The sequence below is a fragment of the Doryrhamphus excisus genome, chromosome 17 (genome assembly GCF_030265055.1).
Source record: "Doryrhamphus excisus isolate RoL2022-K1 chromosome 17, RoL_Dexc_1.0, whole genome shotgun sequence".
Taxonomy (NCBI): Eukaryota; Metazoa; Chordata; class Actinopteri; order Syngnathiformes; family Syngnathidae; genus Doryrhamphus; species Doryrhamphus excisus.
The window spans coordinates 3,706,990-3,965,966 of record NC_080482.1 but is presented as its reverse complement, the minus strand read 5'-3'; the positions used below and the strand labels follow the sequence as shown (position 1 = coordinate 3,965,966).

General features: G+C 40.4%; 6 protein-coding genes across 8 annotated transcripts; 3 read left to right on the top strand and 3 right to left on the bottom strand.

Annotated features, from left to right (window-relative positions):
* Window positions 1-16,860: 16,860 nt before the first annotated feature.
* rspo2 (R-spondin 2) lies at window positions 16,861-68,369 on the top strand. Its single transcript, XM_058053749.1, has 6 exons — window positions 16,861-17,145; window positions 17,356-17,672; window positions 41,519-41,707; window positions 47,871-48,014; window positions 48,248-48,436; window positions 66,851-68,369. Exons 2-6 carry the CDS (start codon window positions 17,444-17,446, stop codon window positions 66,964-66,966), a joined length of 867 nt encoding a protein of 288 aa, XP_057909732.1. The 5' UTR covers window positions 16,861-17,145; window positions 17,356-17,443; the 3' UTR covers window positions 66,967-68,369.
* Window positions 68,370-82,738: 14,369 nt separating this feature from the next.
* On the bottom strand, window positions 82,739-83,333 carry LOC131105293 (hepcidin-like). Its single transcript, XM_058053275.1, has 3 exons — window positions 83,131-83,333; window positions 82,980-83,051; window positions 82,739-82,895 (listed from the first exon to the last, which is right to left on the bottom strand). The coding sequence occupies exons 1-3, from the start codon at window positions 83,212-83,214 to the stop codon at window positions 82,791-82,793; spliced, it is 261 nt and encodes an 86-aa protein (XP_057909258.1). The 5' UTR covers window positions 83,215-83,333; the 3' UTR covers window positions 82,739-82,790.
* A 1,534-nt stretch (window positions 83,334-84,867) lies between these two features.
* On the bottom strand, window positions 84,868-85,531 carry LOC131105292 (hepcidin-like). The gene is made up of 3 exons (XM_058053274.1): window positions 85,399-85,531; window positions 85,248-85,325; window positions 84,868-85,185 (listed from the first exon to the last, which is right to left on the bottom strand). Exons 1-3 carry the CDS (start codon window positions 85,489-85,491, stop codon window positions 85,066-85,068), a joined length of 291 nt encoding a protein of 96 aa, XP_057909257.1. The 5' UTR covers window positions 85,492-85,531; the 3' UTR covers window positions 84,868-85,065.
* Window positions 85,532-94,903: 9,372 nt separating this feature from the next.
* Window positions 94,904-193,803, top strand: LOC131105714 (plectin-like). Its single transcript, XM_058054122.1, has 78 exons — window positions 94,904-95,302; window positions 97,585-97,804; window positions 143,005-143,066; window positions 146,821-146,910; window positions 147,438-147,515; window positions 147,598-147,690; window positions 148,878-149,044; window positions 149,659-149,774; window positions 150,039-150,142; window positions 150,817-150,936; window positions 151,161-151,256; window positions 151,354-151,481; window positions 151,790-151,883; window positions 151,948-152,102; window positions 152,180-152,489; window positions 152,587-152,664; window positions 152,760-152,921; window positions 153,076-153,180; window positions 153,293-153,388; window positions 153,600-153,725; window positions 153,798-153,950; window positions 154,034-154,188; window positions 154,262-154,388; window positions 154,593-154,776; window positions 155,278-155,435; window positions 155,571-155,749; window positions 155,853-155,991; window positions 156,193-156,549; window positions 156,635-156,718; window positions 156,810-156,914; window positions 157,019-157,117; window positions 158,762-162,115; window positions 162,824-168,944; window positions 170,112-170,119; window positions 171,158-171,298; window positions 171,386-171,444; window positions 172,500-172,611; window positions 174,855-174,907; window positions 176,370-176,489; window positions 179,334-179,964; window positions 180,142-180,198; window positions 180,296-180,466; window positions 180,913-181,079; window positions 181,160-181,319; window positions 181,424-181,508; window positions 181,579-181,823; window positions 182,266-182,385; window positions 182,455-182,562; window positions 182,655-182,873; window positions 182,956-183,159; window positions 183,347-183,578; window positions 183,684-183,910; window positions 183,980-184,102; window positions 184,175-184,276; window positions 184,428-184,529; window positions 184,641-184,805; window positions 184,892-185,047; window positions 185,136-185,333; window positions 185,402-185,530; window positions 185,622-185,792; window positions 185,877-186,032; window positions 186,123-186,329; window positions 186,419-186,538; window positions 186,601-186,770; window positions 186,852-187,011; window positions 187,264-187,458; window positions 187,617-187,742; window positions 188,279-188,422; window positions 188,541-188,729; window positions 188,833-188,947; window positions 189,044-189,210; window positions 190,057-190,219; window positions 190,668-190,822; window positions 190,907-190,981; window positions 191,107-191,224; window positions 191,307-191,452; window positions 191,696-191,816; window positions 192,465-193,803. The coding sequence occupies exons 2-78, from the start codon at window positions 97,615-97,617 to the stop codon at window positions 192,491-192,493; spliced, it is 20,406 nt and encodes a 6,801-aa protein (XP_057910105.1). The 5' UTR covers window positions 94,904-95,302; window positions 97,585-97,614; the 3' UTR covers window positions 192,494-193,803.
* An 816-nt stretch (window positions 193,804-194,619) lies between these two features.
* Window positions 194,620-199,175, top strand: zgc:91890 (solute carrier family 52, riboflavin transporter, member 3-B). 2 transcript variants are annotated; one of them, XM_058053367.1, is made up of 4 exons: window positions 194,620-194,724; window positions 196,696-197,776; window positions 197,982-198,105; window positions 198,550-199,175. In XM_058053367.1, exons 2-4 carry the CDS (start codon window positions 196,743-196,745, stop codon window positions 198,760-198,762), a joined length of 1,371 nt encoding a protein of 456 aa, XP_057909350.1. In that variant the 5' UTR covers window positions 194,620-194,724; window positions 196,696-196,742; the 3' UTR covers window positions 198,763-199,175. The 2 variants fall into 2 exon arrangements, with proteins under 2 accessions (XP_057909350.1, XP_057909349.1); XM_058053366.1 differs by lacking the exon at window positions 194,620-194,724 and adding an exon at window positions 195,481-195,623.
* Window positions 199,176-208,266: 9,091 nt separating this feature from the next.
* On the bottom strand, window positions 208,267-254,835 carry LOC131105300 (nuclear factor of activated T-cells, cytoplasmic 1-like). Of its 2 annotated transcripts, XM_058053283.1 has the most exons (11): window positions 254,658-254,835; window positions 254,382-254,535; window positions 250,711-251,818; window positions 249,002-249,161; window positions 241,569-241,771; window positions 240,699-240,871; window positions 240,196-240,336; window positions 234,115-234,170; window positions 232,481-232,613; window positions 227,066-227,734; window positions 208,267-210,013 (listed from the first exon to the last, which is right to left on the bottom strand). In XM_058053283.1, exons 2-11 carry the CDS (start codon window positions 254,497-254,499, stop codon window positions 209,958-209,960), a joined length of 2,817 nt encoding a protein of 938 aa, XP_057909266.1. In that variant the 5' UTR covers window positions 254,500-254,535; window positions 254,658-254,835; the 3' UTR covers window positions 208,267-209,957. The 2 variants fall into 2 exon arrangements, with proteins under 2 accessions (XP_057909266.1, XP_057909267.1); XM_058053284.1 differs by lacking the exons at window positions 254,382-254,535; window positions 254,658-254,835 and adding an exon at window positions 252,861-252,993.
* Between the last annotated feature and the right edge of the window lie 4,142 nt (window positions 254,836-258,977).

Sequence of the window (258,977 nt, the reverse complement as noted above, 5' to 3'; positions counted from 1 at the left end):
CATATAGAGGCAACAAACTGACAGACAATTATTTTACATGTAGCATATTTTCCCCCAGAGTTGGATGGATGCTGTATGGATATTTGGCAGAAAAACACTATGGAAGTTGGCCTGCTTTGCTGACTTCTCACTTCTTTACTGCTTTTCCCATGGCTTTTGTTTGACCTCATGGCTGTTTTATGGCCATGCACAGAAATGTCAGAATTACTTCCCAAAACCCTCAACTCATTTTCAGGATTTGTATGGCTTGCACAAATTCTGTGGACATTTACATTCTGTGGTGGATTGTTAAGAATAAACGCAGTAGTTGGGGACTCGTGGACAGAGCCGCAAAAATGCTTGAGGTTCTATATTTATCTTGATATTTGACTTATTACCCTCCCTTCCAATGGTCTTCTTTCACTCTAGTGTCTTGTAAACCTGCACTGTCGCCAATCTACTTTTAACCGGGAAACGACCGGGCCAGCTAAAAACTGTATTTCAGGGCACCCAGAAGGGCGTTTACGTTTGAATGACAGGCTGAAAAGACAAAATACTACCAAGTAAATGCCTTGTTTTTTTGGCTTCATTCTATTTACTGTTTTTCTAAAGTAATTAATGGATCGGGAAGATCTGGTTTGGAATCTCTGTTTGGGCATCTCTGCGGACTGTTCTCCCCGTGCGTCCGTGGGTTTTCTCTGGGTACACCGGTTTCCTCCCACATTCCAAAAAAATGCACATTAGGTTAATTGGAGACTCTAAATTGTCCATCCTGAAAAGGCCTGCAGAGGTAGCAAGCCTTCAATGAAAAACTAAAAGATAAATTTAAGAAATCTGGTTGTCACCTGGGGGAGGGCTGCACGGCGGTCTAGTGGTTAGCACGCAGACCTCACAGCTAGAAGACCTGAGTTCAGTCCCACCCTCGGCCATCTCTGTGTGGAGTTTGCATGTTCTCCCCGTGCATGCGTGGGTTTTCTCCGGGTACTCCGGTTTCCTCCCACATTCCAAAAACATGCTAGGTTAATTGGCGACTCCAAATTGTCCATAGGTATGAATGTGAGTGTGAATGGTTGTTTGTCTATATGTGCCCTGTGATTGGCTCGTGACCAGTCCAGGGTGTACCCCGCCTCTCGCTCGGTAGAAAATGAATGAATGAATGAATGCTTGTGACCTTTTAAGGACTACATCGTTGCTCCGAGACTGCAGCCCCCAAGCAAGGTAAAGAATCCATCCAGCCTCAGCTCCTTTTCATGAAGTCAAGGTGGTCCAAGTCAATTGAAGTGGTGTCAATATAATCACCGTATACATGCCTGCGTTTCGGCTTTAGTTCACATCACTATTTCCTGGCAGGTTTCGTACAAAAATTAAACATTCTTGGCGGAATACCACCAATAGTTGTGGTGTACCACAGCAGGCCAATTCTATCACTTTTGTGTTGCTCTATTTGGCTCAACACCCTAAACCTGAGACTTCTTTTGAAACAAAACTGGAATTGGCTTGCCGTGTAATTTTCTGGCAATCCAAACATATCCAAGCATTGTTTTACTGAACTAAGTCACATCACAACAGTGATGCTGCTGGAATATTTCACTATTTTTGTCCAAACTTGGATACATACTAACTACATGCTACAAGTTCCAGTATGCAGGACCTTGACTTCATCTGTATATCTTTTATTTGCCCGCTTAATTCTTCAAAAGGCCAGCGCTTGAATCGGAAGCGAATAGCACACTTAATTGTAATTGAATATGAATGAAATGATCTTGCATCATTGCTTATTCAATTCCCTGTATGTTTGATACATTACAAGGAGAATGCTGCTCTTGGACTTGAGGACCATTCACTGTGCCAAGTGATCTCTTTGGGACTGCATAATCCGTCTGTGTTTTTTCATGGACCTGAGTGAGCAGATTATTGATTTGAATGCTGTGGCCCTAGAGAGTGCCTCATCATATCATCAGATGATGATGGTCCATCACAGACTATATTTTTCTCGCTTTACTACTTCACAGTTATACTTTTTTTTATCACTAATGCTCAATCAAATACATATTGCTGTTATGTCCTGTAGTGTGTTGGACGCTTTGTGTGTTTCTTTTTACTTCTGCAGAGTGGTGACACACCTGGAAGGTGCATCCCAGGTGTGCCAGGTGGAGCTGGCATATAGGAGGCAGACAGCAAGCAGCTGTGTGGTCGGCCATTTTTGTGTCAGCTATTTTGCTTCACTGGTTTCTTTCGTATCCTGGTGTTGAGGATTGTTTTTTTTTTGTTTCCATCCCTAGTTTTGTGGTGATTGTTTTCAGTTGCCCCTGGAATTAAATACTTGATTTACGTTGACCTGCTAGTGTGCTACCTTTCCCTTGCTTGGTATTTCCTTTTTACGCTTTTGTTAAACCCTAGATGCTTTTGGGACGGAACGAAGCACATAAATTTAATATATTACAATTATCGTGCAACATGGATTTGATTTCAGAAATTCAAATATTAAAGTCTCAGGAAGTTTTTGATTAGGTCATACAGTGACTATGTGTACGTACTCTATACATTGATAGATATAGTACAGACAGACATGGTGGCCTAGTGGGTGGCATGGTGGAGATCTGGAAGATCTGGGTTCTCTGTGGGAATCTCTGTGGTTTTTTCTCCGGGTAAGCCGGCTTCCTCCCACATTCCACAAATATGCATGTTAGGTTGACTGGAGACTCTAAATTATCCATAGGTATGAATGTGAGTGTGAATGGTTGTTTGTCTATATGTGCCCTGCGATTCGCTGGCCACTAGTGGCCCTCCGTGACCATAGTGATGACAAGCAGAGGCAAGGCATAGAAAATAAAAGTTTGACATTGGAGATGTACACATTTGCTTAGAAATTGGGGAAAAAACACAACAATGTGCTGTCACTCAATCTGTGTTGTGTTATGCCACGGCTGTGTCCTCCAAATATGATTGTTTCCACATCCATTTCTGTGAAAGTCCGCTACTTCTCTATCTAAATCTACGCAGGAAACATTGGAGTAGTGGGAATGGTGGAAAAGGATTTCATTCGTGAGAGTTTCTACACTTCTCTCCCCCTCCCCTGAGTTCGGTGGACCTCCCATCCTCACAGTCGTCTTGTCTGTGTGTCACCCTCCCACATGGGAGAGGTGAGGCTCCATGAAGTCATTTAACGTGGGAAACCCAGTCAATTAAACAGAGGAAGGAAAATCCATGCCTCAGGTCTTGTTACAGTGTGACCACGGCCGAAAAGAGCATCTTATTCATATTATCACCTAATGCAGGGATTGGATGTTAAGAATAAAGATTAAGTATCCTGTAGGATCCCCAGCACAGTAAATTTATTGTTGCTGGTCAGTCAGTGAAAATGGGCCCAAGCTTAAGGTAACTGCTGGAAAAGCCAAGGCATTGAAACTTTTCTAGCGTGGCCACTCATGAAAGCCACACTGTGTATGTGCAGAAAGCTGCCGTAATGGCATGGATGTAGGTCAAATGTTGCGGGCGAGAACTTGAACAAATGATAAAATCGAGGTGCTGGTAGTGGACTTGAGCACGACTAAGTCATTTTATGTTCTTTTGTTCAAATAATTCTGCTATTTTGTGTGGTTCCAGTGGAAAGCTGCTCATTGTTTGCATTTCCTCCACTTCCACATCTGTCATGTCTCACAGTGAACTACGAAGGCTGACTGATGGTCTATGGGGGGGGTGTGGTTAGCATCTATGGTTCTCTGGTCCCTCAGCAGACACCCGCCTTTACTTCCTGCTTGACTCATGTCAGTGTGCCTGGAATTTAGTGTTATCATCAACTCTGATGGCAGGTTTCCCATGGGACCTTGGGGTGTAGTCCAATGTTCACTATAGTGATTGCCCTGCTGAACTTCAGAGACTTTCCCAACCTGTGTTTCATTACCTGACTCACTTTGTTTGTTTTGTCTGTTGTAGAAATAAGAAACAGTAGCCATCTAAAATGATTATCCTCAGTGGCATGTGACTTGTTAGCAGCAGATCATATTTCAGCCTAATTACATTGGAACCACAACAAAATGGCACAGATTATTGGATGGAGATGAATGCAATTATCACCCCAGTGAGAAGTGGGCAAAAACCTTACTTTGACATCCTTGGAAAGTAAATGATACACTATTATAATGTATCAAAGGGCACAACTTCAACTGTCAATACGTGATTTTCCCTGTTAAATAAACCATTTTAGATCACACGATCAATGATATTTAAGTGGATACTGTAAGGCACAGTCAAAGAAAATGACAAAATGACAAAAAGAAGAAATCAAAGAAGCCAATGTTGTCAAAAACGTAAAGGTCTTCATAAAACACATTACAAATGATAGACGATGTTGAGAAGTTGTTTTTGGCTTGGATCCCCTTATTATTGCCAAAATAATCTTCAGCAAAAGGTACACGTGGTGTTAAATGTTCATTCAGCCATTTATTTGTAACTTTTTTTTGTTTGGAGAATCTTTTTTTCTGTCTCGAAAATATTTGGTGATGGTGTTATTAATTCTGCTGGTGTTTCTTAAATGGCATCAAAGTATGTCTTGAGTGGTATGTTTATTTGCCAAGTTGAGGACAGGGCCATGTGTATCTTCTGTGGGAAATTTTATCCACTGTGCTAAAATCTGCACACCACCAATATTTCTAATTCTTGGTGTTTTTACCCACTCCCCCTGTCTCTGACTGCAGGCTTGTGTTATAATACAGAAGATTGGGCTCTAAAGGCAGTATGACATGCGACCACAACACAGCACACTCAAATGTCTGGTGCTCAGAATTTAGTTAGTTTTTAATTTTATTGTGGATGATTAAAGATCTGTCCAATAATTACTCATGAAATGTTCACTCAAACATCTGCGTATGGGTAGGATACACATGATTTTGTGGTAGGATAATCCGGAAACCGTGTTTTCTCCACAGAGTCTCGGCTCAGCTTGTGTTTCCCATCTATTGACCAGTTCTTCCTTTGGCTACAGTCCCTGACCAGTGTTGGGCCCTGACGCCGACTATTGACCTCCCTTATCCGAGAAGTCAAATGCCGGCTAAGGCCTTGTTTGTGTTGTAGGCTGTGATTTAATGATTGTTTCATGTCATACTTCTCTGGTTTCTCCATTGCAAATTTAAGTAAAAGAAATTTGAGCTCAATCCCGATTTATTAGCTGCACGCCTACATAGCATCTTCAGCCAATGACTACATATGCTAAATATAAGGTCCCATTTAGGGAAGAGCGTGTAAATGCCACCCAGATATTTCATAGTGACTCATGCAAGATTTCTGGGTTTTGGAGGTGTAAGCACAGAACTCTGCGGTCCAAGGGAATGAGGCCACTACAAAGAGACAGCAACAAAAGTATGCTTTAAATCCAAGCTGATCCCTTTAATTGTTCCGTATTAAAGTGTTGTCAGTGCTATTTCTTGGAGCACGTTCTGCTTGACTATACCACAGAATAGCCTGCTCCACTTAGTTCGGAATCAGTCTCTAACAGCATCTTGTCACTTGTGTTCGGCTCTTAGCCAGTTGACCTGTGGTTGAAAAATCAGTCCCTGATGTATTAGGTTTCAGCTACTGGGCAGGTCCATGCTTACTGATCTATATCTTGTTGCCAGGTTTCTTTTTCCTCCTTCATCTCATAAGACAATAATGAAAGAGACTGCTATATCCCCCATATCCATCAATGAGACCCCTGACAATACATTTATCTCAGACTTTCCTTCTGTATGTCAATAGGCCAATAATAGGCTACTGTTATGTTAAAGAGGACTCATGCTCATTTTCAGCTGTTTGTATTGATATAGGACTCCTATAAAGCAGCTACACATGATAACCTGTACAGAAAGCTTTCTATTCTTCCAGAATCTGCACCTGCATCTCCAAAACGGTCTGTTTAATTTGCATATTTCACCCACAGCCTGCTTCTGGGCAAACCCACACCGCTGTGTTGTTCCCACTCATCTTGTACAGCTTGTACCCGGGCATGCCCATATAAGGAAGTGAGCCGGTATGAGAAAAATCTCTCTGAAATCTAGCCTTCAGTGCCATCCCAAACTCCTTTCAGGACTGACTTCCAATTGAGCAAACCTCATTATCTGGAGCTTTGGCAACTTTTAACATGAGAATACAACATTCTAGCTACATTTATAGGTCAGAAAAGTGGAAAAAGCATAGTAGGTCACCTTTTAAAAGAAAAAAAGTCAGTTAATCCATGTGATCGCTATTTGTATTGGCAGATTTCACTCATTGGTGATCAGGATGGGCTGCATAAAACCCTGACCAGACCACCCTTACCCTGAACCCCACTGGCTATATTTTAACTAAGACAAGTGAAACAGCTTCAAACAGCAATCTCGTTAACTACGTTTAAGGAACTCTGTCTATAGCCTTGACCTTTCTGCAAAGCATTTTGTTTCTACAGAGACAGCCACCCCGAGTACATCTCAGGTCATCCAGAGCTTTTAACATTGGTTTCATCAGAGTATGTCCAGTAGGCACAAAAGCCCTTTTATTACCCTTATTAACTTAACAAGGGCACCTTGCAAGGTGGGTGGTTCCAAAAATATTTAATAAATTACCTGTAATGGTCTGTAAAGATTTTCCCAAAATGTCCCATTTGAAGTAGGGCCATTTTTTCCCCTTTAGAAATTCACACACAAGCTTGTAAAAAAAACTGTAATCAGAGGTAAAGGGATGTTTCATAAAACCTGGGACAAGCTTCTGCCTTGATGAACCGTTAAAGAGTGGCACCCATATATTTACTGATTACTGTAATAGCAAGAATATTGTATTGTTTTCAGTTCAAGTCTTCAGTTCACAATACCCTTCAAACATTTTTGATGCAAGTGCAACTAAATGAGCGGTTTTACTGATAATGTTCCAGTGATATTCGCTCTCCCACCGAATCTAGAATTATTGTCAGATGTAAGAGAGTCACATGTCATTTGATGAAAAGTGTATGTCGTATCAAGAGTAGATACTTCTGATTATGCATGAAAGGGTTTTTCCATCTCCACTCGAATGGGTTGAAGTTTTGTGGTCTGAATCGCCGCCAGATGACAGCAATTAGAGTAGTTAACTGCTCAGGGTTTATCAGTCTTAGATAATCATTGTCATTGCTTGGCTGTGCGGTGCCTGATAGTGTCATGTAGTTGGGATTTATTCAAGCAGATCGCAGATTTCCATACCTAAGCAAACACAGAGCTGGTTATCTACCAACCTTTGAAGGTGGTCATCTCTGAGGTCAGAGGACATTTACTGTAAGTTTAAAAGTCCACCAAAAAAAAAAAAAGTCCACCAAGGACTATGAATGGAAAAGCATCTAATTCTGGGGCTGTTTTTTGATTCATTTACGGTAATACATACTGTATTTGATCCAGGAACAACATATCCCAGAAGCTGGTACTGGAACTTAAGGTTATGTTTCTGTTTTTGAAAGAATATTATCATTTTACACACCTAAATTACTTAGAGGATAGATACTCTATACATGCATGTTTTTTGTTTAAACTTTCTTACAAATTCACACAGGAAAATACATCAGACAGCTTCCTGAATAACTCAGCGCAAGAAATGTACTACTCTAGACATCTCGCTCTAGACACTGACTAAGCAGAAAGTGTGTGAAGGCTTTCCCATTTGGGGCATTTTCTCCACAGATAAGGGTTTTATTGCCCTTTTCACATCCAGCGCAATACTGACCCTAAACATCCTAAGGATTAGATATTAGGAGGTTTAACTGCTTCCAGGTTCCAACAGGTTGTGTTTCTCACTAAACTTTAAAGACAGGTTTTAGATGGCTTTAGATGTCACCTGCTGCTCTCGCAGATAAGAAGAATTTTAGCTCCTACAAGTCAGGATTCTGCAGGTATTCTATCTGTATATGTAATACAAAAACATCAATATAAATGCCTTGTGGGTAGCGTGTTTGCCACACAGTTAAGAGATCTAGAACATCTGGCTTTGTATCTCCGTTTGGGCATCTCTGTGTGGAGTTTGCATGTGTGACTTTTCTCCGGGGTACTGTGGCTTACTCCTACATTCCGAAAATATGCACATTGTCCACAGGTATGAATGTGAATTGTTGTTTGTGTGTATGTGTCCTGCCTAGTAGCTGGCGACCAGTCCAAGGTGTATCTGTAACTGGTGAGTTACAAGTAGCATAGGAAATGAATGAATGAATGAATCAACATCAATATATAATACGTATTAGTACTCACAAGGAGTTTATCATTAGCAGGCACAGGTAATCAATGTCTTGTGGAAAAATGTCTTTTTAAATAAAAAAAAAATATGTCGGCCATCCTTCCATAACATTGTATTCCATGTCGTGTAAATGCAAAGCCTTTTGAATTCAAAGCTTTTAAATTGGCCATTGAAACACTAACAAAATGACTGTCTTTGACATCCACATGACCCATTTTTTTTCTTCAAAAATCATCTTCTTACTGGAAAGACATAATGTCTTCCTTCTCTTGACCCGAACATGATTATATTCACTGTTAATATCAACTCACGGAGGACTCCAGTCAAGGTTGAACTATGGAACATGATCAGGGACAGTCAAAATCTTCATCTGCAGATTGTATGGAATTGATTATTGGACTGGTTCTTTCTGGCACGCTTACTGCAATTTGATCCATTTACTTGTTAAGGAACTCAAATGTTCATGGTAAACACTGGAAGAGGAAGTGAAGATACGATTTCTCTTCTTTTTATGTTTTTTGTAAGGTATCATCAACTCTGTCTTTTAGGTTTATAAAGAAAGCACTTGGAGAGGCCATGGCTCCCCCATATTGTGACCTTAAATACATCTTAAACATTATTTTTCCTACATATTTAGATTCATAGACCTTGAAAACTTACCATTTACAATGGATTCATAATGATATCAATATTAGCTCAGTAGTTATTTACAAAAATCCCATTTCCCATAATGCCGGTTATCTTCTGGCTTTACCTCCATAGCTTTGAAGATGCTACAAATCCGTTGGCACACTCCAGATTCTACAGTATCTCGGCTATATGTAATTGTGTTTGGCATAGTTTCATTTGCTGTCTTCCTATGATGAAAATTCCAGAAAATTCCAAAGGTGCCTTATTTTTTAAAATATTTTGAATCATAGTAACTGGACTTATTCCATTATCGGGATCAGTCTTGATATTTTGTAGAACTCGACAGAAACTTGTCCTGTTTGACCTTTGTTTTGTGGAGTTATATGGTCTTATCTCACAATCCCTGAAAATGTTGTCCACATCATTCAGAATTTTAAAGTTTTTTTGAACACAAATAGATGAACACCGACAAAAATATATATTCAGCTCTGCGCTTACTGTTGGTAATAAACGCCTGCAAAAACATAACCTCCTTGGCAGAGGTAATAACGAGATCACTGTGTTTTTCGTGTGTTTTTACAATAGACAAAGCGTGTCTGTTTTCAACACATCAGGTCTCCAACCAGCGTCCCCTACTTCTGAGAATGGACACTCATGAATTTGATTGTTTCAATGAGGATAATTTTAACAGCTGCCAGTTTTTTTTTTTTTTGTTGCCTGCAGCTCGAGATACTGTAGACCAAAGGTTCAGATGCAGTAATTAAGTTATTTTGTCCAGTAATATGCTACACCCACAAAGACTTTTTGTCTAGACGTTTCAGTCGCCACCATGTGTTTCAAATTCAGCCTTGCATCCATATTTGATTTGTAACATTTACCTCACCAATTATATCATCTATAAGACCTTACACTGACCTCAATGCACACTTGTTGTCGTTTGACAGTTTGAAAAAAAAAAGCTGAAGATGTGATTTATTTCCCCCATTTACGTACTTCCTTAGTTACTTGTATAAAAGAACTCACAGGCAGTTGAGAGATCGTCTTGTGTATTTGGATGTAAGTCTGAAGATCTTTCCACCTCTCAACCGAGTCATTAAAATGACCACATGATCATTTCAGTTTCCCCGAAAAATCAATTTTAACCCAAGCTGAAAGTGAGGTTGCTCCAAATGGCTTGGAGTACTCCGAACAATATCATATGTTAGTGTTTATCATTGCATTAATTTTAAACCAGGCGTGTTGAGGGGGAATATTTTGAGGGGGATATGGATGCTTCAAGTACCACTCTCCTTAAACGGAATTAGATCTCTATGCCTGGCCCCTTTTTATTAGTGTGAGGTTGGTATGGCGACTCAGTGGAGCTCAGGAGCCACATTGTTTAAGGGGGCGAAATGAAAATGATCTTCTCTCCCCGAAGGAAGAAGATCATGGTTTTGTAAACTAAAACCAGTCATGGAGGCTGTCTGCTTGGCTTAAGGGCAAATATGTCAATAGTGTAGTTTGTTTAATTCTTAACCATTCCAGACCTCCTCTGAGAAGTTGCTCCTTTTCATTCTGTATTTTTTCCTCCCCTTGTCTTAGTTTTCGTTCCAAGGTTTAAGTGTAAATATGTGTAGTCGCTACAGCATTCTTGGAGACAATGGAATAAAGCAACCCTGCTCTGATACACCAGTGTTCTTCCGGGGGTTTAAACATTGCCAGCCTTCTTTTATAAATTAGATTAGAGGTCTTTGGTTTGTACACGCTGACGCCCTGGGCACTTTTGGGCATTCTGTGTTCCTGTGTTATGCCGGAGAGCTCATGTTTAGAAGGGTTAGGGGTTAGCTCGGACTCCCCAGTGAGGAAACCGGATCATGTTTGTTTTGATCATCATGTTTGACCTGGACTTGACTGACATGTTCCCCCACTTTAGTGAATTGCTAAACAAAACACCCGGTACCACTGCACAGCAATCACCTAATCACATGGCTTAAAGTAGACCCAATGTCAAATTTGTTCATATTGACCATTAAATTACTGATCGCATTTTTTTTAAAATGTGATTTTAAGGTTTTTTGCCTGATCGGCCATGAAGTTCACTGCACTGGTGTGTAGTGGGTAGTCCAGCTCGCTAACTGGCCTGCTTCATTAGAAAGTAGGTTTGCCAGATGTGATTAATGAACCAGTAAGACATCATTAGCAGGGTGAATTGTTTTATTACAGGATATGTAACCCCTATTATTTTGCACAAACACACAGGTAATGCACAATGACATGTTTGAACCTGTTGTATTTGTGAGGGTTTTTTTTTTTTTAGGGGGTTGAGGTCTTGGTTTTGAGATGAGAGATGGGATTACCGCAGAAATTGTGGCGAGTGCACAGTCTGGTCTGGGATATTTATTGGGCCCCTTATATGAAATGTGGTAGGCATGTAGGGTGGTGGGGTCAGAGAGGAGGAAAGGGGGCAGGAAATGTGCGGGAAAGGGGTGGGGGTATAGATGGGAATATTGAAGGGGTCTAGTTATTCCGAAAGCCACAAGGGAAGCCATCTGCACTAAAGAAAGCTTTACATCAAAGTGTTCCTGCTACAAACCTCTCTCCCTGCGATCTGAGACATCCACGTCTATCTGGAACAGAGGTGGTTTATGTGGTCCAGCCTCCTGTGATCCCCAGGTAAGCTGAGTTTGAGACCCCGTATCTTCACCCTTACTAACAGGTGGTTAAGAAGAAGACATGTGGGCCATGTGGGCCAAGACCTAAAGCGAGAATACATTCTACGCTCCTGGATTCCAGCTTCTCATTGAAGGTCCTTACCATTCAGATGGCTATGTCAACGTGAACTCAGTTCAAAGACTCTTAAATGATGAGCTCAAAAGACCAAGGTTGAAGAATGCTGATGAACCATCAAGAAAAAGCTCTCTTTACGCAAAATAAGCTAGTAAGAGCTAGTTTAACAGAGCTCGTGCTTTCATCCCTCTGTTGCTCTTCAAAGGCCTAATGACAAGGTAGACTCCAAGTAACCATAAAACGAGGCCGAAGCACAGTGACTCAACTCAGAAACGTAAATAAGGTGGACCTTCACGCTGGCTTTTGGTGAACATTACTCAAAGCCCACAGTTCCCTGCACTTAGGACCTGTTGCAGATGTGTGGCTCAGGGTGCAGTCATCCTGTTTAAGTATGTTTTTCATGTTGACCTTGTGATTTCTCATGGTATGTAGACCGTTCCAAGTACTACAACTATCCAGAATGTCATAATCACACACTCTGACCTGGAGATGTGAGTTGTTGCTTCACACAACTCCAACAGTCCTTGAAAACAGTCATGTCTGTCAAAGTGGATTGATGGGTTGTTGCTTTAGCAGACAGCATCAAGGTCATGTAGTCTCAACAGACATCTTAAATGCTCAACTTTTAACTGTTCAGCTCTTAAGTGTCTTTCTTTTGATGTGCTCAATTACCCTCCTCTCTATTGTTTGAGTATTGCCACACCCATAACCCTGCCCCGCATACAAAAACTATGAGCTGAAAAAAAAGTCTACCCCATTGCAGAGATTTTGTAATTAGGCAAAAGAGGATACAAACATACAGTGCAGCCTTATATCTTTCTATCCTCACGGCAACAAATCACTTACACACTGTATAGAAAATATTTACTGCCTGCCATCTGGGCCAGCTGCTCAAGGTCCCTGTCTGCTCACAGCCACCCAGCGATTAGCAGTAGAACACACACACACACACACACACAAGAAAAATGTCAGAACTAACTACTTGCACATTTGTTACTTCTTCACATTTCCCACGATCAACAACACAAACAGGGTTTGATCTCCAAATGGTCTAATTTGATGATTTGTTTTCTTCCAGACAAAGTTGGGCAGGTCTGAAAAACAGAGTTTAGTTGCATGAAGACAATGGCTTCCTAATCACTGGGCTGCAACTTTGACACTTACGTAAAGTCACTTAATGAGATGAAGTGACCAACGAAGCCATTTTCATCAGTGATTGACATATTACTGGACATGTCATCAGTTCGTTTTGTGTTCTTATTAACTGAATATTATATTATATTTTAAATATTAAATATATTATTATTATATATTATATTAAATGTATTCTTTTAAAATATATATAATATTCAATATATAATATTCATTCATTCATTTTCTACCGCTTATCCTAACAAGGCTCGCAGGGAGTGCTGGAGCCTATCCCAGCTGTCTTCGGGCGAGAGGGTACACCCTGGACTGGTCGCCAGCCAATCACAGGGCACATATAGACAAACAACCATTCACACTCACATTCATACCTATGGACAATTTGGAGTCGCCAATTAACCTAGCATGTTTTTGGAATGTGGGAGGAAACCCACGCATGCACAGGGAGAACATGCAAACTCCACACAGAGTGGATGCCTCGGAAGCACAGCTGATAAGCAACACCCAGCTCAACCTGCAGGTGACAGTCGAAACATGCTAAGGTAAAATTTCCACTCAACATACCTTCAAAAGTTTGTTTGAATATAAGAAATTGAACACAGATATGGAGTCATTGACTCTGTGACATATAATTGATACAGTTTGTGAGCATCGCAATCTTGAATGGTGTTTGGTCTGTTGGTTTTATCGTATTGGAGAGGTGAACTTCATTGTGGATGGCCGTCCCCTTGAGTGGGATGCCGGCTGAAGGGGGCACACAGAGGTGATGTGTAGTTAACAGCAGTCAGGCGGTCACACTCTCTGCCAGTCATTCTACCCATCTGAGGGCATGAGGGAGCCATAAAGAACCATTAGCCAGACGGACACAATCTTTTTAATGTCCCACCCCAACACCCCTGCTTTCCCCTGCTTTCGACCTTCTCATAACTCAGTCTTGTGCTTCCGTTATCGCAGTTCTCCTCAACTAGGCAATTCCTTCACTTGCCTCCCTTTAATTTCCATCCTCTTTCATGCAGTTTAAATTACACCTGATTTAGAACCCTAAATCAAAAGTGTGCAAATTGTAAATGGTTTGGTCGTGCGGGTAAAAACAGACCAAACCATGACAATTTCTATCTCGTTATTGATCACATCAAACAGCAGCAAAGGCCAGCTAGTCTGGAAAAAAGGAAAACATAAGTACACTCAATATAGCAGAAGTGAACTATAAAAAATGGAAATAAGCCTTGCAATTTGTTTTGCAATAAACAGGAGAAATCACAACATTCTAACCGCTGAAAATGAAGTCTTCCAAAAGAAGGAAGTTCTCCTGCACTGCTTCATTTCACTCACTACTGTTTTGCACACATGTGGCTATGCACATCTACTCAGGACTCACAGAGCATGAAGCTCCAGCCGTACATCACTCCTCGGCTTTCGTTACCATTTGTTGTGTTATCGCCTATAGTAAGTCACTTCTCCCTGCCAACTGCTGACTTTTATTGTAGTAAAGGAAGTTTGTTTGAACAGTGGCGTTCACTCATGTGTGTTTGAGAACTTTTACATTTGTGAATGGAAGCTGCTGACTTGCGGAGAAAAAAGTTAAAATAATACCAGCGGTCCATTGCATGCAACAAAATTTTTTTCCTCCCACATTGACTACTCTAAAGTGAAATTACCAGGCATCGGAATTAAGAAGTTTACAGCAGTTTTTCTTTCTTGATTTATACATCAGACCCTTAGACCCTTACTATTGTATGGTAAATGACTAATAATTAACATACATATTCATAACAATGGCACATTCATGATCTTCAATACAGAATAAAAAGCAAAAGTTCAACATGTAGCTTTGCATCGTAACCCATCCAGTCATTTTTTTATACCGCTTGTCCTAATTAGCGGCAGCTGACCTCGGGTGAGATGCTAGGCACACCCTTGGTCCATATGCATGTGGAGAACAGGCAGACTCCACACAAAGACTGTCTTTGACAATTAGGGTATAGAAAAAGTGTTTTGCAGTTAGTTTGCGTAGTTTGGATTCATATTCGTAGGATTAATATTCATATTTTTCCAAACATTTAGTTTTGTTTGTCTGTTTTTTCATACAATGTCTCGGTTATCATATCACCAACCAGTGCCCAAACAAAAAAGAGTTAATGACAACTCTATTGTTTTTCTCAAACATTTCCAATATCAGACAAAACTACATTTATGGCAAATATGAAGTGTATTGACTTAGTATACATATATATTGTATATAAAAGAAACGTCCTGAATCGTCTGACTCGCTGATCAAAAGTATCCAGCAGCTCACCTCATTGCTGTTATGGCACTGAGGGCTCAGGGCCAGATTTTCCAAATGCTGACGTCACCTCCACTCCTCTGTGCACTGCAAGGAGAGGGAGGGAAGTTGCAAAGCAAAGAAGAAGGGATGGGGAGAATAAAGTAATTGGTTTGCGGTCCTGCTTTTCAGTGACACATCATGAAAATAAAAAGTGCCCAAGGTTTAAATTATCACATTCACCTTAACAAAGCACTCACACATGTTATTTTAGTGAGGATTCCAAACCACAATGTCCGTCACTGCTCTGGATAAATAAATAAAGTAGGGACAAAGGTCACTATAGGTTTTGGCAAGGAAACATCCATGAGTTGTATTTTTTCAGATATATTGTTTGAGGGTTTCACCTATGTTCTTTTTTATTACTCCCAATGATGAAATAGAAACCTGCACTTGTGTTTTATTGCCCAAAAATAAATAAGGAATTTAGATCATGATCCACCGGCTTCCATGTTATTTTACTTGCTGAAAAATTGTTGATGTTGATGCTTTCTTAAATAAATAATCTGTTAATGAATGATGTTTATGTGTCATCTAAGGCTTGACTGATGGTTAGGGGAATACTGATAAAGCTTTTAATACCTTAAAATGCATTAAAGATTAAGTGCCACACCTAGTGGCTGAATTGGGTAAAGCATTCCCAGGCTGTTTCCCATTCAATGTTGCCTGGTAAAGATAAAACAGGATTACCCATGTTTGTGTCATCATATGACTATTTTACACATGTCAGCTGAAAAGCTCTGTCATTACGCCCCATTACACTGGTGTCACTCCAAGACTCTAAGATTCATAATTATTCCTTGAATGAGTTGCAAAGTTGACAAGCAGCCAGAGTTTGAATGTCACTGAGAAGTGGATGAGTGCCAGGCCCTTGGTGTCTTTCCCCTGCAAGGTGGCTCCAACTGAAGGAGAAGCTGACCAGCCCAGATTGTATCCATTGATGAGGTCACAAGGGTCAGCCTTAAAGGCTTGAACCTAAGAAAACCTTTAAATTACTGAATGATTTATCCACCGGCCCCAACTACAGCCTCTCTAACGATTAACATTAATTTCGGGGACGGGTGGCGGATTTAGTCCTTGGCGCGCAATAAAACGTCGTGGCGAGACTGGCAGGCTCATCTTATTACGCACATTAGGCACATCCTTTTTTTTTTTTTTTACCCCCAACTTCTAATTATTCAACTGGTCTCTCTTCAGTGGAGGAAAGCTTAGTCTGAAACATTGTATGTCATTATTCCACTTTTGATCCGGGTGAAGTTTAGTGGAAAGCATTGGCTTGAGATAGGAAGTGAGGAAGTGGGTTCTTCTTTGGGTTATGGGTGATTATACAGGAGGAACTTAAATTACTCCTGTTGTCGTTATGCCAAATGCTCACCCAAAATGCTTCCCCCCCCCCTTACACCAGGGGTGTCCAAAGTGTGGCCGGGGGGCCATTTGCGTATGTCCGCTTTGTAAAGACACACAGGGTATGTATATTTTTCTAAAATTATAATAAAGTTGAGCTTCTGGTATATGATAATGTGTCATTTCCCATCTGGCAATACTAGTGCGTACCGCAAATGGCCCCAGGGCCGTACTTTGTTCACCATTGCACGTGCAAGACATAGGATACAGGGAGGATAAGGGGGGAGGATGAAGGCGAATACATAACATGCGAAAAACAAGAAAAAACAGAAAAGTAAAAGTCTGCATATATGACATCAGCAAGCTCTATATGAGGAAGGAAGCAGGAAGCATCAGGACCAATCTGGAGGCAGTCATCGCACAACCTCAGCAGCGCGCAAAACGCACACGCAATGAGTGGCGCTCACCCAGTCTAAATATAACCAGACATGAGAGGTAGCGTCTGCTACTCAACAGGACAAACTTATTCGAGGAAACCAAAGTGAACGGATTCTAAGCTTGGGTGGATTTCAAACATTTATTCACTTCTACGCTGCCACGCTTTGCCTCCTTATCGGACCTCTGCTCTCTTCTTGGAACACAACTTTGTCACACAAGGAGTGATGCTGCGAGTTCCCAAGCTGCACTTGCACTCAAGGGGAACCTAAAAAAGCCCAACCGGTTCGGAATAACATTTCATCCGATGCAAGGTACTGAATTAATTGCGTTTATTTCACTTTTACGCACGTTTGCGCTCAAATCTGCGAAGGGCGCTCCTTTGCTTTTTGTGTATTCAGCGTTGTCTCAACACATTAACACACAAGCGAGTTTGCATTTTAATCCACATGCTAATTGTATATGCTAGGTGTTGATTTAGTTACACTTTAATCACACTAACCTCGTTGTCATTCTCCCCGCAGCGCACCGAGGAGAGTACTCAGCGGAGGGTCATCTCGCTCCATAAAATGATCCCAATTGGCGACCCGATACTATGTCGCATCTCATCTGATGTTTGACACATTTGCCGCACGACTAAAAGGAAGTCCAGGAGAACATTTGCAGAGTGAGATTTTCCATCCCGAGCACCCCTTTAAAAAAAAAAAAAACCCGGAGTCCGGACAACTAATCGCCGTCCAGATGCAGTTTCGACTCTTCTCATTTGCGCTGATAGTGTTGAACTGTATGGAGTACAGCAACTGTCAGGCGCCGTCACAACGCTGGAGAAGAAGCAAAAGAGGTACAACCCTTACATACTACCACAGCATGCTTACATAGTTGTGTTTAAATATCATTTTAATAGCATTTCACATAATCGGTCACAGGAAAAAGTAGCCGTAACTGACTTTATGATTGGTTCTGACAGCGCTCAGGTGCGATTATCCACAGACTATAAGCCAGGAACATTCCAGAAATGCATGCCAAACGGCAAGTAATACCAAGTCAAACCTCAAGTTTTCCAACATCTTGATATAACCTTGCAAAAACAGGGTTTACGGGCTGTGTAACGTTTTTTCACTGCCAGTAGATAATGCTTAAAATGTGAGTGTGCAGATCCAAAAAAAATCTAATGAAACTGTTGCAGTTGTGCCGGGGCTCAAAAAGCCAAACAAAATAAGGTAAAATGTAGTTTCTTTTATTCGGGACTACAAGTGAAACTATTGAAAAAGCTGCTGATGCGCATCGCTCCTATTGTGGGCGCTATTTCATGAATGACTGATTTATGAATTGCACATCTTCTCTTAAGCTACCTAAGCTGGTTTTAATTGATCTCATATCCACTTTGAACAGTTGGTAGGAAACCAGAATAACAATTGCTCAGGCAGGCGCATTTGAAGAGAGTAGGGGGGGGATCAGCCTCTTTGTAAACACCTCTCACTCCTCTCAATGGCGAGGAGACAGTGGGATTAGGAGAGGTCCTCTTTAGGCTTGTGACATAATTCGTTTCATTCAAAGCGTGTAGGTTGGAGCTTGTTTTTGCACCATTTTAAGCCAAGCAGCCAACTTTGGGACAAGCGCTCCCTGCTGTGTGTTGGTACACAGCAGAACCCATTCAGAATCAGGGGAGGGGGGTCGGTTCTTGTAAATTGTATGGCAATCACAGATTTAATCATATGCACTGCGTGCCAAGGGGGAACCTCCACACTCTAAAAGCCCTCCACTGCCCATCTGCAAATAATCAGTCAAGCACTGCGGGGTACTGGCACATACACGTTTTTTTTAGCCCTTCTGTGTGTGTTTCTTTTTTGAGTAATTGTGTTAGTGTCTAGGAGTTATACACCGCCTGGGTCACGCACTTTTAATATTTCCTTGGTCCGACATTACCTTTAATCACGGCACACATGCGCTGATTCCACAAGCTTCTGTCCTGAGTTGCATTCATTTTTTGGCCAAGAAAGTCTTCTCCAGCACATCCCAAACATCCACATCCTTACTCTTTTGGTGCATACCATTGCCGAACCTAGACCTAACCAACTGCAGCAACCCTTCTTCTTCGTTAAATCCAACAGGTGACCTTTTTGTGTTTGGAATTGGTTTCATATGTATTAAATCCATTGGCAATGAGCTGAACAGAGTTTAGCTATTGTGTTATGAACTATTGTGAATCACCCCATGAAATGCAAATACCCAGCAGAACAAGTTTGTTATGTTCCTCCTGTCTTTATTTACCACCGCAACACAGAAAAAAAAGCATGTGTGAAATATGACTGACCGATGGGTCTAAAGAGTCTTCATACGCTTCTAGCCCTCGGGGTTCTTCTGACAGCTTTATACACAGTCTGTCTGGCATGAACCAGGAGCTATCCAAATCGTTCAGCAGTGTTGAGTCCCAGACATGCTTGAAACTCAATTTGGCCACACTGTACTTGCCGAGCATAACTGTTTTATGTGTAACAATAACAACACTCGTGCATTTTGGAACATGTTCGGAAATGGTTTACCATTGATGTGATACATGCATGCATGCGCAACATTACCAAGTGAGGCGTAAGAGGTGTGTTAAGCAATCATGGGAAGATTTCGAGGAGAACAATTGGATGTGTAAGCTTGCTAAGTGTACGTTTTTGAGATTGGGATTTTATAGGATGTGAATGAATCTAGTTCACATGCTGCATGATCCATTTCATCCGACTGAGGCAGCGCTTCTCAAATAGTGGGGGTATGCTCCCTCAGGGGCCGGGGCGAAGTGTCAGAGGGGACACAAGGGGCGTGGGGGGTTTGGTGGGGGGGGACTTTCACTATCAGTGTTGTTCTGCCTCCGCTAAAGTTTGGTCTATACTTGCTCGGTCAACAGACAGATAACTGTTCTCAATAAAGACTCTAGTTGAGTTGCGTGTCACAGCTACCTGAACATACAGCAATAAAGTCAGTTTTGAATCACACGAGTCACAAATATTTAGGGGTGTCACAATACACTCGGCTCAGGAGACGAAACGCTAAAGAGAGACACTTTTAAGAAACCTTCGACAACAAATATAGGACTGGACAAATGTTTTATAACTTTGCAAGCATGACCTAAGCATGATGCTGTTAACCGTTTTAACTTATCGCCACCATTTGAAGCAAAAATTAAATGTTTCGATCGAAGTTATATGTATAGATTGTGTTTTGAGCTGACAAATCTTAAGTAACTTTGATCAAATGTAGGATAACTACAGCTCCCATACACACTGTAATTGGTCAATGTTCTGCATTATACGTTGGTAGTGTCTTGTCTGTTTTATCCACCTATTGCATTGCTGTGTGTAGTTGTTTTGACACCACGACTCTGAATGGTGTGTGACATGGTGACGCCCCGCTATTCGTAGCTAATATAGTATCGCTCACTCAGGTACGTTAAACTTGAGTACCCTCTAGTGGCTCAAATGTGACATTACACAATGATGACATGACACGGCATAATGATCTCTGAATGATAACCTCAATGATATATATATTTTTTGAAAAAGGTCGAAATGATCGAATATGGGTTGGTAAATAACCTCCTACGACCTGACGGACAGGCCTAGTGACACTCCCAATATGTGTGCTTATGTAACTCAATCAGGATGTATGGAATAACATTATCCAGTGCAGTTCACACACAATGACAAACATGCCGCTATGTTAGAATCTATCTGACTGAGTTAATCAATACTCGGCACTCCTAGCACCCTCAATGCATCATGTTTGTGTAAGTGGATGTTAGTTTGTCGTGTAAAGTAGATGAAGGTGTAGATAGTACTGTAGCTCAATAATTGTCCTACCCAGTACAAACAAGAAAGATTCCAATGAGTTGTGTTATAATACTGTGTTACTTTTACTGTCTATTCTCTGGCTAATGATGCCACCTGCTGTCTACAAAAACTCACACTTGAGTGGCACTGCCAGGAGCAACAGAGATACCCAGATGTTTAAACTGGTAATGGATCTGTCAGTGTGGTGAAAAGATGCCATGTGATTAAGATTAAGATATGCCTTTATTCGTCCCTCAGTGGGGAAATTTGTAATACCGATACCGTTAACCCCTTCACGAAATTTGAATTCCAAAATCTCTCCAGATCAAATCTTTCCGATCATTTTCTGGTCGGTCGAGAGCGACGTGTCCGTGATGTGTTGCATCTCCAGATGTCTTGAAGGATGAACGTGTTTAGATGAAACAAGCGTGGCCTAGCAGGGTGGAGAGAGTGAAGTCAGAGATGCATGACATTTTTGTACCGCTGATGACAGTCGGGAACAAGGTTTGCGGGATGTGTTTTAGGCCAAAATCCACAGAAAATAGTCATGACGTGTAGCTGATTATGTCCTTGTTTCAACAAAGAATCTCAACGGCAGACGTTGGACAAACAATGTGTTCCATTTTGTGGTCATGCCCATATAAGAGCTGATAAGGAGACGTTGTAGACATTGACGATTCAAATATAAATACTAAGACAGACAGTTCCCTCACCATCCAGGCCCTGAAAACCAGGCCTCTGTGTGCTGAAAGCTCACACAGTCCCCAGTTTGTGGTTGTGAGTGTTAATGTTGGAACCCGGCACTTGAGTGCAATATAATATGTTGATGAGAGAGAGAACGCTCCAAGTGGCTGCTTTAACCTTTGGAAAAAGAGATGACAACCCTGCAGATGGCATGTCTGTTGACACGGCTCTCTCATTTGGATGCCCCTCTAATCCAGGTGACGGGAGTTCTGCGTCCTGACCCTGCTGGGTCTATCATCGTTTATTGACTTTAAACTTGCGTGGCACCAGCAAACTGACACATGGATGGCTTTGCAGAAAGGCTGAAAAGCGATGTGAGGTTTTGATGGGCTTTTCAGCGTCCTTAGCGGTCGTGCTGGCAAGAAGGGGTTGGGGCTTTTTAGGGGACGAGGAAGGCATATTTAAGCAGATCAGCTGGAACCAACTGAATGTGAACAGCATCACCTGAGAGGGATTACAGCGAGCCGAGTCTTGACCTGAGCCCGGGCTCCAACAACACAACACTCTGTCTTTTTTTCTCAGGCCCTGTCAGCCAAGCTTCAATAAGTACAAGTGTGTGTGTGTGTGTGTGTGTGTGTGAGTGCAAAGGAAAGCAGCACTAGCGGAAGACCTGATAAATACACGGTCATCATGCAGGTGCATGTTGTTGATGCTCTCATCAATGCATCAAGCCCAGAACAATAACGCACATCCTTTCTGACAGGCACCCTATTGACCTTTCCCTCCTCACTCCATGGCCGGTCTCGTGGATTATCACAGCACCTGTAACAGACAATGAATCTCCTTAGTGCTGTATTGATAAATCACATTAGTCTGACCCTGCCTCCGAACTCAAAAGACTAGCTCCTTGTTTGACCTACTAACCCGCGCATGTCGACCTCGCCTGTAACGTCAGCTTCTGCTCCGAGTCACAGCGTATCAAATGAACCTGCTGAAAGGCTCTTTAGTGTGCTCATGCCATGCTACACTGCTGAAAGCCCCAACACAGGCCAATGCATGCAGTGGCATGAACTACTTGGGCGGGTGATACACAGATTCTCGCACCGTTTCTATTTCCCTACTGTCTTGTGAAAATGATTATGTCTAATTTAATGACATTTGACACAAAGAGTAATACGTGTTCACGGAGAAGGAACTGAAATGGAGGATTTGACATATATACATATATAAAAAGCATTGTTATTGTTATTGCTTATTTTGGTTTATTCAGGTATACCTCATACTGTGTGCAGCGAGCGTGTATGGAAAACATATATAGTGGCTTCTTGTCTTTCCTTTTTGGACGGTGGAGGAGGTACACAATGGGATCTTCTATTCCACTCTCAATCATTGTCATGACAGGATCCCATATGCTGGCAAGGCTGAATGCCAAACAGATGTTTTTGTTTTAAGCGACATTCTACCACAGTGTAAAACCAAATTTTTCGGAAATCTGAAATGAAATGAACATATTATGCAAAAGCACAGCAGCCCACATTTCCATGGGGCCGAAGGAAACTCTCTAACTGCAGACAAAAAGTGCAGTGTGTCTCTGAATACAAGAGAGATTCATTTTTTTCAAGCCTCAACTCCTGTATACTTGCTCCCCCGAGTATATACCCCCCTGAGGCAATTACACCTCACTATTGTTTCCTCATAAAGCTACTAAATATGAACAGCCAATTTGGTCCCAATGTCTCAAGTTTATTGCGCTGTAAAATTTGTAATGCGTGGATCATTACTAAGTGCCACACATAAAACAACAACACAAAAGACTTTTTAAATTACGTACTCATGCAAGTGTTTCATAGGTAGGAGAGCTGCCTAAAACCCTCAGGCGTGGAGTGAAAGGCACTTTCAGATTACTTTTTCCGAGTGCACACATCGATACGAATTTAGGGAAGAGCTGTGCAGAGGTAATGACGTGGATACAATAGGCAGCCATTGTGTTTTCCCTCATTTCATATGATCATGGGAATTGTTTAAATGGTATTTCCTAATTTCCTAATTTTACTGAATATACACCTGGATCAAACTAATAGCCCAAATGCACTTGTTTTCTTGCCAAGGCTGTAGTCTGGCTTTAGTGCAAGGTAGAATATTTGCAATTAGGAGCTGCTTGACACCAGGAAGGAACTACCATATATGGGCAATATTTCTGTTAACAGTAATTGCATTCGTATTTTTAAAGCTTCTTTTCTGCTACTGATTTGTGTCCTTCACACATGTTCAATTGTTACCCTCTCTCTTGAAGAAGCCATCTGCTCAATGTCATCTGAGCTGTTCTGTTCAGTTGATTTTCAAAAGACTGCTTTCCGAGCCTCGACTATAGCGCTGTACACCAAATGCATGTATTCTAATGAAATGCATATCATGTCCTTTTGATGCATTCTGTGGACAAGGAATGATAATTCTTGAGAAAACCCCTTGAGAAAATGAATCAAGGTGTGCGAAAACAATCATGCACACACATTAGCTTCACTTTGGCACTACTTGCGTCAATAAAAAGTGAGGAATAGCACATTGGTTGCTAAACATTGTGACCACCCCCTCTAATAATCGACAGATGGACATGACTCCATTTCCCCCTCCATCTCCCTACATTTATGGGACCTCTAATTATGCTTACACACCACATCAAAATACGGCTCAGCATGCAACGCTTTTGTTATTGACAGGAAGTAAGTTGGTTAGATGCAATAAAACATCTCTCTGCAGCGCAGCGCGCCTGTAATTTTATGCCCCAAATATGGCCATTAAGGTAAGGTAAGGGCGCTGTTGTGGCCATTGCTGCTGCCCACTCACTTCTCATGTAGCGGGATCCTCTTGTGACAAATCTGTAGAATCAAGTGATACAATAAGCAGCGCTTATAGGCGACCTATTATGCTTTTTCTGACCTATAAATGTAGTTAGAATGTTACATTGTCGTGTGAATCGATGCCAAAATTTAAGATGAGGTTTGCACATTTGGAAATGAGCCCTGAAAGACTTTTGGGATGCCTCAAAACGCTTGGTTTCAAAAAGCGTGGTAAAGTTGCCACTTTGTAATTTTACAGAGGAGCTGACTTCCCTATATGGGCGTGACTATAAGCCAGAAAAGCTCTCTGCCCTCCTGACCGTGAAATATCCTCCAAACTGCCAGAAACGCCGGGAAAGGTGCATTAAATTCGGACACACTGTACATCCTTGCGGCGCCCTCAAAACCGGCTTCTGTGCTCCACCGCACCAACTGTGCCTCTGACAAAGTGTGTCCGACAATGAATGCTCCTTCTCCTGAGCTCCACCACACTAGTGGCGCTACGTTGCCACTCTGAGTTCATATACGGTAAGTCAGGGGTGTCCAGCCAGTAGCTGATGAGCTGCCAGTAGCTCCTAAACACTTTCCAATTAGCTCTCCAAAGACTTTATTCATTTATTATCAACTCCTAGACCCACTATATTGGAACGTGGGGTTCGTTCGTTGTCACTTTGGGCGTGTGAAACAATCACAGCAGAGTGGGCGTGCCCGTAATTTAAACAGACTTTTTGGCAGGAAGCTAATGTTTTCTGTGCGAGTTATTGTGTGTCGCTGCTCTATAGGGGACCGCAACTCAATACAAAGGTTCGAAAAATTAGCATAATAGGTTCATTCGTGAATAATAAAATGAAGTTTGGTGTCAAAATGCAGCTGTTTGAAACGTTTCTACTGGCATCATGTCATATTTTAAAAGAGTCTTCTTTGAGAACATTCTGACATTTCTTAAACAGGTATGTACTGTATTTATTGTATCCATGTACTCTACCTAAAATGACTTATTTCGTCTACTGTTGCATTAGTTTGTCTCCCTGTTGGTGTAAACATTGCCACTCCCTATTGCTCAAGTGTGACTTACATGTGTTTTTTTGCTCTTCATGATGCTTTTTTTTGTCTGATGCGATCCATACTCTGGAATGACTTACAGTGTTAATTAAGTTAATACGTATATCAAACAGATGTGAAATAATTCACCGGTTTCCGTTATTAAGTGTGCAAGAGTAGGGAGTACATGGCTTCAGGTCAAATAGCTGAAGGGGTAAGGGACCGGGATGAGTTTGTAAACCACTTGACTGCATGAACCAAGGACTGCAAGTGGTCTGGATTAGAGACTTTGTTATGGTTTGAGCTGTGGTTGAGTTCAATGTTGGTAACTGGGGAACTTCGGTAGTAAATACAAGCTTGTCTGTGGAATTAATGTTGGAATAGTTGGGACAGATTTATCAATTAATGCAATTCATAGTTGTAGTGGGCATGCTCGAGGCTGACTTGTGCTGATTTCGCCAAGCTATCGAGCATCATGATATGTAAAGGCCTCATGGCGGTCTGCAGAGTGCAGAAGCACCCGGCGTGTTTCTAATCAGGACCAAGGCTGGGAGTCATTACTGGGCCTTGATGCTGAGCTCATTGTCTCTGAGAGTAAGCGGGGTCTGGGGTAACAGAAAGGGGAAATGTTGCGTGTATGTTAGCTGTAAAGAGGTCTTGGAGGGTCGTCTGCTGCAGTTTTAAGTGGCCAGAATCAAAGTTGTGCTAGAAAGGTAAGGGATAGGACAAGGTTGCAAACACTGCATCAGTGAATGAGCCTTTTTACGAGATATGCATCTGTCTTTTTAAGAGTAAAGCAATAAGACCGTTGGATCAATCGTGTAATGGAAGCCAACAAAGTGTATTGTCACGCCAAAGCACATCAAGCTCGCACCTCACAGTTGTCACTCATGAAACAACATATGTGATTATTTGGAACAAGAAAGCTTTGCCTTTACACATCTGCTTGCTAACTGGCTGTCACTGCAAGCCTGTTACTCATGTCTTGCCTCTCATCTCTCCTCTGGCTTTCAATGTGGTGAATAAATTATGTGGTGCATATTAAACTGTCCTTTTTTTCTTTTACTGGATTTCCTCATCGTCACAGCTATGATTTGAGCTACACCTTGCAAGCCAAAACCAGCTGACTGCTTGTCAGAAAAGGGCCTTCTGTTCGCGGGAGATCAGATGACTGACTACATGTCATGGAAGTTGTCCCTCAAACTGGCAGGATTGTCACCTCGCGCCGGCCCACTGTTTTGGCTCTGTCCGTTCTGCTTGTTATTAGCAGATGAAGTGGCAATTAACTCTCTGTCAGTTGGAAACCAAACAGCAACCAAAGATTACAGCCATCTGGCGAACATAAAACAGGTGAGTGTAGTCGGGTCGGTATATTTTGGTCGCAAATCTGAGCTCATGCTATTCTTCGATGTGTGGTCTGTGAAATTAGATGCAACAGCCAACAGTTGCACAGTGGAGACCATAAATAATCTCCTTGGGTCTTCTCATTGAGGACCTCACCTGGGTTTGTGAGTGCTAAGCATCGGCTTTCATCAAAAAAGCCACAGGATCTCCAATAAGAACAGTGTTAATCTTTCCAGATGAGATCCACACATGGAGAGATGCTTTGAAGAAGTTATTTAGGCTCATGTTGACTCGACCCGACAAAGATGCTAAATGTTTGATTATCTTCAGTTGTGTTCATTTCTTCTCACTAATATACTCCATGATTAGCTCAGTTACTTCGAATTTTGGAGTGCGCTCACAGACAGCATAACTAAGCCTACGGAATAATACCCCAAAGATGAAGTGCAATTTCATTTACAGAGACTTGGTATCCTATTTTATTTATTGTTTTTTATTGGGGTGTGTGGTTTTTATTGGAGTGTTTTGTGCCTTATCAACTTTTTTTGATAGTACGCTTGTACTTCCCTGTGCATGTGCTACTCGGCGAGATGCCTTTTCACTTCCTGGTTGTTGAGTATTAATTTCAGTAAGTGAGATGAATGCCAAGGTCTTAAAAAAATCCACTTTTGTCACCTTGTGGCCGTTTTTTCGTCTTAAAACTGCATCAAACATGATCTCTTCTATTGTGGAGTTTCATCATCACCTACTTAAATAAATAAAATTAAAAAAAAAAAAACTATATTACGAAAGCAGGAAGTGAACAAATGTAACAGTTACAGATTGTAAAAGTACCAGATAGAGGGGTAGGATTTAATAAGCTTTGCTTCTTCCTACTCCTTTTGGACATGTGGAACTGTGAACTGATTATGGGATGCACTCAATTGTAATCTGATGCATGTTTAAATTAAATAAAACCATTACCATTACTTGTGCCTCTTGTGCAAAAAAACATAAAAGATGTATTTATACGTCCTGGATTGCGAATGAGTTGAAAAAAAATGGTCTCAAAATAATGTTAACAATACAATTACAACATTTTGACAGGCCTACATGCATGTGGCAGCGATGTTGTCTTTGTGACTTAATCCAGTGTATGCTTTTTGTAGGCCGATGGAAAATAAGCATGAGGAAGACTGGCTGAAAGGGGAATTTGCACGGTGTGCAGTGAAGGCAGCATCTTTTAATATTGGTATTTTAAGAGGATATGTCGATGTTTATGTGCGGTGCTCCTATATGTTGGATAGGAAAGTCATTCCATTAACATTTCTTAAATTCCTCTGTTCTCCTCCCAACTATTCACACTTGTATTACATCTTGGCTGACTTCTCCTTAACTGGATATTGTTTTATTTGGATTCAGGCCAGTTTGCACAAGCGGCTGCCCTGGCTGTGTAAACAGCTGTCACCGGCGAGAGTCATAAGGATTGGCTATCTGCACAGAGACGGGCACATTTCTTTTCATAGTTTACATGTTTACTGTCTAACTGCCTTAAAGATGGGTACTGCTTTGTTGTGATAATGTGAGTCGTGAAGTGCAGCTGACAACGCGGGGCTGGTTACCATCAGCAAGCACGAGTGCGTGCATACATATTCATGAGTAGCAAGCACTGTCTGCTCTTTAGAGTGATGATGTGAGAATAATCAGCTGTGGTTTGTAGGCAAAAGAGGGGCACAGTTCAGCATCTAGTACTGTTAGATTTATGCATGTAAGATACGTACACTGTGTCACCTGGTGTAATACTGATATTTCAATACAAAGTCTCGTCCTTCCATCCATAATGTACTTCTATATTTGTAGCATGTTAGCCACACAGTCAGGAGATCCGGAAGACCTGTGTTCGAATCTCCTTATGGCATTTCTGTTTCACCGGGTAATCTAGTTTCTTCCCAAAAAACATGCATGTTAGGTTAATTGGCAAATCTCTAGGTATGAATATAATAATATGAGTGTGAATGGTTGTTTGTCTATATGTGCCCTGTGATTGGCTGGCGACCATTCCAGGGTGTACCCCGCCCCTCACCCACAGTCAGCTGTATAGGCTCCAGCATACCCCCACGACTAAAGTGAGGATAAATGGCATAGAAAATGGATGGATGGATATTTATACATGGCTGTTATATATTCATTCATTGCTTCATCGTACCTTTTAAATAAACTTAAATAAACAGCAAAGCAGTTGTCATGATTTATTTAAACTGGAGCTACATTGTATATCCAGTAACTAAGCACAATATGAACCTCAGCCAGAAATGCAAAAATGTGCAGTCCATTTTGTGTTGAAAGAATTACATTCATTAAATTAAATTAGATTAAATTTACAAAACAATGTGGCGTCTATGAGACTCCTCACTGCAGTCAGCATTCACGGCCTAGCAGATTCACTATTTTTTATTTATTTTCTTTTTATTTTTTTTTTCAGCAGAAAACACATATAATTCTCCTTAAGTCTGTAATAAAATATAAATACGTGATTGAATGTTGAGAACTTTTGAACGCCCACAATTAGTAAATTTCTTCTTGTCAAAGTAGCTTTAAAAGCGCTGCAAGTTGGATGAACCTGTACTATGATAACCCTGGACCTGGTCTGCCCTCCCATGCAGTCCACCACCAGAGCTTGAAAAAGTCAGAAGACAAACCCATTCATGTTTGTGTATCTTACTGCAACTAACTAACTTTCCAGGAATTAGCTATTACATTCTCACGAGAACACGTGAATATGTAGTATAATGTCCGTCCATTATATTTTACAATAATTGCCGCTTAAACTGCATTCTATATTGTGTCAGCACTTAACATTTCCACACCCTGGATCGCATGCAGTACTTTCCCTGAGAAGAAAATTTATTTTGCACAGACATCATTGTTTTCATATTGCTTGATGTGATCCATTTGGACTTTTTTGGACACTCATACCTCATGGCATTTATCCCAAGATTTTATTTCCACATGGCACTGATGAAAAAAATAATAACACAGTCCTGAGGGCTGAGTGTAGGGGCGCCAACACAATTCGGTTACTGGTGCAAAGGTAGTGCCAGCTATTCAGGAGTAACAACAGTGAGGCCAGATGCCTGAGGACCAGGCACCTGCTCCATGTCTGGATACAATTGATCTGTTTTGCAGAAGTGTGAAACACAGATCAACATCATCCTGTTGGAACGACTTATAATCGCTATGGCTAGTTGAGATTGGGCGTACTGGTCTACAATATGTTTGGAATACATTTTACGAAGGTTTAACAAGACACAGTGTACCTGTTGTACCTGGACACCAACACCAGGAGACCATTTAGTGTACCATAATGTACCATTAGGAAAACAAGCTCCTGTGAAAAACAGAAATTAGATCCAGCCACACTTTTGGGCAGAGAAATAAAGCTTTGATGTTGAGTTTTTTTGTTGCAGCGCCATGTGTGAAACTGAGCCCAAGACTTTATCCCCTGTGGTGCGCTCCACTTTTGACCCCTGATCTCCCTCCTGGCCTTGGTGGGCGAGGCTGTTAGCTTGTCTCTTGTTTAAAGGTTAATGATGTAGAACGTAGCAGCAGTTTATATTGGCCTTTTTCTATTACAATTTGCTGACCTGCCGATACCGATTTTGGCCGATACCAATTTTTCTTAAATAGCGTGCAGCGTAAAACTCCAATGTCACAATCTAATTTATCAATCTAATATCTGTGAGACAATACAAACATGTTGTTTTAACTGGCCATCAGGTCATTCTCTCAAATATAAATGAAAGTTTAGAAAATTGCTCTCCAAATAACTAAATTATATTAGTTCCCTTAGTCTTGGTTGACATAACATGCATGTTTTTGGCCAGTGTGGGATGACTGTAGTTCTCGATATTACAAAGCAACTTCGGTTACGTCTACACGGACACGGATGTTTTAATAACGTAGATGTTCCTATGCATCTTGGACTTTGGTCCACACGCAAATGTAGATTTTTGTCCATAAAAATTGAACTTTGGCAAAACTCTGGTTTGAAGACATGCATATGGATGGCGAAAGCTGACTTTTTGGCTTTTCGATGTAACGCTGTTCCCAACTTGTCGATTTTGTCATTAAATCCTGCGACATTCCAAACGACTAGCAATAAAACCCGCAACTTTTTCTGTCATCGTTGGAGATTTTTCTGGTATTTGGGGTCCTAAAAGAAATCACGCACTATTCTGCAGTTTTTGTTGTGCTGCCGAGAGGTCCACCCCGGCCCAAAGCACTCATATGTGGTCAGTTCCCATGTAAAGTAACCATTTGCTGTCAAAGTTATCCCACCAGTTCTCGGTCCATTCAGGTCTTGTCCAAACCCACTGTCATCGGTGGCATCATTGTAGCGGTATGTTGTTTGTTATACTACTGCATACTGTATACTGGCATACTGACAGTGAGAATACAGTATACATTACAATTTACAGTATGTGTTTATGTTGACTGTTGTGGCTATGACGTAAGAGAATGTGTTACTCACATCCTCCAGTAAATAAGGAGCTAATTTAGAAATCTTTGAAGTGGACTGTAAGAATTTATTTAATTAGCCATTTAGCTACTCTTGTAAAATTTTGTAAAAAAAAGTATTTCAAACATTACTTTTTCCTTCCAGTGATTCAATGGTCCATGAAACGATTTGTTCTTCAATGGTTTTGGCTACTTCTGCTGGCACTGTCAATCAGTAAGAAGCAATAAAACACTTATATGGTACTTCTATATATTTTTTTATGATTCACAACCTGGTTTTGTGAGGCACCTGGTCAAAAGACACATCTCCCATCTGGATCTTGTGCTTTTTGGCAAGTACGGGAAAGATCCACATCCAACACCTTTTGGTTCTCAGATGTGGGAGCTGGAAGTGGGGATGAGTTTTTGTCAAGGCGATGACAAATGGTACAGATAAAGCGATCAACACTTTGGGTGAGAGAGACAGCGAGGAGGCTACATGGAGTGCAAATATTCAGAGCATGCCCACAATGACTTTACTGATCCTTTCCAGTGATGGACTTGTTGTTCATCACACAGGGAAAGACAAACCAACAGAACAGACTGAACGGACTGAATGAATTACATTTGAATGAATTGCTAGACTCCCAGAATGTTCAGCTACAGGTGTGAAAATTAGGTGTGAGTTTTATGTGTTGTGAATTACCTACATGTGGCCTAATCAGAGCCACTCCACCCACCCCTTTTCTTCTCTCTGAAAGGAAACACATTTTTCTCACAGCTTGAGTGGATTTTCAGGAGCATACTGGATGTAATGGCATTTTTAAACCTCCAAACTATGCCTTATTTCTTTTGGACCCTATTTAGTTACCAGCGCCGTTGATAAGTTACTAGATTAGTTAGTAGGGATGTCAAATGATCAAAATTAGTAATCCGTTTTCAAATCAATGAATCAATGAGTAATCAAGTGACCTAGTGGTTTGCATTTTGGCCTCAGATTGTGGGTTCGTACCTCCGTTGGAACATCTCTATATGGTTTGTTTGCATGTTTTCCTCGTCCATGCGTGGGTTCTCTCCAGGTAGTCCGACTTCCTCCTACATTCCAAAAATTGTCTGGCAACCAGTCCAGGGTGCATCCTGCCTCACATCCAAAAATAGCTGGGGTACGACCCAGCATAATCGCTACCCTACTGAGGTACAGAAAATGGATCAATAGGTAATCATTGTTAATTAGCAGCTAGGTCTGAAATATGGCCGTATTTACTGTATTTTATTAACAGAAACATAAACGACAGGATCCGATTATATTAGCGCTGTAAATTAACTCTATTAGTTACTACTCGTATCACTTACTGTATCAGTGTCCCCTGCCCTGTTCCCCTTAGGTAAACACAATGTTCAACAGTTTACAAGGGGACATGCTTATAAAAAAGTGCAGAGGATACTTTTTCACAGACTTGTCAAAGGCTTGTCAGTGCAAGCAAAATAAATAATAATAATGAGTTTGTTTCTGCCTAAACATGAAAAACCATCCAACTCAAGCTGACATTCCTGATTCCTGATCAAGTGTTGGGCAACCTGAACCTTATTTCTTTAACATAGCAGAACATGTTGCACAATTCCATGCTTCTACCTTTGTGAGAATTGCTTAATGAAGCCCCTTTTCTGTTCCAACATGACAATACTACAGTGCAGAAGTCCCCCCCTCCCCAGACATGTTTGGTAAGAAGAACCTGGCTGATTTAACCCCATTATCTATATTCTATTTTTTGAATGAATGGACCGCATTTCTCGTCTTACATTTTCTTCGTAGCTGATTCCCCACTACAAGGTTACCTCCACTTTATCTGTAACTTCATGCGCCATAATTTATCGACATGCAATGTAAATTATTGCACATCAAGTTCAATTTCCTACCAAATGTTTGAATGTATTTCGCAAACACCTACTATACCGCTGAAATAATAGTTTCCAAATGGAGCTTCCAGGCTCTCCGAACTCACCTGAATGTGTTTTGGACACATTTCCACACAGAGCCGTAATATACAATTTCACACAGCAATAACTTAGTTTTGAAATGTATCATCTTTATTGAAGAAAATGTGTTTTCAGTGTTGACTCAGTAGCTGATTTATCGTTCTTATGAGGTTTCAACTGGGGTAAATCATTGTAACATCTGCTTTTTTTTCTATACAAAAGATTGAATAAAGATGTAAGAGAGAGGAAGAGTTGGCAAGAAGCAAACCACATGTTTGCCTCTGCCCAAAGAGAGATAGTCTGCCATTGTAAGTCATCAGATAACTCCTACTGTGCTTCAATTCTTCAGGGTCATAAAGTGCTCTTGCACCTGCCCTGTCCAAATACAATATATGGATGGATATCACCATTGCAAGGATGAAAGGCACATGCCGACTGATGACATGTGCCTCTTGACAGGAAGCTGCCCTTTTTTGGGGGCCAAATTAATTGATAGATTGTTTTGCTTTTAACTGTCGATGCAAGGTCTGAAATGTCCGGTGTTGTGATGGAGAAACGGGTATAGAATACTCCTTTTTTCGGTCACCCAGGTCACCTTTCTTTCTAATTTTCCTCTAACAAGAATTATGAGATCTGGCGTCAGAAAACACAGATGCGGTTTGACCTCGGCCTCGGGGATTATCAATCATAATCTATCATAAAACTGAGTGAACCTCGGGCCATCACTTTGAATTGGACAGTGTCTGCAGGCGTGAGAGCCACATGAGTGGAGCTGGACAGCTGGGTAGAAGGTGCAGAGGTTTTTTTTTTCCAGATTGATGGTGACTCAGAAATGCAGTCGATGTCTGTTTGACAGCTGGAACCCGAGGCAATATGCGCAGGTTAACATTTTGGGATTCTAAGCTTTTTGGTAGAAGAGGATGCCTTGGTTGAGTCAATGATGTAGAATTCTGATTTTCGGATTTTTCAGTAGGGGTCAATTGGTCATATCATCACAGAAAGTATTAGTATTGTTAGTATTAGTATTAGTATTATAGTATTAGTATTAGTATTATGGAAAGCAGGAAGTGAACAAATGTAACAGTTACTGATTGTAAAAGTACCAGATGGAGGGGTAGGATTTAATAAGCTTTGCTTCTTCCTACTCCCTTTGGACATGTGGAACTGTGAACTGATTATGGGATGCACTCAATTGTAATCTGATGCATGTTCAAATGAAATAAAACCATTACCATTACCATTAATTAATTCAATACCAGAATTCATACATCAAGTTTTTACTGCTTATCCCGTTCAGGGCCATGGGGAAGCTGAAAGTGTATTACTACACCCCCTACTGATTGAATAGGAATTAAATAGGAATGGATATCACATCACATCATAAAATATACTTTTGTGCATCCAGCCAAATTTTAACACCTGTATGTGACCGGTAACAGCCAGCTGAATATAGCCAATCAAATTTCCCAGAGCTTCTGTAAGAACATGCCCTATAAATTGTAATTTGACTTTCATTGTGTAGTTGTGTGCCTGTTGCAGCAATGGCCGCCTGCTTTATTTCAAACCTCACCTGGAGAACAACAGGACTCTTTTGGCCTGCCTGTTTTTTCTTACACCAACCGTGTTTGCTCAGTCTAATTCTGCAATATTATTATAAGCAGGAGAGAGGTCCTGAATTATAAACATGTGCTTACATCAGTTACAAGTGAACTGGGGGGGAAAGCCGTAGACCATGGAACCTGACTATTTCCAGCTGGAAAGGATTCAGGGGTCCGACATATTTTCAGCTAAATTGGAAAAGAAATGTGCCTTCATCACACAAGCTTCACCTCGGTAACTGCTTTTTCTCCTCCATTTTTCAGCTCAGAATTTATGCATCTTTTCAAAACGTAACAAAGATCCGTTTCCATGATTCCTTGTTGCCTCATTCGCTTTATCAACCTTTATCGTTCGCCTCATTGTGCAACAGAAAAACTGAGATAAGAATAATTGACATAAATCTCCTTTTACCCGCTTCAATGTTACCCTAAAAGCTCAGATCTGATGCTTCTACAAGAGAGGATGCTTAAACAAAGATGTTGACAAAAGGTTAACCATGTTTTTGTTGTTGTGAGACTTGATGATATGAAACTTTCTGCAGTCATGTACAGTACACATTTTTCCAAAACAATAAACAGAGTGCATTCTGGTTGGCTGCATTCACAGTCTACGTTATTAGATTTACATTCCACAGGCCCAAGAAAACTGTGAGAATAGAAACTGTTGTTTTTTTGTCTCAGGTTTACAGGAATTGACTGCTGCATTGTTATTGCCTGACTGCGACCATGTCAACCAAGTCAGAAGAGGAACACGCAATTTTTTTTCCACATTTATAATGAATTCTACAGTCATCCCTCGTTTATCGTGTTTAATTGTTTCCAGCCCTGACCGCGATATGTGAATTTCCGTGAAATAGGATTCAATAAAATTCATAGTTGGAGCATAAAAACTGTTTATGACCTTCTAAAACAGTTTTTAACATTATTAGAGCCCTCTAGATGTTAAATAGCACCCCTATAGTCACGCTTATATTTGTATTACCTAATGTAGTAGATATGATGAGCAATAATACGAAATGATAACTCACCATTAGCAATATTAATGTTGTTGTAGTATCGCAAACATAATCTGGATCGATCAAATGGCATGAAAAAAAAATCGACATGAACCACAATGTAACAGGGATGACTGTACTTGATCATAAGATAAACTAGGTCATAACAACACATACCATATTTTATACTTCTGAAATATATCAATGTACAGATATTAAAGAATACTTCACATCTATTTTCCAGAGGTACCGTACATGCAGTAATAATAGAAGTGCAGAACATATGAGCAGGTGAGAAAGAATCATGTAACCACTTACTGGTTTCACTTAATCGCATTTTGCCGGCGTGGAAAAATAGGAAACACATGGAAACCCTGCAAAAACTGTTAGGATATAGTAAAAACACGATAGCACTTAGTCGTATATTTCTAACACAATAAAATGTTCAATCTTAATAAAATTGTTTAACTTGAAAGGCCAGGAAACAGTGGCAAATGTAGCAGTTTTCCAAGAGCTTTTAGCATGTTGAATAGCTTTACAAGCTGATGGAATCTTGTCATCTCGATGTTGAATATAAGGATGTAAAAGAAAGTACCTTGCCTTGTTAGGGTTTTGGGTTGCAGCAAGTTGGAATGTGTCAATGTAAATGATTTCATGGCTAACAGTAGGTGAGTGGAAAGCAGGAAACTAGCTGGCCGTGGGTGGAACTCCCTTTATGTGGAGGATTTTGGCAGCCCTGAGTCCAGTCAACTTGTGCTTCCTTTACGCTCATAAAAATGTACCTGAGAAGGAGTTTGGGTTTCTGCTGGTTTTCACTGCAGCCTTAATTGCTCATGAGTGGTGTTCAGAGCAGGCCTGGAAGCTGTCTTTAGCTTGTAGACTGCAGAGCTCCAAACATGCCGTCATGTTTGAAGTTGTGGGTCGGTTTTCGTGAATGAAAGACCAAACATTGACCTGGACAAACTTAACAGTTCAAGCCGACATCAATTAATATCTTCAATGGTTTCACCATGAAACGTGCCCTGTGATTGACTGGTGATTAGTCCTCTTAGTCCTCTCGTGATTAGACCTCCCAATGCTCCAGCTAACCCATGACCCTGACCAGGATAAGTGCTTGAGTGAATTGATGATTTCCGGACTATAAACCGTTACTTTTTTGACACATTCCGAACTCTGTGGCTTAAACAATGTTGTGAAGCATTATTAGTCTCAATATGGAAACCGGGACTTACCGGTCTCTGGTCTTCCAGCTCCACTGGGCGGACACCAAAGCGTTCCCATGCCTTCAGCTGACCACAGAACCTACGAAATATACCGTATTGATATCTTTAAATCCTGCTTTGAACCGTTCTTGACTGAGTTTGTTGAAGTAGTCGTGAAAGTGGCCAACTTTGAAGGGAGATGGATTGGAAGGAGGTACCCCAGACAGACCATTTATTTGATTGTGGCTGGTGTGGGCAGATCCAGAAATGAATCTAGCAGTGGTTTGTCGGAGATAGATTCTGATCTGGCAACTTTTCGGTCCGCCAAGTCACTTTAAATATTTCACGTTGTCACGGGTGATTCACTTTGACAACCGTGATACAAAACCAGGCTGTCATCAACAAGACAGACTGGCAATGTAAAGGGTACTTTTCAGATAATTACATTTATTCATAAATAAAATGGATAAAAATTGAAATGGTTTCAGAACAAATGTACTTGTAACTTTGACCCAAACTAGTCTGTGCTTAAAAGTATGTAAAATATAATCTAAAAAAAAGAAAGTATGTTTTTTAGAAGTCGAATTGAAGATGGTTGAGCTTAGATCAATAAGATATACAAGCCATAAAAAACAAACAGAAGTTTAAAACTTGGAATGTTCACAATAACTTAAGATGATAACAAAATCTAACCAAATTAGTGACAATAAAAATAAATCTGATGAGTTTTAATGGAATGGTCACTTTAAACTGGGAACACAAAATAGTTTAACATGAAATGAACATAACATGAGGGTTAACCTCATATTCCAAGCCACGATAATCAACAAAGGCAAATACGAGTTCACATGCTAGACTTTCAAAGGTCTTTTCAAACATATTGTACACACTGAGTAAATTTGCCTTTGTAGTTCCAAAGTCAAATACAATCTTTCTGTAGCACACCACATTAATTCAAACTCTAGCTGTCACAAGAGATTGTTGATGGGTGAAGAAGAGGATATTTGAAAAGATTTTCATGTGGTTCCTGAAGACAACCAGTGGCCACGCTTCTCTGTTCTCTGCCACGCAGGCCTGTCACACTGAAGTATGTATTAGGCCTTTTTGTTAATAAGTCCTCATTCGGGGTTCTTCACAGATGTTTGCATGGACACCGTCTTTCACAAATAGAACGCTTTAGGCGCAGTTGCATCTTCAGTTACAATGTCAGAAGTGGGAATTGTGGACTTGTTTTGCTTCAAATAATATGTATTCTGTGGTTGAAACCAAAAACCATGTGGTTTATCAAATAGTGGCTCTTCAAATGCCATGTGTGCCCCTCTGCAGTTTTCGATGGTAAACCTCGAATACATAATCTTACAATGACCACTTTCTTACAATGACACATTTTCTGTACATGCGGGTCATTTCTGTTTTAACATGACTGACAGTGGAACGGAACAACACAACAAAAACAAGAGGAGTTGAAGCGTTAGATGATTTTCGGGGAAAGAACAAGCCAGAAAAGACACGATCGGCATATGTCAAAGTGCAGATGAGGAGATGTTTGAATTTTTACTTGAATTTTTTTGCATGTTTTTTCCTCCCATGTACTGTGTACAAGGCTGTGTTTCCTTGTTTGTCACGAGGCATGTGTATGTGATTCTGACAATTTGATAACCTTGGGCAACAGTTTCACAAACTGAGGTTACAGTAGAACCTCAGTTAGCGTACGCCCTGGTTGGCATATTGGTGCCCAATATAAGACGCATCTTGTTTTGTACACTACTGCAATCTAACTGTGTGTGTGACCTACTTTTATCACAAAATGTCAAAAATGTTAATAGCCTGTTGTTAACATGGAAACTGAAACCGGATGTCAATCGCAAAATTACCCACAGTAGAGCGAAACTGACATCACTTTGATAAGGAAGGTGAGAAACACCATTCAATTCAAGAAATAACTCATAGCAAAACATGAAGGTGCTAACTCATAGGCATCTTCAATTAAGGAAGAAGTTACATTAAATGTTTATTTATCCCTTTCCTTCTTCGTGTATAACTGTAATTGTCAAACTATAAAAAGTTATTTGTGTTAACGTTTTGGGGTTTCCGGAACTGATTAATCGGCATTAATCCTGCTCACTTCGGTTCTACTGACAGCACAGCAGAACAACAGAACAGTTCTCAGGTTATAATTTTACTTCAATTTCAGTTCGACGTCAAACATTAGATTGATATTTTAACTGAAACCTGCTGGCAGATTTATGTCCACGAGCTGATATTGTTGGATGTGAGCTGGATGGTGCAACTCCAGACGGCCTCCTTCTTGACATACCTGTGGCCTGAACCTCCAAACCGTTTCACAGACAAATACGAGTCAATAACTTAAAATCAGCATCCGTTTGTCGCCACTCAATAGATCCGTTCTCTGACTTTGTTATCCCAGTTGCGTGCTAAATCCAGGATGTGGCTGTTGCTGTAGTGAAATGTCATAGTATTGCATGCATTGTACAATTTAAAATCATCGTGCACTGCTAAGATTAGCACCTGCCAAAACAAATGTTTAACAACAAAGAGTGAAATGGATCTGTATCCAAAAGGTTCAAGTGAGTTTAATTTCTTTGTTGACTGACCAGTCAGTGATCTAAAATGACCACAGGCTCAGGTTTTATTTTTCTATTATTTCAGGGTTATTATTGTTAGCACACTGTTGATACTTACAGAGTCCAGCCTGCTCACAGGGGTAGGAAAGTTAGCTTTCGGTTCTTAACTTTGCCAAGCTGCCTTCCCTTGTCTGTCATTGTAGTTTTTAAGAATCAAAAAGGAAAAAAAAAGGTTGATTAGAATAATACGGTCTACAGACTTTGAGACATTTAACCACTACACCACCACGCTGCTCACGTTCTCGATGATCTGATGGTGAGTTTTGCAGAAAGGGTCATGGCATAAGCATGCAGTCTCGTTATCCATGGAGAACTAAACATTTAGACGAAGAACAATGTCACATATAGGACTCACTGCTCACAGGATTATAGTACTGCTTTAGTAATCCCCCAAAACATCCTAAATAACACTCACAATTAGGCATGTCATGATTCAAAATAATCCATAAATGAATTAATTCATTTATAAAAACAAACTCAATCATTTTGCCGGTCTCTATAAATTGACAAATTTAAAAAATTGATAAGAGGTTTCACTCGGTTCATCTGTCTCAACACCTGGGTGCATTGGTTGTATAGCGGAATGAACAGAGTGAGGGAACCCTCCTGTCAGTCACTCAGTCTCTTTGTCCCAGTGGGTGGAGGTGGGGCCACTAGCGAGTGCTGCAAGTGAGCGATGTTGTGAGCCATGAGACACGGACCTCTTTGGAACATCTCTGGTTGACTGACAGTTAACACTCATTCCAGTTTTCCATCTGAGACTTTATAAAGCCAGAAGTAATAATCATTTTCACTTTGACTTCATTGCTTACGAAGTGCTGACTGCAAAAGAACAATCATCAGCTTGGGTGGGTGATGAATAGGCTTGGACCTTTAGTGATTAATGGGTTGTAGGCCTCCAAAACGCATCCAAGACACATTCTGATTAGCACTCGATATTACTTCTATCCAGAACGGCTGCGAGGAAATTAGTGTATATTGGCATACCACCCTCAAAACTTTCCTAGCACTCAGTAAAAACAAATTAATACAAAAAGATGACACCTTCGCTTCCACTGACTGACTCTCACATGGCTACAAAAGGCTGCTTGCATTGGGCCCTCTCTTGGACGCTCACTTCTGTATGGGTGAATGTGTCCAGAGAAATCTAATATGCTGATGCATAGCCAGTAAAACAGACATGCTCTGCACTGTCTCTTAGGCTTTGTCCAGTTTGCTTGTGCAGTATTTTATTTTTTTTTTAGCATTGTGCTAGGTTCGCCGAGTTGGATGTGCGTTGTTGCGTGGTCACCGCTTGTGATATTAAAGATTTGGCTCAGATCGACTGACATTTCTCTCATTTGAAGAGATTGGAATCGCCCAAGGCCTTTTTCCGGTGAATGCAATGCGAAGGAGATCACATAGAAAGTCACATATTGTGGACTGTCTTTTTATTGGATTCTTTGTCTTCCGCAGGCAACTTGAGCCAAGACAAGAACCACTGTGGCTTTATGGGCTTTCAACGACTGTCTCAACACAATCGTTGTGGAAGCCAGCTCTGACCAGAATTAAAGCAATATTCACATTCATAAGTAATCAAAGTTTAGAGGGGGAACCAAGATTTGCATGAGTGACAAAATGGTTTTATTTTCATTGAATTTTACTGCAGTTCGGACTGTACAGCTAATACATATTGTATCATTTCATCCTTTATCCTTTTTTATTGCTTTCATCATCCATTGGTCACAGTCGGTTCATGTATTCAAAATACCCTGAAGTGTAAAACTTGATGAGTATTACATGAAAGCAAAACTTTCATGGGGAAAAGTCCTAATGTTGTAATGTTAGCAGTGCCGAGCAGTGTGTTTGGTTCTAATCAATATTTTTGTAATAACATGACATAAACATCAAAACTCAACAGACTATGCTCTTGTAAAAGTAAATCAATTTAGTTCACCAATCAAACCTGAAATTTGATTGGTTAAACAAACAGCCAGACAAATTGTATTCGAGTGACATGACAACACATATTGTTATTTTGTTTACTCATTTTTCCCCTCCTTTGCTGATACTACTCTCTGTGTCTTACAGCTAGCTATGGAGCATATCCCATCTGTAAAGGCTGCTCGGTATGCTCTCGAGACAATGGCTGTGTAAACTGCCAGCCCAAACTCTTCCTATTTCTACGGAGAGAGAGGATGAGGCAGTACGGCGAGTGTCTTCATGACTGTCCAGCTGGATACTACGGCATGCGCAGCCCCGAACTCAACATGTGTTCCAGTAAGTCCTCGGTTCTCCCTCTTCTTCTTCTGCACCCCACCCCCCCAGCACCCCACCGCCCCCCATTTCCTTTTTTAGACTTACACTTTTATGTTTTTTTTCAACATGTAATTTTTCATCATTGGTGAATTGAATGGTTGCAGTATGAAGGTTTTGTACAGGTGCACCCATCATCCACATTATTTTAAAATACATATTGGTCCATAAAGAGTAAAAAAACAAGTCTTAGCTATGACACTCAATATAATTTGAGCTATGAAGGTGATGGCATTTTAGCAGTAAAGCACCAATCAAAAGACCTTTGGCGATTGTTTGTGCAAGGTTGTGGATTTGAGACTTTCACCAGACAGTGTCGTTTATTGGCAAGTCATTCTTGACTTTGAACATGCAGCCATCTTTCAGCTGAATTTTCCAGATTCCAAACCCTCAAATGTATTTTCATTGGATTTTGATAAGGCATAAAAGACGATCAAGAACAGAAAAGTAAGCATTCAACTTTAAAAGGAATAAAGTTCAAATGTGAATCTGAAGGATATAATAACCTTCCTAATGTAGAACATTGATGACAAAAGTTTGCCTTTGTCATTGTTTTGCTGTATGAAAAATATTTTTCTCACAAAGTATTTAATAGACGGTATGCTTTTGCATGCATCATTATGCTTTGATATAATAAAACATGGGAAAAACAACAAAGAAAGAACATTATTAAACTTCTAGTGATGCTTGTTAAAGAGTAACTCAATTCCAATTAATGGAATTTCTCATATAGCACCCTGTTCTCATAACATTTTTCACATGAGAAAGAGAGAATGGAAGACAGGCAGAGAACCTTTATAGGTTTACATAGAGCCAGAGGTGTTGGCTGAGTGTTTCATATGAAAACAGAGAGGAACTTCAACTCACGGTTCTCTAAGCCAAACTCCTAGCAGACATGACGGTGAAACCCAGAGAAAGGTGTCCTGACATTTAGGCTCAATAATGAACATGGAGCAAGTCAGTTAATATCACTGGGCGGGGAACGTCAGTAGCGAAGAAAGTGCTACAAGGCCGGAGTTTCCAGTCATACGGTAATGATTGTATTATTTGACCCCTCAATACATGGTTATTAGCAAACACAAACAGGATAATCAATGCGTGACGTAGCATGGAAATCCGAAACAACAATGTTTAAGATGGAGCACAAAGACGAGGAGGCAGGCTGCCTGCATATTAAGTAATTTATTGCTAATGTATGAACAGTTTAAATCTGAAAAAAATAGGATGAAGACCTTGATATGTGATGATTAAGAATACATTTGGACTGTTGGATCTTAAGGAGGTTTTAAGTAGTAGCTTTAGTATACAAAAAAATACAAAAATGCAGAAAAATGCAATAAAAATAAATAAATAAAATAATGGGAATGAGGCTGTGCATCAGCAGAAGCATAATTAATAACATCTAAAACTGCAAAATTTTTATTTTTTTTATTTTTCAACTGGTTTCAACAGATTTTGATCAGCAGTTTATTATGTACTGTTTGATGCAGCGTCTCATCTTCCAAACAGTTGGGGCTCCAAGATGCGCTAAACTATACACGATCCATGCTTATCTTTTACTGTTCCAGATCTAATCCGGTGTATAGTTAATTTTCTTAGAAATACAATAATTATAAGCTTCTGGTACTCAAATTTGGCGTTTCCCGTATGGCAACACTGTCCAAGACACAAAGTGCATCAGTAAAAGTTGCTGTCCAGCGACAAAAAGAAGACAGCTCCTAGTTTCAAAGAGGAATGCGACATTATGTCTCTGTTATCATGATCTTTTTTAAACACTGGCTCTGAACTCACTACAGCAACAGCTGCTTATTATTATGCCAGAGTTTTACTGCGTGATCTTATCTCGTTGTGGATTGCCTGGATAAAGGAAAACAAGAGCTATACAAGAAAGTGGCTTAGACACTTTTTTTGTCGAGATGCCACAGGCATGTGTGCAGAGGGGAGGGATATCCTTTTCATAAATGACAGCATGATGGATTATGAGGTTGGTTAAAAAGCAAAACTCCTAGTTTGAAACGTCATCAATGACTAAGTGCATTGATGGGCACACAATGTAATATTGACTGGCAACTTCATCATCGCTACATGGGAGTCACCTTGTTAACCAAAGCCAAGTTAAGCTCCTCGACATGAAGCTGTACTTTATGAGTAAGTTAGTCATCAGACGTCTCGAGAGTAGATTGCCTTAATTTGAGTGGCTGACTGATACTGGTGTGCCTTAGGTGTTTATATAAGCATGATTTGGGTATAACTTTCCACTTCCAACAAAAGTCGACTTGCATGTTCGGTTAATTGGCGACTCCAAATTGTCCATAGGTATGAATGTGAGTGTGAATGGTTGTTTGTCTATATGTGCCCTGTGATTGGCTGGTGACCAGTCCAGTGTATACCCCGCCTCTCACCCAAAGACAGCTGGGATAGACTCCAGCATACCCGTTTATCCTAGTTCGGAAAATGGATGGATTGGGGGTTGTGTCCCACGGACCTCAGTGAATAGGATGGAGTGTGGCCTTTAGCACCGGCAGCTCTCTATCGCATTCAAGCCCTCATTTTAGCAGTTGAATTTTGAAGCTTGCGGGTATTTCCACTGCACAGCATAACCAAACAAACGACCAGTTGTTTTTGGACTCTTTGCTTTACCATGGGGCATTTAATCATTGCAGCTTTACTAACCACACTTCCAGATTTGGCGGACATTACAACGGTCCCACCAAACTGAGCTCTGCTCCTACGATATAGCACCGAGATGAAGAGTTGCATGTTCCTTGAAACATTAAGAACGAATACTGTTGTGTGACTGAAAAAGTGCTGAATGTGCTTGACTACTGTCTGAATCTCGGCTTTGTGTGTGTGTGCGTGTGTGCAGTCGGTTCTCCAGATACCGAAGTAGACCTGGTATATCACTGACTGTGTTTCTTGGAGTGAAGAAACACGGAGCGCCAATGAAATGTCTGCGATTGTGTTTCCCTCTCGAGGACATTGTGATTGACAGGAACACCATCTCTGCTTCACCTAGGTCGACAATGGCGTGCAGAGGTGCACCCATGTGGAAAAAAACAGAATGGAAATAGTTGGGAGGAACATGGCAGCTCTGGCCTTTGTCGTGAACTCCTGCCATCCATTGCTCCGCATGTCACGGCTGAGTGGCATTGAGCAAGCCGAAGCTTCCATGTCAGCCAAACCCCAGGCCTAGAGAGTAGGTCAGAGCTGTTCTGCTCAGCTTGGAGGCAAAGAATGGAAAAAAATAGGGCTTGTTTTCCCCTTTGCTTTGCCAGGCCTTTTAGGAAATGGACACTCCTGCTGTGCAACATCAAGTCTGGTTTGCTTTCTGGAGGAGTCTGAGACAAACCATATCCTCATCAGATCATGTAAAAGACCCAGTCTGGAAACCAGTAGATTAATCAAGTCTTTTCCAAGATGTTTTAGCACCCTTTTTCTGAGCAGTGAATGTTCATATAAATAAACAGCATGATTACACTTGACACTGTTGGCCTGCAGAGGAACACAATGTGACTAAAGCTGACATGTGGTTTGTTTCCTTGATAAAATCAGTGCGATTCCTTCATAGACCCGGGCGTCTGTGTGGCAAGTGACTCTTGATGACTCATGTGTCAACTTCAAATGCATCTGAACGCGGAAGTCATGCAGCACCCATGACATCTCAATAATCGCATTGCCCTCTAGACTTCTGAAATTCCTCTGACAACATCCTGCCTTCGTGATATAACGCACAGCCAGAACCAGGGTGAGAGATAACGATGATAATACATTTAAGTCCCGGGAACACTGGCATTCAGTGGGATCTGATGACCTCATTATTTCTCATTAGTTTCCCGGAGGCACCTAGATGAAGCCTTTAAAGGTGGTCCAGAGGTTAATCCTGCTGGGAGAATGAACCCGCTCCCCTGTATCTGTTTCTGGAGCTGCTGAACAATCTGCTGACTTGGCCAGCTGACTGGACGGTGGTCAGTGTGGGAGCTTCTCCAGTGTCATCTTTAGATTACACTGTCCAAGCCTTTTGCCTGATAACTGGATGACCTCTGACCCTGCAGCCTTACCTCCCTGAATTCTAACTCGCATGGTGTCGTACTGATGTGCCGTCCACCTCATCCATCTCACAGAGGGACATATTTACTTCATTTTTTTTTTTAGAAAACAAATTTCCCAATCTTTTTTTCTTTTACCTGCATGACTGAAACACAGGAACTGCAAATGATGTGTAGGTGTGATATTGTTTACATAATCTTGTTAATGACTGGTTCTCCTGCTTGTATTTACTGTCGATAACTGACGACTGCACAACAGACTGAGTGCTGGAGAGTGCTGCCAGATGTTCTCCCCTTTATTATTCTTTTTTTGGTTTTGGGAGCTGAAAGTCTCTCAGGTGATGACAGGCCAGGGAAGTGCAAAGAGTAAAAGACAGTGTTGTGCTTTCTAATTTGCTTTGTGATTTATTAGCTTCCCAAATGGACTCTGAATTGCGCTCGCTTTGTATCGAACCTTCCTGACTGATTTAGTTTAATTTAGACAGAAGTTGACAAATAGGGCAGAATACACTGTATGAATGTATGTATCGGTATGAATGTGATTGTGAATGATTGGGTGTCCATATGTGCCCTGCGATTGGCTGGAGGCCAGTCCAGGGTGTACCCCGCCCTTCGCCAGTCCAGGGTGGACCAACCCAATGTCATCCCTGGTGACCCTAGTGACCTAGTGAGGATACACGGTTTAGAAAATGGATGGATTGATGGATGTGTTGCCAGTTTAACAACCGACTTCACAAGAAACCGTCATCTTCTTCACCGCTATAATCGTCCGGTTGATTAATCATTCATTCCACCAAAAACGCCATATCGCCTGCAATTTATTAGTGAAAACTAAGTGCTAACATTGGCAAGTCTGTATCAACTGTTCAGGAAAGCGTGAGACCGGGGGTGAGTGGGCTGAAGCTACACTTTAGGGTTCAAAGTAACACGGGGCGGGGCCCCCTCGTTTTGGAGGAATGTCGAGGAGGAGGCCTGATGGTTAGGTGGCGATGGTGTAATTAAGGGGTGTGACTGTGAGAGACTTCACTTCCCTGAGCCTTGTAACGGTCACAGATAAAAGAATAGCCCTTTGCGTCTGTCATTCTCTTTTTCATTCAGTTGTTTTTTAATGTTTTCACACATATGGAAAATCACAGTAACAATGTTTAAGATCGAACAACAAGTTTATGATGGGAATAGTTGCTTCCAAGACATATTCAGTAAACCAGATGGCGTCCTCGGCATGTAGAATAGTTGCAGTGCCAGGTTATATCCTTGTTCCGACCAAGCAGTGCAGTCCGGTTCAGTACAGAATGGCTGCATCGCCCTTTGTCAAAAGTTTGAAAGTAATAAGGACAGTACCGACCATGTGCAACCAACCACAGTAGTGTAGTATCTAAGGGGTGGAGCTTGACACAATGCAATCCATTGATTGGTTGACAAGTAATTTGAACGTGCCAATGAGTACATTGGTCATAAACAGAGAAGAATCGCACCGAAGTTCAACACATTATGAACAGGCTTTGTTGGAGTACACCTTGAGAGCCACTCCAGTCTGATCGATAACCGGAAGGACCAAACACGGTTTTACACATGCAAACCTCATCTGTCCTTTGTCTACCATTGTTGAATGGTAGGTGACACACTGGTGTGTTGGAATGATGTCATACTATTTACTGAGCTAACACAGCTACACCATATGGGTCACACATCCCACAGTGAAAATGTATACCAGATCAACAGACTCCAAATTGTACAATGCAGCTACAATGCGGGCATGCAGCTTTAATATGTTCGATGTTGGTACAGTTTCCTGATATACGTCAGTGTGACTTGTACATCATTTCTGTTATCTCTGCTATCTTTAAATTAATAGTTTGTGCTCTAAAATGCAGAAAAGATTCACAGTGCATTGGTGGGAAATGATTCACAGGGCAGGGCAGTGGTAGATTTCTTTTTTTTTTTTTTTTGCGGCTTAGACTGTATAATCCTTTCACGACCCCCTCCCTCCCCCTCCCCAAACCCCAAACCTCAAAGCTCTCGATCAACTCCAGATGAGAAGGCTGATCAGATGGACCCTGATGTGTGTCTCCTTTCTCCAGGGTGCAGGATAGACAACTGCGAGTCCTGCTTCAGTAAAGACTTCTGCACCAAATGCAAGTTAGGTTTTTACCTACACAAAGGGCGATGCTTTGACAAGTGCCCCGAGGGCTTTGCCCCCGTGGAGGACACCATGGAGTGTGGAGGTAACAACACAACTATGCAAAACATGGAAATGTTCACAGACTGTTAAATCATGTTAACACATTTCTTTAGTGTCTTCTCACACGTCCTAAAAAACAAGCAGACCCCACACAAGAAGCACGGAGTATCCTAGTAAAGTTCCTTCACCGTGTATTAAATCTTGACCTAGGGTCTGTGGATTGCCTAAAAATGACATTCTGCTGTGGTTTCATTGCACATCACTGTGTGTCCACAGAAGGCTGCGAGGTGGGCCAGTGGAGTGAATGGGGAGCCTGCACCAGAAGAAACAAAACCTGCGGTTATAAGTGGGGTCTGGAGACCCGGACACGGCACATTGTAAAGAAACCACCCAAGGACACAATACTGTGTCCCACCATTGCAGAGTCCCGGATGTGCAAAATGGCCATGAGGCACTGCAGAAGAGGTATGGATGTCACATTGCAATACTGAAGTACTTTGTACGGATAATTTGTTGGTTTTGACTCAATTACCTCAAAAGGTACGCTCTCCCGGTCCTACAGACTTCTTCCAACCTCTCTCAGTTCCACCTGTCTCATGTAACCTCTACAAGCCAACCTTGTTTTTTCACCGTCTGTGCTATTGAGGCTCACTGCGGCGTTTCCGTGCATGAAATATCAGTTATTTTCCATTGCGGGTTTGTTCAAGGCACTTCTTGCTCTGAGGTAGATTTTTCCCCCCGCTCTCCCACCTCCCTTCTTAAGGAATGATCTGCAGGTTACCTCAATGGTCGTCTCTGTTTCCTCCTGTCATTTTGAGAGATATTTGTGGTGCACAAAGTATGTGTGTCAGGTCATTAGATGAGGAGTCAAATCTGGAATTTCTCTCTGCGTGAATAAAGGAAATATTTTTGTCCAAAAAGTAAACCATTTTTCAGACAGCTCAACACGCCATTTGGGGTGATGGCCTCCATTGGCAGCGCTTTAAAAATAAATGTCCTCTGCCTTAATGTACTCTCTTGTAAACTTTGCATTGGGATAGGCCAAGTATACATATTACATTCACCAAATAAGGAATCAATTATAGTGGCAGATATTGTTTAGGCTGTCAAGGAAAGAAAACAAAGTCTAACAGAAATAGGAAAGGACTTATGCACACTGAATGGAAGCACGATTAAGTGAAGTGTTGAAAGAGTTAATAAACTTCAATAAACTCTGTTGGTTTCTCATGTTTCAACGATACAGAAGCTGCCGCTGCTACTGCTGCTCTCTAGATTGGAAACTGTGATTCCACTGCACATTTATTTCATAAAGCCTGTCTTGTTTGTCAGGGAAATTCTCCCCCAACCCCCATACCCCCATGCTCTCGACTTGCTAGTCTGACCTTTTAAAGAAACTTTACTACCATCTTTAATTACAATCTGGTTTTGTATGCATGGTTACTGCAGTCAATTATCTCTGACATAAATAGACTGATGAAAGTTATTGTAAAGTCTGAATTGCAGAACTACTTTATTCGGTACTTAGAAACGAGCTGCAAACTCCCGGTGTTCATCTCCCTCAAAGCTACTGTTCCCACTAATGTGGTCACTGTAAATCTCTCAGTGCAGTTCCTTTCTGAGTAACATCTCTGTTGTGTGGCTTTAAAACGGCGTGTAAGAGTCACTGTATGTACGTCTGAACAGTTTGCTAGACTTGTGACATGCTTTTAACAGAGGTACATTTCAGACTTTGGCATGTGTTATTAATTCGCCACTGCTTAACAGTTTGTGAAAAATCCCCACTTGGCACAATCCAGTGAAATGCAACACGCCGTCGTTTGGCCAAAAAAAAATGACATACAATATATAATACAATATACACCGTGGGACCTCTGTTAACGTACGCCCTGGTTAGCGTCTTTTTCAGTGTTTTTCCGGCAACATTTTCCCTCAGTTTGCGTACGTTTAATAGTTAGCATACTTCATGGTGCTTGCCTCACAGCGTGAGTCTGACTGTGTTCTTCATCACAAAACATCCACGTAGCCCACGTATTAGCTTTCTTCTACATGGAAACAGGAACTGGAAGGTCGGCTGAAAATGATGTTATCAGCAGCACGGGCGATAAAAGAATTCATTCATTCATTCATTTTATACCGCTTATCCTCACGGAGGGTGCTGGAGCCTATCCCAGCTGTCTTTGAGTGAGAGGCGGGGTACACCCTGGACTGGTCGCCAGCCAATCGAAGGGCCCATATAGACAAACAACCATTCACACTCACATTCATACCTATGGACAATTTGGAGTCGCCAATTAACCTAGCATGTTTTTGGAATGTGGGAGGAAACCGGAGTACCCGGAGAAAACCCACGCATGCACGGGGCGAACATGCAAACTCTACACAGATGGCCGAATAAACAATTAAATACTATTTGATACTTGAAATAGAAGCTTCACAATATACAGTATAAGGCTTTCTGGCGACGACATGCTGCAAATTATCTAAAAATTGATATTTTTATCTGCGTCCCTCTTTAGACACTAAACTCAAACGTATTGGTTAAGCACAGGATTATATAACAGTGGCCTGTATGGATTCCGTGGATTAAACCAAGGCAGGAATTAAAGCAAAGAAGCAGAGCTAGGTATATATTATTTATGGGAATGCTTATCGGATCGCCCAAGCTTGCATTTCTAAGCAGCTGCATTACACAGGACATTATTGACGAATCTCTGTGTTCAAGCTTGCGCGAGATGCACAGGAACGATGCAGCTGACCATATTATTTTCCTTCTGTGTCTGGAATGAGCTAATCCCTCTGAGAAACGACACACTAGCAAGGAAACTAAAGCCGAGATCATGTCAAGAGGCAACTGGTTTTTTTACAGCAAACATTGAGTGAACCGTGTCTGATGTGTTGCATGTAAGTTGCAGATCAGCATAAACAACATACAGTATATAACTCGCACTTCTGGGATTCATTTGCTGTTCTCAGTTGGTGTTGCCACAATAACAGTGTCTTGATACTTTAAAGAAAGGGGTTCATCCTTTTTTAAAGGATGTATAAAATATGTAGTGGTATCATCGCATCTTGTTTTCATCCATCTGTCAAGCTACATTCAAGTACATTTTTTGAAGTTTGGCGAAGCAGTATTTAAAACTATTTATTGTGTTTCCACCAGATGTTTTATATACTATGGAATAGAAATCTTGCAGATATTCAGTTAGGATTGCAACTTTCGACCTGGAGGACAGCCTCTAATTCAAGTCACTGAGCAGGGCACCAGTCATTCTCTTGTTGAGGTATCTCAAGGGGTGTTTCTAATGGCACTTTATTAATAGCTGCTTCATACTATTCATATTGACCGACTGCCCCTTACCACTCTTAGTGTGCCGTGTGCTAATGGGAAAGAGAAGAGGAAAGGTGAGAAGAGTGATAGCGCTCCTCCTTCGTATTGATGCCATTAGGGAAATCCCTGCAGAGATTTCCCAGCAATCATTGTCATCGGATTCACTGGTTTACTACCAGAAATGTGTGGCAAGTTCGGTTTCACTTTGTCCTCTGTCCATCAGTCAGCTTCCTCACATTAGTGTTATAAAAGTGTTACAAAATACATTTTCCATTCATTGTTTGTTATGTAGGGCTGCACGGCGGTTGAGTGGTTAGCGAGCAGACCTCACAGCTAGGAGACCAGGGTTCAATTCCACCCTCGGCCAGAGTTTGCATGTTCTCCCTGTGCGTGCGTGGGTTTTCTCCGGGTACTCCGGTTTCCTCCCACATTCCAAAAACATCCTAGGTTTTTAGTCTTAACTGGCGACTCCAAATTGTCCATAGGTATGAATGTGAGTGTGAATGGTTGTTTGTCTATATGTGCCTTGTGATTGGCTGGCGACCAGTCTAGCGTAGGCTCCAGCAGCCCCCACGACCCTCATGAGGATAAGCGGTAGAAAATGAATGAATGTTTGTTATGTAAGTACATTTGTGTAACTGTGTTAGTAAGCAAATAACTACAGAGTCAGCAGGTGACTTGTGAATTAATAACACAACAAGACTGAGTTACCAATGCTTGGGATCCCATGTTCGGGCACTCAATTTGTGTGCATATTTCGGTATTTCGGTGCAATGTTTGGTCGTATGATAACCAAGGCTGTGTACAAAAACTCAGAACATCATTTGTTCAGAACATCGAATCCTACAAAAAAGTAATCACATCTATATAAAATATTGCTAATCTGTATCTGCGTCAATTTAAACAAAATATATATGTATGTCAAGGTTTTTTTAAGACCCGATACAGATCATTACACAGTTTGTGCAAGAGGCAGGCAACACTGCTCAGTAAACTCAGAAATTAGATGTGAAGGATAGAAGATATAATTAGGTTTCCCGAATATATTAGATACATGTACCTGAGCATCAGGCTCTTATGAGGGATTTGATTTCTAATATGTGTAACCAGAGAAACTCTTCTTATTGTGGCGCTCAAAGGAGGCCAAGCGCACCACATAGAATCATTTGTCATTTGATGCTGCCACCGCAAGTACATCCTGTCATACATTGCATGTGTGTTAATAGACATGATAATGATCAGTACCTCTACAGTCATAAAGATCATCACTTACACTCATCCTACACACTCTAGGGTCGCACTGTAGAAGAGTGTAGAGTCTGCAAGATTGGAATAGCTACCTATTGAAAGGGCAACATAGAAAAACATCTTTAACCATGTTGAATCCCACTGGACGTGGCAGAGAAAGGGGCAGTTGTTTGTTGACTTTTGCCCTTGCACTCGTCTGGGGCAAGGACTAAAGTGAATCCAGATCCAGACCCTGTAAAGATTTGTTTGACTGGCAGGATCCACGCCAGCGTCTGTCTGAAGTCAGTGTGTTGCTGGGGTGAATTCGCTGTGCTGTGGACCCCCTGGTTGCCACCGCCTGTGGACCATCTGCTACCAGATATCTGCTTCTGTAAAACAATGCACAGGCCAAATATGCTCTGAAGAACACCTTGTCTGATGGACCCTCTATTTGTTGGTCTTTGTTTTTCCGAGTGTTGTTGTTGTGAAACATTTTTGAGACAACTTCGGTGTATAAAGATACTGAGCAAGGAGGTTTAAACCCGAGCCAAATACATTTTTTTGCAACAAATTCAACATTATCCTATCTGAGTCCAGGCCAATGTTTAGCTGGAAAACCACTCATTGAAACTTATCGGTGGATATGTTTGGACCTGCTTCCAGGATGCCAGCTTTTCCAAAACCAACTCAAACTTTTAGTTTGAGTCTAATTAATGGACCATGTTTGTCGAGGTGAAATGTCAAGTCAAACTTCTGAGTACTCGCACAATCACTGTTCAAAAATGAACTGTTTGTACTTGTCATATTATTCCAATTAATAATGTCCTTGGATCTGCTCTACGGAAAGATGATATACTTGGATGGAAGGGCGAGTAAATGAATGACATGCCCCCGCTCTGATTTCCGTCATCCTGGAATGATGGATGGTGATTAATTGTGATCTCCGCCTTGGCTAATATCATGGACAATCTGGATCAGTTCTTCCCGACAGCGGGAGCCCAGTGAGAAGTGCTTTCCCAGGACAGCAAAAGAGCACTAATTGGCAGTTGCCCTGTCACAGTGATTAAGCTGTGGTTCACATTATGGCCTGTTGTGACTGGGGGAGCCACAACTTAATCTTCATTTAATAAGTCTGCTCCATGGGGGCTGACACCATGGGGGCTGACACAGGAGTTAGTTAGAAGACCTCAGAAGTATCCCGCTTCATCGGGATAGTTTGGATGTGGAAACATGGCCCAGGTTAGCGTCCCAGTGTGACTCCATGCCCTGAGCCCTTTTCATCACCACCCACATTGCGAGTCTTGCAAGGATGATTAATTCTATTAAATGTTCATTAACGTTCTTGTGTCTTATGTTCACGGTTGTGTGAGTGCTCCTCTTTGAAAGCACATTGTGGAAGAAACATTCAGTGTTCATCAACCGAGCATTCTCTGCACTATTGTGCTGTTGAAGTTTCTATTGAGGAACCTCAGGAGGTGGTGTCCTGAGGGACTGCTGATTAACTTCCCACTAAGTGCCCCTACTTTTTGACCCAAAATAAGTACGGCGCTACTGTCATTTTGTCATTAGATGTCTTTTGAAAAGCAATATAAGAAACACCCAGCTATCCTGCTGGTTTTATATGGAGCATTCATCGCCATACCACAGGCATGAACCATAAACATGTGGAGACCTTTCAAAGAATTGGGGGTGGAGGGATGGAAGGTGGGAGGTGAACAGAAGGGGGTCAGCAATGCCCTCGGAGACTCCATACTCCACATTGTTGTTATCTGGTCGTTTCCAGGCAGGAGGAAAGAAGAGGGTTGCCAATTAGCGTTGCATTGTGGTTCTACTAACCTACCTTTTCAGATACATGTAAACACATTAAATATTACCAAGTTTTTAGTTGTTTTACTTTGCTATTACCCGCATTGGCAATATAACTCCGGTGGACAGAAGCTTTTTGATGAACCCAAATAATTCATCCTGATTACATCAGACAACCAAAACATCACCTGTGGTTTTTAGGATGCCAATTTCGGCTTATATTTTATTCATTGTGTTTGCTGTGGGGCTGCCATTGTTGTCTTACAGCTGAGGAAATGAGGCTTGATATCAACACCCTCATCTAATACAGGCACACACAAACAAACAAATGGCAACAAACTGGAGGAGAGGGGGAGGACGACACATTGGCTAGTGAGGAATACTGTGAAGAAGCGGAATGTTCTCATGATCCCATGCTCCACAAATGGGAGCTATTTCCCCCTGCTGAGCAGTATATGGGCTGATATTACCCATGACACGTTTAAGGCTGTGAAGCGGACCTTGGAGAGTATTCCACTCGATGGGCAGTTTGTGCTGGTATTTACACCCTGTGACACATACGTCAAAGTCAAGGCCCCCATGGCAAATCCTACCCATCACAGAAACCTTGAAGAAAATCAGACTATTTCGGTATATTTGTAAATAATTTTTCATGCATTTATCCCTTGACTCTTTATCATTATTATTCTGTTTCATTATTTGTCTGTTAACTCCCCACACATATCTCAATAAAACCTTTAACATAGTTTGTTGCTCTAAAAATATTGAAGTTGCATTGCAAACAACTGCTTTCTGCTTTATGTCAGCAAATTATTAAGTATCCACAAACTGGTGACAAATTAAAAGAAAACCTGAATAAATGAGTTCAGAAAAAACTGCAGATGGTTTCAAACAGAGCAGAGAGCGTTTAATGGTTAATTGAAACCATTTGAAGTCAATATAATTGGGACATATTGGATCAACTTTTAGGACAGCACTCTCCAACACCAAATAAGGGAATGTCTTTGGAAGAATGGTTTTCTATTCCTCCCACGGTGTTCCAGAAAACGTGTCGAATCAATGCCGAAGCATACTGAAGCTGTTCTGGCCGCTTGCGTCTAATTTGTCACCCGTCTCTATATCGATCTAACACTTGTTTGAAGGAGGCCCTCGTGTCAGGCGTTCTCACCTCATATTTAGATAACCCAAGATCGTCCGAGTCTGCCAGACCTCCACTCCGGAGCTGCTGCCAACTCTCAAGTCAGCCACAAAGCTTTCATCATATCCCACACCATGCATACAAGGAATCATACGCATACATTCTCATACAGTCTGTGTGAAACAAGTAAACGTCACTGAATAACAGTAAAACAGACCTCACAGGCAGAACAAGTCACCACACTATCAGTGCTTCTTCTTGGTTCTGTTTGTGCTCTTTTCCGGTCTTGGATCGGAATGACACTTGCTTGCTCGTTACATTTCACTCATCTCAGCGAGGCTGCCCGAGGAACAGTGTGCATGTCATAGAGGAGGATGTGGTGCGCATAGTTGAGAGCAGCCCCGCATGCTGTCTACTTCCATGGATCTGAGTTGAGGAGAAAAGAAGGAACATGAGTGCCCGAAAACATCTGGCACACAGTTGTAGCGACTCAGACTCATCCACCAGAAGCTCCTTCTCCACTCCGCCGTTTTTCCACCCTCCTTCCTTGTCTATCACTACAGTGTATATCTGGAAGACATTTTTATAGAGACATTACAGCTTTTAATTACATCTAGTGATTCAGAGCGAGACTTTGGCTTCCAACCCACTCTTGTCCATGAGCAAGGTCCCAGGGTGGAGACTTTGAGACACAACAAAGTGACAAGTATAGACCCGCTCTCTGTGTGCACAACTTTGTGATTGTGTGCATGTGTGTATGTGTGTGTTAACTACACTGTGACAAATACAGGGGGGACAACTAAAAGTAGAACCTTTATGGTGCTAAGTAGAGGCCAGGCAGAGCCCTGCATCGCACTCCCATCATCACAGAAACGCTGAACACCGAGGTGATGTCACACGTTAGCAATTTCAGGTTAAAAGAGTGACTTTAACAGGTTTTTTGATTACAGAAAACACAAACGCCAACCAACTTACGCAAGCATGTTGGAGATTATGAGCTTTTTCTGTTTGACTTGGAAGAACAGTCTTGTTTGGTGTCAGTCACCCGAAAAGGAGATTGTTAACACCATGAAGCATTTATAATTTTTGCGTTTGGAACTGAACTGTGTGTATTCTAGAAATCCTCCCCCTGAGGACTCCCAGTGGGTTTCAAATAGAGGATAAGGGAATATTAAAGAACCAAATCATAGAATGAGAACCAGATTGTTTATTCCTGACAACAATACCTAATACAGACGTCCGGGCTTATCTGCAGTCCCTGTATGCCTACAAGTAAGCAGGTATTATTACAGCGCAGCTGCAAAAAAGCACCCTTACTTTCCCTGCCTGGCCTTTTATACACTCAAGATTGTGTAAGAGGCTGGAGTCCTGGACCAATCAGCTTTCGCCACTGCCCTTGCTTGAACCGCTTTCATGGTGTTTCTGCTTTCCTTTGTTCGCAGGGGCATCAAGGCGTCTGGAACATTCTGCTTTTCTTTTGTTGCAAAGCAAGCTGTCATATGAGTACTCAATGATTCCACCTTAACTGTCAGTTGTCACGTTAGTCCTTTTTTTGTGTGGGTGCGTGTATAAGTATCTTTTGTGTGTATTTGTGAGACTATGTGTTTCTTTTAGCTTTTATTTTTAGCTAGCAAAGTTGAGCAAATACCTTCAGTATGTGTGTTAAATTTGCAGAAAGACACACTGTGACAGATAAACAGAACCTTGGAAAAGGAAATAGAAACCAAGCAAGATTTTTCATAGATCTGTTTCATACTGCAGATGCCTTATACACAATCTTAAACTAATTATATATTGCCCAACTATCACATGTAAACTTGTATTGATTTTTGCAGAACTCAAATTAGGAGTTGGTAAAGTTCCCTGCTGGTCTTCCTTTGAAGTCGGTTGAAAGACCGGTGGTCCATAGAAGTACATAGCTGAGTGATAAGCAAAACCCACAACATGATTGAGTGATTACTGTCAACTAACAACACTCTTTCTTGGTACCGTATCAAATCTCTTTTTACATAAATATTCTTTCTTGTTGGGTGGCAAGGTTCAGGTCTGTGATCCCAATAGGCCTTGGAAATTTCTTCTGGATTAGTGGGATCTTAGGTTCCACTTATAATTTGATTCCTTTCCCCTTCCTTTGCTGTATCTCAGACAGAGTCTGCTTCCTTCTGGGGTGCACAAACCTCATCGAGGTGAGACCCTGAAATGACCGTTGAAATTGCACTGTAATCATACACATCTAAAACCAACAAGAAAATGTCTGCCATATGCCCCGAGACCAGTTGTTTGTGTTTGAGTGAGACGAAAGGGGGATTATTGACAAGGGTTGGGAGAGCCATGCCTGGATAGATGTGCTGGACATGTCTGTGATCAGATCTGCCACAGCCACTCAGCTGTCCGTCTGCCTGGTGTTTGACAAGTGGTTGATACAACGCAGGCCTTAAAGAGGATCAGGCCCTTCCTGGATTGGCTTTTCCTTTCTCCCTGTGTAGCAGCAGCCCTGCTAATACATCAAACACACACACCCCCTCTCTTCCACAACTCTGTGAACTAAAGAGCTATTTTTATCGAACAATATGTTCAATCAGTGAGATGACCAAAGGAGACCGAGCAGCGCCTTCCAGAGTAAGCACAACAATCAAAGAAAACAAAAAGCATCAGCCTGACTTTATTCCCTCATCACCAACGATCGCACAGGGATTGCTGCATGATCCTGGCAGCCCCCATCTCTGTTTTAGTGTCTAAGCCCATCTGACTTAGCGTGGCTCCTCTCTCGTTAGAGTCTGTTTTGGGACACTTGTGCTCATGTCCAAACATGTGAAGGATTTCCTCCTGAAATTTCCCAGTAGAGAAAAGACGGGATGAAAGGCCTTGTGCGTAAAATCATGCCAGGCAATTTCCTGCTTCATTTATTTACAGTCCAACAGAGACCAGAAGGATGCAGTCCATGTGGAATTAGGGAGTCACAATGTACACACATAGAAATGAAGAATACTAAGTTGAGTGGTGGGAACATCCATAATCTCTGTGTTATGTCACACGATTGCTAGAAGTAAATAGATTTACGATTGCAAATGACGGTGAATGTTGGGAGCGGGAATCGCCGTTGGTGAAATTTGGCTGAGCCCAGTAAATTCCCCGGCCCGGACCCTTCATGAATGGTCGACCCCCCCTGCTTACGTAAAGGCATGGCTACGCATTCTGAGGGCTGCACTCTAAGTTTAATTCATTCATTTCATCCTCACGAGGGTCACGGGGGTGCTGGAGCCGATCCCAGCTGTCTTTGGGCGAGAAGCAGGGTACACCCTGGACTGGTGGCCAGCCAATCACAGGGCACATATAGACAAACAACCATTCACACTCACATTCATACCTATCAACAATTTGGAGCCGTCAATTAACCTAGCATGTTTTTGGAATGTGGGAGGAAACGTGCAAACACAGAGATGGTAAAGGGTGGAATTGAACTTGGGTCTCCTTACTGTGAGGCCTGCGAGCTAACCACTAGACCACCGTGCAGCCTTCTAAGATGAATATTGCAAATGTAAAACTGTTCTTCTCCTATCTGTCTATATTGTCATATTTGGGGTATAATCATGACTTCCTCATGAAGAGATGATACATTCTTTAGTTGAAACTGCAGATACCGTTACATCACTGCAATGTCAAGATTCATTTCAAGATTCATTTCAGTCAATTGTAATCTAAGATCCGACAGAACAAATAAGTCCTAACTGGATCTTGTTCCTGTTGAAAATGACTAATGTAATAAGCTGAATTCAATATACTGTACAAATTGATGAACGACCCCAACTCTGCAATATATTTCCTGCATTATATCATAGCATCTGTGTATAATGAGAAGATCAAAGCTGCTCCTATTGATATTGAAGGAATTGAAATGCAGCGCTCGAGCTCGCTCTGTGCATTTGAGTAATGACAGCATTCACATCTGTCGTAACTTTCGAGGCAGAATGATCAATTTGCTACTGTGTATCCCAGCGTGTTGCCAATCCTTAAATCTGTGGTCAAATTGTAACCACTCCCTCATGTGCTCTAGCTAAGTTAAGATCACTTTGCTTTGCCTCCATCCGTTCAACAAATACAAACCTAACAGAGCCAAAAGAGCAGCACGCCCTCAGGAGCAATACCGTCCTCCCTTTGATAAGTGCCGAGCTTTATATTTTGCTCATCCGAAATGAAACACAACATTAAACTATTCATTAAAGTCAACTAAGGCTAATTATCCCTCATTTACCCAAGTGCCCGTGTATACTTAAGCCCAGATGTGTCGATGAGTCAGTCGGTAGATAGCAAACCGCAGCGGGGGCTGCACTGGTTTCTGAGTCCTGTGGTTTGCAGACGCATCGGGCTCAGCAGGCCTGTCGTTAATGGCTGTTTGCTGCTTGACTGCTTACCCTCATGACACCATCGGTTGTGACAAACCACTGCATTTAGAAGACAGACAAACGTGAAAACCAAAACAAGAAGATGCATGCAGAATGAGCCAGAATTTGGTGTAATATTGTAGTTAAATCCGCCTAGCATTAACACCTTCAAAAGAGTAGAAAATTCATCGTCTTTGGATCGAACTCCTCATAGATTATTTTCTTGTTGTCCGATATTGCACCCCAACACAGGATGTAATCCCAGTTGAATTACCACGTTCTGATTTTGTGATGAAAAGCAAGGTATATTTTTCCATATACATCTTGCAGAGTGTAGCTTTAAACTAATAAACTTTGCATGGGATGGAAGAAACCATCTGGTCCTGTGTGGGGCCCGTTTTAACTTCCTTCAACTGAGTATGAACTGCAATGGGTGACAGCACATGGTGCAGCTGAACTCAATATACTTTTCTTTTTCAACGTCACTTTCAACTGACAAAATGAAAGACCCCTCGACATCCATCATATCAGTCAACACGATCAGTCATTTGTTTGTTGTTGTTAAGATCATGTAATGGCAGGAAACAAGACATTAATTTCCAAGAGGAATGTTGAAAACGTGTCCTGTGAGTGTATGGATGCTTATTTTCTAGCATTTGAACATGGTTCGATCAGTGAGCATCAGTCACTTAACTTAGTGTGTCTTCATACATTTTATGCTGTTTTAAAACTTTATATTTTTCTATAAATAAACCAAAAGAGTCATCAAATAGGCTCAAAGTCAGTTATCTCTTGTCGTCATGTTTACGGAGAGCGTTTAATGGTTTATGATTTATGATCATGGGTCACATGGAGTCACAAGTGTTGAGCTTGCCATTGATCTTCAGTAACCCGAGCTGTGTTAGGGTTGGTCCTACTCTGGGTTCTTCCCAGACTTGTCAAAGTGTCGTTGAAGAAGATCCTACATCCCCAGATACTCCATCCGACTGAAGAGTACCACTGCAACAGGTGCCCAAAGGAAGTGGGACTTTGCTTTGGGGAATATTGGGGATATACTTTGGGGAATACTTGGCTCAGTAAATTTTCGGACAAATGTACTGTATAGTACCTACAGTGTGGTTCTGACGATCCTAACTAGATGTAGTTTCAGAGTTACAGTATCACAGTTACCTGCTCCAAACCTTTTGGGGTATTCCTAAAACCAGTACAACCAATCCAGTCTTCCCAGTCTTGATTTATAACAGTTCATCACATGAAAGCTTCTCAGCATGAACGGGTTCATCAGAACATTAATGTTTTAGGTCTCGAAGTTGATGTTCGTATTTGTGTTTGCACGTATTCCACTGTTCATGTCACTGTGAGATGAGCTCATTGTGAGTACACAATGGCCCAATTGAGTCTCTTCTTTTAAGAAATGCGTCAAGTCCGCCTCGATATTTATAACATTAACAAGAAACGCCCAGGAAGACACTAAACTTTTTCCATCATACCTACTTTGAACAGTCAAGTCAGAGGTGGTAACCTAAATACCACAAGGGAACAGTTAACATCACGTTAAATGCAGCGGAGCGTCACTTTTAACACAGAGCAGTCTGATGGACAACTTTAATGTGCAAGGTCATCTTCTGTTCTGCAGCCTTCTTGGACCAGTCGAAGCTGACTGTTGTTGCTATGATAGGCTCTCCTTAGAGGGGGAACAACCGGCTGTCCGCACTGACTATTTGCCGTATTAATCACCTCGTCATTCATGCATGTTTAACCGGGACTTTTCCGCTTAGAGATGTTAATCCAAGCCGGTTTTCACTTTAACTTATTGTCAGTAAAAGAAACCATGAAAAAGTGGAGCGGTGAGCTAACCTGTATTTTAATCCCTTCGCATAATCGCCATCAGGATAAGACGGCAATAAAGCACACTAATACCAGAATTAGCGTTTTGAATTTGAATCATATTGGCCCAGCACGTGGGCGAGGAACGAGAAGGACAACGTGAGAGAGTGAATGAAAGAGTGTGACACAGAGTAACCTTGTTAGAGCTGAGTGACATTGTGCAGAGAGCTACTTGTCTGTTGGTTGGCAAGAAGAGCATCTTGTCAATAATTGCTTCTCCTATCAAGAGGCTCATTTAGTTTTCCAGCAGCTGTTTCCAAAATATTGTAATTTTTCTTTGTATTCGTCAATATTCTGTAGCGAAGACTTAAAGCAAATCGAGCAATGGTGTAAATTCACCTGCTGTTACCCCGCCGTGCGCCACTTATGAATCTTCGTCGGCATTTAGAGTGTCAGTTGATGTAACCTTTTCCCAGACAGTTGCGTTGCCGGTACGTAAGTAAAGAGTACCTTGCCTGGCTACGTCTCCTTTTCCCTTCACAACATTACAAATGTATGTGTGAGGAGGCCCTTAATAGCTGCTAATCCAATTCCTGCCACTGAAATCAAATCTCACTGGCGCCAGCAGTTCTCTTTTTCCCCTCACAAATGATAGCCTCTGTTATGGCCTGCTTATGGAAGAGATGAGCTGCTGAAAAAAATGTGACTTTACCTTTGCGCAGTCCGCCACTTCAAATTTATTTTTAAATTTATCTCATGTCAAGCCTTCCTTTTGTCCCAGGAAGGTTATTAATTGGCTGACTGCGCCAAGTGGAACGCCAGTGTAACAAGAGAACGGGGGAGAGTTTACAGCAGTATAAGATCCCATTTACCGTATGTCCTAATGCCTTCTCGAGGTCAGCCATTGATTTTTCTCAAACCGCACGCAATGAGGTAAGATTATGCCTTCGATTCTTGCAATGCTGCCATTACTGTTGAAATCATTTTGGTTGCTCCGATAATCGTTTCTTTGCCATTTTTTCGCAGGTTGCAACCATGTTTTATAGAGAATAATTATAATTTTACTGCGATTGGATGGCGATCAGTCATGAGGACAAGTGGTATTGAAAATGAATGGATGGATGAATAGACCATTATAGCTTTAAATGTGAAAACAATGTAAAATGCATAAAGATTGCCTAGCATACTCCTATTTTTGTGAGAATAGAGCAACATTCCGCACAATCCAAACTTTCCTGCATGTAAGATTTTATCTCAAAGATATTAGCAATGACACTGATGCCTTTCTATGTCATGGATATTCATATAGCTGATCTTTAAGTGCCTCCGTCTGACATGCCGCCATTGTGCTGTTCTGCAAGGATCTATTAATCAGCACAGCAAAGCAATAATATGATACTTGTAATAGCCAGTAACGTTGGATCTCTTCCATGCATTTGTCTCGATTATCGCAGAGAGGCTCAAATAGCATCGCTGAGGCATACAGAGGGGAAAAAGAGAAGGAAAATTAGGCGCAGAAGCGGAAAAACTGTACTGTAAATGCTGATTGTGGAGAAGTTATGCAGTTTATAGAAGTTATGATATATTTTTGTTTGTTGGTTTGCCAACGGATATGTTTGCAAAACATATTTCTCAAGTACATGATATAGGAGCTTTGGAACTGTGGTGTACAGGCATTATGTTCATGTTACACACACACACACACATAAAAGAATTCCACAAAACGTCATTTTTGACAGCAATAAACAAAAGGTCATACCACAAGCTCTGCTTCTGATTTTAAATATAAAACATTTTGATTTGCGCTTTTTGTTTATTTGTTTGATTCATACGTTCGTTTGCAACTCAAACACAAACGTCAAGCTGGCAGGAAAAAGATTGTATCTGTAAAGGAAAACCAAACATTGGTGAAATAGGCTTCGCTGTGGTGATAGTAAATGCAGCCAGAACGGAAAGACGTAGCATCCAGGGGATTTTACTTTTCTCATAAAAGCCATTCGCTTTTGATTCAATTCTTTATGTTCCAATTACATTATAAAAACACTTTATGTGCCTTCCGAGACAAAATCATCTTTACTTTCCATATGATTTATCAATGTGTTCCTAGTTTTGAAAGCACCTAATCATTTCTTTCCAGGTAAATGAAACAACTTCCTCCATGAACTCCGGTAATCAGATTAAGTGATTACATCGGTTTTAAATATAAGATGATGAAAGAGTACAGAATGTGTGGTGTCCTGGGGGAGTGGGAGGGAGTCCGGGTAAATGGAAGTTCTTGGACAGATATGCTAGATCATCCCTGATTGTATCAGAAGCAGGAGGAAGGGGTTTATGTGGAGATTGGTTGCCCTCTAGCTGCCAACGCTGAGAACTTTGAGTAATGACATGCGGTCTGTAATTGCTGCGTTGGGGTAGTGTCATCAGTTACTGTGCAGAGTTTGGGCCAAATGTCTCAATATTTTGCATTAATCCAGTACGAATAATTGCAAGGTTATGTGAAGAGTGAAGCTACCAGCCACAGTGGAAATTGTCAAATTCCTTTCAATATCTTTAAAAGCCCCAGACTGATTTGTAGCATTACTATTTCGAAGTGATGACTGGAAAGCATCAGAGATCAAATCATGGGGTGTATTTGTATTCTCTCTGTAATTGCTTCCATAACTTCCTCTTCTACTTAGCAGAATGTTTTATACAGTATTCCATTTGCAGGATGCCAGTTTGACTTGTACGTTGCAGTGGCGCTGTCATCAACATTGTTTTAGACAGATATTCCTTCATGGATGAGTCGTGAAAAAATGGAACACAGTCCAGAAAACAAACATTTTAAAGCTGAGAAACTAAGCAGTTCTTTGATGTTGTTTATTCTGCACCACAGCTGCAAAAACGATTGGTTACTATTATCCATTTAATCAATAACTATTTTGGAATTCAATTTATTGTTTTTTATTTAAAAATATAAATATCCTCAGATTTCAGCCTCTCAATTGTGAATAGAGTTCTCCCTTGCCACATGCTGGTTCAAATTTCGCAGCGTCACACTATCACTGTTTTACTAAAATAGATGCTGTTTCATGGTTACGGCCTGTTAGAACAAAATATGCATATTTAGCAAACTCCACATTGTCTGCCTAAATTAAACATTTTCTAGCATAATAATGTTTATCCACCACCTGATCCTTACTTGCGGGTATGCTGGAACCTATCCCAGCTGGTCATAATAATGTCAAAATTAATTAAAATACAAAATAAAGACATTAAAAAGACATATTCATATTGTGGATGTAGTATTCCTCATTGGTCACTAGTTGCCAGTAATTGGTGAGGAAGGAAACAAATTTGTACCCTCGACGTCACTTCCTGTCCAACACCCACTGTGCCCTAGCAGCACCGGGACACATTTACTGTGACTCATGAGTGCAAGCATTATTTCTGTCTTAAATGGCTTACTTTCTCTGATTATATGGATTATTTGGGTGATACCAATGTAAATGTGACTATAGGGGTGTTAATCATGTCTAGAGGGCTCTAATAATGTATAATGTTTGGAAGAGCAGGTTTTCTATGACTATCAAATATCCCAGTTGTAAAGAAAGACTTCGACTTTGCAGAGATTCACTAATCACGGTCTTGTTTGAAACTAGTTAACTACAGGTTTCTGTATTTTTTTAGTTTTTTCGCCATTCATGAAATTTTAGTTGTGTTTTCAGCAAAACATGATAATCATGCACATCATACTTGACTTTGTAAAACAGTGATGTATTTTTGCCTATTTTCTGGACCAAACAACTAACTGTTTGTATTTGGCTCATATTGATTTAAACAATTACTCGATTCATCAAATCAACAAGTATCAGATTTAACTACCCGGACATTAATCTGCAAGTAACACCTCTGGAGGTCAGAAGCTTGATGAGGGTATAGAATGGCATACAACTCGTCATTGTAGACCTGAAAAAGAGAACTCATTTTTATTTACATTTCTTTCGGTTGCCATAAATGTAATCATGTTTCCAAGGAATTGAGCTTCATGCGAAGTTTTAATGGTGCACCAGTGTCTTTATAGCTGTCAAATGTAATTGAATTTGACTTGATCCACTGAAAGTGTTGTTTACCAGGCACCTAGCAACACTGTTTAGAATGAAATTTGTCTTTTTAAATGGCTTGGAAAATTCTGGTATCAGCCAAACGCCTTTCAGGTCCAGGTTTGCTTTAAGTAACATTCTCGTGCTAAAAATCTAAAGTGGCATCAGTTGAGCAAGTTTACACAGTTTTCCGCTCACATTCTTCCCTGTCAGGGCATACAGTTTTGATGTGAATGTTGTTCTCACAGGGTAAGCTGTGTGTGAGAAGCTTTACAGCCGTGGCTCAAATTGGCAATGTGACTCAAAATAACCAATTGAGATTAATTGCAGGAAATAGCTCTGAGATGGTTTGATGTTTGCATGCATCTGTATTATCCATTGCGTGTCAGCTTAAACAAGTGCAAATTTCACTCCAGCAATGGGCACTCGGCGTATTTTCGGGGTGCATAAAAGGCCAAGTGTAAGCACATATAAGGAGGCAATTAGAGATAATGCCATTTTACACACGGTTACCTATTTTTTCGTGAGAAAGGGCTTGAACAAGTGCAATAATGAGACCCAGAGTAAGCCATTGAAAGCCTTCCCAAGACTTATTTTGTCCACCATTTCCTTTTGCTTCCCCACTAAATGATCCGTGGCGTGCCCTGTTTCTGTGTTCTCCATCAACACCCATTTCGGGTCTCATCATCTCTACTTTCCACGGCCCATTAGATTTTATTTTACCTTAAATTACCTAACACTGACTCTGCCTTGCATAAATCTTCCTCACACACCCACACAAACACACCTTGATATCTTGTTTGTGGCCTTGGCAGCCATATTGCAGCCTTCTGGTTCGATAGCCAACATTTTCCCGGTTGCAAGTTGTGTGAGTGTACAAAAGGTACACCACACATGCTTCCATGGGAGTAGATTTCAGTTCCTAGCAGTTCCTTGTCCCAGTGGGAAACCTGGGAGGGATTGACCCTTGGGGAAGGGTGCTACACAAGTTCTGTACTTTTCTCCACTGATAAACACATTGTGTTTATTCAACACAAAGCTGAGCATTAATATGAGCTAACACTTCCCGATCTTTTTTTTTTTTCCCAGGAGGCTCGGGGAAGCACCGATCAAAAGAACCAAAGAAGAAGAACAAGCAGCGGCTGCGGTTTCGTGCCCAGAACCAACACAGCGACCACTTGGCCTCCGCACGTTCCACCCAGTGAGGGCTTAAAACGACAGACTCAACATCGAACCAAGAACCAACGCGAAGCTGCTAGCTGCAACCATGCTCTGACTGACAAATATCACAAACACCGACAACCTCTCCTGCCTCCACCAAAGTCCCACCCCCTCACCTACCTGAACGTCGCCATGACTCGAAAAATCCGCCACTGCAAAAATGTGTGTTTAATATAGAATATCCGTACCAACCCACTAAACACATACTTCATACACCCCTGCCTCCTGCTGCTTCCCCTTGGCTGCACTGTTCAGCCAGGTGACTTCATTCCTGCAACCCCACCCTACGCCTTGCCTTGTGGACCTTTACAGTTGACATTAGTGAACTCATTTCCCGTCATTAACAATGTCATTAACTGTCCAGGGTATGGAAGACGGAGGGGCAAGCAAAGACTGCACGGGTGGGTGAGCCAAATAGGAGGTGGAAAGGAAACGTAGGGAGTTGGCAAGGTATATGGTTCAGGGCGGAGAAGGTAAGGGGGTTCAGCGAGCACCCCTGACCGAGGAGAGAAAAGCAGGCAAGAGGAAGAGGTATGAGATTGGGCTGAGGAAAGTGAGGCTGACGGCCAAGAAGACAGAACCTGAGGTGAAAGAGACTGTATTTTGTTCCTATATTTATGTAAAAGCTACCCTCACCTTTCCGTCGAAATGGAAATGGAGTGCTCCCATGTGTGGCCTTTATGTTCTGTACATTTGTGAGAGTAATATTAAAGAAATTACCATGCATAGTTGCAAAGTATTTTATTCTCAGCACAAACTGTTTACGTTCAGGCCGCTGTATGCTCTAACTGTATAGTGTGGATAAGAAAAACTATGAAATTTAGTTCTTAGCATGGCAAGAGATACAGGTGTACATAGTTTATCTAATAATGAAAGCTTCTTACTGTATTTTCATTATTGACTCGTTCAGCATTCTAAATGTTGTAGAGGTGAAAGGCTGTAATACCAACCTGCAGATTCAAATGATTAAAAACAAATAATAAACATAGCCGTCACATAGCTATTTCATTTATATAGTCTATATTTGATTTATTTATTAATTCCGTTTTTTACTTTATTGTTCAATGCCATTTTTTGCCTCATACTGTTACTCTAATATGATTCAGTATTCTTTGAGTTTGTCATAATGCGCATATCTGAAAAGCCTTTTTTTTCCGATGTTAGTGTTGTATTCCATCCAGTCGACCACATCTACTGATTTCACTGTTTCAAAGAAGAAGCAAAAATGACGTATACGACTCTCCTTTGATATATTCTGAGTTTAATAATTAGATGCCAGCAAATGTATGGTCATAGGACTGCATATGTGTACATTGTGTTTTATTAAACATTTCATGTGACTGTATGATGATGACTTTTTGTTATTGTCTGTCTCTAATATACAGTATGTGGCTAAACTATAAAGTGCTTCCTTGTCTTACTTTGTTGCAGTATTGATGTGATTTCAAAAACATTTGTTCCAACCAAAGGATTTGAAATGAGGTTTTAATTACCCATTAATGATGATAACTCATTTATTTAAATAAATAGGTAGAACTTTTTCCGTCATTAAAGCATGTGCGTCATGGCACCTCTTACCTCGCCACTGTGACAGTGGACGAGTGGACAACCACAAATGTAAAACGGTCTTTTTCTCATTTTTATCCCTACCTTAACACATCAGTAGCAGTGCTCAGTTCCAGTTGCATTCATCCTCCATTATTCTTCACCACACTACTGTGGGCTGCAATCATGAGCACTCTGACCATCAAGGTCAAACTATTAGATGTCCGTTAGTAACGACAACTACTAAGGTTCATTCAAGTCACCTCTATTTTCCACACAAAAGAGCAATGTCTAAAATGGCACGATTTTAGCATCAACTTGTGATAACTTTGTTTTACTTGGGGTGTCTTAGAATAATCGACTACTGGACGATTCGCTCAGTCTCGCCGTCAATGCATCCTATCCTCATTTGGGTCGCAGAGGTATGCTGGATAATAAGGCGGGGTACACCCTGGACTGGTCATGCTGTCAAATCGTATAAAAATAGAGTATCATGATAAGATTGTACCATTCTGACTACACGGCTGCTGTTGAGCATACATTTTTACAAAGAACGTCTTTGTGTGAATAAGTAATCGCAAGGACGATGTCAACAGACTTCTTCATAATGGCTTCTAAAAAAACAGATTAAAGAAAGTGAAGTTATCCTGGATCGAATATCGTTTACAGCGAGTAAGGCTGTTACGCAAAAAGTTCAGAATATTTTGGCAAGCGTACTTGTGTATCATTATCAAAGTCTAGAATCAAGAAATGTCTTGAATGAAGTGAATTAAGCCTCCATTGTTCCTTTGTTCTGGATTCAGATTCTTCTGAAACCGAGGTCAACCTGTGTCAGAATGGTGGTAGTAAAAAAGTATAGAAAGGAAAGGAACAGCTCATGATTCAAAACGTATACCAGATCATGCGTCAAACATGGAGGCAGTGTCACGGCATGGACGTGCATGGCCGCTAATGTAACGGTATAACTGATGTTTATTGATGATGTGACTGCTGACAGAAATAAAATGAATCACAATGTCTATAAGCTCCGGTCACATTCTGCCAAATGCTACAAAACTGAGGAAGGTACGCTTGACAGACATTTCTGGTGTTTGCGGATGAATACTGCCGTTTTATGGAATGCAGCCAAAACTCAGCTTTCTGATTCATTTTTTTGTAGAAAATTTAGCCTCGGTTTTTGTAAGCTGTTTCAGTTTTTGGGCAGCATTGCACAGAACATGCATTTGGACACTTGGACGTATTCCATTATAGCTTGCAAGCATGTTCAAATAAAATGAAACCATTACCATTACCATTACCATTACCATTACCATTACCATTGCCATTGCCATTACCATTACCGTTTTGTGTCTTTTGCTCGACAGCCTAAAAAGCTTGAGCTTTGTGTCGGATTAATCTCCAGAGCCATTCCATCCACCATCACTTGTCAAAACAACTGAAAAAAATGATCTGGCAAATATTTTTCTTTCGTAAAGTCATATGAGTCATATGATATTGGCCCAAAGAAAAATGAAAATAGTTTTTACCAGCTCTTTGCACTTCACAGCTCTGTAAGAAACGTTGTGTGTGGAAAATTTACAATTAGATATCTGCCAAGCCCAAAAAAATGGAGACTTTAGGGAGTTGAGATTTTAAATGAAGCAATAAAAATATACTGAGCTTAATTATTGGTAAAATAGGAACATGCTTTGGCTCCCATTTCTCAGTATTCTCACTACCTAATTATTAGAAGTATTTATATTTCTTCCAAGAACTGCATCACACAAGCAAAGATGTTGCCGATGAAGAAGATGGGCTCACATGTAGTAGTGGTTTTGAAAGACATCTGCTGCTGGTTATGAGTTAATGAGTGATACCCAGATGTCATCCCCTGGGCCAGACTATCACTCCTCTAGACTGGGAGAGTAAGCCTTAAAGGCTTATGGAGGAAAAAGTGCACTGAAGTGGATTCAAGAAAAACAAGACCACCATTAAATCACACATTGTGGAGTTTATGAAGGAAAAAGATAGAGGCTACAAATAAGTGATTGAAAAATGCATCCCACATGAATGGAGGACTTTACTGTCACCATCGTACCTCTGCCTTTATTGGAAAAACGACACCGGTGGCGTTCGCTGTGATAAGCGGGTTCGCAGTTATCCACATTAAAGGGAATAGTCATCTCTGTGAAAACCACTTCTGTAAACTGTGTGTGTTTCAATGCTAAACGTGGTTAGTCGGCTGCAACGGAAGCTGTCTTTTAATCTTACAGGGAGCGTTTTCATTAGTTGCGTTGAGTCCTATTATTATCCAGGAGTTCAAAGGCCCAACAAGTGTAACCACAAAGAGGAAATGACCCAGGGGGCTCTGCAGTGATAACAATCTGTGCTTTACAGCAGGTTACTTGTGCTAAAGTGCTTCTACTGTACACAATGAAAGACAGCAAGAGGGTAAAAGATGAGCTTCGGGAGCTCTGCTCTACATTCCCATCCTGTTAGTTTGCAGTCAGGGCACAAGTGACACATTTGTTCCAATGTAGCCAGCAATTATTGGAAACTAAATTTGCACTGGATTTTACGTGTTTTTATAATTTGTTTTTATAATGAATCACCTCTTGGCCTTTGAGTTGACGGAAATCTGGAATCGCACTGGTCAGCTGTGGGCCTCGGCCAAAATGTATGTTTTGAAAACTAAAATATAATCCTGCAAAAGTCGACTTTGAATGAGCTAATATGGCGTTGCTTGTTAATCTCCCAAATAAATGTTTTTACAGTAAAAGCAAATGATCTGTGACAGTTTTATTCTGCTGCACCTTTTCAAAAGGAACATTTAAAAAAAGGAAATTGTAAAATGATTATCTGAAGAACTGGACATGCACCACTCTCTAATTGCCAGTGTATGGCAAATGACTTCAAAAGAGTAATTAGTTATAGCTACTAATTACTTTCCATGAAAAGTAACTGAATTGTGTTGCCACTGATTTCCTTTACTGAGTAAAATTCAGGCTTGTATTTACGCATTTAGTCGGGTGGAGTCGTTTCCACCAACCAACCAACCCACCAAGTTGCACATCACTAATAAATCAAAAATGTAAGTATTAGTTACCAGGTAAAAAGTAAGTCAATATTATATTGTTTCTTATTTCTTGAAAATCTATTGAATATGCAAAAGAAAATAAATCAAATTTAGCTTTGTTGTGGTGTGTGCCATTGAGGGATGTTTTTTTTAATTCATTAAAAAAAATTTTTTTTTTAATAATTTGGTAAATTTTTGTATTAATTTTCAACTCTCACTCCACATTTTCCGATTTTCGGCGATAATTTTCCCATTAAAAATAATGAGTAGTTTCTTTGGTGCCCCCTATTGGTGGAAAATAATTTTCCATCTCTCATTACTGTAGGATTACATTATACAGGGTGATATCAGTTCGGTGGTAAATTGGTCATCTCCCAACCTGATGGTTGCTGGTTCAATCTTCAGTGCTCGTGCAACTATTCAACATATTTATATATTTTCAACAATAATTCAAAATTTTTACATTCCAGCATTTTAAACGGCACTGATTTTTGTCTACAAAGTACTCCCACAACGGCTTCAACCTATTTCAACATGGAAATGTTCAGCTCATTCAGACGAGTCGATGCATCAACAGGACATTTTGAATTCATTTTTAAATTGGAATCCCCACGTAATTTTTACGAGAATTTAAATTCTTCCAGTTATACTTGTTTTTGACACCATTACACATTAATGACAATAATCACTCTCAAATAATGTTCTATATCTGGGTGTACATGCAATTGGCATTGAGGCAATGCTCACATTGGTATTAGATTCCTTCGGGATCAATTAAAGTAATGACCTTAGCTCTATCCGTTATTTTTACATGTGAGGAAGCATTTCTGCGGTTCAGCTTGCTAACAGCAGGTGCGTTGGGGACATTGATTCTTTATAACCATCCGTTACATAGAACTGAAAGCATTTCTCTCCAAATCGGTGTACTTTTTCACCCGCGGGTGCAATAAGTTCTTTGCCCGTGTTGCTGTGAAATTTAGGTTCCAAATACAACACATTAACCATTGTCCCTTTTCCCAAGAGGGTAATTGAACCGCCATGTCCTTCCACACAGGATGTGACATATGAGTTTGCTCGTATGCTTTATGGCCTGAGCTGAATCATACTACACACCTTAAAAACATTACAGGCTGGGCATATACTGTAGTTACTCAGAGTGGTACTTTCAGAGCCATGGGCACAAGCATTATATTGGGCTCATGATCCAGCTGCTATGAACAAATCTACAAGGATTCTTTTTTTCCCCCTCCTGATTCTTTGGCAATCCCACTCCATTCATTCAATTTTTATATGTGCCGAGTAGCTGTGTTACTACCGGTTTCCAGGGAGAAATAATCAAAAGCAGGTCTTATTAAAGTATATTAAGACCAGTTGAAGTGGATATAATGTGCTCACTAAGGGCTGGGAAGGGATGTATTTGCACCGTGGCTAACAGTTGTGGCTTCCACAAGTGGGCATACAGCAGTGTTCCACCGGTTCCAGGGGGGCTATTTACTCAAGTGTTGAATTGTGGGTAAGTAGAATTTAGTGTGTATTAGTACAGTAGGGAGTGATGGAGGGTTTTCATTGTTCCGAAATGTCTAGCCACCCACCGCCATTCATTCACAGTCAAATAATGCAGAGCCATCAATCAGAAACAATAGTTGCCTCCACTTGGAGGGTCTGTGGAGGAAATCTTCTTTTGTTCTTATTTACACACGAGGAGGTTCTACCAATTTGATTGGTCCCTCAAGATGCAACAAGCGAGTGGAAGCAGAACTGTAGAAACCAAAACCAGGGTATTGTACCTAAATTTGGGAGGAATTAATCTATTCAAGGCTGCACGGCGGTCGAGTGGTTAGCGCACAGACCTCACAGCTAGGAGCCCGGAGTTCAATTCTCCCCGTGCATGCGTGGGTTTTCTCCGGGTACTCCGGTTTCCTCCCACATTCCAAAAACATGCTAGTTTAATTGGCGACTCCAAATTGTCCGTAGGTATGAATGTGAGTGTGAATGGTTGTTTGTCTATATGTGCCCTGTGATTGGCTGGCCACCAGTCCAGGGTGTACCCCACCTTTCGCCCCAAGACAGCTGGGATAGGCTCCAGCACCCCCCACGACCCTTGTGAGGATAAGTGGTAGAAAATGAATGTTGACCGTGTCTCCGTCTAAGAGTGTATTTACTTGGAAGGCTACAAGCTTACAGTGTGACCTGTGGTGGAGTTTCTGGCTCACACTCGTCTCTCGCCTGTTGCTGGTTGAAATGATTAACTGTACAGGAGTGATGACTCATTTGTCGGTTACGAGGCTGGAACTATTGTGGCGAAGTGCAGCATTAACAGAAATCTTTTGTGGGAATATGGCCTTTTATGTTTCTTCAACGGCGTGTTTTGTGTGAACTTGAATTTTGTTGCATGTTTTGTTTGATATTGCTTTGGTTTGCTGTGGTTGGTTTGTTCTTGTATGGGGTATTGTTTTGTTTTAAGTGTGTTTAGGCCACGCCCACTACCTGACGAGCAGAGGAGGTCGGACACTGAATTGAACATACCTGCTGTCAATTATCGCCGGAGTGGGAAGTTGGGCAAGCATTCATGACTGCACATATGGACAAGCACATATGACTGTTTTTTCTGGCACACTCCGGATTCCATGGTGTCTTAGTTATATATAATGGTGCTTGTTACATGTTTATTTGTCTTCCTATGATGACTTTTTCCATATCGGCTCATAGTATATGGAATTATTCCTTTATGTGAATCAGTCTTTGATATTTTAGTCTTTTTATTGGTCTTTTTTTTGTAGATATTTTTTACATCCGCCCTGGTTAATGTGTTATAAAATTTATTCACAAATTTTGCTTAGGAGTGCATACATTTTCCGCTTAGTGTACAATACAGCGCTGGTCTTGTCACTCATGTTATTAGTACTCTGCATGAGTACAAATGTGTTCATAATGTATTGCTTGCTAATAAACTGGCAAACAGAACCTGCCATTGTCTCCTGTATAAAACTAACATAAAACAAAACATTCATTCATTCATTTTCTACCGCTTATCCTCACGAGGGTCGCGGGGGGTGCTGGAGCCTATCCCAGGGTACACCCTGGACTGGTCGCTAGCCAATCACAGGGCACATATAGACAAACAACCATTCACACTCACATTCATACCTATGGACAATTTGGAGCCGCTAATTAACCTAGCATGTTTTTGGAATGTGGGAGGAAACCGGAGTACCCGGTGAAAACCCACACATGCACAGGGGGAACATGCAAACTCCACACAGAGATGGCCGAGGTTGGGATTGAACTGGGGTGTCCTAGCTGTGAGGCCTGTGCGCTAACCACTTGTTCGCTGTGCAGCTTAAAACAAAACAATGTTGTTTTTTTTGTAGTTTTGGATTTAAACAAAAACGAAAGGGATGAATGAATATTTAAGGATACATTTACCTTCATTGAGGATATGACTATTCCTAAAATGTGGCGGTGGGATTCACACCTTCCGCTTCAACACCACATTCCTGTTTGGTCCCAAGATATTTATCGAATTCAATAGTGCTTGTCACCTAATCAAATTGCTGGCACTCACAACTTTCACTGACTGCATTTGGGGTTCATTCTAATCAAAAATGGTAAAAAAAAACAAAAAAACAAAGGTAACAGTAACCTCAGGCTCCAGCATACTCGCCACCCTAGTGAGGATACGTAATCTAAGTAAGCTTTATGGAGCGGATGAATTGGAGTCATATTATTTCTTATGGGAAAAATGTATCCAAGCAGCCGTAGTGTTATAGTGTTTGTTTTTGGGTTAGAGCTCAAACAAATGAATGACGCTCACCAAGGTTCTACTGTATTAGAATCTAAGAATGCTTTATGAACATCTTTAATTTATAACTTAATGTTGTGTTATTTATTTATTTATCTATTTCTGAAATAACAGCTTTCAAATTTATGGTGCAAGTATACTGGAGTTAACAATGAACAGGCCTCTAATTGCTGCCTGGATGTGTTCTGTTTTGTGTGTGCTCATGTGGTTATGAGTCAGTCTATGTGTGAGTGTGTGTGTGTGAGTGTGTGTTGTGAGGAGGCTGAATTAAACCTTCTCCTCGCCTTTAGTATCTCCTTGTGTGTTTTGGCAGCGGTTGTGCTCTAACGGGGGTGAATAACAGGCATCCGTTTGTGCACGAGTCATGCCTGGCATGTTGCTCAGCCCCCTGCAAGGATGCATGAGTGGGATCATAACGCAGGAGTCTGCCAGGCTCCGGTCTAGTAGTGAGAGCATGTGGATATTGTGCAAATGTGCATGCGTGTGCATGGACTTCTGTGTGTGTGAGTGAGAGTAAATTAAATTGCAATCATATCGGCTTAAATAGCAACCACAGTGTTCCTGTTGTTAAGCTTGTCACTTGCAATATGTTGACCCCTCTCTGTGTTGCCTCACCATTCATAACTCCATCAGTCCATCTGTGTCTGTGTTCCCTAACCATTTTGGCATTTAGTTAACACCAGACCATGTATTTGACCTTTGCGGTCACCACAGCTATGACAAATAACCCAGTCATACTGAACGCAGCATGAAAGAACACATATGGTTTAGAAGCCATGAGAGCCATCCTGCTGCTGCAATGGCTTCCACAAGTTCACCTGTCAATACGCAAGTCTGTTTTCCCTGGTCATAGTTTTTACACATAGAACCTTTATGAACCTTACAAATTAACTTAATGCTCAATATCGTGCTGAATGTCACCCGTGCAAAAAGGTCGGATCACGCTTCTCTGTTATTTGATGCTTTTTCCACTGCTTAGTGACGTTTTAGTGTGACAAATCAGCTGGTATTTATATTCATTCCGGATGCTTGGAATGTGCTTAGGGATTTTTTTTTTCAAGCAACAACAATGCTGTTTTATCATTTCAATAAAAAAAAGAAAGAAAGAAGAGTAGATTATTGCGTGACTGCAAAAAACCCACAGATGTTGCAGCGTTTGTTTAACATTGAAACCTGTTTTATGAGCTGATTATCTTGATTTATGAAAGACACATGTCCACTCTGTTGGCCTTTGTTCTGCAGTATTTATTTTGAATTCTGTGGAAAAGTAAAAAGAATAAAAAGTTTCTTGCAGTCGCAATCGCAGTAAATAACATTTTGGAATTTCTTGGCTGGTTGGGAGCATTCCATTGTCATTGATCCTGTTCACACACTGTGTGCACTGAAAGTCAAAGGTCAGGTTTTTATGGAACGACTTGAGCAATCATTAGAATTGACATCATGTGCATACACTGAATGTGCACATCTGACTTAATGTTGGTGACATTCTTCACTTGCGATCTTTTCTTTCACGTTTCAGATCTTTTAGTTCAAGACATGAACTACAGGAGCAAAAACAAGTATTTTATTTACGGGAAATTTACAGGAAACTATTTAATCTAGAGGGCAATGACAAAAAAGGATAAAATATTGGAGTTTGTTGGGAGGATTGGCTAGTGTGACAGCAACCCATTACCCTCTCAGATGATATGGCATCTCTGTGACACCTCTGGAATCATGTTAACAAAATGTTTTCGATTTTTCTATTAATAAAAGTTAAGTTCGTTACTTGTATTTTTTTCATGAGGTAATAATTATTTTTCATGCATTCAACTTCGACGTGGATTTAAAAAAATGACTTGAGGTTATTAATTCATTTTATTGCCAACTTGACTTACTAGGTATAAACACCACATTAGTAAACGAGATGACAAATAGATCAATATAATGGGACCAAAATGATGCTTTTATATGTGATTAGCTGTTAAAATACTCCAAAGCCGCAAAAAAATATGAACAACATAGATGTCAATGATGGACTGCTCAGAACCTGCAGCACAGTCCACAGACACCACGTTTGCAGCAGCCACAGCAGAAGCGACACTTGAAGCGACGCATGTGTCTGTTGGTATACGGCATCTGTGGGCCAGAATATAGCAAACATGATCAAGGTGTTCCACTCCAGCATCACCAAAAACTGTTCTAACATGCTGAAGATTAATCCATCCAAGTTAGTCAACAGACCTTCCAGGATTCCTCCAAGGCCTCATCATATGCATCAACTGGACCATCATTGTCCATCACTTCATCCAACACTTCTGTCTGTTCATGAATTGAGCATGTTCACAGTAAGAACCCATACATGTTAACATGTGTTCAATAAGTCATTGATATGTTGATACTCACTCCACTGACTGCAGTTGCTGAGCTCTCCTGAAGATGAACACAGGCCAGCATGATGGCCACCGCAAGAACAACACCGAGAGTCTTCATCTTGGAGGTCTACTCTCGCAGTACAGCAAGCGTATTTATCCCGATGGTGCTGATTCTGTCTGATGGAGGACTGTGCTAAACGTACTCTCATTTATACTCACTCTAGTGCCTGTTGCTTCATCACGGGCTGACCCTGCATCCAGTAAGAGATTGCATTTGTGTCTGTGATGGGAAGTAGATGGGGCATTTCTTGTTCACCTCAGAAACATGCAGGAACATTCATTTCTGCCTTCTTTTTGTTTATATCAGGGCTATCAAATCATTATAATGTGTAGTATATATATTATATGTAGTATGCAGTGTTTCAAATATGCACATAGAAAGAGAAACTTCAAAGATTGAATATTTTTTAATTTAAAATGATTACCACAATTAGATACATTAGATGAAGCAACAGGAACAAGGGCCACGTGAGCTGTCCTAATCATCTGTGAAAAACTCCATCATGTTATGCAATATGAGAAACAACTATTCTTCACTTTGTCAACTTTCCTGAACACCTCCACAGACTTTATGGTGATTTGTGAATAGAAGCAGTGGCAGTGATGAATATGTATGCAACTAATGTTGGAGCATCATGTTTATACACCACTGTGGAACAGCATTATATAACCCGGTGTATGCTGACAAGAGCCTTCAAATAAAGTCATTTTATGTCAAAAGAAAAGGGTTTATAGTGTGTTTCACATTGCTTTTTTTTAATTATAAAATATAGACTACAAACAGACACACAATGAATATTTACTGTACAGTATATACTGTGTACTGAGAAAGAACGCTCTAGTTTTGGCAGTTCTTCTCAGCTGTTCCTGTTCAGGTGATGATGTAATGTTGAAATCAAACGCTGGCATTGAATGACATCAAGGCAACTCTTCCCTTATAGCCGTTTACCTTATTCTCTAATAAGTTTAGCATCCTTCCTTGGCTGATGTCTGGAAGTGCCTTGGGGATTTCTCTGATTTTAACTCTGGGCAATGTTCTTTGTGGCACAAAAGCAACCATGAACATTAAATCATATTTTATTACATGCATGACGCACAGCGTTGCTTCTGAGAACAAGCAAGAACTTAGCGAGGGTGGATGCACGTGTTCAGTGGTTGTTACATTTTGGAAATAAATTACAAATCCTCCAAAATGTTGACAGAATTTCTTTGCTTAGTCTCAGTCTTGTGCACATCCAGAATATTGGATGTATAATAAAATATATAATAAAACATTGAAACTCGTTTTGCCAATGAAAATAATGCTAAATATATAATTCCAGACCAGGAACAAACTATGTATCACAAAAATTGTATTATCGGTGTGTGCCAACCATTGGCTTTTGGAGAGTGAATTACGGTATAATTAGATTATACAATCAATCATTATTGAAACCATCCTGAAAAAGGGAATCTAATTTTCTCAAAAGCAAGCTGACACTTGACACAATCTGGAATTAAGATTAACAGCAAAATTAATAATAATCACAATAACCAAATGAACATGAAGGAGGTCCTTTTCATGGCAGATAATGTTATTACTGGAATTATTGTATCTGTAAAAGTGTCATGCAATCTGTTACAAGTGCATTTTGAGATCATTTATTTGATGTAAAGTGCGTTATAAATTAAATATTAAATATTATTATTATTATTATTATTATTATTATTATTATTATTATTATTATTATTATTATTATTATTATTATTATTATTATTATTGTTGTTGTTATTGTTATTGTGATTATGATTATGATTGTGATTATTATTATGATGATTATGATGATGATGATGATTATGAAGATGATGATGATGATGATGATGATGATGATTATTATTATTATTATTATTATTATTATTATTATTATTATTATTATTATTATTATTATTATTATTATTATTATTATTATTATTATTATTATTATCATTATTATTATGTGCTTGTGTCCCTTTTTCCAGGAGCACTTTGTAAACAGCAGACCACATCAAATAACCAAATTGATAAAACAGCTACTTCAACCATCAAAAGGTTGGCTCAAGCCATGATTCTAGGTTGTATGTTGAGTTTAAATGAAATACTTTCAAGAACGGGCGGACCGTATTCAAACACTTGGCGTGCCAGATGTGGCCCCCGGGCCGTAGTTTGCCCACCCCTGGGCCATAGTATCCTGGCCACTAGTCTATAGTGTAAGCTGGGATGAGCTCCAGCTCAGCTGAACAGTTGTAGCTTTTTGATTTCCGATTGTACCCAAACCTCCATGACATTTAAATGTGACTGAACATGGCAGCACCATAAGATCTTCAAGGGACTAATCTTATTAGCTCCCAAGTCCTGACCTCTCGATTTCTCCCTATTTCTTTTAGCCTGTGTTTCCACGGGCACGTGTCATTCACTTTAATCAATATTCTCCCCAAACAAGTCCAGAGGCTCATACTCATCAACCAGTTTTGCCTGGTCTTGGTCACTGATTCCGTCTGTCCCTGTTTGCGCTTCAATTTATGTGTCTGTCCTCTCTTTCCTACCTCATTTTGGGTCCTAACCAACTTTAATTTTAACAAATGACCACATGTATGACAGCCTAATTGCTACGGAATCCACCATATGAAATATTCCTAGTGATTATCCAGTAATTTGGCCTCTCAGAAACAACATCCAGTCCCACATGTAGCCTCATGTTTTGATTATCGCCAAATTATCCAAACCCTATGATATTGTTCCTTTGTGCCAGTAAATGTTGTAAATACTGTATGCGTAGTTCATATTTTCTGCAGCTAACCCTGTTCATTGGCGCTAAAGAATTAAGACATAACACCGGGAACTTGGCTATAACACGTTTAACACAGAAATAGCATTCACTGGGAGACCATTATAATTACATCAATAAATGTTTTCACTTGGTAATATTGCAAACAAAGCATTGGCTACTATAGCACTTACAGTACAGACTGCATTGCAAGGCATTATTTAGGTGGATGTATTCTGCACAGTCCCATTGCAGTCACATTTGGAAGTGCACCCTACTATAATATCATTCAGATTTGATTTCATGTTCGACAATGTACTGCAGACATTTGAAAATCAATGTAGAAATGACAGATAGATCGACTAGATGCAGCAATTTATATATATTTAATTTATACAACAATGCTTTTTCATAACTAACAATGAATAAACTATTAACTAAATAATTTCACTAATAATAAGTGAAAAATCCTTGACAAGCAAAGCTCTGAATATCCATGTTTCTTGGGATTTATGATTCCAGGAATCACCATTCGCAGCAGAGCCCACACCACTGTGGCCCCTGAGAACAGCAGTTACAGCAAAACCGGCACTCTTTAGCATTGCTCCCGTGTTTCTTTTCGGTGTTAGGGGCCACCTGTCGACAAAATGAATAAAATCAGCGAAGTTATTCAATATTGCTTGTTCTATTTTATTTGTTTAATGATCTTAGCCTACCTTCACTTCATCTGTTGGCATCTCAAGAGGTTCCAAATCAGCTTCGCTTCGTCCTTGAGTCATAATCTGCTGCTATTTATGAAATGTGCATTTTAATATTTCAGCATTTTGACTAAACGTTGTCAGAATCATGAAAACCATCTTACTTCAGTCAGCTCAGCTTTGCTCTCCTGGATTAAAATGAAGGCAAGAGCAATGACGACTGCGATAGCAAAGCTGAAGGTCTTCATCTTGGAGACTGTAGTTGTCTTTAACAGTTGAGCATACAGCAACTTGTAGTTTCTTCAGTTCTTCTCTCAACTCTGGTGTGTTTAGCCAGTACAATGTGTGCAACCAATATTGGCATTTATAGTTGTCTATGTCTCCATCACTGGCAGCATTTATTCACTTCAGCAATGGACTTTGCATTCATCCTTTTTTGGAACCGACTGGGGGATTTCTCTGGTGTTGACTTAGGCCAGGGGTCAGGGACCTTTTTGAGAGCACTGAACACTGAATACAACTAAATGAGTGCATTTTTAGACAGGACAAACAATTTAGAATATAATATATAAGTGTCTGCTTTTATTCTTTTTTGTAGTCTTTTTAGTTGTTTATCAATAAATAGAATGTTTCTTACCATTCACGTCACTTCTGGTACTGCTTGGTTTTGCTGATGGTTTGGTGTTCCGGTTGACACATGATGAGGTTGACCTTCATGAAGGTGATTGTAGGTTGGCCTTGATGTTTTTTTAGGACTGCTCACATGCATACGTTTACATGGATACGTTAAAATAAGATATGATAAGTTCATTTGCAACATCAAGCATGAATGTTTTGGCAACTGTAGCCCCCACTAGTCAGCTATTGAGATAGAGCTTGGTGTGTGTCAAAGTGCCGCTTTATATTTAATCTTTTGGTAACACTTCCCATGAAGGTCAATTGTATAATGCATTATGAGCGCATCCATAAGGCATTATAATGCATTTATAGTGTGTTTTAAGCATGTTAAAAAAGTTCATAATGTTGTATGACAACATATAACAAGGTTTATAAATGATTATTAGTGGTGGATATAATGTGTTGTAAGCTCATTATTCATAATGTGTTATACCTTCACGGCAAAGTGACAACAGTGTTTTATGGAAGAATCTGAAGTCCTGGGTGGTATGCCATATTATAACAATAATATGAACTGCTGTAACATATGATATTAGAAAATATGCTGTTCATTATTGTTGAAAATAGCCATGGTGGCCAACAGCTTGGTGCTGCTGGGGCAGATTGATTTCCTGTTTGACAATCTATTGCTGACATTTCAAAAATAAATGTAGAGATGTGAGATAGATGGATTGAACACATCAGTTTACATTTTTATTTAACATACAACAATGATTAAATACTATGATTAATAATTAATTAACTATTACCTAAATAATAAGTGAAAATCATTTTCAAACAATGCTGTGTATATCCATGTTTATTGGGATTGTACAGATTTATGATTCCAGGAATCACCAGTCGCAGCAGAGCCCACACCACTCTGGCCCGCGAGAACAGCAGTTACAGCAATAGCGGCATGCTCTAGCATCACGTTTCTGTTTGAGGTTAGGGGCTACCTGTGGACAAAATAAGTGAAATCAGCAAGATTATTAAAAATATTACTCATTATATTCTGCATTTGTTTAATGACTTTAGCCTACCTTCGAGTTGTCTGCTGGGATGTCAAAATGTTCGAAATCAGCTTCGCTTCTTGCTTGACTCATATCGTCCTGCTATTTATGAAATATGCAGTTTGTGAAAAAATCCTCAGAACTCTACAAAGCATTGTCAACATCGTGAAAGCCATCTTACTTCATTAAGCTCAGCATTGCTCTCCTGTATTAAAATGAAGGCAAGAGCAATGACGACTGCGATAGCAAAGCTGAAAGTCTTCATCTTGGAGATTGCAGTTGTCTTTAACAGTTGAGCACACAGCAACTTGTAGTTTCTTCAGTTCTTCTCTCAACTCTGGTGTGTTTAGCCAGTACAATGTGTGCAACCAATATTGGCATTTATAGTTGTCTATGTCTCCATCACTGGCAACATTTATTAGTTCAGCAATGGACTTTGCCTTCATCCTTTTTTGGAACTGACTGGGGGATTTCTCTGGTGTTGACTTAGGCCACTTTGGCTATGTCACACAGTTGACATCAACACTGTTTTTGTTATGTGTATATAATGTTATGTCTCCAAGATTGAAATCTGGACTATTTGCAGACCAAGATATTATCAATATGAAATCTTACCATTATCAAACATGATTTCATCATCCCCAAACATCATTTCAATTGATGGAATAAGAAAAAAATTCTGAAATGTCAAGATAAACCCGATTACTCATTTCAGGCTCGAACAAAAATCCATTGTCCGTAACGGATACTAGTCTACAACGATTTTCCTTTATGTGCTTTTTTACAGTTGGGTTGAGTCCAGTTTCCTTCCATTTGTTTTGGGTAATTGTGCTAGCGAAACAAAAGAACACATGATTATGTGTAATTAACTTACCGTCAGTATCTAAAGTTGTTGATACTGAACGCCATGCCTTTTCTTTTCTGATGTTGTCCTTGGAAAACTGATGTTTTAACACAGGGTCTTTCAGGCCTTTATTTTGTTAAGAAGTGGAAGTTTATTTTGACACCGGAAGCTTTTCCGGTACTTCTCCTACTAGTATGCTACTGAATTTACTTGTAAACCTATCAAAATAGACTTAAATAACAGACTTAAATAATAGACTTAAATAATAGACTTAATTGACTTTACTAGACTTTAGAATTTATTTCACCTTCAGCCCGCCTCCCAAATCCGATCCGGAAGTAGAGATTGGACGGTTCAAAGTTTCTCAAGAAAAGAGGTCGTCTTTTCAAGATGTCGCTCAATGATGAGTAGTTTAAGCATTTAGCGCTCCCTGTATGCACACGCTATAATGCTACACAGACAATTGCTTTTGTTCCATTACTTACTACACAGAAATTAGATAATTAGATTATTGAAATGATTGAAAATGACTATGAATTATATTCTATTATATATTATGACAGAGAATGCTCATTTTTCAACCCTTTGTAATGGGTTGTGGACTCCTATTGAGCAGCTACACACAATAACCTGCTAAACAAACGTTAATATAACGCAAAGTAATGAAGCAAATAAAGTAATAAAGTCAATTCCCAGTCTACAGTGTAGTGATTGTATTGTTTCAAAAAAATAATGTTCATATGAATGTGTTCATGCATAAAGATGTGGACTAAGAATGCAGATAAACAAGCGTTATTTTCATCTCCTGCATTCATTATATCTGATTTTTACACTTATGTCACTCCCAACAGTCTTGCATTTTGATTCTTTAACTTGTCTGTCTGTATTTTATTGTGTTGTATTATGTTTCTTGATCACCTTGATTTGGGAAAACTTGATCCAAAGAACTGTGTCGAACCAACTTCTACTCTGCCATTTGAGTAAAACATGACTTTTTTCTTGTAGCCAGAACAAGACGATAATGAATGAATGCATTGCGTGTGCATTTTCATAAGCCATTCAACAACACACTGCTTTATTAATATTCTTTATTCAGAATCTATTGTGCAAACCAAGACATAGTTATTAGTTACATTATTACATTCGTGACTTTGGCCATATAGTGGCATGTCAGTGTGACCAAAACTACTGAATGCAGCGGTTTCCAGCCACAACAAGAATCAACAGATTAATATTTAGGCTACTAATTGCTTTGAGAATTCCAGACAATTCCTAGAATCTCCATTCACAGCAGAGGCCACAGAATCCCATATTTCCACAGCAGTCACAGCAAAAGCGACATTCACGAGGGTCGCTGTGTCGTTTCTGTCTGTTGTTGTTGTTATCAGCCATCTGTGTGAACAATGAAAGCCATGATCAATGCCGTGCACCGTCACTTATCCTGCTTGACGTACCACTACTTGGTCTGCAGGCATCGCATGAAATTCAGCAACCGCATCATCTCTTGCATCCATCCGATCCTGGTCATTATCCTGTGAATCAAATATGCATGCCTTTAAAATAGAGTTGGCTCTAGCAAAACATTGAATAATGTCTTGTTCTTACCTGGTTATCATTAAATGAGAAGGTAGAACCATCCCGAAGCATGATCAAGACGAGCATAATGATCACAGCTACCGCAAAGTTGAATGTCTTCATCTTAGTCCTTGAGTGTGCTCAGCTCCACCGATCCTGTTGAATGTGAACCTAGCCTAGGCTGGTATATATAGTCGTTACCATGAATACTCTTGCATCATGACTGGCAGCTTTTACCTGCCTTGAAAATTGACTTTCAGTATCTCTGCAACTGATATTTGGAACGGGCGAGGGGATTTTTCCAGTTGTGAATGTGTTGTATACAAACCCTTGCAAGAAATCCTTGCAAACATATGTCAATCTAAATGTCTGCCATTTGCGATATTATAGGGTCACAGGTGAGCTGGAGCCCATTCAAGCTGATGGATATTCAAATAAATAGATTAGAAATATATAATATAAATATATAATAACAATCTGCTGGCAAAAGGTTGATCGTAAATGTGGGTGTGGTGCTCCGTGCATGGATCTGCACAAATATTTTGGGAAATATTGCAACAATGATGTCACAGTTGCAAGTAGATGAAATACTTGCTAATGCACATGTCCAACTATTCAGTGTATCCGTACTTTTTGCAAAACTTGCTGTTCTTTAACAAGCAACATTCAGCAAGGTGTGTGTTCCATGAATAGACCGATAGATTCCCTGGTTCAGTTAAACAGTCATCTTCATTTTGCCGTTCATATTTTGACATCAAGAGACCAAGACGATTCCTAACAATCAATCAACAGTAGCTTCGGATTCACACAGGATGTTCAACACACAGTGATTTGGGAAAGGCATTCTCACACCACACACAGATAAGGATTGGGTGGTTGCTTCCTTTACATTACAAAACCCCACACTACAGTTTTTTCAGTGTTGTACAGTGCTTAGTAAGTTTATAGTATTTGTATACTTTCTCTGTGTAACTCAAAGTAATCATGAAAAATGCTGTGGGTTTGTCATTTATTTTTATTATATGTTATTTTCAACAATGAATACATACTTAACTAATAACACATTCTTTATCCATTACAATATTATTTCTTACACTAAATAGTAATCTGATCAGGGTGAACATATTCATCCATGTCTACTCTAATGTAAAATGGATACTGGATTCTTTCATAGTTGTTAGTCTTAAAATCCCAATTTTTGGATCCGTGTTTTGGGTTTTCCAGGTTTTTTTTTTTTGGTCTGTTTCCATGGTTTCACTTATCAATCCTCTTGTCAAACAAGTCAGTCGGCAAATAACCATCAACCAGTTTTGACCGGTCATGGTCACTGAGAAGTTTTATCCTTGTTTGCACTTCAATTTATGTGTCTGTCCTCTCTTTCCTACCTAAGTTTAGGCCTCTACTGACTTTATATTTAACAAAGCCACATGTGTGACAGCCTAATTGCTACCAAAGCCACTATATAAAAAAAATTCCCACTGCTAATCCAGTAATTTGGCCTCTTAGAAACAACATCCAGGCCCACAAGTATCCTCATGTTTTCATTATCTCCCCCAAACCTTGTATGATATTGTCAAATCTATTTGTATGGCAAATGTATTTCTCTACCTCCTGTCTAACTGCTAACATGCCAGGAATACCACAATCGTAAGACGTCTTGACACAATACCGGGACTGTGGCCAAAATGTGGAGTGCAGAAATAACATCCAATGTAATTAGTCCAGTAAATGTTTTTACTTGGTAATACAGGAAGCAAAGCAGGCACTATTACAGCACACAAGTTTGTGAATGATGTCATATGCGCAGCAATTGAACAGCAATAATAATGTTATTTATCAGGTTTTCAGCACCACAAGTACAGTAGCGCACACGAGTATAGTTCAAAACACACAAGGGCATTGCAAAAACAGGGTAGAACAAATACAAATCAGAAATTATACACACTAGATACAGTTATCTACATGTTGATCAAGTCACGGGTGTCTTGCTTGGTTATTGCACTGCAAAAATATGCATGTAAATGCGTTTTTTTTAATGCATATTTAAACAAACTGTACATATTTTTTACCTAACAAGCATTTTCAGAAAAAGCATGAAATTGGCTAAATGAACAACAATAGAAATATAAGGCATTCAGAAGACACAAATACATGATTATTTGTAGTACTCATGTAATGTTACTGTAATGTTGGCGACACAGTAGCATCAGACTCGATCAGTGGAATAGCTTTTATTGCAGATTAGAATTATCACACACAGGCATAGTAATCCCTAATAAAATAGGGGCTACTGTTGCAGTCATAACACTCAGAATTCCCCACAATACTTCCTGTTTTACATATTACTACATATTTATAACAATACAGTCTTATTTACGTCTTAAATAGCTTATTTACTCTTATTATGTCTACTGTATTAGGTAATTCGGGTGTAAAGGTGACTATAGGGGTGTTACATCATGTCTAGAGGGCTCTAATAATGTTGAAAGCTGTATTTAGACCGTCCTAACAGGTTTTCCATGCTCTGACTATGAAAATATTACATTTCTAAACAATAAATCCTACTTTGTAGAAATTTACTCGGGGCTGAAACTAATTTACCACACTAAACAAGGCATTACAGTATATGGATCAGCTGGCTCCGTGCACAAAACCTCTCTCTAGAACTAAAATAACACATTTTTTATGTAAAAATATGGAATCTCAATTTCCTTGGAAGCTAAATAGAAAGTACAAGTAAGGTGTTTAAAAAAAAAACACCAACACATATATGATTGCCATACATTTTTGGAGACTTTCTGCAATGGTAATATTTAGTTGTGCAGCATTCATTTCCAATGTCCATTTAATTCCAGACCCATGGTCAGAGTGATGCCAACATGAGATGACCGCTCATTAAGCCATGTACCTTTACACACATTTGTTTTAACGTGCACATGTACTACTACACTATTAAAATAATAGTATATAATATAAATAATATATTTTGTCAACTGCATTTGGGGAATTGCCTCGCTGGACCAAAACAGTCTTAAGTCAAAGTAAATTAGTGTTTGCTGCTAAGTGAAAAGTGCGCATCTTGCCAGGACTGGCTCAGGCCCCATTGGGAACCCGCTATACCGCACAGTGGAAGACAGGGAGCCACAGGAGATACCGAACCAGTGGCGAAAGGAAGCCTACTGTCAGCGAGTGTCTGCAAAACCTAGACTTCACCCTCTGACAACTTGGAAATATCCATTTTAATAAGGTGGAAAAGTGGATTTGGCCAGACGTCCTCATTCCTCCCATGGAAACTCATCTGTCCTGGTGTGAGGCGACACCCTTAGTGACTTTTAACTAAAGGCTTCAGTATAGACTGTGGATGAGTATGGCCCGCAGAATGAATCCGCAGTTTAGTCTTCTGGTTTCTTTGAAAATGACTTAACTTCAAATCCACTCTGAGGGAGCTCAGAAAACTACAGGTTGTTTTTTGAATGCTATAAATCAGCTGACTGTGTGTTTTTGCTTGAATTTTTTCTCTTTGGATGGAATTTTGGACCCACCCATGGTAAAATTGTCAACAGGTAACACATACAATGTGGTAATCATGTTGCAATTTTTTGAAAGTTCCAACTGGCCCCTTACCTCATTGCAGCAGATTGATCAATATCCTCTGTAAACGTGTTTGTTGCCTTACCAAACAGAGGCATTTCCCACATTTTGTAATAAAGTTGAAAAGGAAAGCACATTGTTGTGACAAATGGTCATGTTCACCTGTTAAGTCAGTTTCAGATTAAATGCTTAAAAAACATAATGATATATATTTTAAATAATTATTTAACACAGTTAAATAATTAAAATCATGATTAATAATCACAGAAGCTGAGCTCAATATTAGTTAACTTGAATTCAACTGTTTTGAAGGAGCCATTTAAGGGAGCCACTGCCTTTTTTATGACTTTGATTATAATGGGGTCTTATTTAAAACACATGGATGCCGTAATATTCAGCAGCTGCAAAGCTCTGCCTCTGGGGCATTCTTTGTTCAACGTGGAGGAGGGAAAAAAGGGGGAAAGGAAAAAGAACAACTTCCACATGCTAACATTTACACAGTGATTTCTTTTAATTGCGCTCTACTTTTTAATTTACCCTGCACTAATGCTTTTAAAAGTGGGACTGGAGGTATTTTATTGAAGTCATGCCTAAGGTCGGACCAAATGTTCCTGATTGCTGTGGCCTTTTAGCCTGGCTCTTTCCTACCTGACAACTGCCGCCTTCGTTCACGATGCCAAACATGCCACACAACGTTTGGAGCTAGGACTGGGTGAGCATCCACTCGGATCACTCTTCAAAGGATTCTGATAAATTGGCCTTCTTTATATACTGTATCGGGTGAATGGCAAAGTCAAAAGAATTCAAAGTGGGGTTGAATTGGAAACACTGAAGGTAACTAATAGATGTTTAACAGATCCTAACCTAAGCAGCCAGAGGGGAAGCACAATATTTAGTTCAACACTTCCAGTCATTATAAAGCAACTGTCAAAGCAGTGAGAGTATATGCAGCGTTTAGCCATTTCAATCTTTTAGCTTTTGCAGTCCCTGACGATGCAGATGGATGACATGTCTAATTAAAACACATATCCTCCGACTGTCAAGGTGGGTGTGGGAGGGAGGCGGGACTTTCACTATTAGTGCAGACCTGCCAATATTCATTCATTCATTTACTACCGCTTATCCTCGCCTTAGGGCGTGAGGCGGGGTACACTCTGGACTGGTCGCCAGCCAATCACAGGGCACATATAGACAAACAACCATTCACACTCACATTCACACCTATGGACAATTTGGAGTCTAATTAACCTAGCATGTTTTTGGAATGTGGGAGGAAACCGTAGTACCCGGAGAAAACCCATGCATGCACAGGGAGAACATGCAAACTCCACACAGAGATGGCCGAGAGTGGAATTGAACTCTGGTCTCCTAGCTGTAAGGCCTGCGTGCTGACTTGCCAATACGTATGAATTTAAAAAATGTAATTCCAAATAATGAATTTAGTAAAGTAAAGTAGGAAGAATTAAAAGCACTAACAGGGCTGTCAATCAACATATACTGTAGTGCAATCAGGCTATAGCTTATACTTGACTTCCTAACACTTTTTTACAGTGTTAAAATCTAGACTTTTTTGTGCAGTCTATTCTATTAAACCACTATTGGTAACATATGCTGGCCGGTAGTGGTGTTCTTATCATTTTTGTCAACATATTTTCTGTCAATCCTCAAAATGCCCAAAGGCCCAAAGTGATTCAATTCAAATTTCACTTAAGGGACTTAAGACTTAAGGGTGCATTCACATAAAAAACATGCACATCCTTAAAGAACCTTGGCATGCAAAATATACTTTGTACTTTCCATTTGGTCAGGTTTGTGTTCATAGGCCAAAGGCTCAATCAGTATAGAAAATGTAACCAAATAGTTATGTGGTCGGACATGTCAATCCATTGTTGTCAAAATAATGACATTTCTACTTGGATGTTATCATGGTCATGCTATATTTCTTCTCATTCTGGTTATAATGCTGAGAGAACATTTAATAATACAGACATTTACAGGAATGCATGCGGCTGTATATACTTTATCATGGCTTAGATTTGGTCTCCTTGTTATTTTGTAGTCATCTTTTTTCTCAAGCTTTGTACCATTTGACCTTAAAGAAGAGAAAAAGAAACTTACTGGTGACTTATGCTTAATAATACAATAATAAAAAAATACATTAAAAATATTCACGCTTCCATGCAGAACATAAAAATGATTCACATCATTTTTACTGTGCTATCATCAAAACACCAAATAGTTTGGGATAGAATTGAATATTTATGTTTTTTGTGGTGGAAATGTTGGAATGCGGACCAAATAATGAAAATAAGTAGCTGGAGACAAAAGAAATGATCAATAAAAAAAGAATGGAACAAAAACACAACACTACAATTTTACTCATGGGACACTTAATGAAGCAAGACTCAAGGAATGATGACAATGAATCCCAGTGTGGATAAGGGGCATAGAAAATGGATGGATGGATGCTAGCTGTCATTGATTGCGGTTAATTGTTTCCAGACCCGTGATAAGGCAGTGATAAGTGAAGTTATGCAGTTGCGTTGCCTATTTATAAATTGAATATTTTCACATGTAGATCATAAAAAACCTGTTTACAACGTTGTAAATATAGTTTGGAGCATTATTAGAGCCCTCTAGATTTGAAATAACAACCCTATAATTACTTTTACACTCATATTGTCTAATTCTGTAGATATAATAAGAGTAAATATGCCATTTAAGACATAAATAAGACTCATGCTATAAATGTGTTCTCTAGGGGAGGAGAGTGTCAGACAGAAAGTGACCTTGGGTGTTCAGAGTTGAGTTTGAGCAGCCGTGGGTTACAGCCTGCAGTGTTTTCAGGACTTTTTTTATTCAAGATTGCTGTACCTGTTGTGATAATGAGTTAATAATAGGCTGATTTATTAATGAATATATTTTTGAAAAACCGTGATAGATTGAAGTTATGAAATTTGTGGTGAAGACAACAACTTAGCAACAGTATGACTGCAAATCAGCCCCTCTGACACTGCATGTATTTACGGCGTATGACATGTACGTGACTACCAGACAGCTGTGAGTGACAGCTATATGAATGGCAGTTATTTATACAGGCCAAACAAAGAGAGACAATTTTTATGCAGTTTACCTCATAACTGTGAATATTTTTTTCTTACAATCTGTTATATAAAACCACCATTGATAACATATGCTCTCCAATGGTGTTGTTCTTATATTTCTTTGGTTGAAAAGAATGTAATCTTGAGCCAGTCCTTTTAAAAATCTATCTGGAGGTTTTCCCGAGAGCTTGTGGTGATGTTTGCTTCTATACACAACATGTTTGTACTACATACTGTACTGTGAATATTTGTATAGTTAACATCCTCTCTAATGCTACCAAAGACTTTGTGGCAGTGAGGCGATTCTAAACAATCTTGAGTGGATGCTACTTTTTGATGACTTGATGCTCAGAATAAACACAAATGCCTGATTAAAAGGCTGACATGAAAAGGTGAGTGTTTGTGATCTCAGTTACCACCTTTGCCAGAGTGAACACTTTAATCATGGTCATATCCTCTTTTCTCACACAGCTATTCAAAGCCTCCAATTACACAAATACACAATTACGAAAAATGTCCCCATGTATATACAGTGCACCGAAATGATGATTAGATTTAATTGTATTTCTACCTTCTAGTGAAAATGCACTTAATTGTTCTTTCTGCACTATATGGTGCTGTCATGGATCAATAAACAAATATATATTATTTGTACTCAATAAATATATAAGTTTTAGGACAATTGCTGAAACATTACTACAGTTTAGCAATGTGACGATAAGGATGTGAGCTTCTTTTTCCCCACTGTCCTTCTGCCTGGGTGCTGACGCCTTTTTGGTTCGATGGTATAGCAGCACTCTCTTGTGGAGGCAGTAACTAACCACTCACCAGTGACTGGGAATTACACAACCTCAGGACAATTCAAGGAAAACTGCACTTTATTATTTTGTTATTTTGCTATGCATCATCCACAATCCTTATGTGAGACTTGAACTCATGTGTTTTTCTCTATTCTGTGTTTTAAAGATATAAAAAAGGCTAAAAAAAAAAAGACAGTTTAGCATGCATGTAATGGGAAGCAGCTATTTGCATCAGGCTGTGTTTCATAGTGTGTTAAAGTGCTGTGCACCTCCTGGCTACTGATAAAATGGAAAATCAATATGCCAGATGCCTTTACCAGATTGGTCGAAAAAAAAAATAACATTATGATATTCCCCTTGTAATTTGTTTTGTTGTTTGTCAAAGTGTTTTGCCCTTGTCAGCGGCCATAGACAAGCTTCTGTTGTATGACCCCCCCTTTCTCCAAAATTTAAATCAAGCAAAGCACTGCACGCATCAGCAACTTGGCAACAGAAATATTAATAGAGTGAAAACAGCCACATCCATCACCAAAAGTCATGAAAAGGAACAGTCCCCAAGAGCTCAATGTGACATTTAACTATCAATATTTTAACTGATCATTATTGAGATGTGTGCCAGATTTGAATAAAGTGACATATTGAATGATTAAATGTAAAACACTAAAGGACAAAGTTGAAGTTTTAAACAACCTGAATGAGTGTGTGTTCATGCACATGTGTGAATGGTGCAATACAGTAGCAGTGTGCCCAGGGCTCGCATCCAAACAGCTGGTACCCATCTGTTTCTTCGTCGACTGCTGCGGCCTGTGGCTCATGGAGCGAGGTGCACTGGCATGCGGTGTCTGGGTCTGCACCATTAATGTTGAGGTAGGCTGTACGAATGCGGTTTATGGTGAACGACTGCTCTTGTGTGTGGACTGTATGTGGTTTTGCAGCCAACTTATGTGTGTGTGAACACGTGGGTGAAGGAGCATGTGTGGGTGGGTGTGCATTTTGAAAATGCTGCATGCATGTGGGTTTGGTGATTCATATTGAAATGATTGATCCGCATCATATTGTTGATATGTATTGGCATGTAACGGTGATCGAATCTCTGATTGTCCATAATCATCCATGATGTAGTCTGGTGCAGATGTGAGTTGCTGAGGAGAAGCTTTTAGTCTTTCCACGTATTATTGATATAAATCATACATCCAAAAAATATTGAACGTAACAAGCATAATTTTATAGATTCACATCATTATTTTATTTCCTTTATTTTAAGGTGGATTGGAACATATGTTAGCTTAGCTTCACACATTTAGTTTGATAAGTTTGTCATAAGTTTGTCCACTAGAGGACAGTGTTGGTCATGGAATCTTTGACAGCATTTGCACTGTCTTCTGAGGTGTTTCTTTTTACTGTCCAGAAATTTACACTATCCATTGTTTTATTACCACATGACTCTTTCCTGTAGCTTTAATCCAGGATTACACTAATTAATTAATTGATTAATTAATGAATAATTAATTTATTCCATCCTTATCCCTGGCAAAAAGCCCTCACATGCTTTTAGACACATGTTTATCAGAATTAGTATAAAAATTGACACTTCACTTCTCTGCTATGATTATTTTTATAATATAGCTGTGTTTTTTTATGTTGTATATGTTTTTACATGGTTGATATTCGTTATATTGATTACACACAAAGGGAATCAATTCTTGTCACAGGGAGGTCAAAAAGTCAAAGGATTTGGATGAGAGCTTATGGTAGTTTTTGCTTTTGTTGACTTTTGACTTTGTACTATTGGGTTTATTTTACAGCTTTATGTAATACAAGGGAATCATTTTTAAATATGTTGATATTGTTACACTCTCTTATTTGGTTGTATTATATACAGTATATTATTGTTGACACGTTTTTTAAAACAATATTCGTCCTGGACTCCAAATTAATTAACTAATTCCATTTTAAAGTAATAATAATATTTGCAGTATCACCCACCCACACAATCAGGTAAACCAATCGAGCACCGAGACACATGGAGTTCAATGCACTCGATCAGTGATCCCTGATCGGTCCACGGCTTCCGTGTCCCGCCATAAGAGCCTGCTTTATTTTTACCTGTGCAGCGAAGAAGACGAGAAGGACAATATGACAGGTTTTGATGCCAGTTTAAATCCAAGACATGATTGGACACTAATCGTGGAATGTTGATCGCCGTCGTAGGAAGATGTTGTGTGATGAGGAAGGGCGACGGGCAACACGGCGTACAGCCTCTTGTCTCGTCCAGCCTCTACGTCTTTATATGTCAGGATATGAAGGAGTGGCCAGTTTAACGTTGCTGGTTTACATGCTGTAAAGCTTTCGGCGATTGTCGCTGACCTGCAGAAATGCTGCAAAGACGATGCAGGTGAGCGTCTGTGGCAGGAGTTGCTGACTAAGCAACACAACAAGGTAAGACTGTGCGTGTTCTCAATGGTAAGACTAACACTAAGGATTCTAGTCTACTGATCAAACATTGCAAATGGAACTTGCTTTATTGAGCCATGTTATACAGTATTTGGTGTTATCGGGATGCTGCAGGTGCACCATTGTAGTACATGTGGGAGAATGCAGCCTCTATTTATTTCCCTGAGGGGGCATTACATTCTGTAAACATCAACAATATAACCACTTGCACAATTACATGAGGTGATAATGTTTGTTTACTGTGAGCAGCCGTCATTTGGAGCTGTGCATACACTGAAGAAGAGACGTGTATATACAGTATAAATGTTGCGTTAAAGGGATAGTTCTGACATTTTTTGACATTAAGTTGAATGACTTCCCCATCGGCAGTGTAGTGCCTCAACTGTGATTACCCCCGACTTCGTTCCCTAAACCAATTTCTGGTTGGATGGGTGACTTAAAGGGCATCTATTATGCTTTTTCCACCTTTCTGACCTAGAAATGTAGTTATAATGTTGTTGTGTTAAACCATGCCAAAGTTTCAGATAATGAGGTTTACACATTTGGAAGTGAGCCATGAAAGAAGTTTGGGATGGCTCAAAAATCGCAAAACTGTTCCTTTGTGATGTCACAGAGTAGCTGGCTTCCTTATAGGCGTAGCTGTAGGCCAGATACACAGAAGAGCAAGCAGTAAGTAACAATCGATCAGTGTCCTAACCGTGTTTATTTTGTGTAAGTCATGGACCACAAACGCTTGTCTGTGTAGCATTATAGAGTGTGCATACATGGAGCGGGGTTGCTAATAGCTTTTGAATAAATCAAACCAAACTATTTTCGCGGGGAGCCCGAAATCCAAAGAAATACATCTGGAATACGTGACGAATCTGTAATATGTATGCCAGACAATAGGAGTATAATGCTGACTATAGGGGTGTTGTTTCATCTCTACAGTGCTCTAATGTTTTTAGAAGGTCATAAACAGGTTTTCTGTGCAGGTTTGATTTTACTCAGTGCTGCTTATAATTTACCTTATAAGCTATAGTATAAGTGGAAAAATAAACACATTTGATACATGACCCCCTGCACTAGGAATATGCAGACTCAGCACAGAATGGTCTAAGCTGTGAGTCAAATCCAGAATCTTCTTGCTGTGAAGCAGCACTGCTAAATTTTATGAATTGGTGTGCCCTCCTTGGTCAGCAAACACAGAAACAATGCTCGTGAAATGCTGCTCCAGCAATCGTGCCACTGGTGGATAATATGGACGTTGTTTGTGCTGCAACCTTGCAGTAATATCACCGCCAGTGTGTTTGCTGTCTCAGATGAACTGATCATCTCTTGAATTCACATCCACAATCATTATCATTTTCCTTGCTTATTTCACGGTTGCAGCATTAAACAGTATAGCCATTTACCTCATCCAATAGATGTTATTGACCACATTGTTATTGCCACACCGGCAGCTCTTTCTTGGTTTCTGAGATGATTATTTCATGTGTTTGAGATCACCAACTATCTCCTCTGTCAAAGTCATTTAGATATTTTACTCTTGTCCAAGGTCTCCTGGGCTCTGCAGCATCTTGGTTGCATGATTAATAGCAGAGCAATTATCACAGTGTTTTTGCAGAAACCCTTTTTGATGAGATTTTGCTAGATTTTTGCCACTTATCTGCACTAGCTTCGTGGGAGTATGCTAGAGCCTATCCCAGCTTATTTCAGGTGAGAGGTGGGGTACACCCTGGACAGGTCTCCAATCTATAGACAAACAATCATTCACACTTACATTCATACCTATGGACAATTTGGAGGTGTCAATCAACCTAACATGCATGTTTTTTTTAGATCTGGGAGGATTCTGCTCACCACTCATCCACCGTGTTGTTGCCATTTCTGATTAGCTTTGAGAATTGAGACACTGCATTGTTCAAGACATTAGCTTCACCTAGTGTTTAAACTAAGAAGTACAAAACAATTAGGTACATACACTGTATGTGGGCCATAGTCTGTTACATTTTTGTTACTATTTTTGACAGGGGTCAGTTAAAAATGAATGGATCACAAGCCACAGTTTGGAGACCCTTGTATTATAATTTACATGCCAACGAATATACAGTGACATCGAGGCTGCAATATACTATATATATCACAGTATGGATTTTGCGGCCAATTTCCCATCCCTAAGTCATGGCCCTTAAGCCGTGTTGCTGGCCATTCACAAATAACTTTATGTTGTTTGCTTTCAAACTTTGACGTGTGTCTGTGGTTCCTGTCTGTGCTTATACATGCAGCAGTGTCAACTTGCTACTTTGATCGTTCCTATGGCCACCTGGAAGGACAGACGAAGAGATCGAATCCCACTGGAGAAGGGCGATGGAAAGGCAAGCAGTGTCCCTAGTCCAGGTGACACACTGCCCTGGAATCTGTCCAAACACCAACGGGCCAAACGCTCCAAGTCAACCTCGGGGGAAGTCCTGGACCCGGCAGAGAGGGCTATAATCCGCATTGCAGGTAAACTGACAGTTGGAGTTACTTTGATTTGTCACAACAATACTTCATGCCATAAATGTGTTTGTTGTATTTGGTTATATAGTAGATAGCATACCTTCTATCAAGGTATTTGGCTGGATGAGATAATGTTTTGACAACTTTTGTTACTTAGAGCTGCTTAAAATGCCACAACGGATTATTTAACCTTGGAAGTTATAGTATAAGTGAAGTAAACAACTTTGTTTTTGACATACCTGCCAAACACCCCCCTGCAGACACATAATATACTATATTTTGCCATCCAAACAGGATACATAATTTAAATGTAGACAAAGAAAGCACAGAGGGACACTTGGCCTTGGTATTCCTTGCACAGCTCAAACAATAGACTCAGACCATGCCCAAGCCGACTATCGTACTGCTGGAGACATGTATTATTTATGCTAAGTGAGAGCAGGGTATAACATAAAGGTTTGCAGGCGTTATATACACTGCATTTACATCACTCATGACACAAGAGAGTCAAGAAAGATCATGAATTGAACAATTTTGTGTTGTTTACACATATTATATATTTTGACATTAAGAATACATTGGAAATGTAAAGTTATTTAACACAGTCATAATTAAAGAAGAACAACTGGACCATATATATTTGCCAAGGCTTAAAAATGATCACATGTTCATCAGTGACAGAAATTTGATCTTAACAGTTTAAAAAGGTCAAGTTTCATCCAATAGAGCATCACGTAACAAATTGCAACCTGATATGATCTTTGACAGATAGGGGTTGTTTGTCCATCGGTTCATCCATTCTCTGCATCCCTTATCCTGTTCAGGGTCACTGTGAACTGGCGCCTATCTTAAAGAAACAGACAGTCACTGAATGCACCCTATGTCTCCATTTACTTTTAAACCATGCATATACTGTATACAGAATGAGCGTTTTTCTTTTTTTGGTATTTTTTAAAAATAATATTAATATGAATATAAACAATTGGCAATGCACTGAAAAGCCCACCATAATATCACTCTGCTTTTTGTGCATAAGTTTAACACATTACACGATTTAGGACAATGAGTCTTTGAAGTTTGTTTTGGAGCGCTGCATTCCTGCTCAGCCAAGAGGAAGTGTGCATAACTTTGGTACCTACAATAAGCATGCACATCCTGTGCTGTCTTCTTCTGATTTCCCATCAGCTGAGGTCAGGCAGTGTCAGCAACACATGGATGAGGCTTGGATTTTGTTTTGGAGTGAACCTCTTACTGCATGCATCTAATCTTTGGCCACAGTGTACAGTTGCGGATGATGAACTGTTGTTATTGATGATAACCAGCATGGCAGATGTAGACGGCATAAAATAATGAAAAAAAAATGTTGCTTGAGTTAAAAAATAATAAAATGAAACATTTAGTTACATAATGCTCATTGGCCGGAAATACTTGATATCAAATCTCATCTCAATATCAAATATTGTATTATTCTAGCCTCAGGCAGATTTAGTAACGATACAACCAAGAATGCTTATTGAAAGATAGCATTCATACATTGGCATTTTAGCACAAAGCAGTCTATTTCACACTTTTGCTTTTTTGGACTGGAAATGTGAATGAGCAATGAAAGGATCTCTGTCTGTATTGCTCCATCCCCTTGGATAGAGAAATGTCTCATGGAAACACATTTCTCTGTCTATTGTTTGTTTTATTCATCGTCGTGCAGGCTACTTGTTCTTGGATCACCTTCAGTTGAAGAAGAGGAAACGAGCTTGGCCTTTTCTACTAAAGATCAAGGTCTGTGCAGACAACTGAGCTGCTATTATGTTCCACACGCAAATAACGTTTATGGCCAGTAGATGGCGCTTTATGTCAAGTGGTCTGCAGACTGAAAGCACAACCACCACATCCTCTGGAAAATGTGTCTCACTGTACACACTCACTTCAAATTGCAATGACTATATAGAGTAGCCATTGTACTGATGGTGTTACAGTGCGCTAAGACAATATAATTTATGCCCAGTGAAGACAGAATGTCTTGATTTCATCTGTTCTTTACAGCAGTGACCTTTCCAGTTCCCTTTTTACATGAGAAATCAGTTTATGACACAGTATGGAAAATTGGCATGGGGACTTCCAGATGCGAGACTGAGAGACTTATGGCCTGTTACCTTTTTAATGCCTGGCCATCAGACGTGCTATTATATCAGCATTGCAGCATTATTATGACAGTCTTCTTGACAGTTGGTTGAATCACTATAGAATGGAAGCAGGAACGAAAATGAAAAGAGTTAAAGGAAATATTATTGTAAAGAAAAATGTGCATATGCATAGTGTTTACTTGTTCACACCAATTAAATCTAACACTATAATATCTATAATATGCACTGTCTGTGTGCCAAATGTTTCCTCCTGGCTTTTTTTCATCAGCAGTGAGCTACTGTATATGTTTTAGTCCTTCACGATGCTTAAAAAAATGTGACATTTGAGAAAACCTGCAGCTGAATTTAAGTTACGTATTAAACACAGGTAAACATGTGTACCTTGGCTTTTAGGACTGTTTAATGAGCAAACACACAAGTTGACAGCTGGGGAATGCAATAAAATACCTGTGTAAAAAGAAACCTTGTAGTCTGTTACAGGGATTTAATGAACGTATAGTGGAGACTTTTTAGGGTGAGTACTATCCTCTGTTTTACTGTGGGTCAGACATGCTTTAAACATGCTTCTCAACATTTGAATTTCAAGTTTTGCGAGTATAACACAATCCAAACACGATACTGTGGTGGGTTTATGAGCAAGTCCGTCACATTGTGGATGTGTTTTCACAAGAATATTGTAGGACATTGCATCTGAAGACTTTATCTTGATTTGCTAAGTAGATGTGTTGTGTGACAAAGTTATTGAGTTGGATATTGTCTGTGAATTTTCATAATTTTGTCTTATTACATTAATTAGTGACTCCAAATTGTCCATAGGTGTGAATGGTTGTTTGTTTAGATGTGCCCTGTGATTGGCTGGCCACCAGTCCAGGGTCTACCCTGCCTCTCGACCGAAGACAGCTGGGATAGGCTCAGTATACCCGCCTCCCTAGTAAGGATAAACGGTGTCGAAAATGGATGGATGACATATAATGTAACACATGTAGGTTTATTTTAGTACTAAGTTTTGGTGTATTGATCACCTGTGGAACATAGCTCATGTGCAAGTCCACTCTTGTGTGCAGGTGATTATGCACCATTTTAGTACATCATGTTTTTTTCCATTAAAGTGTATTTTAAAAATATATTTTTTTTCTTTTAAACACGATATCAAAAACAAGCATATTGTTCATATCGATATAGACTGGATTTGATGTTTCAAGATGGCGCCGTCCGAGTGCAAGCTAGTTATGGCAGCACTGTATCTTCTGTGGTGTTTTTAGTGTTTAATAGTGCTTTATTTATTGTATTTAATGTATTTATTATTGTCTGTTGGTGCCATACTGACCCCTTAAGCAAATGTGCAGCGATGGATGTTCATCTTGTTCCGTTGGAAACTTGCCGCTTGCTCCATTGTTTACAATTGATATTCAACCTACTATATATATTTGGATGTGAGTTTTGGTCCATATCGTATTGGATCTAGTTTTGTTTTGCAGGTGTAGCTACATCATAAGCGTGCCGTGACGTGACATTCCAGTTCTGTTAAGTGTTACCAGAGAGGGTGGTACTTGAACTCTGCTCCTGCATGCTCCTGCTACTTTGCAAGCCTTACGGCAGAGTGAGTGCCTGCTGTTATTGTCCGTGTCTCTTTAAGAGGAGGGGCCGGACATTTATATTAGTTTTTGCGAGGCTTGTGTGTTTGGGAGGTGTGTAAAGCCGGGTCCTGGAATGAAGTTGGCAGCTGTGGAGGGTTCACACAGTGCTGAGAGCTGACAGAGGACAGCACATACTTCCTCACACACCCCCACAATCTCTGACAAGAACTAACTGAAAGTAAGAGGAAGAAGCAGATTTGGAGGAAAAGACAGAGGCGAATAGGGTGTGAGTACTGGCATGGCCATGTATGAACCCGCATACCTGCCTCCAGACGCTGAGGAGCAGGACTTCATTCAGGCTTATGAAAGCGTCAGAGAGAAGTATAAAGGTGGGAGCTTTTTTTGGTGACATTTTATGTATGATGACATGATGTGATGGAATATTCTGATTTGTAGTTATTGACCCTGCATAGGTGCATACATTCTTTCATGTGGTGTGTGTTGGACTTGCTGGGTAGCTATGGACACCGCATCCCTGCACTGTTGAGTGTTTTATTGATTGGTTCGCATGTTGTTTGTAACTCTTGTGTGTTGTCAGTTTCAAGAGTCCACCAGTTTTACAAAAGTGCTCCACTTAGGTATGTGACCAAAACAATCACTGTGCTGCTCACATCGGACCCCAATACCACGGCTAGATTAGGTCAGAATGATTTTATGATTTATAGACTTCACAAACGCATCATATGTCACAAGACTAGACGATTGGGTCTATGAGATGGGAAGAGATTTTAACATGACTTTTAAGAAAAATACAATAAACAATATAAAGAATATCACAATATATTGCAGTCTACTATTACTTTACACTTGTCTGCATTCTGTGTGTATGCTACTGGCCCCGCTTCTACCCATTGGGACAAAAAGACTGTATGACTGACAAATGGGCTCACTCCGCTCCTGCTGTTGTTCTATGGAGCAAATGCACCCTGGTGCTGAAAGTGAAAGTGAAAGAGTGAAACCTCTACCTGCCCGTTTGGAAGCGACCAGGAAAATAGATATGCATGCACATGTCAATATATGTAGGTGGGAAACATTATTATTATTTTCATATATTGTGTGATTAATTATTTAATTTATTATCCTAGTGCCCGCGAGAATGAGAAATCTTTTCACGTTTTCATCATATGACACATGGCCGCATGGCGGTCACGTGGTTAGCGTGCAGACCTCACAGCTAGGAGACCAGGGTTCAATTCCACCCTCGGCCACCTCTGTGGAGTTTGCATGTTCTCCCCGTGCATGCGTGGGTTTTTTCTATTTATTTATTGTATTTATTGTAACCGGTGCGGTACCGTCAAACATACTGCTTTTGTACCCTTGACACTTCACTGCTTGGGAAAATACTGATGATACTGACGATAATGATTTCCTGATGGTGAAGGTACAAACAGACCCCTGAATGCCCAAATATGGCCCATCAAGGTACATTTTGCTGTAAACTGTAAACTCCTCTTCTGCTTTTTCTTCTCATTTTTATCCCATTATCCCTTTATATCTTGAATAACACCATTCACTGTGCTCCTCTTACCACGTTTCTATCTTTGCTCCCTTTTTTGGTGAAACCCTCTCATTGAAGGGCTATACATGGGAGTGGATAGGTGATATGAAAGTGATATGAAAGTTATGAAAGTTCAACAGTGTCTCTGAGAACTGATTGACTGAATGAGTGCTGTCAAATTATTCTAATTTCACAGGTGACAAACGTAATTTATGGTGATTTTCATGTTGGAAACTGACCAGCGATGGTAATGTCGCCAACTGACCTTTAATATCACTGGTGCTGTCACCACGGTATTGATATAAATATTAGTACCGTAAAATGATATCCCTCCCCCAATCACTCCTTAACCCCTTCATTCTGTTGTCCATTTACTTTTGGTCCCACTACTTTGTCTCTCTCATTTCTTCCATACCTACATCGCCATGGTCTTTCTCGTGTGAGGTTCAGGTGCCATGAGAAGCACGGTTGTACACCTACTTAATGTTTAGAGTACCTGGAAATAATTCGTTCTGTATTGACCTTACATAAATGAAAGTGACTTGACTTGAAGTAGATGAAGAAAAGCAGAACGGAAAGTTATACTGTTCATTAACACAAATCAGTGTGTCTGTTTGTTGTGCTGCTTCTTTACAAGGTTATGGGAAGCAGGAGCTCGCTCTGTGACAGATGTTTATGTTACAGACGTTGACTGTAATGCTCCATCCAACGTGAGTGTTGCGTTAAGTTCCTGCGTGCTCTCCATATTAAGGCACACTGACGATACAGACGCCATTAAAACATCTCTTCTAAAATATCTTCTTTCATTCCTTAGTGTTGTTTCTTTGGCCTTCATTAAAGTCAGTCTATACATTTCCTAGATTGCAGCCTTCAAAGAATCAGTTGTTGAGTAATTATTATTTATAATGGGAGACTCAGATTGCCTGATACATTTTTCCCATAATAAATACCATAATGGAAATCCGATTAATTTGTTCCAGGAAGACAAACATGTTGACACAAAACATGTATTTATAGTTAGGCAATTGACTGTTACATAAAATGAATTTAAAATGCATATACAAACATGTACTTTCATGGTGAACGAAAGGTATAAATGAACATTTAAGGTTGAAGATGTGATGTGAACGGAGTCATTCAACAGTGCAACAAAGTTGAATCTGGTTCCTGTTTTCCATGTAGCGGCAAGCAGTGTATTAACAACACAGCAAGATGGCGGCCATATTGTATGCTTAATCAAGAATGCACGCAAACAGAGGCAACATTTTGGTGCAAAATGTTTCGATCTCAACTGGAAAACACGCAAATGGGTGTACGCTATAAAATGCTTTCATAAATACTCTTAAAAAAACATTTTTTTTCCAAAATGCGTTAAGTCTTCATAGCTGAATTAAAATGAACTTGAAGAAACAGTCAACATGATACAACATTATCCAAACCTCATATAATACAATTATAACGAGGGAGTATCCTACTTCTAATGTTACCCACTGATCACCTTCTCGGGACAGGAAAGTCCTGGCTGTCCTCCCACTGACTTTTAAGGCAAGTTGTGCTAGCAGCTGATGCCGATGTTCCAGGCCCATCTGGGGGGGATTGCCCTGTTCATGATGGGTGGATCACTGATGGAGCACAATCATGGCTGGCATCCATACTTTTCTTCACTGGAGTGAATGAAGTGGAAGTCATCCACCTTTTATTTTTTTGACCACATTAGTCACAAGTGTTTTGTCACATTTAATGAGGCTTACATGCACACTATGGTGAAACTGATTTTTTCCTTTCTAGCTGTTGGGTGGAAGTTTTGGTTTTGTTTCAGTTTTGGTTTCCATGACTTTGATGACTCCTGTTTCCTGTCAGCCTGATGTTAAATTTAATGTAATTTCTCGTAACCTTCCAAGAGATGGCAGTGAAGAATAGTGTATGACATCTTCTATTTGATAACAACAACATTAGGTCTTAGTATATGATTATATTATGGTATGATCTAATTTGAGATGTATTGAATTTCTGCCTTTGTGTATATCATGTATATAAGTATATTTTCAGTTTTGTTTTTATCAATGTTACCAACTGTCACAATTATGTTGTGGTCAGGACCTCAGAACCCGACTATACTTCTGGAAAGTTGTCCACTGGTGGAATCTGGTTGTTCTTAGAATTAAGAAAGACATGTTGGTAATGGAACTGTGCTAAAGGAGCAGAAGAAAGCCCAACCTAATGGTCCGCTTGAAAGTTGCATGTGTGGAAATAGTATTGTGTATCAGTTGTACGGTGTATGCGGTTTCTGAATTTATTTGTATTTTTTCATTCATGCCAGCATCCTGCTGTCTGACATAGATCAGCACTGACACAAAGCTAAGGCCAAAGGTTACTGTGGGACTTGATAAGCTCAACTGTACAGAATTCCTACCGGGCCTTTTAAGGGAGCAAGAGAAGCTCCAGAGTGATGCTCCCCCAAGCTGACATCCTTCCTGTCAGGCATTTACCTACTTTGCAGAACACAAGCTGCTGTACTTTTTAATAACCGTTTGTGTGGCTGCTGTTACCTAAAAAATATGGACACATTTCCTTTGGCCTGTCATGGAAAGTAAATTAATTTGATTTCAATTAGGCATAGCTATTGATGAAGTGTATTGAAAAACCGCAATGTAGCGAGGGAAGACAGTGCTTAAATGTTGTAGCTTTTCAGCGTTACGTTTCACATAAAGCAGGGGTGTGTGTGAAATGTAGTGTTTTCACACTTTCCATGATGTTTACAGAGACGGAAGCATATGGTTTTGTGCCTTGAAAGGAAAATAATCTGTGAAAAACACATTTATGTGGAAAATCAAGACGTTATAACACCTGGCATAAGTCTGACAAAAAGATTATTTTAGCCTTCGCTGATTTATATTGCAGGACAGAACAATAAAGGCTTTATTATTCTTTTTGTAGCATAAAGACTCAAATAGCTTGGCTGAATGTATTCCAGAAATCCATACGCCAACCCCCAATTTTGACCAGTCTAGTTAATATACAAATATATTTCCTTGGAAAATGTAAGTACAGTATTCTCTCGAGCTTTTTTGAGCTAAAATACGCTTTTTAAAACCTGTCTGCATATTTATATCAGTCTTCAGTCCTTGTTTCTAAAGTTAGTTGTCCGTGCAGGTGTTATTTTCACCACATAACGACAGGTGTTTGGCCCTGTTGCAAACCGGATGTAGAAATTATGTAATCACGATCATAAATAAAGGTGGCAGTTTATTTTGATCTGTATTGCAATTTAGCTAAAATTATGACAAAGATATACAACAAATCAGCATTTTGGGTGTGATTTGAAATAAATGAAGACGCAAGGTGTGGATGCCTCTTTATATGTTTCTTTAAGTATCATATGTTCCACTCAGGTTGGACTTCTTCATGATTTGGTCTGTTGAATGGAGCAAATTAGTCAGTGCAATTTTGTTCCCATGGAATAATGTTCAAATTCCTTTCCACGTGGTGTGGGTGGAAACCGTTCTGCCTCACTACCAAGGAGGCTTAAAAAAGACTTTCAGTGTATTACTAAGTGGATAATATCGGAAACCCCCCTTAACACCCGATTTGATGCTTGGTATTTTGTATTACCTGAGATGTATGATGTATGACTTTCCTCGTGCCTTGTCTACCCTATCGTTTTTAGGACACTGACAGGCTCCGACTTTATTGGTGGCCACTGGTATTCAGGGCAACTGGAGACAGTGTGACAGTCACCAACCACAAAGTCAAGGAATGTCCCCACAGGTCGCCCCGCACAGCTGACACTTAGAAGGGAATGTACCCCACGTGTGTACACTCACACACACACACACAAAGTGTCTCACAATGCTCACGCACTCTTGGAACTACAAACACACCACAAGTAATAGGTTGGTACAGCCACCTCTGTTAGCAGATCACATAATCTCTTTTGGGTCTGGGATAACAAAGAAGGAGTAGGTGTTTTAACTCAGAATACCTTTCAGAGTCATCCTCCACAGCTTAAGAGGAGATGAATTTTGTTATAAATTGCCCTAAATGGCAGAGATGACTCCACAAGTTATTCTATTACGTAAAAGGAATCTTTCATAGGCAAAAAAAAAAGCTTCTGAAATAATACATGGCCGTTAAGTTAAACAGATCCTCTGACATGTTCACGTTTGTGTTGACTGTGAGGTCCCGGAGGGGTGTGGCTGCTCTCCCCCAGAGCACGGGTCAAAAGGCAAACTCTGGAAAAAAAAACCCTCCCATTTGTTTGTCTTCTTATCTCAGAGCTCCAATCACTGCTAATTTGGGCTTTCCTGTAATACTGGAGCTACACATAGTTGTTGTCACAATAACAAACCACCCCATCTCTCCAGACACATTTCATTGGTTACATACCTGCAAATATTTGATGTGTTTTTCAAAATAAAACTGGAGACATGGAGACATTGTTGTAAGAATATTTTGGTTAAGGTCAATATTGTGTTATTTAAGACATATACCGGCAATGACACAAAGCTAAGGCCAATCACTGTAAATCTTTTTTGATGACTTATAGGGTAGATCACACATCTCATGTGGGGATTTCCTCAGAGTAAATTGTAATCGGGGTCAAGGGCGGTGCTGCAGTAATCGACATAGAATGAGAAACAGTAAAAACAAAGTCAAATGTGTAGAAACAAAGATTCAGGAAGCCAGAAAAGGAAAGCTCCATCCTGTCTAGTAGCACTGATCAAGTATGTGGATGACGTCACGCTTAACTGGGGAGCTGCAATGTGCTGAGATGAGGGAGCAAGGCTAAGATGAGATGGGAGAGTGATTGCATGCCTCAAACCTTCTAGCCCTGTGGGCCTTGAACTTGGATGCAAAGCTGAAATTAATTTGATTCGCCAGTGAGACTAGAGTCATTTCGGACATTGAAATATGGCAGTTGATGGTATAAACATAGATACTGTATACCCGAACAACATGTTTTCAGCTTAAGCGTACGGCTTGTGGTGTAGCTATACTCTGAAATGTGTCCAAATATTCTATTTAGTCTGCAAACACATTCTATTCATTTCATCTGATATTTGTTGGATAGCTTGACTTTTCTCTGCGGCTCCATCCAGCCTTTCAAATATGCTGCTTTTCTATCACAACCCCCTTACCAAGAATATTTTACTACAGAGTGTAACATCACATTATTAAAACCCTTGGATATTTGCAGTTTGACTGCACAAAGAAGAATCAGTTCTTGAAGGAGTCTAACTTGTGTGAATGAAACAAAGATTAAGTTGAAATAAAATGGTACATTATGAATGTTTTGGAAAAGTTGTTTTATGCTTATGTTTCAACTTCTACTTATAATTATGTTGCACTAAAACAGTGTCATTGATTTTGCACTGTAGCTGTTTGTAACATTGCTCTATTTTCTATATCGCTTGTCCTTACTTGGGTTGCTTTGGTATGCTGGAGTCTATCCCAGCTGAATTGAAGCGAGAGGCGGTGTACACGGTGACTTGGTTGCCAGCCAAATACCGTGTAGTAGTGTTTTTGTTTGCTTTCATTATTGCCATATCAAGATATCATTATTATTAGCCATGTATCAGTAATCGTATCGTATCGTGATGTACCCTGAGATTCCCAGCAGTAATTTGTATGTTTCCCCACTGCCTATAACATATTTATATTAAACTGGTGTCATACTTTGTGTGTTTAGTTTAGGGGATGAGCAGAAGGCACCAGAGTTTCATTTTCCATTCAGCTGTTGACTTTGTGCAGACATAGAAGTGCTGCCAGCTCCATCGAGGTTCATGGGGAAGAACCTTTGTCTTCACTTGGCAAAGTCGGTGTTTTCAGTCTGGTGTCATCAGTCTAACAGCCTCTAGTGGATCATTGCCCACAGAGCAACATACTTGATGATCTAATGACAAAATATGACATTTTGGCATTCATAAACATCCATCCATAAACATTTTTTTTTACGTCTCTACAGTGACTCGAAGACGGCCCTCTGGAAGAGTAAAGATGCAGAAGTCGTCCACATAATTCTCCCGTTTTTCCTCCCAAAAAAGTCACTTTGTTCTGCAGTTCATGTTGAAAATCACTTCCTGTACGGGTTTTTATGCCAGTCTGTCAGATCACCGGAAGAAGTGTTTAATCCAGTTTTTCCCGGTTCTGCTGTCTACTTACAGTTCACCAGACCACTGATCTCAATCAATTGGCTTAACTATTTTATCATCGACTAAAACAGTAGCGTGTACCATGGGATGAAAAAAAAAGCAATGAAAAAATAGTGCTGTAAGCCGCCTCTTTGGTCCAGAGATTGCAGTAGCTGTGTGATGTCAGACAAGAGGAATGTTTTTTCTGGATGGCCAGAGCAAAGCTACCGACCGTTCTTATGAAGATGCCTGAAGGATGATGGGTTGTTAGATACCTGCGGGGTGATGTTTTTCATTTCAAATCTTGTCTGATTATAGAAATGAAACAATACACTGGACACATTTCTTTTTTCAGTCATGCCACATAACCGATGTGTGAGTTTAAAGACTACTGCAAGCTTCTCCAATGGTTCATCTCACAAAGACATTGGAATTCTAACAGACAGTAAAGACCAGCGAGTCTTTCGTCTTGCCAAAAACATGTCAGTCATATTGCCATTATCTTGTACGAGAGGGCATTCTACAGCGGAATCAAATCATAGCTTGGCAACAAGACAGCATGCTGTCTCAACTGAGACTGAGGCTTACCACCTTTTAGTGAGTGGATGGATTTGACATTTATTTTGTTTAGAGCTAATTTGGGATAGCTTTTTCCATTTCCTGTAGCTACTGAATTTTTGTTGGACCTTTTATATTGGATAGCTTACAATATATCCCAACACAGCGGGGCATCAAAACTTCTTCTTAAAATTGGACTCAGAGTTTACTTTTCACAGACTTAGAGGTTTTGGCACTTTATTGGAGGCAATTGGCTATACTATCCTATCTTGGGGTCTGAGTTTGATATCACGTGGGCCTTGTTTCGTGTAGATTTTTCCAGCTTCCTCCCATAGCCAACAAACCTGGCTTGTTGGGTTAACTGAGGACATTAAATTGCTGTTATTGTGGATGTCAGTTAGATTGTGGGTATTTGGGTATAGCATCTGTGTCCAAAGTGTGGCCTGGGGTCCATTTGCACGAGGAGAACATGCAGAATCCAACCCAGGTATTTCCCATCTCCTGGCTGTTACAGTACCACTGAGATGAACATATTCTCTGTGCACTTTCCATACACCATGTTTGACTCGACTGCAGCACCTGACAAAAGTTTGCCCTCATGTGGTCAGAAAAAGAAAGCACAAAAAAATAAACCAAAGTAAAAACTAAGAATAATTAATTAATTCTAATAATACAATTGAATGTATCCTTAAACCTATTAACTCATATTCTTTTTATAGTAAGTTTGGTGAGAAACCAAAATCACCCATAGTGCCAAAGAAAGAAAGTCAACAAATATGTGACACACAACTAAAGCTACCCACTGCACTGTATGGGAAGTAAACAAAGGAGGGACGTTCAGATACTCTTTAATAGTCAATGTTTTATCATTCATAGATCATAGTATCACACAACATTTGTTTATGTACATTCTGGGTGTCATATTCAGGAGAAAATAAATACAACAAATAAACAAATGCTCACGTTCTATGCAGACACTTCCTGATAGTCACTCCAATGTAATTTCCACATGGATGTTGGGTGGAGGAAATATGGGAGGGGTCAAGGGCGGAGTCTGCACACATTGTCACTAGTAATGAGTCTGCGTCAATGTGTGTACCAAAACAATGGAGATTCCCAGTCAGCGCTACGACACTAAGGTGAACATTGGCCAGTCTTAGTATATTCTGTCAGTAGTTCAGCCAAACAGGAGGGAGGCGCAGCTTCTTAGGCTACATCTTTAATATAAAAAGAATTTCTCATCATACTCTGCCAAGAAGACAACCAGTGGCAATGGACAACTCCCGATCCATCCAACAGGAGATTAATTCTCTGAAAGGTATTTGCAGTACATGTTTTATGGCAAACTGTGATGAAGTGACGTGTGATATAGGCATTGTTTGCAATGCTGAAGGCAGAATATTTCCAAGCCCAGACCCGTTTACCTGATATAGCACATACAGTTCCGATGTAACTCAATCTTTTAATAGCATGTTTTGTGCTACCTCTTTAGGTACAGAAAAGTTTGCTGTGTAGAAATTTATGAGGGAGAAAGGAAAGTGCATTTCATTTGCCATGCAAACTTCCCATGCAAACTTTGATGACCAACATCTTTTCTTTTCAAATTAAAAGTCATAATAAAAGAGCATTGTTCTGTGTAGTTTGACTGCTACATAGAAAGAATGTTCACCAAATAAAATAATTTGATAATTCATTATTTGATGTGTTGTTTTTTATGCAAATTTGGAGCGGCCAGATCGGAGCAGGAGGGGATGGAAAAGAAGAAAAAGAAAACAGAGGGGGGAGTGCAACAACACAATTATCTTGGTACTCACTTGTGTTTTGAGCTATTTAGACAATAACACTTGTGTAGTTTGTTGAGTAATTTCTAGTCAATAGTGAATTTATACTGTTATAGCTGTACTCTAAAGTGCATCCAATTTTCTTTCGATAGTATTGTCTATTGAGAAGATATACTGTAATACAAATGTTTGATGAAATGTGAGGGGTTTGTTTAGTCTTGAGCGATACTTGTTTTGAATTGTACATAATCTAATCCCAGTATGTTGCATTATATTGTATATCGTGACTGCAAAATGTCATTTTGAAACCTCACTTTCTACTCAAAAGAATACTATTTATGTTCACACGCCCCCACTATCCCTTAAGCATTTTGTGCACAATACAAGACATTCCTGCGACATGGTATCCTCGCATGCTTTCAAGGAAATGCATCATGGGTAATTTCCTGTCTGTTGCTGAGCTATTTTTTTGTGGAGGTGAGGCCGCGGGGAATACCTGATTGTAGAGTAAGTTGATCCACAGCAGTGATTGGAATCAGAGTGTTGCTTGAGCAAGCTACATCATAGAGTTTGTTTGTTTTGAGGTTTGTTATTGCAAAATGAAAAGCCTGGAAAATCAACCATGGCTTAGTTGGTCGTACATTCTGACACCTCTGTTCGTCAGGATAGTGTGATATTCCAATGAGTGGACAAACAAGAACCCTGTCACTTATGCAATCATTTTTAAATCAACGCACGTCCCATTTTTTTGTATCTCCACTATTCCCCTCACCATTATGCACTTTGCATGAAACCACGCCCACAAATGTTGGTTAGATTAAAATGTAGAGATGTCTGCCATCTCCTGGTGTAACATATTAACTACACTTGGCTTGTTATATTTAGCAATGATGCTTGTTGCAATTTTGCGTATTTGGTGCTTAAATAGTTAAGTTTGATGAAGTGTAGAATTACTACAGCTTCTTTTTGGATTGTCAAAACTGTTGAACTCAAAAGCATTTCACATTTCACTCATTAGAGTGACGCTTGGACACCGAGTATAGGTAGGATTGCAAGGTTTATAGTGTGTCTGTCTGTGGAATAATCCCATGTGTGCGGCCTATAAATGAGAAAAAAGCTCTTTAAATTTGGTTGGTGCAACTTATATTTCATTGTGCTCAAATTTTAAGGACAAAAAAAACGTTAGCACATGGCAAAGGAGTGTTGTTGTGGATAGAGCACTCACAGTAGATACACATCGGACCAAAGGTTTCTCACTAAAAACATAATACGCCTGCATAACAAGCCTTATATTTCATAAGCAATAGTCACCTGCCCACCAGGTCCGAGTTATATCAGTCACGATTGGCCAAATATTCTGCACTAACAGAGCTGTCATAGCCACGTACCGGAAGAAATTCACAGGTTCATGGAAATGTGGGCCTGGGTCATCATAGGTCATCTCACTTCTTCGTAAAGGTGACAGAAGGAAGAGGAAGCTGTCAAGCAGGAACTTTGGTGTGGGAAAGAGGCTAAAGTGAGCTGAGGGAATAAGATGGACTTTTGAATGAATGCTTCAAAAGCGTCTGTTGAGTTAGTCTGATATCTACGGGCTTGGTTAATGTGTGTGGTTCTGTGCTGCAATTTAGGGAGACATATTAATCATTAACCGCCTGTTTATATATGCATTCATTTAAACACCTGCCTCACAGTGTAGTCAGATACCTTAACTGGAACGTGTAGTCTTTCCATAGTCATAATGTCATTCTATGGGAATTTAGTACAGAAACAGTCAATCTTTACTATGTGAATTACTATATTAAATATATACTGTATATATGCACTTAAGTGTATTATGCAACATGCTACTCAGACCTTGCATTTGTATGCCTTGTCCAACTATGATGCACACTTTGTATCCCAGAGTGCCATCCAGTCTTTAAATGCAACAGAATAGCAAACACGCTATCACATTCCATCCCAAAGATTCCAATGCCAATTCCAATACAATGTGAAAGTGTAAGATTCTCATGTATAGAATAATCTGCTTTTAATTGTTTTAGTCAACATTCCACAGTCCTGCATTAACAGTACAACTCAGTTTCAGACGCTTCATACAAACCCATACTGTAGACACAAGTAGCTGTATTATAATGGAGGGCGGCTCTGACCTGCGTGGGAGGGTGTGAGACTCCCATTCTGTTCAACGACCAAGCGTGACTTGTTAGAAAGAGAGAGGGGAGATTATAGCGAGAGGAAGTCAAAGAGTTTGGAACAAATCGACAAAAGTGTACATGATAGTGATTAAGATCTTAGAGTTAGTTCATCACCAAATAATTTTGGATATATTTGGAGATGTCCACCATGGAGTCCTTTTCCTCAAGCAAAGGTAAGGCATGCCTTTAGAAGTGAACAGAAGAACAGCTGCAAACAAAGACGAAAAGGTAAACTGATACAGGTAGAGAGCAGACAGATTTCTGAGCTATAGGTGGCACTACACATTCTACTACTGTTAGTATTTGTGGGTTTTTTTTTTTAATTTTTTCCACCCTCTACATCCTGTTGACAGATAAATAGTTGAACTTTGGTTACATTCATTGGATATCCACGTTTATTTATGTATATATTCTGTGCAATAAATAGTTGTGTGTTTTGAATTGAAAGCATTGTTGTGTATTTTAGAGCATGGCAAGGTTAGCAATGTTCCACATGCAGTTCGTTTCAGTGATATTTGGTCAGTGATTAAGTTTTTTCCTCTACCCACCATCACAATATAATTAAGATTATTAATTTTTCAAACTGATTACGAATTTGTTTAAAATTATGGGAACTTTTGTGCTATGGCTAATGTACAAACTTAGGTTAAATTAGTTCAAGTTGGAGTTCATGAGGTAAATCGTTTGAGAAATATGGGAATAGTTGTACGCAATAGTATTTTTAAGGAAAAGTGGGAATTTTGGGAACATTTTGATTTTTTTTTCAGTATAAATATAGGTAGCCTGAATGTTCTGAATGTGTTGAACAGTTTGATGTTGGAATGGCTTGAATTGGTTGAGAAATGTGGTAATAGTTTTAATAGTTTTGGGAGAAATTTTCAATTTCACCCCCAAAATTTGGTTCTCATTTCTTGAATTCCTGAAAATTTAACCCAAATCTATTTTAAACACAAACAAACAAATGAAGAAACGGATATATGACAGAATCTAACAGTATTTTATGATTTGTTGGTTTTGTTTTCAATGAGGGAAGCTTGCTATCTCATCTCAAAGATGTTCTATGTATGTTATGATAAGTGGTATGTGTTTATTATTATCATTATTCCGATGAAAGAAATGTCATGTTTGCATGTTGTTTCTGTTGCCATGTCTAGTAGCTCCCATAACTGCCAGTTGCCAGCTTCAGCGAGATACAAAGACTCTCATGGTGCTCTGCTGACGGGTGATTTTTCATTCTCACTCAAAAACCATTTTGCTGTTACACTCTAAGTCGGGGTCTGGAGTTCTCACTGAGCATCCAGCAGCCCACAAAATGATTTAAAGACCTCACACGGCGTGAGAAGAACGAGTGTGCTGTTTGCGGCTGTTTGAGGTTGTCTGTTTACTCATCAGGAAGTTGATGCATGGACGTACACAGTGTACAAGGTTAAATGGCGTGTTGTTATTGGATAGAGGGAAAATGAGGAGGAAGAGCAGAACTGGTTTAATCCTACCCCTTCATATTATATTTTACAAAACATGACATAACAGACAATCAACACACAGGAAGGCAGGGTTTTCACACACAATGAAATGCAGGACATTATTTACAGTGATTTAATACATTACTTACATGTTTTGCAGTTTTTATGCTGTTATTCTAAATTTACCAGACAATTTAGGTACCTGATCGGCATTACCGATACCAGCCTTAATTGTACTCCGCATTGGATCGGAAACCAAAGCAGTGGTATCACACATCACTGCTGCAGCTGCACTAGACTTGGGAGTGTTGCCATCATGCACCAAAAATAACAACCATTCTTTTCATTTCATATTTTTCCACTCTTACCGTGCACACTGAAGTCTTGATCAGGTGTTGTTTACTTGGGTCCACTCACATCTTTCCAAAGCTTTCCAACTAATCTCCTGGCCTTCACTCTCTGGTATATAGATCTTGCAGAAGCAAACACTTTCTGTTGAATAAGATTCAGATATAAGCTTTAATTGATCTTGTAAAATCCACAAGGAAATAACCCATAGCAAGAAAGAGAAATAATCACAGAATTCCAAAAAAAAGTGATAACGCTTCTAGACTGACTGGCTACCGTCTTTTGTAATACATCATCAATCAAAACCTATACTAGCTCTTAAAATCTGCCATGAGGTCCTGATTTAGTTTGAGGGTGATTCTTTTCCTGGTCAGCATGTCATGATGTGATGATTTAACACGGTGTTGGTTACAGCATAGAAAGACTAAAAGTCATACACATAGGAAGCTGTACTGTCACCAATATGTGGTATGTCCGACAGTGTTGCAGAGCAACGTGGGTGGCGAGTGTCAAGGCTATGGGTTCATGACCCCAGCACAAAGGACAGCTGTAGATGTTAAACTTCTCATTCCAAGGAGCCATTTAATTAAGACATATTTGGGGAAGATTTACAATTTAATAATTAATTTTAATATCAAAGACAATCCTTGTCTTGCTGATGCAATACTTAACATAATGTTTTTTATGCTGCAAACTTTTCAAGCGTTTCTTTATGCCCACTAGATGGCGGTATTAGTCAGTTGATGTAAGTCCAGTGTTTGCATGTTAAACTATGTTCATCACAAATGTAATACATCCACAGGTCACTTGGGGTGCTTATTTGTCAGAGCTATTATCATATATGTGTGTATATACTGTATGTATGTATATGTACTGTATTTGTTCTTAAATAATACAATAGTTTTGCCTTCCTAAAACTCCTATGTCTAATACGTTGCCTCTGTGTTTCTCTTGTAGGTGAGTGCTCGCTCTTCACTTGATTCTTTGTGACAAGAAGAGGTGGATCTGGACACCAGTAGATGTCAAAGACAATAAGTACTCTTTACAACATTTACTCAAGCAGACACACAGGTGAAAGAAGGCAAGGCACACCCACACTTCATTATTTAAAAGGATATCATTTAATGATACAGACCTTGATTGGCACCCTTGTGCTACAGAGTAATGCACATAATCTATTAAACCCAATTGGTATTACTCGGTACTGCTAAGTTCATGATGCTCGAATGTCATATTCAAACTGAGTGACGTGTACAGTATGAGATGCATTCTGTAGACTTATACTAAAGAGCAGGTTTATATTTGACCAAGTCTTGAGTCAAATAGGCTGGGTCAAACCTGCTTTTCCAGGCCAACGTGTTCTTTTGAAGTCCATCTGGAATGCTTTACATCCAGCAGAGTGGAGTGGAGTCAGGTTCTAACACCTGGGTGTAGCCAAGCCCCCGACACTTTTAAGTTATAGAGGTGTGTCATTGAAAAGACCATCCAAAAGCTTAATTTATCTCGCTCATTGAATATCCTTGACATCACAGAGATTACGAAGAATAAAACTGCCAAAATTGTGTGCTTCTATGTACTGTATGTACAGTAATTGTAGTAGTACTGAACAGAAACACAAAGGTGATGTTTAACTACAAGGCAGTGTTGTAATAGTACACATACTCTGTCTTGTTCTGTCTTATCAATTATGTGAGACAGCACATTGTGATGTACACTTCAGCCCTTGAGGCACAGTAATAATTCCCCGTCTTACCTTGTGTGTTTGTTTGCTTTGCACTGCAAGGCAGAGCAGCGTAAAAGACCGGTTGGACCCTCTTCTTTGAGAAGCTGCTTTCTAAGCCTGGAGTGTGTGTATTGCTATAGGGAGAGAGTTCTTAACGTTACGTTAAATAACTAACCAGCATTCGGTTGTGTTCAGTGGATTGCAATGTTGCTGGCACGCTCTCAAGTAGCTCACACATACTGAGAAACCTGATAGTTTTGGGGCAACGCCCTTCCAAGGAGAAACCGTGAACATCTTCTAATGTACTTTATGTTTGCATGCACATATTAGACGGATTGCAGGAATTCCTTGTTCATCGAGTTGAATTGGTTCCAGATAAGTGAATTTCCGTGAGGTGGGATTCCTTATTTATAAATGGAATATTTTTTTTAGGTTAGAGCATAGAAACATAAATGTTTCCAACTATTTAATGCAAACATATTCATTTTTTATGCATGTAAGCATACTGTCACCTGTATGATTTTCTTTAGCTTCCAATCTTTTTCATAGTATTGTATAGAAGTTTTGTATTAATGTATTAGCAGCTTCTTCCTACTGTTTTTTTCAGACAGTAATGGAAAGGGAGATGCCCATTGTTTGGACTATTGTTCCCATTTTTATGGCTAGAGGTTTCAGAGCTGTGTGTCGCAGTGGAAACAGGATACGGAGTCAAACCAACTGAGCTGATAAGAAATCTGGAACGAGGCCCTGTGCGTGTGTGTGTGCATGTGTGTGTGCATGTGTGTGTGCGTATCTCCTCTACACTCATGGTCACTACAGTAAGAGGCGTTCTAAAATATTACACTAAAATAAAAGTACAAATTATATATAAAATAAATATAATATTTTTGCATCTCCCAGTAGAGATGGTCCAAATCATACATGTGTTACCATGTTGTGTGTGTGTGTGTGGCATTGTCTACCAGTGTAAAAACAGTACTTATAGGCAGCCAAATGAAACCTGTTCTCACGACGGAGGCACAATCTTGTGGCTGTTTCTGCTTATGACATACGGTTTATTGAAGACACTGATGATGGTGAGTCACCGCTGTCTGTAACAGGACTCCAAAGCTGCAGAAGAATGGGCCTTTTCTTCCTCCAACCACACACATACTGTGCAAGTTAACTACACGTCTTCCTTTCGTGAAAGAACCAGCCCATGCAGTCATTTTTCTCTTCACTCCAAGGAGAGAAAGAATGTAACTGATTCATTCTAGCCAGATGGGAGTTTTATGGGAGTGGGCACATATATCACTTCTGTGCATATGTGTGTGTGTAAAAAAGCACAGCGTGTAGGGGTGTACACACTTGCAGGAGGAGGCAGCCACATTGTGTTTATATCTAATTTATTACACACACATCTTTAGGATACACATGTAAAAATAAATGCAAATCCACACATTGTGTCATGTTAGGCCAGGAAGGCCAGTGTCGGGATCGTGTGACAAGTTTTGTTGTGTGATAGTTGGTTGCCCGGAGCAACAGCCAGCCCACGTTCCCCTCAGACCTTGACTGTCAGCTCATTGGCCTAACGTTTGGGTTGAGTTGCCACAGCAACCACAGTATTATGAGGCCACACCCAAATGTTGACTAACTATGGAAAACACTTTTTTTTCTTTTTGTATATACAAAACACAAAAGAGAAATTTAAGAAATTGTCATTTTCATTTCAGGATGATGATGAACACGTTGACCGAGCATGCCTGAATTGTACAATCTTAAATATCAAGCTGTATTTGTGTCTGTTTGTCGGCTTTATTTTTGACCTATTGTGTCAACCCTTCGTCTAAAACTCAGTGCCAGTAATTTGTGACCTTTCTCCAACAAGGCGTCCAGTGTGTATCTCCCACTTGGCTATTGTGGCTGCAAGTAGTTGTATTCAGGACATGAGCCTGGGTATCCCGGTCAGCAGAGAGAATGCATCCAGGCTGGCATGGCCTCAAATTTATGGTGCTGATGTTCCTCTGCTTCTTTTTTGCAACAGAAAAGAAAAGATGTGCTTGTTCTTTTCCCACAAATATCCTCCCCTTCACTCCCATTCCTGCTCTCTTTCAGACCGATGTTGTATGCCATGTTGGTACTGGGCATGCAGTCGTTCCCACTGGGGTAAAATGAAGAAGTGACAGTCAAACTGTGTTGTAAAAGCAGGGTGCATTGTCTTTTTAATTGGTCTTTTTTGATTTGACACATGGACAAAGGAGACACCCTTGGTGACAGGTTCTGGCTCAGTCCAAAAAAAGGTAAGCAGCACGTATTTGAAAATGACGATGCTAGGAATTGTAGGAATTGCCTGGTGCTCATGGAGATTCTGTTGCCATTAACATTTTGGATCACTGAGGGTTGAGCATGTATTGTGATGCAATTGGGATTATCATCCTGCTCTTCAACTGAGGCAGACTTCTCTTTCACTCTCTATCAAAGACAAGAGTGGCTGGTCCCAATTTTTCTGTTTTTAATCTGTTTTCAGTCCTGGAACTTGTTTGCTGCACAGCAATTTGAGCTGTGGCTCTTTGCTACTGTATTCTGGATGCCACCAAATGTTACACTTCGTGTGCTACAACAGAAACATAATACAGCTCCAAGAAGCTTGATAATTGTTGTGAAAAGTTGGTTGGATCATCTCTGACTCTCAGTGGGAGAAGCGATACAGGAAGAATGAATGATTCGGTATATTATCCACAGCCGATGCTTCATTATTTTGCCTGCTTAGTCTCCTTCAGGAAGAGTTAAGGGGGATTTAGAGTCTTTTTGGGAGCCTTTGCTTATTTTGGTGACGGTAGGCATAAATCTGTTCTTTCCACTCTGGAAAAGGTAAAACCAGGGTGATCTATGACTTGAGAATTTGAGCACACACACACACAGCGACTGTCATTTTTTCCTGTAGCACATTAGGGATTTTCCATGTGCATTTATGCATGAATTGGTGAGACAAAAGCCAAGAATCAGTGGCTTTTTCCCCTTTGCTCAGACACAAAGATCATCTTGTGACATCACAGTGTTTTTATTCTCAAGTTTAGTTTCTCCACGAGACTGACTGTGACAATGATGAGAGGGAACCCGGCATGTTCGATGGCAAAATTGCCCAGTTGTTCAATTCAGATACAGAAGATCAGGACTTTGATGGATTTGTAGGAGAAGATTAATTAAAAATACAGTGAGTGTATTGTTAAATAGTACAATTGTTAAATAGTACAAAGAAGTAAAACACTGTTTTGTTTCCATGACCTTTTTGAGGCCCTCAGTGGAAAAAGTTTGGACACCCATAATAGTAATGAAAGAGTAGTCAGTACCTATCAATACATACACAATATTTCACAAAAATGAGTCAACACATCAAATTTCAGCAAACATTTTTATTATATTATATCATACTGTATGTTCCTGAGTGGCAATACTATAAAAAAGGAAAGTACTAATTTTTGTGAGAAACTGTACATATAATGTTGAACTTTATTAGTAGTTGAAGTAGTAGTATGTTGAAGCAAAAAGTCATTAACCAATTAAAAGAACAAAAGACATGTTTTGTGCGTACTCTACCATTAACTATCTTAGCCTCCTTGAAGCTCTACCATGCCTCAGCTCTGTTAGGGGGCACAGCTGTCCCTGCCTGAGGGGTCAAACTCCTAACTATAACCTGTCAGGAGACAAATTAGTCCAATAAAAATAGGCTTATCATGGAGAGAGAAAGGGTAACTTGCATTGTAGCCATTTGTCACAGCTGCAAAAGCTGAAATATGAATGTTGAGATATTTTGACATGAAGTTGTATGACACCCACAGCAGAGGAAGATGCGAAAGTCGAAAGTAAACATCGTGGGACACACACACAGTAATGGTCGGGCGAGAACAGGTAGTGATGCGACGGGAGAGGAAATAATGCCGAGCGACTGAGGTTTGACTTTTTTTGTGATTCAAATGTGTTGCTCTTTTGAACGCATATTGTTTTGATTATTTTTTTTGGGGGGGGGGGGGGGGGGGAGTTGATACACTACACTGCTGATGGGGATGTCATATAACTTCATGGCAAAAAAATCCAAACTATTCCTTTAACATGCATGAATAGCCATTCATAATAATTCAACCTTTGATTTCAATGTGCCGTATTGTCATGAATTTGAAAGGGTTTTGCTGACCTTTGCTGACCATTGCCTGGCACTGATATCAAAATGGAGGCCACGTGCGCAGTTCCAGTAGAGCCCTTAGTGGAAGGCCTTTAGAGTGGGCCAGCCGCCAGCCAACATCACTATGTGGTGACAGGTCTATTCCGGGACTTGTGAAGGTCTGAAACATTGTAGTAAATGTGCACCCTTAACCAGGAATCTTGGTCTTACCCTTTATCTGCCGGCTGCTCCTGCAAAGTTGCATACATTACAGTATATTTAATAATTTAAGGCTGATGAAGCCTGAACAAAGTCACTGCTTAATAGTTAGGGGCACTTTTTGAATTTGGGTATTCATCTCAGAGATCCATGCCTGTGATGCAAATGTCCTCACATCAGATAGCTCCCATAGCTCCCAACATCACTTATATTTAAAATATGCATATTATCTGTCATGATTTGTGTATTAGTTTTGCATTCGTACAAGTTAGTAGATGAAAACACAAATCAGACTTTTTGCAATTTCGTCTGCCTCAAGGTAATTGCAACATTTTAATGCTGATTGGTTTGTTAATTCTGAGGAACACCCGACGTGTAATGATAGTTGAGAAACCCTTTGTTTGCAGACTGCTCCTCCCAGCTTGTTGAATGAATTCTTAACCTAACAATCGTGATGGATGTTTTGTAGCGCCTTTACCAAAGGAAGGGCACATACCGACATGGACCCTTTTCTTTGCAGTAAAGAGCAAAGGTTGTAGTACTTTGCTGTAGTGCTAAATGCATTTTTGTTGACTTCATCATAAAATATACAGTCCGACCCCAACAAAATGCCACCTGCTGCCGCTGTGTCAGAACACCTGCCTGTACACTACACAAGCAGGGACAGGACAAAAAAAGGAAAGTTTGTCTGCGTAATTTTTATTGTATTTTTTATCCAAAATAACATTTTTGGATTCTAACTTGATAACCTATTGCACTCAAAAATATTTAGCTCCCATTGTCAATTTAATTTTCTTTATACTGTACAGTATGTGCATTAATACATTTTGTCTCCAGGCCAGGTTGGATCTAATCCAGCTGGTTAGTTCAGGTCATCTTATTTTATCTTGTTTTTTGTTGGGATTGAGGTCAAGAAAACTTTTTCCACATCAAACTCATCCAACTATGTATTCATGAATTTTGCTCCGTGCACTTTTTTGCTTGAAAAAAAATGTAATTTTCCAAGAGTGTATATTTTTACTGTTTAATTTTTGTCCCTGAAAAGACTTGTCCAGGACCTAGTATATGGCAAAACCTTAACTTCCGGGAAAAACATGTGACAGAAGCGAAGGTTTGACTGTCCTAACAGTGTGCCGGGCCCCTTGTTGTAAATGATCTCCTGGCTAAATGACAAGGTTGTAGTCCAGCAGTCCCATACAGTCGATTTATGGCTTGGAGCTCAACTGCTGCACTACAAAAAAAGCTCATTTGACTGTTGCCTTGGTAAATATAATAAAAACAGTTCTCCAATTCTTTTATGTAAATGTGCGAGATGCGTAATAGTCTGTGTGGTTTCAAAAACCAGGAGGAATGCATCTTTTCATAGCCACCCACTATAATTTCGCAACTGCTTTCTATTATGAGCTTTTTATGACTAAGTCAGTGAACATGTGCTTCTCTGCCCTACCTGATGGTCACTTTACATTTGCTTGTAACTGGGCTCTGTCCATGAGAAATCACTCTCAGAGAAACAGAGAGATGGACGGGAGACAGATGCGCTGGAGGGAGAAGTGAACTAGGGATAGAAATCTGATATCATGTCTCAGGGAGTGCTGAAAAGGTTGGCTATAATGCACGGTTCTTTTTATAGTTATGCAAGGGAGTTATTAGCTCATTTGGGGCATGACGTTCTAATGTTAGCTAGCAACACATCTCTACGGTGCATTGCCATGTGTTACATAATTCTAATAAACTGCAAAAGGCTTGCTGATTTTTCGTAATGCATATCATAGGTACGGATGTCCAACTAATTGCAATGTAAAATTTAAATACAGTACGTTTAGTAGAACATTATTATTATTACAACATTATATTATGCTATTGTATAAAACTGGGAATGCGACACCTTCAATGTAGAAGGATAGCTGATCCGGAAATGTGTAAAACTAGATACCTTGCACCTGATAACCTACATACATGAAAAACGAGTGGCTCCAGGGCAGGATGGATGTAAGCCAACTGGTTGTCTCGCTTTCTTGAAGTGTATCTGAGTTTAGAAAATCTCATTCACTGAGCTGGTGTGTGTGACACACCATAGGGCGTGTGTCAGCTAGCCATGGTGTTCGTTTAGAGGTGTGTGTGTCTGTGTGTGTGTGTGTGTGTGTGTGTGTGTGTGTGATAGAGAGGGAACATTATACAGGAGGTGTGTACTTTTGTGTTGGAGTGGGCGTTTCTGTCGAAGTCACAGAGCCACTGAACATGTGCTCAGACACACTTCAGTGGTGTTTGGCTCCATTCATTTGATTTGCTCTTTCTTTCTGTTAATCGGTTTACTGCAGATACTATTTTTAACTTCACTTCCCTGTAGCTGTCGTTCTTTTTACTATACTGACAACTTTTTTCCATGCAAGTTTTTTCATAAGGAATAGAGAAGGACGGTAGGAGGAGCCGGACTAAGAAGTGTGCTTCACTCTTTCTTTCACACACTCATACGCTCCCTCTCTTCCATTCTGTCATTGCCATCCCAGCAGAAGGCAGCCACACGCTGAATGCTGTGGGGGACATACTCAGAATTTTGTTTGAATCAAGTCTGAGAAAGGACTATTCATTCTTCACGATACCTGAAGAATCAACAAGAACACAAGGGTGAGAAAGAAAGGAAAGATATTGCAGCAATTCTTTTCTCTTTCTATTTTGTCTCTCTGAATTGAAACACGTGTTTGCCAGTGGATTTTTTTCACACAGTAAAACGTGTGGCTTGACTAGAGGCTATTTTTCTTTCGTATTAGAGACAGTTTAGATATAAAAATGGTTGCAGGAATGCTTATGCCCCTGCGGGACCTGAGGGCAATCTATGAGGTTCTCTTTCGAGATGGTGTCATGGTCGCCAAAAAGGACAAGCGACCTCAGACCAAGCATCCTGAGATACAAGGAGTGAGCAATCTACAAGTAATCCGCGCTATGGGTTCACTTAAGTCCAGGGGCTTTGTGAAGGAGACATTTGCTTGGAGACATTTCTACTGGTACCTTTCCAATGACGGTATTGTTTACCTGCGTGACTTCCTCCGCCTGCCCCACGAGATTGTTCCAGCCTCTTTGCAAAGGTTTAGGAAACCAGCTGCCACTCTGGCCATGGTTCAACGAGCTGCACGGGTCCAATCTGTTGAAGGTTCAATATCTTATGTGCCCAAACCAGGGCCTAGGGGTGAAGCTGAAAGCCAAGAAGCAGTAGCAGAACGTCAAAGCTACCGCCATATGATGGGTCCCAGAGAAAAAGAGAGCTATTCTGATAGGACCCCCAAATTCAGGGGTCGCAAACTGTCTGCAGAACCTGCCAGACCCAAGGAAATGGAAGATCAGTCTCATTCTCTGTTTACAAACGGAAACAATTTCAGAGGTGAATCCAGGGCGATGGAGGTCAAAAGTGTGATTCATCAGCAGCGTGATGTGAGTGCTGAAAAGACAGGACCATCTTCACAGAAAAAGAAAGTACCTGAGATGCCTTTCAAAAAGGATGTTCCAAAGACTTCTTTGACAGCAGCAGCATCCTCTAAAACAGCCCCGCTGATGACTGTGCCTTCTGTTGCTGAGACTACAACAGCAAAGATTAAACCTGAGCCCTCTACTCTGAAAGCAAATGCAGGCAAGCTGAAGATTGAAGAAAATGCTCGCGTAACCAGAAGTGAAACAGAAACAGAAGTCAAGAAGGAGGTGATACATCCAGTTAAATCTTCCCAGTTAACAGCCATTGCTGCCCCAGCAACAGATGATGTAAAAGCCTTTCCTGTGCATGCTTCTGATAAGGGAACCAGCAGTCTTTTTGCAGAAAGCGTCACAGCCACCCCTGTCATCACCAAATTCAACAATCAAAATGTCAAGGAAAAGATGGGAAAGGGGAATGTGGATGCAGAGCTTGCCAGAGATGCTGGAGCAACTGACACTGCGAGGTCTCAACTGGAAATGGCCTCTCAGGAAACATCTAAACTCCTAGTAGGCACCAACATTCCTGGCACCAAACCGGCCACTGAAGATGCTATGGAAGAACAGGTTAGGGGAGCAAAGGTTCAAAAGGAATTACCTAAATGTACCAATTTAAAGAGCCATCCTGAGTCTAAAACAGGCAATGAAAAGGTGAAAAAGACATCAAAAGCAGCCATTGTTCAGGAGACACCCAAAACCGAAATCGATCAGTATGTGACAAGACACAAACCAGTCGTATCTGTGAATGTAGCAGAGATCCCAAAAGTCAAAGAAACCCAGGAGCTCATCGTGTCTAACGTACATCTCTCAGCTAAGTCTAATAATGAAGACATCTGTGAGAAAGCAGCACTGGAGTCCTCACAAATTGATGTGGAAGAAACTGTCACTAGAACCACTATCACAACTGTGATGGTGAGTACTGAAAAGGCAAAACCAGACAAAGAGGAAATTGAACATAAACAACCAGAAGAAGCACTTCAAACAGCCACGTCTTCCGAGCTCAGTCAAACCATCGTGCCCACAGAATCGGCGATTGAGAACAAACAAGGGACTGAGGGAGTCTCGAAGTCTAAGCGAAAGAAAAAGAAATCTCAAGCAGAAAAGAACAAGAATATCACTGGTGACGCGACACCGGACACAAAAGTGGAAGATAAAAACGTTAAGCTCAGTGATGAAAACCATACCAAACCCAGCATAACACATGAGGGACCATCATCTGCAAAGTCTGAGCCTAAAATAAAAACGGAAAAGAAACTAAGTGATACTCCTAAAACCTCCAAACAATCAGAAGTTGAGTTTTGCCATACCACAGCAGCCCCCCCAGTGCGTCAACTAGAAACTGCACCAATTAAAGATTCCTTGCCTCGTAAAGTGGAAATAGTGACAGTGCAGACAGAAATAGTAGAGGCGGTACCAAAAATGACTAAACCTGACAAGAAAACCTATGCACAAACGTCAGAATCTGGAGCGGAATTATCCAAAAGTGGGAAGTTGCAAATTGGGACTTCTGTTTCCTCGACCATAAGCACAAACCCCGAAGTGGAAGCATTGAAATCTACTGACATGACAACATCGCCTGGGCACACAGTTAAAGACAGTCCTATTGTGACGTCTGCACTGAAAAAACGAAATGTTTCTCCAAAAACGAACCCTAAAAGAATGTGCAGTGAGGAAACCAGACAGGCTGCAGCTGCACTCTCTGAGGCCCCGGCAGACAAAGGAGGGGTGGAGCCAGAACTGCTTTTTGCAGAAAAAATCAAGCAGGAGGTTCCGAAAGCAAAAACATCCTCCACTGCTAGGGAAGCACCCGAAGCCAAAGAATTAGCGTCAGCACAGCCAGTAGTAACAGCGGAGGCAGCTGTAGCTCAGGCACAGGACAGCCCCCTTGTCAAGCAAGAGGAGCCTCCCATAGTTGCACAACATTCAGCCACTCCGGCAGCAGAGCGCAGCACAGAGAATTCACACTCTGTGTCGGCGGCCTTACAACAGGAGGAAGAGAAGAAGAGGGACTTGGAGGACACACCCTCTGCCACTGCAACACCCGCGAGTGCCCAGCCTCACTTGGGGGACACCTGTTTGTCCACAGGCCCGGAAACAGACGAGGGCAACATGAAGAGGAAAATCGTAGTCGTTGAAGAGATAGTTGAAGTGAAGCAGCTTGTTAGTCCCGGGGCAACCGGGGAGCAGCCACCTCCACAGCCTGTGCAACCTGAGGAAGAAGACGATGAGTTGGACCTGGATGTTCTGGAAGAAATTGCCATTGAGAGGGCACTTTTGTCAGGAGCGGCGGGTGGCAAGGGGCTGGGGGCCTCACCTGAGGCAGATTGGGACCACTCATTGGAGGCGCCAGAGGAAAAGACATGGCCTAACTTCATAGAAGGTGTGTACAGATGACTTTACTTCCTGTATCTTTCGTTCTTTCGTCATGTCTTGCTTGGTAATTGAAATTAACTCAAAACAACACTACAATGCATACACCAATGACAAAATATGCACTTTTTGGTTATAATTCATAATATAGCAAGTGTTCAACATGCAATATTATGAAGTGTAGCTTGTTTAGTGTAAGGTAACTCACAGCTGTCTCCTTTTATCAATAGCTGGTGTGAATAATCCATTGAGGCATGCCTGGGATTTAATTATCTCTGTGTTAAAATAGAAGTGCAATTTTTCACACATGCATGATTTATGGCTTCTACAAATTATCAAAGCTAGAATTGTTATTAAAACACTTTATCCTTCAATACAAGATACATAAAGATAAGTAACAGTACTGTATAAGTAGAATAACATAGTGTTCACACAATCACTGATTGTTTACATGCATGACTGGCAATTAAATAAACAAATCAAATACAGACCTATAGTGTAAGTAGCTTTCTGCAAATGGTTAAAGTAAAAGTAATAATCTCTTGGACCATACTTTGCATGTTTGCCAAATTAGATATTGCAGACCTGAGGTCATTCCAACAAGGTGGGGCTGTTTGCTAAGATTCAACCTCGCCTGGTCCCTGTAGAGATACTAAAGCCAGATTGACCAAGTGAAGGAGGCGTGGTGCTTTTGGCGCTCTCTCTCATCTCGTCTCTTGCCATAGTACTTCATCATTGTCAAGATGTCTTCGTGGAGTCCTGTTTGCTGTCAGCTTTTGTTTGTATGAGAGATACTGTCAGTATTCATGTGTAGAATTTGGGAGGCATGCGTGCAGTATGATAAGAGTTTTGCAAGGTAGCCTCCTTTTTTTATTTTGAAGAGGCTGGTTGGATTTGTGTTTGACAGCAGAAGTAAAACTTGAGTCTTTGCAGTGTGTGTGTGTGCTTGTTACTCAAGTTAGTTGGAATTGAAAAGTAAAATAAAAGTCCAGCTCACGTGACAGTTTTGGAGCCCTCTAAGGGCATTTGAAGAACTTCACATGGGCGTTGTCTGTTGTGGGTGTGAGCAATAGAATAGAGTGAGGGAGCTGGAACAGATTGCTCATAGCTCTGCAGTTGTGTTTGTTTGGTACAACACGTGACGGAAGATCTGGATCTAATTAGCAGGCCTTATTTAATATGTGGTCAAAATGTTTTAAGCACAGAAACGATACTCAACGTAATTTTTCCACCTCATCAGACCAATTTTAAAAGACACTGCTGAGTTCAAAAGAAGGACTTCAGAGATTTTCTTATCCATATTTGATGATTATTTGAAGGCATTGCATATCACATAATCATATACATATAATGATAGTCAAGTGGCTAGAGTAGTTCACTGCTGACATCTGCTGTCCATTTACAACCACTGTTGTGTTGAATGGACAACAAGCTTAAACAGGTGTTACTTTGTGTCCTTCTGATTTGACCTTAGTTTAGTGTTGTGCTCAGGTTTACAGTGAAGCCATTTTTAGTGCTGGACTTCCTTGTGTTATCTAATTATACTGTATGTCTGCTTGCAGATAATGACATTCCTTTATGTGTGTGCAGCTTTGCTTCTTACATCAATGCTGATGAATCCTCTTTATATTGCTTTGTCGTGAATGTGCTTGAATGCACTGAAGTGGTGCACACTCCATTGGGTGTTTGAACTCTACCCACACATGGCACCAGCGAGAATCGGACATGAACACACCACAGACATACCATTGAGGTCTCCCTTGTTCGCATCTCTGAACTGCTGCCCAACACATACTTGTGTAATCGGTTAAATGAACAACTACACTATGCTCCAGTTCAGTGTGTTTCATTGTGGTGATGCACCCTACTGGCGCTGCGGTCACTATTGGTGAATGTGAGGGCCTGAATTCTGAATCGGACATTTATTAAGAAGAAAGGAAGGAATTGGAATGTTGCAATTTTTATATATTTTTTACCATTTGCCTTGTCTTTTGACAGAATTAGATTCATCTCATCATAGTTACAGTCCAATTAAATCATACACTAGAATAGATCTTTATTGTCATTCTACTTAGTCACTTGGCTGAAAAACAAAAACAGAAGCTGACCAAGCAAATCTTATGACAATGCCTTCATTAAAATAGTATTAAGTAGTCTGTAGTCAGCGGGGAACTCACAGTCGGAAATGATAATTCATCCATACATTTTCTATGCCACTTATCCTCATTAGGGTCGCAGAGGTATGCTGGAACCTATCCCAGCTGGCCAATCGCAGCTGAAATAATAATTACAGTGAAAAATCTCCCATATACATAAGCATCCATCCAGTGGGACCTGCAGATATTTCGGAACCAATTTCAGTAAAAAGAAAGCTTGTTGAGGAAGGCTGTGTACTTTAATAGATTGTTTTTTTACAGTAGAATTTGCACTGTGATTGGCTGGCGACCAGTCCAGGGTGTACCCCGCCTCTCGACCGAAGACAGCTGGAATAGGCTCCAACACGGCCCTTGTGAGGATAAGCGGTAAAAAATGAATGAATGAATTTTAACAGATGAAAAAAGGAGCTGTACGAAATATGTTCCAGCAACAAAAGCTGTTCGCTGAATATCAGCCAAACCCAGGAAAGAGAGATCAATACCATATGGAATCAGTTGTGAGTTTGTCCAAAATACTTAGGACTTTAGTCATGTGTCCAGAGGAACATCTGAGTGAAACTATTTCAGCTGTGTATCCTGTTGAAGTAAGACCTTTATATCTGTTACATTCACATTCCAGGCCTTCATTAATCTGCTGGGTGCAATTATCATTCAAATGCTTGTCTCTTCACCATCTGACTATGAGTGTCGATTGAAACTTATTTCCATGTGGGCACAAGCCTGAAATACATTCTAGTCACATGTCCTTGAATGATATGCATGAGGCCCCTAAAAACATATAAGGATGTTCATGAAAGGACTTCCCCACACATGTTTTCTCCATATAGGTACCGCCATTCGCCATCTCCAGACACAGGATGGAATTGCTTTTAGCATGGCGGAGAAATGAGACATGTTGACAACATTGTGATTTATAATACCATGTGCACATAAGAAAACAAACTATTTTAAAGGATTGCTGTGCCCTCTTTTGATCCCAGACAAAATATGGGATTAATACCAAAAGCTCTAAGGATGGTGGCCTCTCTTGCAGAACGAGACACATTTTTAATGAGTAAACTCCAACATTGGCCTATTATCGTTTAGTCCAAAATGTCGTATAGGATAGAGGTAGTGGCTTTGGGAAAGCTCTTCCATAAACAAACATCTTGTCATTATAACCAAATAGCTCAATCTTGGTCTTATCTGGGATAGACTCCAGTGTATCCCCACAACCCTAATGAGAATAAGCAACATAGACAATCGATGGATGGATGGTCTTATCCTTATACTTGATTATTGGTTATTGGTCATGCTTCCAAAGAGAACCTACAGATGCATTCAGTTGTGATCACTAAAAAAAAAAAAGTTTTTATACCTTGTCAAAGCATTCTATTATCTAAAGTATGCATCTATCCTGTGTAAATGAAACCTTTGCCCCCAATTCTTATTAAAAAGTGATATTTTTTGATATGATAATATGAATTGAGGGCCCAAAATGAATATGATAGTCTCTTATATGATGAATGTATGTAAACGTGTGTCTGGAACTGTACGTATGTGCCATAAATAGAGTAGGATTGTCATGTACAGATGGTTGTCTCATTGTGGTTTAATGGGATAAAACTGTCTATCATCAGTGCTAGTATGCGGTGGTGGGCGGTCTGATTGTGTTTGCGGGGGATCTCCAGGGGCAAATTTGTCAAATGTCCCGCCAGAGTGCTTCCATCAGTTTCTAACTGTGACACTATGTGATCATCTGGTGCTGGTAGATATTTATAGCCCCCAGTCAGCTCCAGCCCTTTCTGCCTGAACACCCACCCCTCTCAGCCCTCTTAGCCCCTCGCCCCTGCCCTTTTCCCCAGGCTTGGGGTCGTCCCTCCTCCCCTGGCCACAGGAGAGCAGGCTGACACATTCAAGCAGCAGGCACAGCCTGTCAAAATTCAACACAAGGGAGAAACAAGGCATTTCAGAGCAAACAAACAGCAGCCTCTGCTGTGCTGCGTATCCCCTTTTAGTCCACTGCTTCTTTTCTTTACCCTCATCTTTGTCTTCTCCTCTGTACCATCCCGTAGATGAAGATCATACCTGGTAGGTCACCAGATTTGGGTTGCTGTGATGTGTGTGTCTAACTTACTGTATTTATTCATCTAGTTATGAGCTGTATGGATTTTTTTTGTAAAGAAACATATTAACATGAACGCAATGGAGGCTATGTGTACGTGTGTTCACATTGCAACAGCAACTGGCAGCTCCTACAGCACACATTGCATTCCACATTTATACTTGTCCACGGCAGGATTGAATTAAGGTTGGCAGCCCTACTCTTTAGTAGTGGGTGAGGACACTCAGCCAAAGCCGCCGCCCACCACATGAGCGTCTGACGCCTGTGAACTTTGTTTACTATCAACAGTGGGCAACCTCAAATATGAGTACATTACTCCACATAGTTGTGGACGAATATGCAGTGAGTGTGTTTCTTGGCTATATTACATCGTTAAAACACGACCTCCATCTCGTTGCCTCAGCTGTACCTTTTTTAAATTGTGCTGGTGATAACATGAGGGCCAGTTATGTGTGTGTTGCCTGCTGTGCAAAGCAGATAAACCCATCCACTTCACACTATTAAATGATATGCCGTATTATTTTGGGGCGTTCTTTGCAGTCATGTAAGGTTATTAAGGTTGCCTTGGAAATGACTCCACTCTCCAAAAATGGCTGAGAGATGACAGCAGAGTCATCATAGCGGTCCATCAGATAATATGAAAAACTGCAACAGCTGCGAGTGAAATAGATGTGAAGTGAATGGTTGAATAGAGATAAGAGTTAAACCTGGATTTAGTTGATTACTGCTCAGAATACATCGGAAAAGGAGTGTCTGCGCTCCATGTGTCACGAAGGTCTTTGAACAGCTGAATCAATATGAGCAGCAAACCAAGAGCATGATGTCGTTCATGGGTGTTTTCAGGGTGGGGAAAACAACTGGAATTTTTGCACATGGTCTTCCTTTTTTAAAAATGACACGCCCATACATCAAATTCCCCTTTAGTCCTCCGCACGCCCATGAAAGCCCCACCTGTCACCACCACACAGGCGCATCCCCTCTATCTTTTGTTTTAGCTTATTCTTCTGTTCCATGAAATGCCTGCTTCCCTCCTTGGTAGCGTAGCGTAGTAAGTCCATTTGGCTTTTTAGCGCGGAGCATATGAACAGCTTCATGTGTAGCTTGTTTACATTTTGCATTCTCATGTACAACCTTGACAGCAGCACCTCACGCCACCCCACTCCATCACGCGCCCCCGCAAGGTGAAAACTAAGGACCTAAGTAAAAATACAAACATGTCGTTGACATCATATTTTGCTGGTCGATTATTGTGCTACAAAGGATCGTCAATATTCAATATTATTCCAACATTTTATTATTTTTCATTCATTTTAGTCATGAGAGGTGTCATTCACATTTGAACCACTATTATATTTGGCCTTGGTAGGCCTTGTCTTGAAGCTTCTATGAGACTGATGGGATTCCAGTAGAACACACACTGACCCGCTTACAGCAGAGTGGCAGATGACAGCTTTAAAACAACATTGCCTACCCAAACCGGTTTTTGTCGCGCTTCCTTAGCTATTAAAGCTGCCTGTGGGTGCTTGTGTGTGTGAAACCTGCAAAAACATTTACATTTCATTCAAAGTACTGTCTGGGATAAGTCTGAAATGACTTCTCATGAATACATTTTGGATAATTATAACTATTTCATGCTATGACATGCAGTTTTTTCTATCTGAGAGGAGCTGTCTGCAGTCAAACATGAGACGGTGGTGTCTGTGGAATGTTTTATGAGGGATTGTAACTGGGTAAGGAGAAGAGCAAAAGGAAAATCCAATTTTTGAAACACTTTGGGGAAACCCTGTGTCCACCATCATAGAGGTTTTTTTATTTTATTTTATTTATTTATTTTTACAATTACCACAGGTTTTGTTTCCATTGCATGAAATTTGTGTATTTTGTAAAAAAAAAAACATAACAAAATCAACATCAGCCAAATGTTTTTCTTTATTATTCATTATTATTATATATTTTTCTAAATTAAATTAAATTAAATTGCAATCTATTGGCAGGTAATGCTTCTCAAATAAAAAGAAAATCTAAATATTAATATTGCTTTGACCTTTGTTATGATGCTAAAATGAACCTGATGTAGGTTATTGTATTATGCTGTAAACTATATAAGCTCTTATAGGTGGCAAAGCAAAAATAGTGTACCGTAATATCTATTAATATATTTTATAAGAAAGAATAATGACCCCTGGGTCACACTATGGACACCCCTGGTTTCCAGTGGTGAACAACCTGTATAACGGAGATTTAGGAAGTCCCTTTTTTGATTCTGTTTATTACCTGGGGGGGGAGTTTGTGCCATTTTTGTATGGCTTGTATAGCCTCTCTTCTTCAGCTTCTGCGCTCTTCAATGGAGCATCTTTATGAGGATTAGCTGTCTCTTTTGTCACTGGCATCCATTCTGCGTGATGACAGCTCTGCCTCCTATCCTCTAGTATGAGCTAGCGTATCATTTGGTGCTGTCCTGAGCCACTAATACCAGACCTTGAGGATTTTCTTTCCTCTTCCTCAGCACTGCTTCAGCTTGGAGTCTCATACAGTATGTTGTGTTGTGCATACTAAGGTGAGAACACGGGTATTAACATTCTTCCGTGACCATCGTGGAATGACGCCATGTGAAAGGGCGCGAGGCAGGGGGCGTGGTTAAGTCTGGCTTCCGATATACAGTGTCTCACACAAGATGCATTCTCCAGCTGAACTTTGTCCTCTTTTTGTGTTTGTTTTCCGTTGGTTATGCTGATGGCATCCCGTGGGCCTCTCAGGATATACAGTGGCAGATTTAGTATCACACCACAACAGGAGCTTGAAGTGTCATTCAAGACTCTAAAGTCACTTTAAGAACAGTGAGCTTGTGCTATTCAACCAAAAGGTTTTACATGGAGATGTACTGTATATATCATATATATCGTATTTTCTGGACTATGAGTTGCTCCGGAGTATAAGTCGCACAAGGCCAAAAATGCATAATTAGGTAGAAAAAAACATACATAAGTCGCACTGGAGTATAAGTCGCATTTTTTGCGGGTAATTTATTTTACAAACTTGACCAAAACAGACATTACGTCCTCTTGGAAGGCAAGTTCTAACAATAAAAGAATAGAGAACAGGCTGAATAGGTGTAAGATATGCTAACAAAGGTTATTCAGATACACCAAAAATAAATGTTAACAAAAAATGCTTCCAGTGTTCATAATAAATAAACAGTTTTTTCATTTATAAGTTGCTCTGGAGTATAAGTTGCAGGAACAGCCAACCTATGAAAAAAAGTGTGACTTATAGTCCGGAAAATACGGTAATAGCATAATATATTTGGTGTGACACATAAGAATTAAAAATTGAGGCATCGAGATTAAGCTTTCCTCAACTTGTTTTCGTACTTGTTTTATCAGATGATTTTCTGGCATGTCAGAAATAAGTAAACTTGCACAGTTGGAGCTTACTCAATTTACAAGCTTTTTCCACTCTCAGCCAATTAAAATTATGTAATGATGGCTTACAATTTTTGGTGGCCTCACTCTGTCACAGCTTTTTGAAAATATATAAATTACCGTAATATTCAGTGTATTTCCATGCTTTGAACCCTGATTTGTGGTCCCGTTTTGGTTTCTCGACTTCTCAGAGCAGTGACTTTGTGTGCAAGAAACGCTTTTTTGTGTTCCTTGTTCTTGCGAAAAGTTGAGACATTTGTTCTTCCTATTCTTCCTATTCATTTGTTCTCGACCCTCCTTACTCCTTGAGAGTATGGAGTGTATGCATGGACAATCTGACTTTTAAATGTTTTTACTTCCATGTGTGTAAAGTTCATAGAAAAGTCTGTCAAGACTCAAACATGTGACTTCACTTATGTACAGATCATTATTCAGTGCCCCTTCGTCCAGTCTCTCAAGTGTGCAATTTATCTTGTTACAAAACACAGATTTTGTCAGCAGAACTGATCATATGGAAGTGATCAGAGGAATACAACCGCCCTGCATGACTTAGTTTTAAAGTAGGACTTTTATATTATATTCTGATTAATATGACTTCTGCAAAAGGTTACGTCACAGTCATAACCATTATTTGGCACTGCCGACTTTTTTTTTTTTTTTTTTGCCAGCAATGCTTTCTCACTGACAGTGGTCATGTGAAATAGGAGATCAGAGCCCTTCGTATACAGTCCCAGTTCAGAGGTCGCTGTCTTGTAAGACGAGAGCTCAGCACATTTAAATGGTTTTCCCTTTCATTTAAGTCCTATAGGAACTTCTCAGCTGTGCCCCGCCATGCATCGTCACATCCTAAAATTGAGTGGCGACACTAGTTGTGTGGGTTTGCCACTGGAGCCTGTTCCTTTGGCCGCACATAACATGTATTAATTTGTGATTTTAATGTACAATAAATGACATTGACAGGTCTTTTTTGTGGTCTGGTTGCATTTGAACATATTCGTTTTGAAAAGGATAATACTGTTACTGATTAGTTAGTTATGACCACTATTTGGTAAGATTTAATAACATTAATTATTACTGGATAAAACATGTACATGACATGTGCACCGATACTGTAAATGTACGCATGCAAAACTCAGATAAATAATATTTACGATATCTATACTTATTATTATCAGGAGCCTAATGTTTAATCCAAAACAGGACCTGTCAGTTCCACATGCATAATCCAAATTCGCATGTCAGGAATATCACATCCCATCGATCTGTTTTCTGTTCTTTTGCCTTTAAGTGGGATGGGGGGAAAAAGCATATGTTCGAAAGTGGTTCCTGTTTCTTTTTTAAGAGTCCTCACACCAGTTGGCCCCGTGTGTCTCACACTCAGAGGAACCCCCCTTTTGTTGCATTGGGATCATTATGGCTAAAAGATGGAACTTTGGAAGAACATGATATCGGAATGAAATAAGCTCATCTGGAGACTGGAGCAGATATCTGTACAGTAAAATGTGTTGTGTAGGTGAGTGAGACGCAATCGTGCGGGGTGGAGTTTATTTGAGCACACTGAAGCCACGTGACTCTCTCAGGGAGTCTCGACAAATTGTAAGGCGACTTGGGATTTGTGCATATCTCCTGTGCGTTTTTTGTCAATGTCTCAGATCATTTAAACACTGTGATGAGATTTCATTTCATATGTTTCACTATGAACTTGTAGAACTTTGTAATTTGACCTATCCACTCAGCAAAATAACTTAATGAATGTTATATTTAAATATAATCGGATAGTAGTATATAAATATTTATAATTGTTACGGATGTAATTGTAATTAATGCAATGCATTTTTGAAAAGTGTTTTTAATTTATTGGGGTTGATATTAAGTTGATATTAAGTGACTTTTAAAGTATTCAAAACTTTAAGTACATCATTCCATGTTTGCTGAATGAGTATTTAGACGTACAAATTTAGAATAAGATGCAAAGTGCATTAATTAAATCTCACAGAAACTCCATATCACACCCACCACATAAAGATATTCAAACAAATATTTTAAAAGATGGTAATAATGGTAATAATGGAGGATTTAACTAAACGCCTTTGTCTTGTCTTTGTTAATCATTTAGCCCCTGACACCATCTGGGAACTATAAATGGTTGTCTGTGTTTGTGCTGTCGCCATCTAGTGGAGGGATTGTTAGGATGAAATGGTCTTTTATTTTCCATGGTAAACCTGCCAGACATTTGAAACCTTCTGCAGTATACTTTATGGTCATGGCTGCAATGTTGAATTGTGCTTCTTAGCCGTTGCCATAGAAACATTGGTCAAGTTCCCTGTTTTAGTCAACATTTCCAAATATGTTCTGGAAACATAACCACATTTTTGATATTGGTGTTTTTAGATATATTTGTATATATTTACAGCAAATACATGTATGCTCAAAGCTATTTTTTTAGCTCTTAATGTCTTGAACTTGAAAAGAAAAAAAATAAAATACCTTAAAATCTTGATCGTACAGAAGCTTTTTTGACAGAATAATGCCATATTTGTTGTGCCCATGTATTTGGAACTGTCACCATTGTGTTGACCATTGTGTTGTTGGAGTTACATACATAAACCAGTAGGAAGGAACTAACCACAGCAAACTAATAATTTTAGAGACATTAATTTTTAAAGTGATGAACACATAACCTCATATTATTATTACATCAGCTTTTATGAGGACATATTTCGGTGCGCTCACCTGCAGAGGGAGACACATGATGCTGTTTTAAAGCCAGTCCAAGTGCACAGCCCTAATCTCGCTGCACCACAAGGTTGCATATTATCTATTCTCCCAACTTTAAAGATCAGCTTTAATGACTCAAAGTTGGCCGTGCAGCCTGCTACTTTGCGGATTTCCAAAACGCTGGTCTATTTTAAAGCTCAGAGCTAATCCAGAGACTTGTAGAGAAAGCGGACTTGCAGATTCATGGGGTGAGCTAATAAGGACATGCAGGCAGGTTGGGATGTAATGTGGCTGATAACTGGACATGCTATCATAGTGCAACAATGCATTAACTGTTGGCGACATCTGCATTTTGCAGACTATTTAAATGATGTAGAGTCATATATTTAATGTATATGCATATGTGCAGTATATATATATAACTGCAGTATTAGATGCAGGTTAAAAACTATATTTTTACCCACTTTCATTAATGTTTTAATATTCTTCTTATCTATATAACCTATCAATAACAACTGTAAATGTGACCTAGGATGTTTGCTCAGTATAGAAGGTTTGTGAGAAGCAAATGTGGTTGTAAAGATCTTCCTATTATGTAGTTGAAAACTTGTCCAAATCGATTCCCAGTGAAATCAGCAACAAGATGCCCAACAGATGAAATCATCATCAACATCACCTCCAAGTTTTTTTTTCTTTTTTTTTTTACCCTCGGGTGGAGACTCATCTGCCGAAATGGGATACGATGTGAGATTGAGGTGGTAGCTACAGTAAATCACACTGCCCCCTTGTTTCCACGTACTCCTCCTCTTCTTAGAAAGATGATCATTCCTGAGGTGTGTTCAAGTCACTCCTACTTTTAGCAGCATTCCTTACCCATTGGGTGTGGTGGGTCAGATATTGTCATAATTCTTTCACATTCACCCGAATGAACCTGTGGAGACTTGCATACAAGGAGAAAATACGAACCTGACAATAAGTGTAACCTAATAAATTGGAACCTTCTGCGGCCTTTTCATACCTCACAATGAATCTGTAATCGCTCTTCTAATCTCAGCAAATCTCGAATTGTTCCTCTGGGTTAGCGTTCTTCTTAAAACCTTCTTCTTCTTAAAACTATCATAAGAGCTTGAGATATCACAGCCTATACTTAAGGTGTTTGGATTCTGTAAATTACAGGTGTCAAACTCATGGCACGGGGGCCAGATCTGGTCTGCTCCATCATTACATGTGGCTCGCAAAAGCCTGGGAATTCATTAATTGTTTTTTTCTCCTATGCTGCTTGGCCTTACAAGGGTCGTGGAGGTATGCTGGAGCCTATCCCAGCTGACTGTGTAGTAGTTACAAAGTTTAGTGGTTAGATTTAATTATTTTTACTGTAAGATGTCAACTTCTAACTTGCATGCTGAAAAAGTATCCATAAGATATCTATATTGTCTATATTCATAGAGGGAGTCTTTGATACTCGGCCATTTTAAAAGTAGCAGGCTGACGAAGTGCGAGTGCCCTTGACTTGAACCAAGTAACAATTTGGGCAAACCAAAATCACATTCATGATCGACGTAGATGTATGAGCCAACATTATGAATGCATTCATTAAGGTGAAAACCTACGTATGTTCATCTCATAATTTCCTCAAGTTCTCATTGCTTGTCTGAGACCAGAATGTTGCATCTGGTTTTAATGAAGCAGGATGAGGGAGTAGAGTAATAAGCATTTTGAGTCCATAATGACATGTCTCCTATGTGGAGGAAAGATCTCATGACTAAGACGTTCCACAGTTGCTGTATCTAAGTTGGTTCTCATTTGGGTCGCCTGCAAGTGTTCCCCGTGAGGTTTAGAAAGCCAAAACCGAGGTTTATCCAGTACTGTACGCTCCGCTGACATTTAACATTTATATTAAAGTGGTACACATTCAAATAGGACAGCTTATATTCCCTTAACACCAAGTCACTGGAGATGTCCAGTGTTGGTCTCCATCCAAGATAAATGGGAGGGTTGTGTCAGGAATAACTTCCAAATATAAAATCTGAGCCATACAAGTTAGAAACATGATTCGCCTTGGTGACTCTTGATGGGAGAAGCTGAAAGACAAGAAGTTCAACTGGCATGACAATAACATTGTGTGTGGAACATGCATTGCAAGTTTAACTTGGTAATGGTAATGGTTTTATTTCATTTGAACATGCATTAGATTACAATTAAGTGCATCCCATAATCAGTTCACAGTTCCACATGTCCAAAAGGAGTAGGAAGAAGCAAAGCTTATTAAATCCTACCCCTCCATCTGGTACTTTTACAATCAGTAATCAGTTTCTATTTTTTTTATTTTATTTTAATTTTTGGTTTAAAAAAAAAAAACAAAATTTTTTTTTAGTTTTTTTTTCAATTATTATTATTTTTTTTTTAGTTTTTTTACCGAATGAACATTGGTGCACATTCCTTTCACAGTAAATCATTATTTTCTTTTTTGTGTCAACCCATATGCCACTCCTTAATTCCTTAGCTTGCCTAGACATTCAATGGAGATACCAAAGGTGTGTCTCGCTGTAAAAAGGTGGATCAGAATGAGCAAACACACACACACACCCATGCGGAGTCACCGACACCTACACATGCAGCACCTTCATGTTCATACAGGTTGGCTTTATTACTTTAAGTGGCATTAAATAGATTAGATTAAGCAACACGAGGAAACACCCTACGCTCCATTTCATCTGAGAGACAACCATATATACAGTATGATCATTAAATCAACTCCAAAGTAATTGTAATTGTACATTAGCTTATTTAATTGACTTTCCCCAGTTATTACTATGTGCATTTCTCTTGGAGATCTCTCTGGCCTTCCTGCATCTCCAAGGAAAACTACTCAGGGTTACAGGAAGTAATAAATGTGATGTTCATTATGCGTCTGGATCAAAATAGCACAACACAGGAAGTGTGTAATTAGTGCGAACAACATCCCCGATTGCAGCGTAAAGAATCTGTTGACTACAACCATCATCTTTAAAGATAAGAGCTCCATTTGTGAATGGACTTGAGGAAGTAATTACTGGGAAGCAACACATTCTAAATCTAAATAAAGCGTTTTCAATGCAGGTTAGTCAATTTCTTGAAATGTATGCAATGAAAGCACAAAATAGTCCACATTTGAGAATGACTGGAGTCCAGAGCTAGATCATCACCACCTCGTCACTCATTTGTCATTTGCCTGCTATCCCCAAACACCAAATGTGTAAGGAATGCTATAAATAAGTAACTCTGCTAGTACAGTATGTGTGCTTGTGACTGACTCGCTTTTTGGTAGAAATGTGTGAAGACACAGAATCCAAATAAAGAAAAACATTTTTTTTTTTATTATATTTTCTGACTTCACAAGGGGAAGTATGGGCGATCTTATGCAACCTAGACGATTAAGTGATTGGAAACTCTCGTTACCACACCTCCCCCGCCTCTCTTCTGGCTTGTGAAACGAAACAGGGGTGTGTTCAGAGCCCTGCCCACAATGTCCTCCACTAAACACATAGGAAGACAGGCCTGAACTCATAGCCCACAGGCACAATTTACTATGAAAGGAACTGAGTGCGGGAGAAAAGGGAAAGGGGAAAAACAAACACGAGAAGGGTAAAGAAGGGCAGAACTGAACCCAGTCAGGGACTCAGGGGGTTCAGAGGCAAGAAGGGAGAAACTGGGTTTTCCGAGTAGTGAGCGGAGCAGGGCCACAGGACTGCTGGAACATACCTTACAGGAGAATCCATCAGGGACAGTTGACATTGATATTTTGCTCTTAGGACTGTTATTTTTGACTAAAACAGACCTGATAGACAATGGCCTATCCACAGCAGAGGTACAGGAACTTTTCAAGTGACAGCATGGGCAGAGAGAGGATGCCCTCAGATGAAAACTATTACCAGGGGATGTTGAAAGCTATGGATACAAGGAAAGGTATCAGTATGGCGGCATTCAATGGAAAAAAAAAAATACTATGGCTTTGTAGATAGGACGCATTGCATTGCATTACGAGTTTAACTAATACATGTATGATGTATAGTATCCATGTGCTTTTTTCATACTGGCTCACTAGACTGAATATCCTTAAGTACTATGTGATGTCCGTATATGAATACTTGCCTCCTGCCATGCAGTGGTGGAATACATTTTTATTAATAATGTGACTTTCCTCGCTTTGGGTTTTATACTGCCACTTTTAACAAGAAGATCCTTTACCTATTAAGTGAAAACGTCACAGTGGGAACAGGATGAGGTAACATACTGTCAAGGAGTGACTAACATTTGCAGTAGTTTTAGGAATATATGTCGTTATTTGAATTGTCCTGCAGACCCAAAGAAGTCACTGTAATGTTCACTTCTAATTTTTTACATAATTATTACAAGCAAGCAAGCAAGTAAGTTTAGCTTCAGGGCATCTCCAGTACGTGTTAGTTTAGAATCGCTCTCCTTGGCTGCTTTTTGCAGGGTGTGTCACATTGCTGTACACATATCATTCTCTTTAAACTGATAAGAGAAAGAGCTTAGCATTGGTGTCCATAGGTCACCACCACAGGGTTAATGGGACTATTTGCTGTGTGAGTAAGTAATTATGAGTAAAGGTGAACTTGACGATATTCCACAGTGCTTTGTGGTTGTAACTTCAAAGATACACAAGAAGTAATGGGTACACGCTGGTTGTTTTAGTGGGTGTGTTCCCTCTTCGCAGCTTGCCTTGTCTTGTTGGATAATTGCTCTCTAGGTATTGTATGTCATGTCTGGTCATAAACAGTTGATTCAACACAGACATCAACTTGCAAATGCAACCTCTGTGAAACAGTACGGGCTAATAAGCTGCCAATATTTGTACTCTGATGCAGTCTGACTCAGCTGCAGGCATTCTTTGTCAGGCAGGTTTTTTTCCACCCACTGAAAAACTGTGCAGACATTGTAACTTAGCAACTAAACCTTTTTGTTAACCTTATTAATGTATTTACATTTATTCCATTTTATCTCACTCTATATCTATGTCTGTAAGGTTTCATGTAGCCCCCATGTGAAAGGTTATTTGTATCTTGCAGTTGAATATTTACATTAATATAACTGTACTGGTTGTGGCATATTCTGATGTTTGATTGTGGTTTCTGTATTTTTCAGATGAACGGGATCGAGTACAGAAAAAGACCTTCACAAAATGGGTGAACAAGCACTTGATTAAGGTAATTGCAGACTCTTTAAACAGTCTGTATACTATACAACACTGGTGACGTAGTACATGATCTCCTCGTTAAACAATAAATCTAAGAAGTGCAAAATGGGTGGGTGTGGTATAATTTATGTTGGCAAAACCTCAGTGATTACATTTCTATCTGTGCAAATATATAAGCATATACGCATTTAATATAAGGTGTGTGCAACAATCCCGCTCTATTTAATGTTTAGAAGCATACTTTAAAGGACATTGATTCAATTAATATTTAACAGTTTACAATAACTATGACAAATTACTGCCATCGCCACTTTGCGGTTCAAATTCTGCAGCTTCACCCTATCACACTTTTTCAAAAATATATTAATTAATAAATCATGCTGTTTTGTGGTTAAATATTCCCTATTACTAGAAAAAAAATGTTGTATACACAAGTATAAAAATGGCTACGACGTAAACAATGAGTAATAGGAGTGCAAAGATGATGAGGCGGGTCTTGTTTCGTGCCTACAGGGCTCTAATATTGTTAAAAACTCTATTTAGAAATTCATAAACAGGTTGTCTTTGCTCAAATTATGAAAATATTCAATTTATTAACATTGAATTGCGGCCCGGTCTGGAACCAATTAACTACTATAAACACGGGACCGTATGAGGCATTCAAAAGACACATTCAAAGATGAAGATATGTCGGATTCTACACCAGTCACTCCACCAGTTGCCTTTCTCACCGGCATTGCACCATTATTGAGTGGCTTTCCACAAGCCCTGTCAGTCATCAGCTGAAAAACTGTGTAAACCTACCACCCACTGTCACCGTCCCACTCCCTTTATTCTCACACCAAAGGATGAAAGCCCACTGATGCATGGCTAATTTATGGAGGTAAACAGTCCTTGAGTTTCTCATTAAAATGAAATATTTGTTCCGGTAAAACAATGACAACTCTCATAGCATTGAAAAAATCACTCATTATCTCACTTTTTAAATCATGAACCGTAATATATTTGCAGCCTTGCAACATGAAGGCCTTCTTTGTTACTGTATTTGTACGGTATATTCACTCTGCTCTTTAGGGCCATCCTTCTTCTTTAGAAATGAAACCAGACGGGCAGAAAGAGTGTTTTCCTTTCCATGAAAGTGCAGCGCTAACATATTGTGCCACCACACGTTCTTGTTTCTTTTATGTGTTCAGTGCAAAGTTGGGAGGGTGACTCACAGACATCTGGATTAGCTTAGTTTCCTCTGAGAAGTCAAAGTATGGTTTCAACTCAAAGGTTGTGAAAGCCGGCAGCAGCAGCACAGTAGCACACTTGCAGACTGCCCTGGTTTTGGGTTGCTAACTGCATTCCTGCCCAGCTCATACAGAAAGAGATGCAGGTTTATCGCGACATATAATTGATCATGGTGCAAAATAAAAGCCGCTACACACCTTTTAAAAATTTGATTCAAAAAATGTGAAAACAATGTGAAGTAATATAATGTATGAATGGATAAGTTTGAAAACAATTAAAAATATAACAAAACGTGCATGTAAACACTGTGGAACACTTCCACAACAGTGGACAGGCAACAGCGTGCAATGATACGACGGAAGTAACAGTTAGAATGTTTTTGAGGAGGCATTTTCGTATTACTCTTTTGAGCGCATATTGTTCTGAGAACCAAACTCTTCTTAAGTGACCCCACCAACTAACCTGAACTATGTTCCTCATCACCAAAATCCGACCGGAAGTAGGGTGGAAATCACCGATTATGCACCCCACTACTGATGGGGATTTCATACAAATTAATGTAAAACAATCCGGACTATCATTTTAAGTAGTATCGTTGTTTTTGGTTCCAACTATTTTCAACAACAACTACCTATTTCCCATTCATAACATCACCATCGTAATTAGGTCTACCCTGGTGTTTATTTTACTATTTTTTACTAGTATTACATAAACATGGTCAACAGAATTGGATTGAGGACTTAATTTCCACCTATGGATGAAAAATGGCTCACATATTGGTTGAACGTGTTAACTGTGTGGAATGCTGTGCAAAGGTCAAACTGACAATGTGATTTATGGCGCTAGTTCCATGGTGGGGTTGTCCGAGATATGCCATATATTTTGGGTGTGGTAAGGATGAGTTATCAAAGCTATCAGAGGTGCTCAGTAAATCTTTTTGGGTTGGATAACACAGAATGTCAGGACTATCAGCGGGTAATTAAATAAAACAGATTGTGTAGGATTACATAATGTAATTTTGACTTAATGCCAAACACCGTGCTTTGCTCCATTGACATACAGTAGGCTGAATATATACATACTTGAAGGCCTGATAGTCGTCTTAGGTGATGGGCTTTCACATCAAGAGCATTTATGCCTGCACGCTATACAGTACTGATATGCAACATCAACTCAGTAGCATCATCATGAAAGAAAACAACAGTTTAAACTTTGCATAGCATCCCTAAAATTGACATACAATGCGCTTAAAACAGTGTGAATATAATCTAAGAGGGCACTAAAATTACAGTACAACCTAGTGTATGTAAGACATCCATTTCATACAGCAGTGTTGGCCCACTCCACCAAAAAGCAACAGTGGTATGTTGAGAGCGAACCCTAGTGGCCAAGCCAATGCTCCTGGTGTACAGGTTTCTTTCGATTCTTGCCAACATGAATCAATCCCTGTCCAAACTTGTAAAGGTAATTTTGTTTCATTCCATTTGGGGGCTGAGGCTTCTTTTTCTCAAGCCCAAACAATACTATAGTAATGTTTAAGTGGCGATAAAGAGTGTATATCAAATCTACATTCTTATCTCCTTCTCTTATTTTGAATACAACCAAATCTTTATATTTATTATGCTGCACGTTGGTCTTAATTTCCATTTTATTCTGCCTGTTTTTATTCATTCTTATGCATTACTCATCTACTGCAATTCCTCCCTTTAGCCCTGGAGAGCCGAGGTAGGTACAAGCATGATCTGGTTAAGGATTGCAAGAGTGGCAAGCACTGTATGTGTATTGTGATCATCCCCCTATTTACCTACAACACTCTCCGCTTACATTTAAAAGTTTGTTTTCCTGCACTGTTGCTCACCTTCACACTTGTCTAATGCAACAGAGAAATTAAATCCCACTGCACCTTCACCACTCACTTAATAAACCACCACAAAAGTGCCAGTGCCGTGTTGGAACAGGCATTTGTGTGACTGCTGACTCTTTTGCATCTGGTTCACCCAGATGAACTCACTGATGTCTCACTTTTAATATTGCATTTTGAGGAGGGCTTGAGCTTTATTGCTTACGGCTATGAATTCCCGACCTGTGTAGAATTGCACTGCTGGAGACTGGGAGTTGTAAAAAATTATATATAGACAGTGGAATCTTGGTTAGCGTCAGTAATATGTTCCAGAAGGTCAGACTCTAATTGAAACATAGTCTAATCCAAATTAAGTTTTATTATGTATTTTTAATGCACACCCCAAATATTTTTAAATAATTTTAAAAATATAGTTTTACATGCAAAAAAAAATACAATGCATATACGTATGAAAGGGAAAAATGTACATTTGACGTCATTTTTACCTTGATTGTTGATTGTTCTATCCAACACATCAGTGCTGAACTCTAATGCTATTTGCAGATTTATTAATATTCGATGAAACACACAATCCTTAAATACCTGATGACAGTTTTTAGTGTCAAACAAACAATATCTTCATCTGTTTCCATTCTGTTCCTAATGGGTTGTTTGTCTTTTCTTCTGGCAGGCCCAGCGTCATGTATCTGACCTGTATGAGGACCTTCGAGATGGACATAACCTGATCTCATTGCTGGAGGTCCTCTCTGGAGAAACACTGGTCAGTAATACGGCATGTGTCAGAAATATCAAGCTACAAATTGGCCCTAAACCCTGGTGCAAATGCGATTGTTGTTTCAAGTTATTTATGCACTTTAACTAACTTTGTTTATTTAACATATAAACTCAACTTTGACCTCTGTGTGTGTTTGTGTTAATGAACTTCTGCCTGATTTTGTTCCTAATCTCTGTTCTTTCCTTCACCTCCTGTTTGCCTTGGATTAACCTTCCTGTGTGTGTACTGATCTTTGCCATCTGGTTTTCACACTGTTTCTTGCATTGCTCCTCTTGGGGCTAGCTGAGGGAGAGAAACATGGTCACAAGGGTTCAGTTGGTGAGTGGGTTCATAAAATTCTGTTGTTTTCTTTGTCTTTTTCCTGAATCTTAAATCTAAATTGAATGGAACCCCAACTGATGTCATTGCTGACTCTATTTTCCTACTTTAATTTGTTGTTGTTGTTTTTTGAACAATGTGTTAATTTATCCATCTTTTAACATTCTGATATGATCTTTTTTTGGTCCCATTAGCCCAGAGAGAAAGGCCGTATGAGATTCCACAAACTGCAGAATGTACAAATAGCACTGGACTTCCTCAAGCACCGGCAGGTAAAGTATATTTTATGTAAAATGTGAAAACCCTTACCACAAATATATGCAACAATCACACTCCAATTTTGTTTACTTCTAGGTCAAATTGGTTAACATCCGAAACGATGACATTGCAGATGGGAACCCCAAGCTGACCCTGGGGTTAATATGGACCATCATCCTCCACTTCCAGGTCTCCTCCGCTGTCAGTGTTGTGTTTTATTATATTATCGCTGTCGCCCTGCATCTCTGGGATCTGCACCTCCTGGCTGCCTCTTCCAAACTCTTTGGTACCAATCAGAATGGACAGTACCCTGCCACACTACTTGCAAAGAATACATCTTCATATTCAATTCTAACAATCATCCAAAAGGCCAATTTAACACACTAACACAGCGTTAGAGAGTATGTGAGTATACGAGTCACTATGTCTGACTCTTGAGGTGAGGGTGTGTCTGACCACATGCCATAAACACAACATGGGCCTCTTCATCATGTTGTTTATGCCAAAAGCAAAGACAGGAATGTCTTTAGCTATCAGAATAATTAGTGGAGGGCGGCACGGCGGTCGAGTGGTTAGCGCGCAGACCTCACAGCTAGGAGACTTGGGTTCACTTCCACCCTCGGCCATCTCTGTGTGGAGTTTGCATGTTCTCCCCATGCATGCGTGGGTTTTCTCCGGGTACTCCAGTTTCCTCCCACATTCCAAAAACATGCTAGGTTAATTGGCGGCTCCAAATTGTCCATAGGTATGAATGTGAGTGTGAATGGTTGTTTGTCTATACTATGTGCCCTGTGATTGGCTGGCGACCAGTCCAGGGTGTACCCCGCCTCTCGCCCGAGGACAGCTGGGATAGGCTCCAGCACCCCCGCGACCCTCGTGAGGATAAGCGGTAGAAAATGAATGAATGAATGAATGAATAATTAGTGGATTTGCACCTTTTTACAGCAGCCATTAGGGGTGATTGATTGCTATCGACCTATATCAGTGAAAAAGCACGGTATCAATATCATGGGAAGAAGCCTTACATAACATACATGTATATAGGGATTGCATAGGGAGGAAATTAAAGGCCTCATCGCTAATATTTCAGATTTTCTATTGGCATAGGCAAAGACAAAATACTGCTATGTATGATATACTATATGAAATGACATAACGATTAATCATACTGTATATGGTGTACATCCATTTTCTCAATATTGAATAATCTTTTTATTATAATAATAATCAACGTTTTTCTCTACCGGGGTTTCCTGTATGATTATTTTCAATCTTTTGGTTTCCACTAATGACTGATATTTTCCACTTTACTCCATATTGTTTCCACGGTTCATTATATCCGTGTGTAACCACACCATTCGTCTATACTGCTTCAGATCTCCGACATTCAGGTCAATGGCCAATCCGAGGACATGACAGCCAAGGAGAAGCTTCTGCTCTGGTCTCAGAGGATGACTGATGGCTACCAAGGCCTCCGCTGTGACAACTTCACCACCAGCTGGAGAGACGGGAAACTCTTCAACGCTGTCATACATAAGCACTAGTGAGTCGACTCAGTTTATTGCTGGCGGTACTTTCAGGTGGAAGCTTGTCATTGCAGCCATTAATTACCTGATATTGCTTGCTGAAACCTGCTCAGTATTTTACCTTAGGCTTTGACATAACCTGGGTATGATTATTACATAACTTTACATACGTTATGATGACTTTTAAACAAGTCCAGCAATTAAAAGTGTGATAATCATGATTTGTCATAATTTATAAGTGCTGTCACTCTTCTACTGCTGAATACACAAAATGATGAAAATAGTTGTCTGTCCTAGTATTTTTCAGACAAAGTACGCCACATGGTGTCACTGTTGTTAAACCCACAACCTATTGGATTGACTTGAAAGTTTAAGAATCAGCATTAAATTTAGTACACACCATTCCGGGACTGACAAGCATGTTAATTATTTGTACGATAGCAAGTCTTCCAAAGCATTTTGAGCACCACAAATGTAATTTACAGTTGTGAAAAAATTATGGGGTGTCTTCCTATATTTTTAGGTAGTCCTGAATTATTGTGCACAACTGCAAAGTGAATTTCCCTGTCTTTGTATGAAAACACAAATATATACTGTAGTTCACCTCTGATTATTATTTTTTTTCTCCTAGTCCCAGGCTCATTGACATGGGAAAAGTGTACCAACAAAGCAATCTCCAGAACCTCGAACAGGCCTTCTACGTGGCAGAGAAAGACCTGGGTGTAACACGTCTTCTCGACCCAGAAGGTACTAGTTTATTTTGTGATAGTACTAGTCCCTTATACAATTGGTGCTGAATTAGATGTGAGTTACATGGTGTGGAAGTGTCATATCATGAGGTTGGTGTTTTTAAGTTATTGGTTGAACGTAATGTTTTTTGCAACAGACGACGCAATGTTTAACACAATACACGTCATGCATTGATTATGTAAATTCCTGTGAATGCATTTATTTTGTAGTCCTTATTGTGCTGCATGAAACATATGATACAATTTGACTTTGTTCTTTCAGATGTTGATGTTCAACACCCAGATGAGAAATCCATCATCACTTATGTGTCGTCGCTGTACGATGTCATGCCTCGGGCTGCTGCGCAAGACAGCATGCGAGTTAATGTGAGTAAAACGTACTGAATAACATATGTTATATTATGGAAAAAGGACTTTTTGATCAGTTGTGTACAAATATTTGGGTCTCTGGAGTGACTGCCGGTTGAAATGCCCATGCTAAGGCATGCCCAGCAGCGAGAAGGCCCCAAGGAGGGATTATGTCTCACATGTTTCCTCCCGGTGGAATTGGAAGAGGTGGCTGGAGACCAGGAAGTCTGGACTTCCCCACTGAGACTGCTTCCGTCATGACCCGGAAGTGGATAAGCGGGAAAAAATTGATGGATGGAGCCCAATCGTGACATGTAGAGGGGGGCATGTTTAAGTGTGCTGTGACATGTCACAGACATGTTATGAAGACAAAAAGTGATTACACATTTGCTCCATTTGACCAGATTAAGAATGAATCCTGAAGCCTAATTTGGAAACAAGAAAATTAATCCAGACTCTGTTTACATTCTTATATCGCTTTTCTCGTCTTAAACTTTCCACCACCGCTGCTCCCATCATGAAAACCCCTTCCCAGTTTCCCTCGCCACACAATACCTGGATTGTTCTTGGCGCCTAATTGAGTTTACTGCGGTGTGTGAGCGATTGAAAGTGGACACGCAGGAGAAGAAGAGCGCCCCTGTCTTCTTGTTGTTAAACTGTTGTTGCTGTCTGTTTTGCTGTGTTGGCGACAGGAATTGGAGCTGCGCTGGCAGGAGTACTATGAGTTGGTGACTCTTCTGCTCCAGTGGTCCCGCCACCATGTCATGGTCTTCGAGGAGAGGAAGTTCCCAGCCAGCTATGAGGAGACAGAGGTGAGATGCTCCATGATGACACGGGTATCACACACTATATAATATTCATTATTCATCATATTCGTTTCTCCTTTTCATTGTTTTTCTTATTGTATTGTTATTTTGTCATTATTTGCTTGTTGATTTATTTTGAATGTGTTTATATTCTCTTTGTCTATGAAAAAAAACAATGTTAAAGCATGAAATTGTTAAAGAAAATCACTAACTGATTATCCTCCCCCCAGCTTCTTTGGCGGCAGTTCTTGAAGTTCAAAGAGACAGAGCTCCCGGTGAAAGAATCTGATAAGAACCGCTCGGCACACATCTACCAGTCCTTTGAGGCAAGCCTCACATGTTTTTTTTTTTTTTAATTTATTGCATTTTATTTTGTTCTGTGCTTAACAATGACTAATACCTCGTACTACCGTTTTCTCACAGAGTGCAGTTCATGCTGGCCAGGTGAAGGTCCCACCAGGCTACCATCCTATTGATGTGGAGAAAGAATGGGGTCGACTCCATGTGGCTATGCTAGAGAGAGAGCGACTGCTGAGGACTGAGTTGGAGAGGTTAGTTGGTAGATATTTAATAACATGTACATTTTGATAAAACATTTGGGTCAAATGTAAATCTGAATAGTTATGATAATGTAATGTGTGAGTGACTCCTATAAACTGGAATACTTACTGCGACACTGGTTTCTGTCAGTATAGGAATTGAGTTGGATTCAGTTTTGCTTTTGTCAGTGTAATATCATTGTATAATACATATTTTAGTATAAAATATGTCTTTTGGTAGAATGATCACAATAGAATAGAGAGTACTGCACTGCAAATATTGCTTATTTATTCAAAAGTTTGTGTTTTTTATCAATCAGGCAAGAGAGACTACATAGGATCTTCAGCAAAGTTCAGATGGAGTCGGGGAGGTATGATGAGAACCTCAACCACCTAGAAACCCTGCTGCAGACGGTGAGTCAGACTGCCGGTCTCGTAGACATGAGAATGGCATTTTAATTAGCTTTTGTCCCTTTAGGACATGCGTCTACTGAATGCCGGCAAACCAGCCCAGCACACAGCAGAAGTCGAGCGTGAGCTGGACAGAGCTGACAATGTAGTTCGTTTGCTCTTCAACGATGTACAAACCCTCAAGGACGGGCGCCACCCACAGGCTGAACAGATGTATCGCAGGTGGGTGCAGGAAGAACCCAACTCATTTTATCATAAAGTACTTCAAATGACCATCTACATCCCATCTTTATCTGCAGGGTTTATTGCCTTCACGAGCGCCTGGTCAACTTGCGCAGTGATTATAACCTGCGTCTGAAGACTGCCCAGGTCGCCATGACCCAAACGACCCTGAAGACTACCATGAAGGCACGGCCTGAGTTGGATGACGTGACCTTGCGCTATGTCCAAGATCTTCTGGCCTGGGTGGAGGAGAACCAGCAGCGTATCGATGAGGGCGAATGGGGGTCCGATCTACCTTCTGTCGAGTCACAGTTAGGCAGCCACCGAGGCCTACATCAGACCGTGGAGGACTTCAGGTCAAAGATTGAACGTGCAAAGGCTGATGAGGTAGTCATTTTAGGATTTCTCTTTTTTTCACCCCATTTAGGCACACATCTAATTAAGCAAGATGCTCACTATCTATTTCAAATCTACTATTTTTCAGAGTCAGTTATCCCCTGCAAGTAAAGGCACTTACAGAGAGTACCTGGGTAAACTGGACCTTCAGTATGGCAAACTACTGGTAAATAACCTAAATGATTAACAACTGAATGTACACGGCCTGGTGTAAGATTTTAAGAGCATATTTAGACATATTTCATACTTTTTCACCACCAGAATTCCTCAAAGTCCCGTTTAAGAAACTTGGATTCACTGCATGCATTTGTCAGCGCCGCCACCAAGGAGCTCATGTGGTTGAATGACAAAGAGGAGGAGGAAGTCAACTTTGACTGGAGTGATAGGAACAGCAACATGACCGCCAAGAAAGACAACTATTCGGTTTGTATTGGAAGTGGAACTTCCCCTTTAGTGCTCTCGTGTTAAGCTCTGGAGATTGTTGGTTTGAGATGCATCTCTGCACAATGCATGCAATATATTTACGGTGTACAGGTACAACTTCTTATTTTTCCTACCATTTATTTATATATTTTAGGCTCTCATGCGAGAGTTGGAGCAAAGGGAGAAAAAGGTCAATGATATTCAGACTACAGGAGACAAACTTGTCAAGAATGGCCATCCCGGAAAGAGGACAGTGGAGGTGATTACAAACAATAATTATACATATTTGACAGAAAATAATACACTTTTGAATGTTTGATTTTTTTATATTTGCAAACTTACTATCTCCATATCTGTATGTTGTCTATCAGGCCTTCACAGCTGCCCTGCAGACACAATGGAGCTGGATCCTGCAGCTGTGCTGCTGTATTGAGGCCCATCTTAAAGAGAACACAGCTTACTATCAGGTAAGGAAATTATTATTCATAACATATAAATTATAATTGTATATACATTTTGTGTGAATGGTGAGACGTAGCGTCATGGCATGTGAGCAGAATGAGTTAATGCCATTGTGTTATTGAAGGAGAAAAAGTATTTTGTATGTATTCAAAAGTGTAACACTCCAAAAAAGTAATCATTAATCATGTATAACTTACTTTGTCTTCTATCGTATAGTTCTTTGCTGATGTAAAAGAAGCTCAAGACAAGATGAAGAAACTGAAAGAGACCATGAATAAGAAATTCAGTTGCGATCGCTCCACCACAGCAACACGCCTGGAGGATCTGCTGCAGGATGCTGTGGTGAGGAATGAAGGCTGAAAAATATCTCAATGTGGACGCTTTTTGTAATCGAATTGACATTTCTGTCCGTAGGAGGAGAGAGAACAGCTGAATGAATTCAAAACTCACGTGAACGGCCTGACCAAGAGAGCTCGCTCCATCATCCAGCTGAAACCACGCAACCCTACCACGTCCATTAAAGGCAAACTCCCCATTCAAGCTGTCTGTGACTTCAAACAGCAAGAGGTTGGATCATTTGCCTGATGTCAAATAATCCATTTGAACACCAAAAGAGTCATTGTAGAATTAAATGGTGGATCCTTTCACAGATTACCGTTCATAAAGGAGATGAGTGTGCACTCCTCAACAATTCCCAGCCTTACAAATGGAAGGTGTTGAGTCGGTCTGGACACGAGGCAGTTGTGCCCTCTGTTTGCTTCTTAGTACCTCCCGTCAACAAGGACGCCATGGACAGTGTGTCCAGGTGAGAAACACAGTAAAGCTAAATTATCACCCAGACAATGTCCTCCATTTTCTTAAATCTCTCCGATTTCCAGTCTGGATACAGATCAGCAGAAGATGGTGTCCATGTGGCAGATGTTGTATATCAACATGAAGAGTCTGCTCTCTTGGCAATACCTGATGAGGGACTTCGCACAGATTCGCTCCTGGAATATTACCACGGTACGTGTTGATGGAAGTCTTAATCATCAGGTCTCCAGACCTGCTTGCTGATTTTTAAAAGTTTTTTGTACACTTGCAGACTAATAACATTGATTACATTGTTTCTGATAGTATTGGTCAAAATTTATATTGGACTATTTGTGTCTTGTATTGCATCAGTGAGTTTTAATGTGTTATATCTTTCTTGTCCTTTGTCCTTTCCAGTTGAAATCGATGAAACCAGATGAATATAGACAAATGATGAGGAATCTAGAACTCCACTACCAGGACTACATGCGTGACAGCAAGGACTCTGAGCTCTTTGGACCTGATGACCACACACAAGTTCAGGAAGACTACACCAAGTCCACCCAGCATTTTGACAGCCTGCTCCGCTCCATGGAGAAAGGTAAAAACTTTGAAATATCTTTTTTTTAAAAACAGGAGATCAGACATCAAAGGGAGAAATGCCATGACGATAAGCATAGATCACACGGTGTATGTTATGTTGTTAATTAATATTTCTGAACGGATGGTTGTTAAGATTAAAGGTGAGTATATATGAAATGTGCACATGCTTCCGAGCATTGGAACACATGTGAGATGTTATTTTTCAAGTAGATGTAGATTATGACTGCATGGTGGAAAGTATGCACAAAGTATTCAGTCACTTAGTAATAGTGTGTACTGATGTGAAAGGGGCCATATGCTTGTAAGCCTGCATAATCTAATGAGGCATATTTCAACAAATACTATATATTAACATATTGTTATTATTAGCTAGCTTGGTGTCGGAGTCTCATTAGATTGTGGTGGCTGTTCCTCATGTTATTGCCAAGTATATCAGCTCTTATTACTATCTATTTATGGCTGAATAAATTAACAAATGAAAATAAATTCTGCATCCTAGGTCAACAAAATGAGACTCTGTGTAAGAACTACATCACTGATCTCAAGGACTTGCGACTGCGAATCGAGGACTGTGAGGCCCAGACTGTGGCTCGCATACGCAAGCCAGTAGAAAAGGAACCACTGAAAGAATGTGTTCAGAAGACGGTAAACCAGAAGGTATGATGCACCCAAGTAGTTGATACTGCCTATGCTTAAATGCATTCCAGTGTGCATAAGAGCAGCAGGGACTAATCTCCGTATATACATATGCATGTATATGTATTTTAACTAATGCAGTTATCTATTTTACAGAAAGTGCAGGTGGAGCTTGATGGCCTCAAGAAGGACCTTGATAAGGTGTCTGTGAGGGCACAAGACATTTTGAAATCCCCACAGGAGTCTCCTTCTACACCTGTGCTGCGTTCTGAGCTTGACCTTACTGTGCAGAAAATGGATCACACGCACATGCTCTCCTCCATTTACCTAGAAAAGTGAGACCTTATTCCCACATTAGGTGGCATTATGAGAAATGGCTCAGTGCTAGCTGCTTCCATGATAGTGTGCGCTCGATTGATTTATTGTCTTTTGCCCCAGGCTGAAGACCGTGGAAATGGTCATCCGTAATACTCAGGGTGCAGAAGGTGTCCTTAAGCAGTATGAGGATTGCCTTCGTGAAGTCCACACTGTGCCCAGTGACATCCAGGCAGTCGAGACATACCGTGCAAAACTTAAGGTAATCAGTGTAAGAAAAAATGGAAAACTAAATGGTTGCATTTTGCAACTAAAATATGAGACAATGCAAGTCATCGCAACGATTCTACCATCTTGGTTTACACATTTTGCCTGGCCCCACCGTCTTTCTGGCAGCAGCTAGCTAGCTTTAGTTATCCACCCAAATGTCATCTTTGAGCCGTCATTCTCCTTTTGCCTGCAGAAAATGAGAGCCGAGGCAGAGGCTGAACAGCCCGTGTTTGATTCCCTTGAAGAAGAACTCAAGAAAGCCTCATCAGTCAGTGACAAGATGAGCCGCGTCCACAGTGAGCGGGATGCTGAGCTGGACCACTACCACCAGCTCCAGTCCAGTGTTCAGGACCGGTGGAAGGCAGTGTTCACGCAGATCGACCTCCGCCAGAGAGAGCTGGAACAGCTCGGTCGCCAGTTGGGCTACTACCGGGAGAGTTATGATTGGCTCATCACTTGGATAGCGGATGCCAAGCAAAGACAAGAAAGGATTCAGACTGTGCCCATCACGGACAGCAAAACACTTAAGGAGCAACTGGCGCTGGAGAAGGTCAGTGGTGTTTGACTTCACCACTAACTCGTGTGTTGTCTTCACATAAAACAAGTCAGTCACTTCTTGTTTTATCTTAAAACAGAAATTACTGGAGGAGATTGAGAAGAACAAAGGCAAAGTTGATGAGTGTCAGAAATATGCCAAAGCATACATCGATACCATCAAGGTGAGCTTAGACAATACAAGTGCTTGTCTCTTAGCATTGAAGAATGGCTATTAATTGGGTACTTATTATATGACATATTCCCCCCCAATAGGACTACGAACTCCAGTTGGTTGCCTATAAAGCACAAGTGGAGCCCCTTGCTTCTCCTTTGAAAAAAAGCAAACTGGATTCTGCTTCTGATAACATTATTCAGGAGGTATATTTCTTCAAATCCATATTCTATTGGCTCGTCCAACACATTTATCGACGTCTGACATAAAGATGATCTTCTTACCTGTGATACTCTTATTTTCACACCAGTATGTAACATTGAGGACCCGCTACAGTGAGCTGATGACTCTGACTAGTCAATACATCAAGTTCATCACCGATGCACAGCAACGCCTGGAGAACGAGGAGGTGCGTGACTTAATGCCGGGGTTCCCAAACAAACTAAAGGCTAACAATAAGCTAACCAACAAACTAATCGACAAAACAACCAACACATATATTATTATATTCACACCAACTGCTGATATCTTTGATCACAAAAGAGCAGCAGTTGTTGAAATGTATCCAAATGTATTTACAGTATGTAGTTTCCTGAGTTCACAGCATCTAAAACTACAAGTTACTGGTTTGTTTTGTTATTTTCTTTCATATAATTGTGTCCCATTGCAGATTTGGGGAAAGGGGTTCTTTCTTTCACTACATGTTTTATTTCCTTTCTTATATCTCTGGTCACTTTTCAAAACTATACCTCTGTCTTATTACAGTATCGTAGGTGCATCCCAAAGCAACACAGTTTTACCTTCTTTTCTCCCCCCTAACAATTTGTGTGTTTGTTTGCTTCTCTTAACTGCTTGCCAATGGTTTGCCATGATGGTTGCTTGAACTTGTCTGAGCATTAAAAAGGTAAATTGTTTAGTGGTGAAGGTTATTTGTTTCCTATCGTTTTTCACTATATGGTTTAGAGCTTCACTTTACTCAATTTCTAAATCTTTGGTGACTATAAAAGATTTAAAAAATTGGAAACAATTCAATTTAAAATACTTTCTTATCAGCACTGTTACTCTTTGTCAGTCTCAGGTTTGAGTGGACTTTAAACTTACGGAATTCCTTTTCAATGGTTTCCTAACACAAAGTGGCATTTTCTGGGTATTTCATCTTGCAGTTTGCACATCCGTCCCTCTCTATTCAATGGTGTTTTATGGTGATTTAAAGAACCCTAATTTAGAAAAATGTGCCCCAACAACTAACTGTTTAGGATTTTATACATAAATACTAGGGGTGCGCCGATCTCGGTGAAAAAGCACGGTATTGATATTGGCCAATACTTACTTTATAATGCCGATCCCGTCTGACGATGAGTAAAACAAGCATACTGGCTTTGTTTGGCTTGACATAAGCTATGAAAATACATTTTACAAAAATAGACGTTTTCATTTTGTAAATGTAGCTCTTGTAAGAAAAAACTGGTGACTCCTAATATAGTCAGTAGTTCATTTAAACATTTACACTTCTATGCGAACGGTATTGGTGTTGATATCATGTAGGATCATGGGGGATCGGTATCGGCAGCATGATCGGAACATCCCTAATATGTACATTAACATGCATTTCAATATCATACAACAATACTACTTTTTTTTAATAATAAAAAAGCCAGATTTTGAGCATTTGAATCCCAATCACAGTTGCATGCAATGTGATTGTCTTGCTGTGAATTTATTCCATCCATTAACTCATACCATCATCCATTTTTCATGAATTGCCTTGTCGTATATTCTTTGCATTGCATCGTGAATTTAACATCACTTGAATGTGAACCTATTTTGCATCTGACGTTGATCTTTAACTCGATCTTTAAGCTAACTTAATATTAACATTGCACTGGTAATGCTGTACATTGCGTTGCTCTTATTCCAGTGTGATCATGTTGTGATTACCATTGTAATTACAATTTTAATCCACGCTGTTTGAGCTGGCGAATGTACAGTGTCGCCTGTAACGTGTCATGCTTAATTATAATCTTTTCTTTACCATTTGCTTCCACTAATGCAGAAAGCTGCAGAGAAACTCAAAGCAGAAGAACAGAAAAAAATGGCTGAGATGCAGGCTGAGTTAGACAAACAGAAGCAGATAGCTGAAGCTCATGCAAAGGCCATTGCCAAGGCAGAAAAAGAGGCACACGAGTTGAAGCTTAAAATGCAGGAAGAAGTTAGCAGGAGAGAAATTGCTGCTGTAGATGCAGAAAAGCAAAAGCACAATATCCAGCTGGAACTCCATGAGCTCAAAAACCTTTCAGAGCAGCAGATCAAAGACAAAAGTCAACAAGTGGATGATGCTCTACAAAGCCGAACAAAGATTGAAGAGGAAATCCGCCTCATTCGGATTCAACTTGAGACAACAGTCAAACAAAAATCTACCGCGGAATCTGAGCTACAGCAACTTCGCGACAGAGCAGCTGAAGCTGAGAAACTTAGGAAGGCAGCCCAAGACGAGGCTGAAAAGCTACGCAAACAAGTCCATGAAGAGAGCCAGAAGAAGCGCATGGCTGAGGAGGAACTCAAATTCAAATACGAAGCAGAGAAGGAAGCTGCACGTCAAAAGCAAAAAGCACTGGATGACCTTGAAATGTTTAAGATGCAGGCGGAGGAGGCGGAAAGACAAGTGAAGCAAGCTGAGATTGAAAAAGAAAGACAAATCAAGGTTGCTCATGAGGCAGCGCAGAAGAGTGCTGCCGCTGAGCTCCACAGCAAGCACACTTCCTTCGTGGAAAAGACCTCAAAGCTGGAAGAATCCCTGAAACACGAGCATGGCACTGTCCTTCAATTGCAACAAGAAGCTGCACGTCTGAAGAAACAACACGAAGACGCAGAACTGGCCAGGGAAGATGCAGAAAAGGAACTTGAGAAATGGAGGCAAAAAGCCAACGAGGCGTTGCGTCTAAGGCTCCAGGCTGAGGAAGAAGCTCACAAAAAGAACCTTGCACAAGAAGAAGCCGAAAAACAAAAGGAGGAGGCAGAGCGGGAGGCTAGAAAGAGATCCAAAGCTGAAGAGTCAGCCTTGAAACAGCGAGACATGGCAGAAAAAGAACTTGAGAGGCAGAGGAAGATGGCAGAGAGCACTGCTGAGCAGAAGCTCGCCGCAGAACAGGAACTGATTCGCCTCAGGGCAGATTTTGACAATGCAGAACAGCAGCGGTCCCTGCTGGAAGATGAACTTTACCGTCTGAAGAACGAAGTTGTCGCAGCTCAACAACAAAGAAAACAGCTCGAGGATGAACTAACCAAGGTGAGAAGTGAAATGGATCTACTGATTCAGCTGAAGTCCAAGGCTGAAAAGGAGACCATGTCCAACACCGAGAAGAGCAAACAGCTTCTTGAGGCGGAGGCGGCCAAGATGAGGGACCTCGCCGAGGAGGCAGGCAAGCTAAGAGGCATTGCGGAGGAGGCGAAGCATCAACGGCAAATTGCTGAGGAAGAAGCAGCTCGTCAGAGAGCAGAAGCAGAGAGGATCCTTAAAGAAAAGCTTGCCGCTATCAGCGAAGCCACCCGTTTAAAAACTGAAGCTGAAATCGCTCTGAAAGAGAAAGAAGCAGAAAACGAGAGACTGCGGAGACAAGCTGATGATGAAGCGTACCAGAGGAAGGCGTTGGAAGACCAAGCCAATCAACACAAGCTAGCTATCGAGGAGAAGATCCTCCTACTAAAAAAATCATCAGAGGACGAAATGGAAAGACAAAAAGCGATAGTGGATGACACACTCAAACAGAGGCGAGTTGTTGAAGAAGAGATCAGAATCCTCAAGCTCAACTTTGAGAAAGCTTCCTCTGGAAAACTAGATCTGGAACTCGAACTGAACAAGCTTAAAAATATTGCGGAGGAAACTCAACAAAGCAGACTCAAAGCAGAGGAGGAAGCTGAAAAGCTGAGGAAGCTCGCCCTCGAGGAGGAGAAAAAGAGGAGGGAAGCTGAGGAGAAAGTCAAGAAGATCACCGCTGCAGAGGAAGATGCAGCTCGACAACGCAAGGCCGCTCAGGACGAACTCGAGCGTTTGAAAAAGAAGGCAGACGAAGCCAGGAAGCAAAAAGAAGAAGCCGATAAAGAAGCGGAAAAACAGGTCGTAGCAGCCCAACAAGCGGCCCTGAAGTGCAGTGCAGCTGAACAGCAAGCCCAGAGTGTTCTCGCTCAACAGAAAGAGGACAGCATCATGCAAAAAAAGCTGAAGGAAGAATATGAGAAAGCCAAGATGCTTGCTAAACAGGCTGAGGCCGCAAAGGAGAAGGCGGAACGGGAAGCGGCACTCCTCCGACAGCAAGCAGAGGAAGCGGAGCGCCAGAAAATGGCAGCTGAGTTAGAAGCCACCAACCAAGCCAAAGCCCAAGAAGATGCGGAGAGGCTTCGGAAGGAGGCTGAATTTGAAGCCGCTAAACTTGCCCAAGCTGAAGCAGCAGCACTGAAACAGAAGCAACAAGCCGATGCTGAAATGGCAAAACACAAAAAACTGGCAGAGCAAACACTGAAACAGAAGTTCCAAGTAGAACAGGAGCTCACGAAGGTTAAACTTAAGCTTAGTGAGACTGATAATCAAAAATCTCTGCTTGATGAGGAGCTCCAGCGTTTGAAGGATGAGGTTGAAGATGCGGTCAAACAAAGGGCGCAGGTAGAAGATGAACTGTTCAAAGTCAAAGTTCAAATGGAGGAGCTGCTCAAGCTCAAAATGAGAATCGAGGAGGAAAATCAGCGCCTCATTAAAAGAGACAAAGACAACACTCAAAAATTCCTTGCAGAGGAAGCTGAAAATATGAAAAAGCTTGCTGAAGATGCCGCCAGATTAAGTGTCGAAGCCCAAGAGGCCGCTCGCTTGAGACAGATTGCCGAAGATGACTTGAGTCAGCAACGCGCTCTTGCAGACAAAATGCTCAAAGAGAAAATGCTGGCCATACAGGAAGCGTCCAAATTTCGAGCTGAGGCGGAAATGCTTCAAAGGCAGAAGGACCTGGCCGAAGAGCAAACACAGAAGCTGCTCGAGGACAAACAACTCATGCAACAGCGTCTGGATGAGGAAACCGAGGAATACCAGAAGTCACTTGAAGCAGAAAGAAAACGGCAACTGGAGATCGTAGCAGAGGCCGAAAAACTTAAACTCCAAGTTTCTCAGCTCAGTGAAGCCCAGGCCAAAGCTGAAGAAGAAGCTAAGAAATTCAAAAAACAAGCTGATGCAATCGCGTCCCGTCTTCATGAGACTGAAATTGCCACCAAAGAAAAAATGACTACTGTTGAAAAACTGGAATTCGAAAGACTGAACACCAGCAAAGAGGCAGATGACTTGCGCAAATCTATCGCAGAGCTCGAGAACGAGAAGGCTAGACTGAAAAAAGAGGCTGAAGAACTTCAAAATATGTCTAAAGAGGTATTGTGTAAAGATGGCATAACGAGTAGTGTATGCCATTGTCAACTACTGTCAACTAACCAAAATCTTTCTTTCAGTTTCCTCTATCCCTTTTCTTTGATTGTACTAACCATGTATCTGATCTTAAGAATAACTTAAATCTTATTTTTTTTACAGTGCACTGTGCTCATGCACGTCCCTCCCTGAATGCTTCATGCCATGGAATGTCTCGAGAATGCTTCATTTTATGTTTCATTTATTTAAAAATAATAATAATTTGCTGTAACCTACAAATAATTTAAAATGAACTGCCTAATAGCATTGATGGAATGTCGTTACTAAGTCCGGAATTAGGCCATTCAACTAAAAACTAAAATTAGAACATATATAATAACATGCAATTTCGACAGCTTTTGTTTTTGGTAAATAACACAGGAAAAAAAAAACATTTCTTAACAATGAGAAAAATAAAATTGTGCAACTTATTTGTACTTAAATAAGTTTAATTAATTTAATAAGTTGATTATTTTGAACAACTCAGATTTGAATTTGTTATCCAAAAAACAACAAACATAATCACATAATTATATGAATAATTTAGTATGCATAAGCAGATTGCACTGTATGACTTGTCAAGCAAGTTGGGTGTGGAAAAACATTCGGTGTGAAAAATGTACATATACCACTTAAACCTGTACTTACTTTGTGTTTTCTATATTTTTCTGCCAGATGGCTGATGCCCAGCAGAAACAAATTGAGCATGAGAAGATATTGCTCCAGCAAACATTCCTTACAGAAAAAGAAATGCTGTTGAAGAAGGAGAAGCTCATTGAAGATGAGAAAAAGAGATTGGAGAGCCAGTTTGAAGAGGAAGTCAAAAAGGCCCAAGCTTTCAAAGATGAACAGGACCGCCAGAGACTGCAGATGGAGGAGGAGAAGAAGAAACTGCAGGCCACCATGGATGCAGCGCTTAATAAACAGAAAGAGGCTGAAAAGGAGATGCTTAACAAGCAAAAGGAAATGCAGGAACTGGAAAAGAAAAGATTGGAGCAAGAAAAAATGCTGGAAGAAGAGAACCAGAAACTGCGCGAGAAACTGCAGCAGATGGAGACGGCAAACGTGCCAGTCACTGCAGTGGTCAATGTTCTTAATGGACAAAGTCCCACTGACGCAGTAGACAGTAACGTAAAGAAAGCAGATCCTTTATCTTTTGATGGTATTCGTGAAAAGGTCCCGGCAATCAGACTTCAAGACTTAGGTCTTTTATCAAAGAAAGATTTCGATAGGCTTCAAAACGGTAAAACTACAGTTCAAGAGCTTGGTGACACAGAACATCTCACAACCATTCTCAAAGGAAATAACAGCATTGCTGGTATTTTGACACCTTCTAATAAAATAACATCCATCTACCAAGCATCCAAAGAAAAGAAGATTACTCCAGGCACAGCCATGATTCTTCTTGAAGCTCAGGCAGCAACTGGTTACATGCTAGATCCCATTAAGAATCAGAAATATTCTGTTAATGAAGCTGTCAAGGAAGGCTTGATTGGCCCAGAGCTGCATAATAAAATGCTTTTAGCTGAGAGGGCAGTTATTGGTTACAAGGACCCATATACTGGTGGCAAGATATCGGTCTTTGAAGCTATGAAGAAGGGTCTGATAGAACATGATCACGCCATCAGAGTCCTTGAGGCTCAACTTGCAACAGGGGGCATTATTGACCCCGTCAATAGTCACCGTGTACCCAATGAAGTGGCCTATAAACAGGGACTATATGATGTGGAAATGAACAAATGTATGGAAAAGCCCTCAGATGATGAAAAGGGTTACTTTGATCCCAGCACCCAGGAACCATTGACATATTCTGAATTAATGATGCGATGTTCCACCTACCCTGACACCGGCATGCTGCTTTTGCCAATCACAGATAAAGCGGCTCAATGCTCCAGTATATACACCGAGGAAGAGACCAAGGATGTGTTCAGCAAAACAACAGTATCTGTTCCGTTTGGAAGATTCAAGGGAAAGACTGTGACCATTTGGGAAATAATCAATTCTGAGTACTTCACCGAAGACCAAAAGAAAGACCTTCTCCGTCAGTACAAAACCGGCAAGATCACAATCGAAAAAATAATCAAGATTGTAATTACCGTGGCAGAAGAGAAAGAGAAAAAGAATGAGATTAACTTTAGTGGTCTTCGAGCACCCGTTCCTGCCTCTGAGCTCCTTGAATCCAAAATTATTGATAAAGACCTGTACAACAAACTGCAAAAGGGTAATAAAACGATCAAAGAGGTCTCTGAAATGCCACCCGTCCACAAAGCCCTGAAGGGCACAAACTGCATTGCAGGTGTAGTGACCGAGTCATCAAAAGAGACAATGTCTTTCTATAAGGCCATGAAGAAGGACATCATGAGAGCTGGTCCTGCATTGAATATGCTTGAAGCTCAAGCAGGAACAGGCTATGTGGTTGACCCTTTAGAAAATCAGAAGTACACCGTTGATGAAGCCGTCAAAGCCGGTTTAGTTGGCCCTGAACTGCATGAAAAGCTCTTAAGTGCAGAGAGAGCAGTGACAGGTTACAAAGACCCTTACACTGGAAAGACTGTGTCTCTGTTTCAAGCAATGAAAAAAGATCTCATTCCGAAAGAGCAAGGAATTAGGCTGCTTGACGCACAAATGACAACTGGCGGCATCATTGATCCGGTCAAGAGCCATCGCATTCCCCATGATGTTGCCTGCAAAAGAAAATATTTTGACGATGAAATGAAGGAGGTTCTAAACCATCCAACTGACGAAATTAAGTGTTTCTTTGACCCTAACACAAAGGAAAAAGTCACATATGCGGAGCTCTTCCAGAGATGTGTAACTGATGAGAAAACCGGTCTAAAGCTGATGTTGCTCACAGATGAAGCAATCAATGCAAAAGAAGAACCAACGCTTACCGAAGCCCAGACAAAAGAAGCTATGAATCAGGCAACTGTTGAACTTGAATCCGGACCATTCAAGGGCAGGAAAATGACCATTTGGGATCTTATCAATTCTGGATATCTAACTGAGGAACAGAGACTTGACCTCCTTAGACAATTTAGATCCGGGAAGATAACCATTGAAAAGCTCATTAAGATTGTCATCACAATTGTAGATGAACAGGAGGCTAAGAAACAAGAGAAACTAAGCTTCCAGGGTCTGAGATCACCTGTTCCTGCTGGTTGTCTGTATGAGTCCAAAATAATTGACAAGCCAACATTCGTTCTTCTGCAGCAAGAGAAAACAACACCTAAACAAGTCAGTGAGAATCCCAAAGTCAGCAAATACCTCCAGGGATCAGATGCCATTTCCGGCATCTTTTTGGAGCCCACTAAAGAGAAAACAAGCATATATCAGGCCATGAAGAAAAATGTCATCAGACACAACACTGGTCTGTCTCTTCTTGAAGCTCAGGCAGCGACAGGGTTCATTGTAGATCCGGTTAAAAAACAGTTTTTGACAGTAGATGAAGCCGTAAAATCAGGGCTCGTTGGCCCTGAGCTGCATGAAAAATTACTCTCTGCAGAAAAAGCTGTTACAGGCTATAAAGATCCATTTACAGGCAACAAAATCTCCCTCTTTGAAGCTATGCAAAAAGATCTAATTCTGAAAGAGCAAGCCATGCCATTCTTAGAGGCACAAATGGTCACCGGAGGAATAATTGACCCTGTAAACAGCCATCGTGTCCCAATGGATGTTGCATTTGAGAAGAACATTTTCAGTGAGGACGTGGCCAACACTCTATCTCAGCCTTCTGATGACAACAAGGTTTTTACAGACCCAGAGACCGATGACAATGTTACATATAGACAGCTTCAAGACAAGTGTAAACGGGATCCAGAGACAGGCCTGTGCATCCTCCCACTCTCAAAGCCTCAGTCTCCCACAGTTGTAGAGAAGACATACCTCTACACTGAGGAGCAAACGCAAAGTGACCTGACCAAAACACAAATTGACCTTCCCATTGAGGGCCTTGCTGATAAATCTATGAACCTCTGGGATGTCATGAACTCAAATTTGATTCCAGAACAGCAGAGGCAGAAGATTATGGATGAATATCGTGCTGGCAACATGACCAAAGAGCGAATGATAATAATTATTATTGAGATCATGGAGCAGAGAGAGATCATCCGAAATGAGCATCCTCTGTCATGTAAGACATTGCGAAGACAAGTTACTATTGAGGAGCTGTACAATGCCCGCATTATTGACTTGGAGACATACAACCTACTTAAACAAGGGAAAAGAGATATTCGCGACATACTGGAGTTGACAAGTGTGAAACAGTATTTATATGGAACGGGCTGTGTTGCTGGAGTCACAACTGACTCAAGCTCCAAGATTAGCATATACCAAGCAATGAAGAGAGGATTCCTTCAACCTGAGATTGCTCTCAACCTCTTGGAAGCGCAAGCAGCAACAGGGTACATTGTTGATCCTGTCAAAAATGAGAGACTCACTGTTAATGAAGCAGTTCGTAAGGGTGTGGTTGGCCCTGAGATTCATGATAAACTGCTTTCAGCCGAGAGAGCAGTTACAGGTTACAAGGATCCATACAGTGGAAAAGCCATATCTCTTTTCCAAGCAATGAAAAAAGATCTCGTTCCAGAGGATTATGCTATGGCAATGTTGGAGGCGCAGTCTGCCACTGGAGGCATCATTGATCCTGAATTCCAGTTCCATCTACCAGCAGACATTGCGATGCAACGAGGTTATATCAACAAGGAGACCAATCAGAGACTAACAGATGAGGTTAAAGGGTTCATTGACCCTGTCACCGATGAACAACTGTCATATGCTCAGCTTCTGAAGAGATGCAAGCTAGAAGGCGGATTACGTCTTCTCTGTCTTGGAGACAAAAGGCTCCTGTTCAAGGGTCTGAGAAAACAAATCACAATGGAGGAGTTGCTCCTTTCGCAAATCATTGACCAGAAAACTGCTACTGAACTGAACGAGGGTCTTATTTCAGTAGAAGAGGTCAGTAGTCGGTTATCAAAGTATCTCGAGGGCACTAGTTGTATTGCTGGCGTATACATAGAAAACACGAAGGAACGTCTGTCAATCTACCAAGCCATGAAGAAGAACATGATCAGACCAGGCACTGCCTTTGAACTTCTCGAGGCTCAGGCAGCCACAGGGTATGTAATTGACCCAATCAAAAACCTCAAACTGACTGTCAATGAAGCAGTGAAAATGGGAATCGTAGGGCCGGAATTTAAAGACAAGCTTCTCTCGGCTGAGCGTGCAGTGACAGGTTATAGGGATCCATATTCAGGCAAGACAATATCCCTTTTCCAGGCCATGAAAAAGGGACTAATCCTGAAAGATCATGGGATCCGTCTCCTCGAGGCTCAGATTGCCACCGGTGGAATTATTGACCCAGAGGAAAGTCACCGTTTGCCAGTTGAGATGGCCTATGAACGTGGCTTCTTTGATGAGGAAATGAATGAAATACTGACAGATCCATCTGATGACACCAAAGGCTTCTTTGATCCCAACACTGAAGAAAACTTAACCTACCTGCAGCTCATGGAGAGGTGCATTACTGATCCTGACACTGGACTGGTTCTCCTTCTACTTAAAGAAAAGAAACGGGAGAGAAAGACCTCGTCCACATCCTCAATTCGAAAACGCAGAATTGTCATCGTAGACCCAGAGACAGGCAAAGAAATGACCGTGTATGAGGCGTACAGGAAGGGACTCATTGATCACCAGACCTACTTGGAGCTTGCTCAACAAGAATGCGAATGGGAAGAAATTACAATGACATCTTCTGATGGAACAGTCAAATCTTTTATTATCGACAGGAAGTCGGGGAGACAGTATGATGTTGACGATGCTCTTGCGCGTGGCCTCATTGACCAGAATTGTCTCGAATCATATCGAGCTGGAAACCTGTCCATCACAGAGTTTGCAGACATGCTTTCTGGAAATATGGGAGGGTTCCGGTCTCGATCATCTTCCTTCGGTTCCACCACTTGTTCCGAAGTGTCTTCTTCAATGAGCCCAATTCCTTCCATCAAACCACCTGCAGTCATATGGAATGACCCGGCAGAGGAGACTGGGCCTATTGCCGGAATACTGGATGTAGACACATTGGAGAAGGTATCGATCACCGAGGCCATGCGCAGAAACTTGGTAGACAATATCAGTGGCCAAAGATTGTTGGAGGCACAGGCCTGTACTGGCGGAATAATTGACCCTTCAAGTGGGGAGAGATTCTCAGTCAGTGATGCTGCAGAAAAAGGTCTTGTGGACAAAATAATGGTTGACCGACTTAATCTGGCTCAAAAAGCATTTAATGGATTTGAAGACCCCAGAAGTAAAGTCAGGATGTCTGCCTCCCAAGCTTTAAAAAAGGGCTGGTTGTATTATGAGGCTGGGCAGCGTTTCCTTGAGGTACAATATCTGACTGGCGGACTTATTGAGCCTGATGTGGAGGGAAGAGTCTCACTGGATGATTCAATTAAGAAAGGCGCTATTGATGCCCGCACAGCACAGAAACTAAGAGATGTCAGTACCTATTCAAGATATCTAACATGTCCAAAAACAAAACTCAAAATATCATTTAAAGATGCTATGGACAGAAGCATGATTGAAGAAGGATCAGGTCTCAGGCTTCTGGAAGCTTCCTCACAGTCCAGCAAAGGCCTCTACAGTCCCTACAATGTCAGTGGCTCTGGATCTGCTTACGGTTCACGGTCAGGTTCGAGGACAGGATCCCGATCAGGATCTAGGAGAGGCAGTTTTGACGCAGGCTCCGGTTTCAGTGTCAACTACTCATCCTCTTCTTTCACGTCATCCTCAACTGGCTACAGCCGCAGATATTAACTGACAACATTTATTTCTATCAGCTTTATTCTTTTCTGACATTATACTCAATACAATAGGAAAAGAATTACAAAGAAATTATGATTTATTTATTTTTTACCAGCCTGTGGTCAAATCAAGCCTTGCCTTTATTATTCATTTTGGTCCTGCACATGAAAGGATATTCATGTATTGATGTAACAAAACTTTGCTACTCACATAGAGCAAATATTAATCTTCTATAGTATAAATGAACAACTCAGCATAGAGTATATTCAAGCATGACATTTCTGCTCTTTCGAAAACAGCTTCATTTTTTTGCCTTTTTAAAAAAAGTTGTATTGTTTTCTGGACTAATATATGCTGTTTGTATGTCAAACTGAATTTTTTTTCAGTATTCCTTTTTTTTTTTCAATTCAATACTGAGTGTTTATTTTGTTATCTACTTCTTATCCACTTCCTAATAAGATGCATAGTTCAAATGTTTTATGATGACTAGATAGATATATCCAGTGCCTTAAAATGTATAATTGTATTTGCAGTATCAAACTGACTAAATATGAGACAGCACAAGCATACAACACTGAAATGATGTCAGAATTAAAGTTATGTAACAAAAACCTTTCAGTCTTTGTGATGCTTGGTATTTGTTTATAATGTGGCCTTGCATATTTTGTGTTTATTACTGTACACACTCCATGTTCATCCATAATCAAGTCCCTGGCCAGTCCTAAGATGATGTCAGTTGATCCCGCCTTCCCATCCGCCATGCAGAACTACCTACTTTTAATTTGGTTGTAAGTTGTTTTAATTTTCCATTTTTTTATGTTTGTTTTGATTGTTTTACATTCATCTTGCTTGTTAATCATACAATATAAACTGGCTACATTTGGGATTTTGTTTTAAATTGTATTACTGTTAAATTAAAATGTTTTTTTCCTCTCTTTGACAGCTGTCTCAGTCCCTCAGAGTCCATGCAGAGACCCAGATGACCCAACCTTATGACCCCTTCGGACTGGATGGATTTTTAAATCGGTGTGATCATCACACCGAGGCACAGGTATGGTAACTAACTATACATTCATTTTCAGATCTCTGTTTATTATTTAATATCTACATTGATCATCCCATTATTTATTTCTTTTGATTTAAATTCATTGTTTTGTTTTGTTTCTAGATGTGCAAGTATATTCCCTTTCTTCCATTGTATATCACATTTGACGAGAGCTGGAAGGAGACAACATGACACCATCTTGGGTCCCTATTTGACAGGCTGCAACACAAAAGAAATTAATTCAGTGTTTCTGCAATAGTGTGGCCGTGTGCACTGTTTGGGGGGGTGCAGGAACCGACGGTGGCAGAGGTATGCTGGCTCAGCTCAGACCCTGAGAACCAGAAGGGGGCGTAATAGAAAATAATTGTCAACCACTGAATTGAATACAGTGCCCAAGAACAGTCTGTAAATAAAAAGGTCCTATCAGAATACTTGTACTAATTGGCGTAATCAGTATTTAAATTCACAGAGTTGCAAAGCACATGTACTGTAGTATGTCATTTTATGTCCGTAAAAACAGCACATGTATAATATCATTTATTAATTTTCTATATTTCAAATGTTTTCCATGTATTTCCTAATTTCATTTCCACTGGGTTTTGTTTTATCATCAATATTTCAAATCTTGTTTCATTAACTTCCTCCAACACTTTTAGGGGAAATGTTATCCATTAAAACCCACTGTTGTAAAAATTGTGTTTTAATGTCTGAAATGAACAAATCATTTAAGTTAGCATTTGGCGACTGTTGTTTTGATGATGTAAATAAATGTATTTTGAGGAGCCCTGTTGTCATTGTATATGGATCTTCTGCATGTATGAATATGACCATGAACTATGTGAGATTTATATTATGTTTGTTGTTTTAAGTTTAATTTTACCATATACCACTAAAGTCTTGAAAAGCGTAATGTTTGCTCAATTAACCACAGGGGGCAGTGTGATAGTTTTTTCATAATTCATCTAAATTTAACAGCCAGGCTGCTATTCTAATGAATATAATACTGTACTACAAGTTTTTATTAGCTACAGAAGGCTTGTAGAAACCACATAGATGTGTCTCTGGGAGCTGATGTCAATGAAATACTGTATTTAATAGAGCTCATGAATATTATTGTTAGCCCTACGAAGGTGCATACATGCATATTTTGCTCTGTGTGCCAACATTAGTCACCGAGTCCAATAGGGAGGACTACAAGCAAGAACAACCAGGCATTTATCTCCGTTAGTTCTTCCCAAGACTCCCTTGACTGCTCAAGTTGGACCCAGTCCATCTCAGAACTTCCTGCATTTGCATCTGTAAGCAGTGAGGTGAGTATTTCGAGGATAAAGTATCGTCAGTTCACTCATATACTTTAATTTAAATGTACTACTTGGACAACTTGTGTGTTCTTGCAGGATATCGGAGGTGATTTGTTTGCGTCAGCAACACCTTCCTCACAGAATCAGCATTACTGGTACGCTTACAGCTTTGATAAACAGATCATGAAGATTTTCTTAACCCTTAGATGCATGAGTGACTGGACCCTACACTCTTCCATAAGTGGGTCATAAGTGACCAATACTAGAATCAATGCGTTTTTATGCCAATTTTGCCATTTTGGTTAGGAATAATCACTTGTATGATATTTAGTATTATCTTTAGGAGTTGATAAGAATCAAAGGTTCCTATTGGATTCCATAGAAAATGCATGCAGGTCATTTTTGACCCACTTATAGAAGGTTGGGGTAGTAACACAAAAACAATAAAAATCTTAAAATGTTAAAAGTTAAAAATTTGAATGGCATGATATCAAAAACGTGTTTTTGGAGGAATACCTGGAATATGAAATGATAAAAAAATTGTCATTACAAAGATATTTCAAGAAAACAACCTGACCGGGTCATTTTTGACCCACTTATGCATCTAAGGGTTAAGAAATCATCAAAACAATCAGCGGAAGAGATCAATAGCTCTCAATCAGGATTAAATTTCCTGAGAGTAAAAGTACATCAATATGACTTTATACCCTATTGGGGCTCGTTATCTGACAGTGACATATTGAAATTAGGGCTGCACCCCATTTTGTATAAGGGAGTGTATTCTCGGCAAATTCACAAAGGATGTGAATTGCTGCCATGAGGCATCAAGCAGTCACTTTAAGGAAGGAGATAAAAAAAAACAAGTAATCTGACACCACACTGGTTGCCACGGGGATTGACAACATGCAGCAGGATAAGAGGATAAAATGGCAGAAAATACTCACCTTTCACTCCCTGGTGGTGTAATGGTAGCGCTGTTAATTTAATGCAGAGGAAATGGGCTTGACCCCAGCCCTGGATGTACGTAATTATTCTTTTAGTTAACATTTGGCAGTAAAAATAAATGATTATCTGTAACCTGTGTGTTTGTGCTGGATAAAACTATATATCTTATGAACGGCAAGCAAAAAAGATTGAAAATGATTGGCAAAAATGCAACAATTATTTTAACCTGTTGAACATAACATGTTTTTTTTATGTTTGTTTTAAGGCGAGATGAGGAGGATTTGAGTCACTGGCAGTGTGAGTTCAGGGGTCAAATCAGAGCACTGAGACAATGGCTGACGTGCATGGAGATGAGGCTCCCCCCCCTGAACCCCACGGTCAGTTTGTGTTTGTCTTCTCATTGTTATTCCTGAACTCTTATCTACCTTCTTATCTTTTTTTTTTTTAACCTGACCCCATGCATGAACACTTTTCACGCCTGCACATCTCTTTACTTTGGTGAAAAGATGCAGTAGTTTTGCAAATCATTTCAAGTTTTATACCGCAGTGGAGCAACAAAGCGACTTTAACGTTAACTTTTCAACGAGCCAGGGTGTACGACAACAATCCCAGGTGGATTGAGACGTGGGTTTCTTCCTCACCTGCTAGGAATCTTCTTTAGACTATGGAGGGGGGACAAGGATGCAGGGAAATCTGGCTTTTTGTGCTTATAGTCTGGACAGCCAGGCGACCCAAGTGGTTGGCACTGGAGGCCCTCTGCACACATGAATGAACACAGTGAAAAGACATTGAAAACTGAGGGGATGGCGAGAAGTAAAGAAAAGAAGCGAAGGTCCTTGCGGTAAATGCGCTCAGATCAGACTGTTTTATGATTCACCACTGTCACATGGACATTATGCAATGTATTTATTGAGTGGATTTGTTTTGTGGCGTGGAATGAAAGGCACTACAGCATAAAGCAACACGGAATTTGGCTATGTGCTGCAGAAAGAGCTATTGGTGAAACCGACAAAAGGATCAAGGATGTATAGTCGAACCTCTGGGGTCAAACAGAGTGGGACGCAGATCAACCTCAGATTTACTCGTAGTCGTAGTATAATAATCACTTCCAGGGTCAAACTGTTGCTATCACTGAACTTTTATTTTAGGTTATTTTAGTCATTCATTCATTTAAGGGTTGCAGGGGGTGCTGGAGCCTATCCCAGCTGTGTTCGGGCGAGAGGCGGGGTACACCCTGGATTGGTGGCCAGCCAATCACAGGGCACATATAGACAAACAACCATTCACACTCACATTCATACCTATGGACAATTTGGAGTCGTCAATTAACCTAGCATGTTTTTGGAATGTGGGAGGAAACTGGAGTACCTGGAGAAAATCCACCAAAACTCCACACAGAGATGGTCGAGGGTGGAATCGTACTCGGGTGTCCTAGCTGTGTGGTCTGTGTGCTAACCACTCATCCACCGTGCCCATCATACAAGTGCAAAAAGAAGCCAACCGGTGGACATGTTTGCCAAACTATGCTGAAACCTCACATGGCCTCGTGCATGTCATCGATGTGAACTTAAACTGTTAAAAACATCTGGCCACACACATTTGTCATGGCAACGTTGTTTGTCGGCTGCACCGCTATATTCCGCCTGGGCCTCGGGGACTCGTTAGGTAGTAGCATGGATGATACAGACCCTTCTTGTCCATTACACAAAAGAGAGGCTCACACCTGCTCCTACAAAGAAGGCTTGCATTGACACATTTTACCTATGAACTATGACGCCATCACCCTAACCGATCTCATTGATTTGATAGAAATCAATCAGATGTCAACATGGAATTGGAGTGGAAATAGAGTCTATAGGTTTGAGTTTGGCTCATGATAAATGGGAGCAAAACAAGTGTATTTATATTTTAGAGTGCAGCTTAGACTATTCGGCATGGAAAATATTCCCAGACAACCCTGCAACTGCATTACTTCATCATGTTTAGGTCCAACGTGAACTGTCGTAGCAGCTTTACATCTCATGAGAAACGTTTCTATAAAGGCTCCCAGTCTTTGGGTCTCCTTGGCATGCAGCATATGTCCCACATTGGCCCATGTAACAATACCTATGTACACATTTACTAACGGGCGTAATAATGGGTGTCACATATCACAGCCTATTATCCTTTCTCTTTATTTCATGCTTTTAGTGGATGGCTCTTGGTATTCAGTGGTCTTCTTGTCCTTGGCCAAAGGGGCTTGTCTCCCACACAGACAATTTGGTTTAAAGAAAGAAGAGAGTAAACATGTTGATTGACACTGTAATTAAGCAAAACACTGGGTTCCTATGTTCTACTCCTCAGCATGTCAGATTTATTTCATTTGACAGAACTTAAGGTAGTCCTCTGACAGACCTGAAGATATGTTTGATGACTTTCTTGGAAGCATTCTCTTTTGGTGATAAATGGTCGGGTCTAATGAATGAACTTCCTTTTTCATGTTTCACGAAGAGGCCTAATAACCGTGTTCTGTGGAGGACCCATTGAGGTCTTTTTCATTTGAAAGCAACAGAGAGTTAAAAATCATGGAGGAAGGGCAAAACAAGCTCGTAAAATTATTCTTTTGATCCTTTTGGCTCAGGCCCACAATCCCATGGGGACAGAAATCAAAGATTTGTTCTCATTGACCACCAAGTAAATTACTTTAACTCTAAAACCTGACAAAAGGGTGTCATGTTTTTACAACAATGTGTTCCTGGCAAAGTGGTTCCTCAGCACGGCCAACTCCTTTGAAATAAAGAGGGGGGGTTGTGGGACAGGGACCTTAGTTGTTCGTTAAAAGCTAAATACATGAACCCACTCATGACCCAAAGAAAAGGTTGTTGAAATTGGTCATGTTGTCTAATGATGGCTGATGGCTTGCAACATTACCGGCATGGAATATTTTCCCACCTGAGATGTTCTCCACATGGCAGGATAGAGGGGGCGTCATCATGATCTGGAGTGCTTTTTCCTTCAATGGTGCTTCAGGTTGTGCAGGGGCGTCAAAAGGCAGCAGGAGATGTGGAGATGACAAAACACTTCTTTGGACCATCCTTCCTGATCTAAATCCCATTGAGAACAATACAGGCATGGAATATTTTCCCACCTGAGATGTTCTCCACATGGCAGGATGGAGGGGGCGCCATCATGATCTGGGGTGCTTTTCCTTCAATGTGCTTCGGGTTGTGCAGGGGCGTAAAAAGGCAGCAGGAGATGTGGAGATGACAAAACACTTCTTTGGACCATCCTTCCTGATCTTAGTCCCATTGAGAACAATCTGACATTCAACTCATTGACCTTGTGAAGTTGGTAGGAGGGAAGTGTGTCTGCATGCGTGTCTGTTATTTGGCAATGCTGACGGGGAAGGAGTGGGTGTATTGATTGTACAATCATGCACGCATTTGTGGAATCAGTTGTTTTGGTTCATTATTTGGCTGGCTGGAGAAATACAGAAGCGGGACAATAAAGAGGCAAGGATTTGGGGCATAACCGTTTCTGGTAATTCACCTGTGAGCACACTTCTTGTTATTTGTTTACATGTCAACACAACTCAATTCCAGGAGAGAAAATTATTTGTAAATTGTACAGTATGAAAGAATATTGTCCTGACAGCTTATTTAATACAGTAAGTGAGTGACAGTGTCCAGACAATATTAGGACGTATTATAATAAAAGAGTTCCAAAATAGAGGTCCCCCTTATCCAAACCAGCACATACACTCATCCCATTGTCTATTTTGTCATTTGTTTAAGGTTTACAATGAGTGGAAGTGAGTTGAAAAGTAATCTCAGATGTTTTGCAGTAATTAGTCGTCTTTCTTGCTGCTGAGAAGACTGCTGCACTGACTCTGAATGGGGAAAGGGGGGGGGGGTTGCAAGTAGGCTGGCTGAATGCATGTGTGGGTTGGTATCAGAGTGGGTGTGGGTCTCTTCTTTTGTAGCCTGCACTTCTTTCCCTCACCACCAAAAGGGGGAAAGGGCCGAGGCAGCTGTCACTTAACATGTGAATGTTTCGAGGGCGGCCTGGGGGTCTTTAGAAAATTTTTTTGCCCCCCACCCAATCTATTTTTCAAGAAGAATCAGCATGGAGTTTTATAAGCTTTACTCAAATCCAGAGGAGGGGCTTTGTTGGAGGAGAAGGGGGGCAGACTGAGGGGGAAGCACAGGGAGGGTAAAAGGGGCACTTTGCCTAATAGCCGCCTGGTACAGGAGCAACCTGAGCAGTGTCAGAGCCGGCGAGAATGACATCACCTTGTTGTTAGATAGAACCGGTGGAGTCCTCTGACCTCCATGCATAAGCTGCTCTTGGCGAGGAGCTGTGGGAGTTCAACTGAGCCGTTGGAATACATTGTCTCCATCTGGGCGCACTATCCCATCAGCGGTGTTAACAAGGAAGGAATTCCTCTATCACGGCTCCCACAACAAAGAAGAAAGGGAGAGGAGCGGAGCCGGTGGGAGGAGAAGTGAGCTGAGGGGAGGGGTGCGCTGTGAGGGGAAAAGGAGGAGGACATTGTTTCCCTGTGACTGTGGGCAACCAAAAAGCATGAGTTATCAGGACATGTGTGTGGTTGTATTTAGAAAGTGTGTTTTTATGTGAGCGTGTGTGAATGAGTGGACGTGACTGTGTGTGTGTTCAAGGAAGTATGGATGTGTTTGTGTGTGCACAGTCTTCACTTTGGGATGTTGGAACTGGGAGGCCACTCAAAGGATGCTCAAACAAAGCTTTTTTTTCCCCTTCGCTGTTTGAATGCTGAATGGGGACTGGCTGGATTCCTTTACTCATGCTGTTGGTCCCTGCTTTAGGGTAAGTATAGTTCCCAAAAACCGCCAAAACACCTCGGAAGTGGAATATTGGCTTGGAGGATATTTGTGTTTGGGCATTTTGTGTTATAGTGAAGGAATTGTGACTGGTGGATTTTTATTCTGAATGAAATAACAATTGCTTTGGATCAGATATTGCAACACAAATTGATTTATGTGATGTAAGTATACATATTTTTGTTGAAACAAAATTTCAAATCAGTACGGATCAATATTTTAACTTTATTAACCCATTTAATAACAATGCCAAGAGAGTGTTGTGCCTTGGAAGAGCCTTGAGGTGAACTTGTGACCTTATGCAAAATTCATTCATCCATGTGCTATATGACTCTCAGGGGGAAATGCAAAGCTACTGTATATGCTTGTTCAGGGACCACTACCATGATTGGAATTTTAGGACCTCACTTAACCTTGACTGCTAAACATGATTAGAGGTATTGTTGTGATTGATGATTATTATTCTGCTGCTAATTGCACATCCCTTCAATAATATGCTTCCTAGTTTGGGTATTTACAAAATACAGTATATTTAAAAAATACTACATCCTAGTTAAGCTATTATTTTTCATATGCGTTAGTTACTAAACTGATTTGGAAATGTAATTCATTTTCTCGCCATTAATTATACACAGAGAGGTTCTCATCTGAATTACAGCAGATTCCTAAAGAGGTTAAGTGATGGGATGGTTAGGTCATCACAATATGAGTTAAATGGATGAGTGATTCTTTGGCTCTCCGGTTCTTTCTAGTTCAGGATACAACAAAGAGAGTTGTGTATCATACGCAGTCTCAATAATTTGTCATGTGTGTTCATGTTAGAGCACTATTTTTCGTCCACATACTAAACAATTCAAAGCACACATGTTTATATCTTCATGTTTATTTCTGTTAGACCACCGTAGAACCAAGTCAGTATTTTAGTGAATGACCACAAAGGAGTACTAAAAGAAAGCACACCCTCGCTCTTGAATTGTTCACCCATGCAGACATGGCGACAGACTCACTCCTGGGTAGTGATGTGAGCTAACCGGGTAATCATTGATCTTGAGGCTGGGGCTTTGTCTGGGCACCACTCTCTGATCTGACTGACTATTCCCCTGTGAGTTCCTTGACTGCATCATCTGCTCTGTCAAGACTTACACCATAAGTAATTATTAATGCGCATGAAGGCATCATATCAATATGGGTCATATTTAGATTGTCAGTTATTAAAAAGCCACACCGTCTAAATTGTAATTTCATATCTGATGATGTGGAATTTAATGTTTTAGTTTGTTTTATTTTCCTATTCCTTATAGTTTCCATGGCAACTAAAACAATGAAGAGCACAAATATATTTAAAGCAGGCAGTCGGTTCCTCTTTCTCTCTTATTTGTTTAGCCAAATTGCACCCCTGCTACTTTAGTCAGCAAGCATGACCCAAGGTAACCTCTAGAGTTCTGAACTGGGCCAGCCACAATGGGGCGACCCAGTTCCAACAGGAATCCTCCTTGTGATGGCATGATGGGCTCACCTCACGACACCAACATAATTGAATTCACCTTTAACCCCTCTTCAAATAACAAAAGCATGGCAATTAGCAACACAGAGGGGACAACCAAAAATGTATATTTATTTTAATCATTTTTTGATTTACACAGAAATTTGGGTCAAAATAGACTGATAGCATTTAGGGAAGGGTGGCAGTAATTTTAGAACAAAAGAAGCTAAAATGTGTCCAAGGTTTCACTTTTAACCAACAAGCATCAAAGCAATTCACGGGTGCCTCACACCAGAAAATAAAGGCAGTTTTTGTATTTGTATGGTTGTCATATTAATTGGCTTCCTAATGGGTTTCTTTGGACCGGTCTTGGCTGAATTCATAGATTTAGTTGGATCTTTGCCACTGGTTCTTCATGCCAGGATCAACAGTGGGATCCTTGACAAGCCTGTCACATAGATTTGTAAGCCTCGAATATTTTAGCTGCTGGTGTGAGATCGAGCATGTGTGTTTGTGGTCTAAACGAAAACAAAGACGGGCCATTTTGGAGCCAAGTATTTCTGTTCGGGTTCCTTCACGGCCAAGAATGGGGTGTTGTTGGCACAGCATAATGCAGAGAGATTGGTTTCATTTTACTGTGATGTAGTACTTTGAAATAGCGGTGTCTTTTTGCATGATTATTCATTCATATTCTTATTTTAGGTAGCTAACGGAGATTCTGCATGCATGGCCAAGGGCTCTTACCTCACTTATTACCTCACTAGCCTCTGGGCTGAAGGATTATGGGTAACCTCATAAGCCGGCCCAGCTGCCTGGGCCAAAAGTCTAAGCATGTGAGGTCAGATGAGGACTTCCTGAAGGAGTGTTACCAACGGAGAAAAGAGTGGCATCCACCTGATCAGCATGCACAGGATAAAATCAAGGAATGCAGGGAGGAGAAAGACAAGGAAACACAAGAAGCGGATCACAACCAAGAGGAACGAGCTCATACGCCCAGCTCATACGTTTCAGACAAACCTCTCCGCAGCTCCCCAGCTTCCACAATCAGGAGCACCAGTACTTTGGATCACGCCTGGCAGGGCACCCCTTCTCCCATAAAAACATCACGTAACGGCACACTAACAAGGAGGACGGTGCCTCCGGAGTTCACAAGATCCCCTTTGACTTATTCTGACAAGACTGCAGCAGAGAAAAGGGCCAGCTTTCAGAGGAGAGATTCCAGAGAAGGGAGTCCCTGGTCATGGAAGACTTTGTCATCAAGGGAAGTAACGGAAGTGACAGAGGTGACCGAGACTATTGTGACGGAAATTGTGGAAGTGACGGAGTATCCAACGGGTGAAAAGGGAGGGGACCCCATAATCACAAGAACTGTGCGAGTCCTGAATGGAGTTGCTGAGGAACTTGCTGAGGTTGATAAAATCTTTTAACCATACCAAATCTCATATTTTCATCATTTTCATCCCTTTTTTTATTTTCCATTCTGTCTTTAAAAGCAATGCACACTGCTTATGTTTGATCTGAAGTTTAAACTTTGCATTTAAGCCACCGTTTTTATAAACAACGATGCAACCTTGTATACTTCACAGCTCCAAAGTGATGGGCATTCAAGCTCAGACCAAGATTCATGTCTGGATAAATGGAGGGTATGTTTTATTCATTTTATAACAGTGAAAATATCTGATTTACTGGTTTAATTCTGGTTTAATTCTTTTGATTGATGTGACACGTATCTTCCAAAAGAGCACCAAGTCTCCACTGGCCCTGAGAGACATCTCTACAGGTACTGAGACGTTCCTCCAAAACCTGGAAGCATTGCTCACATGGGTGTGTGAGATAGAGGAGCTCACAGCAAATCAGAAACCTCCGTCTTCAGAGGTCAAAGTGGTGAAAGCACAACTTCAGGAACAAAGGGTGTGTTTCTTATCGACACTATCAAATAACCTCATTGCACACTCCAATATTATGGAACCAATGCAAAGTGAACACTCTTCCTGCGAATAAGTATTCTCATCATGTCTCATCAACATCTCGAGACAACATGGGCAACATGGTTTTGCTAGGGAAGGACAAAGAAGGTCAGACCCCTTTAAAAACTGCCCTGTTGAAAAGTGAATGGTCGCCTTGTAGTTTTAGTGAACATTCACATCAGAGCGAACAAAACAGCCAGGTTTCTCACCCTTCTGCTGGAACCTCGTTTATTGTGAGTTCTTTGGATGAGGTGAAACCTGCCTGGATCATGTATCAGCTTGACACATGAGAAGGGCGCACTGATACAAAGGAAGTAAAGAGATGGATGGATTGATGGATAGATCACAACTATTAAATACTGTATATTAACTATGCATTATGAATTTTAGCTCCTCCAACGCCTCCTGAAAGACAGATGGAAAAGTATGGATACTATGTTGTCCGAGGGTCCTCGGCTAGTGGAGGCCCACCCAGGGGAAGAGGGGGAGCAGGCAAAGGTCAAGCTCTCTGCTCTCAAACACAAGTGGGAGTCATTACAGCAAGTGGCGGAGCAAAGGTCAGAACCTTTTACAAGCAATGCCACAATTTGACTTGGAAACACTTATTTACCGATGATGGGGACTTTACTTTTGCTAGGAGGGTCAGTCTGGAGTGCATCCTACCCAGAGCCCAGCATTTCCAGGAAGGTGCAGACAATTTGCAGCTGTGGCTCATATCTGTGGAGCAGGTCCTTGCTGAACTACGTAATGCAGAAAGAGTGATGCTGCATCTCTCAGAGGTCACGGAGAGGGCAAAGGTTGGAATTTGATGCTACCACTTTTGCATTTATGGAGTACTTTTTCACTACATTTTTTTGATTGAAGAAATATGCATTATTTGACATGCCATAATTATTTTTAGGCTATCGCCGATGAGATTCAGGTTAAAACCGCTGAGCTCGGAAAGCTCCAGAACACAGGTCGTGATCTCATGGAGGTGATTTCAGGTAAAGTTCCTGTACTCCTGGTAAATTATTTTTTCTCACCTAATAATTGTTGATGTGGGTGTGATTTCAGAGGAGGAAGGTCGCCAGGTGCAGGAGAAGTTAGATGGCCTTCGTATCCGATGCTCTGTGCTAAATCTGAGCAGCCTGGATGTACTCCAAAGATTGGAACAAGCCCTGGAGGCCTCCAGTCGCTGTACATCCAGCCAGGAGGACCTCCACCTGTGGCTGGGCCGCATCGAGAGAGAGCTTCTGGGTTCCTCTGGGGCACAGACGCACGCAGGAGATGCAGTACTATGCACAGCGGAAAGACAGAGGGTACGATGATGTGTTAAAATGTTAGTTTCAATTAGCTTTTTTGATTCTGTCCACCTGACTCACTTAATATATTTAGCTAGCAAAAAAAAACTACATTTTGAAGGTTCACCTGGTTAGCTCATCAACGAAATTAATAGTTTAAAATGGCAGTGTGTGTTGCCAACACCTCCATAAAGAACATAGCTATTGGCTTTTTTATGTCGCTGTATGATGTCATTATGTAATAATTTTCACACATAGCCCAATGACCGCCTGTGGTTGAGTTAAAAAATTTGCACAATAGCAGTTATCCCTTCTATTCTGCTCTCGATTCCCTCTTTTCTTAATTTCTCAGGACTCACAGTATCATTGGAATTGAAAGATGTTTACACTTTTGTCTGCAAATAATGAAAATTGCATATTTTCATGAATATATTGTTATGATTACTACTGTTTCTCATAGCTAGAACAGGCTGTGGTGAAAGAGGTGACTTGGTTCAAGGACACAGCACAAAGACTTGAAAGGCTGAAAACTGTTCTTCTGGATCCACTACTCATATCGGATCAACTCAATGAGCAGAAGGTCTGAAGTACAAATTACAAACGCTATTTGTTATTAAGTTGAATCACTAAATAAAACTTTCCTGGTTAGATTTTGGCCGTGGAGATTCTCCAACACAGGTTCAACATTGAGAAGATGGTTAAAATTGCTGAAATCTTGCACACTTACAGCGATGAAGGAGAGGCAACCAATCTGCAGGTATTCTCTTTAATACGTTAATACTTTATATGTTACACTTGGCGTTACAAGGAAATTATTAAATTTTAATGGTATTTCTTCTCTTTATACAGACACCATTAGATGCCTTACAGGAGCAATGCTACACCACCTCTGCCACTAATTCCCATGTGGTTCTCCAGCTTGAGCATGCTCAGTCACTTCTTGTCCAATTCTCAGAGGGCCATGCTGAGGTTTCACCCTGGCTGGAGGAAACACAAGGTCTCATTGGGCAGCTCTCCCTCAACACGATTAGCTACGAAGCATTCCGTGAACAACAAGACCTTTTACAGGTAAAAGAACAAAAAAGAACAACTCAAACAACTTGGAACAAACTAATACTGTTATTAAACAATTTTTCACCCCCATGCTTAGGGTCTGAGGGAGTCGATAGCAGAGCATAGACCCTTGATCTCACGCCTGTGGTCCTTGGCGAAACGCCTGTCGGAGCTTAATCCAATTCAAGGAGAGGAATTTTGTCGTCTGGCAACCGAGGCTGAGGAGCGGCACCAAGCCATCAGAAATCGTGTCAGGGAGACTGCCAGTTTTCTGGAAGAGTCTTTACCCAGATTCACTCAGGTGAACTCCACCTCCAATGTGTCGCTACAGTTATTTGATAAGCTCAAACGATAGAGTATTAATATTTAAAAAATGGTGTTTCATTGGAGATTAATTAGTTGCCCATAGGTGTGAATGTGAGTGTGTTGCATCTATATATTTTTTGTACTCTTAATACAATTAATGCAACTTGTTCTTATTCCTGCAGCTGAATGAGAGAATGATACTTCTCAGAGAAAGGCTTGACCGCCTGCTCAGTCACATCCAAACTCCGACATCGCTTCAAGGCCTGACACCGAGGATTCAAGAGCAGCTGCATGACAACAAGCACACGCTGGCCGAACTTTCCAAGTTGGAGCTCAGCTTCAGCAGTGTCAAGTCGCAGGCCGACGACTTGCTTGCAAACACACAAGCAACTGGGGATACATCCATTGGCACAGGTATCTAAATTTACTTTGAATATAGCCTTGTTAGAGATAATGATGCCCTCATATGTGTCACATTTATTCACTATTATTAATATGTCTTTATTCTTGCAATACCAGCAATCCAGGAGCAAGTGTCCACCATTTCTCAGTTGTTGTCTGAGACACTCAGTGAGGTTCAGGAAAGGGAAAGATGGCTACTGAAACTGCTCGACCTTTCCATTAAGTTTTGGAATGGCATTGCCGACGTCACATCAGCTCTTAACGATGCTCAGCAGGCAGTTTTGGATCTCAACACAAGCCAGACGGACACTGAAACAATTCGCCAGAGCCTGGAGACCATGCAGGTTTGTAATTGTAATAAATACATAAAAGGTCCGTCAAGATACAACCTTGTTCTTTCATTCACCAAATAGACCCTCAGGGAGGATATTGACATTTTACAAGGGGACCTGGACACTCTTGGTGTTCATGGAATGGACCTGATGTCAGCATGCGGGGACACGGACAAACCAGATGTCACAAAGAGTCTGGATGAAGTAAGCAATACATTCGAGTTAGTTGTTGTTGATGTTACAATGACAATAATGTATTTACATTTTCTTCTGAAGCTTTATTGTGTGTGGAACAACTTGAGCAAACTGTGGAATGACTGTCACAAGAAGCTGGAGGAGTCATTGCAGATGGCTTTACGTTATCAAGACACTATGCAGGTTCGAATCTGAATACCAACTGTGTTTATGTGTGTTATGTGTTATGTCCAATGTACCTATCCTAACTGGACAGTGCTGGTGTTAATTTGTTTACACAATGATCTGTTTGATTGGTCCTTTACATTTCTAATAAAAAATATATATATTTTAGGGACTTTTTGAGTGGCTGAAATCCGCAGAACTGAGGTCCACTGAAGAGTTCATGGTTGGAACTGACCTTGAATCAGTGAAAGACCAGCTCCGTGATCTCAAGGTAACATTCTGATGTTCCTCGGTATAGTCTCTTAAAAATGTTCTTAAAATGTTTGCCATTTTAGCTGATGCCTACCACCAGCTTGTTAACTCATTTATGTATTTTCTCCAGGAATTTAAACGCGAGCTTTACCAGAAGAAGATTGAAATAGAAAGCCAAAACCATGGCTTTGTGTGTCGACTGTCTCCAGGCTCAGAACGGCCATGCTCAGTCTCACCGCTGTGCGACTTTCGACAGCGTTGGGACAGTTTGGAGTCAGAGACTGTCAACAGACAGGTGAGCGTATGATTGCAGGTATAATATCTCATATATATTTAATGTGCTCCAATATGGCCCCTTATATCAATTATTTCTGTTTGCAGCATCAACTGGAGTGTGCACTACTGGGTCTGGGTCAGTTTCAGAACGCATTGGATGAGCTGGATGCATGGCTTGCCCGTACTGCTGAACAACTGCAGGGCAAGCAGCCAATCAGCATTGACCTACAGGCCTGTGAAATAGAACTGGCCAAACATAAGGTGTATTTCCTAAACAATTAAGAATGTATCGACTGCTTCTTCTGCTATAATAAATTGTTTTCATGTATGAAATGTCTATTTTTTACAGGTCTTGCGTAATGATGTCATGTCCCATGTACGCACTGTGGAGTCCCTGAACCAGGCCGGTAAGGAGTTGCTGGAGGTTGGTCCTGGGGACTGTGCACATGGTTTGCAGTCTCGGCTAGAGAAACTCAATGAAACCTGGGAGTTTGTTCGCTGTGAGACTGAACGTTGTCAGCTGGAATTAGAAAACAGACTAAGTCAGGTAACAAAAAATGAATGTCTACGATTGTTACACATTGATATTTTTCTCATAACTGATGACTCTTGCAGGTGCAAGATATTACATTGGAGATTCAGGACCTCCTGCAGTGGCTGGACAGCACAGATATCAGATTGTCATCCTCCATAAGCATGTCGGGTATGCCAGACTCTGCTGCTGAGAGACTTAATGCTCATGTTGTAAGTCACACACACTCTTAATGTTTTTATTAAGCAACAGTTAAACCTGCTATTGTCTTAAATGTTTCTTCGCTCCGGTCACCCTCAACAGGAGTTGTGCAATGAGATGGAGTCAAAGCTTCACACGTACACAAATATGAAAAATGCCATCTACAGAATGCTGGAAGACAGTAACGTTGTGCGGGGATCAAATACAGAGCACAGCCTGTCAATTCTGGAACAAAGGTGGACTTCTGTATACAGCAAAGTTCAGGAGCGAAAGGTTTGTGAACTCATCAATTAATTTTCTGTTTTACATCTACAGACTTTTTTTTTTTTAAAGAAGTTGGTATTTATGTTCCTATAGGCAAAGCTTACAAAAGGTTTGAGTCTGGCCAAGGAATTCCACAGTAACGTCCAGGACCTTCTCACGAAGATGACTAAGTGTGAGGAGTCTATTGGGATCCTTCCAACTCCCAGCTTTGTTCTGGAGACTGTTTGTAATCAATTGCAGGATCACAGAGTATGTATTTTGTTGGAGAAGTATTCCAGGAGTATGTATTATGCCTGTTTGGTATAGAATTTGGTATATAATTTGTATTATTCTGTACAGACACTGGTGGATGAAGTAAATGGTTACGGAGAGAAGAAAACCACAGTGGAGAATGCCGGCAGTAGACTTGCATCGCTTAGCAGGAAAGAAGACTGTGATATGATCCATAACCTCATCATGACCATCCAGGATCGACACAAAAGACTACAACAGTGTATTTCCGAGAGAGGCAAGATGCTGGATGAGGTCAAAAAGAATGCCAAACAGGTAAAAAAGTTTTCCACCCTCAATCACTATTACCATTATTGTATAACTTGGGCCTTAACTGTGCGTTTTATTATATTTCAATATTTCAGTTTAACAAATCCTGGCATATCCTGGTGGAATGGATGACAGAGGTAGAAGAGACATTAGACACGCATAAAGAGATTGCACCATCACATGAGGAGATTAAACAACAACTAACTGAGCAGAAGGTACACTCGGCTTCAGCGCGTCATATTTGTTGGTGTTCCATTATTACAAGATGTGTCTTTAGGAGTTCCAGAAACTGCTGAGATCCAAGAGGCCCATGTATGACGCCACGCTGAAGAGTGGCCGCAACCTTCACGACAGAGCTCAAAGCAGCCATGACAGACAACACTTGAAAAACCTTCTGGCTGAACTCAAAGACACATGGGACACAGTCAGTGCAAAGTCTATGGAGAGGTATCTCGTCATGTTGGAAGGATCGCATTCCGTCCTACCAACTTTAAATGTTTTATATTTATGTTTTTTTTCCCCTCACAGACAACATAAACTGGAGGAAGCTTTGCTGTTCTCAGGGCGATTCACTGATGCTCTTCAGGCGCTGAATGACTGGCTGTATAGAGCTGAGCCTCACCTTGCCGAGGATGTTCCTGTCAGTGGAGACAAAGACATGGTCAACAATCTGATCGACACACACAAGGTGCAGCTTATGACTTGGAATTGCACATTGTACCCACAACATTATTAATATCCAAATGTGTTTTTCCAAATGTATCAAAAGAGTTTAACTATATGCAGAATGTTAGAAGCCACACTTTCATGAATCAGATGTAACTTAACGAACATCATTTATTTCCAGAGATTGTACAAAATTATTTTAAAAAATTACATGTATTACACAATTGCAGTGTCACAATTTTCCAAATTCCCATCACTGTTGCTTACTCTTCAGGCATTCCAAAAGGAACTGGGGAAGCGGGCCGGATGCATCAAGACCCTAAAGCGCTCAGTCAGGGATCTGACCAGGAGCAGTACAGCTGATGCACACTGGCTGCAGGAGCAGATGGATGAACTGGAAGCCCGTTGGGAGGTGGTGTGCATGCTGTCTGTCAGCAAGCAAGACAGACTGGAGGTTGCACTTCAGCAGGTAGTTACAAATAGTGTTGATTTTGTTTTTTTTTGTAACACACAATTCTAGATTGTGCATAATTGTGCATAATATAAGAGCAAGAATTCTTAGCAATTATCTGTTGAGTACACAACAGTTGAATGTATAACTAACATCTCTCCTTTTGCTCTCCTGAGGCTGAGAAATTTGATGGCCTTGTCCACTCTTTCATGGAGCGCCTTACTGAAGCAGAGAGGATATTAAAATATGGGGTCATACCAGAAGAGGAAGAGAGTCTGCTTGCCTTCCGCAAACAACATGAGGTAATATTTCCCAGTTATTATGTTCGGTAATGCCTTGACCGTGACAAGTGAAATTCAGAGCATAAAAAACCTCTACGATCTTCTAACTAACATTTTTATTATTATTATAGTCTTCTAGACATGAAATAACATCCCTTTATATTGTCTAGTAGTGTGGTACACACTCTTGATATGGCACCTATGGAGTACAATATTGATACCTGGTAGGTTTAAATAGATGTATAGATCTTTGTGCTCATTTTTGAATGTAAAATGGATGAGAGGGAATACAAATTCCCATTGTTGTTTTCTTTCTCTGGAAAAGAAATTGCACTGGCAATTTCATGCAAAGCATATCTGGGAAGGTCAAAAGAGAGATAGGTTCATAGCCGCAAAAGGGGGTTGATTACTATCATTAACAAGGGCAGTCATTAACTGGTGTATGACTCTACTCACACAATTTGGGGCCATAAGGCTGCGCTGTTGTTTAACCACAAACAAACAATAATCAGTGATAAAATGAAATACTGACCAAAGGTTTTGTTTGCTTTCCACAGGAGTCAGTGGTTACTTTACAGGCTCATGCTATGGAGTTGGAAAACATCCAGTGTCTAGGCGAAGAGATCCTCTCATCCTGTCACCCAGACTCTGTAATCACCCTCAAGTCTTGGATGGGTGTCACCAAAACCCGCTATGACGAGGTTAGGGGGAACATTACATTTATTTTATGAAGCATAATATATCAGACAATGTTTTTGTTCCGTAAATAAATAGTATCATATATTTGTGATAAGAATGTCATTTTGTTTTGTGAGATAGGTTCTGACATGGGCCCAGCAACAGGACTTAAGGATCCAGACCAGTTTAGCATCGCTAGAGGCAGAGAGAGTGGAAGTCCAGAGGCTGTTGGAGTGGATATCTTCAGCACAAGAAGCTCTCAACATCAGAGATGAAGAGCCTTTGCCTGAAAACACGGAACAGAATCAAGAACTCATTGAGCAGCATGCTGTATGTTTTTTTTTTTGTCACTCATGTATATCGCAAATATTAAGGCACAATTACAGTGTAGCCTTTAACCACACAAAGTAAGACGGTGTTTTTCTTTGTGCAGGTATTCATGGAGCAGTTAAATATAAAGTTCCCAGAGGTGGAAAATGCAACAAAGTCCTGCAAACATAAGAATGTTTCTAAACAGCAAGTGTCCCCCATCAAACGGCCACTCACAAGTAAGAGCGACACTTTTAATTTAAAATAGCAATGTAAACAGATTATGTGTTATGTGTCATAGTTTAACTGAGTAATGTCGCTTTTTCTCCACGCAGAGAGGAGGAGCACAATGAAACTGCAGCCTTTGGCACCACTCCCATTGGGGCACCTTGACCCCCAGACACCACAACTCAGTCAACTGGTCAGTCAGTGGCAGAAACTTTGGCTCCTGTCGCTGGCGAGACAAAAACATTTGGAACAACACCAGCAAACACTGAAAGAGGTGATTGTGGTTTTTTTAAGTTTCAATACATAGACTTAGACTTAGACAGAATTACTTGGTTACAGTCGCTCAACTGCAGAAGAAAATAAGACACACTCTTAAATAAAATACAATGCAATATGAATAAAATATAGTAAAATAAGAAACAGATGAATAAAAGGAACACAAATAATATAGAAAAATATTTGTATAATTGTATTACATTTACATTGTACCATAGTAACTGTCAATATAGTGATTTGTATAGCACATTATGACTGGTATACATATCATTTAATATAATTTATAATACATATAATTTAAGAGTGTGTCATTTTTTTCTTCTGCAGTTGAGCACATCATGACTGGTATACATATCACTATATTGACAGTTATTATGGTACCGATTATGTCATTGTATGGTCATATCACCTTGTACTTCGGTACCTGACAAAAATAATAAAATAAAATAAAATACTTGTATATATGAGTAAATATTCACTTTATACAAGGGAGGGCACACAGTACAGCGCAATAATGTGGTGGATTATCTTTTACAAACAGGCGAGGTATTGTAAAGCTGGATGGCGTGTGGAATGTATGAAGTCATGAAGTGTTTACTGTGTGAATGGAACTGCAGGAGTCTGTTAGAGAATGAGAGAGCAGTGGAGAGCAGTTTGTCCAGTGACCTTCTGTGTCTCACTGTAACAAACACCCCCAACTGAGTGCCAACAGCTTGTTCGGCTTTCTGGATCAGTTTGTCCATCCAATTTATTCCAGTCCAATCTGCAGTTCATGTGGACTCCCAAGTACTTGTATTGTTTATGTACACAAACAGTGATATTACGATTTTTTTTTTGTGAACAGATGGAAGAATTTGCCAACTTTGACTTTAACATTTGGCGAAAACGCTACATGCAGTGGATCAGCCATCTGAAGTCTCGGATCTTAGATGTGTTCCGCAACATCGACAAAGATCAAGATGGACGTATCAGTCAGAAGGAGTTCATCGACTACGTACTTGCTTCTAGTAAGATCCCCTGCCTTTTTATTCTTTTGTGTAATGTTGGTTGAACTTAACCAGCGTATAATTGCATCCATGCTTATTTTTTTAATATATTTTTTTAATTGAGAATATTTTAGAATTACACACATGGCCAGTAAATTTGCTGAGGGTCACCTTCCAAATGAAAATGGTGTCTATTGATAACAAACTGCATTAATCAGGTACATATAATTCAATCTGCGTTAAAGCCATTGTTGCAAGGAATATTTGCAAATGACCCCCTCATATTAAATTGTAAGCTCATTATAAGCTCATATATACGTATATATATTATTGTCAGAAAAACAGTTGTGTTATAACAAACCAATGCTCCATACAAGTACTATATTTTCTAACATGTGCATCCAAGGGAGAATAGAATAATGGAGTAATGTGTTTACTTGGTTAACATATGAAAACATCTCTATTACAGAATTCCCTACCAACTCTTTAGAGATGAATGCAGTGGCAAACATCTTTGACATGAATAGTGACGGCTTCATTGATTACTATGAGTTTGTGAGTGCACTGCACCCAAGCAGAGATCCCTACAGGAAAACTCTGGATGCAGATCAAATCAATGAAGAGGTATAAACAAAGTGTGTTTAAGGATAAATGACCTGTTTACAAGATGCTTTTGTAAGACCTTTCCCATGGTATTTCACTTTGTAGGTGAGCCGTCAGGTATCGCAGTGTAACTGTCCCAAGAGGTTCCAAGTGGAGCAGATCAGTGCCAATAGATACAGGGTGAGTCGTCCTGTTGTTTTTGTAATTGCTGCTCAGGGTATCACTGTCACCTTCTCTGCAGGTGATGTTTGATTATTCCACGGTGAGTGTGTGCGTGTGACCATAGTAAGTTTTTGTTTCGGCAGTTTGGAGATTCCCAGCAGCTGCGGATGGTTCGGATCCTGCGGAGCACGCTGATGGTCAGAGTGGGAGGAGGTTGGACTGCTCTGGATGAGTTCTTGGTGAAGAATGATCCCTGCAGAGGTCAGCATACTGCATGTCCTAGTTTCGTGTTGTTTTATGTTTTATAATATTGCCATCCTTTCTAATGCTGTTTATCCAACAGTAAAAGGTCGGACCAATCTGAAGATCAAGGAGAAGTATTTGTCTCCAACAGGAAGCACCTCTAAAGGTTTGACTGTCAGCAGGTCTAATTCAAGCCTCAGTCTGTACAGCAGTGCTTCTGCCCCCACCAGCCCCATGACACGCAAGGTAAGCCATCACTTACTTGCACTAACAGAAGAGTTAAAGGGTCATCGTTAAGTTTGTCAGACATTGCTTCATAGAGGTTCGCTTTTTTGAATGTTGGATAATGAAACTGGAATGTGTCTGTGAAATGGATATATGGATGGAAACTCAAGTTTCCCAATGACACTGAACAGAATAAGCAGTAGAACTTGTATGGATTCATAATTTGCCATTTAGACACCTGACTTTAACTGTGTGACTCTTTAGGCTTTACTTCGCCGAAGCTTCTCAGGCGACCGCTGCATTCGTCCAAGGAGTTCCATCGCTGCTTTGGGATCTGAACTCCAGTTTGTCTCAACAGAGGGAGACAACTCTCTATCACCATCAGGTCAGGCAAAATGTCAATGTTTTGTTATGTAATGCAGGTTGTAGGTCACCCACGTCACAAAACAAACCATCAGTAATATAGAAAAACATGATATAACATTGTGTGGCAATACAGAGAATTGTAGTTTTCATTCTGAAAAAAATTCAAAACTCTTATAAATGCTTAGAAAAGATGAATGAAAGACATACAGCAAATTTAAGGTAACATTAACCTGCACTGACGATGTGATTGTTGACATGATTGTTCCCAAAGACACAGTGTGCCAGCGAGATCAACACTGACACCACCTTGCTGTTTTGCCATGAGTTATTTCTTTGATTCTAGAGTGTTTTTCCACCTCCATAACCCAAAATGGAGCCATAGAAAATTGCAAATGCCAGCATTTGATAAAGACTGTGCAGAACACATGAATTCAAGAAATTACAAAACACAAAGAGGGTGGTCCTTTTTGATCTTGATACCACAGCATGTCTTTGGGAACAGTCACAGTCAAAGTTACCCTAAATATTAATTTATCCCTTTTGTTCATCATTTATATGCATGTAGAATTGTTTTATGCATGTATAGCTACAATGTAAAACTCTGTACTTCTGATAGTCATGACTGGATAGCATGAAGTACTGAGCTCATTTTGTTTTCATTCACCAGAGGAAGCTGAGAGGCTGCTCCCCACATGATTGCCTTTGCCTCGGAGGTCTATGTGTTTTCTAAACCCAAACAACCCCACGGCCCTGAGACTCAGTGATAAGTCGAAGTACAGTGACTGAGAGGCCAAAAAAGCAAAAACAAAAGCATACCCAGAAGAGAAAGTGCTATGGAGGTCAAGATGCAGAAATATTTGCACTTTTGGGATGCCTGTGTGAAAATAAAGACATTGACACGGTCCCTCCAGGTGTGAATCAATATATTTTATACTTCCTGTTCCAATTATCACAGTAGAATTGCATTGCATAGAGAATAGTTGTGTATGCATGGAATCTTAATGCATGGTAGCCCGAGCCTTGCAATATTATAATGTGCCAACTTCTAATTGGCTGTTTTACTTTAAAGCAGACATCGATGCTTAGTCATGGATGTTAATATTTGTACATATTTGTGTTTCAAAAACACAATTACCCAAACAAATTAGCATGCAAGGCTACAGTGTGTTGGTCATGAACTGTGTGATGTTATTTAGTGTTTGCCATAAAGATGATGTGTTTGGCAGGGCCACACTGTTGTGTCTATTTTTATTTTTTTACAGTCTTGCAATGTTAGGATGTTTTAAACAGTGAAATTGTGTACTGAACAATGCATTGATGGTTGACTGGCCGTTGTTGATTTATAGAGATTATTTTCTCAGGATTGTTTTTGCCTTTGGATGTACTGTATTTTTTATATGCTATGAAAATATGCTGTACATGTGCTTTTTCATTTTTACTCCAGTCGTGTTTTCATTTTTTTGTCTATTTCAAAAGCACTTTCTGTGTCAGACTATATTGGATTATCAAACAGGAAATTTGGCGGTTGTCAAGTACATGTTAAAATGCCAAACAATATTTTTGTGTCAATTTTACAGATTTATACTGGGACATTGCAAAAGTTACAAATGGGCATTCATCTGTTTTTTTTGCCTATTCAGTATCTTCTACCAAAAGTGTCTGTCTTGATGTTTTTACTTGCTATTCTTCCTTTAACGTGTCTTCACAGACACCCCCATACGTTAGACATGTGAGCCATCACCCTGTTTTACCCTGAGGCAACAGAAATTGCCATGTTCATCAGTCAAATGCTTGACTTTTTAAGGCAGCTAAAATGCAAAATATTTGGTAGGTTTTTCTACATTAGACATTATGATCACGATGACACAATTTGCAAACACTCTTTCAAAAATGTTCATTATATGGTGAAATATACCCCAACATTTTAACTCTTACTATGCACCCCAAACTTTCTGTACTGTCACTAATCATTTTGTGCCTACCTGTACATATGTATACATGTTTTGCTATAAAATAAACGCATTTGTTGTGATTATTTGTTTGATTCGGTCAAACCACCTGCTCAGTACTTTAATGATTTCATAAGTAATTTCTATAGTTTGGCTGATTTAATATGCAAAATCTGTATTTTGTGTCACATTTTTGTCAGCAAATACTATAATACAAATATGACAAATAGAGGTGATTTAGGCCATACACACATTGTCCTCCGTTGATATTATTGAATGATTATGGCAGAAATTTCATCTGTGAATCCTCGGCTCATAGTTTGGCCTCCTGCTGTCAAACAACAAGGCTCACTTACAGCTAACATGCCGTACTGAAAACACAGTCATACTGCTTTAAACTCAGAGGGCAGAACTTTTCTCAAAGAAAGCAGTGCATTGTTCTCCGCCAGAAGTAATGACTCGTCACAGCATCACTCTGTGCTATGGCTGAAGTCTATCAAAACAACACCACCCTGTGACCCGATTGGCTCATATACAAGGAGACATTCAATCGGAATAGTCTGGTAGAACAGTACTTAAACCCCTCTAGGGGAAGTGATTACAATTGTACATGTATACATATACAGTACAGTTTGGGTTAGAAATGTACATGCACTCATCATTTCAGTGGGAAGATTATTCAGTGTACTTAAATGATTGAGTGCACAATTTTGAGGTTTTTGCTCATTTACACAGGGTCCTCCCACTCATGATTCCTAGGGGTTTTGGCTCCCAGACTGGACCCCTGGCTCAGCCCCTATAGTCACATGACAACATCCCAGCAATCGAGGCGTGTAAAACACTGGAGTCAAAGTGGATATTGCATACTCCATTGGAACATCAAAAGGCCACCGTCCTGCAGAATAGTGTCTTTATCTCAGAATACTTTCCTCTACAGGGGTGGAAAGACGGATTTTGTATTTTCATTCCCACAAGCAGGTAGGTGGTATTTGATGCCATTTGCAAGACATATACAGCAACATGCACTTTAGACACTTTGTATACTATGGGATGTAGACAATACAAGATACATGTGGCTGCTTGTCAACATACTGAATACATTTACAGTAGGCATAATTTAAAAAAATACCCAATAAGGAGGTTTTTTAAGTGCTGTACTGTAGTGTTTGTGGCTTTATCTTTGTGAAAAATTGACTAATGCATGTGAAAACTTGAATTCAATTTTGATAATTGATTGTTTAATAAATATAACTGTAATGTAAGCTAAACTACTAATTAAAATATATGATAATTGTGCTATCAACTGGACTTTTGGAGACAACTAATTATTTTTGTATTTTATAAAAAAATGTATCATATGATTAGTATAAATACATTTTAATATCATATATTTATATTAATATTGTATAAATACAACCATTGAAAAACTTTTTTAAAACTATAAATTATTATTTTTTAACATATCTCGGAGCGTTTTCAGGATACTACCATTCAATTCGAATATAATCAACCTTGAGCTTGATGTATGAAATAAACAAGTTCAAAATGATCATAAAAGCATTTTGATACATGAACTAAGCAAGGAAACGTCCCCATTCATTCCCCTTCCACCGCATGTTCGACCCGTGTATGCACGCCGAGTGAAACCTCCCTCATCACTGTCATGGCCGTGGAGAGAACATGTGCGCATGTGCAACTCCGCCCCGTTTGTCAAACGCAGCAGAAACACGGAAGTAGAATGTAAACCGGTGTGTGGAGGAGAAAAGGGGGAGGGATTGCACTCACATTATGTGACTGACAAACTAACAAACTCTTAATAGTGTAGAAGATTTTTGAAGAGGAAAGACCAAAACAGAGTCCTGTGTGCCCGGAGCACGGTAAGATAATTTCTTGGCGTGGTATTATTCGGTTCATATTATTGGTTTGTTACTACAATTGAATGCCTAACACTACTGTAGCCAATATTGTGAAATGCATAGAAGAAATGATCTGACTGACCTATTATTCAATGAGGTTATTACAACGAGTTATTTTTGTTTAACATTTGTATTATTTTCAATATAATGAGAATCGATGTGTAGTTTCATGTAAAACCTTACAGTTACATCGGTTGTACGCAACATCCGCATGGTGCCTTTTTTTGGGGAGCAGTGTGTTAGTGTGTGAAAGTTCATGGCATCCTGGAGGAGAGGCTGGGAAGGTCAAGTACAACTCAATTCAGCTCTGTCTTATGTTTTATTTAGGTTATTATGATTTACTTATATTCTCAGGTATATAGTAGAGAAAAACAAAACACATGGATCAATCATACAATCATACATGTTGTGGTAGTAGTTTTTAGTGGCATAGAACTACATATACATATACCCAGTATATCTATACATATAAATACCCAGTATATAATGTGTTGAATTAATATACAGTCGCCCCTTTTTAAATCAATTTAGAAAAAGTTATACATAATTCAAATTTTAGTCCAATCATGCTGCACTCACGGTAGTCCGTCTGCAGCCGGGTTAGCGCCATTAGCGCTTCCATCTTGCATCCCCCATGACAACAGACAGTAAGCATGGTTGATATCGTCTTTATACAGCAACCTTTTTACTGTCTTTTTCGCTCTCCTCGTCCAATTTCTCAACGGGGATCGTGTCCTAGCGAAGGGGTGGTCAAAGCTAACAGTGTAAACAATAGGCTGTAAACAACAAGTGTTAACAATGGAGCACGCAGCATGCTACAAACGTAGCAAGATAAACATCCATAAAGCACACTTGCACAAGGGATCGACAAGGCACCAAAAAACCCCAATAATACATAAATACACTAAATATATACTATTATATATTATAAGCTACTGGCTTGTATTTATAAACCAAAAACAAGTGCTGGGATAATAAATTCTGAGATTGCAGTCAATGACTCAACTGATCAAACCTTCTTCATGTGTTTCAGAGTGTATAGATCTCCGATTCCTGATTTCCTGGTCCTAAACTTCCATAATGTCACTCCTGACTCACGTGCTGGCATGCTTGTTTGGCATGGGCTCCTGGGTGGCCATCAACGGAATGTGGGTGGAGCTCCCACTTATTGTACCAGAGATCCCAGAGGGTTGGTACCTACCATCCTACCTCACAGTCCTCATCCAGATGGCCAATATAGGACCCCTGTTCATCACCCTTATGCACCGCTTTCGTCCAGGTATGCTGGATGAACGGCCCATTGTCTACTGCATTGTGTCGTTGGGTATCATTGCAACATTCCTTTTGGCTTTTTTTTGGAAGCATACAGTGACAATAGGGGGCGCCCTGCACAGTGTGTCCCTTTTGATATTATGCTTCCTGTTGTCGGTCGTGGACTGTACCTCCTCTGTCACCTTCTTGCCTTTCATGATGCGCCTAGGCCCCCAGTACCTCACCACATACTTTGCAGGGGAAGGCCTCAGTGGTCTGGTCCCTGCACTGGTGGCTCTAATTCAGGGCGTTGGTGTCGTCCATTGTCAGAATGCCACTTTGACAGACTCATTTAACCAAACACTTGAGAATTCATCTGTTGGTAGTGGAAAGCTGGAAGCCATCTACCAACCAGCAACATTTTCTGCTCAGGTGTTTTTCCTGTTTCTAAGCATTATGATGGTTGTTTGCCTGATTGCCTTCACCCTACTCAATCATCACCCTGCTGTGGCTCGAGAGAAGAAGAACGACATGTATTTCAATGAAGAATTGACGCCTGGGAAGAGAGAGCAAGGGTTCTCTCTGCATGCTCAAACACCAGAGCAAAAGCCAATGATAAATCCCTTCGAGTCTTCAAGGAGAGAACCTCGCAGCTCCTTTGGCAGGGGCACCTACAGCAACTTTGAGTTGTTTTTCATCTTTGTGGTACTGGCCTGGGTGAATGCTCTGACCAATGCGGTGCTGCCATCAGTGCAGTCCTACTCCTGCCTGCCTTATGGGAACCGGGCCTATCATCTGGCTGCCACAATGGCCGCTGTCTCCAACCCAGTGGCCTGTTTCATTGCCATGTTCATGCCTATCAGGTGAGCTTCTACAAGTATTCACGTCTAAACAAAAATCAGCTAAAAGTCAAATATTTCTGTGACTACACATTGCTAAACCTCAAACATAGTAACCTGTTTATAGAAATTCAAATAAAAACAATTCAATGTGATGGTTATTTTGAATAGACCCTTTGTGTTGTATAATTATGCATATTGTTCAACCTAACAATGGATCTATTTCTAGGTCGCTCACCTTCATGTGTCTTCTGACTGTGTTTGGGACTGGATTTGGAGCCTACATCATGGCCATGGCTGCCCTAAGTCCTTGTCCTTTGCTGGTTCACAGCGCATCTGGAACTGTTGTTATAGTAAGACTTTTGAGACACACTCTTTAACATTCAACACCCATAACATTCCAAAGTTTCTTAAGGAGGTCCAAAGTGGAGCCTCAATCTAAAAAAAACTGAGATCCAATCCATCAATGGCCTGGCAGCACCTATAAATTATGTATGTCTACAAAAGTAATGAACAGAATCAAGTGTCACCTTTGTCACCAATCCTGGAGGACACCTCTCGCCCAAAGTCAGCTGGGATAGGCTCCAGCCTACCCCCGTGACCTTAATGAGGATAAGCAGCATAGAAAATGAATTTTACTTTTTATACTTTCATTTCTTCCTTTTGCAAATTTTAATCATGATTGTATTCAGTTGCTCATTTTTTCAGTCTGTCTATTTTTTTTGTACATTTTATCTTGTGCTCATTCCAAAAAAATCCTCAAATATTGTAAATTTTTTGCACGTTGTGTCCTGCAGGTGCTGGCTTGGATCCTCTTTGTTCTCTGTCTGTCCTATGTGAAGGTCATCATTGGGGTTATTCTCCGGGATGAGGGCCATAGCGCCCTCGTGTGGTGTGGAGCGGTAGTCCAACTGGGTTCCATGGTTGGTGCCCTGTCCATGTTCCCACTGGTTAGCGTCTATGGACTTTTTAAGTCAGGTGATGCTTGCAACACAGTGTGTTCCATGTAAAGAAGAAATATGTTAAAAATACTGCTGTACAAAGAAATACAAGTTGCACTGAGTTTACTATACCATACCATCACCATACCATCACCATATTAGTAAGCGTGAACTCATTCAAGTCTTTAGCCTCACATATTTGGAAGAGGGATGAGTCACCTGAAGTTCTTGCATTACCTTAATGCTTCAGAAGACTTATTAATCAGGTTAATAAACACATTACCCATAAACCATACATTACTTTTCAGCTATTATATTGAATGGTTAACATAAAGTGAAAGTATACAAATATTATTTTGGGAGTGTGTATTATTATGATGTACATTTTTGCCTCTTTTGTGTTAGTAGTTTGAAGTACTTTTTTGCTGAATATGATTTGCTTTGTAAATGTTACATTAGTGGAGATAGTGTTAAAATAAATATAAAACCAAAATAATTATAAAGCTCTTCTTTTCTTTTTTGATATACTTAAAGGGGATCTATAATGCTCATTTGTATTGAGTTGTGGACTCTTATAGAGCAGTTACACATGATAACCCGCACAACAAGCTTTCTAGATCTAGATGTACTTCCTGCTTCCAACCCAAATGGTCTGTCGGTACACCCTCTTTGCTGTGACATGTACTTCCAAATATGTTGAACTGTGTTAACTGAGTGCTAGCGATCTGCAGCCCATATAGGAAGCACGTTAGTGTTAGGAAAAAGTCTGTAAAACCGAGTCTGCAGAGCCATCCAAAACTTCAGTGCTCACTTCCAAATTCCAAATCATTATCTGACTTCGTTTAACACAGGAATACAACATTGTAACAAGATTTATAGGTCAGTAAAGTGGAAAAAGCATAATGGCATAACAGTTTATACCAATCTCCTTAGATATTTCTGATTCTTGATGCATGCCAATAATAATGCCAAACTAAACACTGTAAACAGTATTGATGAAGATATACTTCATTTATACTTTGGGTTTCATTAAAAACTGCATTCATGTTAATTTAGATTAGTAGTTTTTAATACTCGAGTTTGTGGATTTCAGTTCGGACCCTTAACTCGCACTTGTTTTATATGAACGCTAGATGTCGCTCTTTGACTAAAATGAGCAAAGAATTGAAGTGCTTGTCCTTAACCATCATGCCACAAATAGTCAGTCGCCATATTCTTTACATCAGCTTTAACCACTAAATCTAAACATTCCTGTGATACAGACTTTTTTTTTTTTTTTTACAAATTCCCCAAATGTATATAACAACTTTGGGGGTAGCCTGGTGATGCATTTCTGTAGCGAGGGTCTGCCCATATGACTGTATCTGCATCATATCCTCTTCATACTAAATCAGAGAGTGTATATGTGATGTGTGTATGGGTTCTGTCAATTTATCTTTCTTTTGGTCCAAAGGGACAGATAGGAATGAGAAAGTCATAACTAGTCAGAGTCTGATTCAGATCCCAGAGGTTCATCGGTGAACATCTGGGGTCATCATCCTCATGAGGCTCATACATCACCTGTTGACTCTTATCTCTTCCAGTAGTTTCTATGACTTATGGTGTGCTGGGTTAAAATACTGCAGACTTGTTTGGGAGGGTTTCTACTATAATAAAGAGGGGGGATTAAGTCCATACGTTTCCATCAGACTCTGTAAGGGCTTTGAAATGGTGAAAAACAATATGCATGGGGGAGAATAAATGTGGGTGGCAAAGCAATCAAATGCCAACTTTATGAAAGTATTATCTTCTTAAAACTTGATGTGTTATTTTTCTGTGCTGTATGGACATTTTGCAGACGTCTCTTCACAGGCCTCTCCCACTGCCTTATGGACTTTGAAGTGACCATAATGTCAATGTAAAACGTGAGTAAATATCCTCTTCCATTCCGCTCTTTAATGTGCAGTTATGGGACTGCAGTATGCAGAGAATGATTGAATTTTGTGAACCGGCCAGGAACGATCACGTCTCGCCTGCTGTTATGCAACGGCCCATTCCCCACTCACAACGCAGTGTCTGGTAAAACCTTGAGGATGAGGGGAGGGGGGTGTGGGGACACTGGAAACCTAAGCGTCTGGACTAAAAGAGAGCAAAAAGATTTCATCTTGTAAATGACTCAAGACTATATATACTGTATATAAAAGTAAAACTCTGCTTTTTTATACATAATAGTGCAAAAAGTGAGATGTGAACGACCACATCTGAGGAGGAGATTTTAAAACTGATTGGTATTAATGGTGTGAAATGAGGCGTTTTACACAAAAAATACATTACATCCTATTTCCCGACAAATGGAAACATATGGATTCTCTACAAAACTGGCCGTATTAGTTTATTTTATGACAGTCCCGACTGTTTTCGCACCCTGAGTCTCTTTGCTTGCTCAGCAAACTCAAACAAAAACATGTTTAAGACAGTAAAATCTTCCCTTTTGTCCAGACCTTTTTCACACCCGTTATGTTGAATTACACCTCCATTGTATATCATTTAAATGCATGGGAGACTACCTTTCCCGTTAGGTCCATTATATTCAAATGGGCTGGGCCTTTTGTCGTCTTTGCAACAAGACATAAAGTAATCAAAAGTTGAAAGCAAACACTCAAGGAGGCACTTAGCAAAAAAGAAAAGCTTTTATGATAAAACATTCATATAGCGTGCAGGAGACAGGTAATCTTTGAAGATGATGAGGGTTGTCTTGTGGTCAGTTTCAATACGTATAGTATAGCTTGGGGAGCATTGGATATGAAGGTTGCTAATAACCTCCCCGCCCACCCATCATCCACCGCACCATCCAGGCAGGACTACTATACCTGAGTGTGTTTCCTCAGTGGTGTGAATGATGCCTTAAAGAGCCGTTGGAGTCTACACCGAGGTAGTGTTCATTACCTTGACAGACTGATGACAGCTGAGATACATCCACGCACACAGTCAAAAACAGAAAAACATTATTTGAATTCATCGGAAGAAAATTGGGTACACTGGCTGTGGTTTCATTAAAGAAAATAAGAATAATAATTAAATTTTACTTTAAATATAGTGGACATTGCACAGTCAAACACAACAAAGACATTTTTTAATCAATCTGGTAACCTGAAATGTTGATTTATCCCGGTCATTCAATAGTGTATTAATCACTCGACAAAAAGTGCAGAATTGTTGTATTGTATGACAAGTGGAAAATGTTTGCAAGACAAGGCAAAATTTTGGTGTAAATTTGCAACCTTAACCAGGGTGGACTTTCACCGATGTTCCAGTAAACTAAAAAATATGTGACCCATCGGTAATAGCCTTTTTCACACAAAGATTATGCAAATCGTTGGCTCAGAGACTTATCACTAGAGCCAATATTTATTTGCATGTGACTTTCCTATGTGTATGTTTGATCAAGCTATTAGATGCTTGACGACATCAGCACCAGCATATGGTGCTGAATTCCTCTCTTTCTGTGTGGAAGTGGTAAATTTTTGGCTTCTTTGTCCTTCTTCCCTATTCCACTTTCTTTTCGTTACAGTAAGTAAGTTACAATAAGATAATAATAGAAGTATAAATGTGACAATTGGAGTGTTATTTCATATCTACAAGGTCCTAATTAAAACCCGTATTTAGGAAGTCATAAATAGGTTTTCCGTGGGCTACAAAAATATTCTAAAAATATTCTTATTAATATTGAATCCTACTTCACAAAAATTCTAGTACCAATTAACAATAGATAGATAGACAGACAGGATTAAAACACAATATGTAAAAGACCAAGTTACTGTTTTCACCTGTACAATTATTAATGTGTCTTGTGGAAAGTAAGTCAGTCAAACAAACAAAGGGGTAAATAAGTTTGAATTGAGCAGCCATCTTGCAAAAGTTGTACCGCTGACAGTTTAATATGATCAGGCTGTTTACTGTCGATGATGGAAGTCAGTCTTCATCTGTTCTCCATGCACCGTGTGCAGACAAGTGTCAGTAGACTCAACAATTTGTCAGGTACACAAACCATCTCTGTTTGCTGCACGCAGACATGTGGTGGATCCTTGCATACTTGTGGACATGGCAGGGATGACGAGTGTATTTTGTAACCTTGGGACAGAGTCTGGCTGGGCCTCAGTCTCGAGCCTCATTATTGAGTGTACAGGCATGTGTAATCCATTTTCTCATCTATCTCTGAAACACAGCCAATCTGCACATTTTCCAAACTTTTTCTATTTCTCTATTGAAATCAAAGTTGTACTTCTTATGGGGAGTAAATAATTACAAACCACATTGGATTTGTGGGCAGACATTTCATCTTCTCAATTCAGCACTCTCTTTTTCATTATTATTATTATGATAATTATTAATCCCTGAAGGAAATTAAATTTGAGACGTGGTAACCAACTTTGAGACAAAAGACAAACAACACTCTCCTCTACGTGCGGAAGTCCTGGATTTCATACGGGGTCAGTTTTAGGTCACAGTGGGCATCCATTAGTGGCCTTATTTAGAGTCTGATTCTTTTAAGAGGAGTGATTGGCCAGCAAAGACAAAGAATCATTACCTTTACCCGCCCCCTCCCTGCCAGCAGTCAATAATGAAGGATCATTAAAATGAATAGATGGACATTCCCCTTTTCTCCGGATCCTTATTGCAAAATCAGTGTCAGGGGAAATGAAGATTGAACTTGGAGAAGGCGTCTAAAAGCCTCACAGTGATTGTTGTGAACTCATCTTCAGTGCCAGTCTGCTTTATCTACTGTAAGAGTCTGCACCTGCCTCAACTCCAGACCAGCCAGGGCTTTTACTGTAGCCCATTAAGCATATCTCTAATGTGCGCTACAATATACTTTAACGTAAACATTGTGCATATGTGCTAAAACATTTACAGCCAGCAATGGACGACTGATTGCTCGAGAAGTCTCCATGAAGAAATACAGCTCACAAAGTGAACTAGAAAGGGCATATTGACTCCATTCACTTTCCTGGGGAGAATTGAGAACAGTTGCGAACGTATAAACACACACTTAAAGATAATGCGTTCCGGGGGGGCTGCAGGCATGCACGGGGGTTGTCTCTGCTTCCTTGGTGTGGTGAGCTTGGCGACAAATTTCTTGACTGGTGTGGCTGGGCTGTAAGGGGCCTCGCCGTCCTGGTTTAATACATAGCAGAACCTAGCGCCTGGTCATCAGCCAATTCCAGGGCACATATAGACAACAAGCACTAACAATCATATTCGCCATGGGTATTCAACTACAATTAGGTCCAATTTCAGTCCGGTTGTTCTCAAATTTCGTCAGGCAAAGGTTGAAATTCAGAATTCTTCATAATGGGATCTGCTACTTATTACTTTTTACTTCAGTTCAACCTTGAGTGGGTATGTTTGGTCAAAATCTTTTCTCTTATTTTCACATTGCGATTGCGCCATCGTGCCGTAGTCTTTGAACATAGGAGACAAACTGATTTTGTGCCTCCAAAGGGATGAATGAACTTAAATGAGTATTCCAGGTTGAAAAGTGGTTTCACTGCAGCATGTGTTTTTATTTTTCTGTTGTCTCTGGCATATTCATCTCACTGTTCTATCTCTCACTCAGTATCTTATATTTCTCCGCATGTCACTCATCGCGATGTCCACTCTCTATCTATCACTCATTTCTCTCTTATTTTCCTGTATTTCACTCGTATTTCTGTCGGTTTAGCGCCAATGCACAGATTCAGTTGAATTGCAGTTGCATTGGCTCATTGGATTTCCTGATCTGATCAACCACTACTGAAAAATCTACAAAAGCTGTGCCGTTCAAAATAGAGGAGCCTTTCAGAACTTAAATGATACTTAAATAATCTTTTAACCAAAAGTAAATTTTGTGTAGGATGGTTGGGGTCAGGCTGCACGGTGGTCGAGTGGTTAGCGCGCAGTCCCACCCTCGGCCATCTCTGTGTGGAGTTTGCATGTTCTCCCCGTGCATGCGTGGGTTTTTCTCCGGGTACTCCGGTTTCCTCCCACATTCCAAAAACATGCTAGGTTAATTGGGGACTCCAAATTGTGAATGTGAATGGTTGTTTGTCTATATGTGCCCTGTGATTGGCTGGCGACCAGTCCAGGGTGTACCCCGCCTCTCGCCCGAAGACAGCTGGGATAGGATCCAGCATCCCCCACGACCCTCGTGAGGATAAGAAAATGAATGAATGAATGAATGAATGGTTGGATTCGCCAGATAGCGACCCCTGGTGTACACTTTACTTAAATGCTTGTGTCTCTCAATTCAATGTAACAGAATGAAAGAAAAGCAATGCATTGACTGAGTTGCTCAATGGTTACATATTTTAGAGTCAAACATCTGTCATTCCACAAAATGTTTACAGAACCAAGCAGAGCATTTCACGCGTCACAAAAGAAAGGCTGCATATCAAGTTGAATACTTGCAGATGGAGAATCACCGACACTCCAAGATTTTCCAAGAGCCATCTGGTTGTCTTCCTGGGTGTCTGGGTGATTTGTCTGTGGTTCGTCTGCTATGTAACCATGTCACTAGGTCATCTGCCGAAGTTGTCACATGAAGAAAAGTTTGTTTACGCCTGTGAAGTCGCCCCGCCCCTACAAAACCAAAAGACACACTTAACTCCACAACCACATGTTCTTAGTTCTTTATCTTGAAGATGGCCTATAAGTATTCTTCTGACAAATGGTTGTGACGCCAAAAAAAACAACTTCAAGGCTCAAAAAGGAGCCATGGATTATGTGGCAGGACAACTGAAGGTCCCTCAGCATGGTCAAACAATTATGTCTCTTAAAGCCACCCCCATGGTTCTCTCATCAAGTCCTTCATAACAGAGGCATATTGGGGATTTACTGCCTGCAGATGGCTGATGGGAGGTGAGGGCGGGACTGGGATTTTGCTGGAACTTTTTTAAAGCTCAAATCAGACACTCTGTGGGAATACTCATGGGTGGAAGCAGGTCCACAATAAATCCGCAGCATGAAATATTGCGCCCTGTGTCAAGTGTTGCATGTGTATGTGGACCTTTAACACTAAATGGCACGCGCTTCAGTTGTTATGACCTGTGATTTATTTATTTTTATCCATGTCAGTCATATTTCAGAAAATTTAAACCATTTTATCTGGTTGTCCAGCCCAGGTCTGGTTAATCACGGGGCAGTTTTGTTGTATTATGTATTAATAGTTTAGTAAAGAAACAAACTTTTTAATACTACATAGCATCTCCTTTTTGAATGCATATTCTAAAAACTTTATATTTACATTAATTAATCTTCGATTTGTCATTCCAATGGTTGAAAATGCTTAATTAAGGCCAAAATATGTACAATTTGATGAAATATGCAGATTGTCTGACTCGTAATCCACCACAAAAACACCATTTAATAATCAATATAAATTTTTTAAAATAAAGTGAAGCTGCGATGTGGCAAAGGATGACTGAAGTCTCAAAATTTTCGAAAGTTATTTTAAATTTCCACCATTGCCTTTAAGTAGAGCAGCAACACTCTTTGTGCTTCCATTTACTTGTGTATCGGAATGCATTACAAAATCCAGAAAACGGTTATGAAAATCATTGCAGTGTCATTAAGTCTTTTTGAATGTTGTAGATTATTAAAATACTTTAACCCGAGTGTAGCCTTGAAGTAAATGCCCATGTATCATATTGAGAATCCGTCATTTATCATGGGATACAAGGCGAAAACAAAATGTGCAGACTGCAGAGAATAAATGTGCATGTTATTTCAGCAGCCAAGGCAAAAGAGGCTATAAAAACGTACATACACATTTCTAGTGTCAACTGAGAAATGTTAGCATGGCTATTTTTCCAAAACTGTCGGTTCAAAAACAGATAAAAAAACAAAATAAAACACTTTTTCCTGGCAGACTACAAAACAAATGAGGTTTGAGCAGTGTTATGACTATCAGTCTTTAAATGAAAACATACATACACAGCAATGAAACAGGGCATCCATCCTCCAGTGATTAAGACTACACTTGCATATAAATTCTATATGTATGAATCAATTTTTTTCTAATGCTGTAGAAATTGGCTGTGATTGACTCATTCCTTCTTTGGCATCACAGCTTTCATGCTCAGAAATGACAATTTCTTGTAATATGGGAAACTTTTCATTTAGAGTGTTGATAAAACCAGCGTATTTCTGAAAATAGTTCAATCTTCATGATTGTTTACGAGTTGTACAGTATTTGTGGCCTTGAAAAAAAAAACATGCGGAATCCAGAAGGTTCAAATAGAAAATTGTCGAAGTATGCACAAATGACTGGAAAGCATGGCTCAGCTGAGTCATCTCTCCGGTGTCTTCCAGGGAACCATGCTGCCAGTGGAAGAGGACCAAGGTAAAGTCAGGGTGCCAGGAAAGAGGGGTGTGTCTGCCAATGCACATGTATTGTGGGGCTATTTTTGGGCTTGCCACGGACATACAGGAGAGCACTGCCCAGGCCTGCCCTCCGTCACTATGGGGATGGGTGCTTCATAAGTTTGATGGATGGAAAAAGACTGGAGGAGTGACAGGTGGTACACAGGAGCGTGGCACAGCTCCCACGGCGAGGAGCTGTTTCACACATAACGACCCATCACTAACAATACTCCTCGGAAAACACACAGGCCTCTGCTTGCAGCAGGAGGACTATAAAGAGCCTGTTGCATTTGATCTTGTGAGACAACAGTGATCAGTTTTTGCCAAATCTTTCAAGAGTTAATCAAATTACATATCTACATAAAATGGAAAAAGAAGATTTGAACCCCTCGCATTCTGGGATTTTTTTTTTTTGCTTAAACTGCCTAAAAGGTCATAACAAAAGCAGATGTAAGCTGTACTTGAACCGTTTGGAGTAGTTGCATGGCTTGGTCCTGGGCTCTTTTAAAAGCTAACAAGCTGACTTTTTATCCTCAATGACAGAATCTGTACTTTTTCTTGTAGAAACTGGCTTTTGTATCACAGCAGATGGGCTAGCAGTTGTCTAGTGAGTTGAGTGAGGTGTCAATTAAAAATTGTTAAAATTTGTTTGGGATGGGTTTGATGGCTTAAAATGAAAAAAACAAACAAACAAGTTACCAGAAGTTATGATCCTTAATATTTGGAAAATATCCGCATGTGACAAAAATTATAGAAGTGTGCAGTGGTGGTCAGTAAGGATTTAGTGTTGTGCGATACCACTGATTTTCTTTTCGATCCGATAGAGTAAAATTCAGGCTGGCCCATTCCATACGATACAAATTCACCTAATGTGTATTAGTTACATATGATAGCATAAAGAAACCATAACCCCAACCTTAACCCTACCCTAACCCCAACCCCGACCCTAAACCCTAACCCCAACCCTACCCTAACCTTAAAATTAAAATATATTTTACTCTTCTTTCGCTGATTTTATAACATAACATTGCCTTTTTGTATACAATGGTGTGAATGCATGTCATGTTTCAAGGCTCTGTTGCTAATGGACACTTTGCTCATTGGAAACATTAACAAAGTCATTTGCTAAATAGGTCTGATATTTTATTTAAACAAACCATGTAACAATCAAGACTTTTAATATAACCACAGGAATAAAAGAGAAAATAAAAAATAAAATAATCAGTTATTCAGTCACACAACATAAGTGTACATTTATTAACAGCTCATAATAAAAAAAGGGACTTAAGTTATGCATGGTCACAATACCACTTAAAACACATTTCAAATGTCATAAATATGTCATATTAATAAATGAGAAATATGGTTCACCTTGTGTCTACACAGAAAAGCAATAGTCACAATGATCTTGAATCTGAGAAGGACATTAAGGCACAAAATAGAATCCTTGCTCATGTAGTTTAGTCATGCTTTTATATGTTTCCAAAAATGGACGTAAGCGCTCCACAGAAAGCAATAATCAGCTAAATAATAAAAAATATTTGGTCAATGTGCATGCTCCAAAAGATAGATGACATAGAAAAGACTGGAAGGTTCCGAGGTTCATGACATAAGAGCAGGAATTTGACATACATTTGGTCTGGAAGCAAGACTACCTATTTGTATGGTAAAGTGCTTAATAGTTTTGTACTTGGGGGGAACCACTGGATGTTGAAAAGAGAAATTTGGACAATAATTTCACCAAAGAGAGAATGCTTTGGTTTACACAGATCAATTATTGCCAGGTAGAAGTAACAGTCCTGCCAGGTCCTCATTAAAATGACCAAGACGATGAGTTAAACCGATCCGGTGGCATACTTAGACGCTTATATTTATATCTTCAATGCGCAGTGCAAGAATTAAAAGACTAAATTGCTTTGGAGTAATATATAATTTCAGCAGGTAAGCATACCATTGTTGATCTAGAACATGTGACTACTGGTGACCTTGGTCCAAGGTTATGTGATGTTCAATGATTGTCTGTGCATCATTATGTCATGGTCTGGGTGGAAGACTGGGCATGATAAAACAGGCACAAAGGTGAAAAGCATAATGAAGCTTAGTAGAAAGAATACGTATATAAGGACGCAATAATAAGGGAAGACAGTGCTGATAAGCAAACTACGTAGAATAAACATAAGGCATATTTTCAGATATGTCCATACAAAACAATATAGTACATCACATTCAGTATAAATGGACAATGAGAAAAAAAACAACAGAAAAATCTTTATATAATCCCGATATCATTTTCCAACATGTGTCGATTTTCTTTGTAAACAAACCATCATCAAATGATACAAAAGCGTCATATAAAACTTTGCACTTTGGGTTGTAATTAACCATAATTTGCATCTTCTGCCGGCCATCGCCTTCACTAACTAGTAAGGCACCAATTCACTTGTTGCGGATCGACTACACACACCAAAAAAAGAGAAACAAACTCATGAACCGTGATCATTTTTGTCCCATTATCTTGTCCATGCATGGGCAAAAGCATCACACTCCAAATGAAGATAGTCAATAAGAATCTCAGTGAGCTGTTTGGTCCACTAAAGAGCATCTTGCCCTCTATACATTTCCAATTTGTACAAATTATATGACATACTGTATATACTTACATACATCAACATATAATATAGATAGAAACTTTTCCAGGCAGATCGATACAGAGTCCATGTGGATCTGCATCATGTCTTTGAGCAAGAACGAAGGAAGTGATGAACATTGATCAGATGGGAGATCCTGGTCGTGGTAGCTATTCTTCATCTTCTGGATCTTCTCTTTTTCATGTTGTTTTTGTTGATGATGGTTATGGATGTGTTTGCTGCAGCACTTCGTGACGTCTATGCATGAGTGTGCACGGAAATGCTGGAAAGGTCATTCCTGATGATCTCGTTAACTGTGGAAACAAAGAAGTAGGTCATTTTTTAACTATTGCACCATCACTATCATAAGAAGAAGTAACTCAGTATAATAATTTGTTATTGCAAAGTCATCCTGATGTTGTTGTGAACCACTGGCAACGTAACAGGACTACTTTAAAAAAAAAATGTGTTTATTAGGCGACAAAGCTTCGCCCTCACTCAAGATAGTCCAACTGAATCAAATAAAATGTGTACAGTCGTGCCTCATTACATCATGCTTCTAAAATTAAGATGCATTCAATTTTGATATGTAGTATTCAACACTGACCACCAGGTGTCAGTAATGTTAATGTAATATTTGGCTTACATTATTTAATGTCTGGAGGGCTCTAATAATGTTAAAAATATATATTTAGTAGATTTTCTATGCTCTAACTATGAAAACATTCCATGTATTTATTCATTTTCTACCACGTATCCTCACAAGGGTCGCGGGGGGGTGCTGGAGCCTATCCCAGCTGTCTTCGGGCAAGAGGCGGGATACACCCTGGACTGGTCGCCAGCCTATCACAGGGCATATACAGACAAACAACCATTCACACTCACATTCATACCTATGGACAATTTGGAGTCGCCAATTAACCTAGCATGTTTTTGGCATGTGGGAGGAATTGAACTAGGGTCTCCTAGTTGTGAGGCCAGCGCGCTAACCACTCTTCCGCCGTGCAGCCAACATTCCATTTAGAAATAAAGAATCCTACTTTGCGGAATTGAATTTATCACGTTTGGGTTTGGAACCAATTAACCGTGATAAAAGGAGGGGATTATTATACAGTCAAACCGAAGTTTTTGTAGGATTCCGTTTCTGACTAAAAGTTTTATTAAAAGGTCACCCTGCTTTTCATAGACTTTCTTGATTATCATGCAATATTTTGCATAACAAACTCGTCATTTTGGCTTGAACTGTCTTCATTCTGCACAGTGCAGTGCCCAAACAGGTGCCATCATACCAAAACACCAAGTAAACAGTTTTTCTCAATACATGATACCAACATAACAATGGGGCAGCATCACACATAATTTGTCCCGTCAAAAGGAACTTGGGAGACATTCGCATCCTAGAGTCCAAGCATATCAGTCATATCGGCACCATACACACTTCTCTTTTGCACAAGCCATCCTTATGTCTTTCCTGTGCCCGCGCCTTTCCCACAGTCGGCCAGGCGGCCCTGCAGCTTTTATCTGCTTTGTGTTCTTTGGCAAAACAGAGGGAAGTGACTGAGAAGATGGCGAGGACCTCCAGTCCTGGTGCTCAACACAAACAAGAAGCTCCTCAATTATAAACCTGGTTGTGATAAAGCGGACTGATGTTGTCGGAGACTGACGGAGTCTAACGGTGAGGAGCCGAGACAGGAAGTCCACCCACCTTGGGGCAATGTGTTATCACGAGACACGGCTTGAATGTTTGAAAAACAAACAGTAGAACATGTAATTGACACTAACTGAACACCTCATTAGGTGCACAAGCAGAGTGTAATAGGACTTCAGAAGAGCTATAATATGTGTAACGTATTATGGACATTCTTCCTGTACTTACAGTAGATAATAATGTCAAAACATATTACCACTCTAAAATTCATAAAAAACATGCACCTCAAAAACTGAAACAACGCAAAATAATTGTAATGGAATTTCCCATACATCCTGGCGAGGTTGATTTTAAGTGACAGTTGCTACTTTCTTTTGCCCCATGGCGGGTTATCTATGAAATTTCAGTTATATTTTGGTGAAATTGTTCAATGACAATCATACATTAATTCATTCATTTTCTACCGCGTATCCTCACGAGGGTCGCGGGTCACATCATACTTCTAAAATTAAGAAGATGCATTCAAATTCTGATATGTAGTATTCAACACTGACCACCAGGTGTCAGTAATGTTACTGTAATGTTATTGTAATGTTTGGCTTACATTCTGTTACTATGTCAACTACATTGGGTAATACAAGTGTAAAGGTGACTATAGGGGTGTTATTTGATGTCTGAAGGGCTCTAATAATGTTAAAACATATATATTTTGTAGATTTTCTATGCTCTAACTATGAAAACATTCAATTCCTTCATTCTATCCCAGCTGTCTTGGGGCAAGAGGCAGGGTACACCCTGGACTGGTGGCCAGCCAATCACACGGCACATATAGACAAACAACCATTCACACTCACATTCATTCCTATAGACAATTTGGAGTCGCCAATTAACCTAGCATGTTTTTGGAGAAAACCCATGCATGCACGGGGAGAACATGCAAACTCCACACAGAGATGGCCAAGGGTGGGATTGAAGTCGGGTCTCTTAGCTATGAGGTCTGCGCGGTAACCACTCGACCACCGTGCAGCCTCAATGAAAATCAATCATACAAAAACTGTATTCATTTGCTTAGATTTAATGTATGTATATGTAATGTGTAATGTATTTGCGTGGATTTAATTTGTAATGTTTCGCACAGTGTAGCATGAAAATATAAAGCAATTACTGAATTTAGACAGCATCTTATGAACATAGAAAGCATCAAGGATTACTCTTTTTCAAACAGGCCACCCACATACCGTATCTACAATAATCATCAGTCCAGACTAACACCTACATGCACATACACACACGCACACACACACACACACACACACAAACATCTTGCATGGGACTCACCTCCTGAACCAGGAGGAACTCCCATTGGAAAAACACAACCTGTGCCAACACTGCAGGCTGTTTTGAACTCTATTTGGCTCAACAGGCATTTACACGCTGCAGGTTAATTTTAGCACTGCCATGGCAAGGCATTAACCAAGAGCACACGTTTAACAATGATCCAACTTTTATATCACCCCTCCAGTTTGGAGCCAGGGTGAGAAACAGCTCCAGGTAAGTCTGAAAAGGAATACGCTTGGCTATAAAAGAGCCACAAATACCTTTTATGTTGTTCCGCAATAATAAGAAAAAAAACACACACATCCTGTCTTCACTTAAACAGTAGTGAAACTGTACTGTTACTGCCTCCTTTTACTGCTGTGATTTGTCAACTAACACTTTCCATTGGCATAGCTGATGATGTTCCATTCTGGGGAAACGGGTGCTGAAGTGAGACAAACGTAAAGAGCTGCCCTTTTGTTTTCACTTACGTATAGTTCGTTGAGTGAGAAGTTCAGAAGCAGGATGTGGCCAAATGCCACACCAAAGGGGCAACGCATGTATGAGGTGCTAGTAACAACCTCAGGGATTTTTAGACATTGTTGAAAACTTAAAACAGTCTTATTGGCACTGGAATGTTTTTTGCCTTTTGATTGATTAGGAAACCGTTGCTTCATGCATTTTATTCATTTTTCCTTCCCCTTTAGTAAACCACCGCAAGAGGACAATGTCAGGTATGTGTCAATGCAGACACAACGGTATTTCATTTTAGGATCACTTTCGCCTTCCATGAAGTGACTAGATATCCTCAAATATGCAGCATTAAGGAACGCAGTCAGACACGCTTGGAAACATTTCAATGTGGAATTTGGCTGCAAAACTTCATCCTTATTTATATAATGAGCCCGGAGAGCGAGGACCACTTTAAAATGAATACTAATTTTCACATTATGCTTGAACAAATTAATTGTGTCATCTCAGAGGACAGCTGGGTAAACATATTTGACTTGTTGTCTTATTCTGACTTAGTTCAGGAGCTCAGTCTAATAATGGAAAGCTCTAACTGAGAGGATACCCCTCCATGAATAAACAAAAACAGTGGAAAATTCAACTGCATTATTCCCTGGGCGAAAAAAAAAGAAAAACATGTCTCTTTAGACTTACTCAAACACTGTGACATAGTTCATTAGCAGCAGTGCCACAGCAGTCAGTCGACCATGAGGTCAACCTGTCAGGACTTATATTGACACTGCCGAAGCCCAGACATTTAAATAAGGTGCACTGCAAAAACTCAAATCTAAGCAATACATGAATTCAATGTGAAATGTGCTGACTTACATATGTTTTGTTTCTTTCAAGGCACCTTCTATTTGTCAGAAACACCAGAAATAAGTAAAATCAGTTAGTTTTTCTTAAATCTGTCGGGCAGGTTATTTTGCTTATTTTAATTAATACCACAATTTATTGCACAACACTTAAAATAAGCTAATTGGTCTAACAAAAGTGCCGCCAATGGGCAATTTAGCCATGTGTGCAAATAAACGGAGTACCAGTACAGATCCTGGTTAAAAGAAAACAAAAAATACATCCACAAGGCTGCGTGGGTGGGTGCTTGTTGGTCGAGATTCTAACAGGATAATATAATATAATATAGCAAGGTCAATACATTTTAATATCTATCAGGCACCACCACTTGACAACTGCTCATGCTCATTAGGACAATAACCACTTCACTTCGTGCCTGTGCAAAGGTAGACACGACTGGAAAGTTTGAGTAGGGTTTCATGTTTTTGCCTTCCCTACACAGTACAGTACAAATACAATGGCCTCATTGTACACGCTGTACATGTAACTCATTGGGGGATCGTATAAAATGTCTCTATGTTCAAATGGTGGCTTTTTGTGCCCAGACTGATGCAATCAGTGATGTTTTCATCCAATATGTACATTTTTTTTTCAATTCTCAGAGATTTTAATAGAATTCAAATGCTGATTTAGTTCTGTATGTCAACCTATTAAAATTGGGCTCAATAGAAAACATACTTGTTGGCCATGGCTGCTGCCAGAATGATGACATGATGCTTTGAATGTTGCCCTATTCACTGTCAGATACCGCAATGGTTTGCTAAATGCACATGGAAGCAAATCCAGAATCGGGCATGATTAACTGTTAACTTTATTTTTAATTCAAATGATAATCGATTTATTACCATATTGACCGGAATATGAGATATTCTGAAAACTCTTGTTTTATAACCACGGTTAGAGTTAGATTGAAAGTACTCTCTGCTTCATGGAAATTCACTTATCACAGATGGGTCTGCAACCAATTAACCACAATAAACGAGGGACTACTGTATATGAGTTTTGTCACTTGATAAGTCACAAAAGCTTTCCCTGTCCTTACCTTTGGTCTGATAGCTGATCTTTTCCTCCACATTTGCCCCAGACTAGAGTACCCAACCACAGCCTTAGAAAGCAGACAGCTTTATGATACTAGTCAAGATAATCGTAACCAATGAAGCAGTCATCAAACTGAGAAATATAATTCATAAAATATGATGAATGAAATATTAAACTGTAAGGACAACCAAGCAATCCAACCTCGAGTATTAGGAGTTTAAACCAGACCTGTCAGGTCTGCTGAGATGCAAAGCTCAGAGGCCCAACAGTCAATTGGAGGCTTTAGCAGTTGCAACCTGATCCTCTGCCATCGGTTGTCTGGCAATGACCTGACGGAGAGAGACTTCTCAACCATCAGCTTCTCTGAACTGACTTTAGAAAGCACAACCTTTGACATGAAGTCTGTAACAGAGGTTTCCTGCCAGGGACTTCTGTTCTCACATTCAGTCCCATGACACTGAAGGAGAGGAGGGCACCTTCCTGAACTTCTCTCACTTTCACTGCAGGAATAAAGCTGCAGCTGTGTTGAGGTCAAGGACCTTCATGCTGTAGTGCAGGATGATGCTTCCTATTCCTTCTTGACACTCGTGTATTGGCACATCAGCCTTGTGAGAAAGCGGAGGTTGCTTCCTTCTATTGTAGCGTTTCGGCTCTTGCCGCATGTGAGGAAGTGCGCCAGTGTCATAGAAGCTGGGGCATATAGTATAAACACAGATAAACACTACTCGCTAGAGTCAAAGGGGACTGGTAAGACAAAGTTAAACCCTATTTGAACTTCATGTGGAATTGATTTGGTAGAGAAGCCAAACTAAAGGTCCAACTTGCTGGAGAGAGACAATTGAATTTCCTGCTACATATTACTTTTGTTTCCCCACTATATCAAATCTTCTCTTGGCCTCAGCAGAAACACTTAATGGACAATTTGCTGCCTCCTACGCTCATGACTCAAATGGCTGGGTGGAGAAGCTCAGACAGCGTCGCTTATCCTGTGCTGACAACCGACAGCATGAACAACGATGCGAGGTCAAGGGTCACAGGAAGAAAATACATCTTTATACGTTTTTTTCGTCAATTTCACATTTCACATATTTAACCTGGATTGTGTCACAAGGTAACGATGACGATTAGAGAGAGCGTGCAGTTCTGAGCTGAACCTAATCTAAACATTACAACAGTCACTTTTATTGCAACTGTTGATCTGAAATCAGAGGAGAACATCACCATAAAGCTAACAGGAGACTGGTTGTCCCAGAAGGCTTTTCATGAGCATGTCTTATCACTATATTGGTACTGGTATTGGTATATTGGTACTATGGTACCCATTATGTCATTGTATGGTCATATCATCTCGTACTTCGGTACTTGATAAAAAACAACTTAAACTATATTGGGAAAGCAGGAAGTGAACAAATGTAACAGTTACTGATTGTAAAAGTACAAAATGGAGGGGTAGGATTTAATAAGCTTTGCTTCTTCCTACTCCTTTTGGACATGTGGAACTGTGAACTGATTATGTGATGCATTCAATTGTAATCTGATGCATGTTCAAATGAAATAAAACCATTACCATTACCATTACCATAACCCAGGTTTCTCTTTGGCAGCATAAAGTCTGCAGAGCGATATAATGAAAACAAAGTGGAACCTAATGAACCCTGACCTTGGAAAATGTAGGTGTCACTTGGAAATTGCACAAATAACAAAAAAAGATGTGATCCAATGTAAATACTATCCCAAATTAGACATCTAAAGAGCTTCATTGAAAGCTCCACCTCTGGTGTGCTTGTTTTAGCAGCAGTGGTCTATAACCTTTGTCTTTGATCGTGCACTCTCTCGATGTGCCTCTCCCTATCGCACCTCACTCTGTGTCTCCTAGCACCACTTCCCTCCTCTCCGCCTCCTCTCATTTCCTCCCAGGCTGCGGGTGTGCCCGTGAGAGGGTGGTCCCCAGGGAGGATGAGGAAGAGGTGTTTACAAGGTTGCTGCTTTCCAATGCCCCCATCACTTCACTGACCTCTGTGAAATCATAGTGCAGCCACTTTCAGACTGCTTGGCAAAGTATACCAGTGCTTTTTCTAACATTATATTAAAAGCCCTACAAGTTAATTTTTTTTTTTATGTTGCGCCACATCACAACGGAAGTCATTTAAGGAGGAAAACTCATGTTTTAACAGTCTATGGTTGCAAGTGCCTTGACTTTTGCAGCTGTCAACAAGGGACAGGCTGATGAAGAGAGCAGGTTCAGTGTTGGGGCGAGGGTTGGTTCCGGCTGTTTAATAGAACTCTGCATGACTAAAGCTCCTGAACACAGCAGAGACACCTCCGACCCTTTCAAGCACACCTGAAAGTCATCCCTCGCTACATCGCTGCCTCACTTTATCATAGTTAATTAATAAACGATTGCTGTTTCATGGTCAACTATGGCTTATTATTGGTAGAAAAATATTGAAAATTATATGTAGCATTCTAGTCACTGGGTGTCATACCATAACATTAAATTTGATTATCATACCTTCACATGCCATGGAGTCAACCATGGCATGTCCGACAGGACAGAGTGAAAATATATTATCCTCCCATTCCATGCGGAAGTGGTAAATTTTAGGCTTCTTACTTTATCCTTCTTCACCACTTTGTTTGAAACCATTAAGTTTAGAATAAGTAAATTGGAGAGGTTAGCTAGTTAGCTCCGTAGCAGCGATTTGTTTCTTATTGTGGCGTAAACAAAGAATAATAAATGAAGCTAATGAATGCTGGATTGGCAGTGAATGCCATATTAACATATGCATTACATTACATTACAACAAACAAACATATTTGCACAGGTAATGCTGAAAAAATGATTATGGTTACGCCATGGTATTTGAATTTACCTTAAATTTCCAATAATGGAGGGGTTTTGAAAAATGCCACATTTAAAGTCGACATCTAAACTTTATCAATATCTAACTTAAAGAAGAAGTTGGAGTGCAAGTGAACAAAACAACTTTACTGAATGAACATCAGAGACAACTCCAGGCCTGACGAATGAAAGGAGACAGATTAAAAGTCTTTGTATGGCTCATTACCAACTGCTTTATGATAAAATAACTCAGCCATCTGATAAACTCACTGCGACTGATTCAGAATGAGAAACGTATGCTCCTGTGGCGGCTGATACAGAATATGAGCATATTGAAATAATCATACTTCAGTCAGTTGCACTGGTCTGAGTGAGGATTTGGCTATGTACTGCAAAATACTAGGATTTATAGGTACATTTGAGCAGTTGCTTGAGCTTCGTTAAATCACCTGTTGCATGTTAGTTGTAAGGTGGGATTTCAAAATTGTTTTCTTTTATTTATATACAGAGAAAGAGTGTTCTCCCTGTCCAACAAGGTTAATCTCAGTGCACGCTTTATTGTTCACTATCCATCACAGGCCGATGGCTCAGAGACTCCCTTCTGTATTCTCGTTTTTTGAGTGAGTGTGTGTGGAAGAAAAACATGGCCTTTGGTTAGCATCTCGAAAATTTGTGAAGCCATTCTGTTGGCTGATTTTTGGTCAAGCTGGCTGTGATTTGTAAGCTAAATCGTATTGAACATGGACTTCCACACACTAGTCACAGAAGAGGCACTCATTACAGAGGGTCACTGTTAAAAAGGCTCTGCTGGGAGCAAAAACTTGGCTTTGTGGTACGTGCTGATCTCTTGGGATGTGACAGAATGTGCTGAAGCCTTGTCTGATTAACACTCACAAGCTGACCTTGAAAGCTAGCCGACAATTTTAAATCCTCAATGCTGCAGGACACAAAAAGCACACAAAGCAGCAAAACAAAAAATAGATTTTCAGAGCTTTTCTACCTGAAAACCCGATCGGGGTGTGCATTGTATTTTACATTGTGGACCTTAGCAGCGAATGCTTTTCATCACATCTCTACTCCTCACACAAAAGAATTTGCAAGCATGAAATGATTTCCCTATTTGTTATTATGTTGTTTTGTTACCAGCTGAGTTTGGCTGAATAAAATCAGGACAGTCGAGGGACCTGTTGAGGTTTATAGCTGCTGTGGGTCACATGTCAACAGTAGGATACTTGCAGTTCACTGGTTATGATCGTTCCCTCGTCTAAAATAAATCTTTCACCCACTGCGTGGTGGTCTCGATGCTGCCGAGAGATAAGTTGTGATCTTTAACTTGGCTGCTGTTAATTGTTCTTTGATTTCTTCAGGCACATAGACTATTTGCATGTGTGTGAGTGTGTGTGTGTGTGTGTAGAAAAGGCAACGGGAGAAGCTGCCAGGGAAAAAAAGATCACCGGGATTGCATGCTACTTTCTTCCACCTCAGTTTTTCCTCTTTTCCTCTCAACCTGCCTGACTGTGTCTATGTCTCACGTCTTCATATGGTTGACCTGCTTCTTCTCAAGCTCTTTGAATATTCCTGGATTTGAGGAAATGATGGAATTCCGCTGAACCCAAATTTTCATCTCATTCTCAAGCTCACATAAATACACTGAATTCTGACATCCAAGACGTCGAATCTGATAGATCACAACATCGCTTGTGAGTGATTCATTCTGCTGACAGCTGTCTGCGCATACATATCTTCATTAGTCCACATGGGTCCTTAATGGACTATAACATTGACACTGGCTCTGTAAATTTGTTCACACTTCACTGATGGAAATATTACAGACAAAGTATTTTCTTTCCTTTTTATATTTATAGTCATTATGACTACCTCACCTCCAGTTTTCTTGTGTTGGCTTTATGACTACCTCCTCCAGACTTCCACCCCCTTCGTTCTGGGGGTAAACGACACACTCTGCCAAGTGTTGCAAAACTCGAAGGCTTTCCCCATCTCACACAGCTGGATCAGAACTCTCTCCTGACATCCATCGCAACAGGATACGTTTTCACTGAGCAAACACAATTCAGATGGAGGGGGCTGTTATTAAGTGGTCTGGAATGGAGACCTGCTCCTGTTTCCTGATGCCACAGGTATTTAAGTCCGCATTAAAAGTGCTGCTGCAATGCAAGAGACATAATAGATGTGTTTGTTGAATTCCGGGCCTTTGCCCCCGGGTTTGAACAATTTCCACTTTCAAAGGTGCTGTTCAGAACTTTGACATCTTTATGTTGCAACATGATAACCTTGACTTTTTAGTGAATCTGTTGACTTGTTGGGTGTTTAGAATGTGCTGAGATTTGCGATGAGTTTTCCATCTGCTCATATTTCTTTGCCAGCTGGAGATATCCTCCATTAAAAGCTAATGTATGGTTTCTTTTCAGAATTTGTGGTGTTTGCAACAAGATCTCCAAAGAGGAACCATGGTTAAATAGTAGTGGTAGAATGTGCTGCTAATAAATAAAGCAGTTTAGTTGCTGTCATTCAACCGTTACCTCAAAGACTAAATGAGCACATGAACCTACCACAAAAAAACATTCACTCTGTGAACACTGAATCATAACTCATATATGAGGAATATAAAGCCTTCTTAGCAAAAGAGACTCCCTCCATGATAATCCCGTAAGTGCAATCAACCACACTCCCATTTGTCATATTCCGAGGTGGTAGCTTCATGATCACAGCTATACACAGATACTTCTCCATGCCAAGCCGCAGGCCCTGTCTGCGTCCTGACCCACGACGATCTGTGTGTCTCTGTGGCTTTTCAACTTGTGTTCCCTAAACCTCAGAATGTGAGCCACGTAAACCGACCCTCCAAACGGCTGCGTCAGGAGAAAGTCTATGAGATACGTCATGCGTGATTAACTGAAGAAACAGAGCTTCAAATATATTGTGCGGCTTGAATCGCCGGTTCTTGAGTAAAATCCAGTTGTACTTTTTCAGCAAAAATCGTTGTTGTTCCTTTTGTACACAGCTTGAGTGAATTATAGAAAATAACTTACACTTTCCTCCAGTAGCAAATCTGACAAGTCGATGATGTTTTTATAGAGTAAATACTAACGTAATTGGAAATCAAGACCTAAAAAGCACATCTACAGTTTATGTGTCAGATCTCAAACTTATAAAAATGTGTTTAGATTGGTTAGGTGCAGTTTTTGAGCAGACGCATTCTTTTTCAGTGACTCTGGATATTATGACAGAACAACTGAAACTAGACCAGATCCTGTCGTTCTTCTGCCAGGGCTGTGGTGCACATGGAGACTTAAGGATGCCAGCACAATTTGGTAATGAAAGGACTGATTTTACACATTAGTCTTTATGCATCTGATCGAAAATAATTATATTCCCGATAGTTTTCAAAAGACGTAAAATGAGTAATGTGACCCCACTGCCAATGTCATATGTAACCACTTAGATCCAGTTAATTGCTCAGAGTTCACACAATCATGACAATAGTGTCAAATATGTTACAAAAAAGAAAACCGATCACTACCAGGAATCGGAAGGCTCTTAAGTTTAGCCAGTGAGGATAAATGATGTAAGAAGAGACGGGGGTAATCCAAAGGCCTGTCACTCAACAGCATGGTGGTTCAATTTCTCCGAACCAGTCATCCAACGCTACATCACGGTTTGAACATCGGTCCCTCAATCTAGCGTCTTTTTTTCAAAAAATAATGAATGATTTAATTCATGATTGCTGTTTCATGGTTGACTATGGCCTATTATTGGTCCAAAAATATCAAAAGATATGTCAGCTTGTACTTCGGTAAATGACAAAAATAAAAAAAAATAAAAAAAAAAAACTATTAGGAAAGCAGGAAGTGAACAAATGTAACAGTTACTGATTGTAAAAGTACCAGATGGTGGGTAGGATTTAATAAGCTTTGCTTCTTCCTACTCCTTTTGGACATGTGGAACTCAATTGTAATCCGATGCATGTTCAATTGAAATAAAACCATTACCATTACCATATGTAGTATTATGGTTACTAGGCATCAGTAATGACACAAGCGTTAGATGTGGCATGACACTACATTACACTACCTTCACACTGTCAACCATGGCATGTCCATTGTGATAGACTGGAAAAAAGCTCATGTAGAAGTGGTAAGTTTTTACCTCCCTAATTTGTCCTTCCCCGCTGCGTTTGAAACCCTTTCTTAAGTTTATAGTAAATACATTGAAGGTTAACTACTGTGTTAACTACTGTGACTGTTTCTTGCGTCCCTGCAGTGATCTCGTAGCCTGCACATTAGAATGTTATTTATCGTGGTGTGGTCTGGAACCAATTCACCACAATAAAAAAAGGACGACTGTATTATAATTCCCTTTGTTTATATTCCATCTAAAAGTAATAGCTCTTTAGTTAAACGTTATACCATCTACTGCTGTAATATAGAGCCGCTAAAATAATAATAATGTAGTGTATTATTATATTTGTACGGAAATACTTCTCCAACTATCTCAAACTTTTACTTAAAGCTTGTCATGTCAAGTCTGCCAGGAAAACTGGATTCCAGTGAGAGGGCATCAATAACAACAATGGTAAACTACCTACATCCTCTTTGCGGTCATGAATAATAAAAAAGCCATCACCATTCCGCCGGTACCTGTCAATATCACTTTGTCTAGAAGGCTTTGTTCTTGGCATTGCACTTAACCACCATCTTTTTTCTAGGGATGCTTACCTAGACTTGACCTTCACAAAAGGGGTCAGAGGGTAAGAGGTTCAGTGTCAGGTGCCCTCTGAATACTTTCACGACTTGCTGACTCAACTGATATAAGCAAGTAGAAAACACATATTGTATTTATGTACAGAAGCAGATCTGCTTTAGTGAGTCCCATTAGACACTTCCAACCTCAAATTTAATATACACCCGTCCCTCTAACTCTCTTTTTTCAGTCCTCCCTTCTGATCCAAAAGCCAGCCTTGCGGCACACTCCAATGTTATCGACTCAGCATGTTTTCAGCGTGGTGTGGACGCACTCTCAATCATCATTAAGGGTTTTGGAGAGTCCTGGGGTCTGGGAAACTTTCCAGAATGTGTAATATTTTCCATGAGGAAAGCCTTGAGTTGCCTTCAGAGTCATCTGTGCTATACGGAGATCCTCTGCAAGAATAGAATGCCCCTTTTTGTTTCCGAAGGGAAGGAGAACTGACAACATTTTGATTTTTAAGTTGAAAAAACAACCCTTGTCGAGTTTCAAATGCACAAACCCTGAATTGAGGAGGAAACAATCACAAGTAAAACTGCCCTGAAACGCAAGGCAATCAGAGCACATATGTTAACTGTCAGCAATTGACAGAGACTGCACCGACCAATGTGTTTTTTTTTCTTGTTTTGGGGAATAAGGGCTCTCTGTGTTCTGGAGAGGCAGCTGGTAGAAATCTGGCCTTCTGATTAGCACTACTGTGCTGCATTCAGCAGCATTTCATGATATCACCAATCACTACAGCAGCTAATAGGACAGGACACACAGCAGGAGTCTCATACGATTGGCTGCCTGGCCCGGTCAGCCCGCTACTGGTACTTGACACAAACTATCACACATACAGAGAAATGGTTTCTCTATGGCAAATGTCCGATGAAAACAGAAAAATGTGATGAAAAACATGGAAGTGAAATAGAACTTGGGATGCATAAATTTGGTACACAAATCTCTGTAAAACTATGCATTAACAAAAATATTAAAATAACAAGACAATGTATAGTACATCCTGGGCTGGGTGATTTATCGTTATTTTAAAAAATATCAATATTATAATATTGATATATATATTATATATATTTAAGCTAATGGTTGATGGTTAATGGTTGATATCGATATAGACTGGATGTGAGCTGGATCTCCCTCATGCCTACATGCAAGAGGGAGGGGGGGTGGAGCAGAAGCCTAAATATATCACAGTATAAGTTTTCGTCCATACCGCTCAGAAAGTTAGTCTATATGATGCAGAGCAATTATCTCAATCATCGCCGTATACTACACTTATTCATCTAAGTTCCAGATGGGGATAAATGTTATTATTTGTATGTTTTACCATTAATTTTACAATAATTCACTTATTTTCATGATTGCATTACAGTTAAGAATATAAAAATGTTGCTTATTTGATTGAAAAACTGTACAACTAATGGCATCATTTTCACAATGATAAATTGATATTCAATTTCAATTCAACCTAATTGTGGATTAATTATGGATTAGGTTTTACCTTCCATTGTACTAGCCATATGGATCATTTTGTGTGAGCTCACTTTCATATGAGAACCATCATAAAGTGTCTGATGCAACAATTTATAGTCTTCTGGTAACATTTAGAATTCCCTCGCTTCCTTCATGGGCTAAGCGGGTGGCATGGGTAACGCAGTACGCCTTGCTCACAGCAAAGGGAGTATGCAGACAAAATCTACTGTGGAAATTGTTTGTGTAGCCCAGGGTTTTAAAGCACAGACTCCCACCGCACTAACAGTGCTCCTAGTCGTACAGTAGCTCACCATTGATAAGTTGAGTGATTTCTCAAGGGCTATATAAAATCTAGGCCTGGCCAGAGAGACACATTTCCTTTGCCTGATGAGAGCTGGAGGCCTAAGCATTGGAGCGTGGGAGGTGCTGCACTCATGGGGAAGATCAAGTGTGCTCCCGTAGACTCCAAATCACCGGCCCCCAATTGGTGAGGAGCAACACTATTCTACATCGCTGGCATTAAATCACTGCTGCTGAGGTGAGGTCATCTGCTTGTCTTCCTCTCTAATGGAGAGCTCAGCTAACTAACGCACAGCGGTAATGCATGCAGAAGGCACTATGAGCTGCCTTCCAATCTTATTTATTTTAACTTAGGACTCATTTGAGGACAGTGAGAGAAGACTGGGAGCAGCAGATGCCTTTGGAGTATGCTGTTACCACCGCATACTTACCAGGACTCCAGCAGCTCACCACAGAATGCACGCGCAGATGACGGGTGATGCAAAACGGTAGCATAGCGAGGTTTTTCACGGGGCTTCTTCACTGTCCTTGGTCAATCAATACACATTCCTGTGCGTCCCTAATGCAACTGTAATCACTGATAGAACACATTTGGCCGTTGGGTGGAGAAAGACTGAACCCATTAAGTGACAATGGATGGAGTAGTGGGGAACAGAAACTAGGTTACAGAATTTTATTTTGGTATTTCAATAGACTTGGCATATCTGAATGACTATAGTCTGTGTAAAGGGATACCGATACAAAATCCAAAATAAAGCTGCAGTTTCACTTAATTCAATTATTCAGAATGGACTGAAAGCTTCTGTCTCGCATATGTATTGGTAACACTGAGAACATAATTCATACTAACAAAGTTTTATGGGCGTTTGGTTGAAAAGACAACAAAACTCAGTCTGTTCTGAGATGTTGGTCAGACTCCAATTTGCTCAATTCAATGTTCCCATAGGAAATATGGACATTTTAAACCATCCATTTCAGTGTCCAAAGTAAATTCTTAATGAACTGTTAAAGTAATGCTTTTGACAAACATTTTCAAAAAGCAAACTGTTTGCCCGAGTATGATGACCTTTCAGAGTCAAAAAGTTGTTGTTTGTTGAACCTGTACTGAGTAAGTAATTGATTTCACATTTCAACAATTATATTAACATGGCCAGCAAAGTTAACAGTGTATATACGTATGTAATGTTGATTATTTCATAAATAGGGCTGGGCGATACCAAAAAAAAATATCGTCTGATCTTGATTATTATCGCAAATTTCTATATTGTTTTAAACCTACCAGTTTTAGAGTTTTTTGTGCTAAAAACTCAAGAAATGGTGGACATACTGCTGCTAGGTGTACAAAGAGTCTGGACTGCTTGTGTGGTGAGAAAAGTGGAACAAAAAATGCATTATCACTTTTAAATGTTCTCTATTATTCACATTCTGATCGGTGGATGAAAAACCCTTTACGTTCAAATCTCATATCAGTGATTACCGACGATTCACTCTTGTCTAAATGTCAGATCATCTCCGCCGGGTCATGGTTGGGTACCCAATGGTTGTACACTAGTGGTGGGAGTAGTTGAATTCCACATTCTAGGGCGTTTACTATAGAGATACCACCTTAAAAGAAGTCATCCGCAAACGTGCAGAATAAGTTAATATACGTAGTTGATAATAACATCTTTCTTTGTCTGCATTGCCTGTTTATGACGACAAATGGGACTCATCAAAACCGACAGATATGCTGACATCTGTATTTCAACACAATTACAGTTCAACATCAACAACCTCCCACTCCCCTGTTCCCTTCATGCCAACCTCTCACCTTTGTGAGTTGTTGATTATACACACACATACACACACACACACACACGAGCGGAACATAACATTTACAGCCTTGCTACCTCACCATGATGCTGCAGGGGGGTGTTAAAATTTCAAACTAGCAAAATGCTGTCGATGTTCTCTGTGATTACATATCATAACAACAAGTGGTGCCTCTGACAACACAGATAACAGGGTGGTGACTCAAGAGACAAGCTGTGGAATGGACACAGGGGGCAATAAAGTCCACCATATGGTCTCTTGGGTGTGTCTGATCCCATTGCCAGGGTAGACCGATGACCCTTTAGTCTCCCCTGATGACGACAGTTGCATAGCCCTAACTCCGTGGGGAATAGACGGGAAAACAAGGCCTCTGCCTCAGAGCCCCCGACAGCGTTCCAAAAAAGACGGGGGGCGGGAATTAGGAAACCCCTACCTATTGTTTTGCTTCCTTCATTAGTCGATATGTCAACAGTTTGGTTTGCTATGCGTGTGCCACTGTTTTTGTTCTGCTGGACTCCAACTGACCTCATAACTTTTTGTTATGTTTTGACAGATTGTTTCAAAATCCTATCAAGGCATTGTACTGTTTTACACTAAAGCTACCACTTAAAGAACAACAAAGACAGGACCGCATGCTACAGAAAAGCAAATAAGTTGTCTGGGACAAAAATGTGACATAACGCTGCAGCCATTATTTTGTAGAAAACTACAAAGAGACTTAAAAAGAGATTTAAATCCAAACTAATGTTCTGCATAAATACAATCTATTGTTTTACATTAAACATTCATTAGCATTTTGAAACTCACCATCATCTAGGTATATCTGGTCCAGTTCCTGGGGTTCCTGTTTGACCGTGATGGCAATTGCAGGTGGACTGGAGTCCTCGTGAAGCAGGCTTGGTGAGTTCCCGCCAGCCTGAGCCGAGGTTGCTGCTGCTGCCTGAGCCTGGCTGGGGCTGTAGGCCTGAACAAATGGACTCTCTGCAGGCCCACTGGGGGTAGAGGCATGAGAGGCCGGGGAGGATGAAGCGCTGCTGTTGGCATAGACAGGGTGGAATCCCTGGGTTCCTGGGCTGTTGATGTGGCTGGGGCTTCCCTGAGTTTGGAGCATACCTAGGGGGGAGCTGTGGTCAGGAGATGCTGGATGGGTAAGGATCGGCCTGCCATTGGTCTCCTGGAAGGCAGTCACCATATGACTTGGAGGTACTACTTGGGTAGGACTATTGGGGAGGCACTTGTTGTATGCCACAGGGGAGAGGTCATGCAGGGTTGGGCTGGGATTGGGGGACGATGACGACATGGCAGCATTGACAGAAGGGCAGGGAGGGTAGCCACCAGCCAGACAGGCATCGTGATCGGCAACAGGCAAGATGGGGTTAAGTCTGGAATGGCTGAAGTAGGACTTTGAATGTATGGACAGCGCCGAAGTCCCCAAAGAATCATAGTCATCACTGGGTTCTGTCTTTATCATCGGCACTGAAGGGTGAAAAGTAGAAAGAAAGATTGAAACATTAAATAAAACATGCAGAGGATCCATGTGGCACAATGCTTGCATGGAGGAGGATGAGTAAAGCAATGAACATGCACCATTGTGGCAGCAATCCCTGATAATCAAAACAAATATCCAGTAGAGATGGCTCAGTGTTTCTCAATGAAAAACCCTCAGCTACCCTAAATTATAGAAAAAAAAAAGTCAAAGAATAGGGTGAAAAAGAAAAAAAATAGATGAGTCATCAGAGTGGAAAACCACAGCTGGTTCTAATAATGAATAAGACCTATTTTCTTTGGACTCTCCTCCAGCTCTGATATCCAATAAAACACTACTTTAAAGCAGAAGACTGCTGCTGTTGCTGCTGCATTAGAAGGAACCGCAGGTCCTTTGCTTTTCTCTACATTCTGTTTCTTTTACTGTGGGACCAAATGATAGTCCTAAAAAGGAGATGATTGGCGTTTGATAGGTCTGCTCCTAAAGAGGCCATGGAGATGCGCCTTTGATTTCGGGAGCTTCGGGCCGCAACTTGATCATCCTGTATCTCAACCTTCCATTCCAGCACATTCTGACTGACTATTAATTGAAGTGATTTGTGATTGGTTTGTGTTATTTAGTCTCAGCATTAAAAAAACAATCATATGAGTTTATCGACTGCCATCCAAAACCCAAATGTATTGGGTTATAACATCTTTATTAACCCATATTTTCAAATACCGGTTACATTATTTAACCAGTCATGATGTACTATACATATCACTATATTGACAGTTACAATAGTACCCATTATGTCATTGTATGGTCATATCACCTCATACCTCGGTACGGGACAAAAAATTTAAAAAATCAAAACCCTGAAACTATATTAGGAAAGCAGGAAGTGAACAAATGTAACAGTTACTGATTGTAAAAGTACCAGATGGAGGGGTAGGATTTAATAAGCTTTGCTTCTGATTATGTGATGCACTCAATTGTAATCTGATGCATGTTCAAATGAAATAAAACCATTACCATTACCATTACCAACATGATTAACATATTTAAGTATCAATAAGGCCATACAAACAAATGCAAAATACGAAGCCTCACAAAGTCACATGAGTAATAATCTGTTTTTCTTTGTGTTATTATTTGTGTGGGAGGAGGATTCAAAAGACAGTAATCACGCCTGTTGCCTCTGGGGTCCTGAGCTGTGGTACTGTGATAACAAAGCAGGGAGCCCATTTACGTCAGTCCTGTCTGCTTTCAGAGCCCAGGGAACAGGTTTGGTGCCTGGAGAACATCGTAAGGTAAGTCCCATGATGTGAAGTGCTCCTCTCTGAAGTATAACACAGACTTCGCATAGGCCATTCGAGTTACATACTGTCACTTTCCTCAGCAGCTCGAGCTCTTCTCTCCTTCCTCTATAAGGATGGCTAACAGTATGTATTGATCACGGGGGCAATGTATCAAGGCAAGACAATATTTCTAGTGAATCAGGCAAATCCTATACAAGGAGTTAAATCAAATGTATTTCTTATAAACAGATCTTTCTCAGGTTTAATGCATCTGTTGGTCTCCTTTTCGCTTCTTATGAGAGTTCAAAAAACAGATTCCTCAGGCAAGTGAACGTCATCTGTCTTTTATTTCTAGCCCAACCTGTGGGTTCTGGCCAAAAGACAGCTGTTGCTCTGCACATTTTATTTTCTTCTCCATTTCTGGTCATTTCTGTGAGTCTGATCCACGACACAGTCCTCGAGCATACAGCATAGTAAAAAACAGGCAGATTGCAAAAGTGTTGATATTATTGTGTTCCATCTGCAATGAACTGCCATTACATTCACCATGGGGCAAGTGTTCCTGTAGTTTAAGTTACAAAAACCTGGTGCACATTGTCCAACTGTGTGCAATCTCCTCACCCAGCATAATGTGTGGGCGAGCTTTTTTTGTAGGATAGCTGAGTCTTACAATGACCAACACTGTAGACATAACAGTCTGCAGCTCTAATTTTAGGGAAAACGTGACTGTGCAAATATATAAAAAAAAGGACAATGTGTGGTTCGTTTAATTTTCCTCTGTGTCAGAAAACATGTTTCTGCCGCCCTTCCCTTGAGCTCTAACCACAAACCAACAATGTGAGGACAGTGAGCACAGGTTTGTGTTAAGAATAGTTTGATATTATAAAGGAATCTCCCCCCAAAAATAAAGGGGTTCCGAGAAGTTTTGGCATTAGTTTTCCAGTGTGGTTGGCAAAACTGGTCCTTATTTGAAGAGCAACATGTTACCTTTAGAGTATACTCATGTAATAATGACTGGAAGAGCGCTCGGAAAAACCGAACATGTGTCCCATCCCACGATTGGATAGTTGAAACCACAACATTGGTTCCAGGCTCTGGCTATTGCCATCATCTAGCCAAAGTCTCGGCCGCACTGTATTTGTTTACCTAGTAGACTTGTAGACAGCAACCCTGGTGCGTTCAAGGACCGCAGGAGAAAGTGCAAAATCTCAATGCAATCAGTGAATCATAAAGACAAGCATAAACTGTGGGATTTTTATTATGCGTGATGTACATTTTGCTTGTATTATAACGTATTTATAAATGATTTCCGACTGTTTTCTGCTTAGCAACCTGCCTATTTTCAGAAATAAAAATAATAAAATAAAATAATCCACCGTATTCGATAGATGTCGACGTAATGTTCATTAGCATTTGAAAATAACAAGATACGACCTGAATGGAAAATAAATGTGGTTTCACTAGTGTTTGCTTCATCCTTCCGCTCTTTGAAATAAGTCTATTTTAAGAGTTGGTTTTGTTTTTTATAGACAAGCAGACACCAAAGTGTGAAAGAAATGTTCTCTGTCAATAACGTCAGCGACCACAAATGTGCTTGAAGTGTGACAGAGGGCCGGAAGAGTCCCTTTCATAGGGGAAAGCAAGAAAGTGTTGACAACAGTGAACGTGTGTGGGTGTCCCGAGCCCAGCCTAGTACCTGGCCACAGCGTTAGTCGTTTCCTTCACAGTCGACACACACTGAAGTGCTGTACAGCAAAAAGCTTAAACAGGATTTCCTCATTCTTTGTTGCTGTATTAAAAACATGATTGCATTCATGATACCATGACTACTGTGGGCGCGTTAACACACATTATAAGCTTTATTAAATCCTCTTTTTGAACACTTTTGACATAAACATTCTAATACTAATCTGTAGTTGAAATGGTACTGGTACGTCTCAAGGTAGCACCAAATTGCTTGTTGTTCGCCTCTTTTGTCTGTAACACCAGAGAGATAATTATGCTCTCTTGGCCCTGCCTGTGTGGTCTACACTGCACTTGTGGTTGACCTGGCAGCGAAAGAGGGATCTTTTAATTAGACTTGTGTTTATGCTCAGGGAAATCATTGGAGATGCGTAACTGGTTTTCTTTGCGGCAGCAAAATATATAATGTGGATATACTATATATGGCCGCAGTTTATTTGCCCCGAACTGGCCAAATTACCCACAATGCACTTATTCATCAAAGCAATCAAGCATTTCCAAATAGGGCCCTGCTCCACATTTCTCTCAGAGCCTTGTCCAAATTCCAAGTCACTTATCTCTTGTGGCTATAAATACATCTGGTCATAATCTCGACGTCAGATCGTATTAAGTGCTGTATACTTACAACACAGTGCGTGATATCCTAGCAACATTGGACTCATTAGATGTTGATCGATGACAACACTGTTGTCTGAGTTGCAAACAGAAACCGTTTGTAATCAGTGAACCAAATGGGAAATCGTACCAGGAGACATGCTTGAAATGAAAACGAGACTCCATATATTTTAAATTGGAGGAAAGCTATTTCCTTAGAAAAGATTAACTATGTTTTTTTTGTCAATGAAATAACACAGGCTACTGTGTATATTGAGTCAAGTCTGTAACACGCAATTGACCGCTTTCATTCTTCAAATTCCACAGTGACGGCTATCTATTCTAACAGGGAGAATATACGCCAGTTTTCAGGTTTCTACATGAAAAACAGAGTAAAGCACTGCATGTGCACACATACACATATTTGTGGGTGTGTTGGTGAACCAGGCGGGCATTGTGTGATGTGGGGGTGTGAGAGTTAGGTCGCGGGGGGATTGACTTGTCTACATCAACACTGCTCCGAGGCACTGTCACTCAGCAAGTACACCTCATTGCTGGGGAACGCAACCTCACTACAGAATAAACACACCTCACTCATTCACAAGCAACCAAGCGGGCCCGGCAGTAATGTCAAAAGTAAGAAAAAAAATGACGCAATTGGAGTCGGAATGGCATGTTTTTGGAGAAATGCGTTATATTGATGCAGAGGACTATGCATCCATCCATTTTCTATGCCGCTTAATCCTTATTAGGGTCATGGGGGTATGCTGGTTTACTTTGAGAAGGAGGCTGGTACACCCATATAGACAGGCCACATATAGACAAACAACCATTCACACTCACATGCGTACCCATTGACAATTTAGAGTCACCAATTAACCTAGCATGCAGTTTTTTTGTAGGAAGCCGGAGTACCCGGAGAAACCCCACGCACACACTGGTAGAACATGCAAACTACACACAGACATGCCTACCAGAGATTTAAACCCAGATATTTTACTGTGGCCAACATGCTATACCCACTAGTCCACCATGCAGAAAGCCAATCATTTATATTTCATTGGAGTTTGTGAAAATAATACATGACGCTATAATGTGGATGATATTCATGATGATTACCATTAGGAGGAAGGTAGGTGAATTGCTGGTATTGGCTCCTCTTCCTCTTGCCGTTGCACACGTAGAAATTTACCAGCACAGGGGTGGATATTCTCTGGTTTCGATATGGTGGAATCTCAACGAAAAGTGTATTCTGCAATAAAAACACAAATTACTACCAGACAGAGATGGTAAAATAAATGCGACTGTGAAATTTGTAGTACAATATTTGCACAGATAAATATTAATCAATATGTTTTTTTATGCAACTGCTCTGCTAATGCTTCCAGGAAGTGGAAGTAGGAAATGATTTAAAGTAGTAGCAGTCCGGACTGTTTAGATGGAGCAGTAGAACCCATGAGGTTGGTTTTGTGCCCATGTTTGTGTCTGAGGAAACCCCCGGGCTTTAGCCATATCCTTGTACAGCACGAGCAAAGAGAAGTAGCTGGATTATTTGTTTGCACAGCAATAACCCCCCCTAAACTCCACAGTACAACTTGGCAAGTCTGGACAGATACAAGTTGTCTCTGCTTTGCTTTAGACACAAGAAGAAAAATTAGTATGTGTAATGAGTAAATGTATTTAATTCCTTGGCTGTCACTCTGGTTGGGATCTACACAGGCCAGAATGGTGCCTCTTGACAGAGAGCAGATTTACGTTCGCCATAGCTGTGAACAAAAACGGTGGGTGGGACAGGGGTCTGACCCGGTCTGCCGTCCAGATGATTACAAAGAAAATATGCAGGTGGCTGTGTGTGTGTGTGTGTGTGTGTGTGTAAAACGTGTGTGTCTGCAAGGCTTTCCCTCTCCCTTCCCTCACAGTGAATGTTAGCACACTTCCAATGGCAATAAAAGCAAATGCATGCAGGCAGTCTGGAGCGTGTTAAGGCGGTTGGGTGACATAAGAAAAAAATTCCAACTCTCCTGCTGTCTCTTCCTACTGTGGTATTCGCGCTGCATTGACCTTGTGTGTCCAAGTTGCCGTGCTTTGCTCGCTCGTTATTTCTCCAGCCATCGGAACGCCAGGTTTCAATATCAAGCAGCCAAACTGGCCAATTATCAAGTCTATATTTATCTTCCTCATGCAAACAATTTTGCAGAATATTTAGGTGTGTATGCTTTATCTCATTGCAAATTGACAAAGGGGGTGGGGGTGTAATGACACACCATTGATGAAAGTCATTAGCAATTCAAAATGCTGCCACCACTCACAAGGAAACACTTTTTAAGGTTATTTTCCTGACATCTAAGACTAAAAAAGGACATGAACATGACCTTTCCTTCTCATAGTGATTCTCCAAGACACTACACTTTCATGCAATAGCATAGCAAATACCACATAGAACATGTCTGCTATGTTAGGAGGGTGATGGTGTAAGTGAGTGTGCATGATTGTTTATGTTATCACCGACAATGTTTGTGAATCATTGATGCACAAGCAATTTGGTTACTTGTTTTTGCCACGCATGAGAGCAAAGATTTTGCACGAAAATTCCATTCAGAATTGCATGGGCTAATCATCAGTGTCTATGTAGCCACCTGTAATGCCTTAGCAAAGGTTACATCATGAAGAGGGACAGATGACACTGAGGAAAGGAGAAAGTGTCAGGGGAGGATAAGAAAGCATGAACAGTCATGTCACTGAGTGACACTTACAGATTTGACAGTGTCTTTGTCCACTTTGGCTTCAGTTTCCCACAGATGATGACCATCTACACACCAAAACAGAATCAGAACACAATCAGATTATGACAGAAAGTATTGTGGGCATTGGCATTATGGGTTTTTAGATAATAGTGCAATTGTGGATTTTTGGTGATTGTTTTTTTTTAAATTAAAATATATTTTTCTCTGAAATTTACAATTTTTTCCACAGAAAATACATCTCATTCACCCTGAAAAGAAGGAAAACATTTCTCACTTTTATGAAATTTGTTAAGTCTCAATTTATTTTTGTACTCTTCATCAATGAGTGGCTACCAATTCACTGCACTTTTATTGGACTTTCATTAAATTCTGTTTAATTCAATTCAAATTTTATGGCTCATTTCAATTCTTAGATCAGCTCTTTGGGTTTCCAATAGTCCCCCTTTTTCTCGTTCCCAGCTCGCTGTGGTAAGGAGAGTTGGTTTCCTGCCATGCAATAAAAGGCATGTGCATTGTGACACATTTTTGGGGAGTCAACTCAAGCTTTGCACACTGTAGGTTTGTTTTTTTTTTTTTTTTGCTATAATGTCATGGCACACTTTAAGGAACAATTGCTCAAGGCTCTGTTTGGGCAATTAGCACTGACCACAGTGCAATTTTCTTTTCCTTTTTTTCATGGGTCTCATGACAGTATTCTATGTGGCACAGACCAGCCTTTATGGGGAATAAGCAATATGGTAGTATAGTGTTAGAATTTATTTAACTGTGTAGTACATGCGACTTCCAGGTTGCTGGTGATGTGCTGCTCATTTGAAACCATCAGATAAGGTATAATCATAGAGTAGTACCGCTGTTTAATTAATGTCTTATTATTACTTAGTCATAGATGAAACGCCAACATATTCCACAATTACCATATTGAATTTTATAAGAGGTTTACATTGGAGGTGCAATAGGAATGGTATTAATGTGATGGTATGTGAATGAGTAACAGAATAAGGAACTATTTTGGTGGTTGGGAGTATGCCCGCACCCGCAGGTAAAAGTAAAAATACTGAAATGGTCAGAAAAAAAGGGGAGAGACAAAAAAAGATGAGCCCTCCTAAGGTTACGCTGAGAGGAATCAACACGTCTCGGCTCCCGGAGACACTCCAGGAGGCAAATCTATGAGTACGACGTCAGCTCCAACCTCTTCTCCTCAACATGTTTTTCAAATGTTCTCCTCTGTATCTCCCGTTTCAGCTTTCCTCACACGTTTTATGACTGAAAACAATAATGCTTGAATAGCTACCTCTTGGTCAATTTAAAACCAAGACTGACATGGGATATAGCCACATGTGGCATAGCTTTGCGACTCAGAAATTGTTGTTCGACTGATAACCACAAAAATTTCCATTCACGTCTTCTTCTGCAAAATACGTCTGATAGCGACAAAGCTTTCTATTTCACGCAGCCTTCGCCCACACTAGATGCAGCCACATTCACAAACAGACTATAATACCACCTTTTGCTCTAACTGTCAATGATGGAAGACTGGAGTATATAGGAATAAACCTGGTTGGGGTTTTGTCTGGGAAATCACCCGTTATAATTCAGTCCTGATTAAAGTGAGAAATGGATAAACACACACTCTCATATAAACCTTCCTCATGTCCATGACTCACTTAACACAGACAGCTAGTCATCATGTAATTACACATAAGCAAGGATTGGCTTTTTCATGCCTGCACTCCTTCAGTCCTATTCAATAAGAAACACAACAGCTCATTTCAGATATAATGAATAGACAGATATGACGTTTGATCATATTAATCATTTAATTTAATGTAAATGCCAATTTACCAAATGACCAATGGCTGGAACTAGATGTTTTTTTTGCCTCAAAATTGTTCGCTGTCTGGCAATTGACATTGGTGTAGAACAAAGGTCAGTTTCAAAGGATTAAACTAATGGCAATGATGTATCTGGTGTTTTCTCTGAGGCACCCATCTTCTGCCAATCTGACGATTAGTGAAAATGGAAAAACGTGCATGTGCTCCGGATTGTGAGCTCTAAATTATGCATCGATAGAGGAAACGTGACAGGTTTTGAGTCAGGGACTGAGTTATTCTTGGTGTATCACTGGGAAAATGTGAGTACTTTGACTCGTGGCAGCGGCACGGAGAGTTTCAAAGCTAGCAGTAAGGTTATATCTATTACTCCAGCTTCCAGCTGTTTGGGTTTTCTCCGGAAAAATGGCCATAGGATCATCCAGCTGTTATATTTCAGGTAATATTTTGAGATTCATAGAATATATAATTGACGAACTGATAAGCTCCAACTGTCCTAGACTGCAATTCACAAGGCTGTGGCTGAGTTTGAGTCAGATTCACAGCTTGGCCGCTTTTCATGTTGCCAGCCTAATGAAGCGATAATCATCCAGTTGGCGTTCCACTGAAGGTACACGCTTAATAAGCCAGTGTTGGCTCCTCAATGCACAATGGTAAGATTTGGAGTTGCAACAATTAATCAATGATTAAGTGATTATCCAATACATCGACTATTTTGGTACTTGATTAGTCATTTTTGATATAAAAATGTTCTCTGATTTCAGCCTCTCAATATTTTCCAATTTCTTTAGACATCCATGAAAGCAGACATATTATGTTTATGTTTTAGGCAAAACAAGATATTTACACACATCAGCTTTGACTTTGGAAAACAGTGATTGACATTTTTGCCTCATCATCACAGCGACAACAATCCATCAATCTGTTTTCTATGCCGCTTATCCTCACTCTCTTTTTAATCCAAATCTAAATCCTGAAACAGGTGTGGTGGCTGACTTTATTGCCACACCACCAAAACCCGGTGCCAGTGCTATTCAACCCTTGCCAAAAGCCAAACGGTAGTCTAGACATAGTGCTGGAAGTACATGCAGCAATTTGTCTGATGTTTAGACTTGCCCCGGGTAGACAGACTCAACAAAGTCGAGTTTGAATGAAATCAAACCGTGCAAATCACCGTCTGTAAAGTCTGACTTCTTTTGTTAAAAAGCTATGAGATAACGTTTATTCAGGGTTACTACAAGAACGTTGTGCGCTTTACTCCCTGAATTCTCTTCGAGGAGGCAGTTGAGCTATACAGCAGCCTGAAGCAGACGTGGATAAGAGCTAACTTATGCCTATTGTGGTTCAGCTCGTGTGAGGCTTCTGAACTCCGGGCATCGCTCCAATCAGACCAGATGTAAAAACTATCCAGCTCACAAGGGAATTCCCTTACTCCACCCCCACCCCTGAGTCAGAGTGTAGGATTACCCCATCTCTCTCTCCAGTTTATCTATGTGTCCTTTTTTTACCTGCCATAACACTCACCCCATCTCTAGAAAGCAGGGCAAGCCAGAGCACTACAACTTTGAAACGCGGACTCCACCCTGGATTGGTTGCCAGTTAATCACAGGGCAATTATGAATAGGGCACGGGGTAGGAATCAATCCCATGCCAGCTGCACTAAAGTCAGCAACGTGAAGAATGGCAATGCTAATGGAAATAAAGCACACCGACGATTAATTTAAATAATATATGTATATTAATTGCAGAGTTTACAAAATTAAATTTCCCTGCATCCAATTACAATTTCAAGCCAGTGTGCATATTGACAGTAGAAAAGATGAGCATCTCTCCGACAGGTATATGCAATTTATTAGGGTCTGCAGCAGGAGTCAAACTTTAAGGTAAACAGTCGTGCAGAATTTCTACGTTTCTCCTGTCATTTCTGCCATTCCTCTTTCTCTCCCTTTTTCCTGCAGTATTGTTCGTTTCCGTTTAACCAACCTGCAGGGAATCCCTTGCAGATGACTCACTGAAAACACTTCACACTGACGACTGTAAACAATCCCACAGGCTACAAGTAGAAGTGGGCATCAAAAGTCAAAACAATAACAACTTTGTGTTGTTGGTATTTGCATCTGTTACCCTGTGGGTAAGCAATGGGGATGTTGCCATGAAAAAGCAGAAGTAATTATTTTTCAAGGCATCCACAGTGGGATCAACTATGCGCTGTGCTCAGTGGGTATTGGATAAGTCTCGTGGGGTGGCAGGAATGACAATCAAAACAATATAGAAGTGGAAGGCTGTTTATAAAGTGTTTATGAATGATTTATTCATATTAATACTACTGTAATATAACCAGTAAAACAAGTTTTTTTCAGATTTAACATTTTTATTATATATTTCAATGCCAAATGACAAATATTGGCTGTGTACAGACAATAATATATGCATCAGTGCAGCAAATGCGGTACACTGTATGTGAAAATGTGTTTGTAATGGGCTTTTTCACTTGAGAGACTCTGGAAGTGGTGGGTCATAAAAGTTTACGTAAACGCCAACAAAGTACTAGACAGCCAACCTCTCTCTTCTCTCTCATGGACACCACAAAAATGGAAAACAAACTAGTGAAATCTTGATGGCAAGTTTGTGGGAGGGAGTCCCAGCAGCGCAGATCTGCAAACTGGTTAATGTCTTTACCGGGTATTAAGGAGAGGGGTTGGTTGTTTGTGAAAAGAGAGACTGAAAGGAAACAGTGGCGTGACAGAGGAAGCGGTTTTGGTTAAAGGAAGAAAAATAATACATCCTACTTGAGGTCATTCATCTCATATGGCATGGGAGGCTAGAGGGGTTAGACAAAGGTGGCGTGTATGTACTATAGAAGTTTAGCATGGGGGAATCCCCTCCGTGACTAAGTAAAGACAGAAGAAGGAAGACCCCGATATGACCAAGTTCATCCACTTCCTCTTCCCCATCTCTGTGCCATACTTGGAGACAGGGAGGAATTTTGTTATGCATTTTGCGTGCATGCATCTAATGTAAATTTGAACACATTATGTCCTAGTACACCCCCTCGTTATGATCACTGGTTCATATAATAAATTGAAGTTATGTTGGAATCTTTCAGTCACATCTTGACCATGGCTTTTAAGGGGAACATGTATAAAAAGCTAAAAAAAATAAAACCAAAACAATTCATTTGCTACTAATGTGCTTGACACCTTTCTGTAAATGTTATTGTGAGTCAATTACAATTAACTAAAATTAGAGAAGCAGTCCTAAGATAAAAGCTGGAGGCAAGTCGGAATTTAATTATTCCGCTGGCTAGATAAAATGTTGAATTTCTTTTCATTTTAATGACGTGTATTTTAATGAATTTTAATGAAAACTGGCCAATTTTAAATGAATAACACCAAGAGTCAAGTTTATTTGAGTTTTAAATGAAGGTGTTTTTATTCATGTTTTGGTCTCTCCTACGTGGTTATGCTTTTTGAAATGTGCATCTGTTACATCATAGCCTATATGCAAATTAGTCGATGACATCATCTAGTGACTTCTCAGACATCCGGTAGTTACTTTTTCTACTGAGGAGTTGGCAAAAGTGGCTTGGAGCTGAATCTAATCTAATAATTACAACAGTCACTTTTATTGCAAATGTTGATCCCAAATTGGAGAATGTCATCGCCAATTTAAAAAATAATAACTGATGAAAAAAAATGACAAATCCACTCATGGCCAATATTTTGACACCCAAACATGCCATAACTTACATGTTTACCGTTGTTGTGTGTCCAATGCCTGTTTCCTCGCATACTTGATCAGTAATATTTTTAGCATGTCTTCCTCCCACACAGAGAGGAAAAAGTTTCTGGTCAAAAATTAATGAATCACTCGTCTTTAGCGTGAGTCACTGCCAGACAGCCAGAGGTAAGATGAATATGATCGGGAAACAGCAGGTAAAAACAAGTGAAGGAGGTTACAGTAAATGTCAAAAACCATAGCCTAAGACAGACAGAAAGAGAGCAGTTGCACATGCCCTGCTTGTGATTCATTCCTTAACTTGTGGCGATGATCATTGAACAGGCAATGGAAACTAACAAATGTAAATATCCTTTGGTTAAAAATACAGTGGCCTAATGCACACCACATGTGGCTCACTGGCAAGTTCTGCTGTATTTTGACGGGTAGGAGAGAATGAGGAAGTATGGTAAAGGCACAGAAGGAGAGATACTAGGAGTGGAACTACAGATGCGTTAAATATGTAATGGTGACTGCGACTCACCCTGCGCCTTCTCCACAAACACCACCTTTGAGTCAGGGAGGAAATTTAGACCACTCAGGACGATCATTTTGCCTCCAGTGGCAATGTAGCTGTCCATACTCTGTTTCTCCACCAAGGGAAGCTCCTGTGCTGAGCGCTGAGCTATTGGGGGGAAAACACAAGTATATTTCAGTGTGGAAAACACACATATCGGCAACAAAAATAACAAAAATATTGACTAGTCTTTTTTATAATTAATATGTTACTTCTTTTTTGAGTACCAATATTGGGTAATATTGTGACTAAGGGGTGTTTGTGACTTAATTTTTTGTGTTTATAATGTTAAAAACCTTCTTTTTAACTGCAATGGATGGAACAGCCAACCTATGAAAAAAAGTGCGACTTATAGTACGGAAAATACGGTACAATGTATTTACTATCTTGATGAATTGAAGATGTTTTAGAATCAATACAATAGAGATTTGGTTTATCTGATTCATTTCATGCCACCTTGTGATACTTACAACATTCAATGGGGTTCGAGGCGGCTTGTAATGATACGGTCCTGCCGTTGGGCTGGTTGATGTGCACTCGGAACACCAACCTCACACGAGTGTTTTTACGTCCGATGTCCGTTTCCCCTTTGCGAAGCTCAATGTCTGAGTTGCGCAGCTTAAGAATGCCTGCACAGTCAATTCTGAGACAAATAGAATGAAGAATAGATATGAAGTTGAGATTGAGCTACTCCTAAGAAAAACATATATTAGATCACCAAGTTAACTAAACTAATCAACAGCACGCATCACATTCTGGTTTCAACTAGACAGTTCCTAAGTAAGTCTTTCCACCTTACAACATCTACTGTAGGCCCAATGTCATGCAGTGATGGATATTGTTACAACTTGTAGGGTTTTTTTTATTTTATTTCAAAGCCCACAGGATAATAAAAGAGCAATGTTTCTGCAAACTTTCCACTGATTGAATCCCAAATACCGTACTTTACAGACCTCCATCATGAACCAAAGGGCCACAAATACAGAATGACACAAATCTGTTGCTCTGTGCACCAATATTTGGCAGATGTTCCTCACATGGACTTCCATGATGGCCCTTATGTGGAAATTCATTTCCATCTCTACTTATAGACATGAGCCGTCACAGAGGAGAGAGTTAAGTGTCAAAATCATGTATTTATTTCACCTTAGAGAGCAAGAAAGCATAGACCTTCATGGTCTATTTAGGCATATTGGCTATAGAGCATCAGTCATTAGGAATTCTGCTGTTGATGCTAATGCAAAGGTGTATTAAAAAAAAACGGGGTCGGGGCTACCAGTCAAAAAATGTGTAAAGCAAAATATTGACAGTGAGCTTGTGAAGCTGTAACAGAAACTCACATGGCTCGCATGTTGTTTTCAGGCAGCAGAGGGATCTCCAGGATTTTGGTGTTGGATTGCATGACTTCATGGCTCGCAGTGGAGACAGTTTTGCCAGTGATGCGGTGTACCTGGTAGAAGGCATGTGGTCGCAGGAGGCGGTCGTCTGCGGTCCCTATGAACAGCTGCAGGGTGAGCGGTTCGCTTTCCATGTAGCCGTAAAGCTGGCAGAAGAACAAAAGGAACCAGGTGAGAGGCAACATCAGGTTTTAAGACCTACTTCGAATGTAAACCCTCATTTGAAAATACAGAAAAAAATCACATTGGCTACTGATAGTTTAAGGGGCTTTTGTTGATGGCTCAAAATGGCAGAAGACCATTTTTCTATGTTTATTTTTGGTTGTGTTGGAGCCAATTTTAGCAGTGTTTTATTTTCTTTTTGGGGCTTGGATTCACACGAGATCTTTGTGAAATGTCCTTTCTTTTTGTTTTCTCTGGATAGGAATCCCAAAGAGGCTGCTGGAACTGATTAGAGACAGACTTTTGCTCACTGTTTATTAAAATGGCAGCAGACAGTGGCTTATTTCAAATTGACACCTATAATAAACAAGCAGCAAGTGCAATTGTCAATGCTCAGAGTGTATAAATTATGCAAACTAAAAACCAATGGCAATGCACAACAATGTATCCCCCATGACACAGTCTTAATTTTCTCAATAATTTCCATGCCCGTGTGGATTACAGCACAATTAGAATGCACAGTAGTTCACTTTCCGAAGGACAAATGAAATGGAGAAATGGATATTGATATTATAAATGTGCACTCAATAAGTGCACATTTGTAACTAAAAAATAATAAAAAATGGACTATACATGTCTCACTGTAATATTGTGAGTCTTCCTAGCCAATGGTTGGGGAAACAAAAAAAAGGTAAAAAAACTAATCCGTTTGCTATGTACAGTATGCATTCTTAATATAAAGCCATTGTATTCCAGGGTAACACAGTGACACTCGGGTCATTACTGATTTACGTCAATAGTTACTCAATTAGCTGTCAATATTCAAAGCTCAATGACCATTTCTAAACAAAATAAGGAATTATTATAATGTTGTTTTGTGTTTTCAAATAACCGAGCTTCATGTCGCCCTCTCACACTTAATAGGCATAGTAAAATGAAGTAAAAAAACAAAAATCATGCTGTTTGGCATGCAGACGGAGCCAGCGTCTTTCCCTTTGGGCAGTTATGAACATAAATGATAATTTCCATTAAAGCTCAAACAAGCTCAAGCTCAGTGTCCCACTGTGATGAAAGAGACTGCTGTATCAGTAGTGCTACTTCCTCCTGCAGGCACCCACTTGCTCCTACTACCCAACTAATAGAATAAGTCAACACTATCACATATCAACATTTTGCACATTGAGAAATAAAAATGTTTTTGCTCAAAAAATATTGGTCAATGGCAGATATTGGCAAAAAGTCAACTGTGATAGGAGGCAGCACTGAGTGTCAAAATATCAATTGTATAATGGCATAAAATGTCAAAATATATTCTGCAAATTCTAGAAAACTACTGATATTTTATGAGTGATTTCTGACCAGATCAAAATCCAGATTTGTGCTGGAACTAAACTCCATTTGCAGACCTCCCAGAATATGCTTGCTTTTTACAGTGCTGTGTTTATATGGTCACGTGAGTAGATGGCAGGGTGCTATAAACAATATGTGTTAACTTGAGATTTCAGAGGAGCCCATTTGATACATCAAAGAGGTGCTGGATCCATCCAGTTGGCTACTTGACTGCGGCTTCTACTGTGAACCATCACATACTCAAAACCAAGGCTCAGCAAGCCATGGCCATCTGACAAAATCACACTAATTGGTCAATTACTCCGGCAAACACTAGCACATCATCTCAGACCAATTTTCTTTTGAGCTCGGTGCACGTGAAAACAGTGGTACTGTCATAAGGAATAAAAGAGTTTGGTTGTTTGGCTAACAGTCTGAGTCACCTAACAAAATAAATACCATGTGTAACCTATGGCATGATCAGATTAATGCGTTTTTAATTACGTTTGCAAGGGCAGTCGTGGATCAAGTTTAAGGATGAGGAAAGTGGGCAACAGACCAAATAGGTGCAAGATGTCACTTGAAATCTGTGAAAATGACTGCTTCATTGGCAGCCAATGACATTGCACCCTACAGTATATTGGGCTGAGTTCCAATTTGGTGAAGGCTGTAGGTTTCCGTTAATAATATAATCTAGAGCCTCATTGTGTACACTACATTTTTTTAAATTTATATTGGAAACCTTTATTAAACAACTAAATATCAGCAAAAACCCTACAGATTTCGGATTTCAGTAAGGAAGACAATATATGTTTCTCTCATAAACTGATTATATTGAGCTGGATCATTCATTACATTGAATTGATTACATTATACCTGTGCTAAAATAAATAAATAAATAAAATATAAATAATATTATAAATAATAATAAATAAATAAAATAATAAAAAATAAATAAATCTAATATCAAAAGCTTCACATATGAAACTGCCATGACCAAGCACCCTTTTTCTCCTTTTCATGCACTTTGAGTCTCTAGCAGCTGCCTCGACCTGTGAGCAAGTCACATATGAAACTCATCAGCAAGTTAGGCCGAGGTCAGAAGCTTCTTGAAGTCTTGCCATCCTGAGGGACCACTTCATCTATGTGGTGATCTCACCGGCAACCCTGCATTTGCTTGTTATACTTTACTTATGGTGTCACCTGCGGTAATTATCCCAAGCTGCACATGCTACTAGTTATTGACTCCAGAGAACACTGCGGCCAATCATGTGGTACAAATCTGACAGATGACAACCTTATGATTAAATAAAACCCAGACAGCCATGGTAAAAAAAAAACGGGTCCCCTGTCACTTTTGTACTGCAGTTAATGTATTTCGATATTTTGGTGACCTCAGTGGTGATGTGGCAATATGGACAAAGGCAGTAAGAAACCGGGGTATTAGTTTCATCCCTTCGCTCATCTTGCGGTAGCGTGCAATGATGGTGGCATCATCACTTGAATCCTAGTGAGCTCACGGAGCACATGAAGTGATTAATGAGGTCAGGTAGTCCTTCATGTGATGCTGGACATCTCAAGAGCCCCCTGAGCCTGCCCCCATCTATTCATTTACCATATGTGCTCCCCTGACCCTCTCCCCATGCCACCAAGCAATCTCTTTCTTGCTAAACTCCTGTAATGCTCATTGAAATACTTGAGCGGAATGCTCAACATACTTCTTCATTGCATTCCCAAACCGGAGGCAAGCCATCAAGCCGCTGAGTGCGGCCCGTCAACAGAGGCTTCCCTCAGAATTAGGACCTCATCTCTGGCATATGGGGCCGGACCACAAAAAGGTTCGTTTTGAGCAGACGAGCCTTCGGTCGGTCTATCTGCAGCGTGTGCTGAATATTTATTTTAAAATAGTCCGAACCAAGTTTGAACAGAGGCTTGATTTGCAGCTGTAACAGAGTGCCAATTCCTGCCAATGTGTCAGCTACATCCTTTTACAGCCCTCACTGTAGCAATTCCTGAAACAGAAAGGTTGTGGATATGACAGCTGATGCGTTAATTGTGTAATTGGATGCAGCTGCATTGTCTGGGTCAGTTGTGATGATGTGGAGGGGTGTTGAGCTGAAAAGGGAGAAGGTGCACCTCCCTCCACTTCCAATCATCCCCTTGTGAGCCACTGCAGAGGCATTATCACTTTAAAAAGTCAACATAAAAACGACTAAGTTTAATGTTTTTTTGTTAATTGGAAACACAAATGATCTGTTGAAACTATACTTTTGATTAGAGCATTAGAAATGTCGAGCCTGATAGAATGTGAATACGGTATGAGGGCCTGCAGAGGCGGACTTCTTCTCTGCAGTGATTTCATCACTGCCTGGAGGATTGTCATGACTTGTAGAAGTCCACGTGGCGCAGAGATTTGGGAAAGAAAAAAGGATGAGGGGAAGGGGAGGAGAAACAGACTAGTGGATTCACATCTGCCTTTCTGCCGCATGCATGACAGTCAGACAACAAGCCTTTGCTGTATCCAGTTACTCATCCAAGCTATCCCTTCTTTTGGACATGATTCCATTATCCTCCTGCCTTGTTGATCGCATTCACTATTATTTGCAATCCTTAAAAATGGGGCTTGTTTTGGGTCAGTGGGGAGCTAGAGGTTATTCCAGCTGACCTTGGGCAAAATCGGGGCACACGGTGGACTGATCACTGAGGCACATAAAGATTTAACAACCACCCACACTCACCACTGCAAACCTATAATCCTATATGATTCTCTAATTAATCCAATATATATGGGTTTCTTTGGACTGCTGGAGAAAACCCCATCCTTTTTCATAACACTTTTTCTACACCCTTAACTACTATTGCAATAGTGAATTGACTATACTGTGTATAGGTAATAAGTGTGTAAGTTATACAGGTTTTGGTAATTGTCCAAATGTAAGGAACAGCACTATTCAAGACTGGCATAAATATCCCTTTGGGTGTTGAATCATAGTAATGACTTAGCGCTCCAACAACACAACCGGGTACACCAAAGCCTTGTTAATATCAAACAAGAGACGGTATTATATTTAATAAGCAATTAGTTGCCTTTGTACGTCCAACAAAAGGTCGAAGGTTTTCTTTGGGACATTGCATGGAAAGTGAATGCAGGATCCAAGGTGGACTTCCATGTGCAAAGGACCATGCACATGTTTCCCTGAGGTCTTTCATATAGCGGCGGTGGAAATATACTGCAAATGTGATGTGCATTACATATAGTTGCAGAGGAAGGGAGATGGGTATTAAGTCACGCACATGTTAATAGGGATGATGGCCACATCCTGTTGAAATTACACCATGTCTGTTGCTGCTTTAGACTTAATGAGAGAGTGAGTGAGGTTGTGTGTATGTGTGACTGAGGAAGATAGAAAGCCCCATAGGCCTGTCATTATCCTATATGAACTAGCCATATGCAGGATTGTGCTGTATGTTAGGGTTAATATTAAACAGGTGTTATTGTCTTTTGTTACTAAGGGCCTGTTGAACGTCTGCGTCCTTCCTGACTGAATATGATCCCGAAAGCTTTTGCAGCCTCTTCACCAGAACCCACATTTTAGATGAGTGCCGGATGGCCTAAATAGGAATAATCGCACTGAAAATAATTCAACGTGATTCCATTCTTTTCCCTCTTTGTTTCCCTTTGGACAAATATGCATCCATCAATGTCAGAGTTGCTCAAAGGTAAACCAGGTTGTTGCATTTTCCAAAGCACAGCTTCAGAAATCATCCTGGGGACTTTGGCATAGTTGTGGCGAAAGAACATATTGGTTGGAAACTGTTAGAGGAGCCAATAGATTACTGCAGATCCTCTAAATGGCGTTGTGGTCGGCTGCTGTAAATAAAGTGAAAAAGCAGCCATGGGGGTCAAATAAAGGACCAATCTTGATGATGAATGGAAGTCAGAAGGATGGCATTTGAGTCTAAGAATAAAAGAATAAATTATATGACACAGATTTGGAATGTTCACAACAAGCAGCATTCTGCAGTGAGTTAAAGTAAACATGATCCAAATGTTTTCCAATCTCCTCACTCAATGATACAATTGCCATCTCCAGGGCACGTGATCTTCTCTCCACGTTTTTAATTACTGTATCTGTCTTTTTTTTTTAACATAACATTGCTTTACCACACACATGTCACTCAAACTCATTGTGTGTGCCTGATCATCCTGACTTTCAGTTCAGGGAGTCCTGCTGCAGCAGGTTTGGGAAACGGTTGATGGATGAGCAGTTCAAAAGGAGTGCCATTCTCAACTCCCCCTGAGAGCGAGGCAATGTAGCGTGCAAAGGGGAGGTGGAGTCCGAAGGGTGCTAGGATTGTGACTCTTTACCACAAACACCACCCCTGCCCCCACTACTACCACCATGCTCAGCCAACCTCTGGGCCACCAAGGCTCTAATCAGCAGGATGCAGAGCATCTCCAGGGGCAGCCAAGCCAAGCCCCAGCTGCGCGGTGATTCCCTCTGCCCCTTCCCATTCTTTCGAATCTGTGGCTTTCGTGCACACACTTCCTTGGCTGCTTCCTACACCCGTGGACCTGTGTCATTATTGGCTCATTCTCCTTGAATGCACCTCACCCATCCAGTGCCTGCCACTCATTACCACCGGGCACTGGGGAATATGACATGCCTTATCCTTCATGGTTACAACACAACTGAAATATCAAATACACTCATAATCATGAAATATGACAGATTTTGCGTCGCAAACTTCCAAAAGATACAGCATGGAATTTATAAAACCGAGAGGCATTTTTAATATTTCAGGAAACCATTGTTTTTTTGATTCAGTTGTTGTTCTGTATTTTATTAGCTTTTGCAGATGTACTAAATTACATGTCTGCTTCGTGTATACAAAGGTGTGTATTGAATGGGGAACCATTGGTGGTATTAACAGAGGAAACCTAAGAGCTGACAGGCCTGCAGCTGTCAAGTACATTGACAGTGAACACACCAGCATGTGCTGACAGCTTCTATTTACAAAACAGCTGTGGTGCTAACAAAATCTGAGACTAAGTAAGTGAAGGGGATATACCACAAGGCTTAAACTTTACAGAGAAAAACAAAGGTTGTCTCTGGTTGCTGCATGATCAATATTCATTTTAAATCATTAAATGCACTCCCTACTTAATTTTTTAAAATGCAGTTTTTGGAAGTTACAGGCTGCGCTTCATCACCCGTGGCATTGGTTTCTCTGCTCGATCCTTACCTTTTGTAAACCAAGATATCCACCCAGTGTGGTGACATTGAAAAAAAAGATCTGTGATGTGTTGCTGACCAGACTAATGTGCTTCTAAGTGTTTATCAAACTCAACAACGAGAGACTATGGTGCCGCTCTATACTAATTGGGTCAGTGTATACTGCTTAATGGTAAGAATTTGCAATAACAGATTGAATCACATTCAGGGAACATTACAAACACAGCACATGGCACACCCATGTTTACAAAGTATTATTATGTACAGACAATAGTTAATCCAGACAAAGTTTCATTTCAGATATTAGTTAGAGCATTAGATTAATGCTGTAAAGTATTGGGGCTATATAATAATTCTAATTAATAATACTAATTATTATTATTATTATTGTTATCTTAATTCTGGGGGACCTGGTTAGCCTCTGGTGAACAAATTAGAAAAAATAAAAGAATGAATGCTGAGAAAATAATATAACACCATCTCTTGTACATGTGGTTGTAATTGACTTCACTTTGTGCCAAATGCCCAAGGTTTGTTGTGACAGAAAAAAAAAAATCAATTATGAGAATTTGCATTAAATTGCATGTTCTGAATTTATTCCCAAACGTAAGGCAGTTAACCTGTTAGAATGCAGTGTTGTCAGCGTACCTGGACAACCGGGTGACCTCCAGATAGAGCTTTCACTGCCCCACGGCTGCCTTCAGTTTCATAGTGGGCTCTGTGGTGGGACTTTGGCTGTAACTCAATCTGTAAACTGTATGGGCCGGAGCAGGATGGGAGCTGCCAATCAAGCGCTGGCAGAGATGGGCTGCAATGACATCACACACTACACATTAATGTTATGCCATTTCTGTGACACCGTAAAACATACTTATTCATGATTGTCACTTTGTCGTGAAAACCTGATGGCTCTGTTTCAAATTTCCAGCCTACTTAGAACAACTACCTGACACATGGCTACACGTCTTTACATGTGTCTTTTCATTATACTTTATTATATTCACTGAAAATGTGTGTGGTTTGATATTTTTCCATGGGCCCCATTTCTGTCAACGTCAAAAATGTATGACCTTGCTCTAAATTGGGCTTAATTTCGGACACTTTTTGTAATTCAAACTGGCTTAATCCTTCTCCATTTCATCATGGTCTGTAATCGAATCATGTGTAATCCCTTGTTCCTCAGTAACAATTTGTGTCTCTTTTTTTTAATGAAAACAAAAGAGCACAGTGTGCTGTGGATTTGACTTCAGTGTGTTAATACTATATTGTGACAAGTGGGAACAGACACTGATCAAGGGAGGGAAAAGGCAGCGACATATCTGGGGTACAAAAACAAATCTCGCCCAAAGACCCAATCACTCAGCACGCCTGTTGATGCTGTGATCTACTTAAGTTTGATAGGAATAGAAGGATTAACACTCTTAATAGTAGGCGTTAGGCAATGGAATGGGATCAGCATCCCACCCTGCCTTGGACCATATCTAATTCTTGGATACAGCTGGCCTCCCTCAACATCATTGTTCTCAACATGTCAATCATTTCCCTTGTGAGAACCGCTGTGATATCTTAACCAAAACAAACACGTACAAGACAACAATTCTCTGTATCGGATGCCTGGTAACGCAAAATCCCTGATGGTTTGTCTGAAACCAATCTCTGACATTTTGGTGGAAGTTGTGTGCTGTTTGTTGACTCAATATGGACTGATTTCCCCACACAAGAGTTTATCTGCACAGTTGTTGCATGACATCACCGTGGCTACAGAAGGAGATGGTCGGATGGCGGGACAGACCACAGTCGAGAGCCGGCTGATTAACCCACAGACTGTTTCCTCTTCGGTCAGGCCTGTCACCATTGCTTCCTGTTGGTCACTATCTTAATCAAACACTTGAGTTCCGACAGGAAGGTGTGCTATTGGCTTGGAAAATGATGCCCTGAGGGCCACAATTGGGAAAAATTAGCGCACAATCCTCATAAAAACAAAAAACTATGTATTTTTATGTAAACATTTCCAACAGTGGGTGTCCATGTGCGTTAAACTTTGTGTGGATGTTGTTACAGTAATAGGAGCACAAAGGAGCTTAAACGCCATGCTAGTGCCTGTAAACTGTGAAATAAAAATTGTTTGGTTCACACACTTCACATCAGGAGCAAATGGGATTTCGTATTTTGCCTAATGATACTTCGACAGGATCATACGATGGAGGATCGTACCTGCAACCTTCAGGTCGTGGGACAACCACGCTACAACCTGAGCCCTGCCCCCCGATAGTATAAAGTACTTTAGATTTTTCAGTCATCAATGAAATCAAAATTGTGTAAAAAAATGATCAAGTATGACTGACTAAAGCACCTACCTTAGGTAAGGCTTGGGTTTCGACCAAGAGTAGGGATGCTGAGGCACCTCGAGGAAGCCTCCGCAGTAGTTCTCCTTCTTCAAAACCATGCGGGAAGGATAGTCCTCGTGGCCGAGGTCCCCCTCCTGGACGAGCTCTTCACCACCAGGCTCCACCTTGAGGCTCATAGAAGGTGAATGGTCCACCATGGTCTTACGTGTCTTAATGGGGATCCCCTCTCCCATGTCTATCACTCCATCTGTGGTTAAAGCATTGATCGCGGCCACAATGGCGGAGTTGGTGTACTGGTTGGCATTGGCAAGCCAGTTCTCATCTGTGACACTGACTCTGGGGGAGCCATACGGTGAGGGTGTAGGAGATTGGTGGGGTGAACAAGATGTCTGGTGGCAGGGGGTATCATTGAAGCTGTACTTTCTCTTCCCCACACCAGCACTGCTGCTGTTGTTGTTGTTGTTGCCTCCACCATTGAAGGAAGGGGAGTTCGGCCTGGAGCCACGAGGCTGAGCTGGCCAGCCTTCCTCAGCCACAGCTCCGATCTGAGGGGAGTTGGAGGGCGAATTGTGAGGGGAGGCTGCGGGGCCGCTGGCATGTGGGCAGGATAAAAGTGTGGAGCCCCTGGGAGAAACGCAGGGAGACTGCCAGGGGGAATTCTGTGGGGAGTTGTCATAGTTGTAAAAGCCAGACTCGTAGGATGAAGCTTCAGAGTTACAGCTGCGTGAAGAAATGCTGCTCGCGGGACTGAGGCAGCTGGGATCACGGTAGCCATCTGCATTGGGCAGTGTAAGTGTCACAATGGAGTTAACACCTCTTTTGATGATGTGGTCTTCTCTGATGCTTTCTTCTACTTCATCTTCAGGACACTGGCTGTAGGCAGTAATTTCAATACGTGGACTTTCCAGAGCTGGAGCCCCGTTAGGTCTGAGACCATGAGGCAAGTAATAACCTGATGCCACATGGTTGTCATTTTGGAAGTTGTAGCCTGTCTGGTGACAAGATGTAACAGAGATGACCGGACTGGACTGTAAGGTGTGGTACTGGGTAGCCAGACAAGGGTTGCCCATGCCCAATGGAAGGGAAAGCGTGACATTTGGTGTGTAGCTGAATGCATCTGAAAAAGAGAAGCACGTTTTCAATATGGAGCCATGTGTGCCCGCTAGATTAAGGTGATCAGTGTCATTATACTTTGGCAGTAATTAACCCTGATTACATGTACAAACAATGCCCCCATAGAAATCTTACCAGCGACAGACTGACTCCTTTCTTTATTCTATGAACATCTGGAGAAGCTTAGCAATCATTTTCAAGTAGTTACTGTATATGTGGTTGCTCTGTAGTCCCAAATTGCACAGCCACCCTGTTTGCTGGATAAGTTCATTTAAGACTGTGTTTGGCACTCCTTGCTGTCAAATGTACTCTACAGGAATCCCTCCAACAGCAGACTGATGGATGCTTTATTTGATTGATTGCATCACTCACTGAGTGAATTAGGCCCTCCCCTGTGGAAATCTGACAGCACTCTCGCTTCGCTCTGAGCTTGTGATTAAGTCAAAGAGAGGCATCTGCAGCATAACACACTCATACGCAGAGGTGAGCGCACAATAGAGAAGATAAAAGATAAACAACAGCCAACAAACATCCTACAGCCTTGTAGGTTATCCACCTCTGCCAAACAGTTGCTGTCTTATACAACAGTTGTAAACATCATGTTTTGCCTTTCAATAAGAACGGTGAATGTCCACAGATCAGACGCCATTTAGTCAGTGTGAAAGTCAAGGGCATTCCCCTTTGGTGTGTTCACCACAACGCTCCGAATCTCATGAAATCTGTCACACACCACATCATATACAAGTTAGCAATCTAAAATTAGGTTGTGGGAGTCTATTTTCAGAGTTGATAATACACTGTGCATTGGACAAGTTCAGTATATCACATGTTAATACATGTTATATCACATATATATATATATAGTCAAATATTTTAGAAGTTTCATGGGAAAATATACACTTTGTATTTTAAACATTAAATATGGCGCCACAAATACAATCCTGTAGTGCATAATGAATTATCATTTCAACATATCAACATCACCACAATGCACTCAATATGGTCTACACATCAAATAAAGCAAGAAATGTAATTTCAATACCCACCTCTGTCAGGCTGATACACGCACTGGCTGTGCTCAAATATATAACTAAAATCAAACTCTTGCTCTTCTTGCTGAAAACTCATCTCTGCTCCCTTATCAAACTGTGACTTTCATCTAAAAGTGCGTCCCAGATCAAACTCCTCTGAGGCTTTTCTTTTCTGGTTTACGCTCTTGTAGACCTCAGAAGGCAACATCTCTGCCCGCTCCACCCAGTGTGACACACCTCCTCACTTCAAGCCTGACTTACTTTGCTCATAGTTGCAAATGTTTTCTATCAGCACACTCTGTGACACATCACACTTTACCTACTGGGGGGTTTTTAGTCTTCCTGTTTTGTATGATGCTACAGTGTTTTTAGGTTTCATCTTCCAAATAAGGAATTTCATTCTAATTTGCAAATGGAAAAAAACACAATCTGCAGTACATTTCAAAGACAACTGACTAATTTTCTCAATCACGCTATTGGATTCTCTCTAGGCGAAGTAAACATGCATACCAAAAGAATGAATATATTTATCTCCAGGGATTGCGGTCTACAACAGTCTAAGCCTGACGGGACCTCAGGGACAGATAGGTGGTTGCCCACAGAAGCCATCTGCATCTTCTGGAGCAAAGGGGCCTGGACCCACACTTATTACACATGCTGAGTGCAGGTTATGGCAGGAACCCAATAGGATGTGTGTTTTTAGCTGTGCGTGTCGGACTTTGTGAAGTTCTGCGATAATAAAGCAGCCTTCGGCATATTGCTGAGGCTGTGAGTGGTTAAGCATGACTCCCTGCCAAGCAAGCTACTCAGCATCCCTAAGCGGACACATCACAATTGTCTCGCTCTCACACACAGGCACACAGAAACATATGTTACCAATTATAAGAGTTGGGGCCAAAATGGATAATAATAAAACCCGCACCCGTTCATCTGAAATCACAAAAAACTAAATGAAAACAGAATCCACAAAAAGCCAGTGACATCAGCGCTTGAATCCACATAAGGCAGACTATGAACAACTTCTGATGGACCCAATGGAATCTGTAAACATTAATCATGAATAACCAACACAACGGGACTTGCATTTTAAAAGTTGACTCTTGGCTTCTCCATACAATTAATAATAACGACCTCAATTTAGTACTTCTGTGTTGCATGAATGGAAACATTAAAGTTTTATACAGGTGACGGCACTGCCACCTGCTCAATACTTAAGTCTGAGAGAAACACCTGCAAAACCTATAGCTATACAGTTGTTAATAGAGGTTTTACATCAGTATATGTCACTAAATTCAACTTTATGCCCAAAGTCACTTATTCATTATGTTGTAAAGTCACACCAAAAAATCATTGGCGCTAACTGATACATTAATAATTTGCTCTTGGTGTGATTAAATATGCTTATTTAACCCTCCACTACTTCAAAATGACATTATTCTGCAGCCATAAATACAACTGACAGCATTATTATGCATGAGACGCATGCAACACTTGGCATGAACACATCACAAAGTCAGACATTCAGCAGTGCTTTACCTTCTTCTGCAGACTTCATTTCGGCGACAGAGGTACCAGAGTGGAGTCCCCGCTCCTCACTGGCTGGAGCTTCAAACGTGAACTTGGAAGAACCGCTCAAGATGAGCGTATCCTGCATTCAACAAGCGGCGCTCAACTTTACCCGGCTGAGAGGCTGCATGAGCAACGGAGCATAAAATAGTACAAGCTTGGTCATTAACTCACGCGTAAAAAAAATAAAGCAAATTTTAGAATAAAGTGATATAAATGGATTGTAAACGTGGTGGGTGTGCGCACCGGATGAGTCTTGGTGGAGTGGATGAGGAGGTGGGCGCTGTTAAGGGGACGACTGTGGCTGAGGTGAGTTAGTCTGTCTTGTTCCCATTGAAGGTCTCCAAGAGTCTCCCCAGGTCGATGACGCAGCGCGGCTTTGTCAGAGGGGCTGTCTCTGGTTCTTTTAAAGCTGGGAAACACCCTGCGTTCTCCGTTAACGCACCGCCCATCCATGACGCCAGCGACGAGCTCCTGCAACCTCCTGGTCGGCGCGATGTTTTCCACACCGGGATAGGTGTGTGTGTGTGTTTGTGTCTGTGTGTGTGTGTCTGTGTGTGTTTGTGTTTGTGTCTGTGTGTGTGTGTTTGCGTTTGTGCGCAAGTGCGGGCGAGCGCTTGCAAAATGCCCGCTAAAGTTTAAGCGTTTCGTCATCATTTTATCCCAATGTTTTGCCTTTCTCTCCGATGTATTCAAGAGCTTGATAACGGCTAGTTTTTTCAGCACTTTTGACAAATCCAGCAGCCCCTGACTGCAAATGAGACCAGTTTGTTGCAATATGAAAGTTCACTTTCTTCCTCACTTTAATATGTGTTGTGGTATATACATTTTATTTAAATGCAATCTGTTTGCACAGTGCTACAGTATCAGCACAGCGTCATACAGTATTATTTGCATATTGGACTGTGTTTACAATTATGCACGGTGGTCAAATGGTTAGCGCACAGACCCCACAGCTAGGAGACCGGGTTCAATTCCATCCTCGGCCATCTCTGTGTGGAGTTTGCATGTTCTCCCCGTGCATGCGTGGGTTTTCTCCGGGTCCTCCGGTTTCCTCCCACATTCCAAAAACATGCTAGGTTAATTGGCGACTCCAAATTGTCCATCGATATGAATGTGAGTGTGAATGGTTGTTTGTCTATATGTGCCCTGTGATTGGCTGGCCACCAGTCCAGGGTGTACCCCGCCTCTCGCCCGAAGACAGCTGGGATAGGCTCCAGCACCCCCGTGACCCTTGTGAGGATAAGCGGTACAAAATGAATGAATAAAGTCTAGCACACCAAATGCATCTTTACTTACTTTAACTTCAATTGGCAGTTGACTTTGTGGTTGAGTTGATATCACGTTTGTCTAATCTACAGCCGCCAAAATAATGATTCCCATTAGGTAATACTATTATAATTTGTGGTTATTAGCTAATACAGTAAGTAAAACCACATGTAGGAGTTGTTTACTGAAAATGTAATTCCATTAGTTCCCTAAAGAAATCGGAATACTGCAGGGATTATCGAAGTTTAGTATTCAGCAGAATAGCTCAGCTCACATGGATAATTAAAGTTTTATTTTTTTTAATGGTACATCATAATGATATTTGATGGGGCTTGAAGGCTGATACTCTGAAAGTGTAAACAGTTGCCATTACGAGAGTTACAAATAATGTGGAAATATTTATCACTTTAAAGAAAAAAGCCATTCATCAACATGAGTTGGACGATCACCGTCCAAGAGGGCAATTAACAAAAACTTAGACATGATCCTACAGTATGTAATACATTTTGGTGTGGGGCCAGATTTCTAGAAAAAGCATAAAAAGACTTTTGTGGGTCTGAAAAGCTGATGGCAAACCCGAAAGGATGATCACATAATCAGAAGCAGACTCAAGCTTGGGGCACAAGTAGACAGCATGGGGAGAAAGTGAGAGTGTCTTGTGTTTTCTTTGCCTGCAGTAGCTCCGTCTCTGGCGTCAGCTGTGGCTTGGCCGATGTGCACGTGTGAGCTCAAAGATGAAAAAGCAGCATCACATACTCCATGTGAATTATGATACAAACTTGCGGTAGGAAAAAAAAAAAAAAGGAGCCGCACAACTGATTGGCACCGTCAGCAGGATGGGCCTCCACGAGTTGGCGAGCGGCTTTCGAACCTTGCGGTGTGGCACAGTTCAGTAGCAGTCTTATCTTGATGGATTCCGTGCTACTGAGCAGTGTCATTAGCTACAGCGTCTGTCAACAATGGAGCACTTCAGACCTTCACTGCAGCTACAGACATTACAGTCATCAAGACATTCTGCATGAAAAACTCTTAAAACCTGATGATGTAATGCTTTGGGCAATGTTAGAACAATATAAATCTGAAAATAATAATCAAAAGTGATGCACAGGAGTCGGTGAGCACAAAAACCTGACAGGAATATCATAGTTTTATTGAGTGGCTCTGATCTTAACTGCAATTGCATCCTGGAAAATGATTTGCATTGGACGTCATTACTGTTTGCAAAATATGCACACAATTTCGGATACACTGATAGTACACATGAAGTACAGGAACTTTGGAAATCCAATAATGATCATTACCTTAATTGCACCTTATCATTAATCTGCACCTTAAACAGCTTCTAACACACTCCAGCTGCAAAACATGGAAATAAGCTATGAGACTAAATTGTTCCACGTGAATTAAACATCCATCCATACATTCGTCCATTGGACGCCGTCTGTCCCCACTAGGGTCGCGGGGGAGCCTATCCTAGCTGACACCCCGGACTTGTCGCCAGCCAATCCCAAGGCTGAATTAAACATTATTAATTTACTTATGTATGATGGGTCTAATCATCATGACTGTTTTTTTTACCACAATTTGTCACAAGTGTAACTTTGCACAGTTACTTTTTTAAATCATACGGCGGTGAATGACATTTTAGTCAGCAGCTTCATGTGGTTCGGTTACTCTTTAAGTTAATTTTTTTTTTTTTATCCGAATTTTTACATCAGCTTTATTGTGCCTCTTTTTGGCTTTGGCAGTCAGGTTCACGTTCAAATCCCTACTAAATTTTAATAGTAGATGAGGTAAGGTTTTTTTATTTTCATAAAAGAATATCCATACTGAGACGGTTAATGTGCCAATATAAACTTGAAAGTGTTGGACGACTTTTTTGTAATGACTAAAGTATACAGTTTCCAAAGTTTGTCTTTAACCACAGTGGTATGTCACTTTGTTTGATATTTTATTACATCCTTGTCAGAAACTCACAAATAATAGTTCCACTTATTACAGACCATTCATCCATCTTCTATACTGCTTATCCTCGCTAAGGTCATGGGTATACTGTACTGCGATTTTAAATTGATAATAATTAATATATACATACAGGCTGCACGACGGATGAGTTGTTAGACCTCACAGCTAGGAGACCTGAGTTCAATTCCACCCTTGGCCATCTGTGTGTGGAGTTTGCATGTTCTCCCCGTGCATGCGTGGGTTTTCTCCGGGTACTCCGGTTTCCTCCCACATTCCAAAAACATGCTAGGTTAATTGGCGACTCCAAAATGTCCATAGGTATGAATGTGAGTGTGAATGGTTGTTTGTCGTGAGGATAAGCGGTAGAAAATGAATGACTGAAATGAATAAAACTGATCATATATATTTTTATTCATCAAAACTGTACAGACTGAACTTAAAAATAAAACCAGCAAAATGCCACAAAATGGAGAGCAGTGAAGCACACAAGCGTATTCAAGAGTCAAATTGCATGCTGAATATCATGAATTCATACATGTTGGCAGGTCGGCACTAATATTGAAAGTCCTCCCTTGCATCTCACGCTTCCCAGGGGGGCCCGTCCCACTATTTGAGGAGCACTAGTATACGTAGACAGATGTGTTGGATGATGGTATTTGTTAAAGACAGACATTTTTTTTAGTAGTTGTGTGTGCCATTTTAATCTACTACTGACACTGTGGTGTAAACCTTATTCCCCTCCTGCCTAATCTGTCATCGTTTTGTGCCTTGTTATTTGCTGTTGGTTTTTCAGAATGAAATGTTGTGACGCTTTCAAATTAATGAGATCAAATGCAGCGTCTGGAAAAGTTTGACATATTCTCTGGTACGGTAATATTTTTTATTTTCTATTCCGCTGCATCTGGCGTTGTGACAACACACGTACTGTGCAGCCACAACTTGTCTGTGGAGAGCTTGAGAGACACCGAGATTTATGAGCGGCCTGCTCCACACTGCTGTTTCACACAAAGTGATTACCACACATGCCGTGTAAACAGAAACATGCCTCTGTTGCTTTTACAAAGATTGAGATGTAATACCCTCTGTTTAGTTGCAGAAAAGATGGTCTATTGTGTTATGAAAATATGAGCTCAATTTATTCCCCTGACTAGTCTTTACTTTGTCAGATTGTGGTACATTTAGGGACTGGAAATCATTGCCAGTTGCTCTGTAATAAATGACAAGAGTGAATTTGGCTTTAATGGTACTAATGTTGGCAGCCTCTAATGTTTACTACCTGTGGTGTGGCCCAGAAAGCAGACTGCTTCATGACCTCACCAGTGAACATTTGCA

Bases quoted from the DNA above. Each gene is read 5' to 3' on its own strand.
- rspo2 (XM_058053749.1), top strand. From the start codon at position 17,444: ATGTTTGACACATTTGCCGCACGACTAAAAGGAAGTCCAGGAGAACAT. The intron at 17,673-41,518 runs GTACAACCCTTA...TGTGTCTTACAG, and splicing joins CTGGAGAAGAAGCAAAAGAG to CTAGCTATGGAGCATATCCC. The intron at 48,015-48,247 runs GTAACAACACAA...GTGTGTCCACAG, and splicing joins GGACACCATGGAGTGTGGAG to AAGGCTGCGAGGTGGGCCAG.
- LOC131105293 (XM_058053275.1), bottom strand. From the start codon at position 83,214: ATGAAGACTTTCAGCTTTGCTATCGCAGTCGTCATTGCTCTTGCCTTC. The intron at 83,052-83,130 runs GTAAGATGGCTT...TTTCATAAATAG, and splicing joins GCAATGCTGAGCTTAATGAA to CAGGACGATATGAGTCAAGC. The intron at 82,896-82,979 runs GTAGGCTAAAGT...TTTTGTCCACAG, and splicing joins TCCCAGCAGACAACTCGAAG to GTAGCCCCTAACCTCAAACA.
- LOC131105292 (XM_058053274.1), bottom strand. From the start codon at position 85,491: ATGAAGACATTCAACTTTGCGGTAGCTGTGATCATTATGCTCGTCTTG. The intron at 85,326-85,398 runs GTAAGAACAAGA...TTTGATTCACAG, and splicing joins TCTCATTTAATGATAACCAG to GATAATGACCAGGATCGGAT. The intron at 85,186-85,247 runs GTACGTCAAGCA...TTGTTCACACAG, and splicing joins TGCCTGCAGACCAAGTAGTG to ATGGCTGATAACAACAACAA.
- LOC131105714 (XM_058054122.1), top strand. From the start codon at position 97,615: ATGGCCACCTGGAAGGACAGACGAAGAGATCGAATCCCACTGGAGAAG. The intron at 153,181-153,292 runs GTGATTACAAAC...GTTGTCTATCAG, and splicing joins CCGGAAAGAGGACAGTGGAG to GCCTTCACAGCTGCCCTGCA. The intron at 155,750-155,852 runs GTGAGACCTTAT...CTTTTGCCCCAG, and splicing joins TCCTCCATTTACCTAGAAAA to GCTGAAGACCGTGGAAATGG.
- zgc:91890 (XM_058053367.1), top strand. From the start codon at position 196,743: ATGTCACTCCTGACTCACGTGCTGGCATGCTTGTTTGGCATGGGCTCC. The intron at 197,777-197,981 runs GTGAGCTTCTAC...ATCTATTTCTAG, and splicing joins GCCATGTTCATGCCTATCAG to GTCGCTCACCTTCATGTGTC. The intron at 198,106-198,549 runs GTAAGACTTTTG...TGTGTCCTGCAG, and splicing joins CATCTGGAACTGTTGTTATA to GTGCTGGCTTGGATCCTCTT.
- LOC131105300 (XM_058053283.1), bottom strand. From the start codon at position 254,499: ATGCAGGATACGCTCATCTTGAGCGGTTCTTCCAAGTTCACGTTTGAA. The intron at 249,162-250,710 runs GTAGGTGCTTTA...ATGTCATTGCAG, and splicing joins AAACCCAAGCCTTACCTAAG to CCCATCTCTGCCAGCGCTTG. The intron at 234,171-240,195 runs GTGAGTCGCAGT...TTTGGTGTGTAG, and splicing joins GTTTGTGGAGAAGGCGCAGG to ATGGTCATCATCTGTGGGAA.